Raw genomic sequence first — 273,237 nt, 5'->3', positions numbered from 1 at the left:
AGGAGGCAAAGTGAATACTAAGACGAAGAAGCAGAAGCAGAAGAAGACAGCAAACATTCAAATTACAGAATAGCAGCATTAATAGTGTGACAGAGGCAGAAGTGGTGGTAAACAGCAGTAGAGCAATAACCCATTGCAATGCACTTGTGAAAGAGGCAAAAGTGGAATGCAGGAGCAAAATAAGGAAGACAAAAACAAACGCTTTATTTCATTTACCCGGGGGATTGCAAGAAGAAACAGGAAGGTGTGTACACAGTAGCGGAAATTGTCATCTATATACACGTAAAAAGTATATTTTTTATAACGGCAGAGAGCTAGACGAGAGCGAACGTTGCGAGGAAACAAAACAAAAAGTAATAAAAAGGAAATCTGTTGAAGCGAAGAGAGTTAATGTTCGTCAGACTGATATTGTAAAAGAAACTAATGCAAGTACTGTAAAAACAAAACAAAAGTTTATGCAGAAACAGCACGTGTCACCGGTAGGAGATATTGGACGAGGGTATATTAGCTAAAAAAAAAGTAAGATTAAGGCAACAACAAATCGGATATATTAGAAGAGTTGACCTGTTGTTGAGTGATGTGAATACAGAAAGATTATTAATCCGTGAGGAATCCGCTTGGTGAACATAGGCGCAAATATGATACCGTAGAGGAACGCAAAATACGCAGAAAATGCATATATATCACGCTATAGACTCGTAAACAGCTAGACTTAAGTTTATACAGGAGAAAATCAGAAATCTATGTGGCGCATCAATAATTTTCTGAAGCATTTAGCAAAAGCGCATCACAATCATATCCGTGCATGTGACGGTGGCATCGGATAGAGAAAATGGACTTAAGTTGGGAACTGCTTTACCTTTACGTTACGTAATGTTTATTTTGGGCAACCGTTGCGTTAGGCACGACATGTTTTGCAACTTTTTGACGTGATAACAAACTTAAACAAAAAAAAAAATACTCGAATCCGGGAACGCCCGTAGAGAAGTTGATTGAATGTTTCTCTAACTTACACAATACGAGATCACTCACTTAGTCAGCTCAGCGCACGTCCATGTTTTGTTGTACGCAATCGTCCAGGGGCAAGTAATTACATATATAGGCAATTGGTGAGCGTGAACTCTTGTACACACATCTCTGTTCGTGGTATTAGGAAATTAGCAAAAAATTTGATTGTGACCATATCAGCCATATCAAACACCCGCTCGTGTTAGGAAATGGAAAAGCAAAATTAGCCACAACGAGTCGTCAATAACGGTTGCAGTATGTTTTTTTTTTTATACCATGTAGGTGAAATTTTGATTCGGTGTCGTGTGTTGAGAGGAAGGTGAAAGTTCAGGTTGTTTGAATATTTATGATAACTACTAATCTGTCATCAACATTCATTGGAGGTCTATGAGAAAGATTGAAAATAGGGTCGTCTACTAGCGAAAAAAGTCGTTACACGTTTTTTTAAGGTGTGTTTATGGGTTTTGCAAGATTGTAATGGGCACAAATGTTCATAATTAGCCAGAATACATGCATGGTTCCTACACACTTAGAAATTCCTAATCTTACACGTGACGGAATCCACCTTTGACATAAAGGATGAGACGTAAACAAACATGTCATGAAAAATTAAATGCTCCGAGACTGAAAAGTTTGGTACTTGACGAAAAGTAAGGTTGATTGAGCTGAATTTCGCGTCTATTATGACTAAATTTTATGTCCAAGTTGACGCTCGTATATGTCGGTCTTAGAGCCCTAAATTTACATTGTTTTTTTTTTTTCTAAGTGTGTATATATGGAACCTGAAGATAACGGAACGGTCCTCGAAAGATCCGGAACATCCGTAAAAGTGGTCTATCCATAAACCCCCGATCCTAGAAATCCGCTATTTTTTCGAAAACATTAGGAGCTGTGATATAAGAAAGAATTTTGGTTCATGATATAAACATGGACCCGGATGGCCATCGGTCCGTCCTCCACGGTATTTTTCGAAAACACTTGGAAATGTCATATTTAAATTTATTAGGGGTCTTGGGAGCGGTGCATCGATGATACTGATTCTAGAACTTCGCGGTTTTCTCGAGAACATTTCGAACTGTGAAATTTTCGAAAAAAAATCACGGTTTTTTCACAGTTTCATGTATGAAACACTTTCACGGATGTTCCGGATCTTCCGAATGACGATTCAATGGCCATCCAGGTTCATTTTTATGTCACGACCCCAAATTCATTCTTATAACACAGTTCCTAATATTTAAAAAAAAACTGCGGAGCTCTAGGATCAGTTGCATGGATTTGCTACTTTTAAGAATGTTCCAGATCTTCCAGAGGATGGTCTCATGCCCATCCAGGTCCATGTTTACGCCCCGACCTAATTTTTTTCTTATATCACAGTTCCAAGAGATTTAAAAAAGCACTGCTGAGCTCTAGAATCAGTTTTATGGCTAAACCAATTTTACCGATGCTCCGACTCTTCCGAAGGACGGTTCCATAGCCATCTGGATCAATATTTATGTCACGACCCCCAATTCTTTCTTATATAAAAGTTCCACGTGTTTTCGAAAAAACTGTGGAGCTCAAGTATCAGTTTCATGGATTGACCACTTTTATGGATGTTTCTGATTTTCCGGAGGATGGTCCTATGGCCAGCCAGGTCCAGGTTTATGTCATGAACCCAAATTCTTTCTTATATCACAGTTACTAATGTTTTTGAAAAAAACTGCGGAGCTCTAGGATCAGTTTCATGGATGAACCATTTTTAAGGATCTTTCGGGTCTTCCGGAGGACGGCCGTTACACGTTTTTCGGAGGCTTCGTAGTCGGCGTGAACTTTTTTACCTGTCGTATTCGGAGTGTTAATGTAACAATACTATTCAAATGCGCACTCCTTTACCAAAAAGCTTCTTGTTTATATAAGTATAATATTTCCTCTCCACTCAGAAAATCGTAGACTTTACGTATGAAGTAAACAAAACGCTTTGATGGAATGCTCTGGTTAGTTGGTTTTAAACTCCTCCCATTGACAAAGATGTTTAACCAGAGTTGATAATATAAGAGTTACACAGCCTGAAACCATAATCTACATATCGAATTGTCAAACCGTCTACCTACACTCAAAAAACTTCACACGTCATCATCATGTGTCTCACCCTAAATTTTGCGCTTATTGTGAAACACATCAATTTCACGTGTGAATCTTATGCTTTGAACCATACCTCAACACTATTGGTTCGAATTGTAACACACTTATGGCGGTAAGCTCCAACTCGGATTAACTTTTAATACCGTCCCTGTTTGGATGATCTGCGAATTGTTTGCATATCATCGTGTTGAATAACTATGATGTCGACATCAAAGCAGCCGCACATTCTTGTTCGGGATTTAATCCGAGGATAATACCGATTGGAGCTTACCGCCATTAGAGTCTATGTGCCTCACAATGTTCTACAATACTCTACTTTATCGACTTCTACTTTGCCGACTCCAAAATTCAATCGACAAATATATGAACAGAGTAGCCAGAGGGCAGAGCATACACATGCCTTGTTTTAATGGGGCTGATTTGGGAATTGATCTTGGACTGTTGGGATGTGCTGTTGCCGTTGTCTACGTTCGATCTCACTGGGCCACGGTTGTTCTCATATATGAGGTTGGTTGATAAGGGAAGGTCCATTAATTATGTCACGCAAATTTGGCCCATTTTAAACCCCCCTCCCCCGCCCCCTTTGTCACATTTTTTATATGGACCTTAATTGTTTTTGTAAGGCTCGTCACAGTTTTCAAAACACCCCTCCCCCCTAAAAGTGTGACATAATTAATGGACGATCCCTAAGGAAGAAGTCACAGGTCATGTGCTCGATTGAAATGCAAAACACTTAAAATCCACTGTTTTGAACAGTAGTGAGATTCAATGTGTGATGCACTTAAATTGATAGAGAAAGGTTATCAACATTAGATAGTTTCAAACACTAGAAATCAACGTGTAGAACGCATTCAACCATGGTGAAATACACTTAAAATAAATGTGATTGTGCATATGAAAATATTGTGCTTAAACACTTCGATCAGACGTGTGGACTTTTTTGAGTAGGCAACTGACTCTGTTGCGTGGGAAGTATTGTTATCGAAACTAGAGGAAACTTCCACAACGCAGGTGAAGTCATCCGAGGTGTAAGCAAAAACATAGGTTCCAAAAAATAATGCCCATTGATCGACATCGGCGCCGGTGGTGCAGTGGTAAGCGTGACTGCTTTCTAACACCCCGATGGGTCTGGGTTCAATCCCAGCCGAGGTCGGTGGGATTTTTCTGAGGCATACAAATCTCTCGTCACGTCTTCCTTCGGAAGGGAAGTAAAGCCGTTGGTCCCGGCCCATGTGTGTTGAATGGGTGCGATATCCTACACAGGTGTGGAAGCTGCCTTCCTGCACATTCGATTGCCGTCAATGGATGGCAATCGATGTCCGTCGGTGATTGGCACCAGAGACGTTGATAGAGACGCGCAAAGAAAATTTCTGTCAAAATAGCAGTACGTTTTTTGAGGGATCTTTTGGCAATGTCACTGGCAACCATGTTTCTTCGAGCGGCTTCAAATGACTTTCATAGAGTGCCGCAATGCTGTTGAAAAAATTTGTACGTTCGACCGGAACTGAATAAAGCGTTTCGTTACCTTTAGGCTGAGAATCCATAAGCCGTACAAATAAGTCTGCCAGTCGTTCCAGGATAGTATAACTTTTGTCATATTTTACTGTTTGCATGCAGTGCAATCATTTTTATTACCATAAAACTAAATGAAACTTTCTGATTCTAAATAGTTTTGAATCACTAATAAATGTTGTATTTATTTGAATCAACAATAAATGAAAATATAACAGATATAAAATATTTCGTGAAAATAATTAAATACTTTTTTCATCATTGAGACCAATACTCCTTTCTGGTGAATTGAGCGAACAGTAATGTTTATTTACTTTGCTCGTTTGGTTCAGCGTTTGACGGTTCGTTTGGTTCTTCTTGCTTCAGTCTATGCGTGTCTCTATTCAACGTCTCTGATTGGCACTAGATTGCGGAACAGAGACCGACGTTAAATAAAGGAAAGAAGAAGAAGAAGAAGAAGAAGACATCAGAGTTGCAAGCTTCACTCTGCGTAACTCTTCTATTATCAACTCTGGTTTTAATGTTGTATAACAGACTTTTTTGATTATTTTTGTTGGGGGAAGTTGAACCTTGCGTCCATTATTTGAACTTTTGTGGTTCCTCTGTTTACTGTTCGTATCATGCAAGCTGGCTACCATTTATTTAGTGGACAGCTAATTGCAGCCCAAATTCACTAACACTACCAAGAAATTTAGATCTACGCCTGTGTAATGCACCACAGCTGAGCACACACAGAGCAGATATTCCAAGGTTTCACCTTCTGTGCTACAGAAACGGCAGATATCGCTCTGAACCCGACCAATGTTCTTCAAATGATATCTCTTCGGCCAGTGTATATACTAAGAGCTCTTTTATTCAGCTCCAAGTATAAGTGATAAGTTCGAAATGTGGTAGCTTGATTATCACTTCAGTGGCGCTACCATGACAAATGCAAGCACATTCCCAACTAAAAGCTAATTTGCGATGGATGTGATTGTGAGTGTTATGTCAGTTTTCCTGTGATTCAACCATGCTCACGGTTCAGATCTCGTAAACCAAAACCAAAATTCTAGCACTCCGGTTGTCGATTTTCAAGCTGCGGTTCAGTACATCAACTCGAACACCGACGGCCGGTTTTGATTTAGAACACCGGGTACACGAAAACTCAACCAAACCAGGGTACACGCTTACATAAACACAGGTGTGTTTTTCAAACCCGAACCAACACACGGTGCGCACCGGTTGGGTCACTCACTGCAAAACGGAAGGCACCCGTTAATCGTTAAAAAAGAGGCTACCATCAAGCAAATGAAGATCAGTTTAGAAGCGGTTTTTGAGAAGAAAATCGTAGGCAGTCAGTTGATCATACAGAACATTTGGCACGTTTGAGGATATGCGGCTTCATTTGTTGGAATTCGACGGACTATTGATGAAAATGATGACTGCTAGGTTACCCGATGAAGACCTGGGGCCACATTATGGAACCAAGTCGAAACGATTGATTTCATGCAAGCGTTCATACGAAAAACGCTTCGTTTCGACTTTCTCAATGAGACCCCTGCTTTCGCTACTAGATATTTATAAAAAGCTACCTAACTCATTTGAACCTTTCTTCACGAGCCTGGAAAAAAATCGCGTAGAATGGAAGTTCAACGGCGGCAAGTGTCGAGGATGGATGGCGAGGACATTAATAGAAGGAAACTAATTCAGCGAAGAGAGTGCCGCTAGTTGCAAATGCAAAATCGATAAAGGTATATACCCGAGCAAAACCGGTTAGCAAAATGAAAACAAATCGATATTAAATTTTGCAGTTCCTATCATTATGAAAACTCCTTTTGATTTCAATTGTTGCGACAGAAGTCTGATATCATATTGTGCTTTCATTATACAGTCAAGACTTTTTAAATGAAAGCAACTTAACTTGAAGTTCGTCTTGTTAAAATTCAATTTAAGTTCATCTGTCGTTGAACTAACGATCAGTGCTGATGAAAATCATTTCTTCTACACTCAACTTAGGGGCTGTCTATAAACTACGTAGACAGTTTAGGGGGGGGGGGGGGGGGCTTGACAATTATCCACGACCCATACAAATTTTAAAAACTTTGTATGGACAATTGTCTACGCAGGGAGAGGGGGGGCTCAAGAATCCCAAAAAAACTGTCTACGTAGTTTATGAACAGGCCCTTAGCTGAAAATGAAGACAACCTTAACGGATAGACCAACTACCTGCATGAATTTGAATTTTGGCATAAACACATCGACAGTGAGCATTCAAAAGGGCGTATACGCGATGATCGATTCTCTTTATCGATTTTCTCTTTTCTTAATAACTCGCTAGATTTAACGTTTGTCGGTGCGTTTGTTGTTGCTTTTGAAAGCCAATACAACCTATTACAACTCTACATTGAACAAATTCTACAAAATTGTTTCGCTTAGCTGTAGCAATGCAAAGAGAAAAACGATGAAGAGAATCGATCATCGCGTATACGCCCTTATGCATGCTCACTGTCGACATTCTCTTGATCAAGGCAACCTCTGAGTATCGAAGTCAATATTTGTTTTTGTTCATTCGTGGCTGGAAGTTTATTATCGCCTGTGTTGTTGTCAATATCAATATTCATTTTCATCTTGGTGGGGATGATTTTGAGGATCAAATGCAATATGATTATTTTCATATTACACAAATACAGCGCTGTAGAACGTGTTGTGTTGGTTTTTATACACAGATTGATGGAAAATTATTGCCCCATGCTGAATTGATGATACTATCAAGGTTTTAGGCTCTGGAATCGACAATATTCCAAATAATCATTTTGTCCTAAATGAATTTGATTATTTTGCTTTTGAGGATCGCTTCTGACACTTTTGGGTGTGATAATCAAGCAGTGGTGAATATCAACAAACGCGTATTCGTTGATGTATAATGAACTCATTTGTCCGTTTTGCTCGTATTTAACAGCGAAAATATTCAAAACGAACGCAATTCATCTACACTGGGTTGAAGCGCTATTCCTTGCGCGTGATGGTAAATCAAGAGCAAATTTTCATTATGTCGTAAGTAACATTCACACCGATCCGAGAAAAATAAAGTTTTGTTTTGATGACCGAAAAGTTATTCCTATTTCCAATTAAACACATATAATCTCATAGTGATAGCAATGTTTAACATATTTAGCCGGGTTTTAATCATACAAAGGCAAATCGCTAGCTTTCATGCTAAGAAATACTGGTTTTTGAGTCAAGAGTTATTATACGTCGATTGGTGGCCCCTATTGTTACTTAAGTCAAAGTGTATTTACCAGGATATTCAGGAGAATTAACAATTACGTCTCCTTACGTGCAGCCCATTCATCATTTTAGGACCACCGAAATCATCTTAGCAACAAACAGTTTGATTTATTCACTTTAATAATGAGAAAGCGAAACGACGAAAGTACACTTTTCACGAGTTTCTCAGTGCTGTTACTTAAGGCAAACGGCATCTCCATAGAAATCGGGTGACTTAAATAACATCGAAAACTATTTTGATCGGAAGGTGATTACGTCAAAAAGCAATTCGACTGGTAAATAAATTTAAAAATGGGATGTGTGTGTGTGTGTGTGTGTGTACAATCTAACCCCCACTGTCCGGCAGTGTTATTATGGAAGAAAATTGCTTTTTATTACCCTTAAATTAAAGCAGGTTTAGTCCGGGAGTTAGAAGGTGTTAGCTCTATTGCAGCTCCAGTCACCCATTTCAGAATGCCTGGTAATTCACGACCACTCCGAGGTCACTTTTACTTACAATAAGCCCCGCATGTTAACTCTACCTTTATCAAATGGATAATGGTATCATAAACACACTTCCAGATTCAAAAAATATTATTTCCAAATCTGGCACGTATATAGTTTTGAAATTTGTTCAACTGTATTAAATCGATTTGAATGGACATTTCTTATCAATTTTGTTTCGAATACGTTTTGATTCATCTGCTGGCAGCACTTACTGGCCCTTACCGGTGATCAACTCATCTGCCCGCAAAAGCAACAACGCCTAAATCTCAAAGCTCTCCGAACGTCCCCTCGAAAATGCAATCGAGATATGTATAAGAGCAATCTTCAACTGGAACGTACTCACCAAATCAATACATCCGGGAGCACATTCCCGATGCTTATTTTAATAAATTTAAAAATAGGATGTGATCCTATATTCGAACAGTATATAGTGTAATAGCAGGAGCATCGATTGACACTGATAGCTCGACTTTGTTTACCTTTGTTACATTCGACGTAATGAAAATTTGCTCTTGAAATGATAAACGCAGAAACTGCTAACGTTTATTGTTTATTTGTATTGTTTGACACATTTTAGGTAATTCGTGACTTGCCCGGGGTGCGATTTGAGCTCAAGTCTTTCAGCGTGAGAAGCATGGATGCTAACCATTTACGCCCTGGGGGGGGGGGGGGGGGAGTGCTGTCAAATCAGCCTACTGATCATCTTGTATGAAACTGGTTCCAAACGTAAACAAACGCTGTAGGGTTCTTATGGCTTGTTTACGTTTGGAACCAGTTATGCGAGGTAGGCGACGATTGTTCGTATTTGACAGCCACCTCCCCCCCTTGTTTACGCCAGGCCCGCATTCCCTTAAACATTTTGAATGCAAAATCAGTAATCAAATAAATTTCATTGAAAGCAGGATTAGTTTTCCGTTTGATTCAACAGTGTAAAATTTTGCTCCCATTTTTGCTGTGTTAACCGTTAAGTCAACGAAAATTAGATGAACTGGAGTATTCAAAATAAGTTACATCATAACAGCAAATTTTTATTTCAATTTGATCTCTAGCTTTGCTCGAGTACCCCTTACTCAGGTCTTGTAATTCCGAGATGAACTAGCTATGGCTAAAAATTTCGTTAATTGAGATTAAAACAAAAAACGTCCTCCTAATTTCGGCGTTCAATCCCCGAACCAGCGTTTTTTAAATCGTGTTCATGATTTGTGGAATCTATACAGTATGTCCTTAATGTTAAATCAGTTTCATTAACTATTGCCAGACGACTACAATACACCTTCTATCACACGACTCCGTAGCAAAAGTCAAAGTCTCAAAAATGCGAACGCAACAGCAATGATTTTCGGAGAAACTAAACACGCCACAAATGAATTTTATTGTACGCATACATCTCCAAATAGGCGGCAAAATTTAACAACAACAAAAAAACATTTTGAACAGTAGGTATCATCAATATCACCCCCGTATGTGTCAACGCTATTATTAATCGATAAGTTCTGATTAGAAAGCAAGTAGTCCAGCATGGAAGAATATACAAAAATTATAGACGGTAGTGGAAAAAAGCAGCATATATCGTTAAGTAACTGGTGAAAACCTATATTGAGTGGGATTTGAGTTTTTGAAATGTATGCATAATTAGATTTTCTACTATGAGTGACTTGTGAATGCTGACCGTCATCTCCACTCTTCTCGCCATCAGCAGCTAGGTTAACATATTATTTGTACAAGTGAGCTCATATTGGAATCGATCGCGCAAAATTTTTCTCTTTTTGTGTCAGCTTTCTTCCCCTGTTCCCTGGTTTTACATTAAGGGTTACTTATTTTAAGTCTTATTGCAACTCGTTCCCTAACTAACTGTTAACTAGCACAGCTACGAAACAAATCAAACAATACACAAACCGAGGCCATACGCAGTTTTTGAAACGGAACAAATTTATTTTACACATTTTACTCAGATTAAGTTTTAGATATTGTTAACGTTAGCCCTCCAACCGACTGCGGTCGGGATTTTATTTCGAACTTCAGCAATCGACAGCATACAATTGGTACTACAAACCGAACGGTATTAAGTTTGACCATTCCATCCGATTTACGTTACGATCCCAAACATGTTAATGGGAACAAGCTACTACTTTTTAATCGCACTGAAACCGGTTCTTCCTTTTCGTTGTAGTTTTTTTTTAATATCTTACTTGCCAGTGAGACATCAGTTCTTTCGTTTACGGTTACGAACAGGTCTAAACACAAACGCATATATATATATATATATATACAAACAAGCGAGAAAGCAAATCTATAATAAAAAACAAAAACAAGTTTCAATCCTTGTACAGTCTACAGGCATTCCCCTCTGATACCCTTGCTAACGACATTGTTGGTAACAGTAGAGATGTTATTACCATATTGCAGACTATGACGTTAAACAGTTTACCGTATAATTTCTGTTGAATATGATGGATTCGTGGTCGAAAGGTGTTATTTTTCGTAAAACTAAAAGCAGAACATATTTTTGTATGACTGTGACTGTACAGCAGAAGGCAGTGATCATTAAGTACGTTCACTATCATTGATCACCGGAAAATACATATACAGAAAGGAAGAGTTTGCATAATAAAACTGACGAATGAGTAAGTGAGTAATTTAATTAGGGTTGAACTTATGTATCATCAGTTACGTATCGGAAAGGAGAAAAATAAGCTATAGAAATTATTATCAGTCAGGATATTTGGGTTCATAGGATGAAATGGACAAAACAGTCGAGAAAAAGCGAAGCAGATATTGTCAAAATTATTTAGGTTATATCTGAAATAATAAAGTAATGAAATTGAAGATAACATTGTGATCAATCCGCTGGACCAAATTTTGAAGACAACCTCACGCACCTATCTAAAGATAGCTCAGCGATTCTATAACATTTATTTATTTATTTATTTGTATATTGAAACATTCAACTCAAGACCCACATGTGAAAAAGGACATACAAGCTTTTTGTAAACAAACCTTTGTAGGCCCTTTCCTCGCCAACCGAGGGGCGCTCACTCAAACCAACAGCACCATCGGGAAGGGGAAAGTTTCCCTTACCTGGTGATGTTGATGGTTTGCGTGAGTGTCATGTGAGTGGCGGGAAAAGGGCATGGGAAGGTTTGTTTACAAAAAGCTTATATTCCCTTTTCACATGTTGTTCTTGAACTGACAATTATTGTCTAAATGAATAAAACTGAAACTAAAAAGTTACGGTCACCGGTACGGAAAAGGCCAAGTAACCGATGATGAAACACGTCAGCTGATACATTGAATGCGAACATATAAAAGAAGTTGTGGAATTGCCGGCTGATTGCTCGAATTGGCTCGGGTTGTGTATAGTTTCGGCGCCGTGGTTCCAATAACAGAAAGTCGCATTGACAAAGAGGCCGTGCAGTGTTGGACAGTGAATGTCACCCGTAAGCAACTTTCCAGCGAACATGGCTTGAGAGGCTTGAGCGACCGTCCGTCTCACCTCTAATGATTCGGTTCCCAGGAGATGGCAACGCTCCTCGTACGGTGGCAAGTTCGTTGGGTCACGCCAGTTGGGGAAACGAAGAGCATATCTCACAAACTTGCGTTGAACAGATTCAATTCTAGTGATCCAGCTAGCATGGAAAGGGCACCAAACAACTAAACTTGACTCCAATAAGGATCGCACAAGCGAACAGTAGAGTGACCTGAGGCATAGCGGGTCATGGAACTCGTCGGCAATTTTGAAAATATAGCCCAATTGTCGATTACCTGTGGAGGTGGTGTCATTGTAGTGGATTCTAAAAGTGAGTCTGCAGTCCAAGTTAACGCCGAGATCCTTTATGTGCTCTACACGAGCAATACAGCGTCCGTGTTACATTTTTCGATGCTTAGACTCATCAAATTTCTTGAGCACCAGTGAGCAAAAATACCTAACATATTCTGGAGATCCCAGCAGTCCGAGAGACTTTTAATAATTTTGTAGATTTTCGTATCGTCTGCATAGAAAACGCATCATTTTTTTTTTTTTTTTTTTTTTTTTTTTTTTTAACTCTTTATTTGTTCCAAATTCAAAATAAATTACATTTCATTTTAACCTAGGTGCTCCAGTTACTGCAGTAACGTACCAGCCTTAATTGTTATGATATATATCTAAGTGTTTTTACATTGTTCATGTCTTGGCAATTCAGTATTTTAAACAGGTTTTTTAACCTGCATGTCAGTATAACAATTGATATCTTAAAACTAAAAACTAAAACTAAATCTTATCTAAGTATAAAGGGAATTAATCGTTGCAATTGAGGATTGCAACGATTTTTGCCTGAAATTATTCATTATTTTGTTGGACATTTGTGCTAAAGTCTCAACATTCGAAATTCTATGTACTTCGGTTGTACTGTACCAGGGAGGCAACTTCAAAATCATTTTCAGAATTTTGTTCTGAATCCTTTGAAGTGCTTTTTTCCTGGTAGTGCAGCAACTAGACCATATTGGTACAGCGTAAAGCATGGCCGGTCTAAAAACTTGTTTAAATATTAGAAGTTTATTCGTCAGGCAAAGTTTGGATTTCCTGTTTATAAGAGGATACAAACATTTTATATATTTGTTACATTTGGCTTGAATGCCCTCAATGTGATCTTTAAAAGTTAATTTTTGGTCAAGTATTAATCCAAGATATTTCACTTGGTTTGACCAGGAAATTGGAACTCCGTTCATAGTGACTATGTGACTACTACTAGGTTTCAAAAACGAAGCTCTAGGCTTATGTGGAAATATTATAAGTTGAGTTTTGGAAGCGTTGGGAGAAATCTTCCATTTTTGTAAATAAGAAGAGAAAATATCTAAACTTTTCTGAAGTCTGCTGCAAATAACACGAAGACTTCTTCCTTTAGCGGAAATGCCTGTGTCATCAGCGAACAAAGATTTGTGGCAACCCTGAGGCAAATCAGGGAGGTCCGAAGTGAAAATGTTATACAATATAGGCCCAAGAATGCTACCCTGAGGAACTCCTGCCCTAACAGGTAGTCTATTAGATTTGGAATTTTGATAATTTACTTGAAGAGTTCTGTCAGTTAAATAATTTTGAACTAATTTCATAATATAAAGTGGAAAATTAAACTTTTTCAATTTAGCAATCAAACCTTCATGCCAAACACTGTCGAATGCTTTTTCTATGTCTAGAAGAGCAACTCCAGTTGAGTGGCCTTCAGATTTGTTTGAACGAATTAAATTGGTAACTCTCAAGAGTTGATGAGTAGTTGAATGCCCATGGCGAAATCCAAACTGCTCATCTGCAAAAATTGAGTTCGTATTGATGTGAAGCATCATTCTATTCAAAATTATCTTTTCAAAAAGTTTACTTATTGAAGAAAGCAAACTTATTGGACGGTAGCTAGAAGCTTCAGCTGGATTTTTATCCGGCTTCAAAATTGGAACAACTTTTGCATTTTTCCATTTATCAGGAAAGTATGCCAAATGGAAACATCTGTTAAATAATTTTACCAAGAAAGACAAGGTACTCTCTGGGAGTTTTTTGATGAGGATATAGAAAATTCCATCATCACCTGGAGCTTTCATATTTTGAATTGTTTTAGTTATAGACCTTACTTCGTCCAAATCAGTGCCCCAGGAATCATCAAAAATATTTTCCCGAGAGAAAATATTCCGAAAATCCCGAGCAACCTGATTCTCAATAGGACTAGTAAGACCCAAACAGAAATTATGGGAACTCTCAAATTGCTTAGCAAGTTTCTGAGCTTTTTTTCCAAATTTGTGATCAAAATTTTACCACCTTCTTTAAGCGCTGGAATAGGCTTTTGAGGTTTTTTCAAAATTTTTGTGAGTTTCCAAAAGGGTTTGGAACTCGGGTCTAATTTAGAAATATTATTTTCAAAAGTTTTGTTCCTCAGGGCAGAGAATCGCTTTTTAATTTGTTTTTGCAAATCCCGCCAGATAACTTTCATGGCAGCATCGCGTGTTCTTTGATATTGTCTCCTACGGACATTTTTAAGACGGATCAAGAGCTGAAGATCATCGTCTATTATAATTGAATCGAATTTAACCTCGCATTTTGGTACTGAGGCAGCTCTTGCTTCAACTATAGAAGTAGTCAGAGATTCAAGAGCATAATTAATTTCATCTTTGGTTTGCAAAGGAATGTTTGGATCGAAGTTATATTCCATAAATGTTCGATACTGCTCCCAATCAGCTCTATGGTAATTGAAAGTAGAGCTGTTGGGATTACAAATTATTTCTTGGGATATTTCAAAAGTTACTGGAAGGTGATCAGAACCGAAGTCAGCATGGGTAACCAATTGGCTACAAAGTTGACATGAATCAGTTAAGACCAAATCAATAGTGGAGGGATTTCTTGCAGAAGAAAAGCATGTTGGGCTGTTTGGATATTGAATAGTGTAATAACCTGCAGAACAATCATCAAACAGAATATTACCATTGGAATTGCTTTGAGCATTATTCCATGAGCGGTGTTTTGCATTAAAATCACCAATAATGAAGAATTTAGACCTATGACGGGTAAGTTTCTGGAGGTCACCCTTGAGAAAATTCTTTTGCTGGCCTACGCATTGGAATGGCAAATAGGCAGCTATAAACGTAAGTTGTCCAAATTTTGTTTCAACAGAAACCCCCAAAGTTTCAAAAACTTTGGTTTCAAATGAAGAAAGAATTTTATGCTTGATTCGTCTATGAATAATGATGGCAACGCCACCACAGGGTCCATCAAGACGATCATTTCTATAAATCAAGTAGTTTGCGTCCTTCTTAACCTTATGGGCAGGTTTAAGGAACGTTTCAGTTATAACGGCAATATGCACGTTATGAACTCTTAAAAAGTTAAATAGCTCGTCTTCATTATCTTTAAGAGATCGAGCATTCCAATTTACAATATTTAATGCTTTAAAATCCATTACTGAATTTTAAAGTCATGACAATATTATTTGCAAATTTTACTCCAGTTTGAATAGCATCAAACATGGAGTTAGATTTAAGCATATCAGAAATCATGTCAATTAATGAATTCTGTAAAAATTCCATTTTGGGGGCAGTAATGCTTCCTAAGTCAAAATTGTCAAAATTTCCATTAGAACGTTGGTTAGTATTTTGATTTCTACCCGCTGCAATAGCAGCATAGGTAGCTCCATTAACTCGCTGAACATTGTTAGCAGCGAGGGGAGTAGGTACAGATGAAACATTTGAAGCAGGGGAGATATTTGTACCTACGGGTACGAATGTAGAATTTGTTCCTCGCTGACCGTTGTTAACAGCAGAGGAATTTGTACCTGGTCGGAAACGTGGAGCGTTTCCTACCTGACGGTTAGAACGAGATTGTAGGATCGCTTTGCGAGTCTTACATTCCCAAAAATTGGATTTGTGGTTTTCACCACAATTTGAACATTTAAATTTCTTAGGATCTTCCTTCACAGGACAGTCGTCCTTTGCGTGAGAGGAATCACCACAATTCATGCATTTAGCTGGCATGTAGCAATTTTTAGTTCCGTGACCCCATCCCTGGCACTTACGGCACTGGGTGAGGTTTTGGAAATTTCCTCCAGTCTTCCTGAAGTGTTCCCACTTCACTCGGACATGGAGCATAAGGCTAGCTTTTTCTAAGGCCTTAAGGTTGTTTAGTTCACTAGACTTGAAGTGAACTAAATAAAAATCATTAGAAATCCCGTTGCGCGAATCGCCAGGACGGGATTTCATTTTCATTTTGATTACTTGGAGTGGCACAACTCCAAGTAATTTTGCCAGTTCATCTTTGATCTGATCCAGGGATTCACCACTGGGCAGTCCTTTCATGACAACCTTGAACACACGTTCAGTTTTGGTGTCGTAAGTAAAAAATTTGTGCTTCTTCTCAGTAAGATACTTGAGAAGACATTTAAATCCGTCCAAGGTTTCAGCCAATACACGGCATTCACCCCGACGTCCAATTTGTAGTGAAAACTTAACTTTCACGAAATTCAAAAGTTCCATGCGAAGAGCATGGAAATCGGTAGTGGTTATCACAATAGGGGGAATCTTTTCCTTCTTGGCATTAAGCCGGGAAAGTTTACTAGAATTTTTCTTGGATGATGGATCATTCTCATCATCCGTGAGCAAATCAAATTGATTACTCAAATTAATTTCATCAGAAGGGGGGTCAAGAGTTTGCCCCTTTCTTTTGCGTTTAGGCGCCATGGCGGCAGTAAATTTTTATCCAAATCGACTTCCAAGCAGATTACTATAAGAATCTGAAGGATCGAAGAGGAATTTTCCAAATCGATATCCAAGAAGGATTACCTCGGGTAGGGTCCAAACAAGGATCGAAGAGGAATAAGAGCTGAACAAGGTAGACAAATTTTTACAGCTTGTGCACTGAAAAGTGCTGTTAAAATTTGTTGTAGCTTTAGGTAGTAGTAACACTTCCTTCAGCAAAAAGCAAATAGATCCGCACGGCAAGAGAGCACGATGCGGACTGAAACGCATCATCCTGATCGTATCAGAAAGGCGACGTCGTTTAAAAATATCGAAACCAGTAGCGGTCCTAGGTTACTGCCTTGCTTCCGTGCTTCCGTGCTTCCGTCTATTAAAGTCTGTTTAAACTGTTCCCCTGGTAGAGGAGAATTAAGTTCATTCGAGACGGCACAAAGCAACCATTCCGAGCATCAATAACTCCCCGTTATCGCTTACCCTCACACCCCATTGTCTTTAGGACAATCAAGACTACCCTCTTATCAAAAACAAGTGAAGTGACCATACAAATCATTTTCTTGCTAATGCCACTTCAACCTACTTATGCTTATATCATATCGTATAAGTCAACCACCCACAAGAAATTGAGTACAGTTTGTTCTGTACTCCTGTCGTAGTACAATACCTCACGGATTGAACCAACGACACCCATTTCTTCCCTCTGTTGTGCTCGAGCCGGGCACTCCACCAATAGATGATTTCTCGATGAACATTTCAAATGGTCCTATCTGCTTTGATCGATTCTCTTCATCGACTTTCGCTTTCGTCAATAACTCTGCAAAACCTTTCCCTGTTGTATTTGACGTTTTGGACGCTATATAAGAACCTCCTTTATCAAACTATCTGGTAGAATTAGCGCGAAATCTGTTTGCATAGCAGTGGTTATGAAAAGAGAAAGTCGATGAAGAGAATCGATCAAAGCAGATAGGACCAATTGAAATGTTCATCGAGATTTACATCTAAAACCGCACCACATCCCTGGCAGTAGGCCACACTGCCGCTAAAACGAGGTCCATGAGTGAGCCGTGTATGACCAATCCTCAGCCGAGTCAGAACTTTCTGATCTCGAGAATTGGGTACATCTTTCCACTCTTGTGTAGTGTTCTTGATTCTACGCAGGAATGCATTACGGTTGTTATGCCAAGATACATTCCATGCGTATCGCGAGGTCTGCTTCATCCAGTGGGTAGCGTCACTATAGGGCACCGAGGTGACCTCTAGCTAAGTAAGACGACCCTGGTTAGCTAGTCTATCAGCAGCCTAATTCCCTGGTATACCTGCGTGTCCAGGTACCCATACAAAGGTTATGTTAGCCTTCCGCTGCACCTCCAACAACCACGGCCGTGTCCACGGGTGTCCAACCTGCCCATGCTCAAGGGCAGAGGGACAACACGCTGAGTCAGAGAATACAACGGTCTGAAACCCGTTTGCTAGGCTGCAAGCTTGCAGGAGAGCATAGGCCTCAGCTGAGAAGATACCACAGAAACCGGATAACCGGCCGCAGCGGCTTATGGCCTCCCCAAACACCCCATAACCAACTTCCTCGTCGATCAAAGAACCTCCCTGAATGCAGCTTTCGCCACACCAGAGCTGGCCCTCACCCCGCCATAGCTTTAACCCTCCAACCAACTTTCGGGGCAGTAGCATCCCATGCCCGTTGCCACAGCCTAGCTCGCTGGGCTAACGTGGGAAAATCTACTTCCGTTAAGTCGCTCCACCATCCTCTCGCCTTTGCAACCGTGGGCCTGTCATTGAGGAAGGGATCCCTCTCTAATAACCTTAGAGGCCAGGTCTTCAGTGACAACATTCACCAAAGGTACCTTACCATTCTCCACCACCAGGGAAGCTATTGGTGAAGACCTCAGCGCTCCACTACAAATTCTGTACGCCTCATTGTCCTGAGGTTCCAGAATCTTGAGCAGGGAGACACCATCCCTGCTCCACAGTTCCGCTCCGTAAAGGATGCTAGGGACAACCAGAGCCCTAGCAATCTTGGTAAATTTACGACGAGAGGCTTCAGAGAAACGACCATTTAGGGTCCGAAGGATAAATATTCAACTTGCTGTTGACGTTATCCTTCACCAACTTGGCATGCTTAACAAATTGGAGTTTGTTATCAATAGTCACACCAAGCAGTTTCATCTCGCGTTAAAAATGTGTCTGAGCAGATCTATAGTACCGAAAGAGTATACGATGATTGCACACATCTGTCCCACCACCAAAACCAACCGGAGGCCTGTGGGATATTCATGACAAAATGGTGAAGAAAGTTATTAATCTACATATGTACAAACATTCACTTCTTATGACATATTTCAGGTTCATCAGTCCTCTGCTATGTCAGAACTGGATCGCCATGGGGGCATATCGGCAGAATTACAAATTTAATTGCATGAGCCTGTTTTCCCACGTTCTGTCGATTCTTTTCGAGCATAGGAGAAAATCCATAGTGTATATCCCCATGCATACTCCATTGCTCGAAACTATATATCAAGAATGGTAATGGATTCGTCAGTGAGGCTTTTCTTCAAAACTGGTGAAACCACTCAGAATCGGTATCGGCTTCATTTGTTAATCGAACGTTTTTTAAATCGTTCATTTAATAATAAAACGAATATTATAACCTGTTAAATCACTTTTCTAATCAAGTATGCTGAGCAAAAACTTCCACATGTCAAATGAAACCAAAATAGTTATTTACTATATTCTCACGTAGACCGTCCGGTAAAGAGTTCGATCCGCGGTACATGGTAAAGACCATTAAGCATGCAGGTGGTAGCATCATGGTTTGGGGCTGTTTTTCTTGGTATGGAGTAGGTCCCATTTTCCGTATTAATTTCATCATGACCAGATTTGAATACAAAGAAATCATGGAGGAGGTTATGCTCCCTTATGCAGAAGATATAGCATTTTCAGCAAGACAACAATCCGAACACACTTCTAAGCAGGGTTGCTTCTACTGACTTGCTATAAAAAAATATTTTTTGGAGTTATGCAATCATTAGATGTTATAATGATATGTTGTACTGGCAAGTAACAAGAAGAGGGTGTAAGGTATGTGTTTGACTCATAAAACCTGTCAATTTCGCTTTCAGAGCGTCACAATAAGCGATCTTATGATTCGTGAGCGTTCACTCAGAGTGAGCGCTCACGAGTCGTAAAATCGCTGATTGTGACGCACTGAAAGCAATAATGACAGATTTTATGTGTCAAACATATACTTCACGACCTCTTCTTGTAACTTACAAGTACTAATTAGCATTATACTATTTCATGATTTCATAATTCCGAAAAACATTTTTTTATAGCAAGTGAGTGGAAGTAACCCTGCTTCTAAGTATGTAAAAGAATGGTTTTGTGCAAAAAAAAGTGTAGGCTATTTCATGACCAAGCCAATCTCCTGACATCAACCCCATAGAAAATTTATGGAACGAGCTTAAAAGAAAGTTATCTGGTCAAGCATTTTCAAATAAGGGTCAACTATGGACCACAGTTCAAAAAGAGTGGTATGCTATACCAAAGGAAATTTGTCAGTGCTTGGTTGAGTCAGTTTCAAGAAGATTGAACAAAGTTCTACTTAACAATGGAGGGCACAGCGGTTACTAAGCGTCATTAGTCTAATAAAACTTATACGATTATTTTCAAGCATTCTATACTATAGTTTTATGCAACACACCTATTTCACTGACCAGACATATTTTATATTTGATTCTTATGAGTGAGTCATTTAATGTATTAACTTTGAGTTTTCTCGTGCAATTACTTAATTTTTATTACACTATCAAATGCTTAACTTTAAAGTCGAATAAAATGAAGTTGAATGAACAGAACCTAAAATTTCGCATTTATTTTGCCCACACCTATTTTAACGACCAGCAGTGATGTATGTGACACTAAGTGTCTATTAAAGATGATTGATTAAATTGGTGAATCGATTATTTTCAAAAAATAATCAATTCACAAAGATCGATTCTTGCCTCAAGATCGCCCAATGCTATCACCGATACTAACAAATGGCAGACTCGGTCTGTGATGATGACCAAAGCAGACGTGCACCAGTTTGGACTTCTCGGAGCAAATCACAAACCCACCCGCATAAACAATAACCATAAGAAGCACCTACACTCCTACCATAAGAAGCGCCTACACAGAAAAAAAAAAGTTGTTGAATATTACATCCAAACTGCTGCAACCAGGTCAATCCATCGGTTGTGTAATATAACGTTGTACGATGTACATCGATTTTGCGAAAAAAATTACATTCATTGATGTAATATTGTATCTGCTTTTTGCTATTACATCATTATTTCATACATCAGCTTGAATTACATTGATCGATATTACATTTTTTTTGCTGTGTAACCGCCAATTCGGGATATCATCCCAACTTTATGTGGTATGCTCATACTATCTATGATATTGTTAGTGTATGGTACCCGTTTATAAGGGCAACACTATCTGCCCAGCCGACGACAGACTGCACTGCATCCTGCATTTTATGCCTAACCACCCTACCGTATTTACCTAATACGATGAGGGTAATATCATCGGCGTACACAATAATATGTACTTCCTTAGGATTGCGTTCAAACACTGAGTTCATCGCAATGAGAAACAGTATAACCGAGATGACAGACCTTTGCGGGATGCCATTCTCCAGCAACCTCGAGGAAGAGGTTGCGCCAACGTTCAAAACTCGGAACCTACGGTTCTGTAGAAAAATTTTCTACGTAGTTAAACATACAACCTTGGAAGTCCCACTTCTTGAGGGAAGTCAAGATAGGAAGCTTCCATGCCATATCATATGCTTTGGACAAATCGAGGGAGACTACATCTATACGTGCAAATCTTCCGTAGAGGCCTTGTCCAATAAATGATCGAGCTCAGAGAAGAACGTCTCAGATCCATAGCCGCATCGAAATGCGTGTTGCTGTGGGTGGCTCCGTCCTTGCCTCTCCAGCTCAGTTGACAGATACCATCCGTTTGGGTTCTTTCTTTCCCAGGTTTGGGAATGGGACTAACCAACCCTTCTTTCCACTCGTCCGTCCAAGTAACCAAAAGTTCCGCATTCAACGATTAAAATCACTTCCAAGTTCCGTAAAGTTCAAATAAAGCTCCAACCGAACTTTCAAGTTCCATAAAGTTTAAATAAAGTTCCGACAGAACTTTCAAGTTCCATAAAGTTCAAATAAAGTTCTGACAGAACTTTCAAGTTCCATAAGGTTCAAATAAAGTTCCGATAGAACTTTCAAGCCACATGAAGGAATCCGCACAAGTCTTTATTAGTAATAAAATTTAATGTACGTAAATATTAAATGATCAGTGGCCCGAATATACCATAATTTTTTGCAATGCATCAAAATTCTATTCAAAGTAATTTCCTGGATTCGAACTCGTGTATTCGGCATGCGATCTACGAACGCTAACCACTGCGCCACATATGCGTTTGAATACCATGCGGACAAACACCAATTTAAAATTCATCAAGGTGTTGTGTTTCGTATTCAAGTCAGTCAGCTGGCACTGAAAACTCCAACAGTAAGCGGGACAACAGCATACTTTATTATATCTCAGATGACGCAGCGGTTCGTGCTGGGGCTCTCACGTAGAAGGACTGGGTTTAATTCTTCTAACAGCTCTAATTCTAAAGGGTGTCCACGATGAAATTGCCACACTATGAATTGCTCTAACTTTTTAACCGTTGGGTAGAATTTAATGAAAATTTGGGTGGATTTAGTTCATAGTGCATTATTTACATCCTGCAAGTTTTAAAGTCCTGTGATCAAAACTCGCGGAAATGGAGTCGAAAGAACAGCTCGTGCGTGATAAAATCTTGTGCATTCATCACGAGAACAAGGATCTCTCGCATCGTTCCATCGCTAAAACGTTGGGAATCGCGAATTCCACGGTGTCGCGAGTGATTAAGCGGTTCGAGGAACGGTTGACCACCGATCGGAAGCCCAGAAGTGAAGGAAAAAGTATTCCGTACAACACCAAAAATCACAACCGCGTAGTTGGGGCCTTCAACCGAAATCCGAACGTCTCCGTAAGGGATGTGGCTAAGAAGCTGCACCTATGCCGAAGTTTTGTCCAGAAGGCCAAAACTAAGGCTGGGCTTCGAACGTTCAAGGTACAAAAGGCCCCTAATCGCGACGAGAAGCAGAACAAGTCCGCCAAAACCCGTGCCAGGAAGTTGTACGTCAACATGCTGACGAAAGTTGAATGCTGCATCATGGATGACGAAACATATGTGAAGGCCGACTTCAAACAGATCCCCGGCAACCTGTTTTTCACGGCCAAGGATAAGTTCAGCGTTCCGGAGCATGTCCGCACTCAGAAGATGTCCAAATTTGCGAAGAAATTCCTGGTTTGGCAAGCCATCTGCACGTGCGGGAATCGGAGTGCACCTTTCGTGAGCCAGGACACGATGAACGGACAGGTGTACATAAAAGAGTGCCTCCAGAAGCGGCTGCTTCCTCTCCTGAAGGCCCACAACGTCCCAACAATCTTCTGGCCGGATTAGGCCTCATGCCACTACTCCAAGGACGTGCTGAAGTGGTATGCGGACAATAAGGTCAATTTCGTGCCGAAAATGTTCAACCCTCCCAACACTCCGGAGCTCCGCCCCATCGAGAAATACTGGGCGATTATGAAGCAGCACCTTCTTAAACGACCTAAGGTAGTGAAGACAGTCGAGGAACTGAAGAAAGTACATGGGTTTACATGCAAAAAACGGTTGATTCACAGGTTGTGCAGAATCTTATGGCCGGGGTTAAGGCCAAGGTACGGGCATTTGCGTATGGACTGTAAATAAAATACGAGTAAAATGGAAAAATGAAGTTTAATAGTTATTTCTCAATCCCTGAAAATTTGATGGCAATCGGATGAAAACTCGAATTTTGCGAATCAATTTTGTGTGTGGCAATTTCATCGTGGACACCCTTTACTACTAATGTATGTAAGGTAGCCACCATCCCTTCGAAGATCTTGTCTTGTATGCAGCTCCACTTAATAGCAAGATCAATTTGAGCTACCGATCTGAATTCACAATATCGCTGTACGAAGGGCCAAAAACGGTGGGGTGGACCCGTAAGCAGAGGCACTTACGCGAAATCCACGGGAATTTAAGAATCTCCTTCCAACGATACGATCCAACAAATCGAATAACGCAATTCGCAATACTTATTAAGCTTCCTACAGGATGGTTTGTTAAGAAGGGCGCGTCAATCTCCATGAAACTGTTGGAGTAGAATTCACACCATCACAATCGAATCGGTAGGATAAAGAAAATGATAGTGTTTATTCCCTCCTAGACATACCACTCCAATCGTCCAGTTCCAGGTCAAATGATACCCTGATGCTCCCTCCCAACTCAGTATTTATTTATATATATATAGTAAACATTTGTAATGGAGAAATGAAATATATCAGAACATTAAAATACGTAATAATGAAAATACATTTATATGGATAAAAAACTGGTATTCCGCAATGAAAATAATAATTATTTTACATACAATATGAAATTTCCAGGTTATATTATGCAAATAAATATTTTTAGCTAGAATGATACTTGATATGTTTGTGTTGTGTTATGTTGTGGGAGAGTTTGGGATTAAACCCATGATGCTCATTAAGCAAAACCGATCCCTCTAAGGTTATCGAGCATCTCAAAACCAAAACACTAGACGGCAAAACATGATTAAGCCCTCACCTGGTATGTAATGAACAACAGAAATACGCGATAATTAATATATTTTCAGCATATGATGCAATATCACAACTGTTGATAAAAGGAACGGATCCCATCTTATTTAAGACCTGGATGACCTGAAATGTGTGTAACCGGGTTAATACTTATTTAAATGTAATGTAATATTGAAAATGCGTTATAATGCCATGTAACAAGATACAATAAACACAAGATTTTTACAAAACAGATAATAAACGATTCAGATTTCTTTTCAAGCTGACACTATGCTTCCCTGGAGCCGCTCATAATAGCTAACATTAAGAATTAAGTATAATAAAATGTAATTTACAATAATATTCCCGCATAAGCACGAACCATAAATTGACCTTATCTAAAATGGTCAAAACTGTCTATAATCCCTGCCAAACTTCAACTGAAATGGTTATGGAACCTTACATGAACGTTCAATGACAAAGTTTTAACCATAAGTATTATAATTTTTTGGAAGCGGACCCTACAAATAATGGGTTTTTAAGAACCATTACCATTCAAAATTCTTGTTTTGGTAACCAGTAAGGTCCATGAATGGCCTTGTAACATCGATCAACTTTATGTGGAATATATCGCGAATTGGTTGCCTGTAAATTACTGATTACCAATTCACGATACATCTCACGTAAAGTTGAGCGATAATACAAAACCATTAATGAACCTTACTGACTACCCCAACCATAAGCATTAATGTTCTCAAACCATAAGTAAAACAGTTCTAATATAGTTCTCCTTCCGAAAATGTATGGAGAAAACAAGAATTTGGAATGGTAATGGTTCTTAACAACCCATTATTTGTAAGGTTCGCCTCCAAAAAACCATAATACATAAGGTTAAAACCCTATCACACAAACGTTCATGTAAAGTTCCACAACCACCCCAGTTGAAGTCCAGCAGGGACCATAAACAATCTATAACCATTACCGGTAAGGTAATGTGATGGTTCGCGTTTATGCGGGTTAAATGATGTAAAGTCAATAATGAAAGATATGTAGTACTATAAACACTATATAAATAGGATAACCAATAGCTAGCTTAGCTTAGATTGACTGCACTCCGTGATTGATCAGAATCAGTGAAATTGTACAATGAATCAACTGAATGGGGCTGGGAGTGACCGTCCATTCTCATTGTACAAGTTTCAGTGAATCTATATGTTGTAGATCAATACCCAAGTAGCATTTCTTGTTTTATTGCACTCTATTAGTGGTTATTGAGATCAATTTCATAAAACCGCCAATAAAATTAATAGCTCCAGCACAACCTTTTGATAACCGCTATAAGATCGTCATACAGCTTAGTGGACCACTCTTGATAAGGTTTATAAAGCATGTTTGAGAATCACAATAAAGCTGTCTTAAAACCTTTTGTCAGGAAGCCTCATACTCTACAAAAGGTTCTCATAGCCTCTATAAGAGTAATATTGTATCCAAGCAGTTTAATGACGCTTTGGTGAAAATCAGTTATAAAGCCAATTTAATTTGTATTGGCTTCAAAGCAACCGCCATAAATTAGCTTGTTGTTGTTCTATTCTGCTGAAACCAAATGGAAATCTTTAGCGGTTAAAATAGGTTTGAGTGTTGGTGTCAAGATCACCATGCAATCAATTTTGTTTCATGGCGACATTAGTGAAAATCTTAAAGAAAATATATTACTTTTTAGAAGTTCCAAAACATATGCGCTTGAAATGTTATCGTGTATATTGAGATAATATGAGCGTTAAATAAATGCGCCTCCAAAATAATTCAAGTTAACAAAAAAGATTGTTCAGAAATTAAATGAATTTGATGGAATCACCTTAATTTTACAGAAAATAGATCTCAATACATAAATTCATACCAATGCACACTGGAAATCATTTCGGATCTCTTATTTAGCCATTATTTTATTGAAATTTCTTGGATTTTATTCCAAGGCTAATGGCATTTTCATAATGACAATATGGCGACAGAAGGCAGCAGGCAAGAAAAACACCAAGCGCAATTTCTTAAAATGTCTAATGCTGTGACATTGCACACTGGGTCAGGAATGCAACCTAGCGGAGCAAAATTAATAACTCCGAAACGAAGCATTTCCGCGACTTGGTGTCTTCGGCAAAATTTCTCATCATAATAAGGACCATCTATTGACATAAACAAATATTCAAAGTGTTTTTTATGTTACTTCATACGCGAAGTTCACGTTGGTCATGACGAGAGGAGCAACACAATAGTTGGGTAAAGAAGAACTGCATTATAACACACCATCGACTGGAAATGCTCTCGCAGCGTGGGGCTTTAGGTAGTGATGAAAACGTCGCTAGAACTATTCCACAGCCGCAGTCAGTTTATGAGCAACAAGAGGGACGCACATTTTTGCCTGTGGACTTGGAGACATACTTCAAGTCCCCGCGTACATCGTACGGGCTAGGCAAAAATGTGCGTCTATCTTGAAAACTGTCGCTTTAATGGCCCTTCGCTCATTTTCAACTTCTATTCAATTTTCATACTGCCGTACTCTAACGGAACTATCCATCTTCCCTCTTCTAAAGATCATTCTCTAGCTAATAAATCATCACACTAAAGCTTCATGTTAGCATTTCCAACCAACTCTGATAAACAAATAGTTCAAAACTCTTCCGCAAAGATGGTGTCACAATCTAACTTCTTTCTCTGACGTTTTGGAAACTTGATGTCTTGGGCAAAGTTGTTTATCTTGACAAAATGAACAGGTCTTTCAAAGACGTAAAATTTCCACAGTCTACTGGTTCCAAGTTATATGGAGTTAAAGAAAAAAATCTTGAAAATATGGTTTTTTTCTGTTTCGGTTTTTTTGCTTACAGCTTTATAATGTTATATTTTTCTCTTATGAAAATACATTAAATAAATAGCTTTTGTGAAGAAACATACTGGATTAAGCTTCAAATTTCAAAGACATTGTTGAAAAAACGAGAAAAAAAAAACACAATTTTGACATTTTCAGCAAAAATTAAGCAATACTCGATAAACAAAATATCAAAATTTGAGAGAGGTATATTTTGGTGTTTTGTAGATTTCTTCATTTTAGTGGAACATGTTTTTTTTTTCTATAACTTTTTTTAATGCATTGAATTTGTGTTTCGAAGACTTCACGACTTTGTCAAAGTTGGTTATCTTGATAAAATAAACAACTTTTCTTAATACGTTAAAACTTCACAGCCTACTGTTTTCGAGTTATGTGAAATAACAGAAAAAAAATTGCTTCGTTTCGGAGTTATTAATTTTGCTCCGCTAGGTTGCATTCCTGGCCCAGTGTGCATGGGATGAAAGCAGAACAGAAAAGGATAATGCATGATTTTATTACGAGAACTATTTTTTTTACAAGAGCAATTCAAGCTGAACTTTGCCTTAGGTCCTAAGTAACATTGATCGATTCTCTTCGTCGACTTTCTCTTTCGTTAATAACTTATTCACAGAACCGTTTCTTGATGTGTTTGTCGTATTGGATGCTAAATAAAAGCTTCTTTTATCGATTTATGTGCTGAAAATACCTGGGAATGTCTTTACATGACCGTGGGGATGCAAAGAGAAAGTTGACGAAGCGAATCTGTCAATATTACTTAGGACCTTATGCAATTTTCAGCTTGAATTAATTTTTTTATTTGAGGGCAAATGTATATTCCTCTTCTACGGGTGCAACCGATGAATTTTAAAAACATTTAGAAAAGTTTTGAATGGTAAATTAACCTTTATGAAAAGTTATGCGTGATTTCAACCTAGGACTGTCACCATTCCATGTATTTCGACCAATATTCGACCGTGTCACCCCATGTATATGCGAGCGAGAACGGAAGAATCATGGAGATTGCTGACGTTTTTCTTACGCACACTACGTCGCGTATACGTATACACGAAATGTTTTCATGCTCATGCTAACAATTTTGTTGATTTTCTTTGCGCTCCGCTTGGAAGTACCGGAAAGTTTTTATTCTTTTCTATGTTGTAAAAATAAACCACCTATTTACATTTCTGACAAGTTGCAACTGAATGCTTATAATTGTTTTAAAATAACTGTTTCATGGCCAACTAGTTTTATTGCGCTTACTTATAAAGCAACGATAGGATTTATTTTTTGGTTTTATAAGGGCAATTTATATTACTTTTTTGTATACTTCAAAGCAATCATAAAACCTTTCATAAGTGAAAATAGCATAAGCATCAGTTGGTTTTTTAATTAGCTTTATAGGGGTTTTGTAGATAGCTTGACTTGCATTGTATATGACCGTCATAAAGCTGTAGGTAATGGTTGCAGCTGCAATAAAACCTTTATAAATTTTGAATATAGCCAAGCAGCTCTAGATTTGTTACTTGGGTAACGGCGCCGGCCACGTCCTTGCAATCAGGTGGGAGTAGGGAAGGAATATTAGAGTGACCTTTGTTGTTTGTGGGCCGTGTTTACCTCTGCACCCCAACAAAAGACACAGAAAAGGAGATTTTGTTAGTAAGTTGGGTTCGTTGGATCAGGATTCACCTTGATAAGTGATGCGACCATGGTTTTAAATGAATCAGTGTTATCATGCATTATACTTGGATTTGCCCGAAGCCAAAACCAAATGGTGTATCATTGGGCCTTATTACGGGTGTCACTACACGGTGATAAGAAAGTGATACTCAGAATAAGAGCCGTGATTACCGTACAAATCAAATGGGAATCACTTCACCGTGACGACAAGTGACAACTTTTCACCGTGATGTGACATCCGTAATAAGCCCCATTATAATATAAATCTGAAGACGTTCCATCATCGAAATGCTGAAAATGAACTTAGAGCATGAGCATGAGCAAAATTGATCGCCCACGACTGCCAACACCAAAGAGCTGAAAACCAATTCAAACAAATCAAATCAACAGACTAAACCAGGGTGAAAGCTGTAAGAGTGAATCATTACAGTATAAATCTAGTGATGTTCCGTCATCAAAGAGCTGGAAGAAAACTCAAATAATTTAAATCAATAGATCCAGTCTGAATGAAGGCTGCAAAAAGAGAATAATTACACAGCAATGACCCATTTTGTCAGCTAGCAAAGTATGTGTATCTTAAACATTCATCTTGAAGGAGGAAGGTATGAAATTACAATTATGTGGAATTATTGAAAAATAACAGTCTGATGCGCGGAGAGATTGACAGGATCGGGTCATAACTGTAATGTGAATATTAGGAAGATTTATCATCATCAAACTATTCTTGAATTGACCTGGAAGAATGCTTGTGAATAATTGTTATACAGATAAATTAAATTGATAAACTAAATGGTTCAAACAACAACTCCAGCCTGTAAAAAAGCTGAAAATAGGGAATCTTTACAATGTGGATCCCCGACGGTCTTCTACTCAGTAAGCAAAAGCGGCAGCCACCAGGCTAGTCGAGCTGCTCAATTTAAATATTGAAACCTTATTTTGTGAAGTTCTTAAGAATACCAATTGAAACACAATGTAAACAAATAAAAGTTAAGAGTCTCATCCGAATCAAATGATTCCAAACGATACGCATTCATAGAAATTAAGTTTAAATAGACAAAAGTAGAAAAATGGAACAATCTCACCAAATCCGTCCAACTGAATCCCTTGCAAGCAGCTATGTCACGCTTGGTGTAGTAGCTCCGATCATAGACCCGCCCTACGGGGATCAATCCTCTGGTCGAATGAAGTCGATTGCTCCATGACGCGAACACGAAGCGACCACTCACAAAATCATACAACGCGTAAACAAACTGGAATCAAAAACTATCACACGCGACGCCACAAATTTCTGTACCGGGAGCACAAGCGAAGAAAAAAACAAACAACGCAGATAGCGACATTTCTTCTGATGCCTGCAAACATGATGCATCACGTGTTCTTTTTCGATTCCAAAACTTCTCGGAAAGCGAGAAAACCACCAATCACACACGTATAACCGTCCGGGAGGCAGAGTGCCAGCGCTAATCTGGCAAAATCATCGAACGCACGCACAAAACAGAAATAAACTTATACACAACCGTATCCGAACAGGTTCGAAGCTGAACTGCTCTAATTCTACTACTAATGCTGATAAATCAATGCACATTAATACTTGCCTTTAGAAATAACCTTCATAAAAGTGCGAACATATTAGAATTGGTGTAGATGACAAAAATCTTTTTTAATTTATTTTCTAAAAGTTCCGTTCAGGTTCCGCCAGAAGCTGCTTAGAATGCTCTTCAATTATGATATCGGAACTTTCAAGTTCTTATAACGACTTAAAAATGAGGCTGCTTAGAATTCTAAAGACCACCAACAACCAAGCTGCTTAAGCCACAAATAGCCTTTTATCAGAACTTTTGGTTACTTGGGCGGTATCTGGCCTGAAAGCCAGACCTTGTTCATTGTGTCAAGATAAGCCAATCGGCCGACAAGAGGTAATCTCCTAAGCAGGGGATACCCAATATCGTCAGGGCCCGCAGCCTTACTAATGCCGCAGCGCAGGGCCCAGTTGAGCTCTTCAAGTTCGTTATAGTCTTTAAGGCGATACTCTAAGGAAACGTTAGCGTGAAACTTTAAAGGCACAAATGTCAGCTTCCACAAAACATACAAGTTTGAAATTGCTACTCCTTGTTTGCTGTGCTACTACAAACAGAGAGTAGCAAATTTAAAATTTGTATGTTTTGTGGAAGCTGACATTTGTGCCTTTGAAGTTTCACGCTAAGGCTTCCTTAGAGTATAACCCAAGACTACACTGTCTGTCACGGGAGTAGCGGTACTCCCCCTCAGCCAATGACTTTACACGCAGGAATTCATCACTGTGCAAACCGGTGATCAGCAAACCCGATCAGAAAGGCATAACAAAATTATGACAACTGGAGTTATTTATTTAACATCAAAAAATGTAACAGAACGTGTTATAAACATTGGCTGGTTCGTTGTTAAACCAACAAAAATCATAACAAAAATTCGTCTAGTGGAAACAAAATTATAACAGATCTTATTATTATATCAAAATTATAACAAAATTAGATATAATCTATCGCATTCAAAAATATACATATATAACAACGTTTGTTATAAATGGCTATGGCAATCCCGCATAAACGCGAACCATAAATTGACCTTACCTAAAATGGTTAAAAATTGTTTATAATCCCTGCTAAACTTTAACTGAAATGGTTATGGAACTTTACATGAACGTTTAATGATAAAGTTTCAACCTTATGTATTATGGTTTTTTGGAACTGGACCTTACAAATAATGGGTTGTTAAGAACCATTACCGTTCCAAATTCTTGTTTTCTCCATACATTTTCGGAAAGAGAACTATATTAGAACCTTTTAACTTATGGTTTGAGAACTTTAATGGTAATGATTATGGTAGTCAGTAAGGTCCACGAATGGTTTTGTAACATCGATCAACTTTATGTGGAATATATCGCGAATTGGTTGCCTGTAATTTACTGATTACCAATTCACGATATATTCCACGTAAAGTTGAGCGATAATACAAAACCATTAATGGACCTTACTGACTACCATAACCATTACCATTAATGTTCTCAAATCATAAGTAAAAACGTTCTTATATAGTTCTCTTTCTGAAAATGTATGGAGAAAACAAGAATTTGGAATGGTAATGGTTCTTAACAACCCATTATTTGTAAGGTCCAGTTCCAAAAAACCATAATACATAAGGTTGAAACTTTATCATTAAACGTTCATGTAAAGTTCCATAACCATTTCAGTTAAAGTTTAGCAGGGATTATAAACAATTTTTAACCATTTTAGGTAAGGTCAATTTATGGTTCGCGTTTATGCGGGATGGCTATGTCATTTATTTTTACCTTTTTTTTTTAATCTAATTCAAATAATTAATTGGATTTCATCAACTGTTGGTCATTTCAATTGATTGGCTTTCCATAATATGCCAGAATTCGTTTCATAATGTGTAGTGCTTCATCAGTCAAAGATTTTTCAGCAGCTGGTTTGTCTTCCCGATAAATGCGGAGTTCCAACAACTGATCTGAGAGAAAAAAAGGTTGTTGTAGTAATTCTGAATGAATGAATGACTTGGTTGCCGTCGTTCGTGGTCTTCCACATTGATTGTTAGAGGTAAAGAGCCTGGATTTATAAAGAGACGACATGTCAAAATTGGAACAATCGATTGTCTGTCAAAGTCATAAGAAAAGTCATTCCAATCGAGCAGAAGACCTGTCAAATGGATAAGATGTCGCCTCTTTATAAATTCAGGCTCTTTAGTTAGAGGATCTTCCATCAAATCATGAGATTCCTATGGTGATGGAATTTTATTCATCATCTGTAGAGTTTTGACGAATCAGAAAAATCGGAAGATTCTTCGAAGGATACGATGAACGATGTTTCAGATCGGTATTTATTAATTCAAGGTAGACAAGACCGAGAACATCCTACCTTTTTTCAGGAGCCTTAGAGTTATCAATCAGCAATCAGCAAAATTTCTTGACAACATTCATGTTAAAGACATAATGTTTATGGCACTGAATTTTTACATAAGGCACAAGGAGGTTTGGAAGTCTTTAGGAAATTTTTGAATGTTTTCACGATAGCTTTTAACTTTTCTCGAAAGCTTTATCTCTTATACTAATGCTTTCCCAGCTCCGAAAGGGTTTATTTTTGTGTGAATTGTCATGATGGATAAAAAATACTCTGAAATTTTTTGTCATTATAAAAAACAAATCTATTCAGATATATGAAATGAAAACCCCTTCAGTGCTTCTGAACACGATGAAGACGAGACGATCGACAATATAAAACTCCTGGAGGAACTACAGTTATACGATCCCTACATAAGGCACAGTGCGGTGAAGGAGCTCTTAAAAATATTGAACAAGCGGCTTTCCGATACACTTCCGAAAGATCCACGAACCCTTCTTAAAGCAACGCCGACAGTTTCACTAAATCCGTTTGGAGATGGCCAGTATTGACATCACGGCTTTAAACCTTGTATTGAAAAAGCTTTTAGTGGATCCAATAAGCATTTCTTACATCTTGATTACAAGCGAAAATAGGAGGATCGCTTGGAATGTTGACTTTTTGACAGGTGGTCATGGTTTTTGTTTTGTTTTGATTCGCTGTACCGAATAAAACCAGCAAGCTAGTTATATAGCTTAAATGTAACTTAACGCTCTCAATTTGGACTACGAAATGCTAAGATACAACCATTAGGTTTATGTTATGCTTTAGAATTCCAATCTAGGAGAATATGTTATATTGAGGTATTTTTAAGGAGTAGCAAGTTATAACGAAAAAAAATGTCGCCGTATGAACAAATTTCACACAGTATGAATAATTACGCTTTAATTGATAGGCAATAAAACACTTTCATACATCTATGTATAATTAAATAATATATGTGACTGGTTATTGCTCAACAGTAGTAACAGTTTTGTACTAAATAGATAATCTTTGAATGACTCTTTAATGCATGGTGCTAATGCAGACAAATTAAAAATATCCCTATATTTTAGTATTCATATGGCGCACTAAATTTATGCTCCTATTTGGTATAATAATCACCATAAATATTGCACGGCATGCTGTGAAGCATATACAGATTGGTTTAAAATTATAATAAAGTCGTCTTATTTTCAATGTACAATAATATCAGCCATTATTACCAACTGACAAGGATCATGATTTCACATCAAACATCGAAAGAATAAAACCACAATAAAATATTTCTCAATATTAACTATCATCCAAAAACCCCAACTTAAAACCTTCAAAGTTGTCAAAATGTTTTGCGTATCATGTTTTATCAACTTCTTCAGGAACGATTTATGCGGTTGTAATATAGTTTTATGGTAGTCATTATAAGGCTGTTAAAACTTTCTGACCTGGAGGAGGTTTTATGTTTTCATTTTTAACAATCACGTCTAGAGTGTGATAAAACTGACATAAATCCTATGCTCCTAAAGTAGTTCGCATATCAAGTTTTAATGACTGCATTAAAACTGGGCCAATTGGCCATGACATGGCTGTATTGCGGTTCTCAGGAGATTGTTAAAGCAATGTGGTCGTCAGTGAAGGTTTTATAATTTGGTTATATCAACTGCTATAAAACTTAAATAAAACAAAAATTGTTGCTTGGGAGTTAAAACTGACGTTGTTATAATTCTGATATGATGAGAAACTTAAATAAAACTTGATATAATTGTGTTATAATTTTGTTATGCCCTTCTGATCGGGAAGGCCTCACTGATAAGTCCTGGGTCTCTCGTGTAATCACCATTCAACTTGATCACTCTCTCAACATGTCTATTCTTCAAACTGGGTTGGAACTGGTTCCAACCCCGATAATAAACAAAGATTATCAATAAACAACTCTAGATAGAGCTGGAATTAGAGCGTAACAGCCTTTGTAAAAATGACTTCTCTCGATGATTGCTAGGAATTCAAGGCACGCCTACATAAAGCAACCTATCCATCGAGTAGGGGAAGTCTTCCCCTTTTCGATGGTGTTATCTATTTGCCAGGGAGAGCCACGGCTTTCAATAAATCATCAAAAGAAGGCATTGTTTACAAAAGCTGTTTCGCCCTTATTTCAGCTCTATCTAGTACTGTGGATGTAATGATAGAACACAGACTTAAGAAGCAAAAGCTAAGAATAAATAGCAACCAAAATATCTTTTCCAGGTAGCATTGAATCCCATCAGCCGGAAAATACTGAAACAAGACACCGGGTTGCTGACCCTATTTTGGGTGCATGCGCCTATTTCACCCTCATTGAAATAAATTAATTGAAACAGAAGGCACTTCGATCTTTGGATTTAGCTATAAGATCAAGACTACAGCGGACACGTTCAGATTTTTTTTGCCGCTATCGCTAATTTTTCACCGAAATCTCAACGGCTAAACGTTTGGTAGAACATTAACATTCATTCATTTTACTCAAACATAATTTCAAAACACGTTCAACCTTGTTTAAATAAACCTTGTAATCGTAGTGGATATTTCGTTTTAAAGTTGCTCAAACTTTACCGAACTCAGCTGTTGAGATTTCGGTAAAAATTACCGAAGTCGGCGATAGCTTCTAAGTGTGTAGGTGCAAAACAGAAACATTAACCCTAGCGCAAGGCGGAACATGACCGGAAAAGTAATCGGATGGTATCTATAGACCTATAGCAGAAAGTGGCACCTTTCCTAAATAAGTTTTGGCGAGTAAGTGCCGGCTTCGGCAGTACCTTTACTTATTATCGTCAGGGGTTCAATTAATTTCAGAGATGCTCATTTTTTGCATGAGGATGCAAATTCCCTCCTAACGATAACAGGTAAAAGTATCGACGAAGCCTACATTTATGCCCTAATATACTGTTCTAAATACATCAAAAATACCTACTCCACGAAGATTCGAAACTGTAGCTTGTATGCCTAATTGAAACTAACAGTTTCTACATTAAATATAGCACGGTATCCTGCTGCATCTGTGAATGTATATGTCATACAAGACTGTCCCATTTTTCAATAAAACAAGACATGGTGTAATCGGATTTCTAACCCAACCACTGCAACTGCCTTCAGTCGGATAGGTAGCAGGCTCACACGAAGTGGATTTATTTTGCGGATTACTACCGATTTTTTTCTCGCATTTCGCGTTACACCAATCCTCGGTGGATCATAACCTAATCAAACCGCGTGTGCTTACCAGCCCAACGAGGGTTGCGCTTGACTGTAATCGAGTTATCGGTGTCTAGAATCACGCCAACCTTTGGCTAATTTTCAATATAAAAATGCGTGGGTGGATACCGAAAGACGAACATTTGCGAAGCGCTTTCGAACGAAATCGGTCCAAATTGTTCGTTGGTTGTGTAAAACTCTAGCAGCAGTGATCTTTTGGTGTTGTGATAAATTATTTTCTGGTTTCGAGAATTGTCTAAGTATCAAGCGATCGCCACACCTGTGAACTGGTCCTGAAAAATCCAACTCCTGCGACGATGTATCTGTTGAACGAAACTGACGCGGCCATCTTTCCGAAGGCTCGGACCGGTGAAATGCCCAAGTTGCTGGGTTGGAATCTTCCGCCGGAGCAGCAGCACCTGGTGCACGATCACTGGAAGGATTTCCCTGCCCCACCGTACTACATGCACCTACTGATGGCAATGGTCTATTTCGTGCTGATGAACACATCTCTGATCGGAAATGGAATCGTTGTATGGATTTTCACCACGTAAATTTGATACTACCTACAGGTTAATGTATATAAACTAATAAACTACCATTTAATTCCAGTTCAAAATCGCTACGCAGCGGATCGAACATGTTCATAGTTAACCTCGCCATTTTCGATTTACTGATGATGTGTGAAATGCCGATGTTCCTGGTGAACTCCTTCGCTGGCCGATTGGTTGGTTACGAGACGGGATGTGCTATCTACGCGGCTCTAGGCAGCCTCTCGGGGATCGGAGGATCCATCACAAACGCAGTCATTGCATATGACCGTTATCGAACTATTTCGAATCCATTGGATGGCCGATTGAACCGGGTACAGGCGGCACTTTTTGTCCTTCTCACCTGGATGTGGGCAATGCCGTTCACGTTGCTGCCACTGTTCAAAATTTGGGGCCGATATATTCCAGAGGGCTACCTAACGACCTGTTCTTTCGACTACCTAACCGACGATTCCGACACTCGCGTCTTTGTCGGTTGTATCTTCACCTGGGCCTACGTTATTCCAATGCTGTTTATCTGCTACTTCTACGCACGTCTGTTCGGCCACGTGAGTCAGCACGAGACCATGCTGAAAAACCAAGCTCGAAAGATGAACGTTGCATCGTTAGCAGCTAACCGCAACGAGAACGCTCAGTCAGTGGAGATTCGTATAGCCAAGGCTGCCTTCACCATTTTCTTCCTGTTCGTCTGCGCTTGGACACCGTATGCGATTGTCGCGATGATCGGTGCCTTTGGGGACAGAACAATGCTGACACCATTCTTCACCATGCTTCCGGCAGTATGCTGCAAAATCGTATCCTGCTTAGACCCGTGGGTGTACGCCATCAGTCATCCTAAATACCGCCAGGAACTGGAGCGCCGGCTACCATGGCTGGGTATCAAGGAATCTGCGGACAATATCAGTACGACGGACAGCAAACAAACGGTCGTTTCGGAACCCTCCCAGGCAGACAATGAAAACGAATAAAGAGAACAATTTATCGACAAATACCAAATGCTATCGTTGCATCAATTTAAAGGCTATCTGGATTTGACCTCTGGCAATGTTGAAGGAATGATGATTAACGGAATAATTAACTCGTAAGTTGTAGGTGTTATTCGAAACAATTTAGAAAACCATCGAAAATAAACCAAGAGAGCTGCATGTTAAAAACGAGTCTATTCTGCCCTTACTTATTGTCCGACTTTTCTCCGAAAATCATGTCATGGAGTATCCTGTGCACCTTCAGTGGTATATAGTTACTTACTTTTGCTGGTCCGACGCCCTTCAGGATATGAACCTACGTTACAATGTTACGCCAACAAATTCGGCTTGGCTTGATCGCTGGGAATGCTTGTGAATATTTGAAGTGTACAACAGCGTGAACGCCTAAACTTTTTCACTTTGATATCGCTGTGAAGCAACGGAAAATTGTTGAGGGAATTTATGCCTGTAATTGAAACTAGTTCGAGTTTTTTGTTTGCTAATCTGGTTAAGATGTCATACTTAATTATCTTAAAGATAGATCGTCCAACTCAAGGGCCCATGCAATAATTATATCACGCTAAATCGTGGCAAAAATTACCCCCTCCCCCCTATCGTGACGTTTTTCCTATACCTAATGCATTGCTTGTCACAAAATCTGTTGGACTCTCTGCTGATTTTATTTTTATTTTTTGTTTTATGTAGAGAAAAAGTTGGCTTTGGCAATAGCTTAATCTATTATCGTCAGGGGGGTAAACAAAGTCGTAGAGCACTCAAATTTGGCCAATAGTTACATTTACATTTAGAACTTTTGATGACGCATATTTTTGCTCAAGCAGCTAGGTTACTTTATTTTTTTATTAGAAAGGCTATTTTCTTCGAAAAAAAAATGGCTCTTTTTAATTGTCAATATCTCAAAATGAAGCAAACCGATTTTTAAACATTTAATTTCATAGGAAACATCGTTTTTTCTTATTTTTTTTTTGTAAAAAACTGCAAGAGCTTTTACTTTTTAAAGCATTTAATTTAATTTAAAATAAGTAATATTTTTCAGCAAAAGCTAGCCATAACTTTTCAAATACAAGAGATAACAACTTAGCAAAAATATGCGTCATAAATTTTTTTAATGTGTCTAGTATAAAAAATTTAACGAGAAATGCACGTATAAAAAGATATTTAAAGAATGCCGAATATCTAGGGACCACCCTAAACTGCTTGTTTAAAAAAATCATGACACATGAACCATAAGAGATAGATATATGGTACGTGTACTTTGAAAAAGGCATTGTGAAACTTGCTGCAGTATACACCGCAGATTATATATACGGATATTTTCCAAAGAACACTTTACTTGTTATTCCTAATTTCAACATCTTTCGCAAAAAAAAAGCAAAACACATTAAAGCCTATCTGAAAGCTAACTTTTCTAGCTATCTTTTGGTTACTAAAAGAACTTGAAAGGCGCTTATTCAAAATTTTCCCGGTTATCCAATAATCTCTACACAGCTTTCTCTTGAAGCCGGGTTAAATACTGTTTACGTTTTTTTATGAAGGAATTTATTGAGTTTATTTTGCTGTGATTCAAATTTATCGAAATTATTTACAAATCATCACCAAATTATTTACCCTGCACCGGAACCTGGAATCGAACTCGAGACGACCGCATTGGCAAACCTTGACACTACCAACAGTGCTACGCCAACACTTTGAACTGACGTAAACAAATCAACATGCCCTTCTACAACAAAATCGCTGAGTAGAGGCTTTATAATAGTGCACATGAATCACTCTTCTCGACTGACAGCTTTGTAAAAGAGCAGAGTAAAAGCTGTAAAACTGCACACGTCTAAAAATAAACCTAGTTGACTGTGAAAATGCTTCCGAAGTTGCTCTAACACAGTTTATTAGCTGAGTACAGGATGTTTAGTTGTTGAAAAAGCACTTTTGATGTTTATGTTATTCAGCAAGAGTGGTTGGTTGTGTAGAAGCCATCCAATGAGTAATATATTCATTTTATTAACTTAGTTTTGCAGTAACAAGTTGAAAGTTGATTAGTATGTGTATAAAAGAGACATTAGCGTTTTTTGGCTGTCGTTATTCAGTGCGACTGACAAATTGAATAATGATTGTGAAAAAGTTGAGTAAACGCTCTCCAAAACTATTTCGCTAGCTTTTGCTTGTAGCTGTATCTGCAGCTTCTTTTCAGCTACTTTACAGCACAACGCTGGAAAACTTGGCTTACAAAGCTGAAAATGTTAGTTGGGCAACTAACATTTTTTGCAATGTAAACGCTTTACTCAAGCTGTATTTAAATGTTATACGATATGAGGAAACCTTTACTCAGCAAATCTGGCGAACTTAGTCAGCTACTTATGGCTGTTGGGACGGTTGTGACAAGCTCTTATTGCATATCCATTAACGCTTCTATACAGCTGTTATCCTGCTGTTTAGTTGTGTGTGAATTTGAAAGGCGCTTATTCAACCTTTTCCCGGGTATCCAATAATCACTACACAGCTTTCTCTTGAAGCCGGGTTAAATATTATTATGTTTTTTTTTTTTGTTGGAGGAATTAATTGAGTTTATTTTGCTGTGCCATTTTTTACAAGTTACAAGTCATGTGTTAAAATTACGAATAGAATTAAAGTACTGCTTTAATCTGGTTTTTGTCATTATAAATTCAATAGCTTCACTATGTTTATTGTAAGCAGTCATAATTTGATTTAGTGCACCAAATTTGGCATAATTTGTGCGATAGTGATTTGTAGTAAATATATTTCGAGTTCGCAGTTGCCGAGAAGGTATGTAAAAATTAAGCTTTGATCGAGGGGGGTGACACATCTAAATCTCAATTCTAGATGCTCAAAAAATCTCACACTAGAGAATAAATCTTCGAAAAATCTTCTTTCATTTGTCGCATCTACTTGCATCGCGCATCATCTTTTTGCAGGAAATCTTCCAAATCGTGATAAATCTTCTTTCTATCTACTCCGCGTACGCGCAGCTAGCCACAGCAAAACACAATATTTCCTGCATCGTAGATAGAGTCGTTCCCCTCGGCTTTGATAACAGTTCTACTGAGTCAATTCGATGCGATACTATTTAGTTCACAAACAAAACCATTGCAAATTCACGACGCGCTTTCAATGTTTGAATGTTGATGAGCATGCAGCGTGCTTCATAAGATGGACGAGGAAATCTTGTCCAACCTAATTTACGAAGAGCAAATAGTAAGAATTGCTTTTGCAGTGAATGAAAAAGGTGACCAAACTATGCTGCAATATTCAAGTATTGATCTTACATATTAAATGTACAGTGTTTTTATTGTATACGGGTCATGAAAATTGTAACTGAAACGTTTGATAAAGCCAAGCATATTATTTGCTTTGTTGATAATTGTAGTATAATGATCAGTGAATGCTAGTTTTGAATCAATTATAACTCCTAAATCCCTAACTCGTTCACACTTTTCTACTGCCTGATTTCCTAATACAATTCTATTATCTGGTTTGTTTCTTTTTCTACTAATAGCTATTGATTTACATTTTTGAACGTTTAGTTGCAGGAGGCTTTTGTTACACCAAACATAGAATAAGTTTATTTCAATCTGGTATGTCTGTATATCTTCTTTATTTCTTATTTCTAGAAAGAGCTTCATGTCATCCGCATAACTTTTATGTTTTTAAGAATAAAGGAGATGTCGTTTACAAATAAAATAAACAAAAGAGGGCCTAGATGCGAGCCTTGGGGGACTCCAGAAGTAACAGTAATAGGGTTTGATTTTTCACCTTTGAATCTAACTATTTGTTGGCGATTAGTTAAATATGACTCAAGCCATTTGAGAAGTCCAGGTTCAATTCCTATTTTTTGTAATTTGTAAAGAAGCATGGGTATATCAATACGATCAAATGCTTTGCTAAAATCGATATAGAGTGCTTCTACATGGTTTCCATTATCCATTGCAACCAAAGAATAGTTGACGAATTCAAGTAAATTTGTATTAGTTGATCGTCCTTTGAAGAAGCCATGTTGCGTGTTAGTGATTCTGTTTTTGATCTGATTGAATAGTTTTTCATTCCTCGGTAATTTTGTATGTCAGATTTTTTTGCCACTTTTGAAAATAGGCACTAGAAAAGAGCTTTTCCATGTTTTTGGGAAGATTCTAGAATCTAGTGACATATTGTAAAGCCAGAATAATGGAGCTGTGAGTTCCAGTGCCAGGCTCTTCATAAATACTGGTGGAATTCCGTCTGGTCCAGAGCCTTTGGAAGCATCCAAATTGTTCAAAGTTGCCATAATATCCTGCACATTAACTTGATTAACTTGTATATCACTAATACAATCTGAGATGAATTCAAAATAATCACGATCACGATCATCTTCTGAAAAAGAGGTGTAAATTTCTTGGAAGGAAGTAGCAAATAGATTGCAGATATCGGCTGCGTTGTCACCAACCGTTTCATTAAAATGCATTTTTGATGGAAAATTGTCTGATTTTAATTTAGTTTTAACGTAAATGAAGAATTTTTTTGGACTAGATTTTATTTCGAGTTCGGTTTTTGAATTGTACTCCTCAAATGCAATATCAATTGTCATATTTAATTCATCGCAAATACGCAAATAGTTTGCCAAATTTTCATTGGTGCCTTGCTTTTTATAAGCCTTATGCCCATGTAAAAATGATAAAAAATATCAACTTTAATTTTTGAGGTTTTCGCCAGCCAGGAACCACTGTGCAGGGCGCCGCGGCACCCAGGTTGGGAAGTACTGATATAGGGTATATGCTCCAACTATGCTCACACGCTTCCACTATGCCGCACCACAAAAATACGTATGGGTATTGTAATTGTATTTGTTCAGTGCATAGGCTGTGCCTTCCGCTAAGAAGGCTTATCTAGGGACCAACCCCCTAGTCTATGCACCTACTGTCCTTCCCGTTACACTCGTCAGCTCGTGCGATACTCTAGACACACATGGGTGGTCGTATCCGGGTCCTCCCCTGGGTATGCTCGTTTCCGTCCAGGTTCTGGTACATTAACTTATCTAAATGCATGGTAATTATACTTTTAAAACTCACCTTTTGATTATAATGTCGAAAATGCTGAAATTAAATAAAGGTTAGCGATCCATATAAGGTGTGTGCTGCGACGGAGTAGTAATTGAAGGAAGTGAGGTTCTAATGTGAAGTATAGGTAATTCTAAAATAGGTAAATCTGATATAAGAAGCGTACGGTTGATGCGATTTGTGCCAAGTGCTTGCTTACCCTATATTCATTGTTACAGTCCGAAGGTATCGTATCACTTACCATCGAATCGGAGTCAGATGTGTTGAGTTCTAACCCTGGAAATGTTTCTTCTCCTTCTGAATCAGAAAATCCATTAAATTCTTCCTCATATTCCTCATCGTTCTCGGGTACTTCTTCCGATAAGCTTTTCAGTATGTTGTTTAGGAACGCTTTTATTCTCTCCCGATCTTCAGCTATGTAGTGGATGTATTCGGCTGACAATTTGGTGCACAATATGTCCTGTTCCACGCAGAATTTCCAATTGTGACATGGGCGTCCTAGTTTTGAGGGCCCTGGAATCATATACTCCGCTGCTAGCTTTTGCACCTCATCGTCAGCCATTCGTTGCAGGTGGGCCCAATATAATATGCGAGCGATTCGGATCTTTCGCACTATGGTGTTTTTTTTTCCAGCATACTTTCTACATCCATTGATTTCGACTCAAGCTCTTGGGATGGATTCTCTGATTGATTATTTGAGCGTCTTTGTGCGATATCATGTGAGCAGTGGAACAGGTCTGATACTATCGTGGCCTCCATGTCACGAAGGCGATCTCTATTATGTTTTGTCAACGTTGTCACTTTTAGACCATACAGGACGATTGGGGCGATTACCGAGTGATATATGCGGACAGATGTTTTCCTGAACTTTTTAACGAAGTCCAACACGCTGCGATATACTCTGAAAGCTTTTGAAATTCTTTCAGCTACTGCCTCCCTACGATTCAGAGAGCTTGTGAGATATATCCCTAGGTATCTCATCTTCGTTACCACCCGTATGTTGTAACGCCCAAAAGTGCCTTGGTATGGGGCAACTGTTATTGATGGATCACGTATTAGAACTTCGGTTTTGGATACATTGAGTTCCAAACCGAACGCCTCTAAGGCAGGAGTGAGGCTTGTTATAAGTCTTTCGATCTGTGATGGATGCGTTAGCAATCCAATTATATCATCGGCATATACCCGCAAACAGGGAAGTCGAATGCTGCTGGATTGGTCCAACAATAACTCCGGCATTTCGCGTTGTAGTTGGATGAGAGCTTGATCCAAAAGGTATACAAACAACTTTGGCGATAGTGGACATCCTTGCTTGATTCCGCGCACCTTGGGATATTCCTCCGTTCTTTGACCAAACCATTGAAGTGAGGTGCGTTCCGTTAAGCAGCACTTAACGATTCGGTTTATTAGGTACACCGGTACTCTTAGCGCACGAAGTACAGGGGTTGTGAGAAATACAGAGTACTAGCAAAATTTTGTCCAAATTTGGACTGTTGTAACTTCGTTGAATATTGTTCGATTTTCAATCTTCAAGAACCATTCGACTAGAAAACTAATCAAGTTTTATGGTGGGGTGACCATGGTTACCGGATACCGGAGATATTCCGGGTTTCCTGAGGGCATGTCTAAATTGCTAAATTTGTGATGAGTTTTTCTCACAGTGTCCGTAACTCATCTGTGTTTTTTGTTCATACGCCAAAAATAGAACCATTTCCAAAGCAAATAAAATCGGCTCAGAATCAACCGAGATATGGCCATTTCTCTGGAATCGGTCCTGAGGGAGGGTTCTGAGTGCGGTCAGTTCTTACATTCACTCAAAACATGCCATGTGACACATCTTTCTTCATGGTTTTTTACCAATAGGCTTTTCATAGACTTTGAATGAATCATTGACTACAGTGGCCACTTCCGAAACCACCGGAGTGCTCTCGGGGGAACCTGTAGTAGGGGACAAATTCATTTTTACAAAAATCATGCCGTGTGACACCTCTTTCTTCATGGTTTTTCATCAGTAGGATTTCTAAAGACTTTAAATGGTTTATTGACCACATTGGCCACTTCGGGAACCACCGAAGTACCCCCGGGGAACCTGAAGTAGGGTACAATTTCATTTTTACACCAAAACATGCCATGTGACACCTCTTTCTTCATGGTTTTTCATCAGTAGGCTTTCTATAGACTTGGAATGGATCATTAACCACATTGGCCACTTCCGGAACCACCGAAGTACCCCCGGGGGAACCTGTAGTAGAGGACAATTGCATTATTACACCAAAACATGCCGTACAACACCTCTTTCTTCGTGGTTTTTCATCAGTAGGCTTTCTATGGACTTTAAATGGATCATTGACTACATTGGCCACTTCCGGAACCTCCGAAGTACCCCGGGGGAACCTGTAGTAGAGGACAATTGCATTATTACACCAAAACATGCCGTACAACGCCTCTTTCTTCATGGTTTTTCATTCGTAGGCTTTCTATGGACTTTAAATGGATCATTGACTACATTTACCACTTCCGGAACCACTGTAGTACCCCCGGGGGAACCTGTAATACGGGAAAATTGCATTTTTACACCTAAACATGCCGTGCGCCCGCTCTTTCTTCATGGTTTTGCATCAGTAGGCTTTCTATAGACTTTGAATTGATCATTGACCACATTGGCCAATTCCGGAAACACCGGAGTACCCCCGAGGGAACCTGTAGTAGGGGACAATTATATTATTACATCAAAACATGCCGTACGATACCTCTTTCTTCATGGTTTTGCATCAGTAGGCTTTCTATAAAGTTGAATTGGATCATTAATTACATTGGCCGCCCCGGAACTACCGAAATGCCCTCTGGGAAACCTGCAGTAGGTGACAATTGCATGTTTACGCCAAACTGTGGCATACGATAGCTCTTTCTCATTCGGAAGCAAGGATTAGCCTTGGACTCGTCTGGGAATTGAATCGTACGGTTTATCAATTGTTTCAATAGGTATTTAATACCACTCGTCAATCAAAAGTTTTTACAGACGTCGATGGTGGGAACACGCTCGTCACTCAAATGGGAAAGCAACGAAAAACAACGCATTGTACTCTAGGGGTGCATTTTAGTTCATCCTTACATAATATTCAAATTTTTCTTTTGTCTGCGTTCAAGTGACTATACTAACACGCTGCGAGTATGTAGTAAGATCAGATTTAAAAAGAGAAAAAGGCAAAGATGCATATTCATTCTTTGCGATTCGTTATGAAAAATGTAAACAATGAACATTGCGACCAAGATAATCATAGCATAGCCTTGATGTTGACTTGCATCTGTATTAGTATTTCGAAAATCAGCTGATAACCTGTTTTCCAGTTGTTGTGATCCATTCAATGCTATAGAAAGCCTACTGATGCAAAACCATGAAGAAAGAGGTGTCGCATGGCATGTTTTGGTGTAAAAATACCCTACTGCAGGTTCCCCGGGGGTACTTCGGTGGTTCCGGAAGTAGCCAATGTGGTCAATAATCCATTTAAAGTCTTTAGGAATCCTACTGATGAAAAACCATGAAGAAAGGGGTGTCACACGGCAGGATTATTGAAAAAAATTAATTTGTTCCCTACTACAGGTTCCCCCGAGGTCACTCCCCAAGTAACACATAAAACATCTTCTTGAAAAATAATTAGAACGGCTTGTAATATAAATGTATTATAAGTGATGCAGAAAACATCCCACGTTATATATGAGGTGTATAGATGTTTTCTTCATACTTCCTAGATTCAACATTTTCCAAAATAGTTTTATATTAAAATGTTTTTTTAAACGTGCATCTTACTGTCTTAATACCACTATAAAACTTGTCGTATACAAAATCAATCTTAGTTGAATTCATAAAGTTCTTGAAGAGATTCTGAACTTTCCAGATTGACGTAAACATTGACGGCGCCATTGAGCCGGACTGTCTCTTCACGCAGTGATTGACAGTTTCTTATGAGGTATTCGGAGGTTTGTTATAAAGAAAGTTGAAAACACTTGTTTATGACATCTCATAAATTAATACAACTGAAAATGTGCAGGTTGTCTTATAAGGAGTTGAAAATACTTTAAAATAACACTCTGGCAATTAGATGTACGCTTGCTGCTAACAAAACATCTTTATGACTGATCGAAAGTGTGTTGAACGCGAATATAATTTTCATGCTATTGGCAAGAACATGATAGATACTTATAACCAACCTCTCATCAAGCGGAGTTGGTCTAGTTAGGAAGTAATAAGTCTACCACGCCAAGGACCAGTGATCGAATCCCACGCTCAAGTTTTTTTTTATTGTATTTTTTTGCGTTGGTTTTTATGATGTTTCCAAAATATGTTATAAGACCAGTATTTAGTTGTATAAGCTCCGCGTCTTGCGCTGTTTAGGTTATATAAATGTATTAAATGACGTATATTACAGTATTATTGATTCTTAACGTAAGTCATTAAAAAGTATTTTTAACTTCTTTATGACAAGCCGTGTTGTTTGGGTCCGGTGGTTCCGAAAGTGGCCAATGTAGTCAATGATCCATTTAAAGTGTATAAAAAGCCTATTGGTAAAAAACCATGAAGAAAGAGGTGTCCAACGGCATGTTTTTGGTATAAAAATGAATTTGTCCCCTACTACAGGTTCTCCCGGGGGCACTCCGGTGGCTCCGGAAGTAGCCAATGTGGTCAATACTCCATTTAAAGTATATAGAAAGCCTATTGGTAAAAAACCATGAAGAAAGAGGTGTCACATGGCACACACCAAAAAATTCTGAATTTTACTGGCGATGTAAACATCCATGCATGCAAACATTCATACATGTAATCTTTCTTTTCACTTAAACTAGCAGCTTGCAAGAAATGTTGCAAATAAAAGTGAACCGTTGCATACAATATATGGAATATTGCATGACATGTCTCATAAATTTACACGATCTATAATCTAAACTTGTATGATATATGACGCTCCATTTATGTGAATCATAGTAACGGAAATTTACACTACTTTTTTTGCTGTGCATGTTTTGGTGTAAAAATGCAATTTTCCCCTACTGCAGGTGCCTACGGGGGTACTCCAGTGGTTCTGGAAGTGGTCAATGTGGTCAATGATCCATTCAAAGTCTATGGAAAGCCTACTGATGAAAAACTATGAAGAAAGAGGTGTCGCATGGCATATTTGGGTGTAAAAATGAAATTGTACCCTACTTCAGGTTCCCCGGGGGTACTTCGGTGGTTCCCGAAGTGGCCAATGTGGTAAATAATCCATTTTAAGTCTTTAGAAACCCTACTGATGAAAAACCATGAAGAAAGAGGTGTCGCACGGCATGTTTTGGTGTAAAAATGAATTTGTCCCCTACTACAGGTTCCTTCGAGGGCACTCCGGTGGTTCCGGAAGTGGCCAATGTGGTCAATGCTCCAGGTAAAGTCTATAGACAGCCTATTGGTAAAAAACCATGAAGAAAGATGTGTCACATGGCATGTTTTGAGTGAATGAAAGAACTGACCGCACTCAGAACCCTCCCTCAGGACCGATTTCAGGGAAATGGCCATATCTCGGTTGATTCTGAGCCGATTTTAGCTCTTGGTACGTCATTTGCTTTGGAAATGGTTCTATTTTTGGCGTATGAACAAAAAATACAGATTAGTAACGGACACTCTGAGAAAAACTCATCACAAATTTAGCAATTTAGACATGTTCTCAGAAAACCCGGAATATCTCCGGTATCCGGTAACCATGGTCACTTCCATTGCTCCACCATAAAATTTGATTTGTTTTCCAGTCGAATGGTTCTTAAAGATTAAAAATCGAACAATATTCAACGAAGTTACAACAGTCCAAAGTTGGACAAAATTTTGCTAGTACCCTATATTTCTCACAACCCCTGTACTTCTGGCACTCGGTTCAGGTCTATGCGGTCGAAGGCTTGACAGAGATCCAGCGATAGAACATATGTCACTTTAACTTTTCTCCATCGCTCATCTAGTATCTGTCAACGGCGCCGTTGGTGTAGTGGTAAGCGTGATTACCTCTCACCCCAGCAGGCCTGGGTTCAATACCAGTCGGCGCCGCCGGGATGTTCTAATGCATAACATCTCTGATCACGCCTTCCTTCGGGAAGTAAAGCCGTTGGTCCCCGGTTCATGAGTTGATGGGTCGATAGGTAGGGTCCAGGTGTGGGAGCTGCCTTCCTGGCACGTCGGTAGCATTGGTGCTCAGCACGGAAAACAAGATCGACGGAAAAAACAAACCAAAGGAAAAAAAAAATAAAAAAAAAATCTAGTATCTGTCTTACTATGAAAACTTGATCTTCAGCAGAGCGGTTTCGGTGGTATGCAAACTGATAATTAGGAACATCGCCTAAAAAGAGTTCCAGCTGCTCTATCAAAAACCGTGCGTTCATTTTGTACACTGCCTGGTAAAGTGTTATGCGACGATATTCTTCCGGGCCTTTGGGGTTAGGTGTCTTCGGAATCGGTACTTGGAGGGTTTCAATTATACCGCGCGGAATTTTATTTTTGTTCCACATTATTGCGAGCAATCGATGCATGTGATGATGTAAGGACTCCGGGCCATATCTGATCAGTTCCGGTTGCACTCCATCTGTTCCCGCTGCTGTGTTATTTTTCAGTAGCGCGGAAATCCTTTCTACATCACTTAGCGTAGGGCCTGATTCGGATGGGGGAGGAATTTCTTCGGGCATTAACGACACATCATTTGAACTGGCATTTTGTTGTAGCATAGACTCCCATTCCCTTATAGCTATGTACCTGTTTGTTCTTTGATTCTGGCGGCGACGGCGGTGCTGTTTCAGATACCCATATGTTAGTCGCACCCGTTCTAGTGGTGGGCGCGTACTTATATTTTCAAAAAAACATTTCTATTTTGTTATTCAGGTGTTTTTGGTAGGCCTTTTCCTTATCCTTCTTTGCTGTCTTCACGGCGCTTTTTAAGTTCGCATTTTCTGGGTCTTGTAGCGAAAATTTTCGAAGGTGTTCCATACGTTTGCCTGCACGGGATCGATTAGGCGTCTTGGGAGAGCGTTGAGTTTGAAGTGAAGTAGTGGCCGCGTTCCTCATGTTATCTACCAGCCAGGATAGTATGGTAGTTGGGTCTTCTGTGATGTCCTCATTTGCACTCAGCTGACTTGTTAACGTTTGATGATATCGTTTCCTCGATGGTGAATGATTTTTTAGTAAGTTCACGTCATATTAAGGCTTTGATGCTGAACGACTGTCTCCAAGTGCATGCAGGTGACCGGGCCGTGATGGGTTAGTTGATTCTTGGCGATATTTTACACTTAGTACAAGAAGCCTATGGTCCGAAAAACCTGGAGCAAGGTCCAAGCATCTGGATGTTGGTAACTGGAACCTGTCGATTACCGGCATGATTATGTGATCAATTTGCGATCTACTAAATCCACGGCACCATGTGGTGAGCACGCTGTTACACCTGCTGAATGTGTTGTATAGTTTGTATCCATGAAATCGTAGATCTTTTACTGCTTCACCATTAGCATTGCATTCGGGGTGATGAAGTTGCTTGCCAATGATTTTTTCGGTCCACTGGTAACAGATCTGTGAAGCCAATGTGGGCATTAAGATCCCCCATGATAAGCACATTCGACCTTTGTTGCTCGTTCATTCCGTTGAGATACCGGAGTAAATTTGTTATCTCTGGGTCCACTCGCTATCCAACCGATCATAGATTGAGAATATGAATAATTCCGTGCCAAAAACCGGCACTCTTAGCATGCAAATGTTGTCCGTGACGCGTTGAAACTTACGCATACTAATCAGCTCTCGACGCACAAGTATTGACGTGCCGCCTCCCATTCTTGCTGCTGTTTTCGTTTGTTGGTTAACGTTGTACCACGTGAAATTCAATGTTTGGACTGTACATGATGCCATGCGCGTCTCCTGAAGGCAAGCCACTTGTACTTCTTGACCCTTCAAAAGGCGAGGGTCAAGGTATCGAGGTCACAGACCTGCATCCCGATAAATTCCAGGTAGCAGCAATGAAAGTTCGAGGTGGTACTGGTGTGCTCTCACGAATGGATATGGTTTGCTGAGTTACTTCTTGGGCAACTGTGGGAGCTATTTATTGAAAAGCCTGTACTTCTTGTAAAGGAAAATGTGTGCGCATTGGCGTGATACTTGAGTTACCATCTGATACCACGGTACGATGCAGGGTTACTTCCACTCACTTGCTATAAAAAAATGTTTTTCGGAATTATGAAATCATGATATAGTATAATACTAATTGGTACGTGCAAGTTACAAGAAGAGGTCACAAAGTATATGTAAGACACATAAAATCTGTCAAAATTGCTTTCAGTGCGTCACAATCAGCGATTTTACGACTCGTGAGCGCTCACTCTGAGTGAACGCTCATGAATCATAAGATCGCTAATTGTGACGCTCTCAAAGCAAAATTGAGAGGTTTTATGAGTCAAACACATACTTTACTACTTCTTCTTGTTACTTACAAGTACAACATAGCATTATTGCATCTAATGATTGCATAATTCCGAATAATATTTTTTTTATAGCAAGTGAGTGGAAGCAACCATGATCTTGTATGCTCGTGGAGGTTATTTCCGGAGCACCCAAGGAGGCGGCCACTGTATTATTGAAGGTCAGGCGACGACGCTTTCTAGCTACTCAAAGAAAGCTCATGAGTTCAAAGCAGTTTCATCACACTATCGTAATGGTTGTACTCCGCTGTGCCCGAAAAGCGATAAATGATTTCAAGACAGCGCTTTCCGTTCTCATTTATGACTCTGCTACATTCTTATTCTCTGTAAATCCTTATTGCAAAATCAAAAGTTCGTGCAATCGCTACTAAGCTTTCCTCTCCTCCCCAGAATCTTGGTTTCGAAATGGAAGATAGGAAGAGTTCCACCAGCTCGTCGCGTGTTGTTTCCTCGGCCTGTTGTGGTAATGCAACGATCGCGTGTGCATATAATTGTTCCGTCCATTCATTTAACCGTCTTTGGTAGAATTGTCCGACCATTGTGCGCAAAGTTCTGGCATAAAGCTGCCCAGTCGATGTTTTTGCATTACATTTCCATATCTGATGCGCTAGCGATGAGAACAGACAATTTCCATCTCCTGGTATTCGCAACACTTCCACGATTCCCTCATCAACATGAACTAGCTCGGTTTCCATGTTTACTGTTATTTGAAATATTATTTAGATGGATCTTTTCTTATAAACTGTATAAGGTCCTTAATAGCATCAGCAAATTATGTTCCTGCATCAAACTATGAGCACCACGGCATCCAAATAAACTCATCCAACTGCGCTTTACTTTTTGTGTTTGGCACTTTCACCTAACCTCAACTTATTTCCCGACTTTGCAACTGTTGCGTGTGTACCATGTGACTTTTTGACTTTGCTAGCGATTGTGTGACTTCTTTATTTTGTGGTATTATCCTAAGAGAAGAGGAGACAATACGGGGGCTAAAACGAACCACTTTTCTGTCAATCTTGAACCAGCTCGTGATTGGCCGATTTGAAGTGATAGAGATAGGTATAAATCGGGATAGAGATAAAAGAGTAAAAGTAAGAATCCAGTTGTCTCCTCTTCCTCTTAGGTATTATCATGTAAGCCTCTGTCGGGCTGTATGTGCCCATAGTCCTCTCCAGGCGTATTCATATTGGTGCGATTTGCTTGTGTTAGTGATATGAAATTTTGTTAGCTATGAGAATTGTCAATCGAAAATAAAATAAACCATAAACCTAAAACAAACCTTCGGCATCCATACACGGTAATAATAAATACCCATCTATGGGTAAAACCCAACACAACCCCAACAAAAGCTGCTCCACTCATTAATGAGTGAATTCTTTTAACAATTAATCATTAGCTGCTAACAGTTACTAATAAATGGGTACGATGAATCACTCATCAATGAGTATTGCCACTCCCACTGAAAAATGGGCAAAACCTTAATCATAAATTGATATTCGATTCCTACCGTGTATTTAAAGTAAAGTTAGGATCTTATCAAGCAAGCACACACCTTTTACGATTCTTATCCTACTTACGGTTTCCTGCACATACGACTTTTGCTAGATACAAGCTTCGTCCAGTATACATTGGCTGTCTCCAACCGGCATGATCCTTTCTGTCTGCTTCCTCTTGCCGGTGCAAGTTTAATTCTTCTTTTCTTCTTCGAATTTTCTAGCTACTTTTCTCCTATTGAACTTCGGGTCGTGTTCCCATTTGTCCTCAGGCAGTTAATATTAGTACATGATAGGAAGAAAGAAAGAAAGAAATAGAACAAGTTAAGTGTGAGCCACATGCATTGGTTACTTATTTGGGTCTTGGTGTTGTCTTCCCTATTCCTCACCCTCTATTCGCTCTCATATCGCAACGTTTAACTCACCCCCTTCCCTCACACTATTATGGTCGGAAAAGAGAACCCATATTTAGTAATCTATCGCGAACTGCGATGCAGAAGATATTAATAGCAAACTAATCTGGAACTGGTCTAAAACATAACCCAGTGAGTATTGACACATCACACAGTTGTGAATGAGCACGGACGCGAGATTTACTAGAGTATTAAATGCAAAACGCAAATTCAAAATAAAACTTGCCAAGACATCGTCAATCCCCTTATTCTTGGGCAGGATCTGACGATGTGAATCTGATTTTGATCAGTGAACGGGCCCCATATGGTACGTTTTCTCACTATGAACCTGTCATTTCCAGCCTATCTGAACTATTTAATAAATGGAAACCATAACATGGGTTACGCTTCCCCTAAGCGGGCCCTCCGCATCCTATCTCTGTCTTATCTCAAATGCCAATGGTTTGAATGTATCAATATATACATTGGAAATGACGTTCAATCAAATAAACCCATACCCCACTCACTAGTGGTTTTAGAATCGTCCAGTGGGCAGTGCGCAGTACGCTCTACACTCCAAGTTCCCTTTTTTTTCAAATTTACACGCTAACTTGTTTTCGCAATTTCGCAATTTCTTGTGATATAGTGGGCGGAATATTATTATATGAGACAATTCAATGCAGACGTCTTTCCAAATTTGGCAGATCGACAGGTAAGCGGTGAGTTACCACGATAGTTGGTATTCAACAACTCGACAACGTCCCATCGTCAACGCCTGCTATGAAAATTTCCCATTGCAGACGCCAACGAAATGACGTCATCGAGCTATCGATCAACTACCCTGGCTATCGCCTGGTACCTTATAGCACGATGCTAGGAGGCGAACCGGAAGAATCGATGAGCTACCTCCCCTACAAAAATACGTATGGGTATTTCACAATAAAAGCACGCCACAGTGGAAATCCCGAGTCATAGTTCAAACACTTATCCCAAACCGAAATGAAGCATATATAAGATTACTTACAATACCATGTACAAAAATGGTGTTTAACATTGTTCCCTGAGTAATGCTTTAATGAAAATGATATTGTTGTTTCATGCAGCTAGAGATCCAGGGCCAAACTGCGGGATGCTCACTATGCCCCTCCTTCCCCTATCTGTGTAAAAATAAATAAAATGAGTGATTTGCGGAAAACCCCGTCAGTATCGCACCCAACGTCAGTGCTTATACAAAAAAGGAGTAACAGGTGTGATAATATCACTTCAGGCTAGAAATTTGGTTCTCTCATGCAATGGTTCATCAGAGAGGGGAAGCTCAATAATCATCATTGTATACTCATGACGCTACTCTGCCACGGCATGAGCCAACGATCCCGGACCTAAACCAACCGTCTCCAACGCTCCACTATGAAGCATAAGATTAGGCCCGCCCACCAACGTCCTGGATAAAAACTAGCCAATGGGGAGGGCTTGGCCATCTTTCAGAAATAATTGATGATTTATACTACGTAAATTGTTGGCATTAGATTCGCAAAAAAAAAAACTGGAGAGAGCTTGGATAATTCTGGAGGTGGCTCCCTTGGCACCCCAATTTGCTACGCCAATGTTACTCACTGCTGGATTTTCAAATCGGGCATGTTCGTTGTGCACCGCTGGATCCTCGCAATGCGTAGACGGACTTCGTCGATTAGAATGTTACGATACGACGCGATGTCGGTGCTGCATTTATTCCGGACATTTTCGGCAGATGCAGATGTGGTCGATTTTTGGTATGTCCATCACGAGAAACCCACGTGACGTTGTGCACTGATCAAGGGGGTGAGGGTAAGCCTCCAATCACCATCATGTGGTTATTGCAACAACATTCTGCAAACAGCTCGTCGTTTAATTTCTCCTACACCATGTTATCGGAAGCGATCTTTGCATTGAAGTTGTCAGTGAAGATCTTGATGTCACCCTTTGGAAACTTCAGTTGAGTGGATTTTTCCTTGTTCTGGTAGCTCGGAAGCATCGAGTGGTTCATAAGATTGGATTATAATAAGGTTTCGATTCTAATTCCGATTATGACAGGACACAGGACACACATCGAGTAAGGAGATATCCTCAATCTTCATGAACGCCTATTTTCCTTCATCTTGCATGCACATTTGTAAAAAACATAATTCGGCAGGTTTTATTTTGTTTTTATTGAGGCACCTTGACTTTTTCATTCGGAACTTGACAAGCATTAAAAAAGTTAAGAATTACGTTTGATGAGCGTAATTTAAAAACATTAAGCGACAACAAGTCCGGAAGAATAAGATGTTGTAGATTATTTTCTACTGTCTATTGAGGTAATAATTGTTCTTGTAAAAGCATTACAAAGCGATAGAGTAGTACCAACCTTTGGTCGTATACGAAGGAATCTTGTACCATCTATGCGGGATGATCTGGAACGTCACCGATGTGAACTTCGGTTGATTTCTTCAATCGTGGATCACGGATACTGACTTTGGAACAATCAACATGACGCACTTCCGTTGGGCCGACATTGAACATAATCTGTAGGCGTGGATCCAAACTGTACGTGGGCGCCGCAACGAATGTACGACGAATGCGTTCAAAGTTAGGTTTTGGAACATCGACTGGAATCAACTGTCATATCCAAGAAACAATGTTTAGTTACTCACGCATACAGAAGCACAGATCATAAAGCGGGTCACTCACCTTGTACTGTGTGATTAGAAACTTTCCATTCGATGCATCTATCTCTGTTGCTGGTGTGTAGTGGTTAATGATCGATTTGAAAGGCATCCGAAAACAAGTTTGGCTGTCACTCTCGCTTCCGAATGATTGGTTCACTGAGTCTGTGACGTACGAATCGTGCCTCGGTCCGTGGCCCGTAGAGACATCATTTTCTTCGCTGCCCCAGCTGGTGTCCTGCTTTTTCTCCTCCGACAGCAGCGAATCGATTTTCTTCAACTGATCAACAGTTCTTTGAATGGAGTCCAATGATTTTTTATCGTTTTCCATTTCCTTGACTGATGGGTACAGCATAAGTTGATGGCACTCACTTCCAGCGTCACTTCGGAATGCTTTGAGAGCGCATCCGCTGCCTTGGCTGCTTTCAGAATTTACATCAACAAATTCTGCTGTAATGAAGTCTTTTAAATAAATTGAAATCAAAGTTTTCATTTCACAACTTACCCTTGGATATTCCGGAGTATGCATCGTTTTGATCTCCAGGAAAATCATCGCAGTTGATTGTGTATAGTTTGGGTTTTAAGTCACGATCAGACAAAGTGGCTTCAAAGTCCTGCGCGGATGAACGCTCAATTGTTGAGGTAGAAGTATTTAGATCTTCATTGAGGATGCTCAGTAATTCTTGATCGGTGAGGACAGGTGTATCGACCGGAGCAGTAAGCGACACATCAAGTACCTCAGAGCCAAAAATGTCAGAAGTGTTCTAAAATTAAAATTTTAGTATTAATTACAAACTTACAATCAAACACATTTTACTATCCGGAGAACATACAATGTCATTTTGACTATCCTCGTCAATTTCGGCAGTGTAAATGGATTTCTTGCGTTGTATCTCCTTGAAGTTTCCAATCTTAATCAACGTATCGAAATCGAATCCAAGATCCAGCAGAGAGCTGGCACCCAACTGGAACAGTTGGTCCATTGTTTCAACTCCGATGCTTGCCAACGATGCAATTTGCTCTGGTGTCAAAATCTCCAATAGTTCTCCTAGTTGGGCGAAAGCGTCGCCCGTCACTTGCGTCTTGCTGACCGTTTTAATGACCTCGCTCAACAAGGTCGACGAAACAGGATTTATCTTCATCTCACGATCTTCAAGAAGTCCTTCTTGCTCCATCTGAATCAATTCATTGTGGCGATCATCGAAATTCTGCTTCAGCAAAACGTGGGGAAAGCATGGGAATCTCTGGAGGAGATTCGCTGGTGCGGACATCACATGATGCCACAGAGCCTGCGTCATGGTCGGATCCAAGGCAGATCCATGTAACAACTTACAGTTCTTACCGTCTTTGCACTCGTATCCAAAATAATAGAATTTACAAGGAAATTCTGAATGCATGAAGGAGCAACTCTCAGCCCTCATGCATCGATCCAAATAGTAATAGCGACATAGCTTCTTTTGTGGTTCCATTTCAGGTCCATCGATTTCATCATGATCATAATAAGAGCGTTTGGGCGCACTCTGAAAAGCAATAAAAAAAACAATTTAATGAATAACTAGCACAGCTATACTGATACTTACATTTTGCCACGATTCAGTAGTTGCCGGGTCGCAATTTGCCGTGTCCATCCTAATATCATGCAGCAAATCTGATTCAACCTCTTTGGCAGGCGCGGAATCGTTCGGCACAACCTGATTGTAATCCATTTTGGTTTACAGGTTTCCTACTCTTGCACTCGCGATAATGTCGTTCGGGATGTTAGTCACACTAGTTTTGATTGATATTTATCTCCTTAACACTATTATTGAAGAATTTTGAAAATAGTTGTTTATCACACCACGCGGAACGAAACACCAACCAGGTAGACAGCAATGAGCTGGATTACCGAGGTGAAGCAATCACTCACACAACCACTGTACGATACACGCAAGTACACGCAAGTAGTGACGTCACTACTTGCGTTTACGTTGATTTTTTGGTTTACTAATACAACCCTATTTCACGATCAGTGCTACCTCTCTCTGTACCTCATTGGGTAGACAGGACCAAGTTTTACATGTTTTTGTGGGTAAGCTCCAATGTGTACAGAGAGAGAGGTAAAGCTGATCGTGAAATATTGTTGTATTAGTAAACCAAAAAATCAACGTAAACGCAAGTAGTGACGTCACTAATAGAGACTGCTAGAGTACACTGAGGCAAATTGACTTAAGAATTTCATAAGGTTCTACTTATGAACAACACATATGAATTTCATAAGCGTGCCTTATGAATTATTTTCGGGTAACAGGAGGTAGCTCTTATACGCATTTAATCATTTCATCTTACCAAGCGTTAAAAGACGAGTGGTCAACACGCGGGCCCCATAATCTCAACGTCCATGGTTCGGTTCCAGCATAAACGAAGTGACAGACGGAGCGGCTCGCACCTGCTATTGCAATTTTTCAGTGTACCACATGGCAACACCACTACTACTGAATTGTACCACATGGCAACACTACACGCTTATTCTGGTCAACTCAAAATTGAGTCGAATATACTCTTCTCAGCGTCAGGTAGGGCTACTCAAAATTGAGTAGCCTTATGTTGACTCACTTTTGAGTAAACGACGTTCTCACGTATACTGAGTCAAATCCACCCGCCGATATTTTCAGTTGCGGGGAGGGTTTTTGTTTTGATTTTTATTCAAGGAAATGGAAATTGCCTGCTCCGGATTCATTCTGCCGGAGCAGAAAATGGTTCAACACCGTTTCCCTAAACAATTCGTACTTTCAGCCGGTTTTAAGTAACATTTTCTATGAGGTTAACTCCGAAATGACTGGCATTTTTTCCAAGTCCAGGATTTTGCTTACTGAGTGGCTTTTACTCAGTTTGACATTTCTCGTTTACTCAATTTTTGACAACTCGATACATCGGACGAAAGTGAGTACGATAGACTCACCTGGTGAGTAAGCAGAAGTTAGCGTGTACTAATGGATTGTACCACGTGGCAACACTAAATGTACACGGAGATGAAAAACGACCCAAAACTAAGTACTTTTCCCTCAATTCCGGGGTTCAGTCCAATAACCCAAATTTGAGTAAATCGCATATAGTAGTTTCCATTTATCACCAGCAAAAAAATTACCTACTCTTAAGTATATTCTACCCAAAATTAAGTTTAATTCACGCAAATTTAAGAATATGCAATTTACTTACAAGTAACTTATTGGGCTGAACTATATCGTTGGGTCGAATCTCTCGTTCCTTTTTTGACAACAATAACGAGTGCAAGTGAGAGGCTGAAGTCAATATTAAGTAAAAAGAACTCAAATTTTGGGTAGTATTTTTTCTCCGTGTACTACAGAATGTTTTGGTTCTATCTCTTTCACTCTACTCTAAACTGAAATGCATAAAAAAAAATGACAAAATGATACACTCTTTGCACACTGTCAAAGATCATATTGCACACAAAATCAACTATGTTCAAATCAAAACAAAAATACTAGCCCATCTGGTGGCTGATGGCACAAGCTTCTAAGAAAATCCTATTACAGTGAAACCACATTATTTAAATTGATTTCTTCGCCAGCTAGTCGTCTGTCACTTCGTTTGTGGTTCCAGTCTGCTACGACACATTATTTTTTGTCAGCATTATTTTTCATAAGGCATATCAATGAAATTCATACTGTTTTCTTATGGCTAAAATCGAAGATATTTCATTAACAAGATATCCCACAAATCAATTCGTCGAACAAGGCAATAGGCCTTTTTAATAGAAACTAAACGATCGATTCAACCTCTGGTGGTGAATAGGAGAACGTCAAAAAGAGTGTTGTGAGCATAAATTTTTGCCTTGAGACATAGGAAGCGGAACACTTTTTTACTTTTCCTGATAAATTGATTCATCTGAGATGCTGCAAAACTTAATCTACAGTTGAAAAATTTAGTTCTGTAACTTTTTTGAAAAGATCCTGCTGCTGCTCAGGAATATTTTTGTTGAAAAAAATGGAAAATTAGAAAAGTGCCTTAGTGGTTATGATCTTCCGGATTTCTTGTGTGTGAATAGTTAAGGTGCAAATCAGTTCAGATTTGTGGAAAATCGTACAATAAGACAATTACCGATGGAAATTGGCAAGATTTTGAATGAAAAATGCTGTTATTTGCGTTGGGGAAAATACTTATTCTGATGTAAACAAACGGTTTGGTTGACGTTTCTTCTCGAACTCGCGTGGCGCACTCTACATTGGTGGTGCATTAAAAAGGCGTACCACCCTTATGTGATCGCAGTGCCATCTCGTGAGTACACGTTGAAACTATTGGGAGTCCCCCGCCAACTTCATCACCAGGGCTCAATAAATGACAGGTGTCAGTATGAAATATGCCACCATGGACGTTGATGATCAGCCGATGGAATAGGATGATCGATGGTCATCATCATTATATTGCGATAGCAAGATTCTCACTTCGTTATGATTGCATCCATTTGCAATCATTACCACGTTATACGCATCAGAAAAGCTTGAGAAAACAATAATAAATGCAGATACGTTCCTTCGAAAAAGTAATCGAGAATTCAGTGCCAACATTTCAAAGGGGCGTAATTGCATTTGTAAACAATGGCTTTAGCAGTCGATTTCTCGCGAATAAATGCTCAGTCATGAAAAATAATGACACCAACAGGTAAAGGAATGTTTCCTCCTGGGTACTGCGAACACAGCCGTTTTTGTTTTGCAAGTCAGCAGGAAACAACTTGAAAATTTTGCGATATCACAAATTGTTTTGCTAATGCACTGCTCACAATTTGCATATACATGCTGTCGAAAGTTCACCCTTTGCTCCATAAATAACGTGTACATGGTGTTGGGAGTGCACCTACCCACATGACTCTTATAAAGTTTGTTTGCATTCTTCCTTCAGCAGTTCGTGCAGGTTCGTTCGTTCGTTACATTGTTTACATCCGAGTATTCGAGCAAGTTTTTTGTTGAAGAATATTTGTAAAAAAATGCCGAAATGGCAATATTTTCAACATTGACCACAATACTTTCTCTGCCGACGGGGATTGTATGAGAAAAGTATCTCTTTTAGCAGCTCTAGATCGTTGGATTCTTTTTGACAGCACCAGTTGGATTCTTTTTGACAACCATTTCGTGTTTCTCCGCACCACTCAGGTTTCCTCTATCAGTAAGCGTTGTTAGTTGCGAGAAATCGACAGCTAAAGCCATTGTTTACAAAAACAATTACGCCCATTTGAAATGTTGGCACTGAATTGATGATTTATGAAGCTGTTGGTCAATAATAAAAGTTGCATAGAAGTAGGTATACATGGAAAAAAACGCAACGTATCGAAATCATTGCTAAACAAACGAAATAAAATATGCCGTCTTCCTTGGCCAACGCTGCACGGTTGTGGCTTTTTAATTGGCAAATCAAAGTTGGCACTCGTGGAGAATAGATGAACTATGAAAGTGATGATGGTTTCAAAATTTTCCACGGAGAGGTATACGAGTGCAATCTTAAAATGCTTTTATTTTAAAAATGGAGCATTGAATTTAAATCTGGTTGTTGCTACAGTTGTAGAAAAGCTGAAATCTATGCATGCACCTAAAAATCTGAAAAGAAATTAATTTTTCTATTTTATATATCTACTGAGTAGTCCTTAAGTTTTCTTCTAACGTAGTATTAACGTATTAACCAGATTTAAACAAAATGCTCAATTTGCAAAATAAAGGCATTTTAAGATTGAACTCGTATTGGCAAATCAAAGTTGGTACTCGTGGAGAATAGAAGAATTATGAAAGTGATGATGGTTTCAAAATTTTACACGATGAGGTATACGAGTTCAATCTTTAAATGCTTTTATTTTGCAAATGGAGCATTTTATTTAAATCTGGTTAATGCTACGCTAATAGAAAACTTAAGGACTATGTAATAGACATATAATATAGAAAAAATAATTTATTTTCAGATTTTTATGTGTAGACACAGATTTCAGCTTTTCTAAAACTGTAGCAGCAACTAGATTTAAATAAAATGCTCCATTTGCAAAATAAAAGCATTTTAAGATTGCACTCGTATACCTCCCATGGTAAAATTTTGAAACCATCATCACTCTCATAGTTCTTCTATTCTCCACGAGTGCCAACTTTGATTTGCCAATTGGCAAATCAAAGTTGGCACTCGTGGAGAATAGATGAACTATGAAAGTGATGATGGTTTCAAAATTTTACACGGTGAGGTATACGAGTTCAATCTTAAAATGCCGTTGTTTTGCAAATTGAGCATTTTATTTAAATTTGGTTGATGCTACGTTAGTAGAAAACTTAAGGACTACTCAGTAGATGTATAATATAGAAAAATTAATTTCTTTTCAGATTTTAGGTGTATGCATAGATTTCAGCTTTTCTACAACTGTAGCAACAACCAGATTTAAATTCAACGTTCCATTTTCAAAATAAAAGCATTTTAAGATTGCACTCGTATACCTCTCCGTGGAAAATTTTGAAACAATCGTCACTCTCATAGTTCTTCTATTCTCCACGAGTGCCAACTTTGATTTGCCAATACCTCTCCGTGTAAAATTTTGAAACCATCATCACTTTCATAGTTCATCTATTCTCCACGAGTGCCAACTTTGATTTGCCAATAGGAACTTAACGATCGATTCAGCCTCTGGTGGTGAATAGGAGAACGTCAAAAAGAGTGTTGTGAGCAGAAATTTTTTCCTTGAGACATAGGAAGCGGAATACTTTTTTACTTTTCCTGATAAATTGATTAATCTGAGATGCTACAAAACTTAATCTACAGTTGAAAAATTTAGTTCTGTAACGTTTTTGAAAAGATCCTGCTGGTGTTTAGGAATATTTTTGTTGAAAAAAATGGAAAATTAGAAAAGTGTCTTAGTGGTTATGATCTTCCGGATTTCTTGTGTGTGAGTAATTAAGGTGCAAATCAGTTCAGATTTGTGGAAAATCGTACAATAAGACAATTACCGATGGAAATTGGCAAGATTTTGAATGAAAAATTCTATTATTTGCGTTGGGGAAAATACTTATTCCGATGTAAATGGTTTGGTTGACGTTTCTTCTCGAACTCGCGTGGCGCACTCTACATTGGTGGTGCATTAAAAAGGCTTTCTCAAAATATTGCTACCAATCGTTACCAATGTTAAAATATCGATTGTGTTGCCAGATCAAAATATCGATTTCTGCTGTAAAATCAAAATATCGATACACAACTGCTGATTTTATTTGTGATTTTTTATCTGCATTATTTCTAGTTTCGATCCCATGCCATCTGGGATGTACTGATTTCGTTGTTGGTTGCTAATCCTCGGGTCCACGGCTGCTGTTGATGAGCTTATCAACGACAGGCAAACACACTCTTGTATGTGGTCTATTGGAATTTCTGTAAATCTTTTCATACATGAATTCAATATTTATTTCTCATAACCATCAACTAGTCAGCCATGTAGGTGTAATAGAGGTCAAAAAGGTATCAATTTTCCTCATTGGGTTCCAAATGCCGAGAATCCCACCACGCATGCTATCACGGGTTATTAAATATATAGACGTAAACTTGAAGAACTACAATGGTAAACATTTGCTGCGTCGCGGCCATCGGTCTTCTCGTTCATTTACCGGCAGATTGCTTCTTCCGATCAAATGCCGAATATGTCGATAAATAATACAAACATTGCCAGCGATGCTAATCGATAACAAGGTGATTATAAATGCATCGATGGCAATCTTTGTTGTTCTTTGTCAAAGTTCAAAGTTACGATGATATCAGTATTTAAAAATTTATTGATATTTGTTAAGAATACTAAAGTCTATGTGACACATCGAAATTAAAAGAAATTTAGTATGGCACCTTTATAGATTACTATCATATGACCGATATCTGTCAAACTTTCATAGCGGAGCAAAACAAACATTGTGTAGTACTAGAATTTTGACTAGAATGGGGTATGTTAATTGATTTGTATGGGACCAATAGGCTAGGCAAGTAGTGAGCCAATTTAAAATCGTTAGTTTCGTATTGATTGTTGGTACAAGAGCTGAGCCAAAAAGTTGAGCACATTTCTTCGGAACATTCTGGTCTTAAAGTTACCTCTATGATAATACCACAGACAAACAGACATAACACTCACAATCACATTCATCGCAAATATTTTTTTAGTTGGGAATGTGCCTGCATTTGTCATGGTAGCGCCACTGAAGCATTGTGCAAGCCACAAAATTTTGAACTTATCAGTGATGCCAGTTCTTTTTCACGTCTAGCTAGTAGATGTCAGCTCTTGAAAATGATAAGACATCCCACTGGAGACACATACCACATCTGACGAATACAGAAAAAAAATTGTTGAATATTACATCAAAAGTGCTGCACATTAGTCATTCCATTCCTAATATTACGCTGTACGATTAACACAGAATTCGAGAACAAATCATGATGATGACTGTAATATTCTATCAACTTTTACCCCTTTTACCAGTTATAAACTACGTAGACAGCTTGGGAGGGGGCAATCATCCACGGCCTATACAAATTTAAATTTTTTGTATGTACAATTGTCTATGCAGGAGGAGGGGGGTTAATGAACAGCCCCTTATTGATGTTCAATACTTCACCATGAATTTCATTGATTGATACATATTATATTTTTTACTGTACACACATTAAAGTGATGAGCAGTGGTAGAAAGGGCACTAATTAGTGATGCATTACCTCGTTTAAAAACTTGATTCCAGCAAAAGAAAAAGCACACTAAACAAACAAAACAAATCCCTAAAAAAATCTTAGCTTCTGTGAATTTTTCCTATGGATCCTTATTTCTGCAGAATTCAATCAATTCTATAGATCTACGGAAAATTTAGTAGAACCGACATCACTGACTTCCATCTGTTTTGTTTTTATTCAACACAGCTGACGCGTTGACAGAACGACGGAAAAGCAACTGGTGAAAAAATGGTATGAACGATGGATGCTCTATAGAGATTCATTAAAAAGATATGTGAAAGCTCTGGCGTCTGGCATTTCTGTTTATATATTGTCGATTCATTTTTAGAGTCGGTTAAGTAGAAGTCGATAAAGTAGAATATTGTAGAATATTGAACAATGATGTGCAAAGCGATTGATTTCACCAAATTAGGCACATAGAATCCAAGTGTGTCACAATTCAAATTCATAGTGTTCAGGCATAATTCATAACATAAGATTCACACTTGAAATGGATGTGTTTCACAATAAGCGCAAAATTAAGTGTGAGACACATGATGGTGACGTGAGGAATTTTTTGAGTGTAGTTCACATCAATGCTTGGGAATGTGGATGATAGATGGTGCTAGTGCGCATGCAAAATACGCTTGACGATATTTTCTGAAGAATTTTCTTCTAAGAGGCATGTCTGTTTGTCTGTGGTAATACCAACAATCAATTCGAATGGGGATGTATTTTAGCAAGAGATAAGAAAGGCCACTGGTCCATATTTTCAATATATCTAGATTGTTTACGGGCTATAGTGCATTGCAGTTGCTATTAAGTGAGATGTGGGACCTAAAAATGTAGAAAAACAAATTTCATGAAAAAATAATTCCGTCATTCGTGTCCTTAACAGCGTGGTCACGTGTTTTCCAATTTATTTTTGACCGGCAGGGATCCCTTTGCGTAATAAAACCTACGATGCTGCAGTTGTTTGAAAATTTGCAATACCATTATCAGCTGCAGATGACATCAATCCGACGTAAAAAGATAAATTATTGGATGCGGACAATGCCTTTGACGCACATTATCTACGAAATGGTGGAACACGTTTCACGCCTACAGCTTGTTAAATGAAATTAAGGAAGTGCTTCATGTATTTGAGTTTCCATTTTAATTAATAATGAAAAAAAATAATAATAATAACGCACAATGCATTTGGCCTTGAAACATTCTGGAAAATCTGACAGTTAGATAGGTAGTCAATTTTCTGCAAACGTATCAAATCCGGATTAATTGGGCGAGGGGTGTTTAATTATTTTAAGTATTTCACATGAAATAGTAAGGCGACGTGCTTTAGTAGTCATAATTATGTGGGGGTCTAATTTGCGATGTTCATGACAATTCTGAAAACGTGTGTACGAAGATTGAGTTTTATACAGATCTGCACTCAAAAACTTCCACACGTTTGATCGAAGTGTTTAAACACTTGATTTTTTAAATGCACAATCACATTTACTTTAAGTGTATTTCACCTTGGTTCAATGTGTTATACACGTTAATTTCTGGTGTTTCAAATTTTGAAATGTTGAAAATATTTCACTATCTATTCAAGTGTATTGCACATTGAATCACACTACTGTTCAAAACAGATGGATTTAATGTGTTTTGTATTTCAATGCGATGTGAATTGCTTGCTCAGAAAGGTAAACATCGAAAATAAGAGTTGTGACTTTATCCTATCAACCCGCCTCATAAATGAGAACAGCCGTGGCACAGTGGGATCAAACGAAGACTCCGGCAGCAGCACACCCCAACAGTCCATGATCGAATCCTAAATCACACCCATTAAAAAGATATGTGAATGCTCTGGCCTCTGGAAGTTTTGTCACCATATGAGGCACATAGAATCCAATTGTGTCACAATTCAAATCCATAGTGTTCAGGCATGGTTCATAGCATGAAATTCACACATGAAATGAATGTGTTTCACAATAAGCGCAAAATTAAATGTGAGACACATGATGATGACGTGTGGAATTTTTTGAGTGTGTTAAACGTTGACGCAGCTTTAAGTTTTCTAATACCACAGACAAACAGACATAGCACATTGGATATTTTCAATATAAAACATCGTCGTTAAAATACTACCGCTATTTGTTGAGTATACTGCGATGGGTATTAAGCTGAACAGATGGCGGTCGTGTGTAAACGTCAAACGCAAGGGTTATTGACTATGCGCGCCACAGGTGGCGATACTACCAACTAAAAACATTTAAATTGATCGCTAAAGGCGTGTTCAATGAACAAATTTCGAGAATTATGTCTGTTTGTCTGTGCTAATACCCTAATCACACTACAGTCTATGCCATTCCATAGCCAAAATGATGTAGTGGTTCCCAGAATTTCGTAAAGATTTATAGTTTTCTTCCTTACCACAAAATATTATAACCTATTTTTTTATGTTGGCATACAGGTGACCATTTACATGTTAAGGTGGTCCAAAACCTCATTTTTTAAATGGATTTGTTCAAAAATTCATATTTTTTTAACTACTGAGCCGATTTCAAAGATCAAAATATCAAATGAAAGGTTATTAAAAGAAAAAAATATTATAATATTTAAAAGAAAGAGATTTTGTATTCAAAACATTGATTGTATTTGTTTTTATGGTGTTCATGGTTTGTAGATAGAGGCTGCAATATGTTTTTAAATGTTTCTTAGAAAATTAGGCTAAGTTACGTAAGAGTTAAATATAGGAATACTCCTGTGCGACTAGACTACCATGAATCGTGACCATTTTTTAGTCGCTATAAATCAATAATATAAAAAAAAATATATTGCTGCCTCTATCTACAAACCAATTTTTAGCTAAAGGTACTCTGTTTTCGATAAAAATGTTATGGTTAATTTGCAATTTGTGGAATAGTTCAATCATTTGGGTTATCGTTCGTGTATGGTATTTTTTATTAGGTAAAATATGCCAGTTTATTGTATGTCAACGCAGTACTGTTTGCATAGTCAGGGATTCAAGCGTAAATATATCGGAATTCGGGAATTTTTTGGATCCTGGGATATCCTGGAATTTTTGTCCTAGGATTTTCCGGGCAGAACCCTCTACTTGTATCAAATGATTGTTTTAAAAAAAGGTTCAAATTTCGTTATAATACAGACAAACAGACATAACTCTTAAAAGAAAATTCTTCAAAAAATATCGTCAAGCGTGCACACTAGCACCCTTCTTTTGTTTTGAGAACAATGAGCGTAAATATTCATACAATGCGCTCTTACAGGATTTATGTTGTAGCTAATGAACTAACGCATCGGAACAAACCTATTATTGATTTGCGCACGGTGAAATCATTGATATTTTTGATCTTTTCTGATCTATAGAACGGAAATGAGCGATTACGACGAAGTAGCGCTCTACCCTACACAGCAAAAAAAATGTATCAATTAAAGAGCCTAAATATATAAAGAGGCGACATGTCAAAATTGGAACAATCGATTGTCCGTCAAAGTCATAGGAAAAGTCATTCCAATCGAGCAGAAGACCTGTCAAATGGACAAGATGTCATCTCTTTATGAATTCAGGCTCTTTAGTATCAATCAATGTTATTCATGATGATGTATTGAACTCATTGATGGTAAAAGTGGATACAATATTACACTCATTAAAATGATTGGTTGTCAAAATCTGTGTACATCGTATAGCGTAATATCAACAATCAATACGAAACTAACGATTTTAAATTGGCTCACCACTTTAGTAGCCTATTGGTCCCAAGCAAACGATTAACGTACCCTATTCTAGTTGAAATTCTATTACTACACTATGTTTGTTTTGATTCGCTATGAAAGTTTGACAGATAACATCAGGGGTGTGTGGATTCATGCAGAACATGCAGGGGTGAGTGAAATAGCTTGGGACTGCTTGGGACCGTTGTTCTGGTACTGAGTGAGCCAAAAATAATAATGATTTTCTTCGGGACCCAGTGGTCTTAGAGTTACCTCTATGGTAATATTACATTACAAGCGGACGACCGAGGGGCACGCAATAGCCTTCTTGACTGCGTTGGATTTAAAGTACAAGGTGTTTAACTGTGTAATTAAGTAATTAAAAATGAAAATTAAGTATTTCATGTAATTAAATTTAATTTCGCGTAATCAAAGCAGTGCCAGTGTAATTACTGTAATTAAAACACGTACTTCAATTTGATTACGTAATTAATGTAATTAAAAATTAATTTTCTGTAATTAATGTAATTAAAGTTACACAAATGTTATTAAAAACGTACCAAAATCCTTATTCTTGAAGTATTTAAAAAAAATTAAGAAAACCCTTAACACATACTCGAATGAATTTATCTCTTAACTCTTCTTACACCCTGAAATACGCATATTAATGTTTTACTAGACTACAAACATGACCAATTCTGCGAATACTTATACTAAATTTCTTGGAGCACCATGCTAGAGTTGGAAACTGAAATCATCCACTCGCGACAATCGATTTCACTTTCGTTTTGTACGTTCAACATAATGTCGTATCTAGTGCACTGTATTCGTTGAATAATGCGCTTTAATGCAGAACTAGAATAAAATCGATTGTCACGAGTGGGTTATATCGGTTTTCAACTCTAGCGACAATATATAGTGAAAAGGAAGTGATACTAATAATGAGGGCCGTGATTGCCATACAAATGAAATGGGAATGTCTTAGTTGTGACGACAAGTCTTCAAATTTTACATTTCCTTAAATTCAAGCAATTCCTCGAGCAAATTTCCTCCCGACAATTAAATGGGACTGTGGACTGTCTAAGACCATTATCAGCCGTGCAGAATCATGAAGTTTGATATGTCGCACGAAGGATTTTGGTTCTTGTCGATAATTGAAAATATACCCGGGAACACCGGAACATGCCAGGGAGGGCCAACGGGATCGTGGGCTCTCAAAAAGACCATTACTGGCCGAGTTCAGCAGAATCATAAAGTTTGATATGTCGCATGACGTGTTTTGGTTCTTGTGGAGAATCGGTCACTTGCCCGGGGACACAGGAACATGCCCGAGAGGGCTAGTTTGACCGTCGAGTCTCATTAAGGCCATTACCAGCCAAAATTTGGAAATCATGAATTTTGATATGTCGCACGATGGGTTTCGTTCTTGTTGATAATTGGCCACTTCCCTGGGGGCACCGGAACATTCCCGGAAGGGCTAGTGTGACCATGGACTTTCAATAAGGCCATTACTGGCCAAGATTTGTAAAATCATGTTGTTTGATATGCCGCATGATGGGTTTTGGTTCTTGTTGAGAATTGGCCACTTCCCCGGGGGCACCGGAACATGTCTGGGAGGGCTAGTGTGATCATGAACTCTCAATAAGGCCATTACTGGCCAAGATTTGTAAAATCATGAAGTTTGATATGTCGCATGATGGGTTTTGGTTCTTGTTGAGAATTGGTCACTTCCCCGGGGCACCGGAACATTTTCGGGATGCCCAATGTGATTGTGAACCATCGAAATAGCTGCCACTGGTCCAATTACGTCGTTTGAGAGAAAAAAAACATGATGTTCATCGTGTGTATACTTATTACAGAACAATAAAGCCGAATGCCGACCAAAAACGACCCCAACGGGAACCGAAATAACTCCGGAACCATGAATTGATCAAAATATTTTCAGATGTATTCAGAAACTTCAATAGATTCAAGACAAAATTCAATTTGTTGTAAAGACAAATATTGAGAAATTATGTTTTTATAGCTAATTGAATTTTAAAAACTTAGCAAATTTAGACGTTAGGCACGCAAAGGTTAACATAATTTTCTATTGTAATTCTGTTTTCGTTCGCATCCTCCAAATTAAATTCGTTATTTCTAAGGTTGAACCAGGTAGCACAAACAAACATTCCTTTCATTGTCGCATTCTCCGGTGCTTTTACAGGGGCGTGATCCAGGATATAGTTCTTTGCCCTGCCAACACCTCGGCAGTATTGAAATCCGACTACATGTCCAATCACGAACCGATCGTTGTATGTGAATTGGCACCAACTGAAATTATCCTTAACGTAGCAAAAGGGCCTGTGAAATTTTTGTTTCACGGGCCAATAACGAAAGGGTCTAACGGTACGCTGGGGGAAATTTAAGTACATTTCTCGTTGTACATTAATGGAGTTAATGTACTTAATTTATGCGACTTGTAATTAAAGCTGAAATTTGTACTTAAAAGTAATTAAATCAAAAAATTTCAGACGCTCGTAATTAAAGTAATTAATCATGTAGTTAACTGTAATTATTGTACTTAAAAAAGGCTTGCGTAGGAGTTAAAGGTTATTGCGTGCCCCTCGCGGACGACCAATACACAGCATTTAAAATGTAATATTCAATACATTCCTGACGTTGCTGAATATTACGATAGCATCAGATTGCGGGGTTGCTAGTGTTTTATAATGCTTTGTTGATTATTAACGAACTCTTGATTGTTGGGAATGCTTCTGAATATTTGAGGTGGACAAAAGAGTGAACAAAGAGGTGAACGCCGAAGCTTTTTCAAATTTAAATGAAAAATGTTGAGGGAATTTGTATCTGTAACTGTAACCAGTTCGTTTTTGTTTGCTAATCTGGTTAAATGTTACACTTAATTATCTTAAAGATAAATCGTCCAGCTCAAATCTTTGTAGGGGTAAGCGGTGGAACCATCACCATCACCATCAATAAATTTTATTTCTGTATTCGTCAGATTAGTATGTGGGATGCATCATCTACTAAATTGACCTGAAACGAACTGGCACCACTGATAAGTTCAAAATGTACTGACTTGCTTGACGGTTCAGTGGCGCCACCATGACAAATGCGAGCACATTCCGAACTGAAACCTTATTTGTGAAGAATGTGATTGTGAGTGGTATGTCTGTTTGTCTGTGGTTATAATCTAATTTTTTCAGTTTTCTGCACACAACATATATCGCCATATGACCAACAATCAATACGAAACTAACGATTTAAAATTGGCTCACTACTTGACTAGCCTTTGGCACCGACAAACCGACATGAATGACCATTCAAAGTACCATCAAATTTCTGATCAAAGCACAAAACTGACATCTGCCGCCGTGTTCGCGAAAAATGTGTATCCTAGCCACGAACACGTATGCGAATGAGTTGGTTCGTGTCTAATCTATTCCGGGTAAATTATTTTTATCTAGATAACAAATTTCTATAGTTTAGACAGATGGGATCGTTGCACATTTGAATCCGCCGTTATGGATTGTCGATCAAGAGTTAAGTTTATGTTTCATGTCGGTTTGTCGGTGTTATTGGTCCCAAGCAAATCGATTAACGTACCCCATTCTAGTCAAACTAGTACTGCACAATGTTTGTTTTGATTCACTATGAAAGTTTTACAGATAAAATGAGGGGTTATTTGATTTTCGTATGTTCCGATGGGTGAATCGATTAACTTGGGACCGAAGATAGTACCAGAGCTGAGCCAAAAAGTTGAGCACGTTTCTTCGGGACCTACTAGTCTTAGAGTTACCTCTATGGTATGACCTCCCTGAGCTCAGTCGGTAAAGAAGCAGCTACAAAGCAAGACCATGCTGGAGGTGGCTGGGTTCGATTCCCGGGTCGGTCTAGACTTTTTCGGGTTGGAAAATTTCTCGACTGCCCTGGGCATAGAAGTATGATTGGACTTGCAACACAATTAAACCAATGCAAAAATGGTACAGACATCGAAAACTCTCAATTAATAACTGTGAAAGTGCATCTAGAACACTAAGTTGAGTGCACGCAATAAGCTTATTGCATATGCGATATGCTTATTACAGTAAAGAGTAGGAATAGAATTTATCTGCCTGTTTGTCTATATTCAGAACCACATGCCCCCAACGACCACACAAAATGCTCTCCAGAGTTGTAATCTTGTAACCAAACTTGGAAGCAGGGGTGCAAGTGATTTTGATCGATTCTCTTCATTAACTTTCTCCTTGAAAAAAAAAAAATACTACAAATTTGGTACGCCTACAAATCAAAAACGGAAAGAGTTAACATAATAGATGATCGATCAATTAAAAGAACTAAATTTTCTTCACATTTGTTCCGTGCCCTAGCGGTCCTACGTCAAGCTCCCGTTTGTGCCCCTAGGCACAGATCCTTCTACTTTTTTTTTACTATCGACATCTGGTGCGAAAAATCAACATGGTGTTAATCTATAGAAAATTCTATGATAAGATCAATTTGAATAACTCTCAAAAGGTGTGGGCACCGTACATATGTTTTGCTCTTTAAAGATCTTTCGGCGCAATGAATTAAGCATTTTCTAAATGGATATTTAATTGAATAAAACGCTAATATACATTCACGATTTCCTGCATTATCTGTTATCTTGGAAACTGAAAGAAGCACAGCATTGTGTGTAAATATTTCCTCTAACCATGTGCTCGAAGCGCGTCATAGAAAAGTGAAACCTTTTGTTTGTGTGACCATTTTCCGCTTCCTTCGGAACGTTAGTTTCCATGGAGAAGTAAAATGCTTGCGGTCGGTCAGTACAGCTTACATATGAGAGAGAGAACAGTTCTCTCTGCTTAGGCATCCGCGAGATTGCTGCCAGCAGTATGGAATAATGGTAATAATATTTCCCAGACGAACGGTAAATCAGTGAAACAGGTTTCTGTGCCAACGCTATTAGACTTGTTTCGGTGACGAGGACAACACTCATCTAAGGGCCCATTAATAAATTACATTACTCTAAAATTGGCATTTACGGCACCCACCCTCGTGACACTTTTGTAACATATTCAATTCAACCCATCACCCCTTACTGGAACGCGTAACGCTTTTATTTGATACCATTCCATTATGTAGAATTTTTCTCTATTCTTGTTAAAGGCACTTACTACAGTTACAATGTAAATAATCATAACTTAGTGAGGATAAAACAATCTAGTTTAAAACTGAGTTGTACCCACCACTTTTTCTTTTTTTAACCAATCGCTCTGATTTTCTACGAGTGACTAGTTCTCCGTTGACACTACTCACATGCACAAATTCAGGCCGATTGGTTAAAAACCCGCCGACAAAAAGCGGTGAGTAGCACGTTCTTCGGGGGATAGCTGGACCCACCAACCCGCTACACACTTAGAAAAAATCATGTAAATTTAGGTGCTTTCAGAGTGACATATACGAGCGTCAATTTTGACATAAATTTGAGTCATAACAGACGCAAAGTATAGCTCAATCAAACGTACTTTTCGTCGAACAATGATCTTTTCAGTCTCGGAGCACTTATTTTACATGAAATGTTTGTTTACGTCTCATATTTTATGTCAAAAACGGATTCCATCACGTGTAAAATTAGTTATTTCTAAGTGTGTACTTTGACTAACATTTTGTAAATCATTGATGAATACCCACCCACCCAGAGCGTTTCTTAGTTTATGAATGGACCCTAAATTTTGCGAGATCATCTGGTTGATGCTGCGACTGCGAGGGTTGTTTTTCCACTTCAAGCCGCCAAACTGAGAGAGGGTCGTGGAAAATTGCGGAGAGAATTTGAATTCGAGAGAGTAGCATGATAGTGACGAGAAGGAAAAGCTATACCAATACTACGAACGTATCGCTGGACGGACAACGTGGGTAGTAGCGTTCAATCTCAGCTATATTCTGGAGGATTGTCATCAGTGGCTTACACACGTACATGCAGGACCCAAAAGGCAACAACATCGCGACGCGATCCACGACCGTTCACTTTGGCGTCAGTTTAAGTTGGGCTGCCGTCGAGATTGAAAGCTTTCGCTCTTAGCTGAGTTTCGGTTCTTTTCGTTTGAGTTTCCTCAGTTTGTTCTTGAGTGGCAGAAACGCAATTTTCCAACCGACGACACTTGCTTGATGATCCACTCGCGTGATAGGCAGGATTTCGCGCGTTCTACTGTGCTATAACGGTTTTTTTTGGGAACTGACTGCGACACAAAAGAAATCATAATAAAACGCAAAATTTGGAAGTATCTAGCAGCAAAGTGTGTTTTTCTCATAAATTACAGATTCGAATCCATTTAGGAATTCTATCGGAAGCTTCCGTCAGTAAAATCTAATTGTGCAGTGAGTTGAAATTGACAAAGTTGATCAAGCAGAACACGTGAAAATGTAACTGTTGTGGTACATCAAAAAGCCATTTCGAAGAACAGTGATAAGAATTTGTCGTGAAGGAAGAGCAAGGGATATTGTATTTAATTGAAATGTCGCGCGAGTTTCCAGCCGCCGCTATTCTTGGCGCGCTGGTGAATGTTTAGTTGCTGTCTTTCCGAGGCTGTATAACGATTTCACCGGAATCACGGAGAGCAATAATACCGCGATAAGTTGGGAAAGTGGAAACGGCTCGTGATATCGTCTGTTGTGTGGTCGTTTTTTTCTTCTGTGGATAACGATTTCATTTGAAGCGTGGAAAATTTGTAAAAGGAAGCCATAATTTCTTAGCAGCAAAGGCAACAAGTGAAACGGAATCTTGATTGTAAGATATTTGTATGAATCATCTGTCTATGCTTAACAGTGTCAAGCGGAAAATTTGTTCAATTATTCAGGCTGTTTTCATCATATACCATATACCTACTCGATTCGATCCGGAGGGCTTCCAGAACGCCGAATAGCAATATTTGCGGGATATATTTTTACTATAGGTAAGTTGATGATGCTCGAATAAGTTGATGTATAAATAGGCCAATGTATCGACGATATTTTAACCTTAATTTGTCTATGTATTTGACGTGGGAAAAGTAGCCTTTAGATAATATCTGTTTTAACTGAAAGCACTTATTTGTCAACAATGTGTAACAATTAAAAGTGAAGAAAAATTAGGTGCATATCGATGTACTTTAAATGCATTATCAGTTGCATTGGCATATGGCATGCATTTTAGATAACAAATGCCGTTAACTAGATGAAAATTAATAATTTTTCAGTTACCAAATGCTTAGTGCAGCGTTTCTCAATATGTGGGTCGAGACCACACATTTTGTCTTCTTCAAGCCGATCCAATTCCAATCTGTTTTTTGTAAAGTATACACATACATATTAAATACATATGCAACATCTGTATTCAATATTGATGGGTTGGGAGTTTATTGAATTTCAAAATAAAAAATGGCAAATTGAAAAACGCTGGCTTAGTGTATTAATTTAATATCATATGAAAATAGGTTTGTTCCCGTACTTGATTTTTTGCTTTTGCAGTAAGAAAATAATACAGGAATACCCACTTTGCGTGATGGGTGGTGCCGTCTACCTACCGCCATTTCTCATAAATCTTTCAACCAATTGAGCTGATTTGTTGAATGTGATTAGGGCCAATTAGAAACTTTACACTCACAAAAAGTCATCTCAATTCGTTGAAAGACAGTTGAGAAATGGCGATGGGTAGATAGAACCCCTCCACCCGCGTAAATCTGGGAATCCTGCATTATTTTCTTACAGCAACTTACGGCAAAAGCAAAAAAGCAAATACGTAAACAAACCTAATGTATCTACCGTCGGTGAAATCACCTTATTACATAACCCAAATAATAATAATTAAAAGTTTAGCCAGTAAATGCGTACGATTGATTGCGGGTCCGATGAACACATTTTTCGGGTAGATTTTTTCGGTTTCTTTGGGGAAACAATATATGTAAGTACGAATAGACTTAGGCTTTGAATGCTCTCAATTAACAACTATGGAAATGCTCAGCGAACACTATGTTGAGGACAGGCATTAAGTTCCAGTCGGGACGTAAATACCTATATTCGTCTTGGACGAAAATAAAATAAGAAGTTTAGATCCTTCTTCTCCTTTGGCTTTATTACGTCGTAACTAGGAATTTTGGCCAGTTCTCCACTTAGTGCTCTTCCACAGTTCTACAGTTGTTCATTGAGAGATTTCGGAACCTGTACCATTTATGTATTAGAATTATTGTGTGACAATTACAATAATGCCATCTATAGGGAAGGTTATTAAACTTTTCAACCCGAAAAATTCCTTGACCGAACCGGGAATCGAACCCAGCCACCTCCAGTATGGTCTTGCTTTATAGCTGCGCCTTTTCCGACTGAGCTACATAACTATAACTATAATAAGATCACTTGATAGGCACATTTAACCATAGTTGGAACATTACCCTGTCAAATAAATGATTGAAATCCATATTACATTAGAGCTGTAGGTATCAGGTAATGCACTAGGCGTCTCCATCAGCTGGAGTGTATCAGCGAAGGTCCATGTCAAAAGAGTGTTTTTGTTAGCTTCTGCTAGTCTTTTCGTGCAAGATTAGTGTTCTAAATAAAACTTCAGTAAAATTAAATTACTTGCATTGTTTGGAATGTTCTGATAACTGATAAGAAATTTTTAACCATCCTCTTTATCATGTCCATTCAAAAGGTTAAGTATAAAGACACTGCCGATAATATTTCAATGTAATGAATAGATGCGCAGTTGCACAAAGAGCTACAGCAGTGGTTTTCAATATTTTTCGATCCATTACCCCACCCCCTATCAATTAAAACTCGCCCAATAAGGCTAGTATGGCTGCATTTCCTGCTGTGCTACAGTGATTTATTCAATTAAAACTCGCCACCTCCAGCGTGGCATGCTTTTGTCAATCAGGGGCTTCAATGGACTAGTACTGCCAGGTAAACTGACATTTGGTGACATCCTTTACATACGTCATGCTTCATGGAAGAAGGTTGGTTTTAGAATCTTAATACAATTACTATGTATGAGAAAATTGTGACAAAAGAAGGATACGTTCATAATTTTTGCGTAACATACTGAATGACTGCTAGCGTTATAATGTTTATCCAACTTCAAGATTTTACATAACTCGATTAATAGATACCATATTGAGCGCCTCTCACTCTCTCAATACCAATCGGAAAATTCATTTGAATTTCTGCGCACATAGCGCACCAATTCAGCCGGACGTGATAATCTCTATTCATAGTCTGGTAGGTAGTTGTACTAATATTTTTTCCTTTATTTGTTTCCCGTCGATCTTGTTTTCCGAGCTGAGCACCAATGCTACCGAAACCAGGGAGGTCGCTCCCACACCGGGACCCTACCTATCGACCTATCAACTCATAGACCGGGGACCAACGGCTTTACTTCCCTTCCAAAGGAAGGCATGATCAGAGATCGTATGCCTCAGAAAATCCGGGCAGCGCCGACTGGGATTGAACCCAGGCCTGCTGGGGGGAGAGGCAATCACGCTTACCACTACACCACCGGCGCCGCTATGTACTAATATTAGGACCGAATAGCAATTCTCTGAATGATTTCTGTTATAGGGTAAACGCTCCTATAGTTGCGGTACGTTAGAGGCGTTAGGTTCCTATAGTTGTGCATTGAATCTCCATGCACAAGTATAGGAACATAACGCTTCTAGCGTACCGCAACTATAGGAGCGTTTCCCCTACTTAGATATCAAATGCACTACATGTTACGAAAACATTGTTGTGCGATATATCATGACAGTTTTCTTTCTGGTTCATATGTATTGTGTTATGGAAATGAGTAGGCTCTGTCCACCGTCGGTTGGAATTTTAAGGATCTGTCACGATTTTTCGTTTTTTTCGCGTTAGTTATTTTCCGGTATTTAAAAACGTTATCAGTAGTGATTTTGGTACGGTTATTCAGTTGATGTAGTGTTTTGAAGGTGTTGATTTGGTCATTTGTTTGTTTAGTGGAAAATTGAGTAGTGATTTTTTTTCCACAGGAGCACGAAAACCGATTTTCGGGAGTCTTTCGGTTCTCGGCTTCCATTCTTTAAAACGGTTAAAGTTAGCACTTTGGTACCTTCTGATCCCTTAGTAAGATCCTAAACCAACATTTTGGGATTTATTTTCAAAGGATTTATTGTGTAGTTGGTGAAAAGAAAGAATATGAAAAATTCCACTGGACTTTGCACTAGATTTTTTTGGGTATCTTTCGATTTTCATTTTCCAACCTCTACAACGGTCAAAGTTAGCGCCTTGTTACTTTTTTTTTATTTATTTGTCGTCAACCATGTTTGTAGACCATTTTTGGTCCATTGATTATTACACTAGTTCACATGCAGCTTTATCTTAGTACAATATGTATGAGCACATAAATAGATTTAAATAAATGGTTCTCCTAGTTATCGCTACGCGCGGAAATATTGTTTTAGTTTGTTTTGGACATTATAGAGACCCTTGCGCTGAACTAGCCGGCTTGACGTGCCGCAAGGACTCAGTAAAGGTTCCTACTTGTAGAGACCTGAAGCTAAGTGCTCGTTCCACAGTGACAATATCACATCATTAAGTTTTCTCAAATTGTTGTACCAACCCTTCATTTCGATGACTGTATGATTGCCGAAATGATACGGAAATGGATTAGTGATGTGATATTGTTTATACAAGCTGAGCAGTGCGTGGGGTCCTAGGTGACATTGATCGAGTCTCTTTATCGATTTGCTCCTTTGTTCCTATTTCCGGATCTTAGGAACGGCCAGAGACACTATTCATCAAGGTGCGGTATCAGGGATGCCTGTTCTCTTTAAAAAATGCTTATAACCACATTTAGGTATATTTCCTCTCACTGAAATCACAGGTATTTGAACTCAAATATCATTGCAGTTGGTCCAGTTCAAAAAACTATGAAACATATTTCTGGATCTCAGGAATAGTCATAAGAACTATTCTTCAAGGGTTGGTTGGAAATGCTAACATGAAGCCTTAGTGTGATAATTTATTAGCTAGAGAATGATCTTTTTTAGAAGAGAGTAGGTGGATAGTTCCGTTAGAGTACGGCAGTATGAAAAAAGAATAGAAGTTGAAAATGAGCGAAGGGCCATTAATGTGACAGTTTTTTTTTTGAAGATAGACGCACATCTTTTGCGTCTTGAAGACTTGAAGTATGTCTCCAAGTCCACAGGCAAAAAATGTGCGTCCCTCTTTTGCTCATAAACTGACTGCGGTTGTGGAATAGTTCTAGCGACGTTTTCATCACTACCTAAAGCCCCACGTTGCGAGAGCATTTCCAGTCGATGGTGTGTTATAATGCAATTCTTCTTTACCCAACTATTGTGTTGCTCCTCTCGTCATAACCAACGTGATCATCTCAGAGAGAAAGCAGTAGGGTGGTTGTTGCGTGCTGTACCATCATCGGCATTGTTGACGGCTACTCCCGCCTTGAGTTGTTACATTCAAAGTGTTTTTATGTTACTTCATACGCGAAGTTAGCGATTTTCAGAGTTGGTTGGAAATGCTAACATGAAAATTTAGTGTGATAATTTATTAGCTAGAGAATGATCTACCAAAGAACTGCCAAAGAACTACAAATATGTTCAATTTTACGATTACAAAATATTAAATTTTTGGAAGCACCTGCCGGAAAGTGAGACACCAAGTTATATTGGTCAAAATAATAGCAGTTATTTTTGAAAATTTACGTGCTGCAAATATTTTAAATATTTTTACTATTATGTACATTCGTTAATTGGGTGGGGATTGTTAGAATTTTGAGAAATGTAAAATTTAAAATCTCAAAATTAAGCTGAAACGAAAATTATTAGTGCTGCTATTATTTTGAACATTTTTACCTGTTGCCTCGCTTTCCGGCAGGTGCTTCCAAAAATTTAATATTTTGCAATCGTAAAATTCCGCAAGAGATTTTATTTTGCACTACGGTTTCATATTGGCCACAGTTTGGTCTTTATTATATAAATAAAAATAGGATTAATGTCTCTAATATTGAGCCCGTACCTAAATTTCGAAGGAAAGCATTTTTTGACAATTTTTCACTTGCATCCAAAAATAACCATTTGTATTGTCTAGATGACGTATTGTTTTAAGAATAATTGAAAAAGAACAGATTTTTATCGATGAGCCCAATCTTTAGATCCATAGGCCAACATTAGAGCCATTTCCCCTGTATAAATTTTTGCATACTTTGATATAACTTAAAATGATGAAGAGCTTTGAGTTGCTTGGTTTATTTCCTATAAATTCCGTTATAATTGCTTATCTTTTGACAGATACGCCTATTTCATCTACTACTTGCAGACTTCATCAGTGCCAAGTACTTAACCCCACTGCTGTAACTACTTGGCACTGATGAAGTCTGCAAGTAACGGGTGTTCAATAAAAAATGAGAATGATTTCAGTGCCGTCCAGCGCTCTTGTGAGAGCATCGCGGCTGACCAGGGCCCCTTCTTCAATACTCATTGAAGTTTTTTTTTTAAGAATAAACATTATGGTTTAATAAAAAATACTGAATTCGTTGAAAAAAAAAAATTATTTTTACTAGCTATATGACTGAAAAAATTCTAATTTTTTATTGAACACCCGTTAGTAGACGAAATACGCGTATCTGTCAAAAGATAAGCAATTATAACGGAATTTAAAGCGGAGATGAACTAGCCATAGGCTAAAAATCTCCTTAATAAAGAATTAGAAAAAAAAAACGGAATTTGAAGGAAATAAACCAACACACTCAAAGCTCTTCATAAAGGCATTCCGTTAAGAGGCTCGACAAATTTAAAAGATTTAAAATAATGGTTGGACGCGATGGCCGGAGGAACGTGATGTACCTGTAGATAGCATATAATCAACTTATGATATTTTTTTACCGTTCATTGACCGAAGTGACGGAGCACCATCGCGTCACCACAATCCAACCAATGACAAGGTTTATTTCACAGCAGAACCTCATTCGCTAGACGTGACACTCGATGATTGTATAGGGGAAATGGCTCTAATGTTGGCCTATCCTGATCTAAGATTGGACCCATCGCTAAAAAACTGGTATTTATCAATTTTATCTAGATGAACGTGTCATTGGGACGGTACTTTTGGATATTTTCGGTCGCTATTGAAAATTCAGTCGATTGCTGAATTTATGTATGGGCCCAAATTAGGGGCATTTAGCCTGACATTACATTCATTTCCCCTATGTATTCCAGATAAAGTCTCCTGCTAAATTCCTTAATCACACTCGGTGGCGATTGAGTGCTTGGCGTTCATTTTTTTTTATAAGACATGAAAATACACAGGTCTCGGATTAGTGGGTCAGTATCTACGAAACGAAAAACTATATTGTTTGTGTTCGTAGGTAAAGCTGTCTGTCGCAAAATCTCAGCCGTATTTCACTTTCTTCGACAGGTGAAATAATGAATCTATTTTCAGATATTCCAATATACCAAGAGGCATGGGGGTCTCAGCACACATCATAATACAGTTCAGGTTCACTGAAATGGTGATGATGAATGGATACAATAGTACGCGTATTGTGTATGCTTCATGACTATTGTATATTGCAATGATTATTATTTTTGGCAAAGTTTATCAGATGAGGAGGATTCGTGCAAAAAATATGCATGCATGCGTTATTTTTGGCGTTGTAATCCGAATCATGAACGCCAAAGGAGGTAAGCTTACAAAACGTTGCCTTTGGCATCTTTAGCTCATTATCCGTAAACTGTGAATTTTTTTTAACGACAAGATATATTGTATTTCTGGTATTGTTCCACTGCACGGCCGATGAGATCAACCCAAATATGAGTTCAGTTAACTCATAAATCGCAAAACGTGCTGGAACGCAGCGATGAGCAATTTTGCCTCACTATTTCCAGGTTTTCCAGGTTTTCCAGGCAGAAATTCCCAAATATGAGAAAAGTAAAGATTGGATTATCTCTGTTGGTACTACTCCTAGAGTGAGTAAAATTTTCGTCAATTTTCCGACCGATTTTTTAAGATGAGGCAAATTTACTCATCGCTGAGCTCCTGCACCTTTTGCGATTATGAGTAAACTGAACTCAAATTTGGGTTGATCTCATTAGTCGTGTGCTGAGCGTAAGTTGAGTCCGTCAGGGTAAGACAAGTTCCTTAGGCGAAGTTACTCGCTGGCTGTCGTTGGGATTTGAATTTCAACAGAACCACCCCTCGAGTATATAAAAACTTTTGAAAATACCACCGGAGTTTTCTTCTAATTAAGAAAATACAACCTGGCAATGCCTTCCTACCCATAACCATCACGGTCGCCGACGAGAAGCTATGCGTTACTTTTCGCCCTCTCATAATACATACCTCTCTCGGTCGTCAAGTAGAAGAACTTTTTTCACGAGAATTGAGAACGATGGCGCTATTTTTAGCATCATCATTTTGTTCGTCCGTATATTTTTTTTCCTTTTACGTTCGCAGCCTCAAATATACGAGTGCAAATATATGTACCCTAAGTATTTAGCATGGAGAGCAACAACAACCACCAACACAGTGTAGTCGGCGGCCCACTGATGGCTCTGGTGGTAAAGAAACGAGATAGAAAAAAAAACTCACGAGTGATGAGAATGAGTTTTTCTTAGCCACAGTCCTAGCTACATTTCGTCGTCCTCCCCCGCAAAACATGGATGGGTTGTCCTTATATTGTTGGATGTTTGTTTAGATCGTATGCGGGTGCCTTTTCCAATTTGTTTTGTTTGCTTTTTGGATTAAATCCTAAGCTTGGCTCTGATGGTGTACTATTAGATTATAGAAGGAATTTATTATTTCAATTGTTTTGCCTTATTTTAAGGGGAAAACGATGGAGATCTGTAATACGACCTACGTGATATTGACTCTTATTCATAAAATTTGTAAAAAAAATGAAGAATCGTAATGTTCTTTAACTTCCTGTGCTTTGTGAACCATTTACTTACAGCGTCCAAACGTGCGCATGATTCCAGAATCAGTGTATAATATCACTTGAACCATAGAACGTTTTGTCCTCTTATCAAAATCCCTGGGTTTCGTCCTTCCATTTCCATTACAGATGTTAAGAATTCCCTAGGCGATTGGTGGTTGTAGATTTTCCAATTCGCTTAAATCAGTCCCTGTTCACCGTTTTTCCATTTCTCTTCGAGGGGTTGGACCCGAACAACCGCAGCCGTCCGTCGATAGCCACAGCTGAGGATATATTTAATTAAGGGATCGTTTTGAATCTTTCAACGTTTCGTCTGGGGCTTTTGGGGCTAGTGAAGTGTTTGTATTATTATGTTATGTACTTCTATAAGCTCACATGGACGAAAGTATGCTTGTGGCTTACGAGTATCGTACCAATCGTATAATTGGATTTTAATGCCCGATAGGACGCAAATGGGCGATTAGACCGAAGTAATTTTTTACGTTTCCACTTACGTAAGTACATTGAACATGTTCATGTCAAGTTGACGTGTGGCAACGTCTATTCGGCCAAATGTTTTATGTCAAACGTCCGTATGCAAAATATCCATATGCCAAACGAGTTATCATCATGGCTTTTGTTGGAAAATTCAAATATCTAAAAACTCTGAGCTAAACTAATTCCATGCATAGCATAATTTAAGTGTACGACTTTTTCTCACAGAGTCATGATTAATTTACCCTTTACTAGAAGGTTTAACGATTTCAACTGAATTGTGGTCAAAACGTTCTATTCAGCATCACTTGATTCCATTTGATTTCCTATTTTAGCATTCCCACTAACCAAAACGTGCTCCAAATTGTTATGCAAGAACATAATGCAAGACCATGCTGCAGGTGGATGGGTTCGATAATGGAATTTTTCGGGTTGAAAAATTGTTCGACTTTCCTGAGCAAAAAGTATGATTGTAAAGGGTGATACGGTCAAAATTTGGTCAATATCAACTTGACGTATTTCTTTCAATTTTGCATTTAAAAAACCTGAACACCCCTCATTTTGAAGGTGTGTGTGTGTAGAATGTTGCTCCTATTTTGATTTTGGAATTCACTCTTCAGTTGTCAAAATGCCGTCCAAGCAAGAAGAGCAGCGTATCAAAATTTTGCTCGCGCATCGCGAAAATCCGAGCTACTCGCACGCAAAGTTGGAAAAATCGCTAAAAGTTGCCAAATCAACCGTTACAAATGTAATTAAAGTGTTTGGGGAACGTTTGTCGACAACCAGGAAGTCTGGATCGGGGGGAAATCGAAAACCGGAAGCCACTGAGACGACAAAGAGAGTTGCCGGTAGTTTCAAGCGAAACCCTAACCTCTCTCTCCGAGATGCCGCAAATAAGCTGGGTGTATCGTCTACAACCGTGCATCGAGCTAAAAAACGAGCCGGACTATCGACTTACAAGAAGGTAGTGACTCCAAATCGCGATGATAAACAAAATACGACGGCCAAAGCGCGATCCCGGAGGCTGTACACGACGATGCTGACGAAGTTTGACTGCGTGGTAATGGACGACGAAACCTACGTCAAAGCCGACTACAAGCAGCTTCCGGGACAGGAGTTTTATACGGCAAAAGGAAGGGGAAAGGTAGCAGATGTTTTCAAGCACATGAAACTGTCAAAGTTCGCAAAGAAATATCTGGTTTGGCAAGCCATCTGTACCTGTGGCTTGAAAAGCAGCATTTTCATAGCTTCCGGGACTGTCAACCAAGAAATTTACGTGAAAGAGTGTTTGAATAAACGTCTGCTGCCTTTCCTGAAGAAACACGGTTGTTCCGTACGGTTTTGCCCGGATTTGGCATCTTGCCATTACGGTAAAAAGGCCATGGAGTGGTACGCCGCCAACAACGTGCAGGTGGTTCCCAAGGACAAGAACCCTCCCAACACGCCAGAGCTCCGCCCAATTGAGAAATACTGGGCTATTGTCAAGCGGAACCTAAAGAAGACCAAAAAAACTGCTAAGGGCTAGCAGCAGTTCAAGGCAAACTGGCTTTCTGCGGCGAAGAAGGTGGACAAGGTGGCTGTACAAAATCTGATGGCAGGGGTCAAGCGTAAGGCCCGGCAATTCGGATTTGGAAAAGCGGAAGCCTAACTGAATATTTTTTCTGAATTTTATACTAATTGAACTTGAAAAAGAAATTTAATTTGATTTTTTAAATAAACGATTTCACCGATTTACACGCGTTTTCCCTTGACCAAATTTTGACCGTATCACCCTTTACTTGCCACACAATATACTGATGCAAAAATAGTAGTGGCTCAGAAAGCTCTCAGTTAACATCTGTAGAAGAACTCAAAGACCACTAAGAATTTATTTAAGAACCAAAACCCCTAGTACACCGAGTATCTAATGCACCTTTTCACGAACTATTTTAGACGGCTTTAAACGATCGATTTAAGCACTCAAATTGATTCAAATCACACGTGACACTAACTATAAGAATCAAACCACATCAACCAACAAGACATATATGAAGAGTCCATACCATTCCATAGCGTCCTCAGGTCCAGGAGCCACCAAATGTGTAGATATGTGGTGTAGGTGCACGTTACATTCGTTGTCATTGCCATATTTAAACGGTTATATATGGTATTAGTATACTAATACAATACATCGATCGTCGATTATAGAGACATGTGAGAGGCTCTGTGATCTTATAATTACCGGATTTTCATACTGAGCAGAAGATCGTGGGCTCAATCCCTATTACAGAGTTGAAGGTCACATCGCTTACTCTGCATGTTTAGTGAGGTAGTCGGCGTTGTCGCTGCCGTTGTCGGGTTTGATAGCGTATAACAGAGTTTGATAGTGCCTTAGAGGCACCAGTTTTGCATACTGATCCAGAGACCTTCCAAACAGCTATTGAAACATTGAGTTTTATATTGCACAGGATTTAAAAACCTCAAAACAAGCTTACTCTAAACCAAAACCGAATATTATATATTAGACCAGAAGGTTCCAAAGAAACATGCTCAGCTTTTTGGCTCAGCTCTGGTACTCTCTTCAGTCCCAAGCTAATCGATGTACCCCTTGAAACACACGAAAATCCACTCATTTTATCTGTCAAACTTTCATAGCAAATCAAAACAAACATAGTGTTGTACTAGAACTTCGACTAGAATGGGGTACGTTATTCGATTTGCTTGGGACCAAAAGGCTAGTCAAGTAGTGAGCCAATTTTTAATCGTTAGTAGTCATCGGTTGCTAATACTGCCTGTCAAACGTTAACATTGCGATTATTCACAGATTACAACACGCCCACACAAACTAACTAGGTATATCATCTGATAGAGCAAACTTTTGCTCAGATGCTGGTGTTGGTTTGCAGAATGAGTCTATATTCATGAGAAAGCAATGTTTAAAGGCGCATAGACCCTTTCCACATGTTGCTATGGTTACTAGCGTCCTTCATCATACGTCAAAACCATCGTACACGCTCATTCTTTTTTACGCTAAACTGAGTAGAAATCTACGCACTTACGGTAAAAGTGAATAAACCCATCGTTACTCACTTTTGAGTAATGGATACTTACCTTACCAATCAGGCTAAGGCCTTGTTGTCCTCTGCTGTCCGATTAAGTCGTCCCCTCTCTACTCGATCCATGGCCACATTCGCCAGCCTCGTAGTCTGCGAAGGGTCCGCAGGTCGCCTTCTACTTGGTTGATCCACCTTGCCCGCTACGCACCTCTTTTTCTTGTTCCTGTTGGGTCGCTTTCTAGAACCATTTTCACTTACGACGTGCCCAGCCCACCGTAGTCGCCCAATTCTTGCAATGTGGATTATGGATGGTTCTCCCAGCAGCTGGTGCAATTCGTGGTTTATTCGCCTCCTCCACGTTCCGTCATCCATCTGCACTCCACCGTACGCAACACCTTCCGTTCGAAAACACCAAGGGCGCTTTGGTCCTCCACGAGCATAGTCCAGGTCTCGTGGTCGTAGAGCACCACCTGTCTAATTAGCGTCAATCAGTCAACTTCGTGCGGCGGCGAATTTTATTCGACCGGAGCGTCCTCCAGTGTCCAAAGTAGGCACAAATCCCTGCCATAATGCGTCTTTGAATGTCTCTACTGGTATTATTTTTGGCGGTCCTAGTGAGCCCAAATACACGAACTCATCGACCACCTCAATTTCGTCACCGTCAATCTGAACTTGGTGTGGAAGGCTAACATTGCCTTCCCTAGAACCTCTTCCTTTCATGTATTTTGTCTTTGATGCGTTGATGGCTAGTCCAATCCGCTTAGCTTCAGCCTTCAGTCTGATGTACGTTTCCGCCATCGTCTCAAAGTTCCGTGCCATGATGTCAATGTCATCGGCGAAGCCAAGAAGCTGCATGGACTTCCTGAAGATTGTGTCACTCGTGTCTATCCCAGCTCTTCTGTTCACACCTTCTAACGCGATGTTGAATAGCAAACACGAAGGTCCATCATCTTGCCGTAACCCCCTTCGAGATTTAAAAGGACTAGAGAGTGTCCCCGATACTTGAACAACGTACATCACTCGATCCATCGTCGCCTTGACCAATCGCGTCAGTTTATTCGGAAATCCGAACTCGTGCATAATCTGCCATAGCTGATCTCGATCGATTGTGCCGTATGCGGATTTGAAATCGGTGAACAAATGATGTGTGGGCACGTTGTATTCGCGGCATTTCTGCAGAACCTGCCGAATCGCGAAAATTTGGTCCGTGGTAGCGCCCCACGAACTCTCTTGCCAATGGTGACAGGCGGTGGCATAGAATTTGGGAGAGTACCTTGTAGGCGGCGCTCAGCAGTGTGATCGCGCGGTAGTTGCAGCATTCCAACTTGTCGTCCTTTTTGTAGATTGGGCATACGGCACCTTCCATCCACTCCTCCGGTAATATTTTCTCCTACCAAATCTTGGAAATTACCCAGTACAGCGCTCTAGCCAGTGCTTCACCACCGTATTTTAATAGCTCACTTGGTAGTTGATCTACACCAGTTGCTTTGTTGTTCTTCAGCCGACCGATCTCCTCCTCAACTTCTTGAAGATCAGGGACCGGTAGCCTGTCGTCTTCTGCGCGTGCTCCAAGGTCTGTTGCCGTGCCACCTTCGTTTTCCGCTGTTTCACCGTTGAGGTACTCGTCATAGTACTGCTTCCACCTTTCAATCACCTCACACTCGTTCGTGAGAAGGTTAACGTCCAAGTCCTTGCACATATCGGCTTGCGGCACGTAGCCTTTGCGCGAACAATTTAGCTTCTCGTAGAACTTCCGTGTTTCGTTTACGCGGTACAGACTTTCCATCGCCTCGTGAACTCGGACTTCGTGCTGACGCTTCTTCCTTCGGAAAACCGAGTTTTGTCTGTTCCGGGCTTGGCTGTATCGCTCCACATTCAATCTCGTGCGGTGTTGCAGCATTCTCGCCCGTGCTGCATTCTTCTCATCTACTAACAGTTTGCATTCGCCGTCAAACCAGCCACTTCTTTGGTCCGGGATCGCAGTACCTAGTGCCGCTGCAGCAGTACTACCTATGGCGGAACGGATGACCCTCCAGCCATCTTCAAGAGAAGCTGCGCCAAGCTGCTCTTCCGTGGGTAGTGCAACTTCCAGCTGTTGCGCGTAGTCCTGGGCAACTCCGGCGTCCCGTAGTTGCTCAATGTTGGGTCGCGGCGTTCAACTTCGACGGGTGTTATGCACCGTCGAGAATTTTGAGCGCATGCATACTGCAACTAGGTAGTGGTCCGAATCTATGTTCGCACTACGGTACGTGCGGACGTTGATAATGTCGGAGAAGAATTGCCCTTCGATTAGAACGTGATTGATTTGGTTTTCTGTGAAGCGTATAACATTGCATTTTATAGCGTTCATCTCCACCCCATTCAAAAGACACCAGTTAGATACAGTTTCAAGGTCTTGTTGTAGAGCAGCGCAATCAGCCATACACCGGATGATTCTGAAAACTTTTAGGTCATCGGCGTACATGAGCCGATGCGGTTGTAACCGATGACATAAATCATTAATGAAGAGAATATTTGTATTAACGCACCAAAGTGGGTTCCTTGCTGTACACCAGATGGCATCTCGTAGCTTCCTGAACACACGAATCCAAGCTTAACGTAGGCAGATCTTCCGTAGAGATAGGAGCGGAACCAACCCATAAGCCAACCAGGAAATCCTAATCGTTCCATAATTTTAGGCGTTAACTCGTGTGGCACCTTGTCGAACGATTTAGAAAAATCAATGTAGATACTGTCAACCTGGCATCAGAGTGTGCAAACGTACGACATGAGGTTTGGGATGGTTTAGCTTTGACAGAGCCACAATAAGCGATTTTCTGACCGCATCTTCGTGAAGAGTGAAGGGCGAAGAGTGGGTGGGATAAATGATAAAATCGCTTATTGCGACTTTCATGTAGCAAAATTGACCGATATTATGTGTCAAATTCAAACTTCACAATTTTTTCTTGATGTTTACAAACAAAACAAACAAAATATTATCATAATATCTTATTATTCCATAATTTCATAAAATACATATTATATTCTGTTTTGCCATAACCTACTGCCAGTTTGAATAAGATTGTAATAAATTTTTAATCGAGTATTTTTTCACAATACTGAGTAAAACTTTACTCAACTGTGATGTTTTTTCGATAGCCTTGTTGATATTGAGTTGTCAACTGCTATGCTTTCAATTTACAGTGTACTAGTTACCCTTCATATCTTTAGTGGCGCTAGTGTCGGGGAAAATCGTGTCTTAGGGATAATAGAAGAGTGTTAGTTTATAACATTTGCCCAATCCTAGGTTGTTTTGCTGAAGATTATAGCGCATTCTGAATACTTAAGTGTGAGTGCGGTAAAACGAATTACAGTCAGGTTTTTTTACACGGCAGTTAAAACCTACCAAGATTGAGTACTTTAATATGTCAACATATTTTTAAACGTTTGGGCCAATATACACATTAGATTTAAAAGGTCGTGGACGTTATATTTGAATTACCACTGAGCATATTACATTGCTGTCGACATTATTGGGATTTTGCCACGATGGAATTTATTATTTCAAAAACATGGTCATTCACGCGAAAAGAACAACAGCAAACCTGAATGAGAAATAATCAATGAAAATGCCATTTTAATGGGCATATTATATGATAGATGGGGCATTTTGACCAACGAAGTTGAGGAACGTAGGATTTTGGCGTTGTCAAAAATGATTTCCTAACTTAATTCCCTCTAACTCCCAAATTAAAGAAAAAAACAGTAAAAATATAGTATTATATCAGTTTACCCACCAGTGTAATTTGTATTTTATTGACTCTATTGGATATGGTATCATTTGCCGTCGCTTCCCCCTGCTGGTTTTAAATTGAGCTGAGTGATGTTGTGTACCTGTTGATCACACCTAAAAGCTCTCGTCTATGTCCCATCTTGAAGTAATCAGAAACACCTCCGAAGGAATTCGCATTCAGTATTCCCGTTTGATTTGAGAAGCAAATTGCTATTTGTGTCTGTCGTTTTGCATTTCAACAGAGAGCACTGCAAAAGACAAGGTTTTGCCTGGTTGGCAAAATAACACGTTCAGCGCTCCTCCCATTCAATTACGGAGTAAATAAATCATAACAGGATGGTGGTAACCAAACCGGAGTAACAAGACACATTTCAAGCTAGAAATTATCTTAATTAATTCCGTCACATGTGCTAATGGGGGGTGTGGGGTTTCTCATGTCGGGATAAAAATTGCTAACATGACGTGTTTGATGCGAATGGGAATTCTTCTCGTTTTGAATGATTTATTACAGTGGAATTGTGGTTCTTTACTATTGAAGAATGAACGGATACCCGATATCACCAATGGTAAAAAATGTCTAAGAGCACTTCAATTCTGAAACGAGAAAGATGTACCGCTATTTTCAGCTGTTACATAACCAGTCAAACTCTAGTTTTAAGTGATTAGTATCAACCCTATATTAAACACCTAACGGAAACTAGCTCAGTTTGTTGAGAAATAGCCGAATAATACAGTGGTCACAGCATTGCTTTATTAGCCTTGAATTACCGAGGCTTTTTCAAATACAAATTATTTCACTTTAAATCACTTTAAAAAGTTGATCATCATGATTCCATTGAAAACAAATACCGACGATCGTAAATGGTGCTCACAGATGCACTGTAATCTGTCATCATCATAATTCAAAATGGAAATATCTACCTTCATCAATTGATCTCATAAAGCAAAGTACTCAACCTCTGACGGAGTATGATGCTCCGATACCCATCAACCAGGATACAATCCTATCGACCCCTTCTCCTTCACACTTTCCGGAGGTACGTTTGCAGTGGAATAACCGCAGTTTGCATGAGTAGTATGCACTTTCAAAGGGTCATTTCCGTTTGAAAGTCCATTAAAATTCAATAATATTTCTCCCACAATAAAGCCCTATAAAACAGCACTTAGCCAAGATGTAAATACAATCATAACCCCACGCGCTTCCTCTCCCCTCGCCATACGAGGGGAGGGGCAGTTGCAAGGGAAGGAAAAATACTCATCAGCAACGGCGATGCGAGAAAGCAAACAGAACTCACAGAGAACGAGAGAGAGGATTCAGGACATCTGTTGGACGCTTGCTTGGCATACAAACACTATCGATTTGTTTAGAGTGTAGCCGACCAGTAGGAGCTAAAAATAGACTCCACTTACGGGTCTATTTTAGCTTCATTTATTCAGCGGCGGTTTCATATCGCACTTTCTTCTCTATTTTCCCAGTTGCTAAGGGGCGAGGGGAGGGAGGGGTCTCTAGCTCAGTTTCCCACAGTACATTTATCATCATTCACTACCGACCGTTGCCCGGCTGCTGCGGGCAAAGGAAGGTATATTTTCTCGTCAGTTCCAACACAGTTCATTGAATAGTGGTAGAAAAACGACAACTATCTGGACATGGGTTTTTGATTAAATTTCGTTTCAATTATAGAAATTCTTAGTAGGTACATATTTTGTTATGTTCGGAATTTTTGTCAGTTGTTGTAGCTCTGCCTCATTGATAGGTGCTCTCTGCTGATGTGGGGCCGTTATATGGCTAGGAGGTACAGGTGGAATCCCACACTATCGATCTCTCTATACGATTTATGGCGGAACAGTATAAGCATTTGAATAATTTATTTATTTCTATATCATCTGTTTATGCATTGTATTCATATATTATTAAATCTCAAATATAAGTGTACTGGTAAGCGTGATTACCTCTCACCCCAGAAGGCCTGGGTTCAATCCCAGTCGGCGCCGCCGGGATGTTCTGAGGCATAACATCTCTGATCACGCCTTCCTTCGGATGGGAAGTAAAGCCGTTGGTCCCCGGTTCATGAGTTGATGGGTCGATAGGTAGGGTCCAGGTGTGGGAGCTGCCTTTGGTTTTGCAAATTCCGTCCGATAACTTTCATGGCAGGACTGCGTGTTCTTTGATATTGCCTCCTACGGAAATTTTTCAGACGGATCATTGTTTATAATAATTGAATCGAATTTCAACTCGCATTTTGGTACTGAGGCAGCTCTTGCTTCAACTATAGAAGTAGGCAGAGCATAACTAATTTCATCTTTGGTTTGCAAAGGAATGGTTGGATCTAAGCTATATTCCATAAATGATCGATATTGCTCCCTAGTAGCTACCTAGATCTGTTGGGATTAGAAATTAATTCTTGGGATATTTCAAAAGTTACGGGAATGTCATCAGAACCAATTGGCTACAAAGTTGATGTGATGCAATTAAGACTAAATCGATAGATGGGGGATTTCTTGCAGAAGAAAAGCATGTTGGGCTGTTCGGATATTGAATAGTGTCATAACCTGCAGAACAATCATCAAACAAAATATTGTCATTGGAATTCCTTTGAGCATTATTTCATGAGCGGTGTTTTGCGTTAAAATCACCAATAATGAATAATTTACGCCTATGTCTGAAGGTCACCCTTGAGAAAAATTTTTGCTTTTGGAATTGCAAATAGGAAGCTATAAAAGTAAGTTGTCCAAATTTTGTTTCAACAGAAACTCCCAAAGTTTCAAAAACTTTGGTTTCAAATGAAGAGAGAATTTTTTGTTTGATTCGTCTATGAACAATGATGGCAACGCCACCACAGGCTCCATGAAATAATTTGCGTACTTTTAACCTATGGTCAGGTTTAAGTAACATTTCCGTTATTACGACAATATGGACGCTATGAACTCTCGAAAAGTTAAATAGCTCGTCCTCATTATTTTTAAGAGATCGAGCATTCCATTTTAAAATATTTAATGCTTTAAAATCCATTTCTGAATTTCAAAGTCATGACCGAAAATGTTTACTCCAGTTTGAATAGCATCAAACATGGAGTTAGTTTTTAACATATCAGTAATCATGTCAATTAATGATTTCTGTAAAAAATCCATTTTAGGAGCAGTAATGCTTCCTAAGTTCAAAATTTCCGTTAGAATTACGTTGGTTAGTATTTTGATTTCTACCCGTTGCTATAGCAGCATAGGTAGCTCCATTGACTCGTTGAACATTGTTAGCAGCGAGGGGAGTAGATGAAAAATTTGAAGTAGGGGTGATATTTGAACCTACGGGTATGAATGTAGAATTTATTCCTAGCTGACCGTTGTTAACTGCAGAGTAATTTGCACCTGGTCGGACACGTGAAGTGTTTCCTACCTGTCGCTTAGAACGAGATTGTAGGATCGCTTAGCGAGTCTTACATTCCCAAAAAATGGATTTTTGGTTTTCACCACAATTTGAACGTTTAAATTTCTTAGGATTTTCCTTCACATGACAGTCGTCTTTTGCGTGAGAGGAATCACCACAATTTATGCATTTGGTGGCATGTAGCAAGTTTTAGTTCCGTGACCCCATCCCTGGCACTTGCGGCACTGGGTGACGTTTTGGAAATTTTCTCCAGTTTTCCTGAAGTTCTCCTTTTTCAGTCGAACATGGAGCATAAGGCTAGCTTTTTCCAAGGCCTTAAGGTTGTTTAGTTCACTACACTTGAAGTGAACTAAATAATAATCATTGGAAATCCCATTGCGTGAATCGCCAGGACGGGATTTCATTTTCATTTTGATTACTTGGACAGCTTCAACTCCAAGTAATTTTCTCAATTCATCTTTGATCTGATCCAGGGATTCACCACTGGGCAGAACTTTCAAGACAACCTTGAACAGACGTTCAGTTTTGGTGTTGTAAGTAAAACATGTGTGTTGCTTCTCATTTAGGTACTTTAGAAGACATTTGAATCCGTCCAAGGTTTCAGAAGATACTCGGCGTTCACCCGAACGCCAATTGGATCATTTAAATTGAACGAAGTTCAAAAGTTCCTTGCAAAGAGCATGGAAATCGGAAGTGGTTACCACAATAAGCGGAACCTTATCCTTTTTGGCATTAAGCCGGAAATGTTTAATAGAATTTTGCCTGGATGATGGATCATTCTCATCATCCGTAAGCATATCAAACTGATTTCTCAATTGAATTTCATCAGAAAGGGGATCAAGCAATAGCCCTTTTCTTTTATAAATTATTTATTTATGTCGTCAATCAATCTTAGACCAATGAGTGCTTATGAGCTATGCCTTATATATTACTGCCTGGCTAACCTTGAAAATAATGTTTTTTTTTATTGTTATTTTATTCATTGTTACATCAATTGATTGGTAATATGCGTCATAGCAGTACATAATTCTATTCAAAGGGTAATTTTTAGAATAGTCTATTCTTTGATGGTTAATGTAAAACAAATTCCTAATCCTCAGAGAGCGATTGGGAGCATAAAAATTAATATTTCTAAAGTTTCCGGAACATTAACTCTTTGAGCACTAACATCATTTATAAATGTTACCACGGCGAATACTCTTCGTTTTTCCAGTCTATCTAAACTTATTAACAAACATCGTGATTAATAAGATGGAAGTGGTAATCTCGTCCAACCTAATTTTTGAAGGGCATACAACAAAAACTGTTTTTCAAAAGACTCAATGCGGTTTATATATGTATCCTGATACGGAGTCCACACTACACTACCATATGCGTGATAATGTTTGCACCATTAAGAAATGTCAAAATTAAAAAAAATCTCAAAAATTTCGTTTTCTATGTTAATCATCGATCGAGTTTCCACTTGCTGCAATTACGGCTTCTACACGCTTCCGGAATACACGGCAGGTTCTAATAATGTAGTCTAGATCCATTTCTCTCCAGGTACGGGTCAATGTTTGTCTGAGGCTTGCTGTGTTCGGGTGGCGTTTAGAACAGGCCTTGACCTTCATGACGCGCCATATTGAGTAATCCAGCGGATTAAGATTGGGGCTGTATGGCGGCCACATATCCTTCGCCCAGACCGGAAGATGTTCCTGCAACCACTTCTGAGTGCGGGTCGGGGTGTGGCACGGAGCCCCATCTTGTTGAAATACAACATTTGGCTTCGAACCGTACTGTTCTTTGATCCACGGAAGAACATACTTACTTAAAATCCCGATGTAGACCTCCGTGTTGACCTTGTCGCCTTCTGGAATGAACACCGGGTCCAATTTTTGCCATCGTAAGCAACCAATCCAAGCACCATAACACTAGCAGGATGCTTGGTCAGATACACGTTCTTCTGCTCGTCGGCCACGTCTTTTGCAGGAAGAGAACTAATATACCGGTCGGTTCTGGAATTTCATATGGGCTCAACGGTAAACATGCTCTCGTCGGTGAACAGGATTACCGGATTTTTTCGCTTTACGGAAGTTCAAGATTTTCTTGCATCGTTTGGCTAGTAGCTCCCGGATACGGTTGGTAATCATGTGAGTTTTTTTTTTCCGTGTCCTCGACTTCGCCCCGCAATCTACCTTTACGATCTTGCGTGCCGTACAGTCACTGATCCCGTGTTCCTTTGCCATTTTCCTTATTGAACGCACTGGATTCACCCGAACTAGCAGCGATAACCCTCGGAGCCCGAGCTGACCTCGGACGACCTATGGCCACCTTTGCTGATAGTTGTCCTTTCTTTTCTCGGTCTAAACCCCTTTTGACGGTCCACCGGGACACTCCCACGGCGATTGAAATGTCTTTTTGCGACATTTACGCGTGGGACAAATCACGAATACGCTGTCACTTCGTCATGGTACAACTGTCAAACTAAGTAAATCATTTTATGTTATACACAGCCTACTACGGTATGAGCTATAGGTTACGAGCATGCAAAGAAAACCAAGGCATTCTATGTACAGGTGAAACGGGAACCTTATATGTACGATGGTGCAAACATTATTACGCATACGGTACAGTATTCAATAAGAGGTCTCACATAGGCCACATAATTTTTTTTAATAGTGTAAGGACCATTGAAGTGCACACTAAATATTTTGTTACTGGGTTTTATCAAAAGATTTAGTCTGCACTTCAATGGACCTTACACTATTAAAACATTTTATGTGGCCTATGTCTTACTTGCTTTATATATAATGTTATTGTAGTGTTCAACAAATGACAACTTAGAGTCGAGAATAATGCCTAAGTCCGTTACTTGATTACACCTTTCAACTGTTTTCTCACCAAGGGAAATTGAGTCATTTACTGTGGCATGTTTTTTTGTAAATGATACAGAATTACATTTACTAACGTTAAGCTCTAACAAATTCTTCTTACACCAAGTGTAAAAAATGTCAACTTCTTGCTGAAATAGCTGCAGATCAGATGCCTTAGATATTTCCATGAAAAGTTTCATGTCGTCTACATATATTGAAACATGAAGCAGCTTCAAAATGTATTCTATATCATTGACAAATAAGATGAATAGTAGTGGCCCAAGATGCGAACCTTGAGGCACACCAGATGTTACATGAACGACAGACGACAATTTTCCTTCAAATCTTACTATTTGCGTTCTCCTTGACAAGTATGACTGGATCCATTGCAGTAGCCTGGTATTAAAACCTAATTTGGATAACTTGAAAATCAACAGTGGTATATCCACTTTATCGAACGCTTTAATAAAATCAGTATATAATGTTTCTACGTAATTTCCCTTATCCATTACATTTAAAGTATATGTTACAAACTGTTTCAAATTAGATGTAGATCGACCTTTAACAAATCCATGTTGTTTGTTAGTAATGAGATATTTAACTTGGGAAAATATGTTGGCATTAATGGTGGACTCGCTTAGGCGCCACTGCGGCAGAATCAAGTTTTTCCAAATCGATTTCCCAGCAGATTACTATGAGAATCCGAAGGTTTAAACAGGAATTTTCTAAGTCGATGGCCAAGCAGGATTACGTCGGGTAGGGTAAAAACAAGGATCACAGAAAAATAAGAGTCAAACAAGGTAGGAATTTTACAGGTTGAGCACTGAAAAGTGCTGTTTAAATTTGTTGTTGTTTTAGGTAGTAGTAACACTTCCTTCAGCAAAAAGCAAAAAGATCCTCACGGCAAGAGAGCGGATTGATTGTTATAGAGTTTTTGCCAAATTACTCACAACCGTTATCCAATATGTACCTTCACCTCATTTCACAACATTTTAACCCATAAACCAACAGCACCACTACCGATGTGCAACTACTCTGTCCGCGGTAAACTCATGTCACTAACAGCTGGAAAAACAAAATTCAAGCACTGGCACTGCCTTGGGGTCTTCTCACAGATGGGTGAGCACTCGGTTACGGTGTTCCAGGGTGGCCTGATGCTACCACACTAGCCATCCGTTGACATCCTGGCAAGTGAGGAGTAACCTCTACTCAAACCGGATATGGCTATACCAAGTGCAACATAAATATGAGCAACCAAAATGATGCACACTAGCACTTACTCGTTCAACTCCAACCAGTTGCAAAAATGGGATGTGTGTAGGTACACTCATGGGAACACAGAGCCAGCACATCCGGTACGGTGAATCGTATCCAGATACGGATGAGCAAATGCAAATAGCTCCCTATCAGAGTGATTCCTCTTTTGTTTGGCTGTTTAAGCGGATGTCGTGTTAGTGCAGTTCAGCTATTCCTCGGTAAGTGGCTACTCTTTGCTGGATGTGAAAACCACGAACGGGTGGACAACTGGGATTTTCCCGTCAAACGGAGTGGGTGACAACATAACTCAAGTTGAGTGTGTCGTGTGGGTTGGAGATGTTTTGAATTGTAAATTGTGTGAATCATGATCACAATGAATATGTTTGTATTACTTGGTGCAACTACTCTACACAGCGGGTGGCAATTTGTAAGCATGAAAAGTACGAACCGGTACCGGTTTCTAATTCCGGTAAAAGAAAGAGATTAGTAAATACGATTTAAATCAAATGTTTTAATCAAGTCTTTAAGCAAGCTTGGGCATGTTGTTGTGCACGAGTTCAGGAGACTATCAATGGAAAAAATGATTGTTTGTAGTTGGCAGTGCATGCAATTTCCTTTTTGCTATTGAGATTCCCCAATGTATCTATGTATAAGTTCAGAAGAGGCAAGCTTTTCAAATAAAGTTGACTTGTCGTAATGTTAGATTGTATCTGACATGTGCTTTAGCGAAGATGAAAATAACTTTATCTTCGCTAAACATAATAAATAGTTTAAGTTTCGAGCATTTCATGCAATGCATTGGTCCGTATTAGTTAACGCTAGATACATCCCTTACCCATGTCCGCCAGTGCGCTAGTGATGAGCTGTGTGCAGACAAGTGAGGAAAAGTTCCATCAGACTGGGTCATCGTTTGGTTGTCACATTGTATCAACGTTGTGGGAAATCTTCGTTTCGACTGACGTCAGCTTCTGTTAGAGATGATGGAACAGTTAGACACGGATGATGCCACCATTTCATTGGGGTGTGGGTTGATGAAAAGCCCATGTTTGCACAAACAGTTCCGGTGTACGTTGGTTTGTGACAACATGAGTCCCCATTCTAATGATTGACAAGCAGTTAAATTTTCCTCATCTCGGACCACTTCGATAACGGATTGACTTTGCTGATGATCAGCATCACTGATCAAAGGCAATGTGCAGGTGAGTGATGTGCGGGTTGGATGAATGTTGGATTTTCTAATGAACGGATATTTACATCAATGATTGCATAGTAAAGCTGGTTATCAGAGTTGGTTGGAAATGCTAACATGAAGCTTTAGTGTGATGATTTATTAGCTAGAGAATGATCTTTAGAAGAATGTAGGTGGATAGTTCCGTTAGAGTACGGCAGTATGAAAATTGAATAGAAGTTGAAAATGAGCGAAGGGCCATTAAAGCGACAGTTTTCAAGATGACGCACATTTTTGCCTAGCCCGTACGATGTACGCGGGGACTTGAAGTATGTCTCCAAGTCCACAGGCAAAAATGTGCGTCGCTCTTGTTGCTCATAAACTGACTGCGGCTGTGGAATAGTTCTAGCGACGTTTTCATCACTACCTAAAGCCCCACGTCGCGAGAGCATTTCCAGTCGATGGTGTGTTATAATGCAGTTCTTCTTTACCCAACTATTGTGTTGCTCCTCTCGTCATGACCAACGTGATCATCTCAGAGAGAAAGCAGTAGGGTGGTTGTTGCGTGCTGTACCATCATCAGCATTGTTGACGGCTACTCCCGCCTTGAGTTGTTACATTCAAAGTGTTTTTTATGTTACTTCATACGCGAAGTTAACGATTTTCAGAGTTGGTTGGAAATGCTAACATGAAGCTTTAGTGTGATGATTTATTAGCTAGAGAATGATCTTTAGAAGAATGTAGGTGGATAGTTCCGTTAGAGTACGGCAGTATGAAAATTGAATAGAAGTTGAAAATGAGCGAAGGGCCATTAAAGCGACAGTTTTCAAGATGACGCACATTTTTGCCTGTGGACTTGGAGACATACTTCAAGTCCCCGCGTACATCGTACGGGCTAGGCAAAAATGTGCGTCATCTTGAAAACTGTCGCTTTAATGGCCCTTCGCTCATTTTCAACTTCTATTCAATTTTCATACTGCCGTACTCTAACGGAACTATCCACCTACATTCTTCTAAAGATCATTCTCTAGCTAATAAATCATCACACTAAAGCTTCATGTTAGCATTTCCAACCAACTCTGAAAATCGTTAACTTCGCGTATGAAGTAACATAAAAAACACTTTGAAAGCTGGTTAATTATTTAGGATTTGCGGGTCGTTGATAATCGTATGAATAGTTACATATCATTTATTGGCAACTTTTGACAATTCCGTACATGCTTTTGAAAACAAACACGTCAATCCCCGATTTCTTACGAAATAAAGCTCAATCTTGGAAACGAACAACACAATCAGGTAAAGTATTGACAAAAATAAGTTACTCTTAAATAGAGCATGATTTGGTTCTAAACTGAATGTTTTTTTTCTTCACTAGTGCCATACATTATTATAAAAAAAATGCTCTTTAATGATCCAATGTATACAAATATATGCGTATAAAACCCTCTAAGAATGAAGAATATGAAGATCATAAATAATAAACAGCTCATAAACAGCGCATGAAGATTGCTTGATTATTGTCTGTCCTGAATAAGATGACTTAATTATGACTCAATTTTATGTCAAAGTTGACGCTCGTATATGTCAGTCTCAGAGCACCTAAATTTACATGAAATTTTGTTAGTATGTAGTAAAAAAAAATATTTTCAACGAATTCAGTATTTTTTATTAAAACCATAATGTTTATTCTTAAAAAACCCGTCAACGAGTATTGGAGAAGCGGCCCTGGTCAGCCGTACGACGTAACTTAGTCGCGATGCTTTCACAAGAGCGCTGGACGGCACTGAAATCATTCTCATTTTTTATTGAACATCCGTTATATGACAGTTTATATTTTAAGATCTCTGACAGCAAAGGGTGGATCGAGCAAAAAGTACTCTCACACAATTAAGTGTAGGAAAATAATTTTATTACATTATTCACCAATTAATGTAATTCTGGTAGCTTACTCTCACATGAAGCTCTGATAATGACGAGTACACTCTATTCGTTGCCAAAAACGAATTCATGGACATTACAACTACACACTACTAAAAAGTCATGTAAATTTCGGTTCCGTGAGACCGACACAATTCATCAAACGTTCTCTTCGTCGACTTAGCTGATGTTTCGGTTTGAGAACACTTAATTTTACATGAAATGTTTGTTTACGTTTTACGATTTACGTCCAATATGGATTACGTCTCGTGTAAAAGTAGTTAACATACTATTTGGACATTTGTGATCAGTTAAATTTAGCCATTAATAGGGGAAATGACGGCTTCGGCATGCCAGACTATTTTCGGCAACCCAAATTGAAACACTATTTTCACTGGATTTTCTTGCGAAAACACTTCGCTGAATGCATGCAAACGATTCTTTATGCTTTCAGCTTCAATTTGACTATATATTTACCACTGAGAAAAAGCAATCTAGCAAGGTTTTCTTGAAATGAATCACACGCACTACAAATTGTAGCTGATTTCGAGTTGCCGATAATAGAACAGCAGATTTACATGCAGATCAAATGGAACGGTTGCCGAAGAAAAACTGGTTGCCGACAATACTCGCTTTCACTAGAGAAGATTGGAGCTTTGTAAAAGCGTTTCAAAACAGTTTTTGACAATTCTTTCGACTGAAATTGTTAGAGCAGCTGGCAGCAAAAGATTGTAAACAAACCAATACTGCATATGTGTGCGTTCCTTAGAGAAAAAGGCTATAGAAAGAAGGTCGCTGCTTAGGTTGCCGAGAATACGTAAATTCCCCTATATCATTTGAGGCACAGAGTAAACATATATAAGGTGTCCTTACAAGGTTGGAAGTTGTAAATAACTTGGTCACTTTTTTGAGTTGGTCACTTAAAAATGACTAAAGTCACGGTTTTCGTAAAAATGGTCACTAAAGCCTTTTTTACGAATGCGTCATGTGTGGACTACACACTTAGTAAAAAATCATTTAAATTTAGTTAAATCAAACGTACTTTAGTTGAGCAGCGAACTTTTCAGTCTCGGAGCACTTAATATTGCACATGTTTGTGTACGATTCATCTTTTATGCCACTTAGGTTCTCGATGATATCCGTTTCTGATGACATCGACGATGAAGATCAGCATTCGGGATCCAGCCACGAATTATATAACGCAGGCATCGGTTGATGCAGACTTGTAGCTTCGCGCTTGCGTATAACATCACAGATTTCACGTTTGAATTGAAAATTCGTATTTTATTGCGTTGACTTATCTGCGTTGACCGGCGTCTGACGCTATCAGGCTGCCAAGATATTGGAAACTTCCGGCTTTCTCCACTGCTTGCCCTGCTACCGTAAATATGGATGGGGTGGCCGTATTGATATCGATTTGGTCTTGTTGACGTTAATGGTGAGACCCGCCGCACAGGAGCGTTCGACTAGGTTGTTGAGCTTGTTCTGCATATCAGAGCGCCGTTGTGCTAATAGTGCAAGATCATTAGCCAAATCCAAGTCGTTGAGATGCTCCATAGTGATTGGCTGCCAAAGGAGGCCACGGTTCGGTACACGGTCAATTGCACCTGCCATCGACGATTGCGATGAGAAACAGTGGCTGTGATAGTATACATCATTGCTTCACACCTGCGACTACCCGGATAGGGTCGGACAAGGCTCCGTTATGCAGGACTCTACATGTGAAAGCCTCGTACTGCGCTTCGATGAGTTTGACGATTTTATCCGGGACTTAAGATTGCGTATTAAAGCGTTCCACAGATATTCGGGATTGAGTTGGTCGAAAGGTTTATTGGTAGTCATTGAATACCAAATAGAGCGACTCTTGAAAGCCGTTGACCTGCTCCAGGATTATGCGGAGCGTATCAATATGGTCCACACAAGGTCTTCCAGCACGGAATCTTGCCTGCTGGCACCGGAGAGACGCGTCGATCATCTCCTGGATAATTTTTGCTTAGAACTTTGACAACAACACACATAGCGGCGCCTGTGGTGTAGTGGTAAGCGTGATTACCTCTCACTCCAGCAGGCCTGGGTTCACTCCCAGTCACCCAGTCACATCTCTGATCACGTAGGGAAGTAAAGCCGTTGCTACCCTGTTCATGAGTTGATGAGTCGATAGGTAGGGTCCAAGTGTGGGAGCTGCCTCCCTGGCGTCGATAGCATTGGTGCTCAGCACGGAAAACAAATCAAGGACAAAAAAAACAACACACATAAACATGATTTCTCGCCTGTTGTCGCATACAGTCAGGGACCTTCACTAAGACGTCCTGCATCCAGTCATTGGGAATAGTCGCGGTGTCCCAGATATTACATAATAGTTTATGCAATATTTGTGCGGATAGGATTGGATCAGCTTTAAGCATCTCTGCTGATAAGCAATCGACCCCAGAAGCCTTGTTGGTTTTCTTATTTCGGATAGCTGCTTCAATCTCCTGCAATGATGGGGCCTAGGGTTACTTCCACTCACTTGCTATAAAAAATGTTTTTCAGATTTATGAAATCATAAGATGGTAAAGTGATAATTAGTACTTGTAAGTTACAAGATGAGGACGTGAAGTATGTGTTTGACACATACAATCTGTCAATATTGCTTTCAGTGCGTCACAATCAGCAATTTTACGACTCGTGAGTGCTCACTCTGAGTGAACGCTCGCGAATCATAAGATCGCTTATTGTGACGCTCTGAAAGCAAAATTGACAGGTTTTATGAGTCAAACACATACTGTAAATCCTCTTCTCGTTACTTACAAGTACAGCATATCTTTATATCATCTAATGATTGCATAATTCCGAAAAATATGTTTTTTTTATAGCAAGTGAGTGGAAGCAACCCTGATTGGGGCCTCGGAGTTTACGCGAGTGATGCCCCGTAAGCTTGGCGGATCATGCCGAGATGTCGATGACTGCTCAAACCAACGTTTCAGCTGTTCACGGCTGCAATACGTCTTTTCACCTCGCGGGTAACATCATAATCGCACGTCACTAAAGTACCAAGTTAAACAAATTCGTCCACAACATCAAATTTTTTACCATCTAGCACCACTTCACTACCAACATCACTATTGCTCCCACGCTTTCTACCGGCGACCATGTACTTCATTTTGGTAGAATTTATCTTGAGACCAATCCTCGCTGTCTCCCTCTTAAAAGGCGCGAACGCCTCTTCCACTGCTCTATTGTCGATTCCGATGATGTCGATGTCGTCCGCAAAACCAAGGAGCATGTGCGACTTTGTGATGATGGTACCGTTCCTCTGCACGCCAGTTCTCCTAATCGCTCCTTCGAGGGCGATGTTGAATAGCAAGTTCGAAAAAGCATCTCCCTGCTTCAACCCATCTAAGGTCACGAACGAGGCCGAAATCTCGTCTGCAACCCGTACACATGATTTCGAACCATCCAGCGTCGCACGAATCAGCCTAATTAGTTTCGTCGGAAAACCGTTTTCTTGCATTATCTGCCATAGCTCGTTTCTCTTTACTGAATCGTACGCTGCCTTGAAATCTATGAACAGATGATGAGTCTGCAAGTTGTATTCCCGGAAATTCTCAAGGGTTTGACGCAAGGTAAACAAGCGGTCTCAATCTGTTGAACAGAACACGTGATAATATTTTGTACGCCGAATTCAGAAGCGTGATTCCTCTGTAATTGGCACATTCCAGTCTGTGTCCCTTTTTGTAGAGGGGACAAACGAGACCATCCAACCAACTAGCGGGCAATTCTTCCTCCTCCCATATCTTGAGCAGTATACGGTGGATCATCTGGTGCAGCTGCTCACTTCCGTGTTTGAGAAGTTCGGCCGGGAGCTCGTCCTTCCCCGCAGCCTTACTGTTTTTCAGCTCTCGTATTGCCTTTTTTACCTCTTCTAGCGTTGGTGGTTCCACAGCTTGACCATCGTCGGCGATGTGTGTTCTATTTGTAGATGCTCTCTCGTTCTCTCCATTCAGCAACGTCTCGAAATACTCCTTCCACCTGGCAGCCACCATCGTTTTATCTGTCAGCAGATTACCTTCACGGTCATAGCACATGGCGGGAGACGGCGCTGTCTTACTCCTCACGCCATTGACAGTTGCGTAAAACCTTCGCACATCATTCTGCTCCATACTTTCTTGCGCCTCAGCAATAACGCGTTCCTCGTACTGCCTTTTTTTTCTGCGATGGGTTCGTTTCTCGGCTGACCTTGCTACCCTGTACCGCTCTCTATTCTGACGGGTACCAGACAACAACATCCGGCTTCTGGCGACGTTCTTCTCCTCTGTCACTCGCTGGCACTCCTCGTCAAACCACCCGTTCCGGGGGCGCCTCTGAGCTGTACCTATCACCTCTCGTGCTGTTGTGCTCACCGCTCCGTGGACAATTTCCCACAGATTGTTGAGATTCTCGTTCACGTTGATTTCCGCTATCCGCTCATTCAGCTTCTGGTGGTACTCTGCAGCAACACCATCTACTGTCAAACGCTGGATGTTGAATCGCATCGATCTCCGGTTTCTCGAACTCGTAACGGTCGATAGACGCGCTCGAATTTTCGCGACAACGAGGTAGTGATCCGAGTCGATATTAGGACCCCTGAAGGTCCTGACATCTACGACATCCGAGAAATGCCGACCATCCACCAACACGTGGTCGATCTGGGAGCAAGTTTCGTCATTAGGGTGTCTCCAGGTGTGCTTTCGGTTATCCTTGCGTGCAAAATGGGTGCTGCTGATGGCCATGTCACGAGCAGCAACGAAGTTTATCAGCTTCAGGCCATTATCATTCGTTGCAGAGTGAAGGCTCTCTGTTCCAATGATTGGGCGAAAGAATTCCTCTCTTCCGACCTGCGCGTTTGCATCTCCGATGACAATCTTCACGTCGTGTTTAGGGCACTCATCATGGGTTTTATCCAGGCTTTCATAAAACGCGTCCTTCACGTCATCGGATTTATCGTTAGTCGGTGCGTAGATGTTGATCAGGCTGTAATTGAAGAATTTGCCACGAATCCTTAAAACGCAGATGCGCTCGCTAACCGGTTTCCACCGCATAACCCGCTTCATCTGTTTCCCAATCACTACGAAACCAACTCCGGGTTCTGCTCTATCGCCACCGCTGTAGTAGATATGGTATTTGAATAATGTGTTGGCGATAGGATCTACTGCCCTGAATTCACGTTCTCCAGATCTAAGCCACCGTACTTCTTAAATAGCAGCCACACTCACATTCACCTTTTACAGTTCACGGGCCAGAAGACCCACTCGTCTAGGTTCATTTAACGTTCTGACATTCCAAGAACCGAGTTTCCATTCATTGTCCTTATTTCGTTGCCGTTGGGTCAGTTGCCGAAAATTCCGTTCGTTTTTTCTTCTTCTTACTTCATTTTTCTGAGTATTTTTATAATTCAGTATGCTACCATACCAGGGTCGCGATACCTACATCGTGTTGATGGGGCTGCCATCTTAGGTTTAGTTGACACGATTCAACATTTCTTGTTTCAGCCGCTGGATGCCAGACAGACGCTGTTCGAGCCGCACCTCCTGGTGGACAGACGCTCGACGATTCGCACCTCCTCAGCCTTGCTATCATCACGATATGGGTTAATCGTGATGACATTGCCCACACCCCGCTACCAGCACATATATGGGCATATAGGGTAACCAACTTGAATTGGACCCCTACATATTTTGGACCCTTTTCATATATTTTCCTCGCTTACTGTCTAGTTTCTTCAAATTCATCTGGGTTGATGTTGTAATTACATTCTTTCAATTACTTGCTATGTCTCAAGATCATTAATTCACCTCAAATTGCTTGCAATTGCTCAATTTATGCAGTTTTAGAAAATGTTATCGAAAAAGTTTCATGTTTCGACGTTTGTCAAGAGGAATCGGCGTTAGTGTACTTGTTTTAAATTTGGTCTAAAATATACAATTCAATGATTTTTTTATCAAATCAGTTTATCTGACTTTGGAAGATGTATTTCACGTGTTTGTAAAGATTTCACCTTAAGATTTTACTTAAAAAGTATTAAATAAAAAGTGTCCAAAAAAGATCGTAAAAAAATGTTACCAACTTATTTTGGACACTTATCAAATGAGAATCATCAAAAGAGCGACAATAAAAAATTCTGGTTGGTCGATCGTGCTATTATCTCAGATTTCTGATTAAATTGGTAAGTAAATCAATCAAAATTATATGAATCCATTGTTTTTAAATATATTTCTTGTTTATCAGGCGATTCAAAATGGGAAAAACGGCAAAACACGTAGTGTGGTCCACTCTGAGTTTTCCTAGTTTTCCTAGTTCATAGTTTTCCTATCTCCCAAACGCATTTAACTAAGGGGCTGTTCATAAACTACGTAGACGCTTTAGGGGGGTGGGAGCGCTTGGCAGATGTCTACGGTTCATACAATTTTTTAAATTTTGTGTTTGAGACTGTCTTCTACGGAAGGGGGGGGTGGGTTGAAATCTCTCAAAAACCGTCTACGTAGTTTATGAACAGCCCATACAAAAATAATATGGACTGCAAGCATAGAGTCAGGTCTCCGTATTAAGATTTACTTCTGAATGATTTTTTTTTATGGTATGATCAGTTGTTTCCTTATGTTATATTATATTTCCTCCGTTATTCGCGCCAACTTTTGTAACACGAGCACTCACGCGTTGTACTTTGTACAACAGTGTGAGTTTTCCATTTCCATTTTGCAGGCGCGCTACCAATCGATCTGAAATCAACGAGTATTCCTCAAAAAACTTGCTTTTAACTAAACAAGCTAAATATTTATAACAGTTAACCCCCAAAATATGCGGATAATAGAGAAAATGTAAATGGAAACCGCGTAAATGGTGTCCATACTACGAGGGTTCTGACTTAATTGGTTACAACATGGAATATCTCAAAATCCTGACCAGATAGAAAGTTACTGTCTTTGCCAAAGTAGTTCTAGAGATCATAACCTTTTTGCTGGTGGACAGTAGTTCAAAATTTACTCACTATATAGCGCTAGTATACATGTCAAGTTCTCGCATGTGATATATCTCGAAATCCTGACCAGATAGAAAGTTACTGTCTTCTAAAAAGTTGTTCAGAAGTTCAAAGCCTATAGTTCAGAATTTTTTCACTATATGGTGCTAGTATATACGTGAAATTCTCATATAAAATATCTCGAAATCCTGATCATATAAAAAGTTACTGTCTTCGGCAAAGTTGTTCAGGAAGTCAAGGCCTTTTTGCTGGTGGACTTAAGTTCAGAGTTTTCTCACTTTGCAACGCTAGTATACATGAGGAATTCTCGCATATAAAATATCTCTAGATCCTGACCTGACAGAATGTTACTGTCTTCGGCAAAGTTGTTCAGGATGTTAGGATCTTTTCGTTGGTGTACAGTAATTCAGAATTTTCCCTTTACGTGGCACTAGTATGCCGGTCATTCAGAGATATTTTATATGCAAGGGTTTCACGTGTCTTTCAACGTCACCTAGTGAGAAAATTATGTACTTTCCACCAACGATAGGGTTTGATCTCCTGGACAACTTTGCCGATTACAGTACATTTTTAGCAGGTCTTGAGATATATCATATGCGAGAATTGCACGTATATACTAGTACCATGAAGTGAAATATTCTGAACTACCGTCCACTAGCCAAAAGGCCTTGATCCCCTGAACAACTTTGCCCAAGACAGTAACATTCTATCTTGTCATGCTCTCTAGATATTTTATATGAGAGAATTTAACGTGTATACTAGAACTACATAGTGAGAAAATTCTGAACTATTCTACACCAAGCAATAGGCTTTGACCTCCTGAACAACTTTTTCAAAGACAGTAACTTTCTATTTGGTCAGGATCTCGAGATATATCATATGCGAGAAGTGTATATGTATACAAACGCCACGTGGTGAGAAAATTCTGAACTACTGTCTACCAGTCGAAAAGTCTTGACCCCCTGAACAAGGTTGCCCAATACAGTAGCTTTCTAGCTGGTCAAGAACTCGAGCTATTGTATATGCGAGAATTACACGTATATACTAGCGCCTCGTAGTGTGAAATTTCTGAACTACTCCACCAAAGAGCTTGACTTCCTGAACAACTTTGCTGAAGGCATTTACTTTCTATCTGGTCAGGATCTAGAGATATTTTATACACGAGAATTTCACATGTATACTAGCACCACGAAGTGAGATAATTCTGAACTATTGTACACTAAGAAATAGGCTTTGACCTCCTGAACAACTTTGCCGAAGACAGTAACTTTCTATCTGGTCAGGATCTCGAGATATTCCATGTTGTAACCAACTAAGTCAATCCCACGTAGTATGGACACCGTTTACGCGGTTTCCATTTACATTTTCTCTATTATCCGCATTTTGGGGGTTAATTGTAATCAAAGATTAGCTTTTTTAGTTCAAAACAAGTTTTTTGAGGAATACAAGTTGGTTTCAGATCGATTGGCAGCAACAAAATGGAAATGGAAAACTCATATGTGCTGTACAAAGTACAACAGCGCGAGTAACGGGGGGTTAACTTTTATGCATACCGTAAAACGGGGTGTAATTGATCAGCGGGGCAAAATTGATCGCTGAAATTTCTCGTGATATTTTTTCATGTGTAACATGTTTTTCGTTACTAAGCGTACGAATGTATCTTTGTATACATTGTAAAAATATTATGCATAAGTACAATATTGGGTATACTCAGCGATCAAATTCACCCCGCTGATCAATTTCACCCCGTTTTACGGCACCTTCTTTGAAAATTTTCCCACCTAGACGAACCTAACAAATGCGAGATAGGAAGAAGTGACCGTCGTAATTAATTTTAGGCTCATAGGTTGAAAGAACTTCAGCATGTCCAAAATATATTCGTTCCCATTCAGTGTGTCCAAAATATATTATGGACACTGTCCAAAATCAAGTGGAAGGGTCCAAAATATGTGAATATCATGATGTGAAAAGAATTATTTTTCGAGTATATATCAATAAATAAAACATCTAGTGACATTTTACATCCAAGATGAGTAGCTTTCGAACACAACCGCATGTAAATTGCATAATAATAATAAACAAATAATATTATTTTGACATAAACGTGATCTCACTTCCTCTAGGGGTCCAAAATCAGTTGGTTACCCTACTGGCTGTCATCATCCGACACGTGGAAGCGTTAGGTAGGAGCTTGTGAAGACCAGAGCTATGTTGGACGCTCTTTCCCCTGTGGTCCTCACCATTTTGGGGTGCAGTAACCCTATGAGCATCTGCAAAACGTGTTTGTTTTGTTTTGATTCTGCGTTCCGTTTGACAATGTTCCATTCTCCATTCCATGAGCTAAATGACGTTTGAGTAAATTTTTCGTTTACGAAAGTACACCATGAATTAAAATCATGAAATCGCGAACATTGTTCCGCAAAATAAACGTAACGCCTGCGCTACGTTGCACCAGTAAAAGCAACAAAAGTCTAAGAAACGTGAATTCTGTTCTGAAAATCATGATCTTGTTCTGTCTTCTTCTTCGCATTTCAAGCTTATTGCTTATCGCATATTTAGCTTATGGCATGCTCTCAACTTAGTGTTCTAGATACACTTCCACCGTTATTAATTGAGGGCTTTCGATACCTGTGCCATTTTTGTATTAGTATAAATATTGCCCAGGGAAGTCGAGAAATTTTCCAACCCGAAAAGTTCCTAGACTGGACCGGGAATCGAACCCAGCCACCTCCAGCATGGTATTGCTTTGTAGCTACGCCTTTACCGACTGAGCTAAGGGTGGCCCCTATCTTGTCCTGGTAAACGGATTAATCTTGTTGGATCTTGTTCTGGTATTTAAACGTGATTAAAGTTCATGAGCTGTGCTTAATATCGTGAACCTGTTATCGAAAATGGGAACATGGTTCATGGACTATAAAATGCCAACTTTAAAATAATTTTCAATGTTTTGATTGGATTGTACAGCATGGAAGTGGAACGGAACTGAAAACGACGGAAGACGAACAATGCAGGTTTCTCCCATATCAGCAGGCATCTGTCCAGCAGATGCAGTGGACACACTTTCAGCTCACAAATTCAACGAATCTTCGCAGCTACCACCACCTTCATCATCATCATAACAAACAACAAGCACTGATCACATCCCCACCGATGCTAGCCGCATCGGTGCTTGCTCACCACATCCCATGCTATTTCTAGGGTCCCAACTAGCGGAAAACATACCCACCGCCTCTGGGGCAATATTCAAAGTTTTCTCCACAACTGGTACCGCTTTATCGCTTTGGAACAGGACGCTCACTGGTTCACCCTTTCCTTCGAGGATTTCGGCCAGCTTAATGAACTCCACCACCATTCTAACGATACGGCTCAGCCGAATGCACTAATAAGCAACACACTATTCTCGACGAATCCGAGCACTCAGTAGGGATAAGTTTGACAACAACCTGAAAATGACAGCTGAAGCTTTGCCTGAGATCCAAGTTCACGATTGCAGGAACAAAAATTACAATTATGGTATCAAGAAATCATGATTTAATTTTGTATTTTGCTTAGCGTTATGAAATCGCTAGTCGCGCTGAACAGGAGTGAACTTAGTTCACGGATTTGAGATTAAATGCATGAACATTCGATTAGCTCGATCTAGTTTATGGGAACTAAGTCATGAATTCGAAAGAACTAGTAATTCAGCTTATCGTGATTTATTGTTCACTAATATCGGAACGGTTTTTTTTGAGTGTACCTTTTGCAAAAGCGTAAAAAAATCTGACATTTGTTTTTACCGTGATGCAGCATAGCAAAATTTGAAATTTTCGCTGCACAGTGCTCAAACGATTTCAGATTGGGTCCTGCTGAGCCTCCCAAAATTTGAACTACTTTATTAAGAAACTGACTTGGCACAAACCATTTCAAGTTTATATGGGAATTACTATGGGTAAACTTATGTTTTTGTTCATATCTATCGAACAATTCACCACATCATTATGCTTTTAAAAATGATAGCAATGATTGTAGAAAATTATCAGCTACAGCTTGGCTCAAAACCCCTTTTCAATCAAATGTAAGGAACAAAAGTTATTAATTATTCAAGTCAATGCTGTCTTATGATTATGCTAATTCAACTGCTCAGCAGGCAACATTGGTGTTTCTGGTTCGAAGAATAGAGCACAAATATCATGGCTACTATGTCACACTGCAGAATACAGTGTTGTCCACAGAACAGCTGCTTGATCATGCAATAAGATTATCAATCTCTTAAACAATTAAAAACAATTTAATTTGACATTTGGCTGAAAAACTATATTCCGCAAAGTTGAAGCTTAGAAAATTTCAGTAAGATTAATTACATAAATTTTCGAAAAAGCAATATGGAAAATGGGTAGAAGACAATGAACAAAAAGTTTGGTTTTCCCATAGTAATTTCCATATAAACTTCGAATAGTTTGTGCCAAGTCAGTTTCTTACCAAATGAGTTTAAATTTTGAGAGGCTTATCAGGACCTGATTTGAAACCGTTTGAGCACTGTGGAGCGAAAATTTCAAATTTTGCATTAGTCTAATAGCCACCCATCCATTCTTATATGGCATTTACCGAACTTTCCAAATCTGCAATACTATTAAGGGATAATTTTTAATTTTAATCAGTTACAGTACAACAACCGAAAAAAAGGTAAAACGTTGTAACTTCACGGTAAAATGTGCCTTAGGGAATTTTAGTTCAATGTATTCAATGATTGCATTTTTATATATCTGAGTTATGCTCTGCAAATGAGGTTGGTGTTAAGTTAAGGCTATCTCTCTGCTCGTTTGTATCTCTATACATATTGGATATCAAGCAAGCACGTGATTATTGCTCGGGCATTTCTAGGCATAACCTACCATATGATCATAAAATTAATCATATTCCCATAATTTTTAAATTTTTATCGGAATGTGTACATAAGATTTCAAACTACAACATTGATTAAATTTAAATCAAACTGCTCTGTACTGACGGCGTCACTCCCCACGACGCAGATAATTAAAAAGCGCGAGAAGCAATCAATCATCATCAACAACAGAAAGCACTTCACGTATTCGTTCCTGCAGATCGAATCGAGAGAGGAAAAAAAAATCTAATTTCTCTTCCGAAATCCACCAGAATTGGCAGTGTCGATTTCCAATTGATTCCTTCCCCCGTCCGTTGTTGTGTGATAGCTTTTTCCCTCGACCGTGGTTCGACTCAATTTCAGCAAAAATGGATTTACTCAAAATCGAATTTTTCAGGTTTTTCCAGGAAAAACTTTTCGAATATAAGTACTGAGAATAGACTGAGTAAAATTTCCATGGATTTTTCTCATAAGAAAGAAGTTTTTCCTGGTTTTCCAGCGTTTTTGCTCGGAAAACTCATCTCACTTTTGAATAAATCCACTTTCGCCGAAATTGAGTCGACTCGAATAAATTTTGAGCTGGTCTGAACAACCGTGTACGTCTCGCAGAGGACGTCTGACTGCGCAAAACAAGTGGGGCCATAAATCAAATGAATCTTTTTTTTCTATTTCTTTTTCAACTCTTTGGAAGTCTTACGTTTTTGCTTCGTATTCCAGTAGGAGGATAAATATTCTGTGACGTTTATATTGAGCAACAAAAAATCAACGACTTACTTATGCATGGAAATGCTGTCACCAATACCACCTTTTTTTGCGATTCATTTCGCTCTCTCCGGGCGGGCAGTGAAATCGAAAGTGTTGAACAGGAACGATTCAATGCCACTGGTTAAATTTATACAACCTGTGATTGTTGGGAGCTTCGACATCGAAAATTTATCGAGCTGTATAAAAGCAAGTCTGTGGAAAACACTCTTATCTAGAATTCATTTTTACGATGCTCTTCAACACGGTATCAATTATTAAATTTGGCTTGCGAGTAGAACATAATTTATATCAACCTTTGTTTAAGTTGACCACAAGCCTCTAGATGTCAATGCTTAAGAGCTATTGCTAAACGAATTTACAGTTTTAAAGAGGTTGTCAGCCTTAAGGCTGGTTCAATACCATAATCCGCTTTTTATGATATTCATGATGTAGATTAGAACTTGGCTCAAACATGCTGCTTCTCACTGCAAACTGAAACTTCATTTGATGTGCATTTTTCATGTTGATAACAAATCTAGTATTTAATTTAATGTTCTACAAAGACAATACAAACAAGACTGCAGCAAAACATATTCAAGAGTGAGCAAAAGTACAGCACAATGAAATTAAAGTTTGTTATCAAATGTGACAATCGCGTGAACTGAATTAAATCATGGTTGTTGAACTTTGCTCGGGATTCCTTTCGGACGTTTATTTAAGTTAAAATCTGATGATTTTGTGATACGTTTTTAAAAAGGAACTAACTGGATGTTACCTCTTCCAAGTCCATAACAATTACGGATTTAATTTAATATCCCAGGAGTTACAGAGGCCTCACTGGAGAAACGTGCATTAGCAACGTGTTGAAATAGAATCGCCATCCGGTCCGTCGTCCGGTCGCATGTTGCTGATGAAGCGCATTGCAGATTGTTTGGTTTGTTCGCCAGTGTATTTCGTAGACTATGAACAAGATGATTGTGACTGCTCCTCCAAGGAGACTAATGCTGCTGCTAGTTGGTGTTGATGAAAGATTTTGATTTGATTGATCCTTGTATATGAAATTCGAATGGTTTCTGGAACACTCAGTTCTTCACTTATATACGATTCGACACTCAGGAAACTAGACGGATGATATTCGTATGATCAGTCAGTGTCGAAAATGAACTCAAATTAAATAGCTTTGTAATGCTATGTTAGATCCTCAACAAATAATAATAGCTGAATAACAGCTTAGTCTAGGAAAAATGGCCTAAACAGTTAAAAAAAAATACTTATTCCGTGTTAAATAAGTTTAACTGTTTGATGGGTCATCTCTAAGTGGTACGATACGTGCGTTTTTATGCAGGGTCAAATATCAGTATAATCACATGTTTCTGTTCCTACACCCAACCGGGGGATGTAAGATTCTCTTACAATTATGTGGGATTCATCATCAGAGGATGTTAGTGGAGACCGCATGAACCGAGGATGCGATATACCTAGCTGCGGTCCAATGCAAGAAAATTGGAGACCGAAAAATGTAGAGTGTATTAGTGAGGTAAATTAGTTATGTCGAAAAAAAAATAGAAAACAGATCGGCAAACTGGACTCGAAGAACCACGAACGTTGCGATTATCAGACTTGTGCTTTCTGCACTGGTCTCTCCCTGCTTCTGAATATGGATAGCCTAAAAGCAAACACGAAGAGCTCATTTTCTCGCATACTCGACTTCGTATGCTTTTTCTGCTGGAGAGGATCGAGGCAAGTGTGTGCGTCGTTCTACAATGTTCTTCAATGTGCGTCGTTCTACAAGCTTTCTGGTATAGTCGAAAGCGTAGATAGAACACGAAATAAAAACAAAAAACCATTACATCGCCTGCATGGCCAATTTCTAACATTCGTTGCGATGTTCATGAACAGAGGATGATAGGAAACGGAACTAACATTCATTGTAATAGATTTTTGGTTTGCGTGTAAGAAGATCTATTATGATTGATAAGAGGTCGATCCTGAAATGTGGCTTCTTTTGAGAAGATCATGAACGAAGAATGGCTGTATCGAACATAAATACTTAGCAGCGTTGGTTGGAAATGTTATATTAATATCAACATGAAGCTTTGGTGCGATAATTCATTAGCTAGAGAAAGTGCTGAAGAGTGTAGGTTGATAGTTCCGATAGAGTAATGTAGTGTGAAAATTGAATAGAAGTTGAAATTCAGCGAAGGGCCATTAATTAATGCGACAGTACTAGTCAAACGCACACTCTTTCAGCTAACTCATACATTCATGGAAGTCCCCTCTTTTTTTAAATCCACAGGCAAAAGAGTGCGAGTTTGACTTGCACATTACTGTCTGCGGCTGTGGACTAGTTCTAGCCACGGTGCCGAAAGCATTTCCAAGCAATGGAATGCTATAATGTAATTCTTCTCTACCCAAATATTGTGATGCTCCTCTCGTCATGACCAACGTAGTACATTGAACCTAATTTGGATTAATCTATTGAATTCTATATTAAAAAATCCCTTCAAAATGGTGGGTCAAGAACACATAATTTTTTTTTGATTGTGGAGTAATTTCTATTCAATGCTATTAGAGCATTTTAGAGCAAAAACCAAAAAGGCGTTTTATTGAAATATAAAAATAAGCATTTTGGCAAAGTTTGGTTAAAATCAATGATATTGTCCTCAACATTGTACGCACTTGAGCTGGAATGACCCGTATAATGCAAAATAAATTCCAAGATTATTCTTATGAGATTTTCAAGAGAACTTAATTTCGGAAAGGATTCCAATAAAATACTAAGGAGCATTTAATTTTTGTACTATATTCGAAAATAATAATGAGTTGAACATCAAGGGATATTTCAGGAGACTTCAGATGCACCACCAACCACCGCACCATTCTGATGCGAAAACTTTGTCATCTTCTGGGGTTTTTGAGGATTCCACAGAGTATTATGGAGGAAAATCAAACCGACTTCTTGTGAGAATTATTGCGAATTTGAAGGGAGTTGTTGAATCAATACGAAGAAACATATGAAAAAGATTTTTTAGGACCCTGGTAGAAAGCTGGTGACCAAGCGGACAAAAGATTTTATTAATAATTATTATTCCTTTTGCTTATTAGCCAGGGGCCTTAAGGTCAACCAATTTGCTCTCCTCTGTGAAGAAAGCTGGATATACCTTTGCTAACCGATAATTGGCGTCCTCAGCAAAGATGCTTCTGATAACATCTTCAACAACTTTTCTGAATATACTGAATACCCGAGCAAAGCCCAGCATCAAAACAGCAATTGCAATCAAATTTTGATAACAACATCAAACTGAAACCATAATTTTATTTCAGTTTACGCAATTGACAAATTTGATAACAAGTTTTACTGTCCCACTTGACGGCACTGAACTGCCTATAATCGCATATCAGTTCCACATGGATTTTCGTAAATTTGGAGATATCAACGCTATCCACTATCAATTGGCATCTACTTTCATATTATGTGATAAAAGTATAGACTTTGATTATGGAAAATGTGAAAACAGCATCAGGTGCCCCATCAAGCAAAATAATCGCATATCAGTCCCATCCTGAAATTCAATCACCCATAGTTCCAGTTAAAGGTCTGCTATTTGTATTGCCATATTTTTCGCTGATATAACAAAACATGCAAGTTTCATTGCAATAGATTTTAAATTGAAAAAAAAACATCTATTAATTTACTATTATTTATCAAAGATTTACATGGAAATTGCAATTCGTAACTTCGACTGCCATTTACTCAATGCCTACTTTTTCCACATGGGACTGATATGGGATTATACTGCCGATACTCGCATAATTGTCCCATCCTTGCTTGATTTCCTATTCATATGGGACAGTTATGCTTTTATGGGCAGTATAGGCAGTGAACAGTGGTTACTTTTTTTTAATAAATTTATTTGATAAGGCTCAACCGAATTAACTTTTCAGAGCCGATAATTCTTGTTAACTATACAAATACATCTAACAACTATGGTCAAAAGGTACAACACAATAAACTTTTTATCTTCCGCTGTCCAATAAGCCTCCTCCACCAAAATGAGAGCTGCTTTCAGTGGTTTCATTCTATGGCAGATTGGCCAACGAGGGTCAGAGCGCTTCCATTGTAGCAATGGACGCAAAACGTGGTCAACACTCACACACTCATCACTAAACGGTTGCTTTCGAAAGTCGACGACGCATCGACTGAAAGATTTGCTGATGAAGAACAATGAGGAGGACCACACAATGGTTGCTGCCGAGTAAACATTTTTTTTTTTTTTTTCTTTATTAGAGAGATTTTTAGCCTAAGGCTAGTTCATCTCTTTTAAAAATTACAAAAAAGAATTGGGACCTCAAAAGGAGGATCCCAATCTTGGCAAGTGGGCATTTAGTTTAATTATATAAAATATTGTAAAACACTACCAAAAGGGCCAACGAATTCAAAAGCACAAACAGAAAACACTCAAATGTTGTAAAAAAGATTCGCCTCCTTCAGGAAGGCGATGAGGGCGTCTGCTGCCGGGGACTCGTCGCCAAGCAGACTTTGTATGCTGGTTCCCTCCAGACCGAAGGCAACCCGAAGGTCCTCGAGCTCCACACAGTTGATGAGGATGTGTTCTACGGAGGCTGGCACTCCGCAGGTTTCGCAGGTTCTCCGGAACGGTGTTCCTCCGAAATTATGGGAGGCCTTGCTATGCCCGGTGCGCAGCCTGGACACCACTTGCTGCTCCTTGAGGCTCGGTCGATCCTTCCAGGGATCGGTGGTCGCCTTGATTTTTCGTAGTTGGTGAGTTCGATTGTTCCTCCACTCGTTGTCCCACGCTCTCCGAACCGTCCGCTTGATCCATTTTTTGATGTCCTGGAACGGAACATTGTCAGAGAACCTGGGTCCGATGGGGCCTGAGCCGGCGAGGTGGTCGGCGATCACGTTCCCCTGGATGCCACAGTGCCCGGGTACCCACATGTATACGGTGTTGGGCGGCGCCTGCGTTACCGTCCCTTGTATCCACGGATGCTTTGGTGCTTCATCGGTTAGGGCCATTATTGCGCTTTGTGAGTCGGTAACGATGAGGATCGGCCGATTGGCCGGAAGGGAGGTTGCGTGAAAGACGGCCGCTGCCTCAGCGGAAAACACCGAGCACTGGGCCGGAAGTGAATTGCTGACGACCAAACTATCTCCTGAAACCCCCATTCCCACTCCGCTGCTGGAGAGCGAGCCATCAGTGTACCTGATTTCGTGATCTTGATAGTGCGCCCCGAGAGTTTCGACGACTGTCCGGCGCAAAGCCAGTGCCGAGTAAACAGACGATCGCATGACACACATTGAAAATGGTCTGCTTCTGTCGACAGCCGAGTGAACACTGGTTACAACTTTTGAACAGATGAATTCTAGGAACATTTCCAAACTGATTCCAAAGAGAAATTCAAGGAAATTCTGAGAAGTGATCCAAAGAAATTCCAAGATGAATTTCACGGAATTTGAAATTTATTAATATATGCTTAGAAATGCTAAGGCAAATCCCAAGGAGTGAATTTCCTGAAAATTCTGCGAAATTTAAAGCACATGCTAGGAAAATGCAAGGATTAAAAGTAAACTTAAAGAATCAAAACATTTAAAAAAATGCAACGCTTTCAAAGAGAATTGTAGAGTGCATAAAAGTTATTGTACAGTTTTCTGCATAAAAATTGAAGAGTGTTCTGTGTTGAAATGCTACAAAGTTGTGCAGAAATTTCATAGGTACACAAGAGAAAAACTCCCCCAGCAGGCCTGGGTTCAATCCCAGTTGGCACCGCCGGGATGTTCTGAGGCATAACATCTCTGATCACGCCTTCCTTCGGATGGGAAGTAAAGCCGTTGGTTCCCGGTTCATGAGTTGATGGGTCGATATGTAGGGTCCAGGTGTGGGAGCTGCCTTCCTGGCACGTCGGTAGCATTGGTGCTCAGCACGAAAAACAAGATCGACGGAAAAAAAACAAACCAAAGGAAAAAAAAGAGAAAAAGCTTATGCTTGTTTTAAGAGCATTCTGAAACTATATCCGAGAAACTTCAAGGATGATATTTGAATAATATTTGCGAACGTATTCTGAGGAGAACTCCAAGGGAATTTCGAAGAGAATTTTGAAGATAATCGTGTTGAATAATTGGATAATAATAAATACATAAATGGATAATGGAGTTATGGAAATAATCTTGCAAGAATTTCGTAAAAATCGAAAAATATTATTGTAAAACTCATGCCATAAGTTCTCTGGCGAGAAAGCTTACTGTACTCTGTTAAGAAATTGTAGAATGTTGTGGTGAGGATTTCAGCGGATTTCAAGAGGGAATACCAAAATTAAGCTAGGAAATTTTGTTAAAAAGGTACCCTGGGATATTTGTAAGGAAGTTTTCTTATAATAAAAAGTTTGTTAACATCAACTTAAGAAGCATGCAAGAAATCTTGAATAACATTAAAACAACAATACATCTAACGATTAATTTTAATTAGTTGCCGCTTTGCATCTATTTAGATCGCCATGTATTAGATTAGACGGCATTCGCAACCCGATAATTATAATGATTAGTATGTTGAAGGTTGTCCTTGGGTCCTTGGCTTCGTACCACTCCAGGACAACATTTGAATAGAGGCACGAAGCAAGATCCGGCCAGAAGATCGTAGGGCCCCCGTGTTGCTTCAACAGAGGAAGCAGACGCTTCTGTAGACACTCCTTGAGGTAGATCTCCCGACAGTCCCGATAGTCACTCCGTTTGCCACATGAGCAGATCGCTTACCAAATAATGTATTTCTTGGCAAACTTTAAAAAATTATGCTTCCTTTTATCCTTCGGAACAACAAACTTGTGCTGGGCGGTGAAGAACAGTAGCTCTGGAATCTGCCGGAAGTCCACCATCATCCATGATCAGACAATTTTGCCGTTCTTCACGATTTGGAGCCTTCTGCACTTTGTACGTATGCAGTCTAGCAATGGGTGATCTTGAATCGAAACACAAAAGATCGATTCTTTTAGTTCGATTAATCGATTTTTTTAATCGATCTCAAACACAACAAAAATCGGCTGGATCGATCCTTTTCATTCGATTTTTCAGTGCATTTGCGTATGTAATTAAATATTGATTTTTTGTCTTCACCTTTGCACATCACTTGTTATGAACATGGACGCTGGTGGATACATTTGTCATTGCAACGCTGTTTGATCCCTGTTTCAAGACACTGTACCTGGAGTCTTTTCAGCTCACGCTCGGGCAGTTAAAATTGTGTCTGAGCAGATCTATGGTACCGAATGATATGCACACATCTGTCCCCTCACTAAAAACGAGCCAGAGGCCTGTGGGATATCCATGACGAAATGGCAAAGAAAATTATTAATCTACGTTTGTACAAACATTCACTTCTTAAGACACATTTCAGGACATTTCTGTCCTCTGCTATGTCAGAACTGGATCGTCTGTTTTCCCATGTTCTGTCGATCCTTTTCGAGCATGAGAGAAAATCCGTAGTAAATATACCCATGCATACCCCATTGCTCGACACTATTTATCAAAAATGGTAGCAAGTGTTCCGTCAGAGAGGCTATTCTCTAAAATTGGTGAAACCACACAGAATCGATATCGGCTCAATAGAAAACGCATGGCTCAATTAACTTTCTTGGGATCCCTCTCGGATGAGTTTTGGGATATCTTGATTAAATACTTTCCGTACTTACCTGCTTATTCACTCTGACCATCTTATCGTTTTGTTTTATATGTTCTTTCGTTTTTTTTTAATTGTTCATTTAATACCAATAAAACCAATATTATAACCTGTTAAGTCACTCATCTAATAAAGTATCCTGAGCAAAAACTTCCACATGTCAAATGAAATCAAAATAGTCATTTACACTCACAACTTTTACTGCGTACGTACTATACAATTTATTTTTATATGATATCAATCATCACATTAAATGACTATATAAAGTGAAAAGTCATAACAAGATAGCTTATGTAACGTAATATCTGAACTTGGCGTTAATCTATGATCTGTTATATTTGAAAAAAATTTGTGCTATTTTGAAAAATGAATCGATTCAAAAAATCGATTTAAGAAGGTCGATTCAAATTGATTAAATCGATGAATCGATTATTTAAAAAAAAACTGAATCGATTCACTAATATCGATTCTAGCCTCAAGAGTGGCTCCCGGTCCTTGGCTCTCTGAACGACAGACTTGGACAGATTCAACTCTTTGGCCACATCCCTACGTATTTTTTCCGTAATGTAATTTGATATGGGATACCCTTTACGATTGAAACAACAAAGATACATTTGTAACCTTATTGTAACATACTTACTTACCATTTAAGGGATTTCTGGGAAACTTAAAAAAGATTACGATGTTTTCTGTGTTGCTTCTGTGTAGTTCTTGGTTTTATACAAAAATATCCATGCTGGAAAAATTGGCTTGTACGCTGCAAAGAACAGCCATTACATTTGTTATATGAATCATATGCAGAGGATGTAATGAATCCAACCTTATATATTTGTTTTCCGTGTATTATAGTCACCGGGGATGACAATTGAGCTTGTGACCTCAAGCGGCATAGATGCTAACTACTACACCGGCTCTTTATTCACTGTCCCAGAATGACCTGGCCATGGACACACTGTACGCATTCAAGATCGGTGGTGAAAACATAAACCTAACTTGAATTTTATATTTTATAGTCTCGTCATCATAGCACCGTAATGAGATCGTTGACGTAGTGTTGGGCGTGTTGTGAAACTTTTGAAATTGACCGATTGATTCACTGTGGCGTGTCCGCATAAAAGTATATCTTCTTAACCTCACATATAAAACGACGACATCTGGTCTCCATCCATCTGATTTCACGGTCTTAATTTGGTTCACTAACGCCATTCACAGTCACTGACGGGGCAACGCAGACGTTTCGCAAGGATGTTGGAAGGTGTCCTCGTCGTACAATAAACAAACTACAGCACCCAGCAGTGATTCACTTGGAGCTCGCTACAAACAGACAATATCTTGTCCAAAAGAACGACCACACTGCGGAGGAGATTCATTGCACTATAAACAAATCGTCCGTTTAATCGACCACCGCCGTGCCACCCTAGGGTTGGATGAAATGGATGAATGCACACAAGCTGAACTCTCTCTCACCCAAGAAAATTGAACACCCCCATCCATGACATTCGGAATCAACACCCCCAGATCCGTGGCATGATAAACATTTGCTTGTGGTTCACGGCAGCCAGCAGCAGAGGACGAAATGTAACAATTTTTACTTTGGTTTACCCAAGTGGGAACGTTTATCTTATAAATACAAATCCATCTCTTCTTTCTCTCCATGGTCACGATTTACACTAGTCATGTCTCCGGTTTCAAACATGCTTTCATCGACGCAAAACGCAAAAAAAAATCTTGACCGAGGCAATTGTCATTAGGTTTTTCTTTTCCAAAATTTTACATACAGTAGCAGCCAGCATCTGACTGTAAGAGTATCTAAATAATCCCACACAGTCCACCATCGCCATCGCGGGGTAATTGGAACGACAAGCATAAAAAATATAAAATTAAATCAACAAGCCATAAAATTTATCTTCGTGAAAGAAAAACACCAATCCAGCACCCCGTAAGCGAGTCGAGGGGGAAAATGAGGCAAGTTGGTTAAACACGATTTTCCGCGTGAGAAAACGTGCAAGCCGGCGATATTTTCTTCCATTCGTCATTTTTGGCTATGTCGCAGCAGAACTCTCGGATTTCGGAACTGTCCCACAGGTTTTTTTTAATCTTTTCCAACAGGCTAACGGGCGGGGTATTGGTGCATAGAAAGAGACAGCATTGTCCAACAGCATGACGTTGGTCCGGCTGAGTGAACTGGGATCGGTGGGTGTTAATCAAACAAATCGTCAATCATTGCCAGTTGCTATCGTGGGGGCTGGCAGTGGCTTATGACTGGATGAAGTTTTGAGACTTTTATCATCGAAAAGGATGGAGTAAATGAATCCAATAGCAGTCAATTAAACATGGAGAAAAAAATATACCAATAAATGTGACAGGCTTAGTAAACCTTGATAGGTTTTTGAATTTGTTTTACAAAAATTCATGTTTTTATTGTTTTTTAAACGAGTAGTGTGAATCCTAGAGTAAATTCTTTAGTAATATTTTTATTGAAAATTATAACATTTGCACTATTTTTTTGTCTTATGACCAAGGGGTTGCAACAGTTGACGTTTTTTTACGACACTCGCTTCTTTGTCATGCGCGACATTCTGTTTGTATTCGAACACTCATGCTCTACCGTCGTCTCTCTCACGCAAAACGAGCGGTAGAATAACATTCGAGCAAAAAGAAAATTATCAAATAACTATCATATGACATGAGGGATTTGGTTCTTATTGGCGTTGACGGAATCGTCGAAAAATTTGCTCTTCGAGTAAATATCGTCAGTTTCTTATGGGAACTTTCGGTGGAGTGAAAGGATAGTACAAAGTCCGCCATGTTTCACGCACAGTCTGACGTTTGCTTATGGATTTTACAGAGTCGCCGTCGACGCCAATTCCTCAATTTGGTGTAAATTAAACCATTTATGATCAGAAACGTTATTCCTAGGACATCATTGCTTGCTATTTTCAGAATTCACACAAGCACAACATCAGCAGCTCTTATTATGAGAAAAACTAAAATACATACATTCGTGACGGTATTCGCCGACAGTGTTGTATGACAGAGCATGTTAAATGACATTTGAGTTTGGTACTGTACTATGATAGGTTGTTTTGTAAGTGTCGGAGGCAAAGACAGTCGATTATCACAGAAAATGTTTCGACTACCGTGACCGCTTACAAGACTGCTTATGACCGAACATCATTTTTTGTTTGTTTTGAGGTTACTTTGATAATACTCGATGAATGTAGAAAAACATGCGTGCATCTCCCAGAGAGTACCTAGTCTTTCTTGGTAAAATTATTTGACAAATAGTTGAAGATGCTAATTTCAAAAAACAGACAGTAGTAATTTTTAAACACGTGATGAGGAGATTAAAGTAAAGAGTTGATAGTTCCGTTAAAGTACGGCAGTGTGAAAATTGTAGCAAGTGAGCAAGGACAACATTAAGGAAGGTACGAATCGGGTTGATCATCTCTCTTTACCAAACTCCCCAGTTAGAGAAGGATGGTGAGGGGTATCTCCCCCCCCCACCACAACTAGCAAAAAGAGATGATCACCGATTTGCTCATGTACCGAAGATGTGTTTGAAACAGTTCTATCGATTGTACCGCACTCAAGTCGTTATCTGAAGGGAGGCTAGAAATTGCAGCTATTGTTACCTCTATCACTGTATGTGCTCCTGTCATTGTCGACTTGACGATCTCGAGGAGATACTGGTAGTACTTTCACCTCATCTTCGACTATTTGAATCGTTAACTTCACGCAGAAGTAATACAAACATAAATAGATAAAGTATTTAACAGATGTTTTCATTTGGCATACTTTACTGATAAAGGGAAAAATATGAAGCCGTATAAAAATCCAGCTGAAGCTTCTAGCTACCGTCCAATAAGTTTGCCTTCTTCAATAAGTAAACTTTTTGAAAAGATAATTTTAAATAGAATGATGCTTCACATCAATATGAACTCAATGTTTGCAGATGAGCAGTTTGGATTCCGCCATGGGCATTCAACTACTCATCAACTCTTAAGAGTTACAAATTTAATTCGTTCAAACAAATCTGAAGGCTACTCAACTGGAGTTGCTCTTCTAGACATAGAAAAAGCATTCGGCAGTGTTTGGCATGAAGGTTTGATTGCTAAATTGAAAAGGTTTAATTTTCCTCTCTATATTATGAAATTAGTTCAAAATTATTTAACTGGCAGAACTCTACAGAATTTAAAATCTGATATACTACCTGTTAGAGCAGGAGTTCCTCGGGGTAGCATTCTTGGGCCTATATTGTATAATATTTTTACATCGGACCTCCCTTATTTGCTTTAGGGTTGCCACAAATAATTTATAACTATATGCCGTAATGTATGTTACGTAATAAGCTTAAAATTATCAAATTTTACGTCGTATCCTAACACCGCACAGTCGTTTTCGCCGCATTTGTTTTTTTTTTCAAATACGGCGTTGATTTAAATGCTTTTTCAAAGCCGCGACAATTATTAATAGGATTTCCATAAATTCCAATATTCTTGTGCACCCTGAGGTGTTTTATTTAAAACTCCACGATTTTACATTTAATACAACAAATTCGACACACTACAATCATTTTAAACTAAAATACCGTTTAACTGAAAAGAAATATACGCACGATACCGACGATGGACGGAAGCAGACTCTGCACAAAGAAGCTAGAAAATGACACTTTTATATTCAGCACAGTTAACACAGTGTTTAAGCCCCGCATGATAAATCTCAAGTCTGAAATGTAATATTCAGTTTTTTACTACGTTCGTGCTGTCATTTCAATGATAAATATCGTAGAAAAATATCAATCTATATATCTCAAAGCATTTTCCGTGGAATATTTTTGCTAAAATGCAGCTCATAGAACTCTGGACACATTACTGGAACAAAGCTTCACTCAAAAAAACTGAAATCATACACATAAATGTATGTTAAATTTTGGTTGAAAAGAAGTCGCAGTCGAAGAGTCGGAGTCGGTTACTTTCAAATCAAAGCAGCTGGTCGATTTAGATCCAATTCCAAATGTTTGTTACTCACTCACTTTTCTCGGCGATGGCAGAACAGATTTTAGTGCCACAAGTTCCAGTTTATGGGTTTCTGCTCCCGGACATCCTTGGAATCGAGCTCACCGCATCCGGCATGGTATGCCGCACTATTATTGAATAGAATTTCGCTAGTCCTCAAGCTCAATACACTCGCCAGTTCGATCAAATTCTTAAATTATCATTATTTTAACAGTCTAATACACCGAAACATAAGCCAATAAAAAGTCATGTTAGATCTAATAAGCCGGTCAACCACCCGGGTCTCTTTGGTCTTCGCGACCTTGTAACTCTATTGCATTTCCATGTTTCCATCAATCTAACGGAGTGTGGGGTGGGGTGAAGGGGTGATACCCAGACACACAGCATCATTCATCATTCGACCCAACCGGTCTCACTTATATGTTGTATACGAGTAGATTTAGGTTACCTCGTGTTTCAGCGCACATGGCACTCTATGTGACAGTCCACTTTTCGACTTTACAAGAAACCACTTTAGAGCATGGAATTGGATTGAAAACGGTCGGGTTTTCCCAGGCAATATTCATTCTTCTCTGAACAGGTACATAATTCACCCTTTCCCAGTTCATTATTCGCTGGTTATTTTTTCGTCGAACTGTCAGTTATAGACCACCAATTCAAATAGGCGGATCAACCAAACGTACATAATGGCTTTAAATACAAATTTCTAGAGAATACTCGAGAAATTTACGTTTAAAGCCATTGTTTACGTTTGGTTGTTCCACCAATTTCAATCATTGTTCTAGAGTTCAACTTATAAATATTTGATATCGGAAAATAATTGAATCTCCTTGTAACTAAAACCCTCAACGTTTTTATTTACAGGTACGCTTTGCTCATATCCGTGGAAGGTATCATGTAACGAAAGGAAGATTTAGGTAATTTATACTCCATTCAAACAATGTTTTGAAGGTCGAGATCCATTCTTCTGAAACACAAAGGAATGATTAAGGAGGCTTTTCCTTTATTAATTCTCTCCCTCCGCACCTTTTGTCTACGAGGGTTCATGGGCCAGATTGTGGTTGGCGTTGAGTGATATCTGTTTCATGAATATTTTCATTAAATTCGTCCGATTTAAATAAATCCGAATCCTTTTTTTTTTCGCTTGGATTGAGTGGGAGGGCTGAGGGCGTATGCACGCACGCTGATATTAATGATGGCTCAGGAAAGTCATTTATAAATTTAAGCGGTATTTTATAACGTTGTGCCTGGCGGGTCTGTGTGGAGAGAAGCCTGTGCTATCGATTTGGCGCTATAAATAGCACACTGGTTAACTGGTTCGACGGAAGTGGGGTGGGTTGGTGGTAATGTTAGATGGGAAAACTTTTCCCGTTGAGTAGCACGGTGAATCGGTTACTGATCCTAGCGAGAAGGTGTGGGTGGTAAATTGCAAGGAATGGATCTTCTATTACCGGCGAAGGGATCGTATTTTGCTCACTTTACGTGTTACATGTAATCAATTCATCGAGAGCGAGTGGGAGGAATGACTTCATCAAAATCGGCTTAACTCAATTGTGTTTCAAAATGGAATAAAAGGAGGTTAGAGGATAATACGTTGATGATGATGGGATCGTTATTTGATTAGGTTATTTCATCTGAACGTTTATTAATTGGGCTTGAAATTTTGGAATTCAGGGGACTTTGTTAACTAAACTGTTTTTTTTTTAAATTAAATGGCTGTGATAAAACATGAAATATTGTTTCTTTCGCATCAAATATGTATGATACAAGGTAACGCAACTTTTCCGTTGAGCTACAAATCCTGTCGTTCAGTCACTGTTTTCCAATGGCTATTTTCGAGGGCGATTAAATTATTTATGTAAGCGGCGGATACTGGCTCGCAACATCAAGTTATAACTTTTCCAACAACAAACGATAATTTCAGCCTAAAAGGTCATCTTGTTAACAATTCAACCTCCCACCTACTTGTTTCCTTTCGATCGCCGGCTGCAAATTTTGGCTATTCCTTCCCACCATCACAAGACTGTACACCCTTTCCGGTCCTAAACGAGCCCACGATAATGTTGACATGTTGTGAAGCACCTACCTTTCACTGGCACTAGTCGTGAATGGAGGGAGAAATGAAAAACCAGGGAGCTTACGCTGAAAATAATTTTTATTTATGGTGCCAATTAATCTCCATTTATTTCGAAACCAAATCCATGCAAATCGGTTGGTTGTTGTTCTCTCTTTTTGGTGACCACTGTATTTCCAAAGTGAACGAGGTGGATTATTTTTTTTTCCTTGACGTAAGCACTGGCTGCTCTGATAAATGAGCAATTCTTGGTTGTATGAGCTTCCGGCAGAAGGTAGATTCACGTTTGTGCTAGGGCTTCTACGGTGCGTCACGATATGGTGATAAATTATAGACCTTAAATGTAGAGGCAAAAACATGTGGGCAGTGAAATTAACCTCACAGTTAGGGTTATTTTTGACTTGTGGGAGTGGGAAATAATGGGACCTTAGATTAGTCACAAACTTCTATTTAACGGTTATTTATCGCTTACCGGTTCGTGGGGCTGAGTTAAAATTTGTTTTCAACAATATTTATTTTCTGGGAACACAATAGTTTATCAATTAAGTATAGTCTCGTGGTGTGTCATTTTTAAATCTGGTGGTAGTTAAAATCATATTAAAACAATCACCTACCGGCGCCAGTGGTGTAGTGGTAAGCGTGATTACCTCTCACCCCAGCAGGCCTGGGTTCAATCCCAGTCGGCGCCGCCGGGATGTTCTTTACTTCGGAAGGGAAGTAAAGCCATTGGTCCCCGGTTCATGAGTTGATGGGTCGTGTGTGGGAGCTACCTTCCTGGCGTCGGTAGCATTGGTGCTCAGCACGAAAAACAAGATCGATGGAAAACAAATCAAGGAAAAAAAACAATCACCAAACTTACCTCAACATGCTTCGAAATCGTCTTAGAGCACTAATATCGCTGAGAAAACGTTAAAATTCAATTGAACATTCCAAATTTGCTAAATAAGGCCAAAATGTCTCAAAAAATTGTCAAAATATCATTGAATTCACCACATTAACCCTCCGTTACTCGCACCAACTTTTGCAATTCGCGCGTTGTACTTTGTGAGTGTTTACAGTGTGAGTTTTCCATTGCCATTTTGCAGCCGAGCTACCAATCGATATGAAACCAACGAGTATTCCTTAAAAAACTTGTTTTTAACTATACAAGCTAAATTTTTATCACAGTTAACCCCCAAAAAATGTGGATAATAGAGAAAATGTGAATGGAAACCGCGTAAACGGTGTCCGTACTACGTGGGATTTGACTTAATTGGTTACAACATGGAAAATCTCGAGATTCGGACCAGATAGAAAGTTACTGCCTTGGGCCAAGTTGTTCAGAAAGTCAAGGCCTTCTCGTTGGAGGACAGTAGTTCAGAGTTTTCCAACTCTTTTCATTTGTGGAGTAGTTCAGAAAATTTTCACTACGTGGCGCTAGTTTATACGCGCAATTTTCGTATATACAATAGCTGAAATCCTGACCAGATAGAAAGTTACTGTCTTCGGCAAAGCTGTTCAGGAGATAATAAACTTTTCACTGGTGAACAGTAATTCAATATTTTCTCACTAGGTAGTGCTCGTATACATGTTGAGTTCTCGCATTTGATACATCACTAGATCCTGACCAGATAGAGAGTAAATGTTTTTGGCTAAGTTAGCGTTATCGTTAGCGTTGTTATGATATACTTCGTAGATTGGATACTAGCGACACTCACGTCTCTTCTGAAATTCTCAGTTAGACTACTTTCAGGAATAATGCTGGGGAGTAAACATTGGATCCAGTCTAAACAAGAGTAACAGAAGCATGACTGTCGCTATTCCCGGCCACGCCCATCTTTACCATAACTAGGGATAGGGAAGGAAATGTTGATATAGTACTTACTTAACGAGAGGCCACCGACTTAGCGACACCCTCATAAGTGCTATGGAGTTGGAGGGTTGGGTAGGGTATTCGGTTAGGATTCACCTCAAGTTGGCGATGCAACCAAAAGTATGTATTGTTTATTTGTTGTTTATTTAATCTCTCGAAAGCCGGCTATCGAAAGAACATATTCATTTTGTTTAGTGATCATGAATTTTAAGAGTCATGACGGAGAGCTTAGGATTAAGCCCATGATTTTCTGTCAGTAAGCAAAAACGATCCCTCCAGGGTCATCGTGCATCTCATAATACACAGCGCTTCGCGTCAAAGTACAAATATATGGATGAACTATCTATTATTGAATAACTACTATTTACGATAATTACATGAAAGAAATAAAATATAAACTACAAACAAAACGTGACTACTAAAATCTCAAAAAGATATTCTCACAAATATATCAGACCCTATAATGATACTCTGCACATGTTAGACACAAGAAGAGGCCAAAAAACAAGCGTCCGACTCACAAAATCCGCCAAATCCACTTGCAGTCACAATCAACGGTTCTACGAATCACGAGCGCTCACGAATCATAAAACCGCTGACTGCGACACTCTGAAAGCGAAATTGACAGGCTCTATGCCTCAAACACCCGCCCTTCAGTCTCCTCCCGCATCCAACAACACAAATCTCCATTACAACATCTAACGAATAAAACTCCGAAAATCACTCATCTATAGCAAGTGAGTGGAAGCAACCCTGCATGCAACCATTCTTCATGAAACACTTTTTCTGCCTATCTTTCTATTAGGCCTGTGGACATGCGTTAGTTTCGAAACTTCTAACCAAACTAGGAAAATTTTCAGATCACAAAAAAAAAAATTAAAGGTAATTACAAAATAAATATTGATTATTTTACGCAACAACAAGCACTCTTGTATTGTATGCTAATGCCAATTGACTGTAACAAAAATAATATGTTTAAATAAAATAAAATATTAATAAAATTATATGCAAAATTTACTAGAAGATCATAACTTTATTGGTGAGAAGTTTCTAATAAGCCCTCCCAGTTCCTCTGTATACAGAACAAATCTGATACTATAATCAGAATTGCTCAGTCTGCATGAAGCAGCCGATTGCATCAAGGAAGTTCTATTAGCAACCAAGAATTAATCGTTTGAGGCATACTGAAGCATTAAGAAGGTGATATGTGTCACTATAGGAAATCATCATCGTTTCAAATATAAAGAAATTAAACATAACCCTTTGCTTCAGTACCGTCAACCTCCATGTCCATGGGGAGGGAAAGAGTAAATGTTTTTGGCAAAGTTGTTCGGGAAGTCTTCGTTTGAGATCCTGAACAGGTAGAAAATTACTGTCTTCGAAAAAGCTATTGTGCTTGGTGCACAATAGTTCAGAATTTTCACACTATGTGGCGGTAGTATACACGCAAAATTCTCACATGTAAAATATCTCGAGATTCTGATCAGATAGAAAGTTACTGTCGTCGACAAAGTTGTTCAAGAGGTCATGATTTTTTCGCTAATGGATAATTGTTGTAAATTTTCTCACTTCGTAGCGCTAGTATACACATGAAATTCTCGCATGTGGTTTGTTTCGAGATCCTGACCACATAGAAAAATACTGTCTTCGACAAAGCTGTTTAGAAGGTCAAAACTTATTGCTTTGTGTACAAAAGTTCAGAATTTCCTAAGCGGCGCTAGTATACACGAGAAATTTTCACATATAAAATATCACGAGATCCTGACCAAATAGAATGTTACTCTCTTGGGAAAAGTTGTTCAGGAAGCCAAGGCCTTTTGGCTGGTGGACAGAAATTCATTTTTTTTCACTTCATTGCGCTTAAGTATACATGTGCAATTCTTGCATTAGATATATTTCGAGACCTGCTAAACTGTCATCAGCAAAGTTTTCCAGGAGATCAAATTTTTTTCGTTGGTTGACAGTACAGGATTTTCTCACTACGCGGCGCTACGATATACGTGAAATCTTCGCATATATATTATTTTCAGATCCTGAACAGCTAAAAATTTACTGTATTTGGTAAAGTTGTTAAGGAGATAAAGATCTTTCGGCTGTGAACAGTAGTTCAGAAATTTCTCAAAACTGGGCGGGCAATTCTCGCATATCAAATATCATAAAATAAAAATTCAATTTACATCAGCCTGAGTGGGATAAGGCACATATATTCTGGATTTCTTTTACTAGTGAAGATTTTTATGCAGATTTGTGGATACATAAATTGGGGTGAGTCGTTCCACTTGATAAATTAGTGGTAACACGTATCTCAGATGGAAAACATTATCTTAAAAGATCAATATCGCTGAAACTTCCACTAAATGAATGTTAAGAGTCTCCCTTTAATTTTAAGCTAATTTTAAATTGTCTTATCGAGGGGTCTAGGACAAAAAATCCCTGTATTTACGTGTGCACGGACAACGAGACTAACTCAGAGAGTGAGGCACTTTTGCTCAGTTGAATGAAGAAATTTATAAAACCGTACACTCCCTATCATAAGCTTAAGGACACCCTACAAAAACATGCAAATGTGTTATGTTCATATCTTTCTCATTTTACGTCCAATTTCCAGTTCTTTTTAGAACATTTGAAAGATTTTGAATGGAAATAGGAAGAGGCAAATTGCTCAATATAATTTTTAAATTTTGTATACCAAAGGTTCACCCAAAGTTACACTATTTTTCAAAATTTACTCCAAAGAATCATGATTGCTTTGCTCAGAATTGAGTTGAATAGAAAAACTTGAAATTAAAAGTAGTAGTAGAACCTTTATTCTTTACAATTCATACCATTCAAATAACCTAAGAAGATCAAAAATTGGGAGCAGTTCCACACAGATTCGCAAATCGTTTCGGATCGACCTTTTACGATTATGATGAAACTTTGCACAGTTGTTTGTTATTGCCCAACATGCCATTTTAAATATATGGTTCCCTAGTTTTTCACACAACTAACACTTGAAAAGGGCTTATGCAAAAATGATACGCATCAATAGAATAATAAATATCTCGTGAACGATTTGTTTGATCGAGATGGTGTCTTAGAAGAAGTTGCGGACAAGTATTGTGCCTTCCAAGAAAAAAATATACGCTGTAAAAATTATAATATTTTTTACAAAAAAAAAAAAAAAAAATCAAAATTATCAAAAAAAAAAAAATAAAATTACTCAAATTGCTTATTTTTTTAAATTTTTTTTTTAATATTTATTTTGTAGTTTTGATAAAGTAATACTTACTGACACTGTGCATTTGCTTGGCAAATCATAAACAAAAAAGTTATGAATTATGGAAAAATAAATATTTTCGAAAATACCACCTACAGTTATTGAATATCTTTAAAATAGCACTAATGAGCTAGCTGCTAGTAAAAAAAAGCTCACTGGCATAAAGTAAACAGGGTATAAGCGTCTACCAGCATGAGATTTCAGAAGCAACTGAAATTCGTGCTAGTTGGCGAGTACACTAGCGCTAGCAAATCCGCACAGATGTAAACACCCCATTAAGGAACACTATGGTGAGGAGTGGCGTTAAGTTCTAGTTGAGACGTTATAGCCAAGGAATATAAAGAAGAGAGATATGTTACACTCACCCTTTGGAAGCATTTAGTATTGTAGTTTCATGGAGCTTGCAAATCATGAAAGCCATCAATGTCAAATGCTATACGCAATCAACGACTGTGTGCAATTTGGATGCCACTGCTGTTCCTGGAATAAACAAGTGTTATTTGAATATTCATACGTGTTGAATTGTGTGCAACACTTCACTCAACACCAGAAATTAATTTTCCAATGAGGTTTTCAGATTCTAATGAATCAGTGCGCCCGTAAATTAGTACTGACGGTCAACTTTTCAACGCAGCTTATTTTGTGGTTCACTGCCGTCCAGAATCACATAAAGTTCCACTCGCTGGATCATGTTTAATACGGGTGCTTTCAAAAGTAATTAACGACTGCTGCACGTTTATAGTTGATTAGTAGGTCATGGTTGCTCGTACTACAATATATGTAAATTTATTGCGTTACTAAAAAATTATATTCGAATTAAAATAAAAAAAAATTAAATTAAATCGATTTCGGGGAATAAGTATCATTTCCATGAAATTTCCTAAACCACCAGCTACGTCACCTCTCGGTTAGCCAACTAGCCCATCGTACGCCCTTGGTCCATAATTTATTGATTGTTGAAATTTAATTGACTTTTAATCCCAGCTCAAGTCCGCTTTACAACGTTCCGTGCCGATGCAGTACATTGGCTATTTATTTTCGTTTCAAATAGACTTTGCAGTCCGGCTCGTTTGCCGTTTGAAAAGCAATAAATTTTTCACTATCGTTGCTTGTGGTGGACCACCCGCGTGCGTATTAGTGTTTTCTCGTGCCACCCGTCGCTGCCGGCAGTAACTAGATACATTTCGATTTATCGTTTTTTTTTAAGGGCGATGATAAAGAGCGTGATCGGTCACTTTTAACGGCTGGCCTCTTTCTAGTGGTGGGTGATAAGAATATGTGACGTTCAAGCATATGTAATGACAGTTTATACGGAAGTACGTTACTGGAAGAACGGATGCGATTAACGAACGATGAAGCGATTAGGAGAAGAGTTTTCTATTCGAAAAGGTCTATTGAATGTGCTTGAAGCGATACATTGACCGGTGCATAACGGGACCGGATGAACGTTTATGCCCTAGCGGGGGAAAGGGTTTTAAAAAGGTTGTTTAAAAATTGAAGCGATTCCTTTAAGGGGATTCTAATAGGAGGGGAGCAGGTGTTGTTCAATTTATTTATCAGTATTATAGGTAACAGGTAAATGAGATGGATGAGTAAATTTTGAAATATTTGTAGCTTGATAAACATTAATTGGATTACGGGTGACCGATAATTGTTGATTTCAATTTAAAGCACGTCAAATAAATAAAGGGTCGAAAAGAATGTCATGAAATTTGAATGTTTCCTATATTTGAGCCTTTGTTTTAGATTACATTTATATAAAATATGTGCAATTTTTGCCTCTTTTCTAGTTATTTTTTTTTAATACTTTATTATAAAGATTTTTGGCCTTGGTTGATCTCTTATATGTAATTTAATGATTTTACCTTGTCGATAATCTGAATTCTTATAATTAATATTGATTTGTTCTAGACGGTTCTGGCTAGGTACTAAGTTGCTGTTTACTGCATTGTTGTTCAGAAAGCTAATACATTGGGGAAATGTATGTAATGTCAGCCTAAGTGTCCCTAATTTGGGTCCATACATAAATTCAGCAATCGACTAAATTTTCAATAGCAACCAAAAATATCCATTCGTACCGTCCCAATGACGCGTTCACCTAGATAAAATTGATAAATAGCAAATTTTTGGCGATGGGCCCAATCTTAGATTCATAGGCCAACATTAGAGCCATTTCCCTACAATAAAATTAGAATTTACTAAAATATTGTGGTAATTTGTTTAAGGTGCTGATGAACAAATTGAGATACTTTACCCATTTTTGGAAAGCTTTTTTAAGTTATCGTTTGAATTGTCGAAAATATTAAGTGGTTTATTTTTTCTTTTAAAAAAAAAAGTAAATGCACACCTAAATTATTCTATCGAAAAAATCTACAGGTGGCTCATACCATCAAATGTTAGATCTAATTCTAAGACGAAACACGGCGTGCATAAAAAGATCAGGCAACTATTAAAAGGTATCAAATCAGATAGGAGCGGCAGAACCGGAACAACAAAGACAAAAGCTGAAAATGCACTGTAAATTTCCACAGAGAATGCATGGTTAGCTGAAGAGAAGAAGACACCAAAGGAACCCCGAATACGCCAGGAGAGGGAGAAGAGCCGAAAAAATGTAGGTTGGTCAACAAGCCAACAAGGAGCTGATCAGTTCCACACAGATTTGCAAATCGTTTCGGATAGACCTTTTACGATTATGATGAAACTTTGCACAGTTGTTTGTTATTGCCCAACATGCCATTTTACATATATGGTTCCCTAGTTTTGCACACGGCTAACACTTGAAAAGGGCTTAAGCAAAAATGATACGCATCAATAGAAAAATATATATCTCGTGAACGATTTGTTTGATCGAGATGGTATCTTAGAAGAAGTTGCGGATAATTATTGTGCCTTTCAAGAAAAAAAATGTACATTGTAAAAAATTATAATTTTTTTACCAAAAAAAAAAAATCAAAATTATCAAAAAAAAAAAAAAAAAAATGGCTCATATTGCATATTTTTTTAAAATTATTTTTTTATATTTATTTTGTAGTTTAGATAAAGTAATGCCTACTGACACTGTGCATTTGCTGGGCAAATCATTAACAAAAAAGTTATGAATTATTGAAAATATAAGTATTTTCCAAAATACCACCTACAGTTATCGAATATCTTTAAAATAGTGTTAATATTAAAACACAATAAATTTGCAACAAAAAAGCTCTTAATGCTTAAATTGCCCAAAGTTGTTATTTTCGAAATACTCGTAGGTTAAAATTCACATAATTTGAGCAATTTTGGCTCTTTTGAGATGTTATTCGTGAGTGTTCAATCTTGAAAATATTTTTAACAAAAAGCCCAATTAATTTCCTTAAACTTTCCTATTCACAGTTTTTTAATCATACGCATGAGTTAAGATATAGTGTCGAGTTTCGAACGCCTTTGGATACGGTTGTGTTTTAAGTTTGTTCTCTGCTCTGTTTTGTGCGTGCATTCGCTTTCATAGTTCTCGGCTGCATTTGCCGGATTAGCGCTGGCACTCTGCCTCTCGGACGGTTATACGTGTGTGAATGGTGGTTTTCTCGCTTTCCGAGAAGTTTTATAATCGAGAAAGAAAACATGACATGCAAAATTGCAAGCATCAGAAGATTTGGCGCTGCGTGGTTTGATTGTTTCTCCCGGACCAGAAATTTGTGGCATCGCGAGTGAAAATTTTAATTTCTGTTTATTTACACGGTGATGAGAACGGCGCTGATCTATCGTTAGGGTTTTGCGATGTGCATTGCTTTTTTGCACGGAGTGACTTGAAAAAGAAAAGTGATATTTGGTTGTTGTGTGGTTGGAGTGGAGAGAAAAATATGCGTGAAAGCATCGGGAATGCGCTCCCGGGTAAAGTGATTTGGTGAGTACGTTCCAGTTGAAGATTATTGACAAGTGTATTTGTAGTGATGCAAATTATGGTTTAGATGACGCATGGCTTCAAACATTTTGTGTATCCAAATAAAACATATTACATACTAAATACGCACAGGGCATCGTATGTTAACCATTGCCGCGGGTATATCGTGGTAGTTCCAGGTACCCGGTTCAAGCTTTAGTTGGCGGCGGTGGCTCTTCTTGACCTTCTACTTCTGAGTAGTTAGTGTGAATAAGGGCGTCTATGTGATGTTTTGCTTTTTCCTTTATTTAACGTCGGTCTCTGTTCCGTAATCTAGTGCCAATCACCGACGGACATCGATTGCCATCCATTGACGGCAATCGAATGTGCAAGAAGGCAGCTTCCACACCTGCGTAGGATATAACACCCATTCAAACACACATGGGTCGGGACCAACGGCTTTACTTCCCTTCCGAAGGAAGACGTGACCAGAGATTTTTTTATGCCTCAGAAAAATCCCACCGACCTCGGCTGGGTTTGAACCCAAACCCATCGGGGTGAGAAAGCAGTCACGCTTACCACAACACCACCGGCGCCGGCGTGATGTTTTGTTGTACCTATTGTGGACATATAGTGCATCCTGTTCCCTTAATTTGTTGAGGACACCCTGTCTTGCCTCAAAAGTTACCCTTTTTTTAAGTACTAGTCTTAAGAACATAAAGGGCACCATTACGGAGCATGAGATTTGATCAAATTATTCGCAGTTCTACTTGTCCAACGCCCATGGCTGGGTGAGGGAAAGGATGACACACACAAACACACACACAGACAAACACACACACAAACACACACACACACATACATACACACACCCACACACACACATACAAACACACACCCACACAACACACACACACACACACACACACACACACACACACACACACACACACACACACACACACACACACACACACACATACACACACACAACACACACACACACACACACACACACACACACACACACACACACACACACACACACTCACACACACTCACACACACACTCACACACATACACACACACACACACACACACACCCACACACGCATACACACACACACACACACACACACACAAACACACACACACACACACACACACACACACACACACACACACACACACACACACACACACACACACACACACACACACACACACACACACACACACACACACACACACACACACACACACACACACACACACACACACACACAAACACACACATACACACATACACACACACACACACACACACACACACACACACACACACACACACACACACACACACACACACACACACACACACACACACACACACACACACATACACACATAGAACGTGACGCTGGGAGATAAATGGCTCACAAATTGGAGAGAAGATCAGTGAACTGGAAGCGCAAATTAGCTGAGGTAAATTGAGGTGCGTAATGCACGGCCCCCTCCGAAGTAATACGACAAGTGGTTCCGGGGGAAAAGGGCAAGGCGTCTAAGGAGGTTTTAGTGCGGTAAGAATCCCACACACCGTGTCACCGCGACTGTGAGCCCAGTCGTCAAGCGGTGGCACGATGGCCTTTTTGAAGGTTTCCTCCTTGCCAAAAAAACACACACACATACATACATACACACACACACACACACACACACACACATACATACACACACACACACACACACATACACACACACACACACACACACACACACACACACACACACACACACACACACACACACACACACACACACACACACACACACACACACACACACACTCACACACACACAACTGTGCAACGTGTTCAGAGAGCAAGAACGGAAGCAGACAGAGAGGAACGAAGAGAAGTGTTTCGAGCGGCCAGGGCCGCTTTTAAACGAGTGATTAAGCAGAGCAAGTCGAACTGTTTTAAGGAGCTGTGTCGAGACGCTGATGCCAACCCCTGGGGCGACGCATACCGAGTCGTGATGGCGAAGATCAGAGGTCCAACGATGCCCGCTGAAATGTGCCCAGAGAAGCTGAAAGTCATCGTTGAAGGACTTTTCCCGAAGCACGACCCAACAACCTGGCCACCTACACCGTACGGAGAAGGAGAGGGAGATAACGTCGAAATCACCAACGAGGAGCTCGTAGTAGTGGCGAAAGGATTGAAGGTGAAGAAAGCTCCCGGTTCGGATGGAATCCCCAACGTAGCGTTGAAAGCGGCGATCCAGTCATCCCCGGACATGTTCAGGATGGTGCTGCAGAAATGCCTGAACGAGGGTCACTTCCCTGACAGGTGGAAGATACAGAAGCTAGTGTTGTTGCCGAAACCAGGAAAACCGCCGGGGGATCCAGCATCATACAGGCCTATATGCCTGCTGGATACACTTGGAAAACTCTTGGAGAGGATCATCCTAAACAGGCTGACGAAATACACGGAGAGTGAGCACGGATTGTCGGAGAGGCAGTTCGGATTCCGGAAAGGGAGATCGACGGTGGATGCAATTCGGACAGTGGTCGAGAGAGCTGAAAAGGCGTCCAAACAGAAGCGGAGAGGAGATCGATATTGCGCCGTGATAACGATCGACGTCAAGAATGCGTTCAACAGCGCCAGCTGGGAGGCCATCACCGCAGCACTGCATAGAATGAGGGTCCCTGACTACCTGTGCAGGATCCTGAGGAGTTATTTCCAGAACCGGGTTCTGGTCTACGAGACAGACATGGGACAGAGATCGATTAGGATCACAGCGGGAGTTCCACAAGGCTCCATCCTTGGTCCAACGCTCTGGAACGGGATGTACAACGGCGTGCTAACGCTGAAACTGCCCAAAGGAGTTGAGATCGTTGGCTTTGCGGACGACGTCGTCTTGACGGTAACAGGCGAGACGCTGGAAGAGGTGGAAGTGTTGTCAACCGAGGCAATCGACATGATTGGTAACTGGATGAAAGGAGCGAAGCTGCAAATAGCCCACCACAAAACGGAAGTGTTATTGGTCAGTAACTGTAAAGCGGTACAGCGGGCAGAAATCACCGTCGGGGAGCACACCATAGCCTCGAAGCGTGTGTTAAAATACCTGGGAGTGATGATCGATGACCGGCTAAACTTCAACAGCCACGTCGAATATGCCTGTGAGAAGGCTTCGAAGGCCATCAACGCGATAGCTAGAATCATGCCGAACAACGCTGGTCCCAGCAGTAGCAAGAGGCGTCTTCTGGCCAGCGTGTCATCATCGATACTGAGATATGGAGGTCCAGCCTGGGTTCCAGCGCTGGAAACGAAGCAGAACCAAAGGAAACTGAGCAGTACGTTCCGGCTCATGGCCATGCGAGTCGTGAGTGCGTACAGAACCATCTCGTCGGAAGCAGTATGCGTTATCGCCGGTATCACCCTGGCGGAGGACAGCGAGTGCTACAGGCGGAGAGAAGCCGGAAGAGTACGGAAAGTTGTGAGAGTGGAGTCATTGGCTAGGTGGCAACAGGAGTGGAACACGGCGGAGAACGGTAGATGGACACATAGACTAATACCGATTCTTTCGACCTGGGTGAACAGAAAACACGGAGAAGTCAATTTCCACCTAACGTAGTTCCTGTCTGGCCACGGCTGCTTCAGGAAATACCTGCATCGCTTCGGACACGCAGCGTCACCCCTCTGTCCGGAGTGTGGCAACGTCGATGAAACGCCGGAGCATGTGGTCTTTGACTGTCCAAGGTTCGAGGCAGTGCGAACGGAGATGCCCGTCCTTAACGTGGAGAATGTCGTCGATGAAATGTGTCGAGAGGAGGACTCTTGGGATGCCGTCAGCAGGGCAGTCACGCAGATTATGTCAGAGCTGCAGCGTAAATGGAGAGAAGAGCAGCGATCTAGCAACGCCAGCTAGCGCTGAGAGTACGACAAGTGCATGAGCACAGCCACCCCCCGAAGTAGTCGCTTCACAGTGGTCCCGGGGGGATCCAGGCAGAGGAGAGAGTAAGGAATGGGTTTTAGTGGAGCTGCACTAGGCAACTAGTGGATACCACACCGTGCCACCTTCACTACAGGCCAGGCTTCTTGAAGCTTTCCTAAACCTTACTATAAAAAAAAAAACATGAGTTAAGATATAATTAATTAGCTAAACTAGCTAGCCGTATATGGTGTCAAAAAATAACAAAATAAAAAAAAAATCCACTTTTCCCATACCGTCTCTTACTTATAATTAAATATATCTTTACTCATATGTATGATTGAAAAACAGTGAACAGCAAAGTTTAAGGAAATTAATTGAGCTTTTTGTTAAAAATACTTTCAAGATTGAACACTCACGAATAACATCTCAAAAGAGTGAAAATTGCCCAAATTATGCGATAAGTGAATTTTAACCTACGAGTGTCTCGAAAATAACAACTTTGGGCTTTTTTGTTGTAAATTTTGTTTTGATATTAACACTATTTTAAAGATATACCATAACTGTAGGTGGAATTTTGAAACATACTTATTTGGGCTTTTTTGTTGTAAATTTTGTTTTGATATTAACACTATTTTAAAAATATACGTAACTGTAGGTGGAATTTTGAAACATACTTAGTTTTTCAATAATTCATAACTTTTTTGTTTATGATTTGTCCAGCAAATGCACAGCTTCAGTAGGTATTACTTCAAGCATAACATTTGATAACGGCACAAAAGCATTTGTAAACAAACTTTCTAAGGCCCTTTACACGCGAACCAAAGTACGCTCACGCAAACCAATACCACTTTCGGAAAGATGTTAGTTTCCCCTATCCGATGATGTTGTTGGTTTGCGTAAGCGTACTTTGGTTCGCGTGTAAAGGGCCTTAGAAAGTTTGTTTACAAATGCTTTTGTGCCGTTATCAAATGTTATGCCTGCCATTTCCGGAAAGGTGATAGTTGCCCCTATCCAATGATATTTTTGGTTTGCGTGGGCGTACTTTGTTTCGCGTGTAAAGAGCCTTAGAAAGTTTGTTTACAAATGCTTTTGTGCCGTTATCAAATGTTATGCCTGACTTTATCTAAACTACAAAATAAATATAAAAAAATATTTTAAAAAAATATGCAAGTTGAGTAATTTTAATTCTTTTTGATATTTTGATTTTTTTTTTGTAAAGAAAATATAATTTTTTAATGTGTATATTTTTTTCTTGAAAGGCACAATACTTATCCGCAACTTCTTCGAAGACACCATCTCAATCAAGCAAATCGTTCGCAAGATTTATGTTTTTTCTATTGATGCGTATCATTTTTGCATAAGCCCTTTTCAAGTGTTAGTCGTGTACACAACTAGGGAACCAAATATGTATAATGGTATGTTGGACAATAACAAACAACTGTGCAAAGTTTCAATGAAAGTCGATCAAAAAAATGTCATTTGAAATGGAACTGCTGAGCTAAAAAAGTCAAGTGTGCTGTGGATGGTGTACTATCGAAAATCAGAAGAAGAAGAATAAACATAGAAGGAGCAAACAGAGAAGAAATGAAGGACACACAGACACATTTTGAAAATGTAGCTTAAATTTCATACAATATGATGCACGCACATTGATATCGATATCAAAAAGTTTGCATTTTATACCATGTAAAGTAATAAGACATTTAATCAAATATTTCAAATATCCTGTGCAACAATCCATTTTATTTACATATCAAGCTGATCAATGCATTAGGTCCTAAGTAAAATTGACAGATTCTCTTCGTCGACTTTCTTTTTGCGTCCTCATGGCCATTTTCAGCACACATATTGATGAATAAGCTTTTATCTAGCTGCTAATATGACAAACACGACAAGAAACGATACTGTACCCAAGTTATTAAAGAAAAAATGTCGATGAAGAGAATCGGTCAATATTATTTCGGACCCAATTTATTGTTCTGCTTGATATGTGTACAACAAGCGGCTGCGTCATTTCGCCGAAGGTATTTCACGAATGGGTCATTTCACCGAATGGGTAATTTTGCGCATTTAAATAATAGAAATAGGCGAAATGGATATAATGTCGGCCTAAATGCCCCTAATTTGAGTCCATTCATAAATTAAGCAATCGACTAAGAGGGGATCGAGGTACACACTACGAAAAAGACATGTAAATTTCAGTGCCCTGAGACCGACACATGCAAGCGGCCATTTTGACATAAGAATCAATTGAAAAGGACGAGAATGTCAATTCAATCAAACGCATTTTTAGTCGAGTTCCAAATATTTCAGTTTCAGGACACTTAATTTTACATGCCATGTTTGTTTACGTTCCATGATTTACGTCAAAGCTGAATTACGAAATAATAATTTCTAAGTGTGTTGCATTGAAACTGACGTGTTTTGAACTACTTTATTTTCCGAGATGTTTGTTAAAAATTTAGTGCAATAAGTCCTTTAGCTGGTGCATTTTAGACACTTGAAAACTTTTTCAATGATTTCGCGTGTGATTATTAGTGCTGTGGATCGAAAGAGTTTTTATGATTACCGCGAGTGAACAAACCGGGTTTTTTTTCTTCCTTCGCCGCCGCCGTGAAACGTTGCAAAAAAGCAGATCTCCGCTGAATTTTCTAATGTACGCTGTTGAATCGTGTCCGTTTGGGTTAAGTTACAAGTGCATAACGATCCGGAAGCCGGAAGTTACAAAATAAGTCCAGGAGGTAACGGTGATATCCAGTGGAAGTAGATTAAAATCGAACGTGCAAATTTTCTCCTGCAAGGTGCTGCTGCCTGCTAGCCAAAATGGGCACGTATCTATCGGAACCACTCACAACGAAGGATTTGAGCGAGGACTAGCTTGATCAGCCAGGAGTAGTAGTTTATAGTGAAAGAAATGATTTCCATCACATCACTAAACATAACCACGAGCAATGACGAGGAACTGCATCCCAAACCCTATGATAAATAAGGAGCGGATGCATCCAACCAAACTTTTAAGCGCAAAAGAATCATTACCAACATAAGAAAAAAATCGATAAGATCCTTCCATTGCATTATTTTATGATTCTTCAATATTGTACAAATATTTACACATCGCACACAACAACACATAGTAGCTCGGAGCATTTGATACGGTATGTCCACGCATCCTTCCTCCCCTGTAGATTCAAGAAATGTTCTCATTCATTTACAAGAATCATCTTTGCGGCAAATACAACGTAGTAGGCCTGGCCGTATTGAAGTTCATATCATATCTCAGATATGCTGTAAACATCAATTAGACAAGACAAATGATTAGACCTCATCTAACCTAATCATTTTCCAGGATGCTTTCTCGTACTGGCTGCGTTTGTATTAGATTAGATTAGATTATATTAGATTAGATTAGATTGGATTAGATGAGATACAAACATTAAGCAATCGACTAAATTTTCAATAGCGAGTAAATTTTCAATAGCGACGATATTTTTATATCCAGTAGTACCGTCCCAATGACGTGTTCATCTAGATAAAATTGACAAATTGCAGATTTATAGCGATCGAAAGCACTGCTCAGTTATAAAAGAAGAAAGCATTCATATAAATCATAAATATTGATTATTTAGAAAATTACGAAATCAGCATAACTCGAAAGAACTGGTCATGTTTAAAAGTAGGAATCATTCATATAAATCCAAAATGTTTTTATTTAGAAAATAACGAAATCAGTACTACTCAAAGGAACTGGTCATGTTTCAAAGCAAAAAAAATTTCTTAAAATGTAATACATTGATTGTTTAAAAATGTCCAATATCAATACAACTCAAAAGAACTGCTCATGTTTAAAAGAAGGAAGCATCCATATAAATCAAAAATATTGATAATTGGAAAAAAAATCTGAAATCAGTACTACTCAGCGGCGCCGGTGGTTTACTGGTAAGCGTGATTGCCTCTCACCAAAAGAGCCTGGGTTCAATCCCAGTCGGCGCCACCGGGATTTTCAGAGGGGAAATAAAGCAGTTGCTCTCTGGTCCATAAGTTGATGGGTCGATATGAAGGGTTGGTTGGTTGGTTGTCTTTATTAAGGATATTTTCAGCCAGACGTTGGTTCATCTCCGGACCCGATATGTAGGGTCTAGGTGTAGGAGCTGACATCCTGGCGTCGATAGCATGGGTACTTAGTATGGAAACAAGATCGATGAAAAACAAATCAAGGAAAAAAAGTACAACTCGAAAGAACTGCTGATGTTTAAAAGAAGGAAGCATTCCTATAAATCAAAAATAATAATTATTTAAAAATTTCTGTAATCAGCACATCTTGGAAGAACTACTTATGTTCAAAAGAAAGAAGCATTACATTTGAATAGTTTGCCTGGTTGAGAAAATCGAACCTTCTTAATCTTTTTTCGAGACTGATTTCAAAATTTACTGAGCTTTGAGAAAAGTTCAAAACCGTAGATTCGGCGAATTGACCTTCGGAAAAATGACCTTCGGGGAAATGTCCCACTCCCGTGCAACAATCCCTTTTATTCCTTGCAAGCAGGGTTGCTTCCACTCACTTGCTATAAAAAAATGATTTCCTGAATTTTGAAATCATTGGATATTATAATGATATTATGTACTTGTTAGATACAAGAAGAGGTTGAAAGGCAAGTGTTTGACTCATAAAACCTATAAATTTCGCTACCAGAGTGTTACAATCAGCGATCTTATGATTCGTGAGCGTTCACTCAGAGTGAGCGCTCGCGAGTCGTAAAATCGCTAATTGTGACTATCTGAAAGCGAATTTGACAGGTTTCATTTGTCAAACACTTGCCTTTCAACCTCTTCTTGTATCTAACAAGTACAAAATATCATTATAACATCTAATGATTTCAAAATTCAGGAAATCATTTTTTTATAGCAAGTGAGTGGAAGCAAGCCTGCTTGCAAGTTGTTAGATCACTGCAATATTTTGTAAAACATTTAATTCATTTGAGCTTAAGTTTGTCGGCAATAACCAAGATCAAACTGATCCATAAACATATCACTGAGTGTAATCTGTATAAGTTTTGAACTCATAAATTATGCAGCCAGCACAATGATAGTCTCTGAGAATTTCCAAAACAAAATATACTACACTGAGCCGGGATTGTACCGACAATCTGCAGCATGGTTTTGCTTCGCATTTACTGCGGAAGATATCTTTGACAGTCCCGTGAATGTGTTTATTGTTTCAACAGTCATAACTAGAGATCGTTAAAGTATGATTGTTGTATCGATTGAGTAGAAAAATATATATAAAAAAAATGCGGATTTTTTTTTTTCGGTTTGGTTAAATGCGATTTTTAAGATTCAAAATACAGATGGAAACACGATAAAATATACATATAATGTACTTTCGATTTAATGAAGTTATTCCAAACAATATTAATTTTTATTGAAATTATGGTAAGCTCTATCAGAAAGTGAATTTCAGTTAGGTACTTTGGTCATGCCCGATCATAAAGTGTTCAAGGGATATCTTATGATGGAGTTTTACAAAGAGCACCATGCGTTTCCATAATTATTTTAGAATTTTAATGTTTTTTTATATTAAATCGTGCTCAAATGTTTCAAGAAATCCAATTAAAAAAATAATCCATGTATAAACCGGTTTTAAAAGTTTAGTATGAGCATTTAAGTGAAAAATGAATTACAGATTCATAAAGTACGCATTTAGTACATCTTATTTCCATGAAAATCTGGTCGATTGACGTGGTCATTGCCGAAATCGTATGTCTATCAAGCGGCACACGGGTTGAAGGTACGCTATTGGTACATTCCAAAACACGTATCAACTTTGAAATTCGTTAAGTTTGTCCCGCTGGATAGATTGAAAGGCTTCTTCTCTTCAATAATAGCATCGGTAAGCTTTACTACCACAAGTTAATTAGTTCCCAATATAGCCGCCTATAAATATGAAAATCAAATATATGAAAATTAAATTCGCTGGAGTTTGCTATGCAATCCAATAAATAAATGTTATTTGATTTTAGGAATCTGCTGTCTCTCGGATTCTCATTCGCTGATCAAATTATCTAAACCCCACATCATCGCGACACCTAAAGGTGCTTCACTGATTGACGAAAATGCATGTTCGGTAGGAGCAGGCGTGTGCTACCAGACCCCCATGGCAGGCCAATAAAATCCACTCGCTTCAGTCGGCATCGTAAATCTCCATCGACGTATTAGCCGATTTTATGATGCCATTCGAGCTCTTCTTCCTTGGAGCCGTAGCCAATAGCAGATCACAGCTGCAGCAAGTAACTGCCAGTACTACTCTGTCTATACCTACCACATTCGTGTTCATGGAGACGCATGGTTCTCGCAGCAGCAGCAGCAGCGTCCAAAATGTGTATGTACGATATAATGCGAAAAGCGTTTGAGTCGACCGGACCGGTATACTGCTCCAGATACCGTCGAAATGGATTTTTCATGGAAGTGTAAAATAGTAATACACACTTTATTAAATTGTCATGCCCCATCCAGTGACGAAAACAAGCGAAAACACTCATCGAAGCAGCAAAGATGCCGTACGAAGTCATCGATCCGAACCGCTACTGCTGCGCTGGTTTCGCTCGGTGTCAAAAGTGCTGGCGGCAAAGGTCGCTGAATCTATTTCGAACTGCACTATTATTAAATCGTGTATTATTTTTACACATATCCTTGTAAAGTGATGAGATTTTTTTTTGCTGAATCTGTTTTCGTTGTTGTTAGTTGTGAGCCACGCGGGAGTCGGGAATCTATTTTAAGCGATAGCACATGTAAATATGTACGGAGAAATCAATTTTTCGCACCGTTGCTCGTCTGGTTCGAATTGGCACGACCTGCCCTCGGCTGATGTTGCTGTTAATGATGGCAGAGCTGCCAGCTGCACTATTATTAGGAAATTAATTTTCGCAAACTCTGCCTGAAAGGCAAAGGTGTGAAGCGATAAATTGTTCCCAAATGAATTGTTACTCCTGGGAACACAGCACAGCGCCACGATCTACGTCAGTCACTGCCTCCCACGCATCCATCAGCAGGCAGACGCAACAGGTTCGCATAAAGACATATTTACCCCCTCCGCGCCGGGAGGAAAGTTTTTGTTTTCATGGTGTCAGTCTGATACACAATCTCCACCCTGTGATGTGAGCACAGCTGAACCTTCCGTTGGATGCAAAGGGGAACAAGAGCAAGGGGGCTGCCGTGGAAACACATCTTCAATGGGTTTCTCCGCCGTCGCAAGCAGAGACGATGGCAACGACGTTATGTGTGAGAATGTGATCCGATACCAAGGCCCTGCAGCGGTGACGCAAAGGTGCCGGCAAGTTACATTCCACGGAGTTGTATGTTATTGGAGTCCGGATTGTGTTTACCTCCCGTAGTAGTCCAGAAATATACGCCGTAGTAACGATTATAGAGCGCTAAAGAATAGAAGGTACCTATATAGCACATTGCTGGTGAGGCCGTTCGTCAAGGTTCGATGAAAATTCGTTTGCACTTCCGAATCACTTATAATCTAGTCAGCTGTTTATCTTTGCCGAAGGATTTTCAATCAAACCGGATGGTGGCGTATGGATTTGATTGGAAAGAGTGGGATTGCCTACTATATTTGAGATTGATGAAGGTGAGGCAGGGTGGGAGTTTACGGTGTAAAATGTGAATTAATAGTTCATATGAACACTGACGTGTGCTGGAGATGTTTGGCGGGAAACACTGTATATGTATGGAAATTTGGGGGTTTTCTTTGAATTTTATTAATGCCGATAATTTTCCTAGGAAAAACAACGTTGCACTTTACCCTTCATTAAGGATTGTAAACGTCGTGAACACCTCACTGATAAATTATTTTTTGGTTGCGGTTTGTAAATATTTAGATTGTTTTAGTTTGGTTTCACGTTGCTTTTTTCACTATTTGTTTTCTTCTGCTTTTTCATTGGCTAATATTTTCTCCAGCCTTCAATTTAGTGGTGGTGGGATAAAATGGACACCTTGAGGAGAATGATGTTGTTTATCATGAACAATACTGTATTATGTGTATATTTGTGTTTTTTTGAGGTGGGTGAGCCAGTGGCCCTAGCTCCAGTATTTTCTCTAGTGAGAATGAAAGCTAATTGTAAGGAAAGATTAAGTGATCACTGGGCTATTGTATTCCAAAAATGCAACATGTTATATCTTAATAGACAAAATTTTAGTGTATAGTTCTTCAGTAAAGCATCTTGAAATACAAACACGGGTTACTTCTCTATCTCTAAACGGGTAGCTTTCTTAGCCTTTCAGCTAAAACTCGGATATTTCGATTCACGATGTTTTCATCAAAATGCGCAAGATGTTTACGGTTTTTATGCTCAAACGTCTCAACAATACTTAAATGATTCCAAATCTGATCCTGACTAACCTCTCAAAATTTGAACCCATTTGGTGAAAAACTGAGATGGCACAAACCATTTGAAGTTTGTATGGGAATTACTATGGTAAAACCAAGATTTTTGTTCCTGTCTATCTAATAATTCACCATATCGGTTTGCTTCAAAAACTTTCTACCCAGCTACAACTTTGCTGAAGACCATTTATTGATTAAATGCAAGGATCGAAAGTTATCAATGGTTCAATGCGCTGATGTCTTATGATCATGCTCAATCAACTGATCAGCAGGCAACATTGGTGTTTCTGGGGTGTTCAATAGGACACAAAAATCATGGCTACTATGTCACACTGCAAAATACAGTGTTGCCTACAGAGCAGCTGCTTGATCATGTCATAAGTTTATCAATCTCTTAAATAATTAATAACTTTTTCCTGTCTCGTTTTACATAGAAATGATCTGCAGCAAAGTTGTAGCTGAGAATTTTCTATAAGAATGGCTATTGAACTGTTTCGTAGCTCAATATGGAAAAATACTAGAAGGCAATGAACAAAAAGTTCCCATAGTAATTTACATGTAAACTTCAAATGGTTTGTGCGAAGTCTGTTTCTAACCAAATAAGTTGTAACTTTTGGAGGCTAATCAGGACCCCTTAAGAGATGAACTAGCCTATGGCTAAAAATCTCTTAAATAAAGATAAAAAATAAAATAATCAGGACCCGATTTGAAACCATTTAAAAAGTCAAATTTTGATCCACCTTGCATGCTGCACGCCTCTTCTTCTTGTTCCTGTTGGGTCGCTTTCGAGAACCATTTTCACTGGGTCGTCTTACGACGTGCCCAGCCCACCGTAGTCGCTCAATTCTCTCAATGTGGCAATGGATGGTTCTCCCAGCAGCTGGTGTAATTTGTGGTTCATTCGCCTCCTCCACGTTCCGTCATCCATCTCCATTCCACCGTAGATGGTATGCAAAATCTTCCGTTCGGAAACACCAAGGGCGCGTTGGTTCTCCACGAGCTTAGTCCAGGTTTCGTGGCCGTAGAGGACCATCGGCCTAAATCAGCGTCTTGTAGATAGTTAACATCCACACTTAGAAATAACTACTTTTACACGAGACGTAATCCATATTGGACGTAAATCATAGAACGTAAACAAACATTTCATGTAAAATTAAGTGTTCTCAAACCGAAACATCAGCTAGTCGACGAAGCGAACGTTTGATTGAATTGATTTTCACGTTTCTTTCAACTGATTCTTATGTCAAAAGGCCTGCTTACATGTGTCGGTCTCAGGAAACCGAAATTTACATGACTTTTTAGTAGTGTGTAGTACGGTGGCGAATTTTATTCGACCGGAGGGTCCTCCGGAGTCTATTAGGCAAGATTCTCTACCAGAATGAGTCTTTGAAATTCTCTGCTGGTATCATTTTCGGTGGTCACCAATAAGCCCAAATACATGAATTCGTGAACCACCTCGATTTCGTCAGCGTTAATCTGAACTTGGGGTGGGAGGCTAACATTGTCTTCCCTAGAACTTCTTTCTCTCATGTATTTCGTGATGGCAAGTCAAATCCACTTAGTTTCAGTCTGATGTACGTTTCCGTCATCGCCTTAAAGTTCCGTGCCATGATGTCGATGTCATCGGCGAAGCTAAGAAGCTGGATGGACTTCCTGAAGATCGAGCCACTCGTGTCTATCTCAGCTCTTCTGATCACACCTTCTAACGCGATGTTGAATAGCAGACACGAAAGTCCATCACCTTTCCGTAATCCCCTTCGAGGTTGAAAGGGACTCGAGAGTGTCTCCGATAGTCGAACAATGCACATCACTCGATACATCGTCGCGTCAGTTTATCCGGAAATCGGTGAAAAAATGATGTGCAAAAATTTGGTCCGTGCTAACGCGAGCACCCATGAATCCCACCTGGTATTGCCCCACGAACTCTCTTACAAATGGTGACAGGTGGCGGCATAGAATTTGAGAGAGTACCTTGTAGGCGGCGCTTAGCAGTGCCAGTGTGATCGCGTGGTACTCCAACTTGTCGCCCTTTTTGTATCGCTCCACATTCAATCTCGTGCGCTGTTGCAGCATTCTAGGCCGTGCTGCATTCTTCTCCTCTACTAACAGTTTGAATTCGCCGTCAAACCAGTCATTTCTTTGGTCCGGGATCGCAGTACCTAGTGCCGCTGCAGCAATACTACATATGGCGGAACGGATGACCGACCAGCTATCTTCAAAAGTAGATGCGCCGGTTGATGGGTAGTGCAACTTCCAGCTGCTGCGCGTAATCCTGGGTTAACTCCGGCGTCTCGTAATTGCTTAATATTGGGTTGCGGCTTCGACTTCGACAGGTGTTATGCACCGTTGAGAGTTTTGATGAATGTTGGAAAAAAATTCCCGTCGATTAGAACGTGATCGATTTGGTTTTCATATCAGGTGATCTTCAGATGGCTTTGTGGATATCCTAACGGGGGAAAAAGGTACATCGGACTACCATGCCACGGGAGGCTGAAAAGTTCACGCATCGTTGGCCGTTGTCGTTCGATACGGCGTGCAGGCTGTTTGGCCCTATTGCCGGCCTGTACATTACCTCCCGTCCTACCTGTGCGTTCATGTCGCCGATGACGATTTTGACGTTCCGTTGCGAACAACCGTCATAATTCTGCTCCAGCTGCGCATTTCTCGTCGTCCGGCTCCCTTCGTGTGGGCAGTGCCCGTTAATGATGCTGTAGTTAAAGAAACGACCCTTAATCCTCAACTTGCACATCCTCGCGTTGATCGGCTGCCAACCAATCACGCGTTGGCGCATCTTACCCAGCACTAAAGGGCGAACACGAAATTATTGCGACACATTCAACAGGGCAGAACTTTTTTACCATTGGGTAAAAATCAACCAAATTTTGCACACTTTCTCATTGATGTGTATTGTGTACATGCTGTCAAACTCGAAGTCGTGTTTTTCGATTCAACGAAAATGGAGGTGAACCAACGCGAGTTGAGAGAACAAATTCTTTCCAAACACCTGGAATTTCCTGACCTGACCATTCAACCGTCTCCAGAGTGTTGAAGCGGTTCCAGGAGCGGTTGACGTTGGACCACGGCAAAAGAGCTGGAAGAAAACCGGGACCGGAGAACAAAAAGACGGAGGGAAAGGTGAAGCGGATGATTAAAGCAAATCCCAACGTCTCAAGCCGTGATTTAGCTAAAAAGATCGGCATGTCGCAGAGCTACGTCCAGAATGCAAAGAAGAGAGCTGGACTACATACATACAAGGTACAGAACTTCCCAAACCGCGATGAGCGGCAACAATCGACGGCTAAAACTCGGGCACGGAAGCTCTACGAGAAGATGCTGACAAAATATGGCTGCTGTGTGATGGACGACGAAACGTATATAAAAGCCGATTTTAAGCAAATTCCGGGGTTGGAGTTTTTCACCGGCAAGAGCAAGTTCGATGTGGACGACAAATTTAAGAAGAAGAAAATGTCGAAGTTCGCCTCCAAATATCTCATTTGGCAGGCCATCTGCTCTTGCGGACTGAGGAGTGAGCCTTTCGTGACAAAGGGCACAGTAAATGGCGAGATCTACAAATCTGAGTGCCTCGAGAAGCGCCTTTTGCCGTTCTTGCAGCAGCACGACGAAGCTCCGCTATTTTGGCCAGATTTGGCATCATGCCACTATTATAAAAGTGTCCTGGAGTGGTATGAGGTCAATTCTGTCCATTTTGTTCCAAAGGACATGAATCCGCCAAACTGTCCGGAGCTGCGCCCGGTGGAGCAGTACTGGGCAATAATGAAGCGGGAACTTCGGAAGAGCAAGAAGACAGTCAAAGACGAGAAGGACATGTTAAGAAAATGAAAAAAAAAAACTGAGAAACTGGTACCGGATGACACTGTAAAGACTTTGATGGAGGGCATCAAGCGAAAATGCGTTCAATTTTACACTCAAGGCTCCATCGATTAACTTTTCTTTTGATTTTTCAAGTAAATATATGTATAAAACTACCCTAAAATTTTGGTTTGATTCTAAACATTATAAGAAAATTGGCATGACATTTTCGGTGTCGCAATAATTTCGTGTTCGCCCTTTACAAAGTTGGTTCCTACCTCGTTGGTGGTGTCACAGCTCTGGTAGAAAGTCAGCTCGATACACGATTTTCCATAGCTTTTGTCCCGTCCAGCAAAGTTCCTGCAGTGCTACGACTTCGAAGTTACGTGGGAAGACGAGCGATTTGCAGTTCCATGTTCCGAGTTTCCAATCTTAGTTCTTATTTTGACGCGTAGGTCTGTGTCGATTGTTCTGATCCGTATTTCTTTCTTCGGTATTTGTAACATTATAGTTTTTCCCAGGGCGGCTTGTTGGGCCTGCACCAACCCCCTGTTTCGCCGGGGGATCATCGTGCACAATTCTGTTTAGAGTCCCACGCTGGCACTAGGACGGCGATGAGCCGCTCCTAACATGGAGAACATACGCCGTTTTGAACCGCACCTCCATGGTTAACAGACGCTAGGGTTTGGTGAAGCATTTCCTCTATCACCGTAGTTTGGTTTCCGCGCCAGTGTTAACGTCGTTCCTTGTCACTTTGCTATTGCTGGGCTGAATACATTGCCCAGTTCACTCAACTGTGTCCATGTTTCAGCTGGTAGGCTTTTGTTGTCTTATGACTCGGAGAGGCGTGAGATAGGAGCTTGTGAGGACCAGAGCTAAGTATTCCGCTCATTCCAGGTTGTCAACTCACCATTTTGTAGTCCAAGCTACCATATGTTAACAGCATAATATATTTTGACGTTGGACTACGTCTTTGATTTCTATATGGGGGTACACTTTGTGAAAACCGAAAATGGAACATGTAACGAATTAAGAAAGATTTTTAACGTTAATAGCTCAGCTGCCCCTGGTCCAATTTCAATAATTTTATCACGAATCGATCAGAAATATGGCTACGCATCGAACAATGCTTCCGAATGTTGATTTTCAACAAGAAACTATTGAAAAAGTGGTAAATTTCCAGCATTGTCCAAAAGCGTCGAATTAACTAACAAATCCACCAATTACCTACATGCATATGCTGCTTCCCCAGCACAGTCGTCAGAGAGTAGTAAGTAGGTGAAACAAGTCGAAGTGGCATTTGCCTCCGATCCTCGGGCGCGTGCGAATAGGGAGGATGGAATTGCGTAATATTTTGCACACTCATAGCCATACTCAGAACCACACGCTCCCAACGACTACACCACTGTGTAGGGGTGTTCGGTCGTCGAAATAAGTAGCAGCAGTAGCAGTGCTTTCGGCGTGTGGCGTTGAAAATTGTTCTCCAGTAACAACGAAAGACTGCCTGCAAGCAGCGAGCTGCAGAGCCCACATAAGCAACCATCAAAGGAGGAAGAAGCTGCATCGGTATGCTATGGATCGGAATCAGTAGCTCTTCGTGAGTCGCTGCGGGTCGGTCATCTATGCCAAGCGTGTCACCCTCGCTCCAAACGACATACAGCTCGACAGCCTCATCCGTGTTGAACACCCAGCTCAGAATTACTCAACCATCACTACATAACGGTCCTTTTCAGGGCCACCAAAAATTTGTTAAAGAGTATTATTTGGACATTGGTCAAGGTCATCAGTTCCCGCAAGCAGCTAGCTATCAAGGCTCAACCTGTCTATAGAAGGTGTGGAATTGTAGGCCTAAATATATTGGTGCAATTAGTTTTTTTTCGGCTTTCATTCCGCACGATTCTTTTCTTTCGTTTAATCAATCACCCTTGTGACGTCAAAAAGCTTGTTTCAATCGGCGCTTACATATGAAATTTAATGTGGATTATAGAATTTTTTGTATGTTACCAAAACTTATGAATGGTTTGCCACTAATTTTTTTTTTTTGTTTATTGATTTATTTGATAAGGCTCAACCGAATTAACTTTACAGAGCCGAGGATTCTTGGTCACTATACAATACATCTTAAAAAAGTCAAAAGGTACAACACAATAAACACTTTATCTTCCGCTATCCAAAAAGCCTCCTCCATCAGAACTGCAGCCGCTTCCAGTAGTTTCATTGTGTGGCAAATTGTTGTACGCCAACGAGGGTCAGAGCGCGTCCATTGCAGCAATGGACGCAAAACGTGGTCAGCACTCACACACTCATCATGAAACGGTTGCTTTCCAAAGTCGACGGCGCATCGACCGAAAGAACTGCTGATGAAGAACAATGAGGATGACCACACAATGGTTGCTGCCGGGAAAACAGACGATCGCGTAGCACACATCGAGAGTGGCCTGTTTTTGTCGACAGCCGAGTGAACACTGGTTTGCCACTAAATGTTGAGATAATTTATTGATTATTGAATTATCACACTGTATACCATGAAAAAGCAGCCTGTTTGTGAGTTTTTGCCTGTTTTCAAGTAAGGAGTTATCATAAAAAACAAATCGCCAGATGGTATTTGCCGGCGACTTTACAAATAAATAAAATCAAACAAAATCATCATGCAGAACTATCTAGGATTTGTTTTACTTCATATTTCACAAAATTGCTTTAGAGTGTTAAAACATCGTCTCCCGCAAAGTTTACATTTTTCCCTCTACCAACAAATACATCAGGGCTAGATAGATCTCCACAGGATCTATATAATCCACGCAATTTCAAAAAACCAAAATGCACAGCATTACGAAAAGAGGTCAGGTTTCGAACAATAGCAGATAGATTTTAATTTTAAACAAGCCAAACGATTGGAAATTTATCTACCAATCTGCTAAAATGAACACTAAGTTAATGTTCAATAGGTCACTATTGAAAAATACAAAATGTCCAACTGTTGCAATGGTGATCAAAATTATCACCGTATGTCTGAAAACAGCACATTCCCTAACAAAGCAGCAGCAGTAGTGCTTTCAACAACAACAATAACGAAAGGCTGCCTGCAAGCAGCAAGCTCCAGAGCTCATATGAGCAACCATAGAGAAGGAGGAAGAAGTCCCACCGCTAGGCTAGGATCGGAATCAGTAGCTCGTCGTGCTCAGCTCAGCATTACTCAACCATCACTACAAAACGGTCCTTTTCAGGACCGATGTGCGGTAAAAGAGGTGAGGAGAAAGGAAACTAGTGGACTCTTTCGTTCTCGCGTCTTCTTATGCAGCAACAGACGTGACGTCACGTCTGCTGTTGCATAAGAACACCGTCAGAATGAAAGAGTCCACTAGTTTCCTTTCTCCTCACCTCTTATACCGCACATCGTTTCAGGACCACCATAAATTTGTTAAGAGTATTATTTGGACATTTGTCAAGGTCATGAGTTCCCGCAAGCAGCTAGCTATCAAGGCTCAACCTGGTCTCTATAGAAGGTGTGAAATTGTAGGCCCAAATGTATTGGTGAGATTAATCATCGTCCGACCATTTTCCAGAACACGCTGGTAGGAAGTGTTAAAAATCCATATAGAATTTGAAAGAAGTGGGAAAAATTCGCTTTGGGTGTATATTCAGTCCCCAGAAAGCAAATAAAATCAAATTTGTGAGAAAAATAGCTCTTACGAGTTCAATCTTTCGAAGTTTCTCCTTTTTTACATATTCCGCACAAACGATACTTTCCGCCCCACCCCATTCATATAATCCGGAAGGAAATCCTGTGAGGGGTGAATTGAATACACTTTAATACCAAAATGCACAAAACTTAAAAATTCATAAATAACAAAAAATAAAAAATACACCTTTTAAAGTTGAAAATACTCAAGTTGACAGTCCCTTGGATTCTCTTCATCAACTTTCTCTTTGAAATAAATACTTCAAATTTGATACGCCTACAAATAAAAAACGGAAAGAGTTAAGATAATTGATGATTGATCAATTAAAAAAACTTAATGTTCACATTTGTTCCGTCCACTAGCGGTCCTACGTCAAGCTTCCGTTCGCGCTCCTAGGCACAGACCCTTCTACTTTTTTTCCTTTGATTTGTTTTTCGTCGATCTTGTTTTCCATGCTGAGCATCAATGCTACCAACGCCAGGGGGGCAGCTCCCACACCTGGACCCTACCTATCGACCCATCAACTCATGAACCGGGGACCAACGGCTTTACAGTCCATAGTGGCTTTGATTCAGTTTGCAAACCTGCTTCTCCTTTCCACGTGCAGAGATCTTAATTCTTTTTCAAATGTGGTAAATTTATTTTGTGTTTGAAATGTTGCATAGCAGAAACTCCTTTTTGGGTTGTCAGCAATGGCGTGGGACATTTTCACCACCTCCTAGGTAGATTCCATCCTCATGTGCTCTGAAAATCTGAAATCACCTTTACAGTTGACTATGATGACAGAAAATAACATCACGATCTAATTCACCACCGACCGTAGCAAACCGGCCTCCATGGAAAAATCGTCACCAATGCATGAGAAATGATTATCGTCACGGTCAAATTCATTCCAGCAGCCGAGCGAATCCGCTTTTCCACTGACCACTAAACGCAAGACATACAGCTAAAATCTGGCATGTTTCCTCTGGCACCAGTGTCCGTTTCTGTAGTTTTATTTGTAATTTCTAGTTACAACTTCCACCCAATTAGCACCTCTCGTCATCTCCCGCGAGCGAAATTTAAGCCATGCACATTCTACCAAAACGATAGATGGGAGATCTATTTGCATGTACGCGACGCAGACGACGACGGTGCTGGTGCTGGTGCATTTGCCACTCGAGAAAAGCTAACAACTTTTACACAAAACAGACGGGACATGTCAGATGAAATAATTTTTGATTGATTTAGATTAAATCCCATGCCGGACCCTTCCACACTACTACCCACGCGTATTTCTGTGCTGGGATTGCAGGAAAAAGTGTCCCATGTAACAATTTCGGAAGTAATCACTTTCGATTTACAGAGGATTTATGTGTACACAAAAATCATTCAAAGTCAGGGAAACGCACGTGACTCTGCAAAATTAGTCTCTGTAAAAATCCATCCTAGTTGACTCGAGATTACTCAACATCGTTAATAGGAAAGATCCGTTTCGTCAAATCGAACCGTCGCTACCAAATATCACCCCCGTCGATCATCCACATCTCAGTGCACGTGAGACAACCTCGAAATCAACAGCGTCTACGCTAGAGTGCCAATGGCAATCTACTGTACACCCCAGTCCTGCCATGACAGCGAGCAGATGACCAGCGATGCCACAACTACCGAGTTTTGCACACGAGAAAAGTTGGAACCCTTTTGTTTATTTTGATACCGTAAGGTTCTACATCAAGTTTTTTAAATCAAGAAATAGTTCCAAAAATTAACTATTTCTGAGCTAACCAACTTGTTACAATACCTTACGGTATCATCATAAACAAGGGGATCCCAACTTTTTTCGTGTACACAAATCTGTATTTGTGGTATTGCTGCTGATGACGCCAATGCGCGAAAGCCACGGCTGGGATCCGACTGTACTGTACATTGGCACGAAACATATGAGCCGGAGTCTGGATGGACCAGAAACATCCCATCCAAAGCACTGCCTCAGCTTTCCTCCGCATCTTCTGCGAGTGAGGGGGCATCTTAAAATAACACCAAACTTGTAACTTCCACTCGTCTCCATAGGTATATTTATACATCTACAAAACACGGGCCGAGGGAGATTCAGTCGATCAGTTGGAAGATGAACTTCGCACCCTTTTTTGGCACGGAAAGTTCGGGCGCTTCTTCTGCTGATGCCGTGTAGAACGAACTAGAACCATGAGATATTAATTTACCAACATGATTTGTATTAATTACCGTGGGAAAAAGAACATCGCCTTGATGGCCGATGCGGTGCAGAGCCAATAGGATTTTCTGTTACATTTTCACAGGCGTTGTATGTCAAGGCCGTGATTTGAATTTCACTTTGGTTGCTATAGCTGTCGTGTGCACATTTCTTGTGGACTAAGTTGTAAAGTCTGTTCCATTTAGAATTTGGCCGCACAAAATAGGTCATTTCTCCAAGATAAAATAAAGTACAAAAACGCTAAAGGTATCATTTTGTAGGATTTTTATTTAGCTTTAAGGGAAAATGCAACAACAATTATTCGTCAGCTTTTCGGATGAGTTTTCTAACTTTTCGCGGAATACCTCTCATCATGTCTTGTACAGTAGTACTGTCAACCTCATCTACCATCCTTTTCCACCACTTCTGCAAATCAGATGGTGTTCTGATTGTTTTGCCACATTTCTTCGATTTGCGCTTGATAATTGCCCACAAATTTTCAATGGAACGAAAATCTGGTATATTGGGTGGATTGATACTTTTCTCAATAAAATCGACATTATTCTACAAGTCATAAAAACAATCGATGTTTTGATTCTAACTCATTATAAAATACATGCTTTTCCTACGAGTTTATGAAAAACCAGGTTTGAAATTTTAATGAATTATGGGAAATATATTTAATGGATACCCTATGTGGTCTCCTTTCATTGTTTTTAAAATGGTTTTGATACACCCTTTTATTGTCAACATGACTTAACTATAAACATTTCAGAGTTGGTTAGAAATGCTATCTAACATGAAGCTTTAGTGCGATAATTTATTAGCTAGAGAATGATCTTAGAAGAGGGTAGGTGGATAGTTCCGTTAGAGTACGGCAGTATGAAAATTGAATAGAAGTTGAAAATGAGCGAAGGACCATTAATGCGACAGTACAAAATCAAACGCACACCTTTTGCTTAGTTTGTGTTCAAATCTGCAGGCAAAATGTGGAATAGTTCTAGCGACGTTTCATCACTACCTAAAGGCCCACTTTGCCGAGAGCATTTCCAGTGGATGGTGTGTTATAATGCAATTCTTCTTTACCCAACTATTGTGTTGCTCCTCTCGCCATGACCAACGTGGTCATCTCAGAAAGAAAGCAGTAGGGTGGTTGTTGCGTGCTGTACCATCATCAGCATTGTTGACGGCTACTCCCGCCTTGAGTTTTTACATTCAAAGTGTTTTTATGTTACTTCATACACGAAGTTTGTGATTTTCAGAGTTGGTTGGAAATACTATCTAACATGAAGCTTTAGTGTGATAATTAATTAATGACCCTTCGCTCATTTTCAACTTCTATTCAATTTTCAAACTGTCGTACTCTAACGGAACCATCCACTTACCCTCTTCTAATATCATTATCTAGCTAATAAATTATCACACTTAAGCTTCATGTTAGATAGCATTTCCAACCAACTCTGAAAATCGCAAACTTCGCGTTATATACAGCGTCAAATGTTTTGAAAAAGTGGAAACTGTTCCTCAAGAAGGATTGCCTCCAAGCCAAGATCTAAACGTGCATCGTCATCTATATTCTGATCTTCTTCTTATCTTCTTTCTGTTCTGATGACGATGTTTCATGGCAACCCGATACTGGTTGTGGGTTTGATCCTCTACGATGCGCAAACAATGATTTGAAATGTTTGTTTTTGTATTTCCGGGAGCAATATGTTTATTATTTTAATAGTATTCTAATAACATAGCACTTTAATATTGAACTCCACATACTATTCTGACCAGTGCTTTCTTAACACGAAAAACATAAAACGTATAACGTCTGACAGCAGATGATGCTATGACCCTCTTATCTCCGCATTTAACTTAGATTATTTCATAATTCTGGCTAGTTATTCAAATTAACCAACCAACCGACAGATCTTCAGCAGCATTTCATCTTTTCTAAAGGATAGGAAATTATTTTGCTACCAAAATTCCATGACTTCAAAATCCTGGAAACTGCATAGGAACAACCTGCATGGCTAGTTTTGAGTTAACTTCATTATTGCAATACATATTTTGCAATATTCCAATGCTTATCTCCAGCTCCTAGAAAACTTTACTCGCAGCTTGGCTCGGCTTCATTGCAAAGGAATAAACAAGCAATTTCATTAATGCTCGTTTATTCCTTTTCAGCGGGAGGCAAGCTAGGAAGTTTCGCAATTCAATTTTCAGCATGACTGAACTTAAATTCATATTCTAGATGCAATGCCTATCAGCTGAGTTCCGCATCATGAACACGCCTTCCAGTCGAGTATTTAGGCTTCTGGCGCTTGATTAATGGAACATGTCCCTTATGTTTCGAGCTAATTTATGTGTTTTTATTTTTATTTTGTAATGTACCGAAGATATTACAGTAATTACAATTTTCATTTTGTTATGGTAATAGTTAATCAAGTTTTTTTTAATTCACGAAAAGTTTCTGTTAGTCAGTATGAGGCATCCAGCTTTCGAAATACCCACTACTACCAACTACACAAGCGATAATTAAGTATCCTATCGTGGTCAGAAAACCCTTCGTGTACGACATTGAACCTTGTTCGTTGGTACCATTATTGAGACTGTTTATAGACCAGACCCAATCTCACGATTTTACCCACTAGCCTCCACTCTCGCATTATGAGCCGTACGCGAAATTAAGGAAACAGTAAATGTTGTAAGCATCATCAGCGAGTTCTATTGAATTGCGGATTTTGCTCAAGACAGCAACGTTGCCATAGAGAGTGGCATGAAAGGCACACTTAAGAAGCACCACTCGAGAATACTGTGCTCCGAGGACAACGACGCCATAACGATAACAACAACGACGACGACGACGAACGATGGTGGTGCTGAATCTCTGCTTCTGGCGATGATATCGCAAATATTTTTCCCGCACGGTCAATGGGCATAACTCAGTAGCTAAGTCGAATTCAACTCAAAATTGCAAATAATGAGGTTACTCAGCGAGTGAGTACAATTTTCCTCACTTTTCCAGGAAAAACAACTGCTTGAATATGAGAAATATTTACCTAACGGGTGTTCAATAAAAAATGAGAATGATTTCAATACCGTCCAGCGCTCTTGTGAGAGCATCGCGACTAAGTTGCGTCGTACGGCTGGCCAAGGCCCCTTCTCCAATATTCATTGACTTTTTTTTGAAGAATAAACATTATGTTTTTAGTAAAAAAATACTGAATTCGTATAAAAAAAATGTTTTTACTAGCTATATGACCAAAAAAAATGCTCATTTTTTTATTGAACACCCGTTAAGCTCTACTCAGTCTGAGTAGGGGTTTTGATCTAATTTTCCAACAAACCGCACTTAATCCGAGGCATTACCTCTCTTTTTCGAACGGGTTTGAACAAAAAATGTTTCTGTCAAAGATGACTTCTAAATCTATGTACCGTTAATCTTTGTTGAGATATTGTCAAAATCTAACACTGCTTCTTGATTCCAAATTCGTCCAACGCATTGAAACGCCATTAGATTTTCTTTGTCCCACGGACTGCATTCAAAATAGATTCGCTAAAAGCACTTCTTTTGTTTTTGGGAACAATGAGTGTAAATATCATGCAGTGCGCTCTAATAGGCTTTGTGTTTAAGCTTATGTACTAACGCATCGGAACAAACGTATTATTGATTTTTGCACGGTGAAATCATTAATATTATTGATCATTGATGCTCGATAGAACGGAAATGGGCGATTCGAACATTTAAATTACGTTATTTTCTTCTTTGTGAGGATCTGTGAATCAGCAATGATAGTTCAACTAGCAATGTTGCTAGATTCACGAAAATGGTTTGAAAAAATATTTAAAATAGGTAAAAAGTTATTTTGCCCCGTTATTTTACCCCATATTCCCCTGCTAATAGATTGAGTGAAATATCTCTCAATTTTCCCCATATTCATGAAGTTTTCAGGGAAAATCGAAAAATAAAATCTCTCAATATCCCCACTCTTGTAAACTTGACTCAATTTTGAGTTAATCTGATTGGCCGTGCATGGCTGCTGGGTGCAATCACTCAAATTAGCATTTTCTCCAGTATTGGACGCTATTGAACTATAAATAATGAAGCTCCATTCAGATAGAAAGCGTGGCTGGAGGGTATCGTTTCCCGCTGATTGAAAGATTATCAATTTTATTAAATATTGACTCGTTTGAATATGCTGTTATTGATCATAAATATTTATACTTTCCTTTGCAATTTCTATTTCTATTGCAGATGAGAAATATACCGAAAAGCATCGCGATGAAGCTATCCGAGAGTAAATCCGACACATCAATCATCGCCAACCTGTACAAATCGATCAACCACAACTATCGGAGGCTGTCCAACACGAGCAGCCTTCTGCATCGGATTCCGGACATGGAGATACCGTTCATGAACATTGCCGACGAGTACGACACCGAGAAGACAATAGCGGAGGGTTGTTTTGCAAAAATATTCCTTGCTCACCACCGACCAACGGGGACCACAGTTGTGCTCAAAGCAATACATACCGAGCTAACCACGCTGAAGGAATTCATCAAGGAGTTCCACTACAACTACCAGCTCAGTCATCATCCGAACATTCTTAGCTGCTATCAGGTTAAGTTCCAAACGAATGAATACTACGTCTACGCCCAGGAGCACGCGCCGTTTGGAGATTTGGCGGCAAATGTAGGTGCAAACGGGCTACAGGAGACGAGCTGCAAGAAGATTGCTGAACAGCTGAGTTCAGCACTAGGATTTATGCACCTGAAAGGATTGGTTCATCGGGACCTGAAGTTGGAAAACATTCTGGTGTTTACACCTGACTTTTCTCGAGTGAAGCTGTGTGACTTTGGAACAACCACCCGCGAGGGCATCTTAGTCAATAAGAACAACAAAACGTGGATATCATTCCTACCCCCAGAAGTATTAGAGGTTGTGAAAAACGAACGGTTCATCTGCAAGTCGTCGTCTGATTCGTGGCAGTTTGGAATTGTACTGTACGTGTGTTTGATTGGATCGACACCTTGGAAATCAGCCGATTGGGTGCGTGATCCCAAGTACGCCGCCTTCATGAAGTACCAGAAGCGAGAAACGACCAAAATTCCGGAAAACTTTCGACGATTTACACCTCGTCTACTCCGAGCATTCCGGCGGATATTCGATCACAATGAAGAAGATCGAGCAAAGGTCAGTGACATAATGAAGTACATGAAAAACAAATGGATGGACAATAAGATCACCACTTCGAAATCCACTTCGAACATTGCAAGCAATACTCAGCAGCAGGCGTCCTCTGATCAGGACTCCATCAAGTACATCAACCATCGGGAAAGTCGAAACTCCTTCGACGGAAGGCTTCGAGCTCGGAGAATGACCAGCTTTGGAGGTATGACGCCGGAACCGACTCCAGTCTCCGGTGCTGATCCAGAATCAATTCGGAACAAAGTATGGGAGTGGCTCGAATCGAACGATCTGAATCGGCACGACAGCATGGACGATGTGGTGGACTTTTCCTTTTGGAACAAAAGCGAGTCGAAATCCTATCAGTACGCCAAACGTGAATCGATTATCGGAGCAGCTTCCACGACGACGACGACGACCTCAATGACGTTAACGACCGCCGCGAGGGAGACAAGTGGTGCAAGCAGTGGACTTCGCTATAAATAGATTTGTTGTTTAGCGAAAGATAACCTCAATAATACTCCGCCAGAGAAAGATCGATCCCGAAATGTAACCAGTGTTGTAGTGAAGCACCACCCAGTGCAGCGCCAATGTTCGAATGAGCATCTTTCCTCACTAGATACAGCAGAATAAAAATTAACTCCTCCCGTCGTCCGGTAGAACATAGGTAGTACATGTGATTATATTAATTATATGTGTGATAACAGTGAGAGAAACGTGAACATCAGTGAAGTCAGCTAAAGAGCGTAGATGGTACAACAGAGAAAATATAGTTTGTTAGTCTTTTAGCAGGTGATAGAGTGTTTAGGACGATATATATATATTTATATACATACTAGAAGAACATTGGAAATGAAACGGTTGGAAAGCTAGTCAGAACGAAATGTTCATCGTGTAATAATTGTTTCCATTAAATGTTATGTTGATAATGTATGTGGCAAGGGCGAAATAATGGTATGTACTACAAATATTATTTGTAAACGTCTCTAAATTATACAGAAAAGTCGTATTTTGATGCGCTCTAGAATTGTTTATAATAAAAAATATATAACTTAGCAATTGATAACTGAAAGGGTTTTTGTTTTGTGTTGAAAGAAATATACATGAGGGGTGATGCACTTATTATATCACACGCTAAGGGGGGAGGGGGTGTAATATTCTGTGACAAGCAATGCATTAGGTATATGAGAAAGGTGATGAATGAGAGGGGGGGGGGGGGTAAGTGTTTCCTCAATTTAGCGAGACTTTATTAAATCATGGCCTACAAGCTTGCTTCTCACTGCTGGTCTCGATTTAAATCAGGATTGATCTTTATCTCATGCCAAATTCAGCTTAACAATAACAATCGAATGACTGATGTGTGTTAATTTGCAGTTTTTTATCCCTATTTCTAACGAGAAACATTGATATTTTCATTGGACATCCTAAATCAAAACAAACTATTCCTATAAAATTTATCATCTAATTACTGTCCGAAAATGTACAGTTCACGCATATCTTATTTCATGAAGTTAATTCTTGTAAAAAATGTATTCACTTAAAATCATTTGATCATCATTAAAGAGATTGAGCGTATGTTCATCAGATGGCACTGAAACTCCACTTTAACGCAGAGAAATGAAAAAGACCATATTAGCAAGTTCCTCTTCTTTCCTTTATTTAACGTGGGGGCTCAGTTTCGCAATCGGGTGCCGATCACCGACGTGCATCAAAACAATGCCAAATGGCTTGGCCAATCGGTAATTAATCATCAACGACGTTCGTGTGCCAGAAGCCGAGTTCACGCCAGGAACATATCGAGCCCATCAACACATGGGCCGGGACCAACGGTTTTACTTCCCTTCCGAAGGAAGACGTGACCCCAGATTTTTTTGCTTCAGAAAAATCCCAACGACCTCGGCTGGGATTGAACCAGACACACTGGGGGGAGCAAGCAGTCCGCCTACCACTCAACCACTGGCACCGTCTTACATTGTTGCAACACCTCAGTATGTTATGAGTAGAGTCTGATACATTTACAATGCTGATAAGTTGGTGACTTGTATATGATCGTCATATGTTGAATGAAAATCGGTCAAATTATACGAATTAACTGAAATGGATTTGAAACCCATAAGCATGAGCTTTACTTTTTACAACAGTATCATACACATGTAAAATAAATCAATATAATTAAAATGTATATGAAAATCACATGAAATTCACTTCTTGTTTCGCCACATATAGGTAGGTATTTTCATTCAAGCTTTTATTGATTATTTTGTTGCCCATTAGGATAGCTCAGATGGCAAGGCAAGCGGCTGATGATCGGAAGGTCATGGTTAAAATCCCATGCAATGAAATTTGTAGAGAGTAAATTTAATCATTATAGGGAAAATGGATGGCCTAAATGCTCCTAATTTGGGTCCATACATAAATTCAGCAATTGACTAAATTTCAATAGCAAGCAAAAATATTCATTAGTACCGTAACAATGACGCGTTCTGGTTTGCAAATGCCATGAATCTTAATACGACTTGAAATAAATAAAACGCATCATGTGACACATCAAATGGCATGAGAATTCAAAAAACCAGTTCAATGGTTGTAATAATCAGAGCACAGGACTATTGAGGCCACATCCGGCCATGTTCCGGAAACCCCAGGCCCCAGTTTATAGCTTAGGGCCAAAATACAGAATTCATCTATCTCTTCCCATCGTATGACCACTTTAATCAGAATTTCTATTAGTAGGAAGGGTAAAATTTTATCGTTGGAGGATTAATTTAGCTATGTTCTCAATAAAATTGTGGGTGGGACAAAGCTTAGACTGTCCCACCCATATATTTGTGCGTAGGACATGTCCCACATGTCCCACCCACTCCTCGCTGATCATTCATAAGTTTATAACCTTCTAACCATCTCTTATTCGTAAAGAAGTGAAAAAAAAAACACATTGAATATAGCGTTCACTGAATTCAAAAGAAGGCCTATTAAACCAAAATCACGTGTTACCAAAAACGAAAAAGTACTGTACTTATTAAGCTTGCTACACAGCCATAGAGAATAACTCAGAGAGGGATAGTCACTTCTACTAAGAGGTTTGGAGAAATTTCTTAAAACTGCAGGAAATCAGCGCAGAAATTTCTCATACAACTTAGCTAAAGTGACTCTGTACACACTATAACAATCGATTTCTTAGGATGAAAATAACTAATTTTGCACGTGACAGAATACGTCTTTGACATAGAAGATGAGACGTAAACAAACATGTCATGTGCTCCGAGAGTGAAAAGTTCGCTACTCGACGAAAAGTACGTTCAATTGAGCTATATTTCGCGTCTGTTATAACTCAAATTTAAACGGCGCCGGTGATGTAGTGGTAAGCGTGATTACCTCTCACCCCAGCAGGCCTGGGTTCAATCCCAGTCGGCACCGCCGGGATGTTCTGTGAGGCATAACATCTCTGATCACGCCTTCCTTCGGATGGGAAGTAAAGCCGTTGGTCCCCGGTTCATGAGTTGATGGGTCGATAGGTGGTAGGGTCCAGGTGTGGGAGCTGCCTTCCTGGCACGTCGGTAGCATTGGTGCTCAGCACGGAAAACAAGATCGACGGAAAAAGCAAACCAAAGGAAAAAAAAATAACTCAAATTTATGTCAAAATTAACACTCGTATATGTCACTTTCAGAGCACCTAAATGTACATGAATTTTTCTAAGTGTGCAGTATTTGCCTCCTCCGATTGTAAAACACTCCATCATTCAGGTTTTTAAAAATCATTATTCTAAAAAAACTGATTTTGAGTTCATAAATCATAATCAAATCAACATGTTCAAGCAAGAGCCCAAGAAATGTAGTCAAAGTCTTTATTTCTACACCAAAAACCTTATCTTGTCTATTTAACATTCAAAAAGTCTATGGAAGTCTCAATTGATGAAGTCTTCAAAAATCTTCACCAAAAAATGGATTTTTTTCAAAATGTCCGTGTTGAAAAAATAGCTTCACAGTTTAAAATGTCTTCAAAATGCAGACATGTCACCAAATCTCACATTTCTGCTATATACGCAGATCGAGTGATTTGGTATTATAGCCAACACGGCCAATGAAATCGATCCAAATTTGAGATCAGTTTACTCATTAATCGCAAAAAGTGCAGGAATTCAGTGATGAGTAAATTTGCCTTATATTTTCCTGTGTTTTCTTTCAAAAATCTGCGGGAAAATGAATAAAATTGACAACCATTTTACTCTGTCTACAAGTAAAACCAATATTCTGAGTGAATCCAATCTCGACTTATCTCATATTCGGTATTTTTTCTTGGAAAAACTACAAGGGACAGCCCAATTGGGTTGTACGCAATGTACGTCATCATTGCGTACAACCCAATTGGAAAACAAGGACGTGGTATGATATATGATATATTATAAATATTTTTGTTAACTGCAGTCGGAGCTAGTGTTTTGTGTAGGAATAAGAATTTTAGCGGGGTTCTCTCTGTTTATACTCCTTAGTATGACTATGATTGCCCTGAAAAGAACCTTTTGATATGAATTTTAGTTGGGACATGTTCAGAAAATTAACTCTTTTGGAAAATGTTGGTGGCCCTGAAAAGGGCCGATGGTAGTACAGGCTTAAAGTCTTTGGAATATGATGATGACGTGTAGGCAGCTGCGTGTTCAGTGACGGCATCACGGATCACATTTTCTCGGCACACCTTCAGCACACCTCGGGTTTCCTCGCACATTAGACCAGAGATGAGCTTAGCCATAAGTCTGAACGGTTTGGTCAATTTCGATTTGATTCCACTTGGTAACCCAGGCTGGACTTTCGTTCCTAAATCGACGAAGATGCGCTGACCAGAATACACCTAGGTCCCGAGTTGTTCGGCAGTTGATTTTCACTGCCTTCTCGCAGACATATACAGCTGCTATCCTGATGTTTAATTGTGTGTGAACTTGAAAGGCGCTTATTCAACCTTTTGCCGGTTATCCAATAATCACTACACAGCTTTCTCTTGAAGCCGGATTAAATATTGTTCACGTATTTGTTTTTACTGTTGAAGGAATTTATTAAGTCTATTTTCCTGTGAATCAAATTAATAGACATTAGTTATAAGCATACCTTCAAATTATTTACCCTGCACCGGAACTTGGAATTGAACTCGAGACGACCACATTTGGCAAACCCTGACACTACCAACTTAGCACTTTGAACTGATGTAAACAAATCTACATGCCCTTCTACAACAAGATCGCTGAGTAAAGAGTGTACCGTCTAAAAATAAACCTAGTTGACTGTAAAAATGCTTCCAAGGTAGCGGTAACATAGTTTATTAGCTGAGTACAGGTTGTTTATTAGTTGATAAAGCACTTTTGATGTTTATGTTAATCGACAAGAGTGGTTGGTTGTGTAGAAGCCATAAAATGAGTAATATATTCACTTTGTTAGCTTTGTATTGCAGCTACAAGTTGAAAGTTGATTAGAATGTAAGTTAACAAGGTTAACCTCGATCATCCAACACTCAAGACGCCAGCGACCATCGAGGAATTCATCAAATCGCTAGGCTAAGCAGATCCACGCCCATCATCATAATCATCATAATCAATAGCCGGTAGCAACGACGGTTGTCACTATCGATAAACAACAACGCCAATGATCTGATGACGCAGCACTATCCCGAACCTCGGACCCGGACGACGACTCAGCAGCAGCGGCCTAGATCGGAATTGCTGTGTAACAACTTTAGGGCATTTACGATAGGTTGAATGTAAGCTTTTATTTACTGATTAAATCATTCTGTGTTTAACTTCCAAACAGTGCAGTTCGTACTTAATATCTTTGCTTCGAAAGTCCGCATGAGAAATTAACTTGTTTATTGGCTGCTGTTATTTAGTGTGACTGACAAATTGAATTAAGGTTGTGAAAAAGTTGAGTAAACGCTCTCCAAACCTATTTTGCTAGCTTCTGCTTGAAACTGTATCTGCAGTGCTACTTTACAGCACAACGCTGTAAAAGTTGGCTTATAGAGCTGAAAATGTCAGTTTGGGTCACTCCCAAATATATAACACGCGTTTGGAGACTACACACTAAAATCAGAACAGCTGAACGTTCGGTAAAAGTTTGACCTTCATTTTAAAGTCCATTGAATTAAAAATTAGTTTCAAAACATGTTCAACCTTGTTTAAACTATCAAATCTTGACATTTTTGTGTAGATTTAGTTTCAAAGTAACTGAAAAGCAATTTAACGGCGCCGGTGCCGGCGCCGGCGTGATTACCTCTCATCCCAACAGGCCTGGGTTCAATCCCAGTCGGCGCCGCCGGGATGTTCTGAGACATAACATCTCTGATCACGCCTTCCTTCGGATGGGAAGTAAAGCCGTTGGTCCCCGGTTCATGAGTTGATGGGTCGATAGGTAGGGTCCAGGTGTGGGAGCTGCCTTCCTGGCACGTCGGTAGCATTGGTGCTCAGCACGGAAAACAAGATCGACGGAAAAAAACAAACCAAACCAAAGGAAAAGCAATTGAATTAAATTGCATAAATTTAAAGTTCAGCTGTTCAGATTTCGGTTAAAATTACCGAATTCGCCAATAATTTCTAAGTGTACGGCATGCTCCCCGGCGATGAACGCTACACTGAGGCAAAATAACGTAAGATTTTCATATGAATTTTAGCCACAAAAAATTGGTATGCATTTCGTTGATTTGCCTTATGAAAAATAATGTTGACAAAAAATAATAAAACAGAGCAGACTGGAACCGAACCATGAACGCTTAGATTATGGTTCTTGTGTCTGCACTACTCGTCTATCAACGCTTGGGAAAAGGAATGGCTAAAAGCGTAGAAGAGCTACCTTATGTTGGACGAAAATCTTTCATAAGTCGCGCTTATGAATTTCGTATGTGTCGTTTATAAGTCGAGTCTTATACTTAAGTCCATTTATTCCGTACGGTAATGGTTTGGGAAATTTGGCTTAATAATTTGTGTGATTTTAATTTGTTCGTCGGTGAAAATTGGTTTTTTTTCAAGTATTTTGGTTTCTTGCTTAAAGGGATGCTCGGTAATTACACTTTGACATGAAATCAGAAGGCACACCGTCCATTTAGTAGCTAAAGGCGTTACACAAAAAAAAGCATTTGTGTGACGGAGACTCTGTAAACTATGATTTAGCACTGATGAGATTATTGAAAACATTCCTATATGCAAAGCCCTTTCAGAAAAAAATATCTCTAATGTTTTGAAATTTAGTGAAATCTAACCCTATAGGTTTTAAATACACTTCTTGGGATTAAAACAATATAACAGCCATTCTATAGCAAAACGATATAGTGGTTCTCAGAATTTCGTAAAAATTTGTAGTTTTGTTCCTTATTGCAAAATATTAGACCCGTATTTTTTATTTTGTCATCAGGGTCACCATTTCCATGGTCCAAAATATTGTTTTTTTTTTTCAAAAATGACTTTTTTCAAGAATACATAACTTTTGCACCACGTAGCCGCTTTCAAATATCAAAATATCAAATGAAAGGTAATAACTTTTTAGGATAAATATTGAGAAAAATTGAGATTTTGTATTGAAAAATACTGATGGTATTTGTTTCTTATGGTTTTCATGGTTTGTAGATAGAGCCTCAATATGTTTTATATTTTTCCTTGAAAATTTAGGCTTTTTTACACATTATCTCACAAAATCAGCGATGTGTTTTTGTTCTTCGTTTTTGATTTATACATATTTATTTAAAGTTATCAAGTCTTTAGTTTTCACTCAATACTCCTATGCGACTAGATTACCATGCATCTCTATTTATTTATAGCGACAGTTATGGCTGATAAGAAAAACTAGTCATTGTATAGTAAGTGTGCTACATTTTCGAGACCATTTTTAAGTAATAATTTTTTGCACTGAAATCGAATCGATATGCGGTGTTTGACAAAGTTGTTCTGTATAGTTTTTTTTCAATATAACTCTCATACAAACTTAATAGTTTTCCCACAAATCAAGATCGAGACCAAATTCGTTCAAATTTGGCACAGTTATTCGGGCTTTCAATACAGATCGAAAGAGCAGTGGGGAGAAGGGGGCTGAGATTCACCATATATAATTCAGATTTATTTATTTATTTCGACAACCGACGTAGACTTGAACAAATACATGTACAGTTTTTGTCCTGAAATATAAAAAAATATTAAAAAACTAAGTATAAAATTCAATTTTGTTGAGAAATAAATAATTAAACTTGACTCACCCTTAAGTACACATCACTAGAATTCAACGAACCGTTTTTCAAATTCAGTGATTTCTTATGGAAGTGCGGAGGGTTTCTCAGCTTCCAACATTTTGTCAACAAATTCCTGCCTATTCCTTAATTGACCTGCATTCCGAGATCACCAGTTTTTACACCTTGAGCATGATAGCTAGTCCTGAACATCACCTGTTAGTTCTCTGTGTAATTACAGGTGATCTGGCATTAACGGAGTAGCAATCATGCTTATGCTCATGATCTATGTTGCGTCATCTACTTAGTGTCTGGTTGACATTCATGATAAGTGTAATTTTGTTTTCAAAGAACTTTTAGTAATGAATCAAACATTATCGTTTATGAACGAACAAATCAACAACGAACAGTTGTAACCAGCTATGAAAATTTACCGTAGTCTAACGAGATTACAATTCATGAGCAAACGTTGTCACAAATATTTTCATTTATTACGCCGCCTTGAAGTTGTCACGAAAAGTATAACCTATTGGAAAAAAAAGCAAACGGTATTTTACACCTCTCATCAACGAAGCTACGCATCATTAGACAAACAAAGTCATTTCCTATTTTCCATCCACCAAAACGGACCCAGTGACGTACATGCATGGCTATGATTCGTCAGCTTTTTGACGAGAATAAGAAAAAATCAAAACACCAAAAATAAAAAAAAATCACGTCCTAAAGGCGCGAACCGATCGCCGTTTGAGCGTAAAACAGGAAAAAAATATTACCATCAATAAGTTATTCCGTCTGATGGTGACTTGAAAATAAACAAACCGGTGCCAAAACAAACGCCAAACAATTTGTTTTCCACATTCGCTCCCCTAATATCGATCTCGTGGCAGGCGTTGGCAGTGCACAGGTCATTGAGGAATTGTGGGTTAGGTGTAATGGAAACGTAGGAAGGTACGTAATACAGTTTTCCTCCCAGTTCGACGAATAATGTAAACGTTCGTATTTCATATAGCATAAATTCAGTTACATAATAACCATAGTCTTACATTCTTCTTTGGTTTTCCTAACAAATGGTTACACAATTTTCAAATTGCCGTTTAAGAAGTCATTATGTTTCCATCACATCTCTATTTAAATAACAGACCACAAGCACATTGAAATGCTAAATTTGGTTTATTTGTGATGATTTTTTGTTGAGTTTCTTATACTTTATTTTCTTTTGTTGACTTCGTGGACGTGTGGTTAGCAGCGTCACTTGTCGTTCTGACGTATTTTGTGTACAGCGGAGTGAGGGTTCGTTTCACGCTTCAGCCGGTGGAATTTTTCATAAAACAAAATTTCCCATCTGGCCTACTGGGTGTTGTGGGTTGTTCGTGGTACAGTGGTAAATGTTCAGTTGGAGCCCTCTAATGGATGAAGAATTGTCTTCCATTACTCCAAACTGGATATTTGTACCTGTCTTCAATTTAATGTTTTTTGAGCATTTCCACGGTTTGCTCGAGTACTTTTAATGCCTGATACTCTGCATAGGGATTTCAAGAAAAAAAAAGGAAACGCATTCACCCTCTCGCACCTTTACTCACTAGGTAGGGGAAATGTCGGCTTTGGCAATACCTTAACCTATTATCATCAGGGGGTAATCAAAGTCCTAGAGCACTCAACTTTGGCCAATAGATGCTAGATGCAAAATTTCCCCTACATGTTCTGTAATGTGGTCGCCGGAAGGTTTTTAAACTAATTTTTTGGAATTTTTATGATAGCTTATTTTTCGAACAAAGCTTGTTTTTCAAAATGCATTGCGTCTAGAAAATTATTTCGGGGAGCTTTTTACAAAAATATTGGTCATTCCGCACCAAGTGACCGAGAAAAAAATACAGTAGTGTCATTGACCTCCTCCGATTTGGACTTAATTTGGAGGAGATGTTCATTTTGGCCTATCTTTTATGAATTCAAATGTTTGTGCTGATTGAAACACCCCTCGGTCCAGGGGAGCATTTTCTATTTTTCGTGATTTTCACGAAAGCACTACTTTCTTTTATCAATATCTTTGGAACAATTAAGTGTGCTAAGAGTGTTAAAATTAGAAAATTACACAAGAAATTTAAAAACGCACTTATTATGTTTGTACAAACTGATTTCAGTTACAGATATAAATTCCCTCTAGAGTTAACAATTGCTTCATAGCTATATAAACGTGAAAAAGCTAAGGCGGACTTAGTCCCCCTTTTTGTCCACCTAAAATATTGATAAGTATTACAAGCAATCAAGAGTTAATGCACAATCAACAATGCATCCTATTACACTAGCAACCCCGCAATCTGATGCTATCATAATTTTCAACAATGTCAGGAATGCTCACGAACCGCCAACATTTGCCAGAAAACTTACTACTAACTCAAGGTATCTTCCAAATAAGCTTCAAAATTGCATTTTGTTTTATCAAATTTTAAATTCAGTTCTCTATATCCGTAATACTAAGTAGACTACTTTTTTAAATCTACTACTATTACATCAAATACTAAAAATGCATCATCACCATCGTGGCGCACAAAAATAGCTTATTTCAGTGCTACAATAATTATGAAAAAGTCATTATGGCAGTTATCCATTCAAAATAATCCGTTAGAGATAACTTCTTCAAGATTAGACTGGCTCACAAAAATAAAAGTTCTAATTTTGCACCGGCCAACCCCTATATTTGTGCCTTTAGGTGAGAAAACCATTATCCGAAAGTTTCAGCTCATTTGGTTCTAAGATGAGCTGGTGCTTTTAGTTTGAATTGTGTATAGGGAATTTGGATGAAATACATGAAAAATTACACTCCTACACTTTGCCGACCATAAAATTTTTTTCATATTCTCGATTTGATTCAGATTTTCAAAACTTGTAGTTCAGTTAATGCGTAACAACTTTGCTGAAGATTGCATAATGAATCCAGATAGTTTTATTGAAATAATAGCTTTTGAATGTATATGAGCACTTTGTATAAGAAAATTTCAACCAAATCTCCTATATGAACATTAAACCAATAGCACCATCCCGTCAAAAAGAGCTGGAACATTCAGAGAGTGGTTATCGCACCAAAAGACACGAGCCTGGATGTTGGAGTCTTTTATTTTTAGTGATAATATCTACGGTAGTATAGTTGATACGTTGCATAAGTAGCCAGTATTGTGGCAATATACGAGCAGAATGCCACATAATTAATCAATATTTCTTTTAAAAAACATCATAAAATTTTTCTCCCATATAAATGTGGGCCAGTCTAGTCAATAAACATAATTTGTCAATTCATAAAACAATCACTGGATAACTGTTCAAACGACAGATTTAACTTGTGAAATGTGGTGTCTTTTAAATTCTGTAAGTGTTGCTGAAAGTTTTAAATGTCTAGGCATCGAATTGAACACATTTATTCCTTTAAAACATAATGAATCTTTTTTTTCCTTTGGTTTGTTTTCCGTCGATCTTTTTTTCCGTGCTGAACATCAATGCTACCGACGCCAGGGAGGCAGCTCCCACACCTGGACCCTAATTTATCGATCCATCAACTCATGAACCGGGGACCAACGGCTTTACTTCCCTTCCGAAGCAAGGCGTGATCAGAGATGTTATGCTTAAGAACATCCCGGCGGCGCCGACTGGGATTGAACCCAGGCCTGCTGAGGTGAGAGGTAATCACGCTTACCACTACACCACCAGCGCCGCTCTTGCAATTTTTTGAATTAGGATTCCTTCCAAATTTGTGGCACCTGTCCAGTCTGCAATGATTGATTAATAAGCAAGATGTGGCCAATGACATAAAAGCCATCTTGAATAACTCTACTATCTATTCCAGTCGATTTTCCTCATGAAAAACAAATAACTCCAAGTTAATTCAACGTAATTGGTTGAATACCTTCAAATCTACAACTACTATAGACTGGTTGTTTTATTTCGTCAGGTTCATCGTCCAGTTCACACCCAGGGTGAGAGTTAGAGCGTTTGAAGGAAAACACGAATATCAATGGCAACAAACTTCACTACCGTTTTATGCCTCTTTACTCACAAGCTGTGGGGCTCGTTGGAATGATTTGTGAATATGAATTCTACTACTGAGAAAAAATGCCATACTCAGCTCATTTCAGACTCACGAGTTAGGCTTCATCACGTATGCTTATCACTCTTTCTTTAAATCCAGCACATGGTTGACCAAATTCCATAAAGATAAAGCTTTCTTCTTCCGTTTTGTTTAGAAATGGATGGTTCCAGTTTATAATACTTAAGTAGAGAACATAAAAGTAAATACAAACTCAGTTCATATTAACAAAACCAATTTTTCAGTTTGCTGAGTCACTCGAAATGGTTGTCAAAAAATATCAAACGATCAGGACCAACATCAAGGCTTACGTCCCTTAAACAGATTCGTTCGAAAGATAAAGCATTAGGATCAACACTCAACATATTATCCTTAAATTAAATTGTAAAATAATCAATCAAGTGTATCTTAGTGGCTGCCCAAAATTATTCATACAAATGAAAAAGTACGATTAATTCATTGCAATAATCACTAATGATTGTAGACATCCTCAACAATGAAAACTTAATCATCAAAATAAACGGGTCTAAAGGCAAGCAGCAAAAGCATATTCAATCGTTTGACTTGATATTGATCAGTTTTATACTTGAAAACCATTTTAAAGCATAATTCGAACTTTACAATATATTGGCTCATTCAAGCAATTGTAATCAGATAAAGAGAACGTCACGAACGAGTTCTCATTTTTGCTCTGGAAAAAGGCGGCAATTTGTGATCGGTGTTGGAAGATGTAAACAAAGGCAAAAAACTGATATTTTTAAGGAATATAACTAGAAAATTCAAAGTGATCGACTCTGCGCCACTCAGGTTATAATCATTCAAATTAAATAGGTGGACTCAAACAATGTATAGCTTGCAACAAATTAATTTTTACTATGATTTAAAAAAAAATCATTTGAATTAACAATGACGTGGTAATAAAATGCTGGATGTTTCATACAATGTCCTGGGGATGAAAATTGCGGGATTGTTACATTTCCCGGGATTTCTGAATCCCGGGAAATTAATTTAAAAATCCCAGGATCGCGTGTACCCCGGGATTTTTTTTAATTTTAGACTCTTTTACCACTTTAAATCTTTCTTGGAATATCTGTAGCAAAATTTGAATCCAGAACTTTCACATCTTATCAAATATATCTCTTCCCTTCGTTTGCCATTCATTCTGATTTTTCGAAAGAATTGCACACAGACATCACTTTTTGTATATGATCGTTGTACAAGAAGCACTCGTGAAAAATACGATCTAGCAGTGAAACAAACCGTGAACATTTTGATTCATTCCGGTTGACCGTCGTGAGATGTCCATCATTCATAGTTGATTGAAAACCATTGAAATACATTGTTAAGATGGTTGGAAGTACGTATAGCTAGTCTCAACTGATGAAAAGACTCAGTATTTGCAGTTTTTAGAGTCCTTCCTTAGATTAGCAAGCAGAATTTTGTAAAATGCTTACTCCTTCTGGAGAAACTTCTATATGTAACCGACTTCTATCTTGGCTTCCATAGCTCTCCCAGGCTGTCATTCGTTACGGCACAGCAAAATAGTTTTTTACAAATACATTCATGAGAGAAATCATCCACCATAATCATCATGATCTGCACGGACTATTGTGAAATTTGGTTGACAAACACTTCTTAGATGTCAAAAGATATTCATTTGATTTCAGAGAACTTCATAGAAGTTCGTAAAAGTTCAAGGACCTTCATAGATCTTCAGGATACTTCGTAGAATGTTAAACAACTTCGTGGACGATGATTACGGAAAATCGCATGAGTTATTTGAAATTCGTACAAGTTCAGCAAGCTGGGCAGAAATTCAGTTGTATCTATCGAAAAATGAAAAGATGTAAGCTATGGAAAAATCTTTGAAGTACTGGGAACTTCGAAGAAGTTGACGAAAAATCCCAGGATTTCGTAGAATATTCTACATATTCAGAGAACTTTATATAGGCTTTGAGTTCATGGAACTGAGTTTAGGTTCAAGAAACTTCTTGAAAGTACACACATCTTCGTATAACTGATATTCACGGATTTGTGATGATATCTCTGGATATTATTCAAGACTTTCCAACTTATTCGAGTAATGTTCTGAAGATATGCAAGTGTTCAAAAATTCAAAAGACGTCTTTTAGACATCCTTCCCAGACGGAAGTTTGATTAGAGAGTATTTAAAAGATATACAGCTGGTCGGAGATTTAAAGACCTCTGGATATCTTTCAAGACTTCAGGTCGATCAATTATTATTCTTAAGATATTCAACTGTTCGTAAAATTCAAATAACGTCTCTAGATAGTCTTTTAAGATTACTGGTTGGCCAGATATTAGTAAATTCAGGTTGATCAGGAAATCTGAAGATCTTAAACTGGTCAAACATTCAATTGGCTCTCTCAAGATGGCAGATCGGTTAGGAAGTACTTAAAAGATCTCCAGCTGATCGAAGATTTCAATAAAGTCCTCTGGATAGTTTTCAAGGCTTCAGGTTGATCAAGTATTATTGTGAAGATATTCTCCCAAAACTGAACGTCGATCAGGAAGTATTCAAAAGATCTCCAACTCGAATATTTCCTTGAAGTCCTGTGAATGTTCAATTGATCAATTACATTAGTCATATTCAACATATTCAGGAAGAAGCTTAAAATATGAAATCAAAAACTTCATTTATTTAACAAAAATCTTCATAAGCCAGCTTAAAATTTAAAAAAAAATCATCGGAAGTCTGTTTCAGCTTCCGCATGTCTTGAAACAACTTTTAATGAAATATCTTCAAAATGCATGAAAAAATACCTTCACAGAATTTTAAATCTCTTCAAAATGAAGATATGTTGTTAAATCTGGTGTCCCTAGTATTGAAGAGATCTGCTTTTTTAATCATTCTTCTAAGGAGATGAAACATACATTTCAGAACATCGTTAAATGAAATTAGAATACGAATATTAAAACAATTTACTATCTTTATTGACTTCCCGGGATCCCGGGATTTTCCGGGATATCAAATAAATATTTCCCAAATCCCGGGATTCAACCATCCTTTTTTAGGAAATTTTAAACAATACTTTGCTGCATTTAATTTTTTTTTACTTGATCGATTTAATTCTCGATTACGTTGCCTTTTTTTTATTACAGAGGCTTTCAGTCACTAGCTAGTCCATGTAAATTTTTTGGTTTTATGAGGGTTCTGTAGACCATGATTAATGCTTGTGGAATGCTTTAAAATCACTATAAAACCTGCAATGTTACTGGGACATACCTCTTAGGGACATGCATGTGTTTTGTAAACAAAGATTTAAACGTTAATTTCTCGAAAGTCTTAGCATTCCAACGCAAGCTACTACCAGCATATTGTTGGGGGATGATTACCTTCTCTGATGGTGGTGTTAGTTAACGTTGGAGTGAAATTCTTTGTTTAAAAATGATCATACATGCAATCCGCAAACCAAACAAACGGAACACTGCAGTTGTTGAAACTTACTATGACGCTCTTTGGCTTCTTTTCCACAAGTTTTACACATCCAGCTTTCTTCGATCTACTTGCTTTGACCCCCGGATTTCCTACTACTCACCTACGTACAACTTAGCAAGTAGTGTGTTCACGGTGTATTTGTGTAGGTACATACGCTGCTTCTCGTATTGGCACTCGTCATCGAAGAGTTTTGATATTTTCAAATAAAGAAAGAAAAGATTATTTGAAAGTTGATCGTTTTGTGCACAGAGGCAGAAACATGAGGTGAGAGTAAAAATAAATTTGAACACATTTCCAAGCGATTTACTTCACCGAACGACTACTCTTGGCATGTTTTCTCTCTGTCACTCCGTCCGGGTAGCTAGGTACCTTTTTTCTGCATGTTACCTACCGTTTGCTCCACTGATTATTGCTTTATACCCAGTCTGAAGGGAAAACGGGCGGACGAGAGATAATTTTCAATACTTCCCACTTGAGTAGGATAATAAAGATTGTAGGAAGGTACGTCAGCTTGAAAGACGATTCGTAGCGATATTTGTCCATAGTTTCGCGTTATGTTTTGGCTGTAGTGGGAGGTAGCTACGTTTTCTTTTGCAGGTGCTGTAGATGTCCGTTTCCGTGTTTTTTTATTCTCTATGTTGGTCTGTATATTCAGTGGAAAGAGATTTCAATAAAACATAAATTATCAGAACTGGAAAAAGCTACGATAAAGCGATTGCTGAAGTGGATAGAAGCGATATTGATATGATTGATTTCTTTAGCTCTTGTGAATCCTTTCTTGTACGTTGAAGCTCATGGAGTAGGATTTATTAAATTTTGATTTGTGCAGGGAATGCATCCCAGAAATCGAATCAGCGTTTAGGCATTCGCTGCGCTCATCGATTGAGATTTCGATTTTCTTATAGCGCAAATGTATTAGACTTCCACATAACAGGAATACGTCATATTGGTTCAGTGTACGGGGCTGGCGAAGTGTGGCCATTAGACCTATTCATTTTAACAGAAATGTTTGGGATGCACCGGGTCAATCGTGATTACTTTTCGTCATGTTAATTTGAACTACTGATGATGTGATGATGTGAATAGAACCCACCATCAGTGCAAGGATTACCTATGACTGCAGATACTTCACTGGTTGTAAAGTTCTGCCTGATGGTTTGTTGCAGCAGGGTGAATCAACTTCATTGAAGACCTTTGGAAGACAAACGACAAGATGTACGTCTATCAACACGTGACAAGGGACTGGCAAATCCACGAACCCTTGTCCAGTCTAGAGTCGGTGTATAATGAGTCACGCCAAGAGTGAAGCCAAGTCTACCTATTGAACTGCCAAATCGGCTACCTATCGTGCAAAGTAAATAAACATTACGATGCTATGAAAGGTCTACGAAAGGTATTGCAATGAAATATAAAATAAAATTGAAGAAATCATCATAAACACGCAGCGAGCATTAAATGTTCATGGGATACGTTTGGTTTTGATCAGTAATGAGAATTTCTACTATTTTTTGATAAGATAATTTGACAAAATCACTGATATTATGATTCACTACAGCCGTTATTTGTGGTTCTCGCTAGAAGTCATTTAAAGTTGATGTAGAAGTCCTCTGTTGCCAAGTGAAAAGAAAGGGAATCCTTCGGAAACCGTTATGCGAGTTCAACTGTTTTTCTCTTGGCGTGACTCATTATACACCGACTCTAGTCCAGTCTACAAATTTTTTGAAACGCTTAGGCCCAGCATTTAACAATGTTTGATCAATGAAATGTTTTCAAGGGTTATTTAGATCGAACAATCTTCAACTGGAACGTACTCACCAAAGCAATATAACCGGGAGCGCATTCCCGATGCTTAATTTTCTCTAGTCATTTTTAAACAATTCCTCCTCCAGCGAATCCAACCACACAATAACTAAATATCACTTTTCTTCTTCATGACCAGCCCCGGTCCTTCATGACCAGCCCCTATTCATCAAGTGTACATTTTCAGATTGCACGTTAGCGATGATCAGAGCCAGTTGTCTCACAAAGAGCCGTATACAGAGATGAATAAGCAGCTTGTGAATAAATGCACTTTTTATGTTTGGTTTTGGTAGCAGGTTGGGCAGACGGCCTCCGAAAGATTTTGACCGGATCATCAACCAAATAAAGGGAAAAAAAAACATAACAACCGACGCTGACAATCGACACTGATCACTTCATGGATGATTGGATATAAGTTTTGACACATAGGGGAATATACGTATTCTCGGCAATCTAAGCAGCTTCCGCATTTCTATTAGCATTTTCTCAGTGTCACGCACACATATGACGTGTCTGTTTGTTTACATTTATCTGCTGCTAGCTATTCTATCCATTCCAATTGACAGAACTGTCCACACCGGGTAGAAAACGTTTTTAAGGCGCTCCAAACTTCTCAGGTGAGTGTGACTATTGTCGGCAGCCTCTTTTACTTCGGCAACCTTTCCGTTTAAACTGTGTGTTAACCAGCTGTTCTATTATCGGCAACTCGAAATCAGCCGTATTTTCATGTGCTTATGTTTCATTTGAAGAAACACTTGGCATAACAGATTTTCTCAGCCGTAAAAATGTATTAGGATTGAAGCTGAAAGACTACGGAATCGTTTAAATAATTCAGCGAAGTGTTTTAGTGAGAAAATACAGCGAAAATAACGTTTAAATTATGGTTGCCGAAAACAGTCGATGGCTGCCGAAGCCATCATTTACCCTACTTTAAAGTATTTTGGAAGGAAGAAACGCAGCTGAAAAAAACAACACGTCAGATTTTCAGCGCAGCCTACTTGATGCGTAATGTCACTCGAGCCATAATATCAATTTATAAAATAACGAACATTTTGAATGGCTCGAGTGACACTTGCCTTTGTTAAAAACACGTCTACTGAGGATTAATTTCATAAAATCATCTATCAATGAAACAGTCATCGGTCGTCATTGAAAAACAATGCAACTATGTTCTGTAAATCTTATTGAAACTTTTGTTGGCTCCTAGGGGCATCCCACTCTAAACTTTGTATTTTCCTTCATATACAAATAAAGGTCTTAGTGATATCTAAGATACCTGTAAATACCTTAAAATACTTAAGAAATATCTAGCGTTGGTTTATTTGCTTGGTTACTATACCGATTTAATTTGTTTTTTTATCCAATGTCAGAAGGTTTGTGTGGATATTGGTGAATTTGTTATGGAATTAGCATTAATTTTATTGAGAGAGCAGCTGTATGTCACGAACCGTTTCCGGTGTAATCTGTTCGATCGGAACCAGAAAGAGTTCATTCTGATCTGAAAGACATGGAAAACTTTTGTTGGTTACTCGTTCGGTTTGATTTCTATCATTTGTATTCCTTATCTCCATGTAAGTATTGTGTTATAATCGGGGATATATTTTTACTTTATTTATCCGCTAGGTTCTTGCCTGTCAAACGATAAATACGGGTATATAGCCTAAGCAAAATCGGAAGTGGTAAAACCTTTCACACCATGCTATGGTGCGGACCCGGATCTCGTAGCTTCTCACCTTCTAAATGTAGAACATGTTTATTACAGAAGATAAAAAATCATCAAGGCTGTTTAGTTGGATACCATCGAAGCAAGATATCTTCTTTGAACCAAAGGCGGAGCGTGTTTGAAACTAATTTTAATCATTTTTAGTTTGCAGCACAGCTCTCTTTTTAACTTTCCAGGAGGATTTGGTTTATATCCTATATCGATTTTGAACTCCACACGAAACGAAAATCAATTATTTAATTCATGTCTTTCACTTATACATTTTTGCCAAAGCATCAGCCTTATACATTCCATAAGACAAACCACATAGGTCCTACTAGAATGCATAAAAGGTATGTGTGACCGCTTATACATTTCATTTGACACATGATCTTTATTAACTTTTTGCAAGGCGTCTGCTTATTAGTTGACTTATACATTTTATGAATAATCAGCAATGGAAATTTGCCAAAAGATATAAGGAGATTTCTATCCGTGCATACTCTCGTTGCATGATCTGGTGATTAACTAATTAAAGAACAATTCGAAGCAATAGTTGGAGTATAATGGTCCAACGATAACATGAAACAATTATGGGAATGATTTAAATAGTCGGATTTAAGTTTTAGGATTTCCTACGTAGAATAGAAACAAGCAATACAATGTTTAAATGTAATAGGTATTAGAATTTTAATAGAACATATTCGTGAATTGAGAAACTCGATAGATTGATAAACTTTAATTTTGCTTTCGATCAGACGTTTTGACCCTCCTTACCAATTCCTCCAGTACCCATTCGCTTGGTCATCTTGGAATATTCTGTGACACGATTTCTTGAGCTTACTACTTTTAACTTAAGAACTAAACCCTCATCTGTACTGCAAAAAAAAACTACTACTTAGTCAGATGATTCGCTGCTAGGAAGGCAGGGGTAGTATGCATTTGTGGAAATATATATTCATCAGTAGGATCTTTGTCCACCGAAGAGGTTTATGTGAGCCAATGAACAATCTGTGTTCTCTCGATCATTAGACACATCATAATTTATACTCGGGTACATCTCATACCAACGATTGCAAAACATCGTTTTTTGTAGCTACGTCGATCTTGACCTTTGCATTTTAACATTTTGAATGGCTGAAAAATGGAAATTAGTAATACTATTTCATAGGCATAATAAAAATATCCACCCTTTGACATTAATTTTCATATGAATTTGAATAAATACACGGCGAACGACTCGATATATAAAAAAGTCAACAACAAACCTCTACACTAGCAACACGTCATAAAAACAAGTGTTACTTCGATGAAAATATAATCTTAGTTTAAAATACTTAAAAATACTTACGATACTTACGAGGAATTTAAAAATATTTAATTGATATTAGGTCTAAAGTTTAGAGTGAGATGCCCCTAGGTTGGCTCTGTTGTCTTGTGAACTTTAGCTATAACGGCCTCTTTTCTGATTTTTATCTCTCAATCTATGACATCTACACGAAAACTATGTTTGAACGAAATTTTTAGAACAGTATAAGAAACATTATGCCGTAGATTACACATTTTTATATCAAATGAGTGGAAAGTTCGTAGAATAAGTACTTTAAAATTCTTCAATTTTTAAGATATCTTCGAGCATAAAACTAAGTCAAACTTCAATAAAATCACTTTAAATAGTCAACCTTTGGTGACAAAGTTGTTAGATAACACGTTAAGCTTTGCTATAAAAGTTGTTACAGCATTTTTCGTTGTTTCAGTCTCGAGATACAAATATTATAAGCCGTAAATTACCTTAAAAACATAAAATTAACTTGAAGCACCTCTAAATCATCACCGATTTGGATGAAAATTTGCACAGAAGTTCAAATTAACATAACGAACAGTAATCACAGTTGACCCGGTGTATCCCGAACATTTCTGTTAAAATGAACAGGTCTAGTGGCCATGGATCGAGTATAGTGGAGATGACTTCTTCGGAGAGCAGAGGACAACAATCACATTGCGCAATGTTCTAAAACGATTTGTTCAAGTATGGAGTTTTAAGTCTCGGGCGACCGGATGTTCAAGAGATGTTTGAGGGCCTAAATGGGGAGCCATTGACAGAAGTGCTGATACCGCCTTTTTTAGCTACCGAATTATATTCTTTCACACCTACGGTACTCGATGTATCGAAATTCTGTGTGGCCGACCATGGTCGGAAGTTGTCGTATGTGCTTGGTGGAGCTGGAAAAATCTCATGTCGGTCATGAAGAAACGGCGAATCAATACCATCTCGGAAATGAGCCGTAAGGCTCGTGGAAGTGTAATGAAGTTCTTCTGGAGTATCAGACTATGGCATTCAAATAGGATCGTTCTCGGTTCACAATTGAAAGCGTGCCGTCGAGGACGAGGAAATCTGTTAAGACAATCATGATTCGATGCATCCGCTGCACCAGGTGTAACCGAATGCAGATAGGAACGCACGTCGAGAAGGTATTTCTGGCGGAGTTGTCTGGAAAAGTGATTGACCTTAGCTTGATGGACCTTACAGCTTCGTAGCTCATCCGTGGATAATCCGAAAGATGGAATCGATTGATATACTGGATTTCATGGGAAGCAAACGAGTATATCAACGAGGAGTGACTGTCGGATAATTCCTCTTTCTCCTTTAGCGTGTCTCTTGTTATTTAAAAAAAAAGTCACCGTGTCTTTACTGTAAACCATAATTATGTTCTGATGACATAAATATTACACGTCCATAAATATGCATGGTATCAAAAGTGTTGACACTATTTTTAGCATACAGACCTTACCAATCGTGTCGAATCGAATCCCCCTTGGGTGGTCTGCATTCCGATCGTTTTGAAATCCATCAAATTGGCAATTCGACCATTGCTCAACTATACATTTCATTGTATTGTTCTCACCCCCAAGTGGTTCATCAATGATTCGTCGTAATGTTTGGTGATTGTAGTCAATATCGACTGGGCAACCGATAGAGTAGGATAAGCTAAAACGCACCTCTCGTGTAAAATGGTCCTGCGCTATTTTTCATAGCTCCGACTTTCAATTTGTGTATTTAACTCTGAAACTGCCAACGTAAATAAATAATTTTAGAATAAAAAGATTTATTCAAAATCCTTTCAGGCTCATCAAAACTTGAGGAGTTTGTGGTTTTTTTTTATGGATGGCTAAAAAATATGTTCAGAAATGACGGAATTATGCTTTAGCATTTTTCAATATCAGACGTTGGGGGTTTGCGAGTTAACGAGCAGCATTGCTAGTTCAGTACTGGAACTAACATTATGGTTCATACAATCCCAGAATTAGTTATGGGATAGCAAAGAAAAACCGCATGGGGGGCATTTTACCCCAGGGTTGCATTATAGACTGTTCTCCCCTACTCCCTGTGCCGTTATCCCCGCAGCCAACAAATTCGTTATTTGAGTATATTTCAAACAGTTTCACTTGCACCATCGTCCCTGTGTTGGCCGTCGATGGAGATTGTTTCCACTCGAACGTGATAGAACATTTTTGCCAATATCGATTTTGTTTATTGTCTCATCTGTAGCTTTGATGTGCCCTGAGAGGAGAGGCCGGTGCAAATAAACCTACACGTATTGCTTTTGATTTTGAGCTACTGTTGCTCGGGGCGATAGAGGGCGCACGTTTGCCTGTTGCTGCGCGAACGTTGAATAGACAGTATCCATGATGAGAATGTCAAAATGAGATGGCATTTGATATACAACTGGATACAACATTGTTGTGGCTAAACTGAAATATAATTTCAATGATTTTACGGACTATGTGCTTTCAAATGCGTCGCTATGGTCATTGTTTTTGTTTTGTTTTTCACTTTACTCTCACTCTTATGTTAATATCTACTCGTCTGTAAGATCATTCACGGTGTGTTTGGTAGAACAAATTCAACATAAAAAATTCGTCAAGTCTGTTCTCTGAAAAAAAAAATGCTAGTGTCTTCACGGACGAGAGACTGAGTGACGACCATGCCCGACTGGCTGCCAGTTACGTACCACTCTCTGGCCAAACCATGAGCAGAATTTATATCAATCCCGAGATGATTTCCAGGGGTTCTTCGAAACTAAAGTCGTCGTAAAATCCGGGTCCGGACGGAATTCCTCAAAACGCACTTGGACAGTTTGTTGTCTCCACTGCTGCATGATTTTCAACGGTCCGTGGACGTCGGCGTTTTCCCATCCTGTTGGAAGCTAGCACACATGTTTCCAGTGCACGAGAAGAGCAACAAACAGAACATTGGCACGAGGGGTGCGACACATCTAAAATGGCATATCGATTGCAAACAAGATGTACCTATTTTTTAGATCAGTGTATTTTTGCCGTTTTCATTCTTTTGCTTTTCGCTGCATCCATTTTTGTATGGTGCAGTAGATGCAAAAGATAGAAGTGTAGATAGATCAGATAGATAAAAATAGTAAACTGACAGCGCCGTTCCAAACCGTGCGAATGAATTTTTGTTTTGATTTTTTAACACACTTGAAAACGAAAACTAACAATCTTCTCTCTCGTTAATTTACATTGCTCCGAGCTTTTGATATTCAAATAGCAATAAAAATAATTGCTATTAATGTCCAACTTCTTCGCATTGCGTGCAGTTCTCAAGCCAGGTAAACGAAATTGTATCTTTTACGGAACTTATCTTCTGTCTCGGAAGACACCAATGGCTAGTTCAATAACATTCCCCACACAGTGACTCCTTACTCCCGGTGCCTGATTACTTGTGGCATGCTCGAGGTTAGGGGTAACAATTAGGTAAGCAGGTGGAAGTTCTCGGGGTTTCACTGAAGTCCTTATACATGTCTGCATAGTTGACGTCGTGCCGTTTCCAAATTAACTCTGTCATCGTCCTCATGTCCTCTTCCAATTGTGATGTAACGTCAGACTTCAAGAGCGCTATGGTTAGGCTACTTGAAAATGCCAGTACTTTCAGCACATTTTTCATCTTTACACGAAAATCGTCGGGAAAATCACCAAAGCACCGTTGAATGATGACTGCAAATAAAATATTTAATATAAAATGAGTAACAACAATAGTCAATTAGATTATATTCATCATCAAAATACCATTTCATCCTAGCAGTATGAGTATAATGAATAAATAGATATTTACTTACCGTACAGGAGACTAACTCTTCGGTAGACATTTTGCAAAATTCACGCGTAATGTTTGACATCGAAATGAAAAACAATTGCACTAGAAACCAATGTTATAGCCAAGACTTGCTATGATCAAAATAACGACCAGATAAAAATATTTGAAAATACTATAAAATACTTAAGAGAGATTTAACAATACTTAATGAGTATTGGAACTAAAAGTTTAGACTGGAATGCCCCTATAAAATACCTAATCTTACACCTGACGGAATCCATCTTTGATATAAAGGATGAGACGTAAACAAACATGTCATATAAAATTAAGTGCTCCTAGACTGAAAAGTTCGAAAGTACGTTTGACTGAGCTGAATTTCGTATTTGTCAGTCTCAGAACACTTAAATTTACATTAATTTTTCTAAGTGTGTGATCCTCTCTTTACTAGTCTCAAACCTGTCTAATTTAAGTCGATAGATGTGTGGATACTGCAAACTGTATTCAAAAGCCAATGATCTTAAGGAAAATAAATTAAAAAAAAAGAGTTGCTTGACCAACCCCCCCCGATTATTTTCAATGAGGTCGAAAATGATAGTGAAAGCATGAGCCAAAATATCAGACTTGCTGATATTTTAAAAATAATGCTCTCTTTGAAACACACCGTGCATTTTCTATAATATTGAATTTTGAGTCATTATATAGGGGAAATGACGGCTTCGGCATGACAGACTATTTTCGGCAACACAAATTGAAACACTATTTTCACTGGATTTTCTTACGAAAACACTCCGCTGAATGCATGCAAACGACTCTTTATGCTTTCAGCTTCAATTTGACTATATTTTTACCACTGAGAAAAAGCAATCTAGCAAGGTTTTCTTGAAATGAAACACACGCACTACATATTGTAGCTGATTTCGAGTTGCCGATAATAGAACAGCAGATTTACATGCAGTTCAAATGGAACGGTTGCCGAAGAAAAACTGGTTGCCGACAATACTCGCTCTCACTAGAGAAGATTGGAGCTTTGTAAAAGCGTTTCAAAACAGTTTTTGACAATTCTTTCGACTGAAATTGTTAGAGCAGCTGGCAGCAATAGATTGTAAACAAACCAATACTGCATATGTGTGCGTTCCTTAGAGAAAAAGGCTATAGAAAGAAGGTCGCTGCTTAGGTTGCCGAGAATACGTAAATTCCCCTAACACATTCTATTTTGAACTGGCAGTTTATGAAAAAGTAAGAGGTTGTATCCAAGACTCGACCTTAGATTTGACGCAGGATTACGTGCTCGGTGTCAATATTTGGCGACTATGTTAGGGAAACCACTATTTGCAGGCAATCGATGATAATTTTGATCACCAATGCAACAGTTGGACATTTCTGTAACTTTTAATAGTGGCCTATATAAAGTTAATGAAGTATTCAAGTTTCAGCATCTTTGTAGAAAAATTACCAATCGATTGGCTTGTTTAGAATTAAAATCCATCCGCTAATGACAGAGTTTTAAGTGGTCAAAACATGACCACTTTTCGTAACGCGGTCGATAGTGGTTTTTTTTAAATTGCACCCCCAATATGTTGCCAAAAGACGTAATCCTACGTCAAAAATCAATCAATGATCGTTGTACTTTCTCCAATGTTTGTCCTGAATTCTATGCACTTCTATTGAAATCCCTCGATAGTCATAACACAATGTCAGCACTACCCATTTCGGTTTATTGCCGACTTTTCCCATTCTAATATACAAACTCTCGCACACGTGGTATCGGCCTACGTTTGCATTCAGCCCCGATGCCAGACATCTCTTTTTTATGATATTTTTTCCCGAGATGGTTTATTTGTGTGTTATTTCGCTTGCCACATTTTTTATTTACAACTCCTTCGTCGGCAAGATTTGTGAGCTTTCCATTCGCACTGATAGCTTTGTTTTGATTTTTCTCGATTTCCACCCTGATATCCCCGGAGGTGATAGGTGGCGTGGTTTTCATGCTTCACCACTCCTCCGAGCGACGCTCCCGAGGCCAGGCCATGGAGGTTTTCCTTTCGCGAAATAGCCTTTGTGGAGGGATGCAAATATAGATTTTGCTTTCATCTCGTGTTTCTATTTTTCACCGAAGCATATAATTGCCGAACGCTCATAAGAGGGCTATTATTAGTCTCACAAATCGTTTCCAGCTGTTCGGGAGGGGAGCCGTAAATCAATCGGTGTTTTCGCTGCCTTCAACGCCTCCGTCTCATCGAACCATTGTAGATCGGTATAACGTTCGGAAGCGGCGCAGTTGTTTTAGCATTATTTTTATTATTTCAGCAAATATTATTGCTGCGCGAAAAATATGTTGCTGAGGTAAACATTTCTGTATACGAGCGAACGATTCGTCAAATCGGCGCGGGGGCAACTATTGAGAGCAGGAAATTTATGATTGCTAGATGATGCTGTTTCAAAGGTTTGGTCAAATTAGGGAAGATGAAAATATGGAAAATTACTGCAGTCTTCGATATTATGTAGTTGTGGTGAATTGGACATCGATCTGTCAAAAAGGGATCAAGGGGCTTGTCAATTCTTTTTAATAATTCTATCGTGGTTTATAATTCTATGTGTTCCTAGCACTCCTAGCACTGTCTATTTCGTTAACCATTTATGTGCTTTATTTATAATTATATAGCTAACAAATTCATCATCTTGATTCACACAGCAAAACTGTGGTAAACTTATAAGAAACATGTATGTAACATTTCCTTCTTTGGACATTTTCTAATTTTTTGAAACCAATTGCATCAAACTTTCGGTTTCGTAGGAGGCAAAGCACGACCACGTAAATATAGTAAATATAGTGCTTACATTTTGAAATCCAGAGAGAAGCAGCAAAATTTGGAACAAGAGTCAGAATTCCCATTTGAAAAATATGCAGTGTTCTGAGCTGACTATGAATCGTTCCATTCGCAAGAATTTTGCAAGCAGGATGATAAATGATATCGAGCGCTTATCAATATCTGCAATATCCAAGATTAAAACACTCCCTATGTTTCTCAATTGCCAAAAAAAAAACGTGGTAAGGTTCATCCTTGTTGATCGAAAAAGCAAATGAGAAGCTACACTTAATCGTAACAAACTTTTTTCGACCACTATGGCTAAGGTCCCGGGGTGGGACTCCCAGCTAGCTGTATCAAAGTTAAGCACTATTTACTTACGAAAATAATCGTTAATATGCATCAACTGGATATTTCGTGATGTAATCATAAGTTGACTCTCTCGGAGACAAACCAGCATTCGGCTGAAAGCCTCCTTAATAAAGATAACTAACTAACTATAAGTTGACTCACTAAAAGCACAGTTTAAAATATTTCATTATACCACAGACAAAATGATAGTTTTACATCTATTCAGCGTAATCATCAAATCTTCGAATTGTTTGCATTAAATTACATTCAATTAACATAATTTCCGTAATGAATCCAATGCAAACCAAAAAGATCGAAGAGACGAAGAAATGTCGCATCTGTAAATAGGCAATATTACTGAATGACAACGCTCTTGATTGGCTTCTGACCGACTTGAAAATACTACTTTAAAAATCCGTTGAAAATGCCCACACGTCAAACTCCGTCAGGCATTTAAACAGCGGAGGAACAAAAGAAACGACAAATTATCTGGGCCTCACCTGTTTACATCTCATTACGCATTACCGTGACTTTTTTTTTGGGTATCAAGCTGGAGCTGCGTGACAGTTTAGTTTTCAAGACATGACCCATTTGAATAAATTTTGATTCTATCTTTGACAATACAGCAGAAGGACTAGCCTATGTTGGCCGCTTGAACACTGGATTCCGTGTCTTTTGTTTGTTTAAGATAGTTATAGAAAAAAATGCTGTGATGTGTGCGCGTAGATACATCCGCGTAGTAAAGCGATTGAATAAGTAAATCCGTTTCGAACGAAATATCTAAATTATGTAAGTTACGAAAACCGAGCAAATTCCGAAAGCCGTGCGAGACAACCGAAGCGAGAAAAAAGGCTTATTATCATTTAAAGAGTGCCACCAAAATAAATGTGATAGCCTATGTTGGCAAGTTGATTAATTTTGGTTTCCTCCCTAGATATTCTACTTATTTACTACTGAGCTTTGTATCAAATTGGTTAATTTAAAGAACGTTTCAATCATTTCAAGATTTCGCGACCGCACCGAACAAATTCTATACTACATAAGCTCAAAAGCATTTGACAAGTTCTACCGAATTGCGAATCACTTCTGCATAAGCTCCGTAGACGTGAGCGCGTTGATTCCGACAGCCGCGAAAAGTTAAACATGCATCAATATCACATAAGGAAAGATCGATTTTACGTAGGTTTTAGTTCAAAGATTAACATTGACTGCTGTTTACAAATGTAAGTACTTGAACACTAAGAAATAAGTTAACTCAAATGCTTAAACCGCATATATAAGAGATTTCGCGTATTGAGAGAATAATATAGTAATCGAGTACAACAAACTCAGGGGAATACAATACTTCCAAAAGTTTAAAAGTTATTAATTGTCACATACCTCTACTTTTACTTATTTCCTAAACTATTCCTCTCCTTGTTAATCTGCTTAATGCTATTGGCGTGCTTGCGTTTTCTTTTTAAAATTCAAGACTAAATAAGAAGATTTATTCTACAACTTTAAAGGTTAGTTGCCTCCCTAAGCGGACCCCCCGCATCTTAATTCTTTTGTTAATCTACTTAATGTCATTAGACTTTTTGAAGTTTCTTATTTGAGTTCATTTGATGATTATGATATCTCATTAGTCTAATTAAATAAATTATTAAAAGCTCTAATTCACCTAATCAATCATAACCCATGCTTTATTAAGTACCTGCACTTGTGCCTGTAATATAAAATTAAACGTGTTTCAAGTACTTTTGATTGTGACCTATACCTATTTATTATATCTTAGTTCGACCCAGGTAACACCTTCATGTGACTAAAATGCTTCATTTTGAAGTTAGTTTCCTAGCTGATTTTTAAATTGTATAGGGTATATGCTTCAATTATGCTCACACACTTCCACTATGTTTCACCACAAAAATACGTATGGGTATGTCACAATAGAAGCACGCCAAAGTGGAAATCCCGAGCCATAGTTCAAACACTTATCCCAAATCAAAATGAAGCACAGATAAGATTAGTTACAATACCATGTACAAAAATGATGTTTAACATTGTTTCCTGAGTAATACTTCAATGAAAACAACAATGAAAGCTTGTCACGCAAATAGAAGGAGCACCGTTGGGCACTTTCTGAAATATTTCAATAGTATAATTCCCTTGCAAACCCAAATAAATCTATCTGCGTAAAAAAATAAGAGTGATTTGCGGCAAAACCCGCCAGTATCACACCCAACGTCAGTGCCTATACGTAAACGAACTACGACGCGGCTCTCAATCAAAGGAGTAACAAGTGTGATACTATCACTGCTAGACTAGATATTTGGTTCTCTTATGCAGTGGTTTATCAGAGAGGGTAAACTTAGTAATCCCCATTGCCTGCCCATGGCGCAAACCAAAGTCAGTCCAATGACTAGCACTCTCAGCACTGCCAGCATACGTGAGTCGCACCCTAATCTAAATCTCAATTCAAGATGCTGAAAAAAACTTTAGCGGATCAATCTTCGAAAAATCTTCTTTCATTTCTCGCATCTACTTGCATAGTGCATCGTATTTATGCGGGAAATCTTCAGAATTGTCATTAATCTACTCAGCGTTCCACAGCTAACCACAGCAAAACACAATCTTTCCTGCATCGTAAATAGAGTCGCCCCCCTCCTTGAGGCACACTTAATAAAAATGTGGCACAAAATAAATGTGTAGGGACTTTTGATGGGCACATAATCTACAAAGCCTTCATTCAATCCCAGGCCCGTCCCCTTCCTTGCAATTTTTCACTTTGCCTTATTCTATACCCACTAGATTTTAATGAAAACAAATTCTTCTTTAACACCGATCGCATCACACTTACCACAGTGTGGGTCCTGATCTAAAAATAGAAATTGGATGAGTGCGCGCGCGTGTGTGTGTGTGTGTGTGTGTTTGTGTATTATAATCGCTCTACCAAAGAACGATCCCTGCGTGTGCGTGCAACCTTTCCCCACATCCAACATCCCAGTGATTTCTCGTGGAAGCGCAGAGGATTTCTCGGTTTCCTTCACAGCGAGTACCACGTCAACACATTCCTTCCCATTCCCTAGTTGACCTGCATTCGGACACGGCCGGCGCTGGTATTGCTAAATATTAGATCTCCAGTTCTTACACATTGAGGATGAATGTTAGTCCCAAACAGCGTTGCCAGGTCATTTTCAGGAAAATCTGGACCAGTTAAAATATAAAATCTGGAAAAATCTGGAATGCTTCAAAAAATTCAGTTTTTAATATAATGCTATTGAAATCAAAGTGATGGGCCAATCTCCCGTAAAAATCGGTCAGTATGATCACAAACGAAGTGACAGACAACTAACTGGCGAAGAAATCAATTAAAATAATGTGGTTCGCTGTAATAGAATTTTCTTAGAAGCTTGTGCCATCATCCACCAGATGGGATAGTATTTTTGTTTTGGTTTTGCACAAAGTTGATTTTGTGTACAATGATTCTTTGACAGTGTGCAAAGAGTGCGTATTATTTTGTCATTTTTTTATGCATTTCAGTTTTGAGTAGAGTGAAAGAGATAGAACCAAAACATTCTAGAACATTTGGTGAAAATGCTAGTTCAATCCAGTAGTAGTGTTGCCATGTGGTTCAATCCAGTAGTAGTGGTGTTGCCATGTGGTACACTGAAAAATTGCAAAAGCAGGTTAGTCACCAAAGTTTTCGAGCCGCTCCGTCTGTCACTTCGTTTGTGGTATGATCATCTGGAATTTATTTAAAGTACTAGAATGGTAATGAAATACATGTTTAAATAATTTATATAAAGCAAATATCTTGTTAGCATTGCTGAAATCGTTCAAAAGTACTGCCACAGTGTGCCCAAAAAGTTTAAATTTCCATTACGCAGCATTTCAAAAATGGAGTCAAATGTGGGTAAAATGCTGCAGAAAATATGTTTAGAGTTGTTTTTAACTGTAACTTTTTTTTTAAAAGAATGAGAAGCAAAGAATCAAGCAAACTTGATGGGATGGATTTTTTTAAAACTAATAATCGATGTAGTCCTTACTATTTGATGCAGTAACATAATTTAAAGATTTTATTAGTTCTAAATAATTCTTATATTACCCTGAGGTTGATCAGATTCACAATTTAATTCTTGATATCATACAACACACAAAACCCAGTAGATCAGTAGGCCAAGAGGGAATCAAAGTCTAACATCGTGGCACTCACACAAGTTTACCTAAACTACGGGTAACTCCACTCCACAATTCCCTCAAACTGGTAATAATTCCTAAGAATTGGCACATATTTGTGTCCATTTTTCTCAATGAAATTCTGGAAAAAAAAATCATAATAATTTCCTTGGTACACTCTTCAGAATAACCGTCACGCTCTTCTCAGACTCATCAGATAATTCCCTTTACACGGATAGAAATCTCCTTATACCTTTTGGCAAATTCTATGGCTGATTATTCATAAAATGTAGAAGTCAACTAATAAGCAGACGCCTTGCAAAAAGCTAATGAAGATCATGTGTCAAATGAAATGTATAAGCGGTCACACATACCTTTTATGCATTCTTATAGGACCTATGTGGTTTGTCTTATGGAATGTATAAGGCTGAGTTTTGGCAAAAATGTATAAGTTAAACACATGAATAAAATAATTGATTTTCGTTTCGTGTAGACTGCTTTGTAGGTAAAAATTGTTTTGAAATCTTCTTCAGTATTTCCTAATTATTCAAGTGTTTTGCCAAAATGTTTTTGAATGCTTCCCAGAAATTGCGCATAATTCCGTTGAAATGTCTTAAAATTAATTTCCATAGAAACATTGAACTGAATTCAATTGAAATTATTCTCACGATTCGTATCTCCTTAAGTTTCATCATAAGTATTTTCTATGATTTCTCTTCCGGATTGTGTTTCCTTTATTCACAAAATCTCCATGCAATTGTCATCAGCGTTGACAAGACAATTGACACCGTTTTCAACCAGAGGTTGCACAGACTGATTATTTAACACTAGACAACAGACAACACATCACATCCAGTAGCCCAGTAGGAAAATTTTCAGGTGGTCAAAATTTGCACCGGTTAGAGTGGGACTCGAACCCTCACTTCGTGTCACTCACAATACGCCTGAACGACGGGTGAAGTCGCACGACCACGAAGCCCACAAAGATGGATGGAACTCTACTCAGAATTAGCTTGAAATTCTCGTTCGATTTCACAAGGAATTCACCTTACACGTCACTGTGAACTATTTTCAGAATAACCTTAAAATTCCAATAATGTCCAAAGTTAATAATTAAAGTAGCAAGCTTGGCTATTTATTTTTTGATTAGATGGTAAATCAATTGCAGTGATATTTTTAAAGCAACATGTTTAAAAAATCTGGTAAAATCTGGAACATAGGTTAAAACTCTGGAAATATACGTGGTCTGTCTGTGTATCTGGAAAGACGACTAAAAATCTGGAAAATCCAGATAAATCTGGAATACTGGCAACGCTGGTCCCAAACATCATCTGTTGGTTCTCTGTGTAATTGCAGCTGACTGGTAATAACAGAGCAGCAACCGTGGGCGGTCAATCTGATTTCTGATTTCTGATTTTTCATAATCTACAAAGCCTTCATATTATTCCAAGGGGGGCGTTTCTAAATTGCAATTCTAGATGCTCGGAAAATCTCACACTAGCCAATCAATCTACGAAAAATCTTCTTTCGTTTCTCGCATCTACTTGCATCGTGCATCACTTCGCTCATATTTTTCTTTAATTTTTGATAATAAATTTTATTTCATTTTTAACTACGTAATATAAGTCTAGTGGTGTGGACTCAAAAACAACGAATCAAAAAGGAAAGCTGGTTCCCTTCATTTGATATAGAAGTAAAGTTTTTGGATCATGCTTTCCGGAATTCTAAACTATGTTTCAAAATGAGCAAAAGCTAAACTCACCGAACGAATTTGCGAATTGAGGTCATCTCGCCGGGAACAAATGGAAATCAAAAACAATGATGAAAAGTTTACAAGAATATTCTTCAAGTGGAACAAACTCACCATGATCTATGTCCAAGGGCACGGACCCAAACATCCTGAACCCAAGCTGCGCCACCTTTGCACTTACTTGATTCAGAATACTTAGGCAGAAAACGACCCGGAACCTCAAAGTTTATACATTCTCACTCACGGGGCCTCCCTTAGCTCAGTCGGTAAACGCGCAGCTCCAATACAAGACCAGGTGACTGGGTTCGATTCCCGGTCCAATCTAGGAATTTTTTGGGATGGAAAATTTCTCGACTTCCCTGAGCATATAGAGTATGATTGTATTTGCTACACAATTATACTAATGCAAAAATGGTACAGGCATCGAAAGCTCTCAATTAATAGCTGTGGAAGTGCATTTCGAACACTAAGTTGAGAGCACACAATAAGCTACTATGCGATATGCAATATGCTTGAAATTCGAAAAAGAAGAAGACATTTGCACTCACTGAATAATCATTCATGTAAACATGTATAAAATATGTGTGTACCCTCAAATCTATATAGCCTTATTCGACCGATTCACGATGGTGGCGGGTTGGTAATTCGCCGGTCATGACCATAGTGCAATTCTGGAGTCCTTTTTGATTATATAGTACTTCACAATAAAGCGCCGGTTGAGTAGTGGTAAGCGGGATTACCTCTCACCCCAGCAGGCCTGGGTTCAATCCCAGTCGGCGCCACCGGGATGTTCTGATCACGCCTTCCTTCGGAAGGGAAGTAAAGCCGTTCTTCCCCGGTTCATGATTTGATGGGTCGATAGGTAGAATCCAGGTGTGGAAGCTGCCTCCCTGGCGTCGGTAGCATTTGTGCGCAACACGGAAAACAAAATCAAGAAAAAAAACTTTCCGATAGTTTTGGGAAGAATTTTAGTCCCCTCCAATTCTCTCTCTCTACTAGAGAGTCTTCTAAGGGAACTCAGAGGACAATCCCAAAGAAATGTGAAAATATGTTGCAAGTTATTTTGAGAAGCATTTCAGTAAAACTGTAGGGTAAACTGTGGGTGAATTCTGAAGCAACTCTTAAGGATTTTCAAGTAGCATTCTAAAGGAGTCTGGGAGGAGAATTCAAAATGAATTAACCCTACTACAAACTTAATTATGACACTACTCCTAATGATCAAATAGGGCCTAGAAAATCTCTTAAACGTTAGTCAATCATTCAATTATTAAAAAAAGAATTACAAGGGAAATTCTCACGGGATATCAATAATTGCAAGAAAATCTATATCAATAATAGCTAAATATAGCTGAAAAAAAAAAACGTTGCCGAATTTCAAACTGACGATATTTTTATGGTCATTCTTACGAGAATTCATAAGGATTTTGAAAGAATTGAATGAGATTTCTGAAAGTGTACGAAAGAGGAGATTTCACAGTCAGTTAAGATTATTATTTACTAAGACTTCTTAGTGACGTTTCAGAAGATTATGAAGACTACAAAAGTCTACAAAGAATGAGGTGTTCAAGGTTTAGAAATTACTTTAGATTCTCACTTCAATCATTTGAAAACCTTATCACCACATTGTTCAAACCCAATGTGGTGATAAGGTTTTCAAATGATTGAAGTGAGAATCTAAAGTAATTTCTAAACCTTGAACACCTCATTCTTTGTCAACCTTTGTAGTCTTCAAATGTTGTTCTATGTCATAATCTTCTGGAACGCTACTAAGAAGTCTTAGGAGATAATAGTCTAAACTCACTGTGAAATCTCCTCCTTATCAAAACGCTAGGGCATTGCTATTTTTTAGATCTAACTTTTAAGCATTGGTATCCCGAACTAAGAGAAAGTTAAGAATTTCGAGCTTGATGAATTATTCAAGATTTTAAATGAAACATTCGAGACAAAGGACTTAGAATATTCTTAAAGAATTCTAAATTTAAAATTAATTTTAAAATGTAGTATATTTAAATTTCAAATGCACAAGTACATGTAAAAAATGTATTTTAGGTTTAAATCAAATTCCCAGTTAATTCCCGGTTTTTCTCGATTGTATATAATTCCCGGTAAATTTTCACTTTGATGTGATATCAAAATTATTTTTTGCTGTGTAGATAATGACTAAAATATTTTCACCATGCCTCAGTTCACTACTTAAATACATTTTGTCGCTTCTTCGAGCTAAGAAACGGTTTCAATTGGATTTAATTAACACAAAACCACATTTTCAGGTTCAAAATGTATACATTTAAAAAATAACAACTTTTGAAAGTTGGGTTCAATTATACCACAATGTTTATGAACCGTTTCAGCACGAGTGTGAAAATACTGAGTATATTTTTAATTTACTACCACTAAATTACTGAAAACCAAAATGGAAGACGCTAAGTAGTGTGATAATTTTCATGTTACTTCACAATATTCTAAAATTTTACTAATTGTATGTGATCAAATGAGCCAAAATATGATAGTGAGCCAAAATACATCCATTACTCAAATCCCAATGCAAACTTCAAACTATTGCGCGACCTCTAAACCTTCATTATTATTTTCGATTTTTCTCACAGACTCATATTTTGGAAGTAAGAACTAAGATTGCATATATATGTTTTACATAATGAAGCACCCTAGTATCCACCACCTGTGCCAAGAAATCCAAATGCAATCGTAAATTTAGTGCAGCTCGTGTTTCCGATTTGTTGATACCGAACAAATCGAGCAACAAATGGACGGTATGGCAGAAAAATGCAAACTACGGTTAATATTGTTTGATATATAAACACATCGCGATTGTTTTCAGTTGTGTGATTCATTAACTGCTAACTTTAAGCCTAGAATAATATTTATTCCTTTTTGCAACGGATCTAACGGTTTGTATATTACACCTCTTGGCATTTGCCAATCGACGGGTACCATATGGAGCCATTTTTTTGTGATGCAAAAATAGACTAATGGGGTCTAATTAGTTAATAAATTGAATTAAGTTTGAGCTGGGGTCATTTGTACCAACCAGTGCAACGAGATAGCGCTGCAAATTTTAATTAAAGTTAAAAGTTTATTATTAATGGCAATCTCCTGCGCCTGATGAAGCGAAGGATGGAAGGTTATGCCATTTAGCTTTATGCCTGGATAGGGAGCATATGGCTTGCTGCCGTTACAGCGATTGGTGATGACATTATGCAACGGTGTACTATATAATAACAGGGTAATGTTTTTAATAGAACAATCCTGCACACGAAAGAGAACAGGAAATGGTGGTATTGAAACCCTGATTTAATCTACCTATGGTGAGAGTTCAACCCTTTTTACATATTGTAATTCCAACGCAGGTTTCTAAACACTTATATTGTTTTCCAAATCTCGGAGATCGTTTCCTATAAAACAAAACTACAATGCAAGAGTTCGGTTTTTTCTCTAATTCTCTAGATCGAAGACATTAAGTTTTCAGGATTTCAGAATTATAAAATTTCAAAGACGAGGATCAATTCTAAAAACTAGCCTACATTGTTTTTCTCTTTTTCTGTTACACTTCTTATACCGGCAGTCAATCATTTTGTTTTTATCTAAACGGAAATTTATTCAGATCAATGCAAGAAGCTTCCCCCAACAAACAATTTTAGCTGCAGTTCAGCTGCATAAATCAAATGTTTGCCGTAGAACCTAGTCTGCTATTAAATTGTTAATTGGGCAGGTTGCAATTAATGTCCGAAAAGTGTGTTTCTCGTAACCTTATTTACTTATTAATTCAGCTTGTACATATTAAACATTTCTTTTCGCTACAAACACAAATCTTCATTTGCAAACTATGATTGACCTTCACACACTGATCACATTTTGATGATCTACACAGAAAAAAAAATAATTTGTGTATGCACTTCAATCGTGTCAAAAATATGGTGCAATAATACTTGCCAAAAAGGACTTCTTTTTCGCATTTCAAGCTTTTTGCTCACATCATATTAGCTTATTACGTGCTCTCAACTTAGTGTTCTAAATGCACTTTCACAGTTATTAATTGAACGCTTTCGATGCCAATACCAATGCATGAATTTGTATATTGCGTGGCAAGCACAATGCTACTCTATGCCCAGCGAAGTCGAGAAAATTTCCAACCCAAAGGATTCCCTAGGCCGGACCAGAAATCGAACCCGCCGCCTCCGGCTTGGTTCGAAAGGACAAGATTATCATTAATACAGTGCATGAACTGACAGTACGCTGCTTTTACTGCATTTGTTTATTTTTGTGACCATTAAAAATTACATGAGATTTTCGACATGATTGAAGTGCATCCTCTTGGATGTAATATTAAAATTTGTTTTCTGCTGATCATCAGCTTTTCTCTTGAAAACGAATAAATCTTAAATCAACATTTTCATCTGTTTCTATCTAACGGCGCCGGTGGTGTAGTGGTAAGCGTGATTACCTCTCACCCCAGCAGGCCTGGGTTCAATCCTAGTCGGCGCCGCTGGGATGTTCTGAGGCATAACATCTCTGATCACGCCTTCCTTCGGATGGAAAGTAAAGCCGTTGGTCCCCGGTTCATGAGTTGATGGGTCGATAGGTAGGGTCCAGGTGTGGGAGCTGCCTTCCTGGCACGTCGGTAGCATTGGTGCTCAGCACGGAAAACAAGCTCGACAGAAAAAAAAAACAAACCAAAGGAAAAAAAATATGTTTCTATCTATGCCATCTACATCCATCAACTCCAACGTCACTACATCTACTTTCTCCCATTCCCATCTTTTCCCATCGCACGAACAAAACAACAAAGGGAAAAGTTTTGAAAAGGAGTGCTTGATTTGCTCGAGAATTAAGTCTGATGTGTTACACGGATAGAAATCTCCTTATACCTTTTGGCAAATTTATATTGCTGATTATTCATAAAATGTATAAGTCAACTAATAAGCAGACGCCTTCTAAAAAGTTTGATGAAGATCATGTGTCAAATGAAATGTATAAGCGGTCAACCATACCTTTAATGCATTCTTATAGGACCTATGTGGTTTGTCTTATGGAATGCATAAGGCTGATGTTTTGGCCAAAATGTATAAGTGAAACACATGAAGAAAATAATTGATTTTCGCTTCGTTTAGTTTTCTAATACAGAAAGTTAATCAAACCTTTTCTGAAGTTTCTCGATTGTTTATTCGTGAAGTTGTAGAGATGAACCAGCCTAAGGCTGAAAGTCTCAGAGTTGGTTGGAAATGCTAACATGAAGTTTTAGTGTGATGATTTATTAGCTAGAGAATGATCTTTAGAAGAGGGTAGGTGGATAGTTCCGTTAGAGCACGGCAGTATGAAAATTGAATAGAAGTTGAAAATGAGCGAAGGGCCATTAATGCGACAGTTTTTTGAAGAAAGTCTCGTTAATAAAGGGAAAAAAAAATATTCGTGGAGAGCGCTGTAGGTATTGCGCGTTTCACACAAAATTGGACTAATAAGCGCCTTTTCACTTATTAAGTGTGATAAAACTGCAAGTTTACGTGCACTTATTCCTTATGATGCTAGCAATAAGTGCTCCGAAGACATCAAAACGATTTGATGGAAACGTGCAATTTTATCACACTTTTTGCAGGGACAGTCCAGTTTCAGATGCAATCAGCAATAAATCGCTTAGATATAAGGTAAGCAACTATATGTCTCGTGGAAGTGGAAAATCTCTAAGCCATTACATTACAGTTTCAATCCAGGATGCCTGCTAGTAGAAATGATGGAAAAGTAGTTCCGTCAGTGCAAAATGTTCTTCCTATGAGCATGAGCATGAGCATGATTGACCTCCAACGGTTGCTACTCTGTTATTGCCAGACCAGCTGTAATTACACAGATAACCAATAGACGATGCTTGGGGCTAGCAATCATCCTCAATGTGTAAAAACTGGTGATCTCGAATTAGGCAATACCAGCGCCAGCCGCGCCTGAACGCAGGTCAAGAAAGGAATGGGTAGGAATGTGTTGACGTGACACTCGCTTTGATGGAAGCCGAGGAGTCCTCTGCACTTCCACGAGGAATCACAGGGATGTTGGGTAAGAGGGTTGGGTTAGCAGCAGGGTTCGTTTTGGTAAACGATAAGCTGAATTGATGTCCTAACGATCGTATAACGCGAAGGAGCTTGGGATTGAACCCACGGTCTTCTGCTCAGTAAGCAAACACGTTGGCCACTAGGCAGACGAGCTCCTTTTTAATCATTGAGGAATCTTGAGTGTGGATGGGCTTGAGATTAGACTCATGATGTTCTGCTCAGTAAGCAAAAACGATTGCTCTAAGGTCACCGCGCCTCTCATATCACATTATAGCGTTACTCAAGTTTTATAACTATTCAAATCCGGCACCGAGGACAACGAAAAGTTTTACAAAATACACGATAAACAAGCGATCTTACCATGCATTTTTAATATGAAAGGATCTGGGACCGCGTTTTTCTCCTCAGCAAGCCACTGCAACCGACGATCTTTGAAATCCTAAAACTAAAAGCTACGAGAGAGTACTTAGGCCTTCATTAAGATCCACTTTCACGCGACGTTCAATGTTTCGATTTTCTCTTTACGCATGGTTCAAATAATCATAACAAGCTATGACCGACGTGACGATTGTTTAAGACCTGGTTAAACAAGCTATTCAAATGAAATTACGTTCTCGAATTTCACTTGGAATGTAATGAACAACAGAAATACGCGATAATTCATATTTTCAGCGGTTGATGTTTAATTTTAAATATACTAACGGTGCTGCCTACGACTACGACGGCGATTACGACAGCGACTACAACGGCGTACGACAACGACAACAGAGAATTTGTAACTTACCATTTGTCTAGGATAATCACCTTTGCCCGGCACCTCCACTGGTTCTTCATGTCCGCTATCTGTCACTGTTTGCAAAATATCGAATAGCAATTACCTTTGTTGTGATACTTCCTGTATTGCCATGGATATCTGGGAGGAGGTTCGCATCTAGTGCTTTCCCCAGGAACCGTTCACGGCCACCAGTTACCGCCCGTCAAGACTTGGGCATATCCAGCGAGACATCCTTCAGCTAACTCACAATCTCCGACACTCAATGTAATACGCAGGCACACTTACGCTAGTTACAAAAAAAAAACACCCGTGCAAAGATCCAATAAACGTCACTCTTGCGAAAGCACACCCGTCGTCGTCGAACGGCAAAAAAGGAATCGGTGGGCAATTTTGTGATACTGATTTCCAAAATCAAACGGAAATGCAGAGTGCCAGCGCTAATCCGGCAAATGCAGCCGAAAACTATGAAAGCGAATGCACGCACAAAACAGAGAACACACTTAATACACAACCGTATCCAAAGGCGTTCGAAACTCGACTCCTCAAAATGTTCTTCCTATCAGTTGATGATTAAGACCTCGAGTGAAATCATTTGAAGCGTGACCTCGGGAATGATGGCTGGGAGTTACGGAAAGATCTGGGAGATGCTGTTCGCTGGAGTGAAGAATTCGTAAGTATTCGAACTGGAGTCGATATTGGCAATGGAAGTGAATTGAAAATTTAATTTACGAATATTTCAGCGAAGATGATCCACACAAAACATCAGAAAAACTACTACTTAGATTCCAGTTGTAAAGTGAAATATTAGCGAGATCTGATTCAGACGTCTACGAAACCGGAATCACAAATGTGCTTCGTTTGTGCCGGATTCATGATTCATATTGTAACGCAGGATTTAAAATACTAAAAATCTTTACCTTTTTATTGTAGAATTCAACCCACAGACGGCGGAGGTAGTGACGAAAGCTGGCGGTCAAGAGCTTGTTGAAATCGCATTCTTGCTCATTTTGAATGGCCGTGCCTTGAGTGTTGAGAGGCCCCCACCGATTTCACCACCACGGCAAGAAAAAAATACTCAAAATTAAGTTTAAAAAAACTCAACGTTGGGTTCTATCATTTGAGGTCCGCCGTTGAGTGAATCAGAAAAGCGGCGTTGGTTAAAATTTACTCAACTGTTGAGTAATAATAAATGAACTCAAATATAAGTTTATTTTCATTGAGGTTGCTCTTATGCTCCTTTAACCTTTTCAGATTTACAAGCGTTGATAGACGACTGGTCAACACACGGGCCCCGTAATCTCAACGTCCATGGTTCGGTTCCAGTCTGCTCCGTTTTATTATTTTTTTGTCAAATTGGTCAACGATCAGGATTACTCAAAATTGAGTTTTCTTCTTTAACTTAATTTTACCTAGCCCCACGGAAGCCACGTGATGAGTGAAAGGAACTCAATTTTGGGTACTTTTTTCTTACCGTGCAGGGCTCATCAGCTGACAGGTGTCAGCCTGACAGCTGCCAGCACGAACGTTGGGGACCGGACCGAGAGACGACGTCATCATGATCATTATATAATCATAGAGATAACTCTAAGACCACTGGGTCCCGAAGAAAATCATTATTATTTTTGGCTCACTCAGTACCAGAACAACGGTCCCAAGCAGTCCCAAGCTATTTCACTCACCCCTGCATGTTCTGCATGAATCCACACACCCCTGATGTTATCTGTCAAACTTTCATAGCGAATCAAAACAAACATAGTGTAGTAATAGAATTTCAACTAGAATAGGGTACGTTAATCGTTTGCTTGGGACCAATAGGCTATTAAAGTGGTGAGCCAATTTAAAATCGTTAGTTTCGTATTGATTGTTGATATAATTGCGATAGCAAAGTGATTCACACGTTTGAAATAGTTCTTTTATTACAATAAAGTTATGTTTTAATTTATTCGTGAATCGCGCGCGTACATTCATTACAAACCTATATCGCAACAGTGGCGACGAGGTGTAGGAGTTTTTCGTGCGGAAAATTGCGCGTTTGTCCGGTGTTTTCGCGGATTAGAAGACCGGGGATAAAGTTTGGTAGCGATGGTGGAGCCACAGCCGACCAACATTACAGAGGCGTTGGTGCAGATCCTGAACAATCAGCAGGCATTGATGCGGCAAATCTCCCAGCAGTTGGCCACTACTCAGCTCACCGTGAACAACCTATCCCGCGACGAATCGGTGCTGGACTCCCTCTCTAGCAACATGGCGGAGTTCGTCTACGACAAAGACAATGGGCACACATTTGACGCATGGTTTTCCCGCTACATCGACCTTTTCGACAAAGATGCCGGCAAGCTGGATGACGCTGCAAAAGTGCGACTACTCCTGCGGAAATTAAGCCCACCCGATCATGAGCGGTACAACAGCTTCATTCTTCCGAAGCTCGCTCGAGAGTTTACTTTTGCTGCTACGGTGGAAAAATTAAAATCGTTGTTCGGTGCCACAGTGTCAACGTTCCGGCGGCGATACAACTGCTTGCAGACCACCAAGGAGGACAGCGATGATTACCTGGCGTACTCCTGCAAGGTAAACAAAACCTGCGTAGACTTGAAATTATCGGAGTTGACAGAGGAACAGTTTAAGTGCCTCATTTACGTGTGTGGCCTTAAATCCAAGCAAGAGGCGGAGATTCGGATGCGCCTCATCAACAAGCTAAATGAATCGGCGGACCTGACCCTACAGCAGATTGTGGAACAGTGTAACAGCTTGGTCAACCTGAAGCAGGACACAGTGATGGTTGAAAGTTGTTCTTCAACGGTGAAAGCTGTCGCGTACTCCAAGCGAACAACGTCGAAGCGTCAGTCACCTTCGGATTGCAGCAACAACCGGGAACAACCCAAGACACCCTGCTGGTCATGCGGGGGCATGCACTACAATAAGGATTGCCGGTTCAGAGATCACAGGTGCAACGAATGTGGAAAGTACGGGCACCGTGAGGGCTATTGTGCCTGCTTCTCGTCGAAATCATCGAACAACGCTGTCAATCGCTCGGATAACAAGAAGAAAAGGCGACAGTCGTTGTCGAAGATAGTAACCGTCCGAAGCATCGGTCAGCGGCGGAAATTCGCCGAAATCCAACTCAACAACGTTCCGCTTTGTCTTCAGTTGGACACAGGTTCCGACATCTCAATAATTTCGCACCGATCGTGGGCCAGAATCGGTCGACCAAAAGTAAAACCAGCAATTTGCAGCGCTAAAACAGCATCAGGGGAACCGCTTGAACTGGTTGCGGAATTGGAGTGCAATATAACCCTCAACGGCATCATACGGGAGGGTAAGTGTTTCGTTGCTTCTCCTAACGTTCATTTTGACATTCTAGGCATAAAGGGTGATACGGTCAAAATTTGGTCAATATCAACTTGACGTATTTCTTTCAATTTTGCATTTAAAAAACCTGAACACCCCTCATTTTGAAGGTGTGTGTGTAGAATGTTGCTCCTATTTTGATTTTGGAATTCACTCTTCAGTTGTCAAAATGTCGTCCAAGCAAGAAGAGCAGCGTATCAAAATTTTGCTCGCGCATCGCGAAAATCCGAGCTACTCGCACGCAAAGTTGGCAAAATTGCTAAAAGTTGCCAAATCAACCGTTACAAATGTAATTAAAGTGTTTGGGGAACGTTTGTCGACAGCCAGGAAGTCTGGATCCGGGGGAAATCGAAAACCGGAAGCCGCTGAGACGACAAAGAGAGTTGCCGGTAGTTTCAAGCGAAACCCTAACGTCTCTCTCCGAGATGCCGCAAATAAGCTGGGTGTATCGTCTACAACCGTGCATCGAGCCAAAAAACGAGCCGGACTATCGACTTACAAGAAGGTAGTGACTCCAAATCGCGATGATAAACAAAATACGACGGCCAAAGCGCGATCCCGGAGGCTGTACACGACGATGCTGACGAAGTTTGACTGCGTGGTAATGGACGACGAAACCTACGTCAAAGCCGACTACAAGCAGCTTCCGGGACAAGAGTTTTATACGGCAAAAGGAAGGGGAAAGGTAGCAGATGTTTTCAAGCACATGAAACTGTCAAAGTTCGCAAAGAAATATCTGGTTTGGCAAGCCATCTGTACCTGTGGCTTGAAAAGCAGCATTTTCATAGCTTCCGGGACTGTCAACCAAGAAATTTACGTGAAAGAGTGTTTGAATAAACGTCTGCTGCCTTTCCTGAAGAAACACGGTTGTTCCGTACTGTTTTGGCCGGATTTGGCATCTTGCCATTACGGTAAAAAGGCCATGGAGTGGTACGCCGCCAACAACGTGCAGGTGGTTCCCAAGGACAAGAACCCTCCCAACACGCCAGAGCTCCGCCCAATTGAGAAATACTGGGCTATTGTCAAGCGGAACCTAAAGAAGACCAAAAAAACTACTAAGGGCGAGCAGCAGTTCAAGGAAAACTGGCTTTCTGCGGCGAAGAAGGTGGACAAGGTGGCTGTACAAAATCTGATGGCAGGGGTCAAGCGTAAGGCCCGGCAATTCGGATTTGGAAAAGCGGAAGCCTAACTGAATATTTTTCCTGAATTTTATACTAATTGAACTTGAAAAAGAAATTTAATTTGATTTTTTAAATAAACGATTTCACCGATTTCCACGCGTTTTCCCTTGACCAAATTTTGACCGTATCAACCTTTAGACTGGATGGAATTGTTCGATAGCGTCGTACTGCAATCAAGTGACTACACAGGCAAATCAACGTGTAGCGACCCTTCAAGCGCAGTTTCCTGAGGTGTTCTCCAGTGAGATAGGTCTGTGCAACAAGACTCCCGTCAAACTGGTCCTCAAAGGTAACCCCAAGCCGGTGTTCAGACCAAAACGACCGGTGGCTTACTCCATGGAGCATGTTGTGGAGGAGGAGATTTTTCGCCTGCAAAACCTTGGCATCCTGATGAAAGTGGATTTCAGCGACTGGGCGGCACCGATTGTCGTGGTTCGGAAGCCAAATGGAACCGTCCGTATCTGCGCCGACTTTTCGACTGGTCTAAATAGCGTTCTGGAACCAAACCAGTATCCATTGCCTTTGCCCGAGGATATTTTTGCGAAGATGGCAAACTGTCGGATTTTCAGTCACATTGACTTGTCCGACGCGTACCTGCAGGTAGAGGTGGATCAAGCCAACCAACCGCTACTAACCATAAACACCCACAAAGGCCTCTTTCAATTTACGCGCTTGTCACCCGGTATCAAGTAAGCTCCGGGTGCCTTTCAACAGCGGATGGACACAATGCTGGTCTCAACTGTACTGTTGGCCACCTCGATGACATATTGGTCGGGGGCCGTAATGAAGAAGAGCATCAGCACAATCTGCAGCTAACTCTCGCGCGGCTCAAGGAGTATGGGTTCACCGTACGCATCGAAAAGTGTAGCTTCGGCATGCAGCAGGTCAAGTATCTGGGACAAATCCTGGATGGCAACGGAATCAGGCCGGATCCCGAGAAAATTGCTTCGATCGTCAGCATGCCTCCACCACACGAAGTTTCGACGCTTCGCTCCTACTTGGGTGCCGTAAACTATTACGGCAAATACGTCAAAGAGATGCGCACTCTACGACATCCAATGGATCAGCTGCTGAAGGCTGGAGTAAAATTCGAATGGTCACCGGCGAGTCAAGCATCTTTCGATCGTTTTCGAGAGATTCTTCAGTCACCGTTACTGCTGACCCACTACAATCCCATGTTGGGCATCATTGTTTTGGCGGACGCATCTGCATTTGGACTGGGAGCATGAATTGCTCACCAGCTTCCCGACGGGACTATTAAAGCCATTTGTCACGTGTCCCGTAGTTTAACGACAGCCGAAACCAACTACAGTCAGGTCGAGAAGGAAGGATTGGCTATCGTATTCGCTGTAACCCGTTTTCATCGAATGTTATTCGGTCGAAAATTCATCCTCGAGACAGACCATAAACCGCTACTCGCTATTTTTGGGTCAAAAAAGGGGATTCCTACGTATACGGCCAATCGACTACAAAGATGTGCATTGACGTTGCTCCTCTACGATTTCGACATTCGCTACATTTCAACGGAAAGCTTCGGGCATGCGGATGTTTTGTCCCGTTTGATCAACCGACACATTCGCCCGGACGAAGAGATCGTTATCGCCAATCTCGAAATGGAGAACTCGATCAGAAGCATTATCAACGAGTCCCTAGAGGTATTTCCGCTATCGTTCAAGATGATTCAAGCGGAAACCAGATCCGATGACACACTACAGCAAGTTATTCGATTCGTCAATAGTAAGTGGCCGCCTAAAAAGAAAGATCTCTCCGACCCTCAAGTCGAACAGTTCTATTTACGACGCGACTCGCTCAACGTCGTAGCCGATTGCGTGATGTATGGAGAACGTTTGGTTATTCCACCAATGTTTCGGAAACGGGTGCTCCAACAGCTACATAAAGGTCACCCAGGTGTGGAACGAATGCGATCGATCGCCCGAAAGTACGTATATTGGCCTCATGTCGACGAAGATATCGCCAAGCTCGTCCAAACCTGCAATGAATGTTCCAGTGTAGCAAAAACTGACCGGAAGATAAATCTCGAATCATGGCCAGCCCCAGAAAAACCGTGGCAGCGTATACATCTGGACTATGCTGGTCCTATAAATGGATGGTACTACTTCATTTTGGTGGATTCCTTCAGCAAATGGCCAGAAGTAGTGCGAACCAAGGAGATCACCACTTCAGCAACCGTGCGAATCCTTCGTGGAATCTTCGCCAGGTTTGGAGCTCCAGAAACGCTGGTAAGTGACAATGGGCCACAATTTACCAGTGACGCTTTTGAATCCTATTGTGACAAAAATGCTACTCTCCACCTGAAAACTGCACCTTTCCACCCGCAGTCTAACGGCCTCGCGGAAAGGTTTGTAGACACGTTTAAAAGGTCGCTCAAGAAAATCACCGCAGGGAGGGAAACGTTGCGTGAAGCCATCGACACTTTTCTCCAATGCTATCGATCTACACCATGTCGCACCGCACCTGATGGAAAATCTCCTGCTGAACTCTTGGTTGGTAGACCAGTTCGAACATCGCTGGACCTGCTACGTCCACCAACACAGTTCCATAAGATCAAGAATTCGAAGCAAGAAGAACAATTCAACCAAAAGCATGGCACGAAAGCGAGAATCTACATTCCTCAGGATCTCGTCTGGACCAAGGTGTTCCGGAATAACAAGTGGAGCTGGGATGCAGGAACAGTAGTGGAACGCCTAGGGAAAGTAATGTATAACATTTGGCTACCAACAAAGCAAATCCTCATAAGATCGCATTGCAACCAGATGAGAACTCGCTATCAATCCGATGAGCAACAACTAAAAACACAAACACCAGCAGAATCCCAACTTCCTCTGAGCGTCCTGTTGGACAGTTGCGGTCTATCTACGACATCGTCTCCGGAAGCAGAAAACCTTCCGGATTCGCCAGCACAACCTCAGCGGCCAACTCAACGTAGCAACCAACGCCGTCCCTTAAGCAATCAACAGCAACAACCGATTCCTACACGCCAGTCTACGAGGCTTCGTAGGCCGCCCGTGAGGTATGAACCTTACTAACTCTTCTAAAAGGGGGGAGGTGTTGAGAGGCCCCCACCGATTTCACCACCAGGGTTCATCAGCTGACAGGTGTCAGCCTGACAGCTGCCAGCACGAACGTTGGGGACCGGACCGAGAGACGGCGTCATCATGATCATTATATAATTGCGATAGCAAAGTGATTCACACGTTTTGTAATTGTTCTTTTATTACAATAAAGTTATGTTTTAATTTATTCGTGAATCGCGCGCGTACATTCATTACAAACCTATATCGCAACATTGAGGGACATTAATTAATTGTTAAAAACAATGTCCAGTCCTAGGTACTTTTACTGCTTTTACTTTATGTTTATAGATATTATGCTGTCGAAAATCGTAAAATTGAATTTATTTGATTTTAGTTCTGTTGTTTTTTGTTCCCGGAGATGCACAAGCTTAAGCAATACTAAAGTAAATTAGCGGAGAAGACACAACATCTTGACATCGTGAAATGCTGGGAAACATCAGTGGTGCTAATCTGTTCCTATCAGTGTATGTAGTCGAAACAGTAGCCGTTTATCACACAGGATGGTTGATCTGGAACCACAATCGGGAAGATTGTTAAATATTATGTATATTGCATTAAATGTTCCTTGTTTTTGTTTTCTTGTGACGAATAATAACAGTGAGATCTCAAACCATGATAAAGGGAATGCAATTCCCGTCTAAAGGTTTTAGTAGCTTCAGATGTTGTCTCTAAAAAAGAGCGAAACTATAAGGCTTTTTGATTTGCACCAAAGTATGATTAACCTTCATCCAACCAACGTACCGCCCAAAAATTCGATAAAAAAAAGGGTTTCTGTTTTATTTTCCTACCAATGAGCATATATTAACAGATGCAATATCCTAGTTTATATTCACGTATAAAGATTCGTTGAAGGACACACGTTTCTAGAGATAGTCCGGAATTCCTTAGGGTACTAACGTAAAATAGCATACAAATCAAAATAAAAAATCGTCCCATATCTTCTACATGCCACGCCCAAAAAGGAGTTTTCATTCCAGTTCTTAGAACAGGATAGATGTACCGACTGCAACATTGGACGAGACAGTGCGTACTCTACTGACATAACACGTTTTGATTCGGCATCTATTTAGTGGATTTTATCTACATCTTTACAAGGGGATTATCATAGCATGAGCCGATGCTGGTTGTCGGATAAATTGGTTACCTACCAGTGGGGCACAAAGTGCATCATTCTTCAGTTTCAACTCGTTTGGTCGTTGGGTATTGAGTCAATCCGCCCTTGGTTGTATTTTTACCTTACCTGGTGATTATGGAAGGAGAGAGAGAAACAGGTATGTCTTGATAAGTAAATGATAAGGTAGATGTTGTTTTACTGAACTTTATTAAGCAGCATGGGTGCACATGTAACTCACAGACCATTCATCAAGCTGGCTTCCAGCACTGGCCACATTTCATCCGGTCCCGTTACACAACAACATCTTCCTCTTTGCGTCGAAATGAAGGATTCCTCTGCATGTAGTGTAAGCTTCCAGTCCAGTTTTGATCGTCGGCTTCCAGTGAAAGAATGGCCGTTGTTTTTCCCGAATGAACCTCCGGTTCTTGAACATCTCGATGTTGGTGATGGTTCTGTTGAACCCGGGAACATCGTTGATAAACACAACCATTTGACTAAATCCCAACTGCCAGCAGCACACGTTCCTTCGTTTGTGACATAGCACTAACTGCATCGCGCCAAGGGATGTTCTTTCGGCATACCCCAGGCATTCCGTTCAGTGTGGTCCTATTTCAGCTTCTCCGTGGGGTACTCAATGAGAGCAACGTTGATTGCGATTCCTCTTGTATGCACGTTAGTGTAGTTAGTGATTGCACTTACGCGTAAAATCATTTCTGTGCGATGACGGTAGATCGGACCACGAGTAAGGAGTCACTGTGTGGGCCATTGGTGTCTTCCGAGACAGAAGACAAGTTCCGTAAAAGATACAATTTCGTTTACCTGGCTTGAGAACTGCACGCAATACGAAGAAGTTGGACATTAATAGCAATTCTTTTAATTGCTATTTGATAATCAAAAGCTCGGAGCAATGTAAATTAACGAGGGAGAAGATTTTTAGTTTTCGTTTTCAAGTGTGTTAAAAAATCAAAACAAAAATACAATCGCACGGTTTGGAACGGCGCTGTCAGTTAACTATTTTTATCTATCTGATCTATCTACACTTCTATCTTTTGCATCTACCTACTGCAGCATATAAAAATGGATGCAGACAAAAGCAAAACAGTGAAAACGGCAAAAATACACTGATCTAAAAAAATAGGTACATCTTGTTTGCAATCGACATGCCAATTTAGATGTGTCGCACCCCTCGTGGTGAAAGCTATTTTTTTTTTTAATTCAAATTCGCACTAGGGAAAACGCTCTTATTTTGGTCGCATGTTTGCACTATTTCACGTTTTTAAGTCATGAGTTGTGAGGGATTTCATCCAGAATGAGGCATTTCTAAGGCATGGCCAAAATAGGAAACTGTTGCCAAAACCGATGCACTTACCCTGCTCAAAATTTTCCATTGATGCACGGTACAAAAGACAGACGCAGAGAATCGATGAAAGATCAAGTGTAAATTGATCCTTTTCCACAAACATATGCCGCTCCAACGATATAGAAACGAATATAGGTAGGAAGCTATATACCGATGTGGCTCTTGCCTCAATAATTGAATCTGTACGATACACAATACGTCTTGCTCGCCTCCATTCACAATGAATAGGACGCCACGTGATGCTATGTGCTTTTTTCCTTAGACTATTTTGGGGATTCATCGTGGGTCGTTCGCGTAGCATGTGGGTGTCGTCGATGGTAGTCGTTCTCCATGAATGGATTAATCCTCTCTTGAAATGTTTCGTTAGAGATAACGTATACATACGCAATTGCTGGAATAGATGATGCCATTGAATCGCGGCTTGACGGATTGGTCCACCTTCGCGAATACGGACACGCTTGGAAGGGCTCGAATTTCGCATTCAGGAAAAGTGCTCTATGCATGCAAAATATTGATTACATTGGAGCTGATTCGGCATATTAATAGAAAAAAGAATTGATTTTTTTAAGGATCGGGTTCTATGAAGAGGATTCCGATTGATTGAAAGAGTATTGCATAAAAAGTCGCAAGATGTATGTTGTATCAATGAAATCATTACATTCATTTCGTCTAAATGATTGTTCCTGATGAATGTGGGCGTCTCAGTGTATAAATAGTAGGATGGGTCATTATGATAATTTTTTCAGAACAATGTTTTTTTGGTTCCATTTGGGGTCAATAAATCCGGTGTTTCTGATCTTGTCAAGTTGGTATCATATGTATTCAAAAACATGTGCTCCATTTAATAGGCGTAGTTAGATATGGGGGGGGGGCTTACTGTATCCTTTCCGCCCCTCACTTATACCAAAAAAGTGAAAGTAAAGATAAAGACTAAAATAACTTCGGAGTTTCCCATCTCTCGAGTTGTTCGGATGGGTTATTCAAAAACATTTGCTCAATCTCATAAGAGTAATTGTAAAGCAAGTACCCCCAGTCCCTTCCCTACTCTTTGGTGCAATGTACAACTTCAGATATATTCACACAAATTTCATTGGATTGTAATGATTATATTTCATTTTAATATATTCTACGATTTCTCAGGGTACTTTTTTCGATGCTGTTTTATCCCCTGAAGCAAATATTACTGTTGAACTAGGTTTCGGGTGGATTTCTTGAAAAGTCAAAAATTAGCTTCACCCCTCATCAAGGAAGCAACGTGAGATAGTTTCTTGAGCACCACTCTTCGAAAGTATCGATTAGGTGCTGAAGCCGTAAGCAATCGGCGAAGCTACGAACAATCACATAGATCTTCACATCATCCGCGTAGAACGATCGGCAACCGGTTGGGAGGATCAGTTCGGCTTCATTCACAAAAATCGAGAATAGCAATGGTCCCAAGTTGCTACCTTGAGGAACACCGGAGCTGTTTGTAAAATAGTCCGATTGCTCTAATCCGATTCTAACACAAAGTTCCCGATTGGTCAGATAGGACTTGAACCAACGAGTTAAACCCGAGGATACACCGAGTTTTTCAAGTTTAGCTAGCAGTATGGAGTGGTCAACTCGGTCGAATGCAGCCTTGAGATCTGTATATACAACGTCCACCTGCGCTCCAGCTTCCATACTCCGAAGACATAAATAAATGAACGGAGCTAGATTTGTTGAAACTGATCTCTTGGGATAAAAACCGTGTTGGTCAGGGGAAATGTAATTTCTGCAGCTAGAGAATAATGCGTCGTTGATGATGATTTCGAAAACTTTAGAGCAGGCACTGAGTGATGTGATCTCTTGGTTATTTTCGACGTTTCTCTTGTCTCCTTTCTTGTAGATCGGGAACATGAATGACGATTTCCAACGCGTAGGAAACTCCCCTGCTGTAATGAAATATTGAACAGCTTCTAAAGCGGTGTTGTAAGCTCTGAACAGCATCGCTTCAGGATGCTTGAGGGAATCCCGTCAGGGCCAGCAGCATTAGAAAATTTCAGCTTCTTGATGGCGGATTCGACGAGGTCTACTGTAACCAAGGTAATCGAAAAATTGAAAGCATCACTGGGAGTGTCCCTCACCGCTTCAGCAATTTGGGACAACGAAGTCGTAGTGTCATTGAAAATGCTTTTGAAATGTTCTGCCAGAAGATTGCATTTATCAAGGGAATTGCTGGCGATTCTATCACCCAGGTGAATTTCGACTGTTAGCTCCTCCTCGTTTCGATTGGTATTCACGAATGACCAGAACTGCTTTGGATTAAGCCGTAAATTAGTCTGCACACGTCTTATGTAGCTCTTGTAAAGAATGCGGTTATATGTGCGATATTCGTTGCTCGCTATTGAAAATAATCGTTTGGTGAATGGGTTACGAGTACGACAGTATTTACGGAGGGCCTTCGATCTCATACGCTTCAAATTTCGTAGTCGAGCATTGAACCATACGGGTTTGGGAGAGGGTCTCCTCAATGGGACAGAATCAGTTATTGCCCGGCCAACGACCTCAGCGAAGTAGTTGACAGCTTCATCAATAGATGAACACGTGTCAAGGAACTGCCAATCTGCCTGGGCAAGCGAGTGACTCAGCGCGACGAAATCTGCTCTACGAAAGTCGAGCTCATGTACATCAACAGGGGGGTTATCGTAGCGAACAGGAACAGATAGGTTGATGGAAACTTCCAACGCAGGATGATTGGTGTCGATGCCAATCAAAGGCTCTGGGGCTTCTAGGATAGAACATTCCAGTCCTGCAGCTTCGTTCGCCAGAACGAGATCAAGCAGCCGAGAGTTGCTATTCAGTATCGAGTTGATTTGCGTTAAGCCATGTAGTTTGAAACCATCAAAGATAGCACAGCATGATGCGGGCATGTTCGAGCGAAGAACATCAATGCTAGGAAGATCGTTTGCAGGAACGTTCCATGAGAGCCCAGACTGATTGTAGTCACCAAATATCAGAGCTAGGTCGTTTTGTTCTATTCGAGAGAACACGGTACCAATCGAACTGATGTGGTTTGCAATGCTGCTCGAATCAGATTTCCGGTCTGAAGGTAGATACATGGCGCCAATACTTATTGATCTACGAGGCGTCGTTATTTTGAACCACAGCTGCTCTAGAGAAGCGCAAACTGGAGCAGAATCGATGCAGGAGCTTAGGCGTTTGGATACCGCAATCAAGACGCCTCCCCCACGCAATTTGGTACTATTCTGGTGGTTGCGGTCGTTTCGAAATACCGTGAATAGACTGCCAAATAATTGAGATGAATTAATGCGGTCATCGAGCCAAGTTTCCGTAGTCAGAGTCAACGGCAGTCAGAAAAAAATCATCGATCTTTGTTCGCAAGGCCACGAACGTTCTGGTAATACACCAACAGGCGGTCGAACGAAGTCGGTTGGAGGTCTGCAGAATGATCGATCAGCCGAAACGAGCATCGTGGTACTCTGGAACGCAGAGACGGATCAGGAGAAGAACTGTTTTCAACAAACGCATACTTATTACCAACCCCCCCCCCCCTCCCTCTCCAACCACACATATGAGATAGAGCTACTGTTTTTGAATAATTCATCTGAACATACCAAATCAGTAAGATAAGAGACTCCGAAATTATTTCAGTTTGGAATCTGACTCCCACACCGGTACACCGGCAGCGTTGGCAGAAATGGGATTTTTTGTGTTTAATTCAAACCATAAATATTTGAATTGATATAACTTTTTTTTTAGATACATTCTAGCACCGTACTTCCTTTGGCAAAGTTGTTAGGCACTTCCTCGACTATATTTGTACATACTTAGTTGCATTGTCATTCTAAATTGTGGTCTCTAGGGATAAAAATGCAAAAAGTAGGTTTTCCCATACTAATTTCCATACGAATTTCAAACGCAATGCGGAGAGCCGAGTAACAACCAATCGTCCCCAAATTTTGCACAGTTGTATGGGACTCCAAATGGAACGAAAAAAGGTTTGTTCTCGATTGATGAGGTAAGGTTTGCGTTTTTCCATGTAACGATGACCCACTCTAATAAATAGAGAGAGAAGGATTAGTAATTTATATTTAATTCCACTACCTTATTTGCTAATCCTTGACAGATTTACGCGTATTTCGTCGACAATGTCTAGACTTCTCCAGTGCCTTGTACTAATAGGGTAGAGAACTACTTCGGCCTAATCGCCCATTTTGGGTCTATCGAGCAGAAAACTTCAAATAAATCCATGATTTCAGAGCTAACAAGTCAATTATGCACCTGGTAGGATACTTTAGTAAATAAGCTACTGAACGAAGTCAACGAGAACGCGTGATATGAAGGTTTGCACCCATTATTCCCAAAAACAAAAGAAGCGCTCCGAGCGAATCATGTTTTATCTTCATCCGATAGGCCGAAGTGAATTCATTGGTGTTTCAATGACGTTTCAATGCGTTAGGCCGAGTTTAAGATTCGTAGGTTAGGCGTCAAGAAACAGTGTTAGACATTTGACAATATCTCAACGATTGGTTTCTCTTTATCAAATCTTACGGTACGTACGGAAAGGTAAATAAATTTGAAAGCCATCAGTAATAATAACATTCCGTTTGGTGGTAGACTGCGCTAGATTAAGAAAGACTAAGTGCGGGTTGTGCTTAATAGGCCGGAAATGGGGTAGTTAACCCTACTCGACTGAAGAAAAACATCGCATTTACCGAATATACAACACAAGGTAACTTTGAATTTGTTTGACTGTGATATTTTGCCATTAATTGAACCTGCTCGTGCGAGAATCAAACTAAGAATGAATTTATTCGGGTTTTACTAAGTTCTACTGGCATAGCTTAGCTTGGAGACACTTGAAAGCACTTATGTAATATTATGTATTGGATCACCAATATGCGATCGATACTGGAAATGAGAGAGGACAGGGAGAGAGAATTCTGGAGAAGGCTAATTGCGCCAAACCAAATGCGCTTGACAACGACACGCTGTTTGCGCGTCGTTGGGTAAAATATTACCCTAACACATTTATTGTCGTGTCAGGCTTTATGTCATCGAACTGCTTTATGGACTCATTTGCATTCGTTGTATATCGCAGTTCGATGGCGTTGGAAATCTACAGGGTGCCGATGAGTGTAGTCCTTGATAATTTCGGATTAGTTAACATGTGCGATGCACATGTCACAACAGATACATTATCCCTTAGAAGCTAGGTAAACTTAAATTTAATTTCCTGTAGGAGCAGGTACTCCGCTGCTAACTCGTTGATGTGACCTTAATCCTTGAACATCTGTGATTTCTATATGGGGGTACACTTTGTGAAAACGGAAAATGGAACATGTAACAAAAAATGAAAGATTTTGAACGTTAATAACTCAGCTGCCCCTGGACTAATTTCAACAATTTTAGCACCACTCGATCAGATATATTTCTACACATCTGTTAAATTTAAGACATAATCATTTTTTTAAATGTAAATATTCAAAATTGCACGAATGTGCAACTGTTGCTTTGATAATTAAAATTATCACTGATTGCCTGCGAAAAGCGATTTCCCTAACACAGATTTCAAAGTTGAATTCCATCCGGTTCTCAAGTACACAACGAAAGGCTACCTGCAAGCTGCGAGCTGCAGCCCACATGACCATCCATAGAAGGAGGAAGAAGCCGCACCGCTATTGATCGGAATCAGCAGCTCTTCGCGAGTCACTGTGGGCCATCTATGTCAAATGCGTCATACTAAAGATTGTTAACAGAGAGAACCCCGCTCAAATTCCTATTACTACACAAAACACAAGCTCCTGCTGCAGTTAACAAATAAGATTTATTATATAAGACCACGTAGACCTTTGCTTGCTGTGTGCTGGCGTACCGCTTGCCGGTCGAGGTTGTGCTTCAGAAATACAATCAAAGTGTGCCGTGGTCACTATTAAACGCGTTTGTTTTTGGTCGGTTTTGATTTCGGCGTCGGTAGTAAATTAATTCGGCCAGTGAGGGGCTGGTGCTGCGTCTTCCAGATTGTGTTCTAGTAAACTGAGGCAGTTGTGTCGCGAGTGATTACTTATGCAAAGTGGTCACAATCCATTTTTTCTCTGCTTAGTTCCCTCTAGTTGGAGCAGCTAGAGTGGGTTTCGTGGTTGTTGAGTGTTACTGATGCTGTGTGACCGAAAGAAAGGCAAGTTTGCTGTTTTTAAGAAGTTAGTAAGATGTAGCGGCAGCATATGTATGGGAGCTCTTCGAAATCATCGTGTTGGCATGGATTCCTTTACAACATATCGGGTGAGCTCTTTCCTTTATTTTTCTCTTAACTTTCATTCCATTATTATATGAAATTTAACATACTGGGTACGGAAGAGCTGACCGGGCACCCCATTAAAGCGAAATGGATGGAAGAGTGGAAATGCCAATTCCCTGTCTTTAACATTCAGTGAATAGAGGGCGGACTCTTCTCCCCACTTATTCGGGCACCCTCCTGTTGGATGGCCTATTTTTTGACCTGCTGTATGAACTTGTTTTTGGAAGGAGATTCTCAATAATCCCGTGGATGCACGTTATTGACCCTTGATACAGTCTTCACAGTCTACTCACAGTTGTCTTGCTACAGTGAGTAGTAGTTCCATACCATCGAAACATATTCCCGACCTTGATCTACGGTTCGCTTTGAAATCTACATCCGCATTGTCAAACACCTCTGTCTTCCACTTAACGTCAATGAAAGAGACAGAATACCTTAACAAAGCCCGCAAACGTCGCAATTAATCAGTTCAAGAAGTCACTTCGCTCGGTCACCTGTTCCGTTGAATGGGTTCAGAAATTTTCCATACCTTAAATCAGTGATGGCATAATCACTTGAAAATTTAAATTTTTCTGCTCTCATACCCTCTCAATATCACGCGTGATATTGGAACAAAATATCATGCTTGATGTTGATTTTACAAGCTCCTTTGATAATGGGAGACTATTCAACTGAGAGTTGACTTGACGCAAAAATGATTCCGTTGCACCTCGTTTTCTTAGAGAGAGAGAAGGCATCAAAATGCTATCTCTTTTTTCTCTTCACCGATGGCAGACACGAAGCCCAGCCAGCTATTAAGGGCCACCCACATTAGATCCGTTTGCGCTGCGTTGACGTAAATTTGACAGTTAAACAATAGATTTAGCTGTCACTTTGCCGCAACGCGTCCGACCCGAATCTAATGTGCGTGGGCCTTTATGGAAGTTTCGGTAGCGTACGGGTGTAAAGGTAAAATCATGAATCTCAATCTCACCACAGTTTGTAACGCACGACTCGCAGCCTGCGAGATCTCAACCACCGAATACACTTCCTGTCTCTAAAACGAGTGGCTTAAGCGCCACCTCCGGAGAGGACTACTCGTCAAGGTTCGATTTGCCCGGCCTCCTCAGGCGGGTTTATGAATGGAAGAGACCGAAATTTAGTTTGAGAGCGATTCAGCAGACTGTAATCCCATGAGGGATTGAGATCCTCACAAACGGTCCTAAGCGAAAGTTGATGCTAACCGTCGTTCTACCGTAACATAACAACCCCACTCACATTTATCATCACTGGAGGAACTTTCTCTTTAAGATTTCCTCCCCCGATCCTGATACGTGAGTGCGTCCAACGTGGAGTAAATTCAACTACAACAAAAAGAAATACTACAAAAAAAAATAACGCAAAATAGAACGACCAAATCGTGAAGAATCTAGCCAACAAAAATTAACATTACGGGGAAACCTTTTACTTAACGAAAACAACATTTATTTCAGAGCTCAATAACGGAAATCATTATATGGTTTATTCGTGTTCCTAACCTAGGTTTATTCATGGCACTTCAAGCTGAACATTGTATTAGGTCCTAAGTAGCATTGTTCGATTCTCTTCGTCGACTTTCTCTTTCGTTAATAACTTGAGCACATAACTGTTTCTTGTAGTGTTTGTCATATTAGAAGCTAGATAAAAGTTTCTTTTATCGATCTGTGTGCCGAAAATACCTGAGAATATATTTACATGGCCGTGGGAATACAAAGAGAAAGTCGACGAAGAGAATCGGTCAATGTTACTTAGGACCTAATGCAATGTTCAGCTTGACTTGTTCCTTTCCCATTTGTTCGTTTGTTTGATTGCCCTCCCTAATCGTGCGTACGGTTTCCTGATCTGGTTCTAGCGATTGCTAGCCGTACTTGTTAATCTTCTTCGAGTTCATGTGTTTGTGTATGTGGTGATTCGCATGCGGAGTGAGGTCAGCCTATTCAAACGGTGGTGGTGTTGCACATTGCACCCCGGACTGATGTGGTGTGGAAATTCCCAATCGAACCCTCGAATTGGTACTGAACTAGCGCCAACTGCCGGTGGCGCAAATGTCAACGAGGGGATCCCCGTCGAAGACGAATAATGTACGTGGGTTCACGTGGCTGATATTGGCGGATTTGGCCAACGCTCTGCCGGAGAACAGTTAAACGGTGTCTCCCTTCCGAATTCTCCCCCGAATCGGGAACATTGACGATGAAGCGTGGGGTCTAGAGAGCGCGATTTATTTCTTCGATTGCGGTGTTCCGAGCAAAGCAATCTATCGCTAGAAGCGATACGGTGCAAACTCCAATCTGCACAAAACGATCCTACACAAAAAGCCGTCGAACGGCTGTTCGACACATTTCAGATACATCTCCACACAAAAGACATTGTTCACCTTACCTTTCAACGAGCTTTGCACACACAATAAGTGGACCGCACGGAACTTTTAACCTACAATTTGCACTCTACAGGCTAACGGAAAGGAACAAAAAATGTAACATTAAATTCGGTCTTTTAGACTCCTCACATTTTTAACTTCACAAACCACGAAAAACACACCGCGACACTAAGTAAATTTAAGTACTATCTACTCGCACTCCCGCCTCTTCCACGGTTCACGTCAAAGTGAACGAGAAGAAGTTCCAGAACCCTCAGATAGGTGTGAGTTCAACGGTCATCGTGGCCGGAAGTACGTATAGTTACCGAAGTAATTCAACGACCTTTCAAACGACAATTTTCATCATATTTCTCTGTAACCATTCAATGCCACATCTCTTCCCTTATCATGCCATTTCAATCTACTATCTTGCTCAAATCTATTGTCGGTTACTCTTTTATATGAGAGAACGGTTCGGATTCAAAACCCGGACTTTAACGAACTGGTAGCGTATTTGGGCTAAATGGAGTGAATTGACTGAACGTATTGGGAACTCGTTGGTTTTGTATGACAAGTGTAACTATATATAAGTGGACGTGCGTTTCTTGGCGGTGAATACATTTATGAATTTAATTGTAAAAAAAGAAAGTTCATACTATATACTTAAATGTGGAAAAATTGTATAGGGGAAACAATTCTATTGTTGCGATACGTTAGAAGCGTTAGGAGCCTATTGTTGTGTATGGAGACCTCCATACACAGCAATAGGCTTCTAACGCTACAAACGTACCGCAACAATAGGACTGTTTCCCCTAATTAAGAATTCTGTGCAACTAAAGGGTGATACGGTCAAAATTTGGTCAAGGGAAAACGCGTGGAAATCGGTGAAATCGTTTATTTAAAAAATCAAATTAAATTTCTTTTTCAAGTTCAATTAGTATAAAATTCAGGAAAAATATTCAGTTAGGCTTCTGCTTTTCCAAATCCGAATTGCCGGGCCTTACGCTTGACCCCTGCCATCAGATTTTGTACAGCCACCTTGTCCACCTTCTTCGCCGCAGAAAGCCAGTTTGCCTTGAACTGCTGCTCGCCCTTAGCAGTTTTTTTGGTCTTCTTTAGGTTCCGCTTGACAATAGCCCAGTATTTCTCAATTGGGCGGAGCTCTGGCGTGTTGGGAGGGTTCTTGTCCTTGGGAACCACCTGCACGTTGTTGGCGGCGTACCACTCCATGGCCTTTTTACCGTAATGGCAAGATGCCAAATCCGGCCAAAACAGTACGGAACAACCGTGTTTCTTCAGGAAAGGCAGCAGACGTTTATTCAAACACTCTTTCACGTAAATTTCTTGGTTGACAGTCCCGGAAGCTATGAACAGGTAGAGATGGCTTGCCAAACCAGATATTTCTTTGCGAACTTTGACAGTTTCATGTGCTTGAAAACATCTGCTACCTTTCCCCTTCCTTTTGCCGTATAAAACTCCTGTCCCGGAAGCTGCTTGTAGTCGGCTTTGACGTAGGTTCCGTCGTCCATTACCACGCAGTCAAACTTCGTCAGCATCGTCGTGTACAGCCTCCGGGATCGCGCTTTGGCCGTCGTATTTTGTTTATCATCGCGATTTGGAGTCACTACCTTCTTGTAAGTCGATAGTCCGGCTCGTTTTTTGGCTCGATGCACGGTTGTAGACGATACACCCAGCTTATTTGCGGCATCTCGGAGAGAGAGGTTAGGGTTTCGCTTGAAACTACCGGCAACTCTCTTTGTCGTCTCAGCGGCTTCCGGTTTTCGATTTCCCCCCGATCCAGACTTCCTGGCTGTCGACAAACGTTCCCCAAACACTTTAATTACATTTGTAACGGTTGATTTGGCAACTTTTAGCGATTTTGCCAACTTTGCGTGCGAGTAGCTCGGATTTTCGCAATGCGCGGGCAAAATTTTGATACGCTGCTCTTCTTGCTTGGACGGCATTTTGACAACTGAAGAGTGAATTCCAAAATCAAAATAGGAGCAACATTCTACATACACACACCTTCAAAATGAGGGGTGTTCAGGTTTATTAAATGCAAAATTGAAAGAAATACGTCAAGTTGATATTGACCAAATTTTGACCGTATAACCCTTTAAAATAATAAATGGAAAAGCGTACATGTTTCAAGTTTAGTGAGATTTGCAGCTGATGAGTTTTGTTAGCTTGATATTCCAAGCTGCGATATCACAACCACAGACAAACAGACATAACACTCACAATCACATTCACCACAAATAATGTTTTAGTTAGGAATGTGCTTGCATATGTCATGGTGCCGCCACTGAAGCATTGAGCAAGCCACCACATTTCGAACTTTTCAGTGATGCCAGTTCTTTTTCACGTCTAGTTAGCAGATGTCAGCTCTTGAAAATGATAAGTGGTCAATGCATCCCACTGGAGACACATACCACATCTGACGAATACAAAAAAAAAAGTTGTTGAATATTACATCAAACTGCTGCACAATAGTCATTCTGTTTCTAACATTACTTTGTACGATGTACACAGAATTCGAGAACAAATCATGTTGATGACTGTAACATTCCATCAACTTTTACCAGTTATTGATATTCAATACTTCACCATGAATATCATTGATTGATACATATTACATTGACACATCTACATTTAGAAAGGGCACTATTAAGTGATGTATGACCTCGTTTAAAAACTTGTTTCCAGCAAAAGAAAAAGCACAATAAACAAACAGAACAAATCCCTAAAAATAGTCTTAGCTTCTGTGAATTTTCCTACGGATCCATATTTCTGCAGAATTCAATCAATTCTATAGATCTACGGAAAATTTGGTGGAACCGACATCACTGACTACCATCTGTTTTGTTTTTATTCAACACAGCTGACGCGTTGACAGAACGAGGGAAAAGCAACTAGTGAAAAAAAATGCATGAACGAGGGATGCTCCGGTTGCAAAACAATGCCCGGGATTGTGGATGATAGATGGTGCTAGTGCGCATGCAAAATGCGCTTGACGATATTTTTTGAAGAATTTTCTTCTAAGTTTTATGTCTGTTTGTCTGTGTCACAACTTTCTATATCAGCCCTAATTGCTTGCTTGTTGATTTTTGTCTATGAAAATTAGGTGTGATCTTATTCTATGGTGTGATTTGATTTTTTGATGTTTTTCCAAAACTGCTTGATTTTCATTCCATTCCGTATAATTTGTACTATTTCAGTTTGATCGAGATGTCCCAAGTTTGTTATTTGTTGCCATCGACTCCTTCTACTCACAGTCTTTCTTCATGTGTATATCTTCCGAACTGTTTTTGTTCCGGATCACTTCCAGAACTTCAGCTGCCAGGATACTAACGATGGAAACTATTCGCTTTCGGTCCACTGTCAGAAATTTCTTCATTTCTAATTCAGTTGATGGTCATTCAGCCGAATCCAGGAACAACTTGACGTGAAACCTCTGATTCTCGGTCCACTGTAATACTGGGGAGTTCCGTGTGCAACTTACTTCTGGGCCCATAGCCAAGCTTAGGTGTACCTCCGACCTGATGCGTTTAACAGTAACTTTAAAATGAAATTAATCCCGCCAAATGGATTATTCGTCAACCATCCTCCCACTGTGCGAACAGTTACGGCAGTGCCGTAAACAGTTTACATATTGGGCAACGCTGTTTGTGAGTTTATAATAGAATTCATTCTCTTTCTCGGCATCATGGACGAATGGGTGGCAGTGTGAAACTCAGTTTTCGAGGATGTGGCTCCGCGCGGTGTATAAACAATGCGTTTAATGTAGAGTTATTGCTTTTCAATACCCATCTGCATGGATTGATGTTCTCGATGGCCGAGGTATTTTTACAAATCAGAAAGAGAGGGTTGGTTGTGAGTTTCCGTTTTAGCAAGAAGGAAATTTACAATTAACGAACGATGGTTTCATGAGCTAAGACTGGCTTCTGTTTATACAAGGCAAGTTTGGGTGGCAATCATGTGCTTTCTAGTGCTGAACGCTGTTTTTATTGTTCTTATACATACGATGCTTCTTTTCAAACCATCCAAATTTTTGAATCGGCATTGACATTTTACCTCCCAAATATGGTTCACCCAATAGGGCATTTCACGTCTCAGCTGCACAGAAAAATCAATCACCATCGGAAACGTCAATCGTTAATTTATGACCGATATTTAATTGATTTTCAGATTCGTCTAGCCGCAACCAGCTTCGTTTAAAGGCCAACCCCGGCTTGAGAAGTAAGAAAATGTGACTGCATTTCTACCATCGCTTCTATCTCTTCTCCAATCGTCTTTAAGTGACAAATTTTCACCGCCATCAGCTATTACCTATCGTTATATTTAAATTGAATTTCGAATACGATCTCGTAATATGTTTAGTTAAGTACATATTCTTTGAAAAAGTATGCAAGGCAAACCTGTAAGTGAAAATATACAATTTCACGGCCTGAAATAAGAATCGAACTGGTACCAAGACGTGTTTGAAATCTCGACCATGCAGTCGATTTAATTGGTTTGGATTTAACAAATACCTACGTTACGATCATCGACAAAAATCGTTGCGATTGTCTTTCACCCGTATGCTGTGCAATTCGACTGTATTGGTCGCTCGTAGGAAAATGAAACATTACTTTACATATGACGGAGAGAAACATGCAAGATGGTAGTTGCTCGGTCCTAGTGTGAGAAAATTTGTATTTATAAATAAATGTTGGCATACAGTCCAGGCTGACTCTTACCTTCTCTTGGAAGGGGTTTCCAAACCTTGACATGTGTCATCATCATCGGTAGTGAAAGTTTTTAATGGGGATATTTTCGCTCATTTAAATTGTTTTTCTAGCACCGCACTGGAATGAGGTAGTGCTCGGTTGTTGGCGGCGGGAAATGTCTGGAATGCCTGGAATGAGCAATTAAATTAGTAAAAAAATGAAAATTGTCGCAAGCCTGTAACTTTGTAATGTTCAACGTTTTGTCTTATTAAATTACCGCAGAAGACAGTCTCGGTCTCAAGAGAATTAACAACTGCAATGCAATGTCAAGAATGTTCTTTGTGTTCAAGTATTTCACGAAAGTTCAAATTGGGGAAGATGCGACCCAGAATCGAAAAGTGTGCTAGCCCTCCTATAAAGAATGAGCTGGAGAGGCAGTGGTCATCCCTTTGTTTAGTCAGCTAAGGCACGAATACAAAGTAAGACCAAGCTGGAGACGGCGGATGTATTTCTTGATCTACACACTTAGAAAAATTCATATAAATTTAGGTGCTCTGAGAGTGACATATACGAGCGTTAATTTTGACATAAATTTGAGTCATAATAGACGCGAAATATAGCTCAATCAAACGTACTTTTCGTCGAGCAACGAATTTTTCAGTCTCGAAGCACTTAATATTACATGACATGTTTGTTTACGTCTAATCTTTTATGTCAAAGATTAATTCTGTCACGTATAAAGTTAATTATTCCTAAGTGTGTAGTCATGGTATTTTTTTCAGAACCAAAATATCTAGATTTCCCTTGACATCCTTGACATGTTTCATATACAATATTTAAATACAGAAATTTTGCAGGCTTACAACATGTTCCAATAAGTGCGTTTCCACTTAACCCTTCGTCTGTGCCAAAAAAAAAGACTTACGTTGTATGTACCTTGGGGTCAATTTGACCCCAAATTCAAATTGTCATATCTCAGCGAAGGTTCAAACGATTTTTGACGTAGGACTACGTCTGTGATTTTTATTTGGGAGTACACTTTGTGAAAATAAAAAATGGAACATCTAACAAAATTATGAAAGATTTTGAATGTTAATAACTCAGCTGTCCTTGGACCAATTTCAATAATTTTATCATCATTCGATCAGAAATACTTCTACACATTTGTTAAATTTAAGACTTCATCATTTTTCAAAATGTTGCAAAACGAAAATGTTGAAAAATGCACGAATGTGCAACTGTTGCTATCATAATTAAAATTATCATAGGTTGCCTGCGAGAAGCGATTTCCCTAACACAGATTTCAAAGTTGAATTCCATCCGGTCTCACCAAACGGTTTTTAATCAATCAGCGCGTGTGGTGAGTAGTGGTGTTCTCCAGTACACAAGGAAAGGCTGCTTGCAAACAGCAAGCTACAGCCTACATGGGCATCCATAGAAGGAGGAAAAAGCCGCACCGCTATTGATCGGAATCAGTAGCTCTTCGTGAGTCGCTGTGGGCCATCTATGTCAAGTGCGTCATGCAAAAGATTGTTAACAGAGAGAACCGCGCTCAAATTCCTATTCCTACACAAAACACACGCTCCTGCTGCAGTTAACAAATAACATTTATTATATAACACCACGTAGTCCTACGTCACCATTGCGTGCAACCCCATAGGGCTGTCCCTTGTAGTTTTTTTTATAATTCAAATGTTTTGTAAAGTAAATATAATATTCTAGTTTAAATGATCAAAGTTTATTTAAGGAGGCGGACTTCCCATAGGGTGGGATCATTGTAATAGTATATCCATGGTATGGCGTATTTTGATGATAGAGATGTTAATATCACGAGATCCCAACCAAATAGGATGTTGCTTTCTTCTGTTCAAATGGACAACACCTATTTTATGACAAAGAGTTCAGCTCAGAATTCACTAACCAGGTGGCGCTAGGCTAGTGTGACATTGATTTTTCCTGATGAATGTGGGCGTCTTAGTGGAATACCTGTATAATGAGAGAGAGAGAGAGAGAGAAGGATTAGTATTTTCCATTTAATTCCACTACTTTATTTGCTTATCCTTGACAGATACGCGTATTTCGTCTACAATGTGCAGACTTCTTCAGTGTCTTGTACTATTACGAGTATCGAGTATTAGTACAAGACACTGAAGAAGTCTGCACATTGTAGACGAAATACGCGTATCTGTCAAGGATAAGCAAATAAAGTAGTGGAATTAAATGGAAAATACTAATCCTTCTCTCTCCATTATATTATATTGATTTTTCATTGCTTGCCATAATTTAACATATAGACTAGATAGAAGGTTTCCGTCTTGCGTAAAGATGTTCAAATGGACGAGACTTATCCTAAGGTAAAGGGTTAAGTTCAGAATTCTCTTATCAGGCTGCACTATAGTGTGATGAATATCATTTTTCATTGTTTGCCATAACTTATCATGCGGACTAAATAGAAGATTTCCATCTCCGGAAAAGTTGTTCAAATGGACATGGTAAAAACTTTGGTTAAGAATTCACTCACCAAGTAGCGCTAGTTTTGAACTGTTTGCCCTAACTAAACATCTTGACTAGATAGAAGGTTCCCGTCTTTGGAAACGTTGTTCAGACGGACAAGACCTATATTATAGTAAAAAATTCAGCTCAGAATTAAAACACCAGACAGCGCTAGTGTGACATTAATTCTTCAATGTTTGTCCTAACTTAACATATGCACTAGATAGAAGATTTTCGTCTTCGGTAAAGTTGTTCAGATGGACAAGACTTATCTTACGATAAAGAGATCAGTTCAGTATTCACTCACAAGGTGATGATGATCATGGTCTCACCTCTTACCCCTACAAAGGTTTGAGCTGGATGATTTATTATTATTTATTATATATGACATTTTAACCAGGTTAGCAAACAAAATCGAACTGGTTTCAGTTACAGATATAAATTCCCTCTAGAGTTTACAGTTGCTTCACAGCGATATAAATGTGGAAAAGCTCAGGCGTCCACCTCTTAGTTCGCCTTTTTGTCCACCTAAAATATTCATAAGTATTACAAGCAATCAAGAGTTAATGAAAAATCAACAAAGCATCCTATTACACTAGCAACCCCGCAATCTGATGCTATCATAATTTTCAGCTATGTCAGGAATGCTCACGAACCCCTAACATTTGCCGGAAAACTTACTCCTAACTCAAGGTATCTTCCAAATAAGCTTCAAATAGCATTTTTTTATATCAAATGTTAAATTTAGTTTTCTATATCCGTAATACGCGATGGTGTTTTATAATGCAGTTCTTGTTTACCCAACTATTGTGTTGCTCCTCTCGTCATGACCAACGTGGTCATCTCAGAGAGAAAGCAGTAGGGTGGTTGTTGCGTGCTGCATCAGCATTGTTGACGGCTAGAACTATTCCACAGCCGCAGTCAGTAATGAGCAAAAGGCGGATGCACATCTTTTTCCTGTAGACTTGAAGACATACTTCAAGTCTCCGCGTACATCGTACGGGTTAGGCAAAAGGTGTGAGATTGTCTCTATACTGTCGCATTAATGGTCCTTCGCTCATTTTCAACTACTATTCAATTTTCATACTGCCGTACTCTTACGGAACTATCCACTTACTCTCTTCTAAAGATCATTTACTAGCTAATAAATTATCACACTAAAGCTTCATGTAAGCATTTCCAACCAACTCTGAACATCGCAAACTTCGCGTATGAATGGAGATTGATGTGGCAAAATCGTAAAACACGTCGCAATTAATGACTTATATATATACATAATAAATAACAGTGGCCCTAATACACTTCCCTGGGGCACTCCAAGTTTATTCCCCACAGGACTGGAAACAGAATCATTAAAAACAGTCAGTTAAGTTCGGTCAGACAAATAGCTTTCAAACCATGTATATGCAGTACTCGTAATTCTAAAGCGCTTGATTGATCTTAACAATAAGGGCCTAGAAATTTTTTCAAAAGCGCGTTTGAGATCCAAAAAAACAGCAACAATCGTATCTTTACACTCCAAGCTATTTTACCACTTCGCTTTTTAAGGCACGGCAAGAAATATGGAAGGGAAATAATGTTGAGTGTTGATTTGGAGAACCAGCTAGGAGATTGGGTTTGTATGTGCGCTGCTTCTGGCTGTGCCAAGACGGCCAAAAAGATCTGGGAAGCTTCTAAAGACCTTGCGTCACTAGTTGAGCGAAAATTTAAAGGAGGAATTTCATCGTCAGGTTGGCTGAACGGGTAACCACCGATTTCCGAACTACCACGAAAGCGCCGAAAGAATCTGTTAATATGAATTTACATTAAGCACTTCTCATACACCTTCTATGTGTGAATTAATTTGAAATAAAATGTTAACAAATTAAAAATTGCTAACTGAAACATATTTCCGTAAAAAAAAAACTTCTAGGAGAAAAAAGAACTATAAAACCGGAATTAAGTTCTGATATTTTGTCATTTTAAGCCTCTAAATTCCCCGGGGGCCCCTAAAACATGCCCGGAAGTGGCCAATGTGGTCCAAGGCACTCAATTTTGTTATTGATCTTGTTATCGAATGATAGATTTTATTCCTTCCATGTCAAAATTAGGTCCATGTTCCATATACCCTGGAACTTGTTCCGGCCATATCTCCGGAACCAGTTGACCGATTCCAAAAATATTCGATAGCTTTCAATGGGACCACAATACCTATAGTTTGACGTTTAAAATTTTCCAAATCGCGTCAATGATTTTCCGAGAAAATGAGCCATGATGAATAGCTAATGCGTGGAAAGTGAACTTTTTTAAAAACGAAGTTAAACTCAAATTTCTTGATTTTTTTAAATAGCAAATTAATAAAAACTGTATGAAAAGGGTTTTTTCATGATACCAATAAGCTCTAAACAAAGTTTTTGAACAATTATGGGCTAAAATAGCATTTGCAAAAATAGGTCCAACCAAGATCAGTATAGGTCCAACCAACATCATAATTCTTTGCTGAAAAAAAACCTTTTATAAAATCATTTGTTCATAATACTTAACTTTTTATGTTATTATTAGGAACAAGAAATGTAGATCTTTCCCCTAATCACGCATCTTTCGTAATTGTATGTTGAATTCATAAAAAAATACGACATGAATGTTGACGTCGTGTGAAACCGGCCTAAATAGGTCCAACCATCATCAGTTACCCTATATAAAAAACCATTATCAGATGTCGTGAGTTTGAATTTCTATGGAATGTAACAAAAAACTTATGCTAAATATCCTCTCTTTGAAGCTGCCAAACATATTAAATTCTTTCAATGAATCCCTTGGAATCAAATTAACTTCATTTAAATTTCTTTCGAATTTGTATCACAATTTTCTTGAAAATTATGTCAGAATTCCTTAAAAGCTCTTGCCAGTGTTGCATTGGAACTCTTGTTAGAATTTACTCAGAGTTGTGGAGTTTTGGATGTATTTTGGATGTATTCTCTGTATTCTCTTTGGGTTCTTCACAGTGATTGTTTGAAAATCTTCTGGACATTTCCTCACAATATCATTGGAATTCTCTTAAGAATCACCATGTAACTCCTGGATTCGACAAATACAAAATAAATAATCATAGTACCTTTCACCATGTGAAATTGTAAATAAAACAATAAGAATGAAAAATTAACATCCCTTCTAACGAAGAATCAGATATCAGAACATCGGGGCGTCAGAAGTCCGTAAAAAATTAACGAAGATAATAAAATAATAAGTGAAAAATTGGTATTTAGTTAGGTGCTCGTAGCTACTCAAAAGGAAGAAAGGATTATTTATGGATATTAATAAATACAATCAAGAGTTAAACATATATTCCACTTATTTCAAAAATCTGTATATTTAAAAAAAAATCTGTAACAAGTGTTCAATAAAAAATGAGAATTTTTTCAGTCATATACTGCCGATACTTGCATAATAGTCCCATCTTTGCTTGATTTCCTATTCATATGGGACAGTTATGCTTTTATGGGCAGTATAGCTAGTAAGAAATTTTTTTCAACGAATTCAGTATTTTTTTTATTAAAAACATAACGTTTTTTCTACAAAAAAAATTTCACTGAATATTGGAGAAGGGGCCCTGGTCAGTCGTATGACGCAACTTAGTCGCGATGCTCTCACAAGAGCGCTGGACGGCATTGTAATCATTTTCATTTTTTATTTAACACCCGTTAATCTGTGCATACAGATATCTGTGTGTGTGTGTGTATTCAATCTAACTCCCACTGGCCGGCAGTGGTATTATGGAAGAAATTTGCTTACAATAATCCTTGATGTAATAATTTAAAGCAAGTTCAGTCGACCCGGTAAAACTCTTCTTGGGAGGGAGGCAAAGCACCAAAAACAAGCGAAATGAAAAACCGACCGACGCGACACCACAGCAACACAGCTACTTGAAACAAATTCTTGTCCCAGATTTTTCACGTAATTACAATATCACTAAAAAAAAACTTCTTAAGACGTGATAGATCATAATTTACAATTAACCACACGCGAAAACTGAAATTTGTTTGCTTTGGTACAATTAAAAAATATGCGAAAACAGATGAAATCAGCGCCAGCGAAAACAAAACCAACCGTTCGCGGGCAGAGCCTACTGCGTTTTTTTTTAATCTGTGCATACAGATATCTGTACCAAAATGTTGAGGAAAATATGTATCATTACAGATAAATCTGTATAGCGGCACCGGTGATGTAGTGGTAAGCGTGATTGCCTCTCACCCCAGCAGGCCTGGGTTCAATCCTAGTCGGCGCTGCCGGGATGTTCTGAGGCATAACATCTTAGACTTAGAAAAAAATTTAAAAATTATTAAATGTTTTTTTTTAAGATTTTTTGGAGAGGAATATTTTTCAAACGAACATAATCGGATATCATATCTTTTAATTGTTTTTATTTGAAACCTCAAATCCACTTGAATCGACTAACAAGCAATGGTAAACAAACCACCACTGGATGTCAAACTGATGAATGCGCGTTCATCGCGTTCATTCATGACGTCAGCGTGCAGCATCCTATAGACCTTTTTGACGTTTAATCATCTTTCTCTATCTAGCACACATGGATGAATGGACGGTTTGTTTTCCCACTAATCTGTTTCCCTCTTGCTCGCACTCATTCGCTTTAAATGGTACAGTAGTGTGCGCCGATTAAACGTCAAAAAGCTCTATAGACGAGTGCACGGGTGAACTTTTGTTCATCTACTGAAAAAAAAATTGACTTAACAGCGGGGCCCTGTTTACTAAAAATGAACACATGAATAATGCTTGCGTAACATTTGAAAAGGGCCTATCAACTTTTGTAAACAATTTGCTAGGCCCTTTTCACGAGAACCGAAGTACGCCCACCCTAAACAAGAGCACTATCGGGAATGGGAGAATTTCCCATGGGAATTTCCCCTTCCCGATGGTATTGTTAGTTTGCGTGGGCGTATTCGGTTCGCGCGAAAAGGGCATAACAAGTTTTGTGTACAAAAGTTGATAGGACCGTTTCAAATGTTGCGAGTATTATTCATGAGTTCATTTTTAGTAAACAGGGCCCCGCTGTTGTGTCACTTTTTGTCGAGTAACGATTACCACAAAATGAATGACATTTAATAAAGCCACATCTTTTAAACGATATTGACCGAAATCTATTGCGTTTAAAAACGCTTTTTTCTCCTTCACATCGCCGACTTGTCGTGACTGTGCGCCACTCTTCCACATCACAAGCACCGACATAAGCTGACTAAACATATTTTGGATTTCTGCTTAAGAATTAAAAACTCCGTATTTTGTTTAACTAGATATCGTCATCTGTTGCCGAAACTAACCATGCTGGTGATTCATTGATAGGGTAAGATGGTGCAAAACGCACCGTTTAAACAAAATCGTCAATTGCTGGCGTATGGAAGGTAAAATCAAGAAGACAGTAATGGTGTATGGTTCATTACCATGTTTCCTATGCAGATCGAGTTATTTAGAACTACAAACGAAGATTTTTCATGATTTTCAAGATATTTTATAAATTGGTTCCAAAATGGTGCAATATGCACCACAAAATTTGGGCACGACGCACGACAACAATGGCCAAAACGCACCACAACATTGGGGTAAAATGCACCGCATAATAGACAAACCATAACCCCTGCAAGTAGATAATGCAAAGGGATGAAGTATTTCAAATGATAATTCCTTTATGTTACATCAGAAATAAGGTCTCAATAGAATGTTAAACTGTGATTCATGAAGTACAACATCTAAAAAATATACGAAAAAAGAATTCGTTAAATTTTTTTTGCGATATAAGCTGTTAAAAGCTTAATTTGCAGTCGATGATTTTAACAACTGTGTCATGTTTGGCACAAAATGTAATTTTTAAAGGAATCAGTAGGTCAATATATGATTTAATGATCAAGAATTATTTGTGAAACCTCCAGTTGAAAACAAACACAATACGTTACCCGGAAATGCATCTGAGGATAAGTTATCGCTGTTTTTCTATAAGTGGAATCTTACCCCAGGGGTGCATTATGGGCTGTTCTCCCTTACCTAAAAATGCCATCGCACACCTGCATTTAATCTATTTCAAAATTGTTGAAAACTACCCCGTTCGACGGTACACTGTTAAAGAAAGGTTTATACCTGTCAACCACACATAACGGCTTTTTATCTCGGGGTAGGAATCATATTATACCAAATAACGAATGTTCAAATCACTATATAAGCACTTTTATACCACTTCCATGCATCAGTTCCAGTTTAAGATCAACTGCCTAAACATGGATGAGTCCCGAAAAGAGATTAGATTTGCTCCCTGCAAAGAGTTTTCCAAGCGAGACATAAATCTACGTTCTCCGGTTGGCGCTGAGGCACAACGGTTCGGAAGATTCCAGGAAGTACAATGCAGCCCGGTGGACAGCGAATTGAAATGGCAAACCCCACTGTTTGATAAAGTAAGGTTAAACCTGGCAAAACGCATCGAGCCAATAACGACGGCGGCAACGGATATAAAACCCGAAAATTGATCTAATTGATTGATTACTATAGTTGAACGCAAACGGCCCTTTTCAGGGCCACTATATTAGTTTCGAAAAGAGTTGAGGAATTAAGTAATACAAGAACGTATTGGTTTGAATTTTTATAATTTGGGTCGGCAGTCGTACGTAGTGTCAAACGAAGCTCAATTTACTATCCATTTTATTAGGAAGCTTTGCTTATGCTGCCAACCTCTAGGAAGAAAATCAACACAGAATAAACGTAAAATTTTTATCTTCCCTGAATCAAAGATTCATCCGTCCGGCGTGGGTTCTATTGCAATGTTTGATGCCTACCGGGAAGGGAGGTAAATTGCGGAAATCTAATTCATAAATGAAATGTATACCGTATGAAAAGTTCTCCCCATAGCTTGGCACTGAGAATGCTGTCAAGCCGTCTTTCAGCAAGTTTTCAGCTCTGATTTCATTTCCTATGCACATCGGTCTACGTATATAGGTAGGCACTTACATTAACATCCAACAGGAAACGGTTTCTGCTACAGTTGCACGGATGAGGATGAGAAAATGACGAGATGGAATGATTGGTGCACAAAGCCCTGCTGGATATTATATCGCACGAACAATGGAAAGGCTTTATTTCCAATAGATATAACTTTATTAGGGAGATTTTTAGCCAACTGGCTAGTTCACCTTCATGTTTTTTTATAAGGGGAAGATATATCCGGGAAACATCGATTTATTTTTAGGCGTCATTTTTTGACTCAATTTAATGATAGCGACTCACCTGCAACCTGGTGAGTATAGGGGTCATACGGTATAAAATGTTCTGTAAAACTGATGTGAATTTTAATTAATATTTCAATTTCAAAGGAAATGTGTTAGTTAGTTATCTTTCATTACAAAAAAAAAAAAAGAAAAACAGTAGGCAAGGTATAGAGTAAGGGTTCCGTTTTGAAAAACATTGAACATCAGCACATTTTTTAATATCAAACACCAACACCACCCTTCATCGCCCGCGAAATTCCCCACTAGACAGATCATAACCCCACCACGATGCAGGAGGAGTTTAGCTAGTCACTACTAGAGAGCAGGCATGGAAAATCATTTGCATTCATTTCATACATTCATTTACATTCATTTGCCTCTAACTTTTTTCATCAACAGCATTCCGTAAATTGATGTATAGAACTTTTGTAGGTTTTGTTATTAACTACAAGTTTTGCTCATAACTCAAATCTGTATCTCTTATGCATTATGAACTAGAGCGGGCAGAACTTGTTACTGTTTTTCAGTGAATGTAAAATACATTCACTGAAAAACAGTAGTGGCTTCTGTTCGCTCTGCTTCGTCATGCTTAAGAGATACGGATTTGAATTGTTAACAAAAGTTGTAGTTAATAACAAAACCTACAAAAGCTCTATTTATTATTTTACGGAATGCTGTTGAAGAAAAAAGTTAGAAGAAAATGAATGTAAATGAATGCACGAAATGAATGCAAACGGTTTTCCATGCCTGCTAGAGAGGGTCTAGTATAAGAGAGGAGCAGACTGGCTGGCTTTCAGCCAAACTAACTGTCAAAGCCAGAGCCAATCGAGCAGCTCCTATCTTGATTGCATTGGCAGTGCTGCTAGACTTCAATTAGGCATAGGTTTCCAAGACAGTTTATTTTGAATCCCCTCCTCTTTTATACTAGACCCTCTCTTGTCACTACCAAGTTCGCTGAAACACCCTTTGTGTAGCCATTAAAGGGGTTGCATAAGGGGCATAGCATCTTATATTTCCCGGTTGGGTGTATGTTCGAGTATGAGAATTTAACAAGATAAAAGTCCTAGTTTGAGACGTATGTTGGTTCCGGTAACCTTTGTTTTGCGTAATAAGCTCTTGTTTTCGCCGTTTTTAAAATTAGGGTTGTCCTTAAATTAGTGGATAATTATACTAATTTAAAAAAAAATGGCCATAACAATTAGCTTTCGACGCACTTTAGTCTTCCTGAATTGTTATCCTCGAACTTATACCCCACCGGGAAATATAAAGCACGCTGCATGATTATAAACATACAAACATTAAAAGAGCGTCGTGAATTTGCAATGGTTTCATTTGTAAACGATATCGTTTCGCAGCGCATTTATTCAACAGAACTTTTATGAAAATTATATTTTTATACGCCTACTCGGCAACTCCGAAATCGAAATATATTTTCTTTCAAAGTGTTTTAAGTTACTTCACACGCAAAGTTTGCGATTTTCAGAGTTGGTTGGAAATGCTATCTACACACTAAAACAACAAAAACTCTGAGTTGATGATGATAATGGTCCCACCTCTTACCCCTACAAAGGTTTGAGCTGAACGATGTATCTTTAAAATAATTAAATATGACGTTTTGATCAGGTTAGCAAACAAAATCTAACTGGTTTCAGTTACAGATATGAATTCCCTCTAGAGTTTACAGTTGCTTCACAGCGATATAAATGTGGAAAAGCTCAGGCGTCCACCTCTTAGTTCGCCTTTTTGTCCACTTAAAATATGCATAAGTATTACAAGCAATCAAGAGTTAATAAACAATCAACAAAGCATCCTATTGCACTAGCAACTCCGTAATCTGATGCTATCATAATTTTCAGCAATGTCAGGAATGCTCACGAACCCCCAACATTTGCCAGAAAACTTGCTACAAACTCAAGGTATCTTCCAAATATGCTTCAAAATAGCATTTTTTTTATCAAATATTAAATTCAGTCCTCTACATCCGAAATACGCACGCGAGGCTGGACCTACTACCAAAGACTACCTTTTTTAAATTAATCCACTACTATTTAATCAAATATTAAAAATCCATAATCACCATCGTGGCGAACAAAAATAGTTTTTTGCAGTATAACAATAATCATTAAAAATTCATTATGACAGCTATCCATACAAAATAATCCGTTCTAGATAACTTCGTCAAGATACAGGTTTTGCCAGTTCATAAAAAAAATCACTGGATAACTGTTCTAAAGACAGTTTTAACGTGTGAAATGCAGTGTTTTTTTTTTAAATTCTGTAAGTGTTGCTGAACGTTTTTATGTCTAGGCATCGAATTGAAAACATTTATTCCTTTATAATATCATGCATTTTTTGAAGCACGAGTCAAGAAATGTGGTGTTCTTATTTCAGTCGCGTTTCTAGCATCATATCTATGAAAGTCACTTCTTCTTTCAATTAGATCACACAACCAACGAGGCAGCAAACCGTTAACTACTTTAAAAATGAATTTTCTTGATGACGTTGTCAATGTTAGAATTGAACTTAGGTTTGTCATCAATAATCACGCCAAGATATGTAATCTCCCGAACGCGATCAATAGTCTCATCATAAATTACAACAGAGACGTTCTCATTTACTCGATTCCGCGAAATTACCATACATTTAGTTTTACTTGTATTCAATTTTAACTGATTATACTTCAACCATCTACTTAGAGAACACAAATCTTCATTCAAGTGTAAAACGGCATCATCTAAATCCTTAGCTGCAATGAATAACACAGTATCATCTGCAAAATGATTAATATCACAAAATCGTAAAACACGTCGCAAGTCATTAATATACACAATAAATAGCAGGGGCCCTAATACATTTCCCTGGGGCACTCCAAGGTTATTTCCCACGGGACTGGAAACAGTTCGGTAAAAAAAATTACCGTCTAAGATCGGTAATGCTAAAAAATTACAGATGTCTCGGTATTTTCTCGCTTTATTGCTGAAAACTGTAAATTAAATGACCAAATTTCGGTAATTTCATTTTAATTTAACGAAAACGGTAAACATTTTTATCGGCAGGTCTGTAAATCAGCTTCATCACTGACTCCGGTGAAGTATTTTACTGAAGTTTCGATAAACAAAGCGTTACTGAGTTCGGTAATGGCCTAGGTAAACGTCAAATCCACCATATTGTGATTTTCGATCGACATTGAAAACTTTCGTGTTTGTGATAAATAAAACAGGTGAAATTATGGAGGCTGTTATGCAACACCAAGATGAGTGAATCGTAGATATTTTCCGAAAGTAATTAATTTTCGTTATCTAAATGAAAACCGATTACAGATGGCCGATGTTATTGTTTTGTTTTCTGTCGGTCCAAGTTACATTCCCGTTGACGATGATCTGAAAACAGCATTTGGAATCTTCATTCAATGCTTCCCTGTTTTCAGTGTAGCACCGAATGCTTCCGACAAAAACTTGGTTTTGTTGGTTGTTTGTTGTTTCACATCTCTCTGGGGCCTTCCTTAGCTCAGTCTGCAAAGGCGCAGCTACAAAGCAAGACCATGCTGGAGGTGGCTGGGTTCAATTCCCGGTCCGGTCTAGAAATTTTTCGGGTTGGAAAATTTCTCGACTTCCCTGGCATAGAAGTATGATTGGACTTGCCACAAAATTATAGCAATGCAAAAATGGTACAGGCATCGAAAGCTCTTAATTAATAACTGTGGAAGTGGAAATTCAAATGGAAATAAATAACTGTGGAAGTGCATCTAGAACACTAAGTTGAGAGCACGCAATAAGCTAATATGCGATATGCAATAAGCTTGAAATGCGAAGAAGAAGAAAGAAGCACATCTCTCTGAAATTTTCGATTTGCATATCGTCCTCAAAATTCCAGTTCTCCGGTAAAGTCGACTACAAATCAAGCAATGCACATCGGTAAACGTTACCGATCGTTCAAAAAATTTGACAGCTAATTTTGCTGATCCAGTTTACAGATTTCTTGGTAATGTTCTTGGTTACCAAAAACATTACCGACCGTTAAGCTGTTAAGAATTCGGTAAATGAATTACCGAATTCGGTGATTTTTTTTCCAAGCGGCAATCACATCAAAGAGGATGCACTTCAATCGTGTCAAAAATATGGTGCAATATTACTTGCCAAAAAGGACAAAATTATCATTAATACAGTGTATGAACTGAAATTGCGCTGCTTTTACTGCATTTGTTTATTTTTGTGGCCATAAAAATTACATATGGGTCATTCCAGCTCAAGTAGGTACACCACCTGTGGTCAATGTCACCGATCTGTGCCAAAATTGGCCAAAACGCTTATTTTGACATTCTGAACAAACGCCTTTTTTAATTTTGTTCTAAAGTGCCCAGATCCTTCTGAGCTACAACCCTAGATTTTTGGGATTTTTTTTTAAATTTCAACTTTCAGAAGAGGTTACTCCACAACCATATACATAAGCTATTGATGATCTAAGAACGTCAATTTGATGGTTTTTTTTAATGTAGATTCATATAGGTGTATCCACTTTTGTTTTTGTTATAGTAACTACAGTAAACAGGTTGATTACTGGCAGGTATCCAAATTGTAAAAAATGGCTTATTTTCACCTTGGCACAGTGGTTGAAAAGTCCATTTTGACGCAAATTAATAGCAAAGTTGATTAATATGACATGCTCCCCCTAAAAGTGAAATGGAAAAAAATAATTTTTTCACAATGTCGAGATAAATGGTTGACGTCTTGAGCAAAGTTGTAGCAAAACTGATTACAAACAAACTGAAGACATAAGTGCCGTAAATTTCACTCAAATCGAGATAGAGTGCGTTGTTTGAGTGGCCTTCAGATTTGTTTGAACGAATTAAATTGGTAACTCTTAAGAGTTGATGAGTAGTTGAATGCCCATAGCGAAATCGAAACTGCTCATCTGCAAAAATTGAGTTCGTATTGATGTGAAGCATCATTCTATTTAAAATTATCTTTTCAAAAAGTTTACTTATTGAAGAAAGCAGACTTATTGGACGGTAGCTAGAAGCTTCAGCTGGATTTTTATCCGGCTTCAAAATTGGAACAACTTTTGCATTTTTCCATTTATCAGGAAAGTATGCCAAATGGAAACATCTGTTAAATAATTTTACCAAGAAAGACAAGGTACTCTCTGGGAGTTCTTTGATGAGGATATAGAAAATTCCATCATCACTTGGAGCTTTCATATTTTGAAACTTTTTAGTTATAGACCTTACTTCGTCCAAATCAGTCCCCCAGGAATCATCAAAAATATTTTCCGGAGAGAAAATATTCAGATAATCCCGAGCAACCTGATTCTCAATAGGACTAGTAAGACCCAAACAGAAATTATGGGAACTCTCGAATTGCTTAGCAAGTTTCTGAGCTTTTTCCAAATTTGTGATCAAAATTTTACCACCTTCTTTAAGCGCTGGAATAGGCTTTTGAGGTTTTTTTTAAATTTTTGTGAGTTTCCAAAAGGGTTCGGAAATCGGGTCTAATTTAGAAACATTATTTTCAAAAGTTTTGTTCCTCAGGGCAGAGAATCGTTTTTTAATTTGTTTTTGTAAATCCTGCCAGATAACTTTCATGGCAGGATCGCGTGTTCTTTGATATTGTCTCCTACGGACATTTTTAAGACGGATCAAGAGCTGAAGATCATCGTCTATTATAATTGAATCGAATTTAACCTCGCATTTTGGTAATGAGGCAGCTCTTGCTTCAACTATAGAAGTAGTCAGAGATTCAAGAGCATCATTAATTTCATCTTTGGTTTGCAAAGGAATGTTTGGATCGAAGTTATATTCCATAAATGTTAGATATTGCTCCCAATCAGCTCTATGGTAATTGAAAATAGAGCTGTTGGGATTACAAATTATTTCTTGGGATATTTCAAAAGTTTCTGGAAGGTGATCAGAACCGAAGTCAGCATGGGTAACCAATTGGCTACAAAGTTGACATGAATCAGTTAAGACCAAATCAATAGTTGAGGGATTTCTTGCAGAAGAAAAGCATGTTGGACTGTTTGGATATTGAATAGTGTAATAACCTGCAGAACCTATAATGAAGAATTTAGACCTATGACGGGTAAGTTTCTGAAGGTCACCCTTGAGAAAAAAAATTTTTCTGGCCTACGCATTGGAATGGCAAATAGGCAGCTATAAACGTAAGTTGTCCAAATTTTGTTTCAACAGAAACTCCCAAAGTTTCAAAAACTTTGGTTTCAAATGAAGAAAGAATTTTATGTTTGATTCGTCTATGAACAATTATGGCAACGCCACCACAGGGCTCATCAAGACGATCATTTCTATAAATTAAATAATTTGAGTCCTTCTTAACCTTATGGCCAGGTTTGAGGAACGTTTCAGTTATAACGGCAATATGCACGTTATGAACTCTCAAAAAGTTAAATAGCTCGTCTTCATTATCTTTAAGAGATCGAGCATTCCAATTTAAAATATTTAAAGCTTTAAAATCCATTACTGAATTTTAAAGTCATGACAATATTATTAGCAAATTTTACTCCAGTTTGAATAGCATCAAACATAGAGTTAGATTTAAGCATATCAGAAATCATATCAATTAATGAATTCTGAAAAAATTCCATTTTAGGGGCAGTAATGCTTCCTAAGTCAAAATTGTCAAAATTTCCGTTAGAACGTTGGTTAGTATTTTGATTTGTACCCGTTGCAATAGCAGCATAGGTAGCTCCATTAACTCGCTGAACATTGTTAGCAGCGAGGGGAGTAGGTACAGATGACAAATTTGAAGCAGGGGTGATATTTGTACCTACGGGTACGAATGTAGAATTTGTTCCTCGCTGACCGTTGTTAACAACAGAGAAATTTGTACCTGTTCGGAAATGTGGAGCGTTTCCTACCTGTCGATTAGAACGAGATTGTAGGATCGCTTTGCGAGTCTTACATTCCCAAAAATTTGGATTTGTAGTTTTCACCCACTTCACTCGGACATGGAGCATAAGGCTAGCTTTTTCTAAGGCCTTATGGTTGTTTAGTTCACTAGACTTGAAGTGAACTAAATAAAAATCATTAGAAAACCCGTTGCGCGAATCGCCAGGACGGGATTTCATTTTCATTTTGATTACTTGGAGTGGCACAACTCCAAGTAATTTTTCCAGTTCATCTTTGATCTGATCCAGGGATTCACCACTGGGCAGTCCTTTCATGACAACCTTGAACACACGTTCAGTTTTGGTGTCGTAAGTAAAAAATGTGTGCTTCTTTTCAGTAAGATACTTGAGAAGACATTTAAATCCGTCCAAGGTTTCAGCCAATACACGGCATTCACCCCGACGTCCAATTTGTAGTGAAAACTTAACTTTCACGAAATTCAAAAGTTCCATGCGAAGGGCATGGAAATCGGAAGTGGTTATCAATAGGGGGAATCTTTTCCTTCTTGGTATTAAGCCGGGAAAGTTTACTAGAATTTTTCTTGGATGATGGATCATTCTCATCATCCGTGAGCAAATCAAATTGATTACTCAAATTAATTTCATCAGAAGGGGGGTCAAGAGTTTGCCCCTTTCTTTTGCGTTTAGGCGCCATGGCGGTAGTAAATTTTTATCCAAATCGACTTCCAAGCAGATTACTATAAGAATCTGAAGGATCGAAGAGGAAATTTCCAAATCGATATCCAAGAAGGATTACCTCGGGTAGGGTCCTAACAAGGATCCAAGAGGAATAAGAGCTGTATAAGGTAGAAATTTTACAGGTTGAGCACTGAAAAGTGCTGTTTAAATTTGTTGTAGCTTTAGGTAGTAGTAATACTTCCTTAAGCAAAAAGCAAATAGATCCACACGGCAAGAGAGCACGATGCGGACTGACTCTTCCAATCCTTGTTACTTGCCTCCTGTGCTTCCTCATAAAGCTGACCGATTGCAACAAGGAAATGTTTAATCACCGCTGATCCATGTATCAATACTTTATGAATACTAGCTGACAAGAGACCATAGATGCGCAGATTCAATACAATAATTATCAAATAAGGAAGCGTTTATCTTACATCCGGATGCCATTACCTACAGTATTGATGCACAACGATGGAGAGCAGTACGATCGAGACCCGCAATATCGACTACTATCGACTGCGAGCGACATTACCGTCGTTAGATGTACCAGCTCCTCCAGCGCGTGGTTTATCAACATTCATCTACTAAACGTTCACGAACTTTGTCGATGTTATTATTTCGGTCGGTTAAGGCTGTGAACCATTTGCTGAGTTAAATTTAACTCGCGGATAAAAGTGACATTTCGAAAGTTATTTCTTATGTTCGAAAATCCCTGTGTTACCGATCGATCGGTTTTCGAGCAGAAATCAGCCACGGTTGTCAAAATTTAACTTCTTGTCTGTCAGAAATAACCACGCTCGGATAGCAGGGTTAATCGATAACTTTCCATCCGTCAAATTTTAACCAAAAGTTAAAATAATCCACCAAATGGTTCAGAGCCTAAACAGAGTAAAGATATGGTCGGTAAAAAAAGAGTAAAGATATGGATACTTGTTTTGATCACAACTCTCCAGCAGACGGTCGTGGACGAACAAGTTTACCACCATTTGAAAGTTCTTTTAATGTAGTTTTAGAAGCATTTGATCTTATCTGCACCTTCTTGCAGCTAAGAAAGATACGTAAGTCCAACATATGAGAAAAATAGATGAAAATTTATCAATAACTCATCCTTTTAAATGATGCAGGTATAGTATGTTCTAAAAAGTATACCAATCACCTTTATTGACCATTGTGAAGACCTAAAATGAAAGAAAATATGTGTTTTGATGAAAAACGTGTTTTTAGGGGTCCGTCTTCAAACAACGCTCTCTATCTCAATTTGAGTGAAATTTACGACTTTTATGTATTCAGCAAAGTTGTTTGTAATCATTTTTGCTACAACTTTGCTCAAGACGTCAACCATTTATCTCGACATTGTGAAAAAATAAATCTTTCATTTCACTTCTAGGGGGATTAATCACAAAACTCATGCCTTCAAAAGATGAAGCATGTAATACTCATCAACTTTGCTAAAGACGTTATTACTCTAAATCCACTCTCCATGGTGCTATTAAAAGCGTCAAAATGGACTTTTCAACCACTGTGCATGGGCGGGATTTTTTATTTCTTCATGTTTTGGGCTGAAATTTTCACCACACTTTGGAAAACTCTTCTACTTGATGTGTTACCAATGATTTAGACAAATAGTTTTTGAGATAGGGGAAATGGATGTAAGGTCGGCCTAAATGCCCCTAATTTGGGCCCATACATAACTTCAGCAATCGACTAAATTTTCAATAGCGACCAAAAATATCCAATAAAACTGTCCAAATGACACGTTCATCTAGATAAAATTGATAAATAACAGATTTTTAGTGAAGGGCCCAATCTTTGATCCATAGGCTAACATTAGAGCCATTTGCCATATGACCAGATGAGTGAGTTGGAGTTTTAAGCTTTTCTGGTTGAAAATTAATGCTATTTAATATTTTATTTTTTTCTTGAATTCCACAATCATATGTTTATGCTATTTTTCACATGTTCTGGGCAGGATTCTTATTAAATCGTATGATGGCCTCTTACAATCAATACTGCGAAACGATTGACTTTACAATGACTCGGCATAAACTAAAACAATATTTTAACTCCATACGGAATCATAACTCGTAAGACACAATTGTACGGTTTTTCTTTTTTTTTTAAAGATTTTTTTTTATATTTAAGAAAACAAAGCTGTATATTTTCCAATCAAAGTTTCTTTCAGTTCTACACAGATTAAAACGTCTAAAATATTTAACATTTCTATCTTTATTTATTTGTAAACTGCTTACTATGATACTAATGTTCTGTAACCCCGGAAACAGATTTCCCTGGTGGTTGGCAAATATGCTGCTCATAGTTTCATTCTCTACAGAGGTGCCGTAGACTACAAAACGGTCCCCCTTGACAGACGTGCCGAGATAAACTCCGCTGATAGTCGCCAACAAACAGACGCAAAATTACATTTCTGCTATCGTGGCAGGAAATATCTGCACGTCTTCATCGCAACATTTCATTAGCATTCGAGATTTATTATTTACATGGCAAGTAAGCATTCCGTTCTCATCCTTTCGCCGGGTGCTTTGTTTCTTTCGAGGAAAGGAAAAGAAAAATGCTATTTTTCTCTCTTATTAACTTCGGTTCTATCGGGTAAACAAGAATCTCGTTTTTAGCTGTGTGTGGTTTTGTATGAGTGTACGTAATACTTAAAGTCCTATTTCGTTGTGAATGAACCCAGGATAGTCTTTGCCATGAAACGACTGTGAGGTCAATAATCAATGGTAGAAGACATGTACTTAAACAAGTCACTTTCTAAACAGAACATAGTTGGCACTGAAGAATCCTCATAGAATCAACGTTTCTATAAAGTATGGTTTACTTATGCAAATAATCAGTTTGTAAAGAGGCTGTTCTCCTTATCGGCTAAGTCTTACAGATACTTATCAGTCCTAGGGTGTAGTACTTATTACCGTTTGTATTAAATACATGATATTACGTTGATAAAATGGTAAATATAATGTTGTATAAAAGGTTCTGTTCTCTGAAATGCCTTACCGTCTAGGATAAAAATGCTATCGATGAAAGATTAACGACTATCGATGTTTAAATAACCTGTGGTTGAAGTAGCGTTTTGTGAATTGGAAGACTTGAGGATATAGTTTAGATTAGCGTATGAGGCTGATCGATAGTACAAACGTGTGGCAACGTGTGTTTTGATGTGGATTGTCCAGATTAGATATTGACAGCAGCACCTGTAGGTGGTGGCGGTGAAGTCGTAGTCTTGACCAGTTCCATATACTGGAAGGGAACGTGCAAACTAATGCCGTTGTGTTCGACGATCAGATGGCCTCGCCGATGCGAAGCTCCGGTAACCGTGACAGCTTCTCCTTTACGCAGCTGTTCACCAACGGATGAAGTGGCCGAATCCTCGGGAAAGTTCATTTTCATGATTCGCGTTTGCGGGTAACCGAGTTTGGAGTTTCCTGTGACGGTGTATGACCGCGACGGTGGCACCGGTGGAGGACGTTCCTGTTAAGGGTGAGAAAATGATGTTAGTGAGATGTGAAGTTAAATTTCTCTAATTCAACTTACCAGATCAAGTCCGAACAGAGTACAGGTTTGGGCAATTATCTTGGAGTCACATTTCTCATTCGGGTCAGGTGGCGGTGTTCCAGCAATCGGCTGTGGCCTAGGTCTCGTTGCAGTTCCTGTATTATTGGCTTTGGCAGTCGGTCCTGTGTTACTTGGTCTTGAAGCTGAAATACACCAAATTAAAATCTTTATGTAATCCATTCAGCAACTGATATTATTCCGAACTTACCCGTACTCTTGTTCAACGTTAGCAGCCCATTTCCAACTAGTTTGATTTCATGAGACCTTCTGATGGTGCCCAACCGTTTCCTCAGATTCCATCCACGCCATGTTGACTGTATGACCGTGGCACTTTTCATTCGAACTTCAGTCCTTAGGTGTTCCAAATGTTGCCGAATACCTTCACTCAGGAAGACATGCCTTTTACCCGGTGCCCACGACAACGTTACCGATCCATCCAACTCAGGTGGGTTCTCGAGTGCAAAATCCAAAATCAATTTACAGTCTTCTAAAGCTTTCTCCTCGCAGCGTCTGAGCAGTCGGAACGGTGCCAACATTCGATATCGAGCGGTAAACTGCTTGAAGCGCATACGATGTGGAAAACCACTGGCCATCAAATTCACGGTTTCTAGCACCTGAAGGGCGCGAATTTGTCGCACCACGGTGCTACGGTCGAATACACCAGCCTTCTCTACAGTGTTACTGCGAATACACCGTACAAAATGCGGTCGTGCATGCACCAATGTCCTTAGCAAATTATCCAATCTGGTATGGAAGTCCTGTGTCAGAGTCGAAACCGGTTCATCTCCATTTAGCAAGTCGGTATGTGAAGTGGGTGCAATTCTGAAACTCAAACCACGAGGTACATTCTCCTGTGCATAGAGTGCTTTCAGTTCCGTTCCAAATAGATGCGTTGCAAACCCAAAGTTACACGTATGTTTGTAGAAGACTGACACCAAATCGTCCGGCACAACATCACGGTTCGTGTCCAGAAAGTTCGTCGTATCATACTCAACGCGTCCAGCAAAGTGTCTTATGGCAAACATCCTCGGATCGTACGGCTCCGAAGGCCGTTGTTCCAAGCGTGCAGAGTTCCTGTGCTGTACTTTGATCTTTGCCACATAGCTCTCTGCCGTTCCGCGAACCGAACATTCAGCATCCAGCATGCTCAGCAAGCCAGTCCGAAGCGAGGAAATCAAATCGATGCACGGCACGTTGTCCACATAATCCACTTCCGCATCGCAGATGATTCCCTCCTCCCGGCACGATTCGACCGAACTTTTGAAGATGTGAGTATTGTAAAAATGTTGCATTGTTTCAGCGCATAGATTGATGCAGAGATGCTCCAGCTGAGCCGGGCGAGGTTCTTCGAATCCAAACATGTCCAGAATGCCTGATGGAAGAGAAGTTAAAAGTATGATAAGAAGAGAATGATTTCACACCTAGGGGAGCCCTACCCGAGCATAGTCGGATACTTAAATATTATCAACATAAATTGAATGTTCTTAAATATAATTGCAATAATTCGCTGGTTGGAACGCAACCTCATCCATCTACCGAATTCCATTGAGCCCGCTTAGAAGTTGTCAAAATATAGCTTTTTATATGTTGATAATTTCCAATGATGATCAATGAAATGTCAAGGCCAGTTTGATAGGGGGAATGGATGTAATGTCGGCCTAAATGCCCCTAATTTGGGCCCATACATAAATTCAGCAATCGACTAAATTTTCAATAGCAACCAAAATTTTCCATAAGTACCGTCCCAATGACGCTCGTCTAGATAAAATTGATAAATAGCAGATTTTTAGTGATCGTCTTAATCTTAGATCCATAGGCCAACGTTAGAGCCCTACATAATAACATTACTGGTTACTCGTTTTGATTAGTTTTCAGTGATGTCAAGATTTGTCATTATTTTGATAATACTCATACATTTTTAAGATCTAATTTTAGTTCTGATAGTCGTTAATTCGACCCCAGGATTGTCAAGTCATATAACAATTATAACAAAATATGTTTTACTTTATTTTCGTTCTCTGCTCGGGTAACTAATGCTATGTTTTACAGATAGGGGGCATTCTCAGCAGCGTTACCCGGCTGATAAAGCAGATTTGGAGAGTTTTGTAACATAAACTGGTTTATGTCTTGGATTTGTACACGACCTTTGTTCACTAATCGAATGCACGGTCGTTCATTCTACCTCAATGACTGAGTAAAATTGTACTGTTCTGTGTAACTCCAGTTTTTAAGATAATTGTATTGTCGATCAAGTTGGACACCGGAACCCCACCTGACATGAGATTTCATTCTCGTTATGTACGTTAAACATAACGTCGGACATACATATTGCGCATTATAGCGGGTCATTGTGCGAATTTACTGCACTATATCCGACACTTGCTTGAGGTGTTTCGCTGTGAGATCCTTGTTTTCGTATCCACTTCGAAACTTTAAGTGCACAAATATCAGCTTCATCGATACGTACCACAAAGAAACTGTTACTTCACGTTTGCGGTACTGCAGCATACATGAAGTAGCAGTTTCAGGTGAAATGGGGTATTAATTTCCGAGATATGTGTAATAGAAAGTTCGAAGTGGAAATGCATGTATAGCCTACGTGGTGGACTCTACAAGGAATCACCTTAACGTACAGAACAAGAGTAAAATCGATTGTCGCGTATGGGTTTTCCAGTTGTCAACTGTACCGATAAGATTTGAGTAATATTTCAGTGAGAGAAAAAGTTAGATTAACCGTCGTTCTTGGTGTGTTTGCTATTGCTTTTGCTACTGTGATACCTGACTTATAAGGAGAGTTCCTCGAATACAACGTATAGTTCGTCTAATTTCACATTGCAAATGCTATGTAAATTTAGACGAGTCTTAAGTTTTATTCGGGGTACTTGTGTACAACAAATATTCGTTATAAGTCAGGTAACACAGCCCAAGTAACAATTCTGCAACCAATTGGCATACACTCTGATTTATGATGGTTTTATAATGGCAATGAATAATCCATTTAGTTTAAATACAGCATTTCACAGTGTAAAACGTTCCTGCTTAGTAGTTCACCTTTTCCCTGTTTTAAAAACCTTTTTCAGTCTGGTGAGAAGTCAAAAACTGTCTTGTTTTAAAATTAAATTTAAAGTAGTTCTCAATCCCACTATAAAACTGTTCTATAAATCCATCAAAAACTTCATTAGCAATTTTTTATTATTGTCTTGATAAAATACTCTATTAACTTGTTCTATCATTTTAAAAACAATCAAAAACCATTAGGTTTTAAATTAGAGCAAAAGGCATATATTTTTGCCTTTTAGGCTTTTAAAAGTGTATCAAAAAATCTCCTCTGTTTATAAATTGAACGTTAAGGATGGATCCTCATAGTGTATAAAAACCAAATTTATGTCAAGGATATCTCGAAGGATAAGCGAAATTGAAGGAAAAATTCAAGCGATGCTAACGACCGAAGGGAAGTCGATTTCAGTAAAATTTAGTTCTTTGGAAGAAACAGCACGTCCGACGGAACGGGTACCATCAACGACTGAGCATCTGGTGCAGAAGAGTGAAGTGAGCGTGGTCCTCAAATCCATAAAACATTGTCAAAACAGTCTGAAAACAGACCAGTCTTCTCCAGACCTTGCGAATACATGAAGGTCGGAATAACTTGCATCAGCACCGACAGCAAACCACTGAAACTGTCAGTAAGCGGACACTAGTTGGTTTCCGATCCATAGCGGCGATTTTATTCGGCGAAAGGGTCATCACTTGGAAAAAATTCATTCAACCGTACATTTCTGCATCGTTGGATGGTGCACTTCCAGAACCATCCGGAAGAAGGGGATCTTTTCGGGAATGATCGAGGTTACAGCTGTGCAAAATGTTGTGAACACTTTCTGAGTAACTGCTTCCAAGCCATCGGGAGAGAATCGCTTGGAAGAACGCTGAATCGCACAGCGCAACTATCGAAAGATAAACAAACTTTGGCGTTTAACATTTTGTAGGCAACATTGCCGCCATAAATGCTGCCATAAATCTGAACGGATTGAGATAAAACAAAATGGCTTTAGCTAATACAATACAGTCTACAAGTTTTGTTCATAAAAGCCAATTCAAAACCTAATGAATTCGTTAAGGATTTCTTGAAAGCAAAATAACTTTGACACAAATGGTCCATGAAAATCAATTTTTATGCCTCCGCCATATTTCAATTATTTTGTTTGTTTTTTTATAATCCTCGCTTTTCAATCTTTATTTCCTTGGATATAACTTTATTTTAGTTAAATGATAAATATTTAGAATGCAAAAATCATGAGAAACAAAAATCTCGGCTAAGCTTAATGTAAAATAATTAGTAAAATCGATGTTTTCCGTGTGCGGACTCAAGTTTTTATTTCAATTATTTTGATAAGATTTGATGGTATTTATAAATCCTTTTTGACGTAGGACTACGTCTTTGATTTCTATATGGGGGTACACTTTGTGAAAACCGAAAATGGAAAATGTAACAAATTAAGAAAGATTTTGAACGTTAATAACTCAGCTTCCCCTGGTCCAATTTCAATAATTTTATAACCAATCGATCAGAAATATGGCTACGCATTGATAACAATGCTTCCGAATGTTGATTTTCAACAAGAAACTATTAAAAAACTGGTAAATGTTCAGCATTGTCCAAAAGCGTCGGATTAACAAACAAATCCACCAATTACCTACATGCATATGCTGCTTCCCCAGCACAGTCGTCAGAGAGTAGTAAGTAGACAAAACAAGTCAAAGTGGCATTCGCCTCCGATCCTCGGGCGCGTGCGAACAGGGAGGATGGAATTGCGTAATATTTTGCACACTCATCGCCATGTTCAGAACCAAACGCAAATTCTTCGAGATAACCACCATCCGTCGTCTGGCTCGCCGTGGCGGTGTCTGACGTATCTCCGGTCTGATTTACGAGGTGTGCTGAAGGTGTTCCTGAAAAATGAGATCTGTGATGCTGTCACCTACACTAAACACGCCAAACGTAAGCGGCCATGGATGTCATCTACGTTTTTGAAGTGACAGAGACGCACTCTGTTTGGTTTCAGAGGTTAAATCATCACCAACATTGGAAACAAAACGGCTCTTTTCATGGCCACTAAGCTTATTACAGTAAAGAGTAGGAATAGAATTCATCTGCCTGTTTGTCCATATTCAGAACCACCGACCACACAAAATGCTCATGTGATCAAACTGGAAGCAGGGATACAAATTGTTTTGATCAACCTTGATCAACTTTGAATCGCCACGGCCGGATATTTTCGATGGAAGAAGCAACAATCTAGCATCTAATTCGACGAAGACGGCAGGAAACATTTCTGGATCAACAATAGAATAGGGCCCATCAGCATTTGTAAACAAACCGTTCCAAAGCCTCACAAATCGAAGGCCGCTCACACAAACCAACACCAACATCTTGTAGGTAGAAGTTTCCCCTATCCGATGATGGTGTTGGTTTGTGTGGGTGGCCTTCGCTTTGTGAGTAAAGGGCTTTGGAACGGTTTGTTTACAAATGCTGATGGGCTCTTTTCTATTGTTGATCCAGATTTGTGAAGCCGAGTTATTTACGAAAGAGAGTGTCGATGAAGAGAATCGATCAATGTAGATAGGACCTATTGAAAAGTGACGCGAGATTTGTTTTCCGTAGTTGGAGGCGAACCAGCCCCAGGCTGAAAGCCTCCATAATAAAGATAAATTAATTAATTAATTGTTTTCCGTACTGAGCTCCAATGCTACCGACGGCAGGGAGGCAGCTCCCAGAGATGTTATGCCTTAGAACATGCCAATGGCGCCGACTGAGATTGGACCCAGGCCTGCTGGGGTGAGAGGTAATCACGCTAACCACCGGCGCCGATATCTATCACGGCAAATGAGAACGACCCAAATTTGAGTTTAGTTATCTCAGAAATAAGTGCAGGAACTCAGCGATGAGTGAATATTCCTCATGTTTTCCCAGGTTTTTCCAGGATTTTCCAAGGAAATATTCCCGAATTTGAAGTCAAGATTGGATTCACTCAGTCTATTGGTACTACTCCGAGACTGAATAAAATTTTCGTCAATTTCCTCATTTTCTGGCAGATTTTTTTAGGTTTTCCACAGGAAATCATGACAAATTTACTCATCGCTGAGTTCCTACACTTTTGGCGATTATGAGTTAACTAAACTCAAATTTGGGGCGTTCTCATTCGCCATGTACGCAAAAAGAAAATAACCAGTGTCGCTACTTGATAGCAAACTACTCATAATGGGAGGAGTCTTTGTAGCTTTTATACCACTTGGTTGCACATCATTCTGCTTTAACCTAAAAAGATATAAAGCAGCGCTGCTATTAGCTCATTTTCGCTTCGGACGGCGTGGACAGCAATAGTAGCAGTAGGTCGTGGCAAAAGAGGTGCCAACCGTCATCGCAAATTCTTCGAGATAACCACCATCCGTCGTCTGGCTCGCCGTGGCAGTGTCTGACGTATCTCCCGCTGATCTACGAGGTGTGGTGAAGGTGTTCGTGGAAAATGAGGTCCGTGATGTTGTCACCTACATTAAACACGCCAAGCGTAAGTGGCCATGGATGTCCTCTTCAATAAAACGGCCCTTTTCAGGGCCATCAAGCTTACATCAGTTAAGAGTTGGAATAGAATTTATCTATGCTTAATTGTCCATATTCAGAACCACAAGCCCCCAACGACCTCACAAACTCGGAAGCAGGGGTGCAAGTGATTTTGATTGATTCTCGTAATCAACTTTCTGTTTTGAAAAAGATTACTACAAATTTGGATCGCATACAATTCAAAACCGGAAAGAGTTGAGATAATAGATATTATTGATCAATTAAAAGAACTTAATGCTCTTCACATTTATTCCGTCGACTAGCGGTCCTACGTCAAGCTTCCGTTCGTGCCCCTAGGCACAGACCCTTCTACTTTTTATCTTGATTGTTGTTTTTCTAGTGGCTAGGGTAAATGGCTCGGATAATGCTTTTAATTGTTGCCAAATAGCTTTTATTGTAGCTTAAATACGGTTTTGAAATGGATTTCAATGCGTTTATCGTACAACCATTTTGCAGTAAATCAATCTTGAATAGCTTCGAAAATACACCTTTCAGAACCTTCTCCAGGGTGGGCCAACTAGACAGATTCTAGCATCAATGAGGTTTTGGTGGATGCATTAATGGCAAAGCAGTCTTAACCAGGGTTTTATGAATGTTGTTTATATAGTAGCTTTGTAGTATTTCATAAAACTTAAAATGTTACTTGGGAATTATTCTTTTGAACATATTTCAGGCAAATTTTATAAAAATTAGTATATCTCAATCGTTTGAAGATGTACAGCTTTCCGTCTACAGCAACTTTTCATAAAATGTTACGTTCTACAACTTTGCCGAAGACAGCAAACCTCTAAACGAAAAAGTTTGTATCGCTGCGTCATCTTTGCAGTCAAAATATGAACTATTTTCATCCTCCAAATTGTAGTACTAACTAATTCAACTCAATTGGATGCAATCTCAGAGCGTTATACATTTTTTCCTGCTAGATTTCATTCCTGACTCACTGTGTACTGTATAGGAAACATATTGAAAAATTGATTTACTTAACTGTAGAAATTCAAAGAGAAAATCGGTGAAGAAAATGTATCATCCCAGTTAGGACCTTATGTTTCTGAGCGTATTGTAATCATCAATATGGCGAAAATACGGCAATACTACGTGAGAGGAGTTTCACGGGTTTTTCATCGACTAAAGGAAGAAGAACGGATCTATTCCAATACTAAAGGGCCACCCACATTAGATCCGTTTGCGTTGCGTTGACGTAAATATGACAGTTAGACAATAGATTTAGCTGTCACTTTGGCGCAACACGTCCGATCCGGATCTAATGTGCGTGGGCCTTAATCGAGAATTATGCCAGTGTTACAAATAATTGTAAATCAGATTCAGCATAGGGGATCTCATATCCATAAATAGATTTTGGACAAAATAAGAAATCTGAGCACATCAACGTTAAATTTGTTATTTTCATAAATATTTAATCAATGTCAATATTTAATGATGTTTCACAAAATAAATTGAAGTATGTGTACAACTTCTACTCAATGGACGAAGTAGTCTAAATTCCCCCACAAAATGATGTAAAACGCTGGTAACCGTCAACAATGCTGATGATGTACACACACACACACACACACTTAATTACGGCTTCCCTGTTCGGCAATTTGTTTTACAGTTTTCGAACTGTAAATCACAAAATATACCGAACATTCAGCTTCTTTCAATAAACCCAACAAACAATTTGAGTTGATCAACAGCTGAATTAGCTATTTTTTAGCTGAAGAAGCTTGTTTTTGCCTGAATTAGCTCTTATTCTTAATGTTTGTTTGGAAACTACTCCTGTTCAGTAGCTTTTGCGACAAACTACTGAATACTGTAAAATTGCAGCTTTACGGCGAATGACTAAAACTCAGTAAAATAGAGTACCGAGTTTACAGTATCCATTATGGTTTACTGGACAATCATCGAACGAAATTCCATAATTGTTGATCTCACCGTAAGTCAACTTGCTTGCATCATTCTCCTCCGTTTTACATCGCGCACTTACATCGAACTTGTTTGGAAATCTGTGTGATAATACAAAATCTTTGTGAAAATAAATGAAACATCTGGAAGCCAACGCAAGAGTGTAGAAACTGACCCGGAATCAAATCGATCAATCATTTGTCACGGTCAAATTATGACATTATGTTAAATTCATTGTGACTTATGTTAAATTCATAAATAATTGAAATAAATTAAACAAGATTATTTTCCTAGTATATTTTTAAAATTCCCGACTTTTTTTCCTGTTTTTTTTCTGGTGAAAATAAATTATTGACTTTTCCTCGGTTCTCCAGGTTATCCTGGGTGACTCCCCTTCCTGAATAAAACACACTATTAAAAAATTTCACTCAAAAAATTCCACACGTCATTATCATGTGTCTCACACTTAATTTTGCGCTTATTGTGAAACACATCCATTTCATGTGTGAATCTTATGCTATAAACCATGCCTGAACACTATGGATTTGAATTGTGACACACTTGGATTCTATGTGCCTCATATGGTGATATCAATAGCTTTGCACTTCATAGTTCAATATTCTACAATATTCTACTTTATCGACTTCTACTTTACCGACTATAAAAATGAATCGACAAATATATAAACAAAACTGCCAGAGGCCAGAGCTTACACATATCTTTTTAATGCGTCTGATTTGGGATTTGATCATGAACTGTTGGGGTGTGCTGCTGCCAGAGTCTTCGTTCGATCCGAGGTTCGATCTCACTGTGCCACGGTTGGTCTCATATATGAGGCGGGTTGATAGGATAAAGTCACAACTCTTGTTTTCGATGTTTACCTTTCTGAGCAAACAATTCACATCGTATTGAAATGCAAAACACTTTAAATCCATCTGTTTTGAACAGTAGCGTGATTCAATGTGCAATACACTTGAATAGATAGTGAAAGATTTTCAACATTTCAAAGTTTGAAACACTATAAATTAACGTGTATAACACATTGAACCAAGGTGAAATACACTTAAAGTAAATGTGATTCTGCATTTAAAAAATCAAGTGTTTAAACACTTCGATCAAACGTGTGAAATTTTTTGAGTGTTTGTGTCGAGCTTTTCAAAATTATTACATAATGTAAGTGAAAGTACTGCTTATTTTCCGGTGATTTTGCGTGACTGCTCTTAGGTTAACAAGCATATCGAGCACTTGGAATCATTAGGGCATTATTACTTTCGTCGGTCAACAAATCGATCAACTTCTATAACTTATTACAGCTACTCATCGTGAGTGCTCAGCCATCATAAAATCGTTGAAAGTAACTTTGTAAGTCAACAAAATTAAAAAAAAATGTTTTCTTTGAGATATCACTTCAGATTGGAAATAGCTCTCGATAGATTTTTGCAATCTGAAATGCTGTCTCAGAGAAAACCATTTTGGAAATTTTATCTACTCACTAGGTCACTTTCACCGTAAGACTTTATAATTATACTCAATATTGAGTTAATCTCAGCGGCCGTGTATTTTTGTGTGGTTTGAAACTTAGCTAAGCGTGTGTTACATGCTATAATTTGTCGATTGACGATTGCAGTCGGTAAAGAGGTAAACAAATAAATTTTATTTTTAGAAGGACTATGGGCCATTCAAATATTACGTAACGCAAGAGGGGGTGGGGGTAGTTTGGAAATGTGTTAACCACCATGTATTAGGTATAGGAAAAGTGCGTGGCCCCCTTGTGTGGGGTATTCAAAAATGTACTTTTTTGCGTTACATAATATTTGAGCGGGCCCTAAAGATTTTCATCGTGTATTATTGGGGCAGTATTGAAATTGAATTTGAATTAATAGATCATTAATCTCGATGAAAATTTCAAATGGCCCTATCTGCTTTGATCAATTCTCTTCATCGACTTTCTTTTTTGATAACCATTGCAATGTGAACAGATTTCGTGCTAATTTTACCACATTGTTTGATAAAGGTGGTTCTTATCTAGCGTCTAGAACGTCAAATACAACAGAGGTAGGTTTTGCAGCTGAGTAATTAATGAAAGAGAATCGATCAATGCAGATAAGACATTTTGAAATGTTTATCTAGAAATGGCATGACTTCAATCAACTCTAAGTTGATCTTCGATAGTTAAAATCTTTTGTTCAATAAGATTCGTAAACCGCAACTTTCGTTCTTGCTGTAAAAAGGTAGCTTTTTCAACATGTCTGGCGTCAATAACAGTTATTCAATTGTTTATAAAGTTGCTACTTAAACATTTTGCACACCACGTACTTTGAGAAAAATTATGTAATTTAACATGGGGAGCGATCTTCGTGTACGCAAAAATTGGCGGCACTTCCCTAATAAAAAATAACCATAAACGAACGATAACCCAAATCATCGAACTATTCCACAAATGGTTTGGATGATACCCAGAACACGTCGTTAAGCAAAATAACCGTACAATTTTATTAGGGTTTCCAGCATTATTTATACATACCGATAAATCCATCAGTTGCGTGGCGCACTGCATTGTTCAGGGCAGCCATCGATTTGGAACCCGCATTGCCACCAATAGTGGACGCATGTTGACTTGCAACTTCCGCTTGATTATGCACCGATTCGTTACTATCGGAACTGAGCGTTCCCAGAGTTGAACCCAAGCTAAAATGATAACCATTTTGATTAGATGAACGTGCTCTCATAGATAACGCAAGGGACAAGTCATGCGAGGGGTTACACACCGTTTCAGACTGTTTGCTCTCCGCACGATCGTCGCCACCGTTCGGCAGTAGAGTGCCTTCGCGAGAGAATCTCTCGTCATATTGGACATGTTTGCATCGCACACCGATTTTATCAGCTGACCACGTGCATTGTGCGTTCGAATGGTAAGCCCGCGAAATAGCTGCGCCGGAGGAACCCCAAGCAAATTGGCAACTGCATTGAGTTCCGTTTCACCACTCACTTCCACTTCGAGGCCCTATAACGATACGGGTAAATGGGAGGATGTAGATGTATTTCACACATAAACATATGATACAATAATTTATTGTCTTATCATTCAATTTTGCGAATGACATAAGAAAAAGATCAGAAAAATTTGCTCAGACGTAAAGAAGTTAACTATCATTGATAATCAGACGTAAATTACCCATATGTTGTGTCATCATAGCAAATTTTCGAAAAACCGAGAGGTGGATTTGAACCAGTGACCTTCCGATCATAAGATCCGAATCGGTCCTCAGAACCAACGATACAATAGTTATATGAAGCTTACCTGCCCATCCACAAACTGCACGTTGCCTAGTAGTAAGACCGCCGCCAAGACCCGTACCACGTCGAGAAAAGGAATACCGAGAATACCCAAACATGCTTTCCATGCCTGAAACCGTGCAGCATCTTCCTGTTCGTCCTGTCGGATATCGCCATTCTGTAGGTACCTCAGGTTGGCCGGTGAATAACCTTCGAGATTCAGTCGAGCACACTCTTCTGCATTCAGTCCAGCTAGCATTTGGTAGAAGATGTGATAGTTTTTCTCGTTCGGCAGTGGCCTTATGACACGGGTTTGATCCAGAAAGTAGCAGTGTATCTTGGTCCGATAGAGTGCTCCGTCTGTTACTTGTACTTCGATAAATTGACCCTACGGTGGAATTGGCCATGAATCTGTTTGCTTAGGAGGGAAATCATTTCACAATAACTTACAATCCGACTCGATTCAGAGTTGGTCGAGGTTTTGGCCGATCCGAGTGATCGCAGTACGGTGAAAGCGGCAGCTAGGTGTTTGAATGCATCGGTTTCGGGACCTCCTCCGGCTACTGCGAATAGCTGCCGGAGGAGCAACATCGAGCAGTGCGTTTTGCCAGAACCGGAGGTGCCTTTGTGATGGAAATATGGTTACAATTAATACGCACAGTTCCATGAAGATTTAGGTCTGCTACATACCTGATAAGATAATTGCTTGAGGGTAGCCTGTTTCCGCTTGCTGGCGGACGGCTTCTTGTACTATTTTGCGTAGTTGAGGTGCTAAGGGAACGGAACGCGTCGACGACAGAGTTAGCGGATTGCCGACATCGTGGTATGGGTTAACGGAGAGCAGGATAGGGCCGACGTTTGTCTGAAATAGTAAAGGGAAAAATCAGTTTCTAAAATGGCTGAGGTTTTTTGTTTTGATAATTTATTTGTTAATTTATTGCACTGACAATTATTGCCGTTTCAGTAGGATACAGACTCAAATGATTAAATCAATTCCAAATATCTTTACGATTTTTTTAAGGTTATGGGCAACGATGCCACGTATCCTGATTTGTGTACACGACCACCTGGTTAATTTTGATACAGTAAGGTTCTGGAACTAGTTCGTTAGTTAAACAAATAGTCAATTTTTGGAACTATTTTTTGAAGTAACAAACTTGTTACAGCACCTTACCTGAGCAAAGTCTGAGATCAAATTGAAATCTTAATTTGATGTTGTGATTTCGCTGATAATTATTACTCAGGTTGTTGTCGTTTTGGTCATTTTAACGGTTAAAATATCAAAATTGAGAGCAAACATATCTTCCTGTGACATCACATTGAAAACTATTTCTGCTATCAGTGAGAGCAAACTGAAAACCAAATTTGCTATCCATTTTTCCTGTTGATAACAAAACAAGTATTGAATTTGATATTATGCTAAGGCAATGAAAACAAAACCGTAACAACATATTTTTAAAGAGCAAATGTACAGTAAAATGAAAACAAAATTTGGTATCAAATTTTTCAATGTGTAAACTGAAATCAAATTATGATTTCAGTTTGATGTTGATATCAAAACTTGATTTCAATTTGCTGTCATTTTGATGCTGGACTTTGCTCGGGTACTGTGTCAAACTAAACAAGGGGGTCCTAACTAAAATTCGTGTACAAAAAGGAGAATACATGGCATCGCTGCTTATGAGCCAATCAGCCGACGTTTTTGCTGTGTGTTCTTAGTTTTTCCCTAGTCCCTAGTAAAGCATTTTTTTTTCATTTTGAAAAAAATCCTAAAATTATAATATTCTTTATAATTACGTACTTATCTGCAAACCGGTTACTAACAGCAGATACACAACAACTATTTGTTTTTTTTTCAATATATAAATGATAAGAAAATAAACTCTTAACATTAAAATGTTTAATTCATTATTAAGCTCAGCAATCATTTCCACTCACAAATTGATGCAATTTTATTGACACTAATTCAATCTTCATACAAACACCGACAGCATGATAAACCATGCCGGAAATAATCAGGTTAGATTACGCTTAGTCATTTTTATAGTTTATTTTACTAATTGGATACTGGGTTATTATGCCATTAAGCTGAAGGTAATTAGTCCAAATCAAGAGCCACATGTGAAAAGGGCATACAAGCTTTTTGTAAACAAACCTTTGTAGGCTATTTTCTCGCCAACCGAGGGTCGCCAACGCAAACCAGCAATTTCATCAGGAAGGGGAAACTTTCTCCTACCCGGTGATGTTAAAGGTTTGAGTTGGTGTCATATGGTTGGCGAGGAAAGGGGATAAGAAGGTTTGTTTACAATAAGCTTGTATGCCCTTTTTACATGTTGTTCTTGAAATTCAAAGGTCATTAGGCCAACCGATCGAATAGTCACTAAAATGGTGGTTTCAACCATAGTAAACTAACAGTTAAACAGATTGATGCAGGAAAAAATTGATCTGATTTTAACCGTTATGTGATCGACGAAAAAAAAAACACCTTAAAGTGCTCGACAAGGGTACCCGGGTACCCACAAATTGAAATACTTGCTACTGTGGCCTATTGTGACCGATTCTGAATCTTTTGGCACCAATGGATTCAGAAACTTATCTTCTTTCTGGACATTGCCAACAATGTCTATCCGGAATAGTCTGGTTCCCGATAATCCGGATTTTCTGTATAATGTTCCAGAACTAAGCATTTTATTGGCACTTTCGCTAGAATTTTGAAGGAATCGATATCAAAGTATCAGAATTTCCTTCAAAAACAATTTCAGCTTACTTGAGGACCAGTTTAAGGTTTCTCCCGGAACGGCCATTCCAGCGCAGGTTCCTGTAGGGCCTCTAGTGATGATAGAAGTGTTTGGGAAGAAACCCCTGCAATATGGGTATCAAAATTCATGAATTTACAGCAGGAGATTATTTATCATAATTTTGTGATCATCCGATGGATTGTCCCCACAACGGCCATTCCGGAGCAGGTTCCCGTTGGGCCTCTAGTGGCCATAGAAGTTGTTTGAAAGGATGTTCCTACAATATGGGTATCAAAATTCATTGTCTCCGGAATGGGCTTGGATAGAATCGAAGACAACAAATCAAGAAGACTGGCAACTTTGCCAGAATCCAAGCGACAGATACAGTAGCGCTGCGTTTGAGTAAAGGTGGAAGCAACGCATAGAAAAATGAGCAAATACACAAGCCCTTCGTCTGAGGATGTAATCTTTGCTATCAAATTCGTTCGAAGCATTTACCTTTGAACGGCAGATGACGCGATTGTACCTGTCTCATAGCGTTCGTATGAGAAAATGGAAGAGTTGCCAGTCTTCTTGATTTGTTGTCTTCGATAGAATGCTCTTTATTTTGACGTAGAACTACGTCTTTGTCGACTTTACTGGGGTGCAAGTCAAAAAATATGTGTGGTGAAGGAGTGTTAGGTTTTGAACGCTTGTAACTTTGTCATTTATAGATGAAATTAAAATCCAAATACGCCAATCGATAGGATATTACATTACGAACCTGTTGAAATAAATATTTATCCAATTTTTCTGTAATTAAACTATTGAAAATGTACAAATGATAATTTTATCACTGATTTCATGAAATAAGCCTTTTTCCCAAACCCAGTCATCATAAACGAATACCACTTGGTTGCACATCGTTCTGCTTGAACCTGAAAAGATATAAATCAGCGCTGCTCTCATGCCACTGCTCATTAACGCTTCGGACGGCGTGGCCCTATGTCCAGCATCAAGCAGGGCTAAATCAGCGACTTAAGGTGGATCACGGCGTGACCACAATGAGGAAAAGCAATACATGTAAACCCCCTCCCCCTTCACAACAATCTCTCGTCCCCCTTCACAACAAACTCTCGCCCCCCCCCCTTCACAACCATCTCTCACCCCCCCCCCCCCCCCTCAACAACCTCTCCTAACCCCTCCCTCTCATCACGACCTTAACTACCCCCCCCCCACACCAACAACCTCTCCTATCCCTCCCCCTCAGGTTGTTCTCCTACCCTCCCCCCCCCCCACTCAAATACCTCTCCTAACACCCCCTTCCCCTCAACAATAACCTTAAAGCGAGACAGACTTTGACGATCCCTTTTTTCCGGGAAATTAATTTTAAACAAACCACAATCATTAGTAAAACCAAGTTTTACCAAATTTGAACAAAAAATTGCTTTGAAGACATGTTTGATGACATTCAGTTGGTGAATTACACACAACTGACGGTAAAACATATCTGGTGCCTCTATATATGCAATTATATTAACATCCAAAGTCCATCCTATTTTACATATTCTGCACAAAAGAAACTTTCTGCTCCGCCCCATTCATAAAAAAACTGCGGGAAATCCTATCAGGTTCTGAACCTGAGCTGTCATGCTTTTGCTCATTGTCGCTTCGTACGGTGTGGCCCTATGTCCTGCATCAAGCAGGACTAAATCAGCGGCTTAAGGTGGATCACGGCGTGACCACAATGAGGAAAAGCAATAATGTAAACCCTCCCCCTTCACAACAATCTCTCGTCCTCCCCCCTCAACAACCTCTCGCCCCCCCCCCACCTCAACAACCTCTCGCCCCCCCCCCCTCACCATCAAACCTCTCCTACCCTTCTCCCCACCATCAAACCCTTCCTATCCCCCCCCCCTCAAAAACCTCTCCTAAACCAACCCCCCCCCCTCAAATACCTCTCCTAACCCCCCTAATTTTAAGATAAAGTATAATAGTCAAAAATGCATGAAAAACATCAATTTTGTGTGGTTCTACGTCATACTGCGGTCGTGTCTAGGACACAACCCTTTAATTTTTTTAAATTTAAAAAAGAAACTTTTCGCATTATTTGTTTGTATCTGACTAAATGTCCATGGAATGGCCATTTTAAGAACAAGCGAATAATCGAGTGGTGGTGAAAAATTCATGATGAAAACTCATGCAATTTTTATTTTCTTGAGTTTTCCTGGGGTTCAATTTCTCTAGGGGTATCAACGTTGTGGATTAATGTTGAATGGAGTTTTTGCAGTCTCTGCTGTGCTAGAAATAAACTGACATTTCTCTGGACTTTTAATCCTCATAAAAAATTGTTAAAAAATTACAAGCACATAAAAAGCAAACGAAAAAAAAAATAGCAGTTATCGCCAATTTCTTGGCAGTGCTGATTGCACACAGGTCTTGAGCATGACTTCACATCTTCCTGGTCTTCCTATACTTGATGTCTTCACTTTTGCAGATATGACAGATGCCAACTTGTGGCTCCCGTCCGGACGGATCTCGTTAACTGGAGTAGAACCAACAATCAATACGAAACTAACAATTTTAAATTGGCTCACTACTTTACTAGCCTATTGATCCCAAGCAAACGATTAACGTATCCCATTCTAGTCAAAATTCTACTACTACACAATGTGTGTTTTGATTCGCTATGCAAGTTTGACAGATAAAATGAGGGGTTAGTGGATGTTCCTATGTTTCGAGGGGCGAATCGACTAGCTTGGGACCGAAGATAGTATCAGAGCTGAGCCAAAAAGTTAAACACGTTTCTTCGGGACCTACTAGTAATAAAGTTACCTCTATGGTAGAACAACCTGCATACTTCGATAAAAATCATATAAATTTAAGTGCTCTTAGACTGACATATATGAGCGTCAATTTTGACATCGAATTCAGTCGACTTTTCGTCGAGTAACGAACTGTTTAGTCATTAATTATGGTACCCATATTATAGACCTTCTTCCCAAACACTTTGACCGCGCACGGGAGGGATCCCTACGTTGTGTTTATTTGTTTATCTTTCAATTGTTGATCCCGATCGAGACGGATAGTAATGAAAAGCACCGATTGCTTCGCCGTCCTGCCATGGCGGAGCCATACGAGCTACTAATTTATTGTTGTTTTGTTTTGTACACTGGAGTCGCTTTTTACGCGGTTTTTTTTTACACGGTTTTTTTTTACGCGGTTTTTTTTACGCGGATTTCGGAATTTACGCGGTTTTTTTTTACGCGGATTCCGGAATTTACGCGGTTTTTTTTTACGCGGATTTTGGTTTTTTTTTACGCGGATTTCAGAATTTACGCGGTATATCGCTTTTTACGCGTTTTTTTCTTACACGGTCTTTTTTTACTCGGTTTTTTTTTACGCGGATTTCGGAATTTACGCGGTTTTTTTTTACGCGGATTCCGGAATTTACGCGGTTTTTTTTTACGCGGGACGTATCACCCGCGTAAAAAGCGACTCCAGTGTATATTGTAATGGTACAGTGGGTAGGGTAGTTGCACATATAGATGACATTGCACAAACACACTTCTATGCTAACTAGAGGCCCAACGAGAACCTTCTCAGGAATTGCCGTTCCGAGGACAATTCATCGGATGATCACAAAATTATGATGAATAGTCTTCTAATGTAAATTCATGAATTTGGATACCCATATTGCAGGGGTTTCTTCTATGACCACTAGAGGCCCTACGGGAACATAATACGGAATGGCCGTCCCGGGGACAGTCCATCGGATGATCACAAAATTATTTTAAACAGTCCCCTACTGTAAATTCATGAATTTTGATAACCATATTGCAGGAGTCTCTTCCCAAACACTTATATGGCCACTAGAGGCCCTACGTGAACCTACTCAAGAATGGCCGTCCCGGGCACAATCCATCGGATGATCACAAAATTATGATAAACAATCTCCTGCTGGAAATTGATGAATTTGGATACCCATATTGCAGGGGTTTCTTCCCAAACACTTCTATGGCCACTAGAGGCCCTACCGGAACCTGCGCCGGAATGACCGTTCCAGGGAGAAACCTTAAACTGGTCCTCAAGTAAGCTGAAATTGTTTTTGAAGGAAATTCTGATACTTTGATATCGATTCCTTCAAAATTCTAGCGAAAGTGTCAAGAAAATGCTTAGTTCTGGAACATTATACAGAAAATCCGGATTTCCGGGAACCAGACTATTCCGGATGGACGTTGTTGGCAATGTCCAGAAAGAAGATAAATTTCTGAATCTATTGGTGCCAAAAGATTCAGAATCGGTTAAAATTGGCCGCAGTAGCAAGCAGTTCAATTTTGTGGCTACCCGGGTACCCTTGTCGAGCTGTTTAAGGGTAAAAATTTCACGACCCCTCCCTTTCGAAGCCCCTTGCTGCAATTTGAAATCTTTCTTCACGAAAAGTTGTCACTCCATGAGTTCTAAGATGTCACTGAATTCTGGTTTCCTGTCGTGAAAATAACTTCATAATTTATTAACTTGAAATCTGAAAAGGTACCCGGGTACCCTGTCGATCACATAAGGGTTAAATAAGCTGAGCTGAAAGCACATTCCCCGAGAATTCCCACTAAGTGTTCAAAAAGTGAAAGTTTCTGCGTTCAATGAAACTGATCTGGGCTAGTAATTAGCGTGAGTAGCAGTTGGTGTTTTTAAAAACAGCACCTGGAGATGATAACATGCTAGCTGCAGCGGCCTTCGGTAAAATCTCATAACAAGCAGATTTATTTTCAATATGTTAATTAGAGTTTATAAAATTTAATCTTTTAAATAATTCTGTTGTGATAAAACAAATGCTGCAAAAAAGTTTCGATCAAATAATTTCCTGTCAAAACATATTATTTACAAAACTGAACTGAGCTACTATTGAAAAAACCGAAACTGAGTAAGTGCTACTCAGATTTTTAAAAATACATACATTACTCAAAAGTGAGTAAATATGGGTAACTAATTTAAGTAAGTAAGTAAATTTGAACGAGCGTGCATGCTTTTGGAAAATTAGAAAGCTGCAGTATCCTTGGTTGGCACTTGGCAGCCTTGGTTTGCAAAATATTGTGTGCACGCCAAGTGAACGAGTTTTTAACAAAGCTGGGCTGACCGTATATGCACGTCGGTCAGGCATCCACCCTAACAATGTGGATAAAACAATCTTCATGACAATTACAGGCTTTGCAAAAATAGAGTTTTGCAGTAGGCAGTGGCTTACTGACGAGGATTGTATTTACATAAAGGTGTATAAGTGACTATTATTAACAACACGTTGATATTTGACCTTTTTTTTTATTTTTGAATCTCTTACAAATTGTGCGGGATTCTTCGTATATCCGAAAGACATCATCAAATACATAAACAAAAAGTTATATGACTATGTAGATTGCATGTAGATTCAAATATGTATCAGATTAATAAAAGCCAAATAATTTATCTCTATCAACATATTAATAACGTGTAATGCTTAATAAATGAAAGAATTCCTAGGGCCCATTGAAATGTTACGTAATGCAACAGATTGCTTTTATATACTATCCACCCCTACATAACGTACTTTTCTAAAACTTAATGAAGCGGCGCCTTTGGTGTAGCGGTAAGCGTGATAACCTCTCACCTCTCAATCCCAGTCGGCGCCGCCGGGATGTTCTGAGGCATAACATCTCTGATCACGCCTTCCTTCGGAAGGGAAGTAAAGCCGTTGGTCCCCGGTTCATGAGTTGATGGGTCGATAGGTGGTAGGGTCCAGGTATGGGAGCTGCCTTCCTGGCGTCAGTAGCATTGGTGCTGAGCACGGAAAACAAGATCGACGGAAAACAAATCAAGGTAAAAAAAAAAATAATACTTAATAAAAGGGTTGTAACACTTTGGCATATGAATCCACCCCCAGCAATTTTAATAAGCGCTTGACATACTTTTCTAAACAAATTCCGCATGCACGGCCAATGAAAAGGCTCAAAATTGAGCAAGAGTTACTCATATTTGTTTTCAGATTACTCAAACTCAAACGTTTACTTTCGGCGGCGGCGACGTGGCGGCGTTGGTCGGCGTGAGTTTATTTTTAATGAAAAATAAAAAAAATACTTTCCAAACCAATCGCGCATGGACAAAAAATGCTACCCACATTTGAGTTCAGATTACTCAAAATCTCTAAAACGTAGGTCACTCATAGAATGAGTAAAATTTCCGACGCTTTTCCGAGGAAAACTTCTCTAATATGATGAAAAACTGATTGTGGTTTTAGTCTGTCTACTAGTACACTTCTAACCTGTGTAAAATTGTCTTAAATTTTTCTCATATTCGAGAAGTTTTCCCCGGGAAAGTGCCGGGAAATTTACTCATACTATGAGTGACCTACACACTTAGATTTTTTTTTGTCGAGATGGGCACCACCGAGCAGCTAGGCATTTAATTTTGCTGGATCTCAGTGAAAAACTTGCCGAGATTCAGCAAAAATTATAATTGTTAGCTGAGATCTCGGCAAAATTCCCGTTTAATTTTCAATGAGATCCAGCAAAATAAAATGCCGAGCTGCTCGGTGGTGGCCCCCTCGGCAAAAAAATCTAAGTGTGTACGTTTGAGCGATTTTGAGTAATCTGAACTAGGAGTGCGCAGTAGGCTCTGCCCGAGAACGGTTGGTTTTAAATTTGCTGTCACAAATTTTGTGTTTCCCGTGTGCTTTTTGGCTGGTTCCAATGCAAAAAGAAATTGTTTTTCTTTAATGTGAATAAATGAAGATTGTGAAAAATATTGTGAATACTTCCGGACAAGAATTTGGTACAAATAGAATTGTTGCTGTAGCGTCTTGCAAGCTGGTTTGTGCTTCGGTGGGTTTTCCTTTTCGCGTGCTACGCCTCCGCTTCCAGAAGAAAATTTTACGTTTTTGGTGTTGCCGTTCTGCCCCCCCGATCAATAACCGGGATAGACAGTGCTGGCATTGTCATTATTCTATTGATAACGGTTACAATTGACCACTTTGTCAAGCAGTTTTGGCGTGACTTTCTACCAGCGATTTCACAAAACTGAACCAACTAATTTCTATTTTTTGTGGAACGCACAAATGTTGGCTATTTTTTTCGAGGTTCTAGAAGAAAAAAATCTCAAAATAATGTTTCATTTCAAAGTTCGAGTGGTAGTAAACGTCATTTTATCTGCTCGAATGAAGTGGTTAATATTCAAGAAGAGATACGAACAAAATCGAAAAGTGATAGAGAAAGAGAGAGAGAAGAGTATTCCACTACAGATGCCGATTATTCAACAGGACTCAACGAGAATCGAGATGACAAAGATTCAGCAGCGAGGACACAATACATAAGCGGTGAGATCTAACAGATAACCACTTGATATAAAAATATTTTTTTTTTTTTTTTATATCTTTATTAAGGAGACTTTCAGCCGTTGGCTGGCTCGTCTCCGATATATAAAAAAATAAGAAATGCATCCTACTAAATACGTACCGTCTACAAATCAGGAATTGCTTTGATGATGGAAGTACATTTTATATATAGATACTATAGATTCCATAGATAAGCGGAGGCAAAGTATAATGTAGCCAAACGAACTGTCAGTTAGTGTAGCCAAACGAGCATGACGTCATCATGGTGTTGTTTGAGGGAGAAGTATTGTAATATTATGAGCACAAAACGCTTTATACACTACACATTCCGATTTATTTCGCGGACAACGGAAGAAGGAAAGATAAAGCAAGCCATTCCTCGATTCATTGTTGTAAAGATTTGCTTTGCACTTCATTTTGAACTTTTACGCACGAAACAAAACAAAACTGCACAACGAAGAGCTCTATGCTGGCATGAACTTTTTTCACGGATGCCAGTAAGATCATTTATTTTTCATGGTTGCCGAAACAACTTCTTGTGCCTCCGCTTATCTATGGAATCTATAGTATCTATAATTTTATATCGGTACTACGTGTATTCGGGGCTTGTTTTAAGTGAAAGTAACCTAGGAATGGACGTGAGTAACCAGGCATTCTGAAATGGGTTACTGAATCTCAACAGAGCTATCACCTCTCAACTTCTGGGCTAAAATTGTTTGCAATCCCTAATAAAAATGTTATGGTTAATTTGCTTAACGACGTGTTCGGGGTATCATCCAAACAATTTTTGGAATTGTTCAATCATTTGGGTTACCGTTCGTTTATGGTTATTTTTTATTAGGGATGGGATCAGTATAAGATAATAATAGATTATATTGCAAACATTTTTCTTCCATAAGAACACTGCCGGACAGTGGAAGTTGAATTGTATATACATACATACATACATCTGAACTCAAATGTGGGTAGCATTTTTTTTTTGTCCATGTGCGATTGGTTTGGAAAGTATTTTTTTTTTTCTAAATCTGTAAAAATAAACTTACGCCAACCAACGCTGCCATGCCACTACCGACGGCAGAAAACAACATATCACGCCGCCGCCGAAAACATTTTGATCGGCGCACAGGTCTAGTTAAAAGTACTAATGTGGAGCCTCCCGAAAACAATTCAGTGCCAACATTTCAAAAGGGCGTAATTGCTTTTGTAAACAAAGGCTTTAGTCGTCGATTTCTCGCAAATAAAAGCTCACTCCTCCAAATTAACAATGCTAGCTAGAAGAGGAAACATTCCTCTACCTGTTGGTGCAATCAATTTTCATGAATGAGCTTTTATTTGCGAGAAATCAACGGCTAAAGCCATTGTTTACAAATGCAATTACGCCCCTTTGAAATGTTGGCACTGAATTGTTTAAGGCCCTACACTGGAAGCAAATTTTTCACATAACGAAAATGAAGGCTAGGTTAAAAAAGTTCAAATAGATTTCGTTTCATAAAAATATTTTTATCATTTGCATTGTTGTGGGTCAAAATTATTTAGGGCTAATAAACACTAAACTAATGAAGGTATCCTAAATAGGTGTAATTATCACCTCAACATTTCCCAAGAGCTGTAAAATGTTTCAACTCTTCAGTTTACCTTTCAAAATTCCAACTCTTACCGGTTGCATCGAATCTAATATTTCTAATAATTCATTCTCACCTACTAAATTGCTCTTTTCCTCTCATTCTCGCCTTGATGTAAAATTTCACTACCCTATCGCAACAACCTTCGAAGAAGCCACGGATTTAATGGATCATAAACCGTGAGCTGGAAACGTGGTAAAAGTCGAACAGCAAGAAATAACTAACCTCCCGCTCTCTGTGAGACATCCTCATTTAAACCATTTATTTGTTTGCAGCGGGCATCGAATACCGTTTCCGAAGCATTCCTAAGAACAATTCATGCATGTGAAGCCACAGCAAATAGTAAAATTAAGCTCCGAACGCCAGTAGTGCATGCATGTCAGAAAGCCACTAAAACTTTGTGGTCAATGTTGAAATCAAAGTGAAAGATAATGCCCCCATCCTTGACAGTCGCAGTCGTCGACATGGCTTCACTATTAGCTTTGCTTCGGCAGAGCAGGTCACAGCTCGGAGTGGATTGGTTTCAGCCAGTAACACAACCGATGATGTCGAAGGTTATCTTCGGGCTTTGGAATTCTTGCGCACTGAAGCGATTCTTATGGCGGTGGTCACCGAAAGATCAGTCTCCGTATGTCTGCAGCCTAGAATGAGTCAGTCTTTGAGGTGGGAAGCTCAAACGTTAAGGATAGTGGTAATAAGCATTAATTGCTGATTTCTTCAGTCAGTGTCCAAGGGAACGATGACGACGTTGGGCACAGCAGGAAAACGAAACACTTGGATTCTGTTGCAAGCAGAATCAGGCTCTTGAAAGCGAAAA

The 273,237-nt window shown here is 39.2% G+C and overlaps 6 protein-coding genes across 9 annotated transcripts in view; 3 read left to right on the top strand and 3 right to left on the bottom strand.

Annotated features, from left to right (window-relative positions):
- The first annotated feature begins 36,153 nt into the window (after positions 1–36,153).
- On the top strand, positions 36,154–37,700 carry Rh5 (Rhodopsin 5). The gene is made up of 2 exons (XM_065228143.1): positions 36,154–36,550; positions 36,613–37,700. The coding sequence occupies exons 1-2, from the start codon at positions 36,318–36,320 to the stop codon at positions 37,517–37,519; spliced, it is 1,140 nt and encodes a 379-aa protein (XP_065084215.1). The 5' UTR covers positions 36,154–36,317; the 3' UTR covers positions 37,520–37,700.
- Positions 37,701–55,102: 17,402 nt separating this feature from the next.
- LOC135706658 (uncharacterized) lies at positions 55,103–57,474 on the bottom strand. 2 transcript variants are annotated; one of them, XM_065228303.1, is made up of 5 exons: positions 57,192–57,474; positions 56,445–57,131; positions 56,117–56,375; positions 55,637–56,061; positions 55,103–55,564 (listed from the first exon to the last, which is right to left on the bottom strand). In XM_065228303.1, exons 1-5 carry the CDS (start codon positions 57,315–57,317, stop codon positions 55,346–55,348), a joined length of 1,716 nt encoding a protein of 571 aa, XP_065084375.1. In that variant the 5' UTR covers positions 57,318–57,474; the 3' UTR covers positions 55,103–55,345. The 2 variants fall into 2 exon arrangements, with proteins under 2 accessions (XP_065084375.1, XP_065084377.1); XM_065228305.1 differs by having other exon boundaries at positions 55,637–56,058.
- Positions 57,475–74,032: 16,558 nt separating this feature from the next.
- On the top strand, positions 74,033–165,379 carry meng (meng-po). 3 transcript variants are annotated; one of them, XM_065228206.1, is made up of 3 exons: positions 74,033–74,960; positions 126,984–127,036; positions 163,411–165,379. In XM_065228206.1, the coding sequence occupies exon 3, from the start codon at positions 163,411–163,413 to the stop codon at positions 164,827–164,829; it is 1,419 nt and encodes a 472-aa protein (XP_065084278.1). In that variant the 5' UTR covers positions 74,033–74,960; positions 126,984–127,036; the 3' UTR covers positions 164,830–165,379. The 3 variants fall into 3 exon arrangements, with proteins under 3 accessions (XP_065084278.1, XP_065084277.1, XP_065084276.1); XM_065228205.1 differs by lacking the exon at positions 126,984–127,036 and having other exon boundaries at positions 74,034–74,794; positions 74,865–74,960; XM_065228204.1 differs by lacking the exon at positions 126,984–127,036 and having other exon boundaries at positions 74,034–74,960.
- Positions 117,873–118,601, bottom strand: LOC135706629 (uncharacterized). The gene has a single exon (XM_065228275.1). The coding sequence runs from the start codon at positions 118,599–118,601 to the stop codon at positions 117,873–117,875; it is 729 nt and encodes a 242-aa protein (XP_065084347.1).
- A 41,281-nt stretch (positions 165,380–206,660) lies between the features above and the next one.
- LOC135706628 (uncharacterized protein K02A2.6-like) lies at positions 206,661–212,154 on the top strand. The gene is made up of 6 exons (XM_065228274.1): positions 206,661–207,894; positions 209,268–209,759; positions 209,822–210,189; positions 210,547–211,347; positions 211,447–211,821; positions 211,882–212,154. Exons 1-6 carry the CDS (start codon positions 206,661–206,663, stop codon positions 212,152–212,154), a joined length of 3,543 nt encoding a protein of 1,180 aa, XP_065084346.1.
- Positions 212,155–247,942: 35,788 nt separating this feature from the next.
- Positions 247,943–273,237, bottom strand: part of dachs (unconventional myosin-IXb-like dachs) — a 156,301-nt gene continuing 131,006 nt past the window's right edge. The window contains 8 exon segments of the mRNA XM_065228169.1: positions 247,943–248,843; positions 248,907–249,095; positions 249,098–250,299; positions 259,970–260,133; positions 260,214–260,449; positions 260,747–261,109; positions 261,172–261,344; positions 261,412–261,583. Of these exon segments, the coding sequence (XP_065084241.1) occupies positions 248,547–248,843; positions 248,907–249,095; positions 249,098–250,299; positions 259,970–260,133; positions 260,214–260,449; positions 260,747–261,109; positions 261,172–261,344; positions 261,412–261,583 (2,796 nt within the window). The 3' untranslated portion in view covers positions 247,943–248,546.

The sequence above is a fragment of the Ochlerotatus camptorhynchus genome, unplaced genomic scaffold (assembly GCF_037179485.1).
Source record: "Ochlerotatus camptorhynchus isolate MF236.1 unplaced genomic scaffold, CSIRO-AGI_Acam_v1.1 ptg000284l, whole genome shotgun sequence".
Lineage (NCBI taxonomy): Eukaryota > Metazoa > Arthropoda > Insecta > Diptera > Culicidae > Ochlerotatus > Ochlerotatus camptorhynchus.
The sequence above is the reverse complement of the archived record's forward strand: the minus strand, read 5'-3'. Positions and strand labels throughout refer to the sequence as shown.

Coding starts and splice junctions, on each gene's coding strand:
- Rh5 (XM_065228143.1), top strand. CDS start 36,318: ATGTATCTGTTGAACGAAACTGACGCGGCCATCTTTCCGAAGGCTCGG. Junction 36,551..36,612: donor GTTGTATGGATTTTCACCAC/GTAAATTTGATA, acceptor ATTTAATTCCAG/TTCAAAATCGCTACGCAGCG.
- LOC135706658 (XM_065228303.1), bottom strand. CDS start 57,317: ATGGATTACAATCAGGTTGTGCCGAACGATTCCGCGCCTGCCAAAGAG. Junction 56,062..56,116: donor ATACTCCGGAATATCCAAGG/GTAAGTTGTGAA, acceptor ACTTCATTACAG/CAGAATTTGTTGATGTAAAT. Junction 55,565..55,636: donor TTCTAATCACACAGTACAAG/GTGAGTGACCCG, acceptor TGGATATGACAG/TTGATTCCAGTCGATGTTCC.
- LOC135706629 (XM_065228275.1), bottom strand. CDS start 118,601: ATGGGGGTTTCAGGAGATAGTTTGGTCGTCAGCAATTCACTTCCGGCC.
- meng (XM_065228206.1), top strand. CDS start 163,411: ATGAGAAATATACCGAAAAGCATCGCGATGAAGCTATCCGAGAGTAAA.
- LOC135706628 (XM_065228274.1), top strand. CDS start 206,661: ATGGTGGAGCCACAGCCGACCAACATTACAGAGGCGTTGGTGCAGATC. Junction 209,760..209,821: donor AACCATAAACACCCACAAAG/GCCTCTTTCAAT, acceptor GCCTTTCAACAG/CGGATGGACACAATGCTGGT. Junction 210,190..210,546: donor ATCAGCTGCTGAAGGCTGGA/GTAAAATTCGAA, acceptor GGGTCAAAAAAG/GGGATTCCTACGTATACGGC.